General features: G+C 39.8%; 14 protein-coding genes, 2 long non-coding RNA genes and 1 pseudogene across 23 annotated transcripts in view; 1 reads left to right on the top strand and 16 right to left on the bottom strand.

Moving 5' to 3' along the window:
- The window catches only part of LOC145545283 (killer cell lectin-like receptor 3), a 14,757-nt gene extending 8,165 nt beyond the window's left edge, over positions 1 to 6,592 (bottom strand). The window contains exons 1-4 of one of the 2 annotated variants that reach the window (XM_081589359.1): positions 6,391 to 6,592; positions 4,806 to 4,922; positions 2,611 to 2,700; positions 932 to 1,174 (exon numbers count right to left, since the gene is read on the bottom strand). In XM_081589359.1, the coding sequence (XP_081445485.1) occupies positions 932 to 1,174; positions 2,611 to 2,700; positions 4,806 to 4,920 (448 nt within the window). In that variant the 5' untranslated portion in view covers positions 4,921 to 4,922; positions 6,391 to 6,592. The remainder of the gene's footprint in view (positions 1 to 931; positions 1,175 to 2,610; positions 2,701 to 4,805; positions 4,923 to 6,390) is intronic. The other variant, XM_081589360.1, reaches the window with a different exon arrangement.
- A 6,082-nt stretch (positions 6,593 to 12,674) lies between these two features.
- Positions 12,675 to 22,111, bottom strand: MAGOHB (mago homolog B, exon junction complex subunit). Of its 4 annotated transcripts, XR_014081992.1 has the most exons (8): positions 21,959 to 22,111; positions 19,921 to 20,122; positions 17,263 to 17,321; positions 16,507 to 16,617; positions 16,379 to 16,426; positions 15,479 to 15,756; positions 14,218 to 14,300; positions 12,675 to 13,466 (listed from the first exon to the last, which is right to left on the bottom strand). XR_014081992.1 is itself a non-coding variant. In XM_081589355.1 (7 exons), the coding sequence occupies exons 2-7, from the start codon at positions 20,075 to 20,077 to the stop codon at positions 13,367 to 13,369; spliced, it is 558 nt and encodes a 185-aa protein (XP_081445481.1). In that variant the 5' UTR covers positions 20,078 to 20,122; positions 21,959 to 22,111; the 3' UTR covers positions 12,675 to 13,366. The 4 variants fall into 4 exon arrangements, 3 of the variants coding, with proteins under 3 accessions (XP_081445481.1, XP_081445483.1, XP_081445484.1); XM_081589355.1 differs by lacking the exon at positions 15,479 to 15,756; XM_081589357.1 differs by lacking the exons at positions 15,479 to 15,756; positions 16,379 to 16,426.
- Positions 22,112 to 28,792: 6,681 nt separating this feature from the next.
- STYK1 (serine/threonine/tyrosine kinase 1) lies at positions 28,793 to 79,194 on the bottom strand. Of its 3 annotated transcripts, XM_081589352.1 has the most exons (12): positions 79,040 to 79,194; positions 53,920 to 54,067; positions 47,951 to 48,032; positions 45,961 to 46,058; positions 45,155 to 45,289; positions 42,314 to 42,580; positions 40,813 to 40,994; positions 40,199 to 40,282; positions 36,748 to 36,956; positions 34,814 to 34,854; positions 33,829 to 33,925; positions 28,793 to 30,525 (listed from the first exon to the last, which is right to left on the bottom strand). In XM_081589352.1, exons 4-12 carry the CDS (start codon positions 46,022 to 46,024, stop codon positions 30,321 to 30,323), a joined length of 1,284 nt encoding a protein of 427 aa, XP_081445478.1. In that variant the 5' UTR covers positions 46,025 to 46,058; positions 47,951 to 48,032; positions 53,920 to 54,067; positions 79,040 to 79,194; the 3' UTR covers positions 28,793 to 30,320. The 3 variants fall into 3 exon arrangements, with proteins under 3 accessions (XP_081445478.1, XP_081445479.1, XP_081445480.1); XM_081589353.1 differs by lacking the exon at positions 53,920 to 54,067 and having other exon boundaries at positions 45,961 to 46,119; XM_081589354.1 differs by lacking the exon at positions 53,920 to 54,067 and having other exon boundaries at positions 79,040 to 79,091.
- Positions 79,195 to 85,983: 6,789 nt separating this feature from the next.
- Positions 85,984 to 110,758, bottom strand: YBX3 (Y-box binding protein 3). Of its 2 annotated transcripts, XM_081589350.1 has the most exons (10): positions 110,291 to 110,758; positions 106,344 to 106,407; positions 105,284 to 105,317; positions 102,393 to 102,482; positions 100,274 to 100,396; positions 97,101 to 97,304; positions 91,648 to 91,745; positions 89,074 to 89,245; positions 88,420 to 88,519; positions 85,984 to 86,551 (listed from the first exon to the last, which is right to left on the bottom strand). In XM_081589350.1, exons 1-9 carry the CDS (start codon positions 110,568 to 110,570, stop codon positions 88,454 to 88,456), a joined length of 1,131 nt encoding a protein of 376 aa, XP_081445476.1. In that variant the 5' UTR covers positions 110,571 to 110,758; the 3' UTR covers positions 85,984 to 86,551; positions 88,420 to 88,453. The 2 variants fall into 2 exon arrangements, with proteins under 2 accessions (XP_081445476.1, XP_081445477.1); XM_081589351.1 differs by lacking the exon at positions 97,101 to 97,304.
- Positions 110,759 to 138,674: 27,916 nt separating this feature from the next.
- On the bottom strand, positions 138,675 to 269,814 carry LOC145545278 (uncharacterized). The gene is made up of 2 exons (XR_014081990.1): positions 269,746 to 269,814; positions 138,675 to 140,931 (listed from the first exon to the last, which is right to left on the bottom strand). It is a non-coding gene; the product is annotated as an uncharacterized LOC145545278 (long non-coding RNA).
- On the bottom strand, positions 173,956 to 174,894 carry TAS2R7 (taste 2 receptor member 7). Its single transcript, XM_081589342.1, has one exon. It carries the CDS (start codon positions 174,892 to 174,894, stop codon positions 173,956 to 173,958), a length of 939 nt encoding a protein of 312 aa, XP_081445468.1.
- On the bottom strand, positions 178,444 to 182,511 carry TAS2R9 (taste 2 receptor member 9). Its single transcript, XM_081587464.1, is given in 5 exon segments — positions 178,444 to 181,731; positions 181,733 to 181,902; positions 181,905 to 182,171; positions 182,174 to 182,308; positions 182,490 to 182,511. Coding segments are annotated over 5 exon segments (981 nt in total). The 3' UTR covers positions 178,444 to 181,344.
- On the bottom strand, positions 179,485 to 180,413 carry TAS2R8 (taste 2 receptor member 8). Its single transcript, XM_081589346.1, is given in 2 exon segments — positions 179,485 to 180,188; positions 180,191 to 180,413. Coding segments are annotated over 2 exon segments (927 nt in total).
- On the bottom strand, positions 190,112 to 194,139 carry LOC145545274 (taste receptor type 2 member 10-like). The gene has a single exon (XM_081589345.1). The coding sequence runs from the start codon at positions 194,137 to 194,139 to the stop codon at positions 193,210 to 193,212; it is 930 nt and encodes a 309-aa protein (XP_081445471.1). The 3' UTR covers positions 190,112 to 193,209.
- On the bottom strand, positions 203,008 to 203,904 carry LOC145545277 (taste receptor type 2 member 10-like). Its single transcript, XM_081589349.1, has one exon. The coding sequence runs from the start codon at positions 203,902 to 203,904 to the stop codon at positions 203,008 to 203,010; it is 897 nt and encodes a 298-aa protein (XP_081445475.1).
- LOC145545273 (taste receptor type 2 member 10-like) lies at positions 222,054 to 228,056 on the bottom strand. The gene has a single exon (XM_081589344.1). It carries the CDS (start codon positions 228,054 to 228,056, stop codon positions 227,127 to 227,129), a length of 930 nt encoding a protein of 309 aa, XP_081445470.1. The 3' UTR covers positions 222,054 to 227,126.
- LOC145545279 (uncharacterized) lies at positions 234,190 to 242,871 on the bottom strand. Its single transcript, XR_014081991.1, has 2 exons — positions 238,395 to 242,871; positions 234,190 to 236,912 (listed from the first exon to the last, which is right to left on the bottom strand). It is a non-coding gene; the product is annotated as an uncharacterized LOC145545279 (long non-coding RNA).
- On the bottom strand, positions 245,474 to 249,202 carry LOC145545272 (taste receptor type 2 member 7-like). The gene has a single exon (XM_081589343.1). The coding sequence runs from the start codon at positions 249,200 to 249,202 to the stop codon at positions 248,273 to 248,275; it is 930 nt and encodes a 309-aa protein (XP_081445469.1). The 3' UTR covers positions 245,474 to 248,272.
- LOC145544593 (taste receptor type 2 member 42-like) lies at positions 253,594 to 260,838 on the bottom strand (annotated as a pseudogene).
- On the bottom strand, positions 259,719 to 268,596 carry LOC145544592 (putative taste receptor type 2 member 33). Its single transcript, XM_081587462.1, has 3 exons — positions 268,561 to 268,596; positions 263,021 to 263,156; positions 259,719 to 261,899 (listed from the first exon to the last, which is right to left on the bottom strand). The coding sequence occupies exons 1-3, from the start codon at positions 268,594 to 268,596 to the stop codon at positions 261,064 to 261,066; spliced, it is 1,008 nt and encodes a 335-aa protein (XP_081443588.1). The 3' UTR covers positions 259,719 to 261,063.
- LOC145545276 (taste receptor type 2 member 31-like) lies at positions 267,881 to 269,687 on the bottom strand. Its single transcript, XM_081589347.1, has one exon. It carries the CDS (start codon positions 269,685 to 269,687, stop codon positions 268,788 to 268,790), a length of 900 nt encoding a protein of 299 aa, XP_081445473.1. The 3' UTR covers positions 267,881 to 268,787.
- Positions 269,815 to 276,797: 6,983 nt separating the features above from the next.
- SMIM10L1 (small integral membrane protein 10 like 1) lies at positions 276,798 to 277,179 on the top strand. Its single transcript, XM_081589340.1, has one exon. The coding sequence runs from the start codon at positions 276,891 to 276,893 to the stop codon at positions 277,095 to 277,097; it is 207 nt and encodes a 68-aa protein (XP_081445466.1). The 5' UTR covers positions 276,798 to 276,890; the 3' UTR covers positions 277,098 to 277,179.
- Positions 277,180 to 288,358: the final 11,179 nt, after the last annotated feature.

The raw sequence follows: 288,358 nt of genomic DNA, 5'->3' as shown, positions 1-288,358 counted from the left end.
AAACAAAATATTTAGAAGTTGATTAATCAGGCCAATTCATTCCATCATTATGCATAACAGAGTTTATTATTATATGAGACAATATTCTTATTTCTTAGATGTTTTGAATGACATTTTATGTTTGTTTTGAATAGTATCATCACACAATGTTGCACAAACATCAACACTCTGGCAAGTCTTGTAGACGTATTAGAAGGAATACGCATGTGCACAGTCACTTCAGCCTTGTCTGACTCTTTTCGATGCTATGGACTGTGGCCTGCCTGGATCCTCAGTCCATGGGATTCTCTAGGCAAGAATACTGGAGTGGGTTGTCATGCCCTCCTCCAGGGGATCTTCCCCACCCAGGGATTGAACCCATGTCTCCTGTGTCTCCTGCATTGCAGGCAGGTTCTTTACCGCTGAGCCGTCGGGGAAGCCCACTGGAGGAAGTACATGTTGATCATAAATAGATCAAATATCTGAAGTCAGTACAGAATGGAAACACAAACACACAATTATCTTTACAACAGCATACAAATAAAAGGATTTGCACTTATTTTAGCCTAAATGTATTTTTACTTAGAGTCTCCATATTTCATGTCAGCAGCAAAGTTGAAGTGTCTAATTTGCCTGCAGGTCCAAAGCAATCCAAATTTTCGGGGGCCTTGATATAATACTATTTCACCTTCTGGGAGCATAAGAAGGCAAGAACTGCAATTGAGTTTGGGAAGTATAAGACATCCAAACACGATTCCTGGGGTCTCAATCCCGTATTTGAAATAAGCAAACTCAAATGACCATGCTACATCTAAGAGGCACAAATTAAAAGTTGTCTAGCAGACCTGGATCCCTAGCACATAACGTAAGTCTGTGTTAAGCCTCAAAACTTTTGGAGGAGGAATAAGTAATGGAAAATTGTGCAATCTTCAACTCAAGATTTCTTCTATACCTGTATTTGGCAAAGACTCTGAAGACTTCTTTTCTTGATTGCATCCCTTCTTTTCTGTAAAGAAAAGAATCTCTTCTTTTCCTTTTATTTGCTGAAGAGTTTTATTTAGTCTATCACATTCTGAAGTCTTCCTTGTCAAAAGTTGCTTCTTTAAGTAGTTGTCATTTTGCATAACATCATACTTCTGACTGAGGTTCCGTAGAATTTCCCCCTGTTGATGTTTTTCTTGAATATACTGGAAAACTAAAATTAACAGCATAGGTATAATTTTTAAAGTACTCATAAAGCTTCACTGTTGAAATTAGGACAGGAGAAAAGAAATATCACTTTGACAACCAACCTATTTCATTCCTTTAATTAGTAATTTTAGAAAGTAACACCTCTACAACATGACCATATAAATTGAAACATCAGATTTCTCACTATGGGCCACCTAAGTGTAGAATAAATAAATCATGATTTCTAAATAAAATTATGATGGTAACATCTAAGCATACAGTTCAATTTCTTTTAAAGTTAGCGTGTCGTCTACAAATAGGTACCAAAGGAGAAACTGACCAACATTTAGCAATACATCTTCTAAGTACGAAAATCTACACTAAACAGCATGAAGAAATAGCACCAATATCATTGGAATAGACAGAATATCCATAAGAAAAAAGAGAGGAAGACCCAAATACATAGTTTTATCTGAGTGTAACATATTACTACTTTTCCCTAAAGATGTCAAGGAACTCAAATGAAAGCTAAAGGCCACATTCAAGATCATCTAACATCCATGCATAGACTCACTCATTTTACTAAATCATTTCCTTGTTATAGATTTTAAAAAAATTAAGAGAAAGTCGTAATTCACTTTCGAGCAGTTGTTTCTCAAAGAACTTGTATCTGAGATTCAAAGTGATGTAAATTTAGAAGGCGGAATATTACAATAGTTCCCCCTTAACCTTGGTTTTTCCTTCTGCAGTTTGAGTTACCCCATCACCCACAACCTGAAAATGTTAAACAGAAAATTCTAGAAATAAGTAATTCATAAGTTTTAAATTGCACGCAGTTCTGCATAGTGTGATGGAAACTCATGCCATCCCACTTGTGTTCCCCAGGAAGGGGGATCATTCCTTTGTCAAGTGTATCCCAGTCTCATCAGTCACTTGGTAGCCTTCATCAGATGACTGTCGGGGTATGCAGTGCTTGTATTCAACCCTTATTTCACTTAATGATGGTCTGAAATCACAAGAGTGGTGATGCTGGCAATTCAGATAGTCTCTTACTGTGCTTAAATTATAAATTGAACTTTATCATAGGTGTGTATGAATAGGAAAAAACCATAGTATGTACAGGGTCCAGTGCTATCTGTGATTTCAGGCACCACTGGGGGTCTGAGATGGTATCCCCCATGGGAAAGGGGGTCTTCTGTGCTAAATCCTATATCAGAAATAATGTTAACATGCCTTATACAGAACAAGTGCTCATTACAGCTTCAGAGATACAGGAATAGATAAACAAAATGAAAATGAAAATCACACTGTGATTATATCTGGGGAAAAAATCACTTAAGAAAGCACTTCCTGGAACATTCTCTGATTATAGCCATGGAACAATTGATAGAGCACGGTTGGTACCTACACAGGGGGTGGTTATTTCTATTACTCAGACTTGGATGTATTTCGGTTACTTACTCTTTATACCCAGCACGGTGATTGTCATCAAGAGAAGTAAACAGAGGATCCCAAGAGTCACTGCAATGCCGTGCCAGGGCACTGAAGACTCTTTAAATAAAGAAGGAAGAAAGTGATCACTGGGGACAGAGCTCAGCCCACTACTCATCTTAACCTGGACACCATTTGAAACATAGAAACAATCTTCTCTAAAAATTTTCAGGAACTATGCTGGTGGTCCAGTGGTTTAGAATCTGCCTTGCAATGCAGGCGATACCAGTTCAATCCCTGGTCCAGGAAGATTCCACATGCTGCCGGACAACTAAACCCATGCACCACAACTACGGAGCCTGTGTGCTACAACTACTGAAGCCCTCACACCCTAGAATCTGTGTGTGTGTGTGTGTGTGTGTGTGCGCGCATGTGCATGCATGCGTGCATGTGTGTGCGTATCAGTAGTCTGACTCTTTGTGACCCCATGGACTGTAGCCCACCAGGTTCCTCTGTCCATGGGATTTCTCAGGCAAGAGTTCTGGAGTGGGTTGCCATTTCCTGGTCCAGGGGATTTTCCCAACCCAGGGATCGAACCCCAGTCTCCTGCATTGGCAGGAAGATTCTTTACCACTGTGCCACCTGGGAAGCTCCTGTGCTCTTCAGCAAAAGAAGTTTCCACAATGAAAAGCCAGCTCACAGCAACAAAGAGTAGCCTCCGCTCATTGCAACTAGAGAAAGCCCAAAAGCAGCAACTCAAGACCCAGCACAGGCAAAAATAGACAAATAAAATTTTAAAAAACGTTTTACAGAAATACATCATACAAACTGTTTTTAATTTGCCATCTAATAATTATAAAGTCTCAGGTTTTTTACTTACATTCACCCATTGCAGAAATTCTACGCCACAAGAAGAGTATTGTAGGATTTTTAAAATGTATCCCTTAGAAAAGCACAGACAGGTGTGTTTGGGGCGCGGGGGGGTGTTCAATCATGTATGACTCTTTGCAACCCTATGGACTGTAGCTTTCCAGGTTCCTCTGTCCACAAAAGCCCAGATAGCAATAAACACAATACTTATTTGTGAGGATCCACAATGATAGGCATATTTCTGTGATCACAACTAATCATGAAGAAGAAGGAAAAAGCAGGCAACATTCATGAGAAATTTGTAGCCAAGAGTGAGTATTCTGAAGCTGCAAATATTACTCGGCTCCATCTCTTAAAGAACTTTCCAGAAATCAATTTTTCTTCATTTATCTTCAAAATTTCTCTAGCAATGCTCTATTTATTCTCCTACTTTCAAGATCCTCTCTCTCTCTATACACACACACACACACACACACACACACATATATATCCAAAATTTGTATCTCTGATGGACACTACATTAAATCAGTAAAAGTCATTTTCAGTTTAGAGTTTGTGACACTGTTTGAAGGTACAGAGAGAGAATGGAAAAGTTAGAATGCCCTTTTGATTTGAACATTTTTGTTTCTTCATTGCCATCAAGTTTTAGTAAATATTTAAGACACCAAAAATACCTTTTGTCTGAATAAAAACACTGCTTCTAATGCATATTTCTCATGTCTTCACATTCTGTAAGACATTTCTCTAGGAACTGCAATGTTTTCTCAAGACTCTAGTCTGTTTTTTACTTCGGAAGCCCTCACAAGGGACTTCCCTGGCTGTCCAGTGGTTAGGACTCCGTACTTCCAATGCAGGGGGTGCAGATTCGATTAGCTGGGGAACTAAAAAAGAGTCCTTGTGAATTTCTCTTGACCAAATTTGAATAAAAACACTCTATTACCTTCTCAAGTTTAAAAGAATGCATCAATTTCTCCATTCTCACAAATTTTATTTTAAAAGACCATTAAAGACCGCTATGGTTTCTTATTATCAACTGAACACCTAGAATATGGATAGAACTTTTTATTTCTAACGTCAAAAGTTTGACGGTCCATAAGAGGGCTTCCCCTGGTGGCTCAGCAGTAAAGTATCTGCCAGCAGTGCACAAGCCACAGGAGATACAGGTTCAATCCCTGGATCGGGAAGATCCCCAGAGGAGAAAATGGCAACTCACTCTGGTATTCTTCCCTGGGAAATGCCATCGACAGAGGAGCCTGATGGGCTACAGTCCACGGGGTCACAGAGAGTGGGACACAACTGGAGTGACTTAGCAAGCACACAAGAGTCAGGTGAATCTAGATGTTTCAAACGTGTACCTTTCTCCTCAGTCTGGTCAGGTCTTTGAGTACCTTCAGGTCTTAATCTGTTTTGTGACTCTGAAGGTGATTGAAGAAATCTCAGGGTGGCATAAGTCACTTCTTGATCACTCATCTCTAGAGTAAACAAATATATGTTTTGCATTAAAGCTTTCAACTAATGATTTCATTCCAAAGAAAGATTAAAATGTCAGTTTGTAAAAATATACTAGGATTAAGAAGATTATGTGTGTGTATGTGCACATGTGGATGTGTGCTCAGCAATTTCTTCAAGGGCCTAAAGTATGCAGACTGAGCCTGATTTATATAAGAAAGGAAAAACTTTCAATATTTTTGCTAAAATCATTTATACTCCTAGTAACCATAGCTATGATTATTAGAAAATATGGAAAGAATTTTTTTTTAATTTACTGATAGATTAAATAGGCTGGGTCTATTCCATTTAGCTCAAAATGTTCAACATACATATACAAGTGTTCGGCAAAGTGATACCATCACAAATTACTGATATACTTTTAAAACTATTCATTCAAAAAACCAAAATTGTATTTTTTTGAGATTTTGAAAAACATAAATATCTTGGCTTAAAATGTATATGTATATACATATATATTATGTATTCAGATCTACATTATTGACAGTAGAAGTTTCTTAGAAGGATTGGAATACTAGTTTGTGATAATTATTTCTTGACCTGAGTAGATTAATATACTATGTTGTTCTTTTCAACTGTAACATGACTCTACGAAAGTGTATCTCATATACCATTTGCAAAATAAAATTATTGAGGGTTAACACTGCACACTGGTCAACATTTCAGATTCCAGTGCCTCATGGGAGATGTGCTGAATAAAAATCTCTTACATTAGACCCCAGACACTTGCATTTTTGATCCCAAATGATTCTGTGCATATTAAACTTAAAGAAATAATCTTCTAACTACCAGAGAAGGCTACACTAAAATAAAATTTGTTAACAGGCAGTCTTTAGTTAATACCCATAAAGGATTCTATCAATTGATATCAATATAAAAAGAAACTTTAAACTGTAGATATTTATGATGTACCTTTTTTATATTAATCAGTATGAAAAGATGCTAAGAAACAGTAAATATGGAAAACAAATAGCACATGTAACTATATTTTTTAATTCCTTTCTTTAGTATCTAAACTTGATTACTCACATTTTCCCTATTTCCTAAGGAAAAAGGGTCATTTCTACTACAGAACCCTTCAAGATTGGTAAGACAACATGTAAATCATTAGACCCAAATAAAAAGTTATTAACCCCCAAATTCCTCTTTACTTTGATAATACAAAGTAAAAAATCATAACAAATTTTGTAAAAAGAAAATAATTTTCCATGAATGCTGAACTATAGTTTTCACCTCTTTAGAGTGAATGCAGTTCTAACCCAATCAATTAAAAAAAAAAAATGCTTTCCTATCCCTCCTATATTCATGCCAAGTCATTTATAATAAACTATCATATTCCTAGAATCTTTTTTCTCAAGAATCTTTTTTTAAATAAGTAGGACTAATAGATACTCAGCTACAAAGATCTGAGACAATAAAAGCAAACGTTACCTGTGTCTATGCCATCCAGTGATGCAGATGGAGAGAACTGAGCAGAACAAGGTGAGAGAAGCTGGCCTTTACAATCCCCGATTCCTCGGGTGCATGAGAGGCTGTAAGATGGAGGCAGAAATGAATTGTCTTTGAATCATGCTCTAACTCAAAATTTTCTGCCCCTCCTCTTGACCAAAGTGATGAAAGGAAATTGTATGACAGAAGCTGATGTTGATGAGAAAGGAAAATGGTCGTAAATATATCTTCCTCCATCTCATCTAACCAACCACTTTGGTGCTATGCAAAATGACATTCAAAATCTACATTGAAGGACAGAAAAAACAAATGAACATAGCTTTGGCGGAAACAAGAAGGTAAGATCTTTTAACAAAAACTTGCATCCTTAGACTAAGCTACTAGCAAAAACGATTGATTAAAATGTGTGTGCATAAATATAGATACATGTACACAAGAAATATTATGACTAAATAAATAACTTGTCTCAGAAACTTTTGCTTACAGATTGCTATTTGACAATAAAAGATTTCAGCATTGAAAAATATACATTACTACATGTAAAATAGATGGCCAGTGCAAGTTTGATGTATAACTCAGGGAACCCAAAGCTGGTGCTCTGTGACAACCTGGGGGGATGGGTTAGGGAGGGATGCAGCAGAGGAATTCAGGAGAAGGGGTCACATGTAGGCCTATGTCTGATTCATGTCGATGTATGGCAGAGGCCATCACAGTATTGTAAAGTAATTACCATCCAATTAAAATAAATAAATAATTTCTTAAAAAAACAAAAAAATAAAAATTTATTTTTCCACGTATGTTTATTGCAGATAAACGTATTTTAGAAAGTATTTGAAAACATAATTCCACTATAAAATTTTGGTGTATGTGCTTCTAGTTTTTTATCTGTATGTTTTGTTTGCTATCAGAGTTGGTGTCATTCCACACACAGTACTTTTGATCTCTTGTTTTCTAATAAGTGTTTCTTCATTTAAAAATATTCATCTAAAGTGTGATCTTAAAAACAATTGTATAATTATTATCCATATATATTATACCATAATTTATTCAGGAAATCCTGTATTGCTGGACATTTAAGTTGTTTTCAACTTTTTGCGAATATAAAAAATGTTTGGCCTGTACTTTTGAATATTTTCTTAGGAAAACATTTTAAAATATGGTGTCAAGGGGTATGTACATTAAAGAGCCTTGATACATATTACCAAACGCCCTCCAGAAATTATTTCTGTTTATATAACACTAGTTGTATGGAAATGATAACATTTGATATTTTTAAAAGATACTGATGAAATATTCTCCTATTTGAGTTTAATCTATGAATCTTACTTCATGAAGGCATATGATCTTTCAGCAAAAAGAAATTAATTTCTGTAAGTCTGTTTCTATGAGTCAGATCTTCCCAGAATACCCCCAAATCTCTCAGTGAAGCTCCCTTTCATTTGATACAGACACTGTCAGTCTTCAGGTGTACAGTTCTATGAAATCAATTTACATTGCTCTCCAAATCAGAGCATGATAATGGTGAATACGGAGTGTGGGGAAAGAGGAGTGAGGTGGAAAACATAAGGTGAAATTGATTATGCAGAGACAAACCCAGCCCTACTTCACCAGGCTCTAACCACATTACTTGCTTACCCTTCTCTTCCAGCCACAACCAAACCATCACCGTTTCTTTAGAAGGCATCCCCACTCTTCACCTCCCAGGTCTTCCCTAGACTACTTGATAAACACAGTCAACTGAATGTTCTGATCAGTACCACCCACTAGGGTATGCTGCCTGTTGTCTTGTCCTCAGCTGGCCCTCTCCTGTTCTCCGATGCAACCCTTAATCTTGGAATCACCACTTATCATCGTGGGCAAGCGGTCAACAGAATTACCTCCCAGAGACTAGTTTAATCCAATCCAATCACACAAGCAAAATTTCATGGGTGGAGTCTGGACACTACAGGAATACTTCCTGCTAGGCATTTTCTTCTCTCTTTACCCTCACCCTGCAATGGCTTTGTCAATCTCAAAATAGAAAGATTCTGAGCCCTCGATCCCAATGCCAGAAATGAATGAATGAATGAAGTCTGATGAGAGAACATAGGGAGTAGGCTGGGAGAAATAGTAATGTTGTCAAAGCATGGCAGTTTAGTTCAGTTCAGTTGCTCAGTTGTGTCTGACTCTTTGCGACCACATGGACTGCAGAACACCAGGCCTCCCTGTCCATCACCAACTCCTGGAGTTTACTCAAACTCATGTCCATTGAGTCAGTGATGCCATCCAACCATCTTATCCTCTGTCATTCCCTTCTCCTCCCGCCTTCAATCTTTCCCAGCCTCAGGGTCTTTTCCAATGAGTCAGTTCTTTGCATCAGGTGGCCAAAGTATTGGAGTTTCAGCTTCAACATCAGTCCTTCCAATGAATATTCAGGACTGATTTCCGTTAGGATGGACTGATTGGATCTCCTTGCAGTCCAAGGGACTCAAGAGTCTTCTCCAACACCACAGATCAAAAGCATCAATTCCTTGGCACTCAACTGTCTTTATCGTCCAAATCTCATATCCATACGTGACTACTGGAAAAACCATAGCTTTGACTAGATGGACCTTTGTTGGCAAAGTAATGTCTCTGCTTTTTAATATGCTGTCTGGGTTGGTCATAAATTTTTCTTCCAAGGAGTAAGTGTATTTTAATTTCATGGCTGCAGTCACCATCTGCAGTGACTTTGGAGCCCAAGAAAATAAAGTCCGTCACTGTTCCCACTGTTTCCCCATCTATTTGCCATGCTAATTCTTGATCCATGTTTAAAATCAGGCCTGACTGAATACATAGAGCACAGATGGACTTTGAATTCAGAAGGGCCTGGATTTTCAACAAATCTCTTGCTACTGGAACTGAGTAGATCTGGTTGAAATATCAGCCCCTCTCTTCCATGGGTGACTTGAGGCAAGTCACTTCACTTCTTTAAACCTCAGAATCACCAAAAGTAAAGTAGTGATTATTTGCCTCCCAAGACTGTAGGGTATATAAAGTGCTAACCAGATCTAATGCTAATGAACATTAAATGTTAAATGTTATCATTTGAAGTCCAAGATTCAAATCCTTTCTAGCTGTAAAAATTTGAACATGACACTCTTCCAAGCCTGTTTCCTCACAGGTTCAATATGAATGTCACTTACTTCATAGATCTGGAAAAATTCATTTAGATTAGCTCTACAGGTAGGATTTCTTAGGCTTCAAAAATAAGTGAATGTTCTTTTTTTCCTCTCTGTTCAAGGAGTCTATAAATACTGAAAGAACCGGGACTGCAATCCAGAAATGCTGACGCACTGAGCCAGGTTCTCTTTTTCAACATGTCAAGTCTGGAATGCAGATGCTTAGAAGAAAGTATGTGGATCAGGGGGCAAGTACATATTAACACAGTGGAGGAGCTGGGAAACACGGCAGCATTCTACTGCCTCTCTAGAAAAAAAGCACTGTGACTTAAGATCTGGTTATTTTATATCTTACCACTCCATGGAAATATTGGTAATGTTGAGCTGTTTTGTTTTGTTTTACATGCTTATAGCTGGTAAGAGCGGGGACAGCTCTCATGGAGACTAGATGAGGGTAGAACATTTTTTTACTTACATACTCATACTTACATTTCCTCTATATAAACTCCATACCTTGAGTACCACATTGGTCCCATTTGTTATTGTCACTGTAGCACACAGAAGACATACGGTGCCTACATGTGCCATCGATGAACAGGTGGTTAAAGGAAAGAGGAACTGACTACAAAATCTAGATTTTTCATAGTTTTGTAGAGACAGAATGAGGTTAATACCTGGAAAGACAAATTGTGTAGCTGTTCCCTCTAAGCTCCAGTTTATTTTTATTACTAAGCTCTGATTTCTGAGAAAGGCAAATTTCTTCTTAAATTAGAAGAGAACCAGCATCACAAAATAACAGCAGTAACTTCAGGTGGGACTCATTGAAACTCCTAGCCTTGTCCTTCAACCAAAGAAGCACAAGATGGAAGCACTAAACTTCATTACACCCACTCCTTAAGAAAACAGAATGATAAAAAATAAAGAAAGAAAGAACATTTTGAAGGTTCTTGTATAGTGTCTTCCGAATTCGCTTTTGTGCAAAAAACACATAACACATACACAGCATGAATACATAAAGCATTCATTTATTTACTTCCTGGCTGCTTAAAGGCGTTCTTTATTTAGGAAACCACACATTTCACCCATCCGTTCCTGACGGTATTAATTTCGTCAGCTTGAGGCTTAGCACACAGCTGCTAGTCACACCTTCAAACCTCAATGGCTTATCTTTTCACGGCAGCAGGCTGTTCTTCCTGTTTCAGCCTGAAGTGAAGGTTTCAGGAATAACCACCAGCTCCCAGGGAAAGATGTTCTGCATCACTCTGTTGGGAGGAGTAACCTCACCTGGCCATGTTCCCCCTTCCACGGTTATTTGTCCTAATGCCTAAACTTTATGCCACTGAGCCATATGAAATTTCCTGGCTCTTACAGTAAAACCTCAAAAGAACATCTTGTTTGAAGTTTCCTGTTTCCCTAACTAGCTACTTTATTTGTCCTTCTTATCTCTAGGTAAAAGCTATTCTGCGTTAAAATCTTCTATTGTCCCAACTAGGCTCCAGCCATCAACTGAACAGAAATTATCCTTCCTCCAACTGCTAACAAAATGAGATGAAATTAAGTAAGCATGAAAAAAATCATGGCCAAAAAAAACGAATTTTGGATAACTATTCAGATTCTGTGCCACTAAGGGATAAAGTCTATTCACAAGTTGAAAGGGAAAATAGTTCCGTGAAGCAGTGCCATAATAAAGAACTTTAATTCTTCAGTGTTCTTGCTACTGTATTACATGGTTTGGACTGTAGGCTCACCCTCAAGTCATTCGCTTATTTTTATTAATTTTTTTAGATTTTTAATCTAAGCCATTGTCATATAATGCTGCATGTGTGGTAAGTCACCTCAGTCATGTCTGATTCTTTGAGATCCTATGATTAGTAGTCTGCCAGGATCCTCTGTCCATGGGAATTTCCAGGCAAGAATACTGGAGTGGGTTGACATTTCTTTCTCCAGGGGATCTTCCCGACCCAGGGGTCAAACACGCATGTCCTGCATTGACAGGCGGATTCTTTACCACTGAGCAAACAGGGAAGCCTGGGGGAAGTTATGATTGAGGACAGAGTTAACACATTAAAGACTTTCTCATCCAAGGACTTTCTCCCTTAGTCTTGCCCAGTCCTGAGTAGATTACCTTATTCAACAGGACCCACAGAATGATTATTTTGAGGAGCAACCAAAAATTGTGGGCCCACAGTGTTTTCCTTTTCTCCTTGAGGTTGACATCCAGTGTAACATGGTTTTATCCTGCACATTCATCAGGGTCTACAGCTTGAATAGAAATGCTTGTTTTCATATAAGCAACCTGGAGGGGATGACAGCATAGTCTTTCACAGCGGTGATTTGGAGATGGGGTGACTTTCCATGGCACACCACAAGAGGATACGCATTTTAATGCACTCCACAGTAAACAAGCTACCAAGCCGTGCTCCAGAGCTACACTATCCAAAGGGTAGCCGCAAGCCTCATTCGGCTATCTCAATCTATTAAAAATTAAATAGCATTTTTAAAAAAAGAGTCTACTGGCACCAATTATGCCGGTTATTTCATCTGTAAATGAAAAATCCAACAAGAGGACGTGACTTAGACTTATTACAGTAAAGGAAAAATGTTATAGAATCTAAATTGGCATATATGGGTCTTTTAAGTTTTCTATGTTTGAAATTTTTCATGATAAAATGTTGGAAAATATTACTTTTAGTTAAAATGACTCTAAATTCAGTTATGTTAGCCACAGTAGACATGTGCAGTATCCAGTGGCTACCCTACTGGGTTGCTCATATAGACAGCGACTCTATTATCGCACAGAAGTTTACCGGACAGAGTTGCTCTGGTCTAGCTGCTCCGGAGCCCTGGCTAGCCATCAAACCCCGATTCCTCTATCCTAAGGTGCCTGGAGGGGACCTGACGGATCTTTGGGCAAAGTGGATGATGACTGCCAGGACTGCATACTTTCAGAGTGAAGGTGCAGATGGAAAAGTAACAGAATACCAGGGTATGAGTTACTAACAGGTGAAGTAATCAAGTCGATCAGAAAGAGGTTGAAGGGACCTGGGAAATATGACTGGGACTTGTGTTCATTAGGAGTTAAGATACAAATACACACACAAACACACACACGCACAGAAGTCTAAATTTTAAATAATTTTTAGAGCTGAGAACTCATTTATTTCCCACAGATATACAAAATATGTGTATTGTGAAATATGGGAATAGGCGCATAATAAAAGATATGTCTAACTTTAGGTACTGACTTTACCTTTGAAACCTTGAGGAAATCACTGCTTACACAAAAACATTTAAATGTGAATAGCCCCTGAGGAGTTTGTGACAAACATAAAAAATCCAAAAGCTTCTATAAACAACTTCTATGAGCACCAAAAGTTAAATTCTGTCAGGTATGGCAGAAACAAGAGATCCACAATTGCTTTTTTAAACAGATGGGAATCTGGCTACATGTTTCTACATGAAAGACCCTTTGTCATAGGATACACCTTCTAGAACAATTTTCATCTTTAAAATGAATCAGAGATCTGGCCTCCTGAAGGACCACAAGCACTCTCCATCCAGGCTTTGATATGTTTTTTTGGAGCAAAAATTCAACAAAAGGTGGCTTTTATTTACAGAGTTTAATGTGTGTGGCGACTGCCGGATCCACTTGGACTCAAGTGAAGATAACCATTAAGCCTGCTTAGATATTTTCTTGTTTTCAATTTGCATACAAAAAAGTTTGCTTCACGTTCATAAAAACCCCAATATTATAAATGAACAAATCCTCCCTCACCCACCCCTTAATTAAATATAAACAGTTTCAAAAAACATATAGTTTAGATTGGTTTAATCTTGAAATGTAATCCAATAAGACTAAACACTAAACACTTCAGGTCCTGCACCAAATAGTAAAATACTCGAAGGCCTTCAGGATCCCTAAAATTTAAAAGATAAAAGTTACTTTTTTATTCCAAGAATGAAACAACATTAATAATATAAATTAATTCTTAAAACAAAGACCAAAACCCCAAAACAATTAAAGGAACTGAGGAGAAAGGATTTTCTGATAACTATTAATATAACTGACATACTGGACAATTTCTATCTCTATCTTTTCTCTGAACTTTTCTCTGAAATTCCTCTCTCTCTTTTACACTAAAACCAGTTAAGCAAACAAATAAGTTATTACAAGTTACACTGATAGGAAAATAACACTAGAAGAACATTTTGAGGGGAAAGAGTGGAAAAAAATAATAGGAGGCAGAGAGATTTTTCAGACGATGGTAAGAGGTATCACACACAGAGCTTGGGAAGGCATGTACGGCTACAGTCATACTTAAGCTATACCGGGGTTTTCTCCATTTCTTTCAAGTATTAAACCCAAGGAGGCAAATGATGTCATATGGGACTAATAAGGCTGAGAAATCCAAGAAGGACTTCTTTTAAATTCTGTGGGGCTGCATCCAGACTAAGACTTTTTGGCAATCAGTAAAATACACTGTTAACTTTTTTGATAACAAGTCTTCACTAATATAAAAATGAGGATTATGTATACATAATAAATTGCTACAGGATACAACTAAAGTAATCTCATCAATCTGACTATGGTTCTAAAATAAGCCTCTCTAATAAATTATGTCAATTTAGTCAAAATGCTTTAACTTTTATTAATGCTTTTAATACTCACTTTGACTGATTGACATCAATAAGAGAACCTATTTTTGATGTGGTAAAAGAAATGTGTTCATCTCCAATTACAATTTCAAGCTCCTGAAAAAAATAAAACAGAGAAATGTAGTTAATGTAAAAATTCACCTCTTACAACCAAGAGGTCCCGATTTTAGCTGCAAGCTTTCTAGCCATGATAGAGAGGGTAAAAATAAAAAAGAAACAATCTGTTAACTATAAACTATGTCTGTAAAGTAAAAATCTCATCAACTCCTCAGAGGTCCCCAGTATCAGGATGAATCAAGACCTGCTCTCCAGAGATCTCATAAAGAACATGCTATCAAATGAATGATAGACTTCCGAGTTACACAGAAATGTTTCTTACCATGTCAATAAAAACTAATAATATGGGTATAAGTCTATTTTTAATATAATAAATACAAATACATTTCTCCTTTCTACCAGGCTCTACAAATAAACTGCATAATGTTAATAATAGCACTATTCAGCACCTACTGTGTATCAGGCCCACTGATAGGGACTTTAAAAACATATTCTCTGTAATCCCCAAAACTGGGCTAATAAAGCCTGCCTTTCTCAGGTCAGCTTTACTGCCTGATTTTACAAATGTGAAGCCCAAGACTCAAAAGCAGAGGGAAAAAAATTTGTTTGTATTTACAACCACTAAAATGTGATGGTACTAAGATTTAAATCTTGGATTGTCAGACTGAAAGATTCATACTCTTTTGACTTCACAAACAATTACAATTAAGAACTAGTAAAACAAAACAACATAAAACAGATGCTTCTAGTGTACAAAACTAAATATAAATTTTTCTCCGTATTTTATCTGCAAATCTAAAATGAAAAATTAAGAGGCTATGTCTGTATTGAGTTTTCAGTTTAAATTAACAGATGTCATTAAAGACACTCTCAGTTCTGTATTTGATCAGAAAAGATCTAATTATGCCTGTTTATGGCACACACAGAATAGATAATTAACTAAGACTCTCAAGCAATCAAAATCTTTGACCTAAGGATCCGAAAGACAACTTCAAGGGCATAAGTAATCCTCCCCATTATCCAAAACACATGAACAGATGATCAAGTGGGTAGATGAAAACACTGCTCTCTCCTTGAGTCTAAGAGATAATAAAAGGTTTGCTGCTGTTGTTTCTGATTTTTAATGCCAATATATATATACGTCTAAAAAAATGGGGACTTAAATTTACTTCTTAAAAGTGTTCACAGTGAATACAATAAATACTGTTAACTATTACCTTTGCTTTCCTAAATAACGTTTCTTTAAAAAGAAGCATTAAGTTACTGCTACAGAGCATCAGCATCTATTCTCCACATTTTCTTCTAGTCAAAGAAGTTGTTATACAGTATAATCCTCGGGAACACACAAAAGCGAAATTAAGTACTTCTTCCTCCTGCAGTCATATCTCATTCTTCCAGCAGTTGAAAAGACCCAATTCAGAAATCAAACTCTTTCTACAGAGTGAAATCAGGCCTTCAGAGCTCTTCAGCAGCCCTTTGAGAAATATCAATTTTTCTGAAGGGAATATGACAGGCAAAGGCAATGGTCAGTTTGAACAAAGAAACCAATCAAATCTCTCTCTGGGGTATAAAGAGGCAAATAAGAATTTTCAAAGTTATATATAAGAAGAAAGTGAATTTTACATAGTGAGAATCCCAATTCTCAAATTTAACACACATTTGTGTTTTTTCCTACCTATTTTTATTATTTATTAAGAACTCATTGGGCTTCCCAGGCAGCGCCAGTGGTAAAGAATCTGCCTGCCAGTGCAGGAGATGCAAGAGACACGGCTTTGGCTTTGGTCCCTGGGTCGGGGAGATACCCTGGAGGAGGAAATGGCAACCCACTCCAGTATTCTTGCCTGGAAATTCCCATAGACAGAGGAGTCTGGTGGGCTACAGTCCATGCAATCGAAGAGTCAGACAGGGCTGAGCACGCATGGAGGCAAGAACTTACTATTCCTAATGAAAGCACTTAACTTATAATGGAAAGTAATCCTAACACTGTGAAAACACCCTAGGTTAGCAGGGGTGGCCACAGAGAAGACTGTTCAGAAAGATGTCTAAACTGCCTCCTTTATTACTAGGAGGCAGCTCACAAATTGATGCAAAGTGAAATACAATTATAAAGCATTTACCAGGTGCCGACTAGATGAAAAAAATCCAAGATTCAATGAGGATCTATTCTAGATAAATAAGGAGAAACACAACAATTATATTAATAATTTTTATAATTTATGCGTTTAAAGAATTACTAAATACAAACCTGTCGGCCAACCCTGTCAGGAGGAGGCCACAAAGCATCATCTTCTTTTGTAATTTCACTGTCATCAATAATTCTCTTCAGTTCTTCCATTACACTCTTGTGTACATAAGCCTGAAAGCAAGTAATAAAAATGTCAGGGTCTACACCTTGACACAACTTAGATGGAAATAATAAAACGGCATTACAAACCCTGAGTATTCAAATAGAATATTAAAGAAAAGTTTAATTCTGATTCTAAAAGGAGAGACTCATTCATCCCTTCTTATGATTTTTCTTCACCCTCTTGCCCTTTCCTTTAAAATATATTTTTCCCTCTTCGTATCATTATTCCCTCCTTAAAACCCTGTATCAAATATCTGAGTGGTTAACATAAAATTTATGAGGTGAACAGTGACAAATGCAAATACACATTACAGTTAACGCGGTGTACTCTTTCTTATACCTAACTTTTGAGACTTTCATTTAAAATGTATACTGTATTTAAAACATGATTGTCAATTAGTTTTAAATAATAAGCAGAGTAAAAAGACCAAGTTAATTATAAAATGAATTAAATGATATGCTCAAATGTGGGACTACAACTTAATATATTCAGATTGATTCTTTTGCTGTTATAGATGCTACAAAGAATCCTTTTTAACCTATAAATCAGCCTTTTCTCTACAGGCTTAGATGTACTTTAAATATGTAAGTAAAAACACAGACACGAGGAAAACAGGCTTAACACAAAAAATTAGATATCTGAAAAGAACGTACCTCCTTTCTGATCATGACATCATTTTTATAATTGCTGTTGTTGGCATATCTAAGTTTTCCTGTAGGAAGTAGAAAAAAAAATCAATCTATAACAGCAAAAACTGCTAAAAATAATAATAATAAAGAATGACATCATAAGCAATTCTGAAGGTAAAAACCATATTATAACACTACTTTCATTAATATTTCCTCCCTCCTGCCATAAGATCAATGCTGGATATGCATCTGCTGTTAAGCTGCCTGAAGTTGAAGCCAATCAAGTGTTTAAACTCCATGCCTTCAGTACAATTTCATATAATAGGAGGGTCATTTTCAAAACCCTTTTTCTTAAGCTATGCCATGATTCAGACAGGGAATCTGAAAAAAGAACTAACGTTTCTTCTAAAGTTTACCTTACAGTAATGTCTTATTGGTGCTGAGTTACCCAGAGCATTTAATCTAATCTGTAAAACAACCCTAAAAAGTAGGTTTCATTCTCTCACCTATTCACAGTTGAGAAAAACAAGAGTTAAGTAGCTTGCTCAGCGTCACACAAGATTCAGACATAAATCTACCTTCTTCCAAAATACATGCCTTCCCCATGACTCCAAAATGTTCTCTTTTATTTTCCTTCAATTCAATGTATTACGGTAATGCTACTATTTTAGAACTGCAATTAAGAAGCAATACAAACTACATGCTGCTTCTGCATAAAAGCTGGTCAGTTTGTTATCTGATTGTCATTTAATGTTGATATAATCCCTGATGTATGCTTCTCCTCATGGCTGGTCAGTTGCCTCGGTACAATTGTAACGTGATCCTGATCCTCTAAAATGATAGGTTATCTTAATAAGGTGAATCTCTGAGGAACTGCTGTCTTTGGGTCTCATTATTACTGATGGAAACATTGTGGAACAGTGTTGGCAGATAAGAACTAGTGTTCTGGAATCAAACTTCCCTGAAAATACTCAATTGAAGACTAAGAAGCCTCTTATCCTCATCCATCTGAAGGCAGACAGAATGAAAACCACAATCACAGAAAACTAATCAAACTGATCACATGGACCACAGCCTTGTCTAACTCAATGAAACCATGAGCCATGCCATGTAGGGCCACCCAAGACAGACGGGTCATGGTGGAGAGTTCTGACAAAACATGGTCCACTGGGGAAGGGAATGGCAAACCACTTCAGTATTTCTGTCTTGAGAACCCAATGAACAGTATGAAGAGGCAAAAAGATATGACACCGAAAGATGAACTCCCCAGGTTCGTACGTGCCCACTACGCTACTGCAGAAGAGTGGAGAAATAACTCCAGAAAGAATGAAGAGACGAAGCCAAAGAGAAAACAACTCCCAGTTGTGGATGTGACTGGTAATGGAAGTAAAGTCCGATGTTGTAGAGAACAATATTGCATAGAAATCTGGATTGTTAGGTTCATGAATCAAGGTAAATTAGAAGTGGTCAAACAGGAGATGGCAAGAGTGAATATCAACATTTTAGGAATCGGTGAACTAAAATGGACTGGAATGGGCAAATTTAATTCAGATGACCATTGTATCTACTACTGTGGACAAGAATCCCTTAGAAGAAATGGAGTAGCCCTCACAGTCAACAAGAGTCGAAAATGCAGTACTTGGGTGCAGACTCAAAAATGACAGAATGATCTCTGTTCGTTTCCAAGGCAAACCATCACAGTAATCCAAGTCTATGCCCCAACCACTAATGCTGAAGAACCCGAAGTTAAACGGTTCTATGAAGACCTACAAGACCTTCTAGAACTAACACCCAAAAAAGATGTCCTTTTCATCATAGGGGACTGGAATGCAAAAGTAGGAAATCGAGAGATACCTGGAGTAACAGGTAAGTTCGGCCTTGCAGTACAAAATGAAGCAGGCCAAAGGCCAACAGACTTTTGCCAAGAGAACATACTGGTCACAGCAAACACCTTCTTCCAACAACACAAGAGAAGACTCTACACATGGACGTCACCAGATGGTCAATACTGAAATCAGACTGATTATATTCTTTGCAACCCAAGAAGAGAAGCTCTATACAGTGAGCAAAAACAAGACTGGGAGCTGACTTAAATTGAAGAAAGTAGGGAAAACCACTAGACCAGTCAAGTATGACCTAAATCAAATCCCTTACAATTATACAGTGGAAGTGACAAATAGATTCAAGGCATCAGATCTGATAGATAAGAGTCCCTGAAGAACTATGGATGGAGGTTCGTGGCATTGGATCAAGGTGGCAGTGATCAGGAGGCAGTGATCAATATCATCCCCAAGAAAAAGAAATGCAAAAAGGCAAAATGGTTGTCTCAGGAGACCTTACAAATAGCTGAGAAGAGAAGCAAAAGGCAAAGGAGAAAAGGAAAGATATACCCATTTGAATGCAGAGTTCCAAAGAATAGCAAGGAAAGATAAGAAAACCTTCCTCAGTGATCATTGCAAAGAAATAGAGGAAAACAACAGAATAGGAAAGCCTAGAGGTCTCTTCAAGGAAATTAGAGATAACAAGGGAACATTTCATGCAAAGATGGGCACAATAGAGGACAGAAATGGTATGGACCTAAGAGAAGCAGAAGCTATTAAGAGGAGGTGGCAAGAATACACAAAAGAACTATACAAAAAAGTTCTTCATGACCCAGATAATCACGATCGTGTGATCACTCACCTAGAGCCAGACATCCTGGAAAGCATTCAAAGACTAAGGTCATGGCATCATGGCATCCGGTCCCATCACTTGGCAAATAGATGGGGAAACAATGGAAACAGTGACAGACTTTCTTTCCTTGGGCTCCAAAATCACTGCAGATGGTGACTGCAGCCATGAAATTAAAAGACGCTTGCTTCTTGGAAGAAAAGTTATGACCAACCTAGACACAGCATATTAAAAAGCAGAGACATTACTTTGTCAACAAAGGTCCGTCTAGTCAAGGCTATGGTTTTTCCAGTGGTCACGTATGGATGTGAGAGTTGCACGATAAAGAAAGCTGAGCGCCAAAGAATTGATGCTTTTGAACTGTGGTGTTGGAGAAGACTCTTGCGAGTCCCTTGGACTGCAAGGAGATCAAACCAGTAAATCCTAACAGAAATCAGTCCTGAATATTAATTGGAAGGACTGATGCTGAAGCTCTACCACTTTAGCCACCTGATGGAAAGAACTAACTTATTGGAAAAGACCTTGATACTGGGAAAGACTGAAGGCAGGAGGAGAAGGGGACGACAGAGGATGAGATGGTCGGATGGCATCACTGTCTTGATGGACTTGAGTTTGAGCTTAGCTTTCGGGAGTTGGTGATGGACAGGGAAGCCTGGTGTGCTGCAGTCCATGGGGTCGTAAAGAGTCAGAGAGACTGAACTGAACTGAAGATTAAGAAAAAAACTACTTAATCTATGTGACTGGCTAAAATTGACATGGACCAGCTAAAAGCTGTTCACAGGCCAAGACCCTGAAGCACATAAAGAAAGAAAAGATAAAGAGAATTCAAGTAAGTTTGGCTCCTCAGCTAAATTTAGTAAAGACCTGGGGGGAACCAGGGAGATTAGGGCTGATTAAGGTTTCTAAGTAATTGTAGAACCTAGTCACCCCGACTTCTGTCTGACATTTCTGATAGTCTTCCCTTTTCCTAGTATGTGATCCTCCCCTAAGTTTTCTTTCATGCCTTCACAGAACTTTGCCCAAAGCATGAACACAGCACCTAATATGCATACTGCTTTACGCTTAGTTTTATGTTTATGTCATCCACCAAGATATAACTCCTTGAGGGGAATGAAAAAGTCTTCTGCACTACTGTACCCTCAATTTTTGTTTTTACGTGTTGCCCAGCACATAATATGCATTCAAAAAATAGTCTATGCAGTTGGACTACTGTTGTTACAATACCAGTTCAATATACAGTACAAGTATCTAAAGAGAATCAGAGTTGTCAAAATGTAGAATTTGCTGCACATTCTTTGGGCAATTAGCAGTTTCACCTCATTTCCCCCTGCCCCGCTCAAAGGGCGCTCAGGAGTCTGACTCCTTTTTTCCCAGAGACCAAGAAAATATGTCCTCTCATCCCAATACTCATCTCAACTGTTGCCTTCTGAAAAAAGATTTCCGACTCTGTCATGCATAACTAACCACGCCCCCTTTTTATAGTCTTGATGCATCCAATAGCGAACAACTGTATTTAAGCACCCCAAAGACATCATTACACTCGTTTTTCTACAGGTCTGGCTTCCCGCTTCAGAGTAGGACTCATTTGCTTTTCTAGACTTGTTGCCTTCCATACAGTGCCTGAATGAGTAAAACGGATGAATGGGCCGTCTGAAATTTACTGTTTACAGGAAGATTTTAAGCGTCCATGGGTCCACCGCGTGGTGGGGATGTTCTAAAAAAAAAATGTTCAAGTATTAGGCTGATTAACTAGAAGGCCTTTAATGTCCCTTCCGGTGAACTGATTCTAGGATTCTGATTACTATAGCTTGAACTTTAGGATCTGGCAGGATAGGCTTTTCTGAAATAATTGACTCCGATTAATTCTCTTTTATTCCCCCAAACCACTGCACGCTTCCTACATTTTTAAGCTCCTCGACCTAAATGTACACTCGTGAGCCCGAGCAAGCTCACCCACCCACCCACCCTGCCTCCTCCGCGGCCTCTCCGCCTCGCTTCTCCCCTGTTCAGCATCGCGCCCAGTTGCGGCAGCCGCCGCTCCTCCGCTCACCGTCCGGCCGAAACTCAAACTCCAGAAACTCGTGTCCAAACTTGCCCTTGTGCCCTACGTAGTAGCGCAGGTAGAAATCGCTGGCCATAGACATCTTTGTCCCCGAAAAGCCCGCCGAAGGACCAGGCGACGTGCCTCCCGGCGCCTGGCAATGACGTCAGTCGTCCAGGATTACACGTCACGGCGGGCCGGCCCTTTCAGCCTCCTCGGCCCGAGAGAAAAGCGGGCGGGGTCCAGGGTGCGGTGTGACCTGAACTTTGCTTTACTAGGGTCATATTATTTTCAAAATTAGTTAGATCATATTATATTGGGAAAGCACAGAGTGGTAAAATATGGAAGCATTTGTTATGGACTCCGAACTTGCTCTAAGTTCTAAATTGAAAGTCGCTCTGACTTTTGGGGTCTCAAGGCACCCTGTGAGGTGGGTGTGGCCTTATTCCCCAGGTTAGTGGGATGAGTCAAGATAAAAGCCCAGGATCAGAATGCAGATCTGTAGTACAGCCATTTCTCTTGCTAGATTTCAAACACAGGCCACTCCCCTTTGGACAATGATGGCTCGTTTTCTGCCAAAGAAGCCAGTCAAGACAAAGTAGAAAGAATCCATCAGACAGGAGGTCTGAAAGTTTGAAGAGCACATTGAAACAAAATCTCTTGACAGTCATGATACGAAAAGTTTCTTTCAATAATGAAACTTGTTTGGTTACTAGAGGTTGGGCAATTTGATCTCAAATCAACTGATTTAGCCCACATTTCTTAAGATATAAATTATACTGGGGAAATGAAGTAGCACTCATCTGGGGTGGGTTTTGAAGGATGGGGAAAGACAAGCTGAGCTTGTCCCAGATATATTGATTATCTTTCTTTTATCGACACACAGAATAATCCTGCTTGTTGGATACCCTTTAACCTTCAGTGGAATTTGATAAAGAGAGTGGCAGTCAGAAGACCGGGATTTATGCCCATTACTTATCTCTGCCTAACTTCTTTTAAGACCCTATCTCTAAGCCTTTCTATTGGTCAACCAAATGAATAGACTACAATCAACTTTGTCAAGCACAAAGAATTGTTGAAAGGACCAGGTGAGATAATGTATGTGAAATAAGATTTAAAATTTATGAAACAACATATGATGAGTTATAATGGGCATTTCCTATGTGCCAGAAATGGTTGGGCACTGGTAATAAAAAATAGTCCTTTGTGCTTGTGGTCTAGAAAATGAACATGTAGACACATATTAGTCCATGGAAGCAAATGCTATAAGAAAGTGTTTTTTGTTTCTTTGTTTAGTGCTAGTAATATTACAGAGGACTCAAGTCACTTTATTGGGGAAGAGGGGAAGTGGAAGAAAGGGGAAATACCAGGGAAGATTTGTGACAAGATGCTATTTGAATTGGACCTTGTTGGATAAATTCAGTATATGTTCAGAGGGATGGAAAAGCAAACAGCCTGAGCAAAGACACAGTGGTGTTAAAATGAATGACTTGGGAAAGCCAAGAAATTCGGTATCGTTAGAACACAAAGTTCATGGAAGTGGAATAACCAGAAAAACAGACTGAGCAGGTTATGTTAAGTATTAGCAACTGTCAATATGGAAACCCATATTAATCACTGTAAAAATGTTAATATAGAAAAATTATTCGATTCCAATATAGGCTGCTGTTACAGAAAATATACAAGACACATATGGTGCTGTATATCACCTCTTGGGTGACTGACCTCTCCAGTTTTGTCCAGACCAAGGAGTTTCCTGGGATGTGGGACTTTCAGTCTTAAAACGTGGGACTTCCCAGGCAAACTGCGATGAGTCAGTCACTGTGCTTATCACAAAAATGATCTACAGAAACTTGACCACAATATTCTATAGTATCTCTGGAAATATAGGCAGTAATCCATTTGGGTTGTTTTTTGTAGGAAGCCCCATGCAATCTTTGGATTCCCTAATGCTTTTCCTTCCAGTTGTTGGCACATGTGCCAGAGTTCATGCTTACCTAGAGAGAGCTACAGACACCAAATCTGTGACTGTGTAAATAGAGCTTATGGAATGCACAGTGTTAAGATTTTTATCTGTAACCCTTGACTGACTTTATCCCCTAAACAGAAATCTGAGCTCACGACTAATCCTCTCTAACTCTGTTATTAAGATGAAGTGTGAAAATATACCTAATTGAATCCTTCTTATAATTAGCCACAACAACCACCACAAAAAAAAGTCAAATTGTGTATCTCTTGTATCATGATAAAAATTGGAATGTGATAAAGCATTTGTGTATTGTGGTCTTGGATGTTATACTTCAGAGCTATGAAAATGTTCTGAATGGCTATTGAGCACTTGAAATGTGGCTAGTGAGACTAAGGAACTCAATTTTTTATTTTTAAATCTTATTTAAGTTGTGTGAACTAAATATTAAATAGCCAGACATGTCTAGTGGCTACCTTGGACAATATATAAGAGCCAGTACATAGGCTTTTGCATGGGCTGGAAATAGTGAAAATATTTTTGGAACACTGAGAAATTTCTATTTCAGTGGCTGTATACATCAAACTAGGGCATACTTCCTAGTAACAGCACAGTTTGTTTATGAAAATAAATGTTTGGGCTCCTGTAATAAAGTCAAATAAAGAACTATTTCTGCCTTTGCTGATGCAGTCTATCTGTGACCAGCTTCAAAAACCTATGTGAAGTAATTAACAAATAAACATTTTATTTTCCAACTCTAGCTGAAATTAAGGCTTAATGATTTAATCAAATACATAATATACATTTATAAAACAATGATTTCCCACTAGAGTTTTTAAGTTTATTGTTTTCAGCTTCATGGTGACAAATCGTCAGTGGGCTATGGTCAGAGATGATTCTTTCTTTTTTTTTTTAATTTCTTTTAATAAATTTATTTATTTTAGTTGGGGGCTAATTACTTTACAATATTGTAGTGGTTTTTGCCATACATTGACACGAATCAGCCATGGGTTTACATGTGTTCCCCATCCTGAACCCCCCTCCCACCTCCCTCCCCATCCCATCCCTCTGGGTCATCCCATTGCCCCAGAGGAGATGATTATTTCTTATAAGTGTTAATTTAGTCTTTTAAAATGTTCCGCTTTTTCCAGTGTCTAAAATTCTCTCTTCCTTCCATCTCTTAGGTCTGCTCTGTCCTCATACCTTTTTTGCCTTTTGCCCCACTATTTAAAATTATCATATCATTCCTACTTACAATCTCCAGAAATATATTCTGACTTTCCTGTGATAAATACTGGAAAGGGTAGGTTTTTGTCCTCATTTCTTTATCAGTAACTTTTGAATAGTTTTGGTTTTGTATTTACAAAAAAAAAAAAAAAAGCTTTTAAGGCTAACTCATTCCATTAAAAGGATCAGAGTAGGAAATCCAGAATATTATATGGTCTAAAACAGTATTCTAAGGTGATTGAAATGTTTTTAAATGTAAGAATGACTAAGTCTATTTCAATCTTTATTCCATCCACCACCTTTCTCTCTTCTCTTCTGTAGCAGATTTCGCTCTTTCAACCATGTATGTCTTTTAGAGCACTCAGTGGTGTTACTTTTTTAAAGTAAGAGAACCACCATTGTGCAGAAACACCACAACTTCCACACCATTGTTTTTCAAACATGTTCACATATAGTGAGAACTTGAAGGTATTGCTAGATTATTAAGACGTGGTGACATATTCAATTCCATTATTCAAACTAATGATTTTTCATGCATATGACAGTATTATATGTTTCTAACACATAGCATAACCACTGACTCTTATATCCAAAACAAGTAAAGCCAGTCTGCTAAATTAAGCATAATGGCTTATTTTCTCAGTCTTCTGTTATGTTTGATGCATATTTACTTTTTAAATGAGTCATGGTAGAGCAAAAATTTAGTAACAGCTGTTGTTCAGTTGCCCCATCATGTCTGACTCTTCAAGTCCCCATGGACTCATGCCAGGTTCCCCTGTCCCTCACCATCTCCTGGAGTTTGCCCAAGTTCATGTCCATTGCATCAGTGATGCCATTTAGCCATCTCATCCTCTGTTGCCCTCTTCTCTTTCTGCCTTCAGTCTTTCCCAGCATCAGGATCTTTTCCAATGAGTTGGCTGGTTAAGGTTAAGATTTAGAAGATTCTATTTACTTTTTCCACTTACCAACCAGCAATCCTAAAGGAAATCAGTCCTGAATATTCATTGGAAGGACTGGTGTTGAAGCTGAAAATCCAATACTTTGGCCAACTGATGCAAAAGAACTGACTCATTTGAAAAGCCCCTGATGCTGGGAAAGATTGAAGGCAGAGGAGGAGAAGGGGATGACAGAGGATGAGATGGTTGGATGGCATTACTGACTCAATGGACATGAGTTTGAGTAGACTGCAGGAGTTGATGATAGACAGGGAGGCCTGGCGTGCTACAGTCCATGGGGTCACAAAGAGTTGGACACAACTGAGTGACTGAACTGATCTACTGTTTATTAAAAATGGTGAAAAATATTATTGTTCAAATTTAATCTAAGTGCTCAATCGTGTCCAATTCTTTGCAACCTCCATGGACTCCAGGCTCCTCTGTCCGTGGGATTCTTCAGGCACAAAATACCTAAATAAAGTGTTGTGCACGAACATAATTTGAGAACTCTGGTTCAGATTATTCTAAGTTAAGTTACATTGTCAAGTTTCAATGGGACATGATTTCCAGGTCAGCATTTGCTAAGTTCCTAGCTATGTTAGAATTATTTTTTAACCATAAAGGACAAATTGGAAAAGAAAGACTGGGAGAGGAGGAAATCAAAACAATAAAACAAATCCTAACCCGGATTCAACTTGATTAAATGGTAAATATTATAATTCTCTTTTCTATTCATTACCTTGGAAATACCTGATTTGAATGATAAGTCAAAGATGCCAGAAATATAATTCTCCTTTTGGAAAAAGCCTGGCCAGTTGAGGGAAAAATCCAGTTTCCTTTGAATAAACAATTACTATATCCAGTTTTCCAGATCTATATCCAGGAAAACAAATCAAGTTGAAAACAGCAATTGTCTGTTACTTTGCCTTCTACCAAAACAAACGTTAACATACAATGTGAAATAATTAGCAAAATATTTTAAAAACGAATTTATTTCACCTTTGTCTTACCCTTTTAAATTTATTTTATACTGTGTATATTTTACATCTCTGTATAAATTAATATACTTTTATTAGGATCAAGTGTTAAAAATATTTTTCCTAATAAAGATATGTAATAAAAAAAAAAATGGAGGCACCAGTTTACTACCAAATAAGTGACTTGAGAACTTGAGTCATTCAGGTTTGTCTTTATTTTCTCCTTGGAGACTAACTTTGAGCTTTGTATACAATGACCAACTTTTTGCAGAATTAATATTTTGTTCCTCTTACGTATTTTTAAAACTATGCTTTTCCATTGAGTCTATTTTTGTACATGGAGGGTATTTTGTGAAGTATTCTCTCCTGGATCATCTAACTTATTCCCAGAATTTTGGTAGAGGTGATTTTTATTATTTCTAAATTACCATGATGGATGAGTATCAAGTACTACTTTGAATAAAGGGAAAAAAAAATACGGTGTGAAAGAGCAACGCTCCATTTCATCAGCACCACTCCCCTCCTGCCTCGCTGTGCCTCCTTGCAGTTCCTCAAACTGCTTTTTTTCTTGCCTCAGAGTTTTCATGTAAATAATCCTTCTCCTGGAAAGCTCTTCTCTTCACTGTCAGGCTTACTCACCCATCCTGAAGGTCTCAATTTAAATGCCACTTTTTTCAGCAAGATCCCCACTTTTTACTCCCTTCCGCTACCCTGTACTTTTTCTTCACAGCACTTACCACAGTTTGTAATTCACAAATACACATTGTTGTTGTTGTTCAGTCACCAAGTTGGGTCCGACTGTTTGCGACCCCATGGAATGCAGCAGACCAGGCCTCCCTGTCCTTAACCATCTCCACACCACACGTTATGCATACAAACATGTATATAACATCCCTTGCTTTCTAGGCTCTAATCCAACACAGTTTCTTTTATCCAGCATCTAGCACAGTGTCTGGCACAGGTGCCCTTAACACTCAATTCTTTGAAAATAAGTGAATAAATATTTTGTAAATTAGACATAAGGGAACAGCTGAGAACAATGATATTCCATAGGATTTCATTGTTTTGTGCTCTGCCCTTCTACCTCCCTTCTCCCTATTGCTGCTCACCATGTATTAAAATTCTGACTAGTCATTGTCATATTCCTACAGGTGCAAGAATTGTTATGCAGCTGGGTGACTCTGTCAGGATTATGCAAACTTTTTCAACTGCCAGTCAGCTTTCCTATAGCAGTCTTGAATGTCTCTTCAAGAGTACCCAATGTATTCTTTAAAATCACAGACCATGTGGTTCAACTGAATTGTCATCGTCATGATAGTTCCAGTATGTTGAAATAGTGGGAGGTGACTGCAGTCATCCAGACACTCACACAAAAATAATGACTTCCTCATTTCAGTCGTGGTATTTGTACTATAGGCTTCCCCCGTGGTTCAGTGATAAAGAATTCACCTGCCAATGCAGGAGATGTGGCATTGCCCCTGGGTCGGGAAGATCCCCTGGGGAAGGAACCCATTCCAGTATTCTTGCCTGGGAAATCCCATGGACAGAGGATCCTGGGGGGCTACATTCCATGTAGTCACAAGAGTCAGACACAACTAAACAACAACAATTTGTACTATATCATCATCTTTAAGTATGTCCTGCCTTGCAGTGTGACTGACAGACCAAGGTTCTCTTCTTGGTCACCACAGATGTTAAACGAAAAATATATGAAGGAAAACTTAGGATAGTAAAGGGGTGGGTAAGGAAATTAATATTTATTGTCATATAGTACGTGCCACATGTGGTACAAATAACACCCTTTCATTCCATTCTCACAACAACCCTGTGAAGTAGTTATTATCCCCTTTTAACACATGAGGAATCTTTTTCTGACAATGTAGATTGTCTCTTGAATTTTCCTGTTGACATTAACTTACATTTATTTACTTTCATCTTCCTTATTGTCAAGATTTTGGCAACTGTATAACCCAAAATGTATACTTTCACTCAATAAATATTAATTTAATGAAATAAGTTTCACAGTACATCACTGAATGATTGAAAATCAGAATGTACCATCCTTCTATCTCAGGTTACATCCTTTTCTAGCACTCCTTAAAGACATCCTGACCTACTAAGCACACTTGCTTGATTTCCATATTTCCCATTTATTAAATACATACACAGCCTATTCATCATCAACCCTAATAGACTCTCTGAGCTCAGTCTCCATAGTCTCATTTGTCGGGCAGTCACTCGGTCGTGCCCGACTCTTTGTGATCCCATGAACTGCAGCATGCTAGGCTTCCCTGTCCTTCACTATCTCTCGGAGTTTGGTCAAACTCATGGCCATTGAGTCAGCGATACCATCCAACCATCTCATCCTCTGTCACCCCCTTCTCCTCCTGCCCTCAACCTTTCCCAGCATCAGGGTCTTTCCCAATGAATCGGCTCTTCGCATCAAGTGGCCAAAGTACTGGGGCTTCAGCTTCAGCATCAGTCCTTCCAATAAATATTCAGGGTTGATTTCCCTATTCTAACAGGGACCAGAAAGCCAGCCTGATGGATGATACATAACAAATGCTCTTAATCACGAAATCACCTCTCCAGCTTCTAGTTGGAATAGTACCAACAGGATTTACCTATCTCAGAATCAGAGAAAAGGGGACTGTATTTCTCCATATAGGGTTAGCTGATACCTTAGGATGAGCTCAGAAATCTTCCTTAATGGTTCTCCTTCATCCCTGTATGAACGGACCAGGAACGAAGAACTATGTGACCTTCCTCTCCCTTCTCTGTGAAGGATGGACCTTGGTCCTCATCTATACTCCCGAGCAAATAGAACCTTTCATTTTCTTCTCATCAATTTATCAACTTTCTCTTCCCTCATTTGATTCCAATTTTCTGGACCTTACTATAGTCTAGATAAAAGCACATTTCGAAGGAAACCAGCCTGTGGTAGGAGGGACCAACTTATCTATGTCATGTTGCAACACAGATTGCAAATGTGTAAAACCTCCCTTGTATCGACACTGTCCAGCCCATCTACCCTGTATCTTCAGAATTGGGACAGCAGAAATGAAACTGCATTTCTCCGTCTCAAGGGTACATGATGAGGGCAGCCTCATCCAGCATCATTTCAGGTTTCTAGGGAAATGTGTAGGGGAAGATTCAAGATCCATGTCCCATTTCTCCCTTTAACTCCCACTAGAAAGTCTTTGTTCTTGGAGGAACTGGTTTCAAGAGTATACGATCTCCCCAAAGTAGGTGTTGTCCCAGGACCTTCAGAAGACGCTGTAGCAGTAGGGGACACTCTCCACGCTGATACCTGCCACAGCTGCATACAGTTCAGGTACCACCAACTCCGGTACTTGCAACACAGCCTTGTCATTTGCACTTTGAGCAGCAGTTTCGAGACACGAGTGTAGCTTTCGAAGTGAGGGGCGGCTGTCCTCACTCCAACGCCAGCAGGACTTCATGAGACCATACCTGAAAGGGGACAAGAGAAACTGACTTCCTTGACAAGGCAAATGTTTGAAAAACATGTTTCTTCACTTACAAATCTTAACAAAAGAAACCTACAATTCTGTAATCTATTCATCACCCTGTCCCGTATTCTTCCCAGAGAATACTATTCCTTCTCACCTTCCTAAATACTAAATCTCTTAATATCTTAACCCTTTTTATAATAGGAATGACTGATGATTTTTTTCTGCTGTACCTTTATTATGGAAAACATTGAACACACCTAAGTGTAGAGAAAAGTTATACTAGTCACATGAATAGTATACTAGTTAATACTAGTCAATAGTTATACTATGGGCTTCCCTAGTGGCTCAGTCAACAAAGAATCATTTTTTTGTACATGAATGCAAAATTTTTTTACATGAATGTGAATTCACATGAGTTCCTTTATTCAGCATAATACTAGAATCTTCTAATCCTATTTCATCTATTTATCACCTTATTCTTTTTCTTTTCAATTGGGATATAGTTGCTTTATGGGCTTCCCTCAGGGCACAGATGGTAAAGAATCCAATATAGGAGACTTGGATTCGATCTCTGGGTTGGGAAGATCCCTGGAGGAGGGCATGGCTACCCACTCCAGTATTCTTGCCTGAAGAATTCCATGGTCAGAGGAACCTGTCAGGCTACAGTCACTGTCATGTTGGTTTCTGCTGTACTACAACCAGTAGGACAAAACAGTTTTGCTGTTTTTTCTATTACCAAAAACTCTTTCAGAAGTTAAGTGTTTTCATCCTACATATTATGAACTTGCATCATTCCAGACCACTGCTATAACTTACCTACCAGTATGAGCTACATTACAACAGGGGAAAACAAGAAGATATGGAATAACATGATTCATACTAATTTCAGGTACTGTAATCAGATAGTTCTTTCCATTAATCCAGGTCATTTTCTCCCTTTATCATTTAGCTTCTCAAGGAAATGGCCTTAATCTAGATAGATGTATTTACCACATTTGATCTGTGTTTGTTTCAATCCAGTTTCTAGAGAATGTGTAACACAGTCTGTTATCAAACGCTCTTCATCAAGTCTCATTCCCGCCCAAGAACCTACAGCAGTTTCCTACTGTTCATCTTATAAAGTCGGCATCCTATTACCACATAGGCCTTGCTTAACAGGAGCCCTCTCCTCCTCCTAAGACAACATCTAGCTATGCCCCAGACATGGTTAGTAACACCATCTTTTTCTTTGCTTATGCTCTGCCCAAGGCATTAATATCTTCTCCCTGGTATTCTTTCCTAATGGTATAAATAGGAATTTTCAGCCAGAAAGAAAAACACCAATACAGTATACTAATGCATATATATGGAATTTGATAGATGGTAATGATAACCCTATATGCGAGACACAATAAGAGACAGATGCATAGAACAGTCTTATGGACTCTGTGGGAGAAGGTGAGGGTGGGGCGTTCTGAGAGAGTAACATCGAAACATGTATATTATCATATGTGAAACAGAACACCATTCCAGGTTCGATGCATGAGACAAATGCTCAGGACTGGGGCAATGGGATGACCCAGAGGGATGGGATGGGGAGGGAGGGGGGTTCAGGATGGGGAACACATGTAAACCCAGGGCTGATTCATGTCAATGTATGACAAAAACCACTACAATATTGTAAAGTAATTAGCCCCCAACTAAAATAAATAAATTTATTTTTAAAAAAATAGGAATTTTCAATTCCTTCCCTTATAACCTCAGCACACACTGTGTCTCCCACACTCTTTAATGTTGTACCATTAGGCTTTGTGTAAGATGTTATGTTACTCTACTAATACTGCTAACATTTAGCAAGAACATACTTATTATAAAAGGCATGGTGTGCTTAGTCGACTATTCAGTCATGTCTGACTTTGCAGCCCCACAGATTGTAGCCCACCAAACTCCTCTGTCCATGGGATTTTCTAGGCAAGAATACTAGAGTGGGTTGCCATTTCCTCCTCCAGGGGATCTTTTCGACCCAAGGACCCAACCTGAGTCTCCTGTGTCCCCTGCATTGCAGGCAGATTCTTTACCCCCTGAGTCATCAGGGAAGCCCAAAAGGCATGGAAGGGAAACTTAACATGCACTATTTCATTGCAGCCTCACAATTACTTTGAGGTGGGACTATCATTTTACCTATTTTAAGTTAAGTAAACAATGTAACATATAGGACTAAGACTGAACATGTGTCTTTTTGACTATGACATGAATCGGAGCTTTTAACCAGTCTACTCATTGCTTCACACTTTCTGTTGATTTTCATATTCTTTCAAGTATTCCTTATCCAAATGTTACATGCCTCAAGATCAGGTACTTTTTCAGTTAAATATCTCTGCCTATCGCCAGTATCAAGGACAGCCACATATATATATAAAGCCTACAAGAAATATTTGTCAATAATTTCATTCTAGTATACCCAGCCAGTATCACTATACTATGTGTGTATAAGTATATACAGATGATTTTTAGCATTTTTAATATGCTTGATACAATTACTGTTTGTATTTGTGGGGAACTCAGGTGCTGGAAAGTTAGCTTTTCAGTACTGAAGAATTTACAAAATAGCAGCAATTTAAATAGAAATGTATATCAATATATTATCTCCTGCCTTCTTAAAAATAATTGAAGCCTTTCTTATAGTCTATAATAACCTGTTTTGTACTTTATTGTTTATGAAACTCTGTGTGTAATTTTAATTTTCTGCTTCTATGTTAGTTCACCAACTGTCCCTTTCTGCTAGCAAATTTGATATCTTCCTTCTGCTGTCTAATTTCTTCTCACCGTCTTTCTTCTGATGGACTTCGAACATGCTTAGAACCAGGAAAATATTTTTTTAAGTTAAATATCAAATAGGAACCAGTGAGTAACTGTGGATTTTATGACAACTATATTAGAACTGAAGCTGGTAGTCTCTGAGACTGATATTTATATAGCCAAAACAGTGCTGTACCTGCATTGGATTTTGTCTGTTTTAAAAGATTCCAGAGGAACTAAGCTTTAACAATGTTAGCAAATCTAAATTACTAATATAGCATTCAGTGGCTGCCTCCATATTGTGTATGTGTGTGTTTGTGTGTGTGCATGCATACACACACACACACACACACACACACAAATGTAAAGACACGTATACACATATATATGAGCAGATGTATTTTCTGCATAGGTTTGGTTTAAGGTTGTACTTTAGCACATAGAGGACAGCTGACGATCATCTGAGCCACTTCACAAAGGGCATGACTGATAAAGAGCAAAAAAGATTTTAAAAGCCACTTACATGGTGTGTGTGCAACTACTGGGTCTCTCCATGATTTGCCCTCTTTGGAGATGCTGTAGGATACTGGTAGGAGGGACTTCAGGATATGGAGGTGCCCCTGATGGTATGGAAAGAGTGAGACGAGTAAGACAACTTTAGGGTCTTCTAGAATATAAACTATAACTAACATTATTTTCCATCCACCTGGGCTAATCACCTACAAAATTAGGAAACCTAACAGGTATAATATAGTTGAGCCCTGGTGATCAGATAAGGGTATAACTTGGAGAATTTTGGAGAAAAGAGATGTTGGGGGAAGGAGACCTGATAATTTAGGAAAATGTCAAGTCTTTAGGAATGTAACAAAATGAAGCCAAGCGAGAAATAAGATCTGCCCTCTCTTGTTTGCCCTTCTCAAACAAAAGAAAGTGCTGCAGTTTCTCAGTCAAATGGATTAGTAAATCTAAAGATAGCATTTGTATATTTATACAAGATCAACCTAGGGGCTTCCCAGGTGGCGCTAGTGGTCAAGTATCCGCCTCCCATTGCAGGAAACTCAAGAGATGGGGTTTCGATCTCTGGGTTGGGAAGATCCCCTGGAGAAGGAAATGGCAACTCCCTCCAGCAAGAATTTGCCTGAAAAATTCCATGGACAGAGGAACCTGGCGGGCAACAGTCCATGGGGTTGCAAAGAGTCTGACATGACTGAAAAACTGAGCACACACAAGATCATCCTTGGAATACTCCTTGGATTTTAAAACGTACCATGGAATTGGTAAAGTCTTGGGGGAAAGAAAGAGGAAGGAGGGAGACAGATAGGGAGGGAATCATGACTTTATTAAGACTATCTCAAAAATCAAGCTTGAATTCTGAAACTGTGTCAGCTCAGTTGGATCTTCAGCAATTGTACTGAAACCCCTTCTCACAGCAAATGCCATCTACCACACAAATAAACATCCTTGCATATTTCTACAGGGGTGCACACTACTTTGGGGATTCTCCTTACCTAGAGTCACCATCTCGTACAGCAAGATCCCAAAAGACCAGCTGCAAAAGAAACAAAGCTGTTTACTTCATTTTTATTTCTGCCTTTCATAAAGATGGCTCACTTAAATACCAGAGACCTTCAGTAAGAACCCATGACAATGGCAGTGAATGGGAATCAATCACCAATCAAGTGATTGGTACAATAAGCAATGTAGTTATGCCATTAGAAAATATTTCTGTCCAGTCCCCTTAGAATCTAATTTGCTTGAGAGCTTGATTTATGTCTCCTTTCTACACATCAATAGATATTTACTATTATTTGTTAAATATTACATATAAATAGATATTACACATTAATAGGTATTTACACATTAATAGATATTTACTCTTATTTGTTAAATGCTATGAGTGCTTATGCAAATGCAAACATATTCACTCAAACATAAAAATTCCCGTGTATCTTTTTCATCTTTTCCATTCCTTCCTGCTGAAATTTCAGCTTTTATTCTTAGTTCAAGGCCAAGCAGGGTTTATCATTTATCTACTATTTCCTCAGTAGATCTAACTGCCCAAACCTAGGTAAAACATTAACAGAGCAAGTTTTATACATAAATGGAGTAGGTAGTTGCCTAAACAATGTGATTTGAGAGCCATATGTTTCATTATTCTACAGCATCATTGTGAAATGAGCAGTATCTCCCAAGGAAGTTTATTACTTCCAGACCTCTATTCAAAAGCAGATATCAGTGAAACAGCAATGAAATGAAAAATCAGTGTCTTAATTGATTCACCACATTAACTAATGTTCTAAATTTCCCCTGAAGCTCCTAACATTCATGGCTGGTAAGATATTTTGTATTATACCTACCTGCTCCTCCAAGCAGATGAGTCATATGGTTACCAAAAGTCAATTATAATTCTTTGCAATCCTGTTTATGCCAATCATACATGTAACTATAACTACATAATTAAATACTACGTAAGCTGATAAAATATACATGCCAAAAGCCTTAGCTCCCTGAAAACTAGGTTGAATGCTTTGAAAACATTCTCTAAAATCAAGCCGCTAAAAAGAGAGTGTTGTCAAACTGTGTGAGTGAGACAACTGTAGAAAACTGGGGCAAAATTAACAATAAATATCTGCAGTCAAACTGCGGCACAATTGTTTTATACAAGAAATACAACATGTAACTTCATTTAGCATAGCACATGTATCCTCTTGGCCTTCCTCTGAAAGATTGATAAACAAATATCCATTTATATGTTTTAAGTTAAAATAAATTGAGTATATAAATACATGTATACATGGGCTTCCCTGGTGGCGCAGTGATAAAGAACCTGCCTGCCAATACAGGAGATGTAACAGATAGGATTTGATCCCTGGGTCAGGAGGATCCCCTGGAGGAGGAATAAGCTACCCAACTGCAGTATTCTTTTCTGGAAAATTTCGTGGACAGAGGAGCCTGTCGGACTACAGTCCATGGAGTCACAGTCAGATATGACTGAAGCGATTTAGCACAGCACATACATATATGCATATGTATGTGTATACATATATGTATATCCTTTTATTTTAATAGTTCCTAGTTTAAACTTTTGATTACATGGAACTGCCTTTTTCAGATAAAACTAGATAAAGAGATAAAACTCTACCAAATCAAGTCCTCAGATATTGGTGTGAATAATCTATTCATTTTTCATTTTTTCTCTCCGAATTAAGGCTTCTAATCTAACACAGAGGGGATACTTCAGGAGGCACTAAAAAAGGATTGCAGACAACTGCCAAATATGAGCTCTGCCACATAACACACATTTTTGCTTGAGAGTCTGTCTGGCTTCAAAGCAGAGACTTCATGCGTAGACTTAATTGACAATAGACCCAGGCATGTTCACAGGCAGGAGGACACTGAAGTCAAGAAAGGAGGAACCCCACGGGCCAGGAACAAACCGTACATGTCTCCTTTGATGCCAGCTGGTTTCAGCAGAAGCCGTTCCGGGGCAAGCCACTTGAGAGGTACGACGCGAGTGGACGAGATAGCCCCTCGGGAGTGAACTTCGTAAGCCAGGCCCAGCCCGCAGAGCTTAGCAGTGAGGTCACACTGGATTAGAACATTCCTGGCTGCCACATCGCCATGGAACAGACGTTTCTCCTGGAGAAATTCCTGTCAACGTGAGGTCAAAATGGATCAGCTCTCTGAGGTCATGTCTTGGGTCCCAGATAAAGTGAAGTAGATCCTCGAACAGACATTTTCTACCCTGAACAAGCCGCATTAATGATGGCATATCCATTCTCCCCCAAACCCCCTCCCATCCAGACTGCCACATAACACTGAGCAGAGGTCCCTGTGCTCTATAGTAGGTCCCTGTTGGTTGTCCATTTTAAATGTAGCAATATGTATTTATATGGCTGAGTCCCTTTGTTGTCCACCTGAAACTATCACAACATTGTTCATCGGTTATACTGCAATACAAAATAAAAAGTTTAATTAAAAAAAAAAATAACATGTCACGTCCACACAGGTACTAAGCGGCAGTGACCAGAACCAAATATTCTAATTCATAAGAAGCACAATACTTAAAATGAATCAGACATTTTTGCATTGTGTTTAAGATCAACAAACTGATACCAGAAATTCATCCTTTTAAAAAAAATAAAAACTTTATTTTTTTTTAATGAGTTGTTTAGGGTGGAAACAAAGTTGAGCGAAAAACCCAGAGCGCTCATGTCTCCTGCCCTTTAGTTTCCTCTATTATTAACAACTTGCACCACTGTGATACATTTGTTACAACTGATGAACCTATGTGCTCAGTTGCTCAGTCATGACTCTGCAACCCCATGGACTGTGGCTCACCAGGCTCCTCTGTCCATGGGATTTCCCAGGCAAGAAAACTGGAGTGGTTTGCCATTTCCTCCTCCAGGAGATCTTCCTGATACAGGGATCAAAACCAAGTCTCTTCTTGCATCTTCTGCATTGGCAGGCGGATTCTTTATGACTGCACCATTTGGGAAGCCCTATGTGCTTAGTTGCTCAGTTGGGTCCGACTCTTTTTGATCCCATGGACTGTAGACCTCCAGGCTCCTCCATCCATGGGATTCTCCAGGCAAGGATACTGGAGTGGGTTGCCATGCCCTCCTCCAGGGGATCTTCCTGACTCAGGAATCGAACCAGGGTCTCCTGAATTGCAGGTGGATTGCTTAACAGCTGAGCTACCAGGGAAGCCCTATACAGATACGCTGTTTTCAACTGGAATCCAGAGCTTACAACAGGGTGCACTTTTTGTATTGTACATTCTCTGGGTCTGACATTGATCCATACATTTTTGATACATTGATATACCCTTTTTATTTCTGAAGACAAATTTATTAGTAAATACACTACCTTTGCTTTAAACAAACAAACCAAGAGTAGCAAACTGAGCAAATAAGCCAAATAATATTCATACTGGGTTTGGAAAGTAAAATCTCATATTCTGACTCTGGCCCTGGCCTGATTTCACATTTTTCTTGGGTAGAGACCAGCTAGACAAGAAGAGAAGTAGGTTTAAAATATGTAGTAGCAGTCTCCCAAACTGTTCTGCAAGGAGATCAAATCAGTCAATCCTAAAGGAAATCAACTTTGAATATTCATTGGAAAGACTGAAGATGAAACTCCAATACTTTGGTCACCTGATGTGAAGAGCCAACTCATTGGAAAAGACTCTGATGCTGGGAAAGATTGAAGGCAAAAGGAGAAGAGGGCAGCAGAGGATGAGAATGGTTAGATATCATCACCAACTCAACGGACATGAATGTGGGAGATAGTGAAGGATGGGGAAGCCTGGCATGTTGCAGGCCATGGGGTCACAAACGGTCAGACACAACTTAGTGACTGCACAACAACAACAGTACATAGCAAAACTGTCATAATAGTAAATTTATATACAGTTTTACATCATCTCATTTTGTCCCTAGAGTAACTAGATGAGGTTAGGGAAGTAGCTTTCCGATAAATCTAAATGATTACACAAGGCCACATAGGTATTAAGTGACCAGAGCCAGGTATTCTAATTCATAGGAAGTATTACAAATTCTACTAATACTTTTTAGTCCAGAAGTAAAAACCCACTCCAGTATTCTTGACTGGAAAAATCCCATGAACAGGGGATCCTGAAGGGCTACAGTCCATGGGATCACAAAGTTGGACACAACTGAGCTACTGAGCATGCACACAAATCAGAACTACCTGACAGCTTTATAAATTCTTAAGGTTTTCACTCTGGATTTACTTAACCAAAATCTAGGAAGAGGAGCCTGGTAATCCATATTTTTAAGAAGTATCAAAATTATTCCAGCACAGCCAAGAAGGTGTTTGAGAACCACTGCACCTGGATGACATTGATAAGGCATATGGGGTCCTAGTTCCCTGGCCAGGGATCAAAGTTGTGCCCCTTGCGTTAGAAGTGCAGAGTCAACCACCAGACCACTAGGGTAGTCCCTATTTAGGTTAGTTTAAAATAAAGAAATGATCTCATTTTCACCCCTTTCTTATTCCTCCTCTTCTGCTTGTTCTTTGTTCTTTTTCAAGTATATGCGATTCCTGTCACATTCAGTGTTACAGCAAGTCTCCTACCTAACGTTCTGAGCTAGTATTTCTTGTTCTTTAGGTACAAATTATAAACATCCTTCTTGCTCTGTAGCCTTTCACCCATTCGTTTTCTCTTCCTAAATCTTCTACCAGCTTATCTTTTCCTCTTTTACATCTGGTAACGTATATATAGGGAAGTATGAGAAGGGGGCATCAGAGGATGAGATGATTAGATAGCATCACCGACTCAACAGACATGAATTTGAGCAAATTCTGGGAGATAGTGGAAGACAGAGGGGCCTGGCTGGCTACAGTCCATACAGCTTCAAATAGCTGGACACGACTGAGTGATTGAAAAACAACAACATGTGGACATATAGCTCCTGGCCCTGGTGCTTTTACCTTTAAGACTGAGAAATCTTTTAAAACCCTTCTTGGGACTTCCCTGGTGGTCCAGTAGTTAAGATTCTGTGCTTCCCGGGGCACGGGTTTGATCCCTGGTCGGGGAACTAAGATCCTGCATGCCTCATGGTGTGGCCAAAAAAATTATTTTTTAATAAACAAGAAAAGAAATAAAACCCTTCCTGTTTCTTCTATAAACCCTAAATTGGCCACTTTCTACCTAGAATTACCAATCCTGAATTATATTATCTAAATAATTTCATAAAGAGAGAATTGAAAACTATTTATTGATGCTTGAGTTTCTGCCCCCTAACTTCCATCCGACTTCATTTATAATATATACCCCATTTGAGAACATAAATATGAGAAATATGACATTAAATACAAGGCTAACAAGAAAGATCACTACCATCTGTTGTCACTTCTCCAAGCCTTACCAAAGCCAAAAGGACCTGCTTCCCAATGTGATATATTTGTTTCTCTGTGAGGTCATAGGGAAGACCATCCATGGTCATCACATCCTAAAGATGTAAAGAAAAAGGCATTACATCAAAATGACATGAAAAGATCTAAAGGAAAAAATAGGGAAAGAAATATTCTTAAACGCAGTTACTGAAGCTAGGGCAAAGACACAAAAATAGAAGGACTTGGGAATTCCCTTGGCAGTCCAGTGGTTAGGAACCCACACTTTTACTGCAAAGGGCCTGGGTACGATCCCTTGTCGGGGAAGTTAGATCCCACTAACCACATGGCATGGCCAAAAATAAATAAATAAAAATTTAAAGACTAAAAAATGTACAAAAACTTAAAGATTCAAGGAGAGATGGTATGAGAGATTCCCAGGTATGCAGAGAAGTGCCATGATCAGGAAGACAATTAAGAAGGTAGGTGAATAGCAGAATGAAGGAAGAACAGAATTTGTCAGGCTAATTGGTATGTGCACAGCTAATCAACCAGGTCAAGCTTTCTTCCTAGTCTGGCTAATTGGTATGTGCACAGCTCATCAGCCAGGTCAAGCCTTTCTTCCTAACACCTCTGCCCCGCCACTCACCCGGCGACAGGTCCAGAGGAAGTTCAGCAGGTCTCCCTGGGCCGCATCCTCCAGCACCATGTAGAGCGGCAGCCTGTCTGTGCAGCAGCCTTCCAGCCGTACCAGGTTCCTGTGCTTGCCCAAGTACTGATGGAATTGGATTCGCCCTAAGAAATCCTGCACCTCTTGGGGCCCAGCTGGTTCTGTGGAGGACAGAAGAACCATGGGGGATGAGCAGTCAGAGTGTCACCACTGAAACGGGGAGTACGAGGCAGGAAGCAGCCTCAGATGGTAAATTTCAAGGCCCCAAAGGGGAATGAGCACAGACCAAAAGTAAACAGAAAGGGGATCAATTAGATGATCTTTGATGTCACGGTTGTTTTATCAAAGGTAACATAGAATCACAGTTCTTCAGAACTAGCTAGACTTTCCTCTGCCTAATAGACAACTGTTCTGTTTACATTAAAATATTACCACACATACTATTTTCTTGTTGTTTCGTCACTAAGCTATGTCGGACTCTTTTGGGACCTCATGGACTGTAGCCCACCAGGCTCCTCTGTCTATGGGATTCTTCAGGCAAGAATACAGGAGTGGGTTGCCATTTCCTTCTCCAGGGGATCTTCCTGACCTAGGGATCAACCCTGTTTCTCCTGCACTGCAGACGGATTCTTTACTGCTGAGCTACATGGAAGCCCCTGACTATAACATAGATATTAATATTTTGTTGAAGGAATAGAAAACTAACGGTTGATATGTATACATAGATTCAAATTTCATAATTCTCATTTGATGCCTGAAGAATGACTTTCCGACAGAGCTTTATAGATTTGCAGAATAAGGAATCCAGGATGGTGTGCAGCTTACAAATATGTGTGACTATTACACAGATTAAGCTGAGGTGACAATCTTCTCCCAAACCTCAATGTTTTAAACCAAGAAAAGATCTGTATTCCGTTGCTTTCTTAAAGCACTTTGCTTCTGTTTTGTTTGCTTGTTTTCTTTTGTTTGTTGGAGAAATTGTTTATTGTCCCTTCTGCTTTTAATTACATTCAATAAAAATAGCAATGATAAAAATAGTATCATACATTAAAATATCACTTCTAGACCTTTTGATTATTATTCTTGCTAATCCTATCTTTGTTCTGTTTTATGTATCCATCATTACTGGTCCACATCACGAGTGTCAGTCCAAAAGAAAATGAAGTATCTGGAAAAGAAATCAAATAGTCAAGAAAAATGAAGAAACAGCCTCAAAATCCTCATCCAAGAAATATCCAATAGGCAAAAAGTTAGTTTTAACAGCCTTGATAGGCAAGGTTGAGCTAGGGAAAGCCCCAAAGAAGAACTTTTCTGTTCTTGAATTTTTGCTTTCTATTCCCTCCTTATTGTGGGCCAACTGTGGTCACAACTATCTGCTGATCAACATCCTAATGTCTGAAAATCCTGTTAGCATTCCCTGTTGAGGGTTCACAGTAAAAAAGTTAAAAGAGGAAAGGAAGTCCAATACTCCTCCTTTTACCTTTTAAAGTCTTGAGTACCACACTCTTGGGCTTCGCAGGGTTCCCAGTGTGTACTGTGGTGCGATAGATGGCCCCATAGCTACCACTGTGGATTTGCTCCAGAACTTCAGAGAGTTGCTCCCGGGGCACCTGCAGCTTAGCCAGGGTGTGTGCAGAAGTTCGCAGAAGGCTTTCCACTGAGCTCTCCTCAAGTGGTACAAACACAGTTCCCCCAGGTCCTGCTGCTTCCTGGCTTAGGTTTCCAGATGGAGGCACGTGGGCAACACCTAAAACAAAGAGGTGACACCAACCAGCTTTTTCCTGGCCCCAGGGACTCCAGGAAATCAGAACCTCAAAAAACCAGCAAGAAGTCCCTTCAGCAATTTTCTCTCTTCAACAATTTTCTCTCTTGGGTCAATGTGAGGTACCTTCAGGTGCTTCTCAATGAACCAGCATCAACACAAACCTTGTAGAATACATGTCATAATCCCATTACTTCTAAGGCAACTCAAGATGGACCTCTGAAAATTGGTAAAGACATTTCCATTCAGTCTTTCTCAGGATTCCAGTTCAGTATGAGTAGAGTCTAGAGACAATCCAAAAAGCTACTGAACAGGTCTTCAAACCATGGACACCTAAAGGTAGTGGTAACTGCCAGGGGAACTATCATTTTTTCAAGGGTGAAACAGAGGTATGGATAAGTACTCAACTCTAAGCTAAAGTTATTCTTCTTCCCTCAAGTTGTCCCCAAAATCAAATTATTCCACATTTCCCAGAGTCTCAATCAAGAAAGTCTTAGATTTCCCTGGCAGTCCATTGGTTATGGGCTTCCCTCGTAGCTCAGTCGGTAAAGAATCTGCCTGCAATGCAGGAGACCCAGGTTAGATTCCTGGGTGGGGGATGATCCCCTGGAGAAGGAAATGGCAACCCACTCCAGTACTCTTGCCTGGAGAATCCCCTGGACAGAGGAGCCTGACGGGCTACAGTCCATGGGGTCGCAAAGAGTCGGATATGAGTTAGTGACTAAACAACAACAACAATGAAGTCAGTGAGCCTGGAACCAAGTGAGATAATAGGAGGGTTACAGGAGATGAGGCCAGAGAGGACTCTGATCATGTAAGGCCACTGAAAGAATTTAATCTATTTTTCATTCTAAGATGAGAAGCTACTGGAAGTTTCATGCAAGAATTAACAGGGCTCACTTAGGCCTTAAAAGAATCATTCCACTGCTCTGAGGAGAACAGACCATAAAAGGATACAGGCAGAAGCAGGGAAACTAGGTAACGGTGTATTACAATTTTCTATGAGAGGTGAAGGTGACTTGAGTCCATTTTGAAGGTACAGTTAAACAGGATTTGCCAATAGATTGGATACAGAATGTGAGAGAAAGAGGAGGCAAGGACATCTTCAGAATTCATTTAGACTTCATTTTAGATTGAACACATAGGGAGCTGGGCTTGCCATTTATTATGACAGGGAAGACTATTAAGAGGAAATTGTGAGGGAACTTCAGGACCTTTGTTTTACACATGCTATATATTTTAACTGTGGTGCTGGAGAAGACTCTTGAGAGTCCCTTGGACTGCAAGAAGATCAAACCAGTTAATCCTAAAGGAAATCAATCCTGAATATTCATTGGAAGGACTGTTGCTGAAGCTGAAGCTCCAATTCTTTGGCCACCTGATGTGAACAGCCGACTCATTGGAAAAGACCCTGATGCTGGGAAAGGAAAAAGGGTTGACAGAGGATGAGACGGTTAGATAGCATCACCAACTTAATGGACATAAACTTGAGCAGACTTGGGGAGATAGTAGAGGACAAGAAAGCCTGGTGTGCTGCAGTCCATGGGGTCACAAAAAGTTGGACACAACTTAGTGACTCAACAACAACAACAACAAATAAGAAAATTAGGATACAATTTAGAGAAGGATAAGGGATCCACCATTCTAGAGATTCATATCTCTGTCAGGAATTTTTGCCTTTCTTTTTTCTCTGAGTTTTCCATTCAAGCTGATTTTCTTTCATCATATGCTCAGGGATACGCCAGAATAGCATGTTATCATCTCCTACCTAGTGCTTCAAAGACTATTATGGGACTTCCCTGGTGGTCCAGTGTTTAAGAATTTGCCTACCAATGGAGGGGATATGAGTTCAATCCCCGATCCAGGAAGATTCCTCATGTCATAGGGCAACTAAGCCCATGCACCGCAACTTCTGAGCCTGAGTGCCCTACAGCCCATGTTCCACAACAAGAGAAGCCACCAGAATAAGTCCATGCACCACAACAAAGAGTAATCCCTACTGGCTGAAACTAGAGAAAGCCCAGGAGCAGCAATGAAGACCAGCACAACCATAAATAAATAAATTTTTAAAAATCATTAAAAAAAAAAAAGACAATTATTAAGGCTACTCCTTTACATCAGAAATTCCAGAAGCACAAAGTAGGGTTGGAATGTATTACAGAGTAAAATGTCATCCTTCGAAGCTCATTACAAAGCCTTTGGCTTTATCACCAGGCTTCCTCCCCAGTCCTTAGACACTCACATGGCCAAAGATTTGATGGTGCAATAGGACAAAGAAGACAGAAGGAGGTTACATGAGGCCTCTCTCGCCTTCTCTTCTTTCAGCTAACAAGAAATTATGAAATTTCTTGTTATATGAATATATGAAATTCATATATTTAATTTCAACTCATGACATCCCTAAGAAAAGCTCTCGCGCTCCTCTCAACTCCACAGGAGGGGACCCATACCCTCTATCTCATCAGAGTCCTTGAGATTTGAGCTCACTGAAGCTTGGGTCTTCTTTCCTACCGTCTCCATCTTTCCCAGGTCACTGCCCAGCCCCAGTGTGAATCTTACCTCGAGCTCCTGGAGACTGCTGTTGGGCTCTCTGTCCTCTGATAAAAAGCCACAGGATGACGCCAAGGAGAATGAGGAAGGTACCAACCAGGAGGGTTGGAACGATGATGATCTCATACTGCTGTTCGCGGATAACTAGGTAGGAGATCAAGCAAGAAGAGATTGAAGAAGCAGCCTAACCAGACTCCCCCTCCCCATGAGTCTTCAGCTCACCATATGTGACATGATTATCTCTTCCTTCTGATCCCTCTACCGCAACTGAGATCAGCTCCCTGATCTGAATCCCTATGCCCCTGTTTCTCAGCCCAGCAAGTATACCCTGTGCCTCCTTTCTCATTTTTCCTGCTGAGATGAAAATGCAGCACATCTTTACCTCGGATTGCCACCCTCCCCCACCCTGCCCCCCTCCTTCAGAGACAATGGTCCCTAGCGCCAATTCCTTTCTCACCACTCTCTTCATTTTATTAGACATCAAATGATCTTTCTTCCAGAATCTCTTCAGACCTTGTGCTTGCATGCTAAGTCACTTTAGTTGTGTCTGACTCTGTGCGACCTTATGGACTGTAGCCTGCCAAGCTGCTCTGTCCATGGGATTCTCCAGGCAAGAATACTGGAGTGGGTTGTCATGACCTTCTCCAGGGAATCTTCCCAACCCAGGGATCAAATCCGTGTCTCTTATGTCTCCTGCCTTGGCAGGTGGATTGTTTACCTCTAGTGCCACCTGGGAAGCCCTGTTCTGAAGCCCTCTTCAGATCTTAATCTCCACCAAAAATCAGAGGACAGATCTCTGTATCATCTGTACTTACTACACAACTTGTCACTGAGACTGCATTCCAACAGCATCCGCATCACGCCCCTCTGATTTCCCATCAACGACGCAGTGGTCCACTCCAGCGCTTGACCCCTTGAGGATGCACAGAGCACCGCTGAGAATGATTCCCAAGGATTGAGTTGTTCTGACAAAACTAAAATGGAGCACACACGGAACTTGAAAACACCTCTCCAGATCACTGGTTCTGAAGTATCTGACTACCCAGAACTCTCTGAGCCACCAATTCATCTCTCTCTATCTATCTGATGTTCCAATGGGAAGAAATTGTTTCTTTCTGCCATTTTCCTTTTATACAGCTAATCCAGCCCTGATCTTGCCTGATCCTTTCATGCCGTTGTTTCTCAAATTATTTTAAAGGCTCCCCTCCTGCCCTAGACTCCTGCTCTGATGGTCAAGTTCACAAATGATGTAAAATTGTGGTCCATGGGAACAGATGTGGGAAAGATTTATCTCGTTAGCAGTCCTTGCTGCTGCTGCTGCTAAGTCGCTTCAGTCGTGTCCGACTCTGTGAGACCCCACAGATGGCAGCCCACCAGGCTCCCCCGTCCCTGGGATTCTCCAGGCAAGAATACTGGGATGGGTTGCCATTTCCTTCTCCAATGCAGGAAAGTGAAAAGTGAAAGCGAAGTCACTCAGTTTTGTCCAATTCCTAGCAACCCCATGGACTGCAACCTACCAGGCTCCTCCATCCATGGGTTTTTCCAGGCAAGAGTACTGGAGTGGGTTGCCATTGCCTTCTCTGCTAGCAGTCCTTAAGCAGGTCTAATTTTCTTTTTCTGTGTATCTCCTAATTTTTTAAACAAAACACTTAATTTCATTTTTACACAAACCTAATTCAGACCATGAACAAATAGTTGGTGGATTTCAAGAGAGATGAATTATACATTTGCTTTCCTTCTCTGACATACCCCTCCACTGCATTCTCACTACTAATGAGCACATAGCAGCTATCAATAAAACTATTTAGTTTTGCAGCTCTCAAAGCTTCCTCTGTTCTTCATATAAAGATAGACACAGACACTCATTCTTACCAGTGTATGGGTTAAAGAAAGTGTCAGTGCTAAGCTGTCTTCTCTTTTTTTAAACAAAAAGGAAATATATTCATATGATTCAAAAATAAAACTACAAAATGGTATACTATAAAAATCTTTTTTCTACCCCATCCTTCTCTGTCGATCCAGTTCCCAATTCTCCTTCAAGTAGACTATAGTTACTAGTTTCTTGTTAGCATATGCTATGTTTAGTCGCTCAGTCATGTCCAGCTCTTTGCGACCCCATGGATTGTAGCCCGCCAGGCTCCTCTGTGCATGGAGATTCTCCAGGCAAGAATACTGGAGTGGGTTGCCATGCCCTCCTCCAGATATAATTCCATATAATCAGCACATATTTCCAAAAACCCAGTTCTTTCTTTCTGAAGAGAACTGGTGGTTACCACTCTTCTATATATGTAAAAACTTAATTTTGCCCTTGGTTAACCTGATTCTGTGGCCAACTTCTTTAATTCTGATTGGTCTGAAACAAATATGGTGATTTCCCACTGCCTAGGTTAACTCTAAACAGGTAATCTAGTTCTGTAAAGATTTAATAACACAGTAAAATTTAGAAAATCAGAATTGTAGCTTATATGATATTATACTATATTGTACAGTATGACATTAGCCATTTTATACTCCCTTCTGTTACATCACATGTTTTGCTTTATTATTGATACTGCTTGCATGTGTGCTAAGTCACTTCAATCACATCTGACTCTGTGCGACCCTCTGGACTGAAGCCCTCCAGGCTCTCCTCTGTCCATGGGATTCTCCAGGCAAGAATACTGGAGTGGGTTGCCATGCCCTCCTCCATCTTCCCAACCCAGAGATCGAACCCAAGTCTCTTACATCTCCTGCATTGGCAGGCGGGTTCTTTACCTCTAGTGCCACCTAGGAAGCCCGATTATTAATACTAATAACCAGTAATACCTTATCAAGGCAGAGTGCCGCAAGGAAACCTCCCAGCCAGTTGCATCTTCTTTTCACTCTTCCTGGAGATCCATGAGTTTGTCTGAGGGAATGAAAATCAAACAATTTCCTTACAACTCAGAAGACAGACAGGTGTGTGACTGGTTGACAGAAGCTTAAGTCAACAGAGGAGTAGCCAGGAGGAACATCCCAGAGAGAAAAGGAAAGTCTTATTATCTGTGGGTTTGCACACAGTGAGGGATCTATGAAGTTAATGAATTGTAAGATAGCAAAGTCCCTCTGATCTAGTTTGTGAGGCAAAAAGGCAAGGTGAGAGTTCCCACAATTCCACAAGACCACATGAAAGGGAAAACGCTCTGTAAGAAACAGCAAGCCTTGAGAGAACAAGGTCCTAAAAATAAAACATTGGCTCAGCCAGGACGATCAAACATAATTTGAAAACGTCATTGTGACTCTTATTTTCCTTTCCACTTATTTCCTTTTCGGTGCATTATCAGAGGTAATTATTTTCATTCAGGGAGCAGCCAGTTAAACGAGTTTGACTCTGGGAAGTCAGTTCTGTGAGCACCTTTACCACACACAGGAGAAAGAAAGGGGCAGATGACAGACAGCTCCAGCTCGTGAGCTCTGCCCAGAAACCAAACTACACACCCGCTGACACATACTTGAGCACAAAACATAAAGTCCCGTGTATGTGTCCCCATGGAGAGTTGCTCAGGGTGGAAACCCCCAGTGACAACACATAGCCACGCACACCTATGTCCAAAGACCCAAGTCCATGCTCATACCCTTTCACTTAGACGTCACAGTTATACAGAGCATCCACCTTTGGATGCAACGTGACCTTCTATTTCATTTCCAGAGCAAGGTTCTCATCATCAGTTTTATTTGATCAGCCCTTAGACAGTTTAAGGGGCTTCCCTGGTAGCTCAGACGTTAAAGCGTCTGCCTGCAATGGGGGAGACCCATGTTCGATCCCTGGGTTGGGAAGATCCCCTGGAGAAGGAAATGGCAACCCACTCCAGTATTCTTGCCTGGAGAATCCCATGGACGGAGGAGCCTGGTGGGCTACAATCCACGGGGTTGCAAAGAGTCGGACATGACTGAGCGACTTCACTTTCACTTTCATTAGACAGTTTAAGGGCTTCCCAGGTGGCACTAGTGGTAAAGAATCCACCTGTCAATGCAGCAGATAGACACAAGAGATGTGGGATCAATCTCTGGGTCAGGAAGATCCCTTGGAGGAGGGCATGGCAACTCACTCCAGTATTCTTGTCGGGAGAATCCCTTGGACAGAGGAGCCTAGCAGACTATAGTCAATGGGGTCACAAGGAGTTGGACACAACTAAGTGACTTAGTCCAGCACACACAGCACAGAGTTTAAAGATACGGCTTAATAACAGGTAGCAATCTGATGAAATTGGACACTGGAGCAAGGCGATAAACCTATATTCTGTTGTTGTTTAGTCGCTGAGTCGTGTCCGACTCTTTGAGACCCCATGGACTGTAGCCCACCAGGCTCCTCTGTCCATGGGAATTTCCTAGGCAAGAATTCTGGAGTGGGTTGCCATTTCCTTCTCCAGAGGATCATCCTGACCCAGGGATTGAACCTGCATCTCCTTCATTGGCAGGCAGATACTTTACTACTGAGCCATCAGGGAAGTTCAATAGGATATATAGAGAAAGATATGTACACATATGTGTATATATTAGAGGAAATTAAAATAGGAATTGGCTCACAAGGCTATGGAGGCTCAGAAGTCCTACAATCTGCCACCTGCAAGTTGAAAACCAGGAAATCTGGGGCCGTAATTCAACCTGAGGCTGGAGGCCAGAAAACAAGTGTTGCAGGGTCTGAACTCCAGATTCCCCTTATGCCAACATTGCATGGTCTTAATCACTGAAGCTCTGCAGTATGCTTTAAAATAATTAAGTTGTGGGGATTCCCTGGTAGTCCAGTAGTTAAGACTCAGCACTTTCACTGCCAAGGGTCTGGATTCAATCCCTAGTCGGGGGAGTAAGATCCTATAAGCTGCTCAGAGTGGCCATTCTCAAAAAAATTCAAATTATTTACTCTGAATCCTACAGCTTTGTTCTCTTTTTGAAGATTGTTTTGGATACTTTCAATCCCTTGTGTTCCTTTTTAAATGAATTTTAGAATCAACCTGACCATCCTTAAAAAAAACACCATCTGGAATTTTGGCAGAGACTACATTGACTGTATCTATCAACTTGGGAGGATTGTCATCTTAACAATATTGCGTCTTCCTACTTCCTATTGGATGTCTTTCCATTTATTCTGTTCTTGCTTCATTCCCTTCAATGATATTTTGGAATTTTCAGTGTACCAGTCTCCTTTGCTATCAATAGCATTTACAGTTCCATAGCCTTGAGAGGATAATTAGAATCTGTGTATGATTGAGAGATACCACTGAATGTTCTGTCTCTGAGAAAATCAGTTCTAGAACAGGTTGGACAATATATGCCTCCTAGAGGCTGGCCAGACATGCCATATATAAGATAATAGCAGCCCACTACTGATCTTTCTCATATCTGGATAATTATGCAGACTACAGAGCACCACTTTCTGTGGCTCTCAGGGTCAGAACCCAGTTTCTTTTTTTTTGCCTGTCCTGAGTTAGTGTAAATTTCTTAGGTTGCCACGAATCGGTGGGACTAGAGAGGGTATCCAAAGAATCACTTCTCTAAATTCCTACCAACAGGGACTAAAGACTTCACCTTCCAATTCAGGGGGGTCAGAGAACTAGATCCCATATGCCACAACCAAGTCTGCTTGCCACAACTAGAGGTTCCATGTGCCACAACTAAGACCTGGTGAAGCCAAATAAACAAACAAATATTTTTTAAATGAATAAATAAATTTCTTTCCAGGTGTTTGTACAACAAACTCTTTCCAATGATTATACTTTGGCCAGAGAAATCTATAATATACCAAACAAACGTATATAATTTTAAAGGAATGCACACCTGGTATACTCATATATCCATGAAAGCCTACAGAAAACCTTACCACACAGAGCCTACCAAAGCACTCAGATCACAAAATTTTTATACTCACTTGTAACAATAATATTTCTCTCTACATCATTTTTGTCTCTGCATTTCTCTCTGAATACTAATATATAAATTCCCTGGTGGTTCAGTGGTAAAGAATCTGCTTGTCAGTGCCAGAGATTCAGGTTTGATCCCAGGATCGGGAAGATCCCATGAAGAAAGAAATTGCAACACATTCCAGTATTCTTGCCTGGAGAATCCCATGGACAGAGGAGCCTGGTGGGCTACAGTCCATGGGGCCACAAGAAGTGGGACACGACTTAGCAACTAGACAATATTCAATGATCACCTGACTGCTTGCCCATTCTGTGTCAAGCAAGAGGTATAGCTGGATGCCAAAACCTCCTGGGATGACCCTTCCTATGGGTCCAATTCTAACCCACCTGACTGTTAGAAGAATGTTCTAAATCTGGACCAAACTCTGTTTCCTTCAACTATATCTCACTATGTTAAAAGAAAAAAGTATGTTGGCCACTGCTTCATCTCTTAATTGGCCTGTAAAATCCTTAGGGATATAAAACACTCCTATATGCCTTATGCTTTCAAGCCATTGCCTCTCAAATTATTTTTAAAGGCTCCCTCCCATCCAAGACTCCAGCTCCAGGGCTCTAGTAAATGTTGACGGCACCTGTCTGAACAACAGTGGTCAGTGGTTTATGGGGGAAAAGTCTACCTTCTCTATAGTCCTTGAAAGTGAAAGTGTTAGTCGCTCAGTCATGTCCAACTCTTTGTGACCCCATGGACTGTAGCCTGCCACCCTCCACTGTCCATGGAATTCTCCTGGCACCAATACTGTAGTGGGTTAAGCTGGTCTAATTTTCTTTGACTGTTTCTCATTTCTTTTCTAACCAAACCTTTAATTTAATTTTTAATATTTATTTATTTATTTGGCTGCTCCAGGTCTTAGTTTTGGCATGCAGGATCTTTAGTTGTGGCACGTGGGATCTAGTTCCCTGACCAGGGATCAAACTTGGGCCCCCTGCATTGGGAATGCTGAGTCTTAGCCACTGGACCACCAGGGAAATCCCTAATTTCATTTTTATACGAAGCAATTCAGACAATGAATAAAGAGCTGGAAGATTTCAAGTTCTCTCTTCAGTGCCATGTATTGCTAAATGCAGGGCACTGGAATCAAGGGTCCAGTGAGGCTATGAAACTGTTAATTCTGATAACTGTATTTGATGATTGGAAAATATGTACATAGCCTGCCTACAGTTTATACATACCTATGGTGCCAAGTCTTCCAGGCAGGACACTAATTAAAACAACATTACTGCATTTGTGGTGATCCTTCCTTGTTTTTTCTCTTTTCATTTGCTTCTGACTTTCTATTAGCATATTAAAAAGTGTACTTTGGGACTTCCCTGGGGGTCCAGTGGTTAAGAATCCACCTTCCACCATAGGGGTTGGGTAGGGAGGGAGCTTCCCTCATGGCTCTGATAAAGAACCTGCCTGCCAATGCAGGAGACACGGGTTTGATCCTATAAGCCTGTGCACGCAATTATGGAGTCTGTCCTCTACAGCCAGGGAGCCGCAACTACTGAGCCGGCACACCTAGAACCTGTGCTCTGCAACAAGGAAAGCCACCACAATGAGAAAGAAGCCCACACATCACAACTAAGGAGTAGCCCCTACTTGCTGCAACTAGAGAAAAGCCTGCATAGCACAAAGACACAACACAGTCAAAAATAAATAAATTACTTAAATTATTTTTTAAAAAGTCTACCTTCTAAAGCAGAGGACACCAGTTCAATCCCTGGTCTGGGAACTAAGATCCCATATGCTGTGTGAAATGGCCAAAAAAAAAATTTTCCCCCTTAAACTGAGAATCTAAAGGGAGGAAGAGAGCTATGACAGAGATACAAATAGGAAGAGAATGAGAGTAAAATAGGAAGTGAAACTCACCCCAAATGTTTGCAAGACTACAGTCTAGAGACCATAAAAGTTAATAATCACAACCGGTATTGAACTAAACATTCATATTAATTCTCCCAACTCATACATACTTACAATCCAAGTACAATGCATATCTGTTTTATTACACACAAAGACAGTTTATTTGCAACAACAACACAGCTCTCACTGGTGACATTTCTGTTCAGTTAGCACAGTAATGTCACAGATACAATCAGCAATTCACTCATGAATGTCCAGAAGAAACTCTTCTTACCAAAATACATCTACAAATAGAACTTTAAAAATTCGACACATGCTCCTATACTCTGTCTGCCTACATGTTGTGAGAAATTCCTTAACAGACTGTATGACACCTGGGCCCATCTCATAAGGTGTTAAATCTGTTATGCCGGCCTCGCCCTCCAGCTTACCATCCACATTTCAACACAAGTGGATCTGCCAATCACATTCTTTCCATACAGACAAGTGACCCGTGGCCTATAGACAAGTGGCCACTCTGGGTTAAGGGGGTTATTAACAGCTGTGGGCTATGGGGCAGAAGATGTGTGTGCAGGCTAAGTCGCTTCAGTTGTATCAGACTCTTTGTGAGCCTATGGACTGTAGCCCACCCGGCTTCTCTATCCATGGGATTTCCTTGGTGATCTTCTCCAGGTGATCTTCTCAACCCAGAGATAGAACTCAATCTCTTTTTTCTCCTGCACTGGCAGGTGAGTTCTTTACCAATAGTGCCACCTGTAAAGGCAAGGGGCAGAAGACAAAAAGACCCAAAGTGAGGAAGATAAAATCTATGGAGATGACACCCTGAGATGGGGACCATCTGCCTTCTGGTTCAGTCGCTCAGCCTTCCCGTCTCTTCTGCATCACCCTCACCCCGAGCTGTCTAGCCCAAAATAATTCGCTTAATAAATAGAGTGACCATGTTAAGTTGAAATCAAGACAGAAGAGAACTGCTCAAATCTAGATGATTCCAGAGTTACCTTATCTTACTGCTTACTTCAACTGAGCAGTCCTTCCTGTTTTCAGGGCCAGTAAGCATACTGATGAAGTACAAAGTGCATATATCATGCTAGGCACTTTCACACTAGCAGGAAACTGAGGTTCAGAGAGATTAAGTTCTGAATTAGCCTGGGTTAAAAAAACAAACAAAAAAAAAAGAGCAAGTAAGTAAACTTCCAAGAAAGGTTTCATACGTAGTTTTTTTTTTCCCCTTTTGGCCATGCTGCTTGCAGGTTCTTAGTTCCCAGACCAAGGATGGAACCCACACCCCTTCAGCAGTGAAAGTGCAGAGTCCTAACCACTGGAACACCAGGGACTTCCCCAGGCTCCAGCCCTTTAACTACAAACCCAGTGTTCTTTAAGCTGCTTCATTACATGTATGTCCTTGTCACTCAAATGGACAAGACACATAGTGTCACGAAGGGGTTATGTCAGAATCCAAAGCAATCGTGGAAACCACAATGCTGAAACTAAATTTCACCAACAAATACACCATAAAATGGAAAGAAACTGTGAGCAGAATCTGCCTGTGTTCTTCCATGTCACCTAGGAGTATGTCTGCATGCCTGCCTTCAGAATGCATTCAGAAAATAAGTATAAATCAGAATTTGCTTCCTCAGTCCAAGCAATTTCCCAGGCAAGAGTACTGGAGCGGGTTGCCATTTCTTTCTCTAGGGGATCTTCCCAACCCAGGGATCAAAACCAGGTCTCTTGCATTACAGGTAGATTCTTTTCCATCTGAGCCACCAGGGAAGCCCAAATTTGCTTCCAGTACTCACCAAATGATGGAATCCGGGATCACTTCCTCTGTTTGTTTATTTTCCTGGATCTGAGCCCAAGCCTATTTCTATCTTCTGTTTTAGGGGGAAGGACCTGAATTCAGACTTCGACTGTGAGCACCAGGGGGCTGGGGGTACGGAGTCCGGAAGGGGCCAGAACCCTCAGAGGACAGAGCACACAAATCATTCAAGACGCCCTGCCAGGTATCAGAGCGCCTCGTGCTCCATCACTCTCCCAACGTGCACTCCAGACGAATAGAAGAGCTCGCTGAGTGGTGGCTCTCTTTAAGCCCAGAGATTTGCACAGACAACCCGCCCCTCTGGCCAGTGATATCTCCTGGTGGAGATGAGGCAGAGAGCAGAGGAGTTACCAGCACATCATTCACCCTCCCGTTCATCTCAGATAGGAAGGACTGTGACTCTTCTGATCTCCACCCTCCTCCACCTTCCTAGAGACCTGGGGCTTGAAATGCCCTTTGGACTGTTAAAAAAAAAGAGGCTCCGTCATGCTGCCTGAAAGTCCTGACCACATTCAAACAAATTCTTTTGACAGTAAGACAGAGCAATATCAGCTTTTCTTGCTTCCTTTACGTGTCAGGAATTTTCACCTCTTTGGAAATTCCTGAAATACATGTGATATACAGTAGCGATGAGAAAGTTCTAAACTGTATCTTGACTCCTCCTGAAAACCTTGCTCCCTAGGGAAAGAAATAGAATCCAAGATAGGGAGCCCCGGGACACCTAGGGAAATCAAGCGGCATCAGATTTTAAATATCATTATTGACATGAACACATTTTATGTCTTTTCAAGTGTTATACAATTCAAGAGATTTTTTATTATAATTATCATTTTACTTATACATTCCTGATTTCATAACCCTCCATCTACTACATGCAAACCTCAAAATTCCAAAAATAATATATCTTAAAATATATAAAATATATGCTGGCTATTTTCTCTTCCTGGGATTACTGTTGTTGTTCGGATGCTAAATGGTGCCCTGCTCTTTTCGACCCCATAGACTGTAGTCTGCCAGGCTCCTCTGTCCATGGGATTCTCCAGGCAAGAATACCAGAGTCGGTTGCCTTCTCCGAGGGATCTTCCCAAGCCAGGGGTTGAACTAGCATTTTCTGCACTGCAGGCAAATTCTTTAACATTGCACTCCAAGCACAGAATAAGGGTTACTGATAAGAAAGAAAAGCCAAGAACACACAACCACCACCTGCTCTCAGCACAGAGCTGCCTCTGACCCATCCGTGTTCACTTTCTCCTACCTGACGGACACACGGAAGACGCCCATACCTGCTGCTGGGGGCTTGTTTCACACTCCTGGCTTCCACCGCTGTCAGTCACACTGCATTTCCAAGCACCAGTCCCGACTTAGCTGTTCACCATGCTTGGTTTTTCCTTCTAAAAGGGGGCTTCCGGATGTCAACTACAAATTGGCACTTACCAAGAGCATTGCTAACAACTGAACAACAAAGGCATTTGTCATCTGCCTCTATGGAGATTGAAACCCATGCTGTTGACCTTCAACAAACCCTAAGGGAGTTAAGGGTGGAGTGGGGCACTCTGTGCTCCAGGGAATCTGGTGAGACAGGTCTTTAGATAGTTGGATGCTTTTAGGAACAGATTTTATGATCTCAATCCTTGCATCTCCTCTTATCTAGAGAAGCACTAAATCCCTTCATGGTGACATCAGATCCTCATGACTAACAGAAAACCTTTTGTAAAATGAGTGCTTCATGGTATTGAACTCCCCCTTCATCAAAACCTTGTATATTTACTTTCCCCCACTGCCGCTTTGGAGCAGTCTCTCAGAGCTATCTGAGATGCTGCCTCCTGGGCTGCAGTCCTCATTTTGCCCCAATAAAACTTAACTCACAACTCTCAAGTTGTATATCTTTTTTTTAGTTGACATGCAACTTTAAATATCTTTTGGCAGTTTCCCCCCATTAGCAAGGAGATCTATTTTGTTGTCCTGCCTTTCTAGTCCACAGCCCTCTGCACAGAAAAAGGCAGAAAAAAATGCAGTCTGCAAAAGATTGCTGGAACACACACACACGTAGTTTCTCATTCTCTGATAAATGAGTCCCAGACCCAGACAGGCACAATCAGGGAGTCAGCTCAGCTGCCTTGTAACCTAAGTGCTGTGTCACACAGGGTGTGTCCTCCTAAGGACTCTAGACACAGAAGGGAATTTCAGGGAAACAATAACAAAGGCTTGGCAAGATGAAAAAGGCACCTATGGGAAAACATCACCGTCTCATTCTGCAAGGAAATCAGTCCTGAATATTCATTGGAAGGTGATATACAGTATCACCTGAAGCTGAAACTCCAATACTTTGGCCACCTGATGCAAAGAACTGACTCATTGGAAAAGACCCTGATGCTGGGAAAGATTGAAGACAGGAGGAGAAGGGGACGACAGAGGATGAGATGCTTGGATGGGGAGTGTCAGCACTGACCTGGTGCTATGATTCGAGGTAGAGGTTTCAATTTCTAGTTCTGTGTTGGTAGGTGATTCACTGAGATTATTGCCTGACCTTGTCATTCCTTCTTATACTAATTTTGGGACCGGGACACCTGCTTCTCTCCTGGGGGCAGTAAAGAACTATAGACAGCAGGAGGAAATGACACCAGAAAAGGGGCAGGCCAGCTAAGTACACACCTAGTCTCTCCCCCTCAACTCTCTAATTCTGAAGCCTCGCTTGCAACTGCATCTTGTGACCCACATCATGGTAGCCCCACCAGTTTTCATTGCTGTCCTTACCTCTGTCTGTAATTTCCTATGGGGTAATCAGAAGAGCTTCCCCAGTGGCTCCATGTAAAGAATCCATCTGCCAATGCAGGAGACTTGAGTTTGATCCCTGGGTTGGGAAGATCCCCTGGAGACAGGAATGGCAACCCACTCCAGTATTCTTGCCTAAGAAGTCCCATAGCTTGAGGAACTTAGTGGGCCACAGTCCGAATTGCTTGCTGATGGCATTACGTTTTCTACCTGGGAGAGAGCTAAGTTGGAACTTTTGGAAACAAAGTGAATACATCATCTCCATCCAACTGTGGCAAGCAGAAGGAACACAGGGACCAAGGTCAGGGATGCAGGATAGATTTATCTCAATCTTCTAATGTCTTGGTTTTCTAATCTTTAATCTGAGCACTTACCTCAGAGGATTCTAGTGAGAATTAATGAGAATGTGAAAATGTTCTTCAAAGGAACAAATTGTGCCATTTGCAGAGACTAATATGGACCTAGAGACTGTCACACAAAGCAAAGTCAGAAAGAGAAAAACAGCATTGTTTATTACAGCATATATGTGGAATCTAGAAAAACAGTACAGAGGAACATATCTGCAAAGCAGAAATAGAGACACGGACACAGAGAACAAACGAACACCAGGTGGGGAAAGGGCTGGGATGAATCGGGAAACTGAGACTGACTTATATGTACTACTATGTATAAAATATACAACTGACATTAACTTATTGTAGAGCACAGGGAACTCTACTCAGTGCTCTGTGGTGACCTAAATGGGAAGGAAATCCAAAAAAGAGGAGATATATGTATACCTCTAGCTGATTCAGTGGCACTCCACTCCAGTACTCTTGCCTGGAAAATCCCATGGATGGAGGAGCCTGGTCGGCTGCAGTTCATGGGGTCGCTAAGAGTCGGAGACGACTGAGAGACTTCACTTTCACTTTTCCCTTTCATGCACTGGAGAAGGAAATGGCAACCCACTCCAGTATTCTTGCCTGGAGAATCCCAGGGACGGCGGAGCCTGGTGGGCTGCCGTCTATGGGGTCGCACAGAGTCGGACACGACTGAAGCAAGTTAGCAGCAGCAGCAGCAGCTGATTCAGTTTTCGGTGCAGCAGAAAATAACACATCGTAAAGCAACTGTACTCCAGTAATTTTTATGGCAAAAAACCACCACAATATTGTAAAGTAATTAGCCTCCAATTAAAATTAAAAAAAAAAAAGCTGATGCTAAAAAGGTAAGTAATAAAGCTTCTAAAGTAAAAAAAACAAGGTAATAATTACACCTTCCTCTTCCAGCAAGAATTCATGTGTGTTTACTCTGTATACATAATTACTTTTGGATACGTAATTACTTTTATATAATTATGTAGACATAATTACTTTTCAGACCAAAGGTTCCAACTCAGTGTTCCTAAATAACACATTCTACCTGACAGTCTCTGACTCTAATTTCTACTGCCCCACCACGATGATCTCAAGACAGTGCGGCTTTCCTTCAAAGCACTGGCATAAATATAGATATATTCCCTTTCCTCTAACACAGGCACCATATAATGAAAGTGCTGAATGACTTCCTTAGTATTGCCCTTTCCTTCTCCAGCAGATCTTCCCAACCCAGGGATCTTCCCAACCCAGGGATCAAACCCAGGTGTCCTGCATTGCAGGCAGATTCTTTACAGCCTGAGCCACCAAGGAAGCTAATGGAGAATCAGTTCAGTTCAGTCACTCAGTTGTGTCCCCCATGGTCCCAGCATGGTCTGCAGCACACCAGGCCTCCCTGTCCATCACCAACTCCCAGAGTTTACTCAAACTCATCTCCACTGGGTCGGAGTGATGCCATTCAACCATCTGTTCCTCTGTTCAACCATTCATCCTCTGTTGTCCCCTTCTCCTCCTGCCTTCAATCTGTCCCAACATCAGTGTCTTCCAATGAGTCAGTTCTTCGCATCAAGTGGCCAAAGTATTGAAGCTTCAACTTCGGCATCAGTCTTTCCAATGAACATTCAGGACTGATTTCCTTTAGGATGGACTGGTTGGATCTCCTTGCAGTCCAAGGGACTCTCAAGAGTCTTCTTCAACATCACAGTTCAAAAGCATCAATTCTTCTGCGCTCAGCTTTCTTTATAGTCCAACTCTCACATCCATACATGACTACTGGAAAAACCATAGCTTTGAATAGACAGACCTTTGTTGGCAAGATAATGGAGGATAGTTGGAAAATAAATTCAGTGAGCAAAAACTGCAGAACCACTGTGTGTGTTCACGAATGTGGGTGTGGATGAGGAAAGTATGTAGGCGTGTATTTTATTAAATTTCAGTGAACAATTCTACTGGCTTGTTATCTTAATATTGCCTCAGTGCAGGCTCACAGTGGCCCCACCTCAGCTGTGCTTCTGGCTCTGAACTTACATGCATGAGAAAAGTGCTTTGTTTTCAGATGTGTCTTTGCTCAAAGTCATTTATATCTTCCACAATAAAGGCCCAAAAGGCATACCCCCAGGCTTTGGCTACCTTTCAGTATTTTTATTACAAGTCTCAGAAGTATGGCCCAAAGAATTTTGCAACCCAATGTACCCATATTGTTGTTGGTTATTTGCTCAGTCATGTCTGACCCTTTGCAACTCCATGAACTGTAGCCCACCAGGCTCCTCTGTCTGTGGGATTTCTTGAGCAAGAATACTGGAATGGGTTGCCAGTCCATACTCCAGGGGATCTTCCCAACCCAAGGATAGAACCCCCGTCTCCTGCATTGGCAGGCGTATTCTTTACCATTGAGCCACCAGGGAAACTCCAATATACCCGTTTCTGCCATTAATTAGCTGTGTACTCTTGAGCAAATTACTTAATCTCTCTTATCTCTCTTAATCTCATTTTTTTCATCTGTTAAACTGAGTTTATAGTATTATCTATCTCCAAGAGTCACTGTAAGAACTAAATGATACTTAGAACAATACCTAGCACATAACAAATAATAGTTATTGTTAATTATTCCTGTAATAATTATAGAGATAAAATATTCCCATAATAATTACTATTATTATTCTTCAAATTATGATATCTACAAATGATTTCTCCTTTTGGATAAGATTTTCATCCTAGGCAGTATTAATACAATGACATAATACCACAATTAGAATACTTATATGTCTATGGATAACAAGAATAAGAAAATTACTTCCTGAAATTTAAATTTAATATGGGCTTCCCTGGTTTACAGAAGGGACTTCCTTGGTGATCCAGTGGCTAAGACTCTGCACTTCCAATGCAGGGTATTTGGGTTCAATCTCTAGTCAGGGAACTAGGTCCACATGCCACAACTAAGAGTTCACATGCTGCACCGGAGACCCGACACAGCCAAGTAAATAAACAAATATTTTAAAAAATATCCTTACAGTAAATATTACCTAGGTTTCTACTACAATTTTCTCACCTTCCTTCTGAGAAGTATCTGCTTTTTATAAATGTTAAATTTTCAACTCTCCTGCTCTCTTTTATAAATTGCTTCATGGTTTTAAATTTAAATATCATATACTTAGAATAAAAGTAAATAAAACAGATTTCAGATTTCCTTTTCCAGACTCTAACCCCCCAAATTTAAAACCAGTGTGGTCAAAGAAACTTTGTAAAAGTTTCAAAGCCCAAGATGATGCATCAATTAAGTCAGAATCAAGAAACAGTCTTGGGAATGGGAGCCGAGTCCTGGGATCTGTTAAAGCTCCAAAAGTTAATTCCAACATGGAGCCAATTTTGGGAACTTTGCCTTAAACCCTCATCACCTTCCTTTCTTATTTAATACAGTGGAAATTCACCAGGCTCTAATTTAATAATAAAATTCTAGATTGGCTGCTGTGTTTATTATGCTCTCTCTCTCTCTTTCGCCAAATTTTATCACTTCCCTGTGTTTTAATTCCTAATCTATAACATCATGGATTATCATTATCCTTGCACCATCTAATCAGAGACATTCTGATAAATGAGATAAAACAAGTGAAAGGACTTTTAAAGTTTTAGAATAAAAGAACTTCAGAAACCCAAGGTAGAATTATTCCCCTCTCAACACACACACCCACACACACATATGCATACACACACATACACATATACATACATACACAGACATATACACATACATACACATATACACACATACACACATATACAGTGTCAGACTTTACCTTTTTGGGCTCCAAAATCACTGCTGATGGTGATTGCAGCCATGAAATTAAAAGACGCTTACTCCTTGGAAGGAAGATTATGGCCAACCTAGATAGCATATTTAAAAGCAGAGACATTACTTTGCCAACAAAAGTCCGTCTAGTCAAGGCTATGGTTTTTCCAGTGGTCATGTATGGATGTGAGAGTTGGAGGGTGAAGAAAGCTGAGCGCCGAAGAATTGATGCTTTTGAACTGTGGTGTTGGAGAAGACTCTTTTTTTTTTTTTTTTATAAATTTATTTATTTTAGTTGGGGGCTAATTACTTTACAATATTGTAATAGTTTTTGCCATACATTGACATGAATCAGCCATGGGTTTACATGTGTTCCCCTTCCTGGACCCCCCACCCACCTCCCTCCCCATCCCATCCTTCTGGATCATCCCATTGCCCCGGCCCTGAGCCCTTGTCACATGCATCGAACATGGAATGGTGTTCTGTTTCACATATGATAATATACATGTTTCAATGCTATTCTCCCAGAACGTCCCACCCTCACCTTCTCCCTCAAAGTCCATAAAATTGTTCCATGCATCTGTGTCTCTTATTCTGTCTCGCATATAGGGTTATCGTTACCATCTTTCAAATTCCATATATATGCATTAGTATACTGTATTGTTGTTTTTCTTTCTGGCTTACTTCACTCTGTATAATGGGCTCCAGTTTCATCCATCTCAGTAGAACCGATTCAAATGTATTTTTTTTAATGGCTGAGTAATATTCCATTGTGTATATGTACCACAGCTTCCTTATCCATTCGTCTGCTGATGGACATCTAGGTTGCTTCCATGTCCTGGCTATTGTAAACAGTGCTGCGATGAACATTGGGGTACACGCGTCTCTTTCAATTCTGGTTTCCTCGGTGTATATGCCCCGCAGTGGGATTGCTGGGTCATATGGCAGTTCTATTCCCAGTTTTTTAAGGAATCTCCACACTGTTCTCCATAGTGGCTGTACTAGTTTGCATTCCCACCAACAGTGTAAGAGGGTTCCCTTTTCTCCACACCCTCTCCAGCATTTATTGCTTGTAGACTTTTGGATAGCAGCCATTCTGACCGGTGTGAAATGATACCTCATTGTGGTTTTGATTTGCATTTCTCTAATAATGAGTGATGTTGAGCATCTTTTCATGTGTTTGTTAGCCATCTGTATGTCTTCTTTGGAGAAATGTCTGTTTAGTTCTTTGGCCCATTTTTTGATTGGGTCGTTTATTTTTCAGGAATTCAGCTGCAGAAGTTGCTTGTATATTTTTGATATTAATTGTTTGTCTGTTGCTTCATTTGCTATTATTTTCTCCCATTCTGAAGGCTGTCTTTTCACCTTGTTTATAGTTTCCTTTGTTGTGCAAAAGCTTTTAATTTTAATTAGGTCCCATTTGTTTATTTTTGCTTTTATTTCCAATATTCTGGGAGGTGGGTCATGGAGGATCCTGCTGTGATTTATGTCGGAGAGTGTTTTGCCTATGTTTTCCTCTAGGAGTTTTATTGTTTCTGGTCTTACATTTAGATCTTTAATCCATTTTGAGTTTATTTTTGTGTACGGTGTTAGGAAGTGTTCTAGTTTCATTCTTTTACAAGTGGTTGACCAGTTTTCCCAGCACCACTTGTTAAAGAGATTGTCTTTTCTCCATTGTATATTCTTGCCTCCTTTGTCGAAGATAAGGTGTCCATATGTGCGTGGGTTTATCTCTGGGCTTTCTATTTTGTTCCATTGATCTATATTTCTATCTTTGTGCAAGTACCATACTGTCTTGATGACTGTGGCTTTGTAGTAGAGCCTGAAGTCAGGCAGGTTGATTCCTCCAGTTCCATTCTTCTTCCTCAAGATTGCTTTGGCTATTCGAGGTTTCTTATATTTCCATACAAATTGTGAGATGACATGGATTGGAAGAATTAATATAGTGAAAATGAGTATACTACCCAAAGCAATCTATAGATTCAATGCAATCCCTATCAAGCTACCAATGGTATTTTTCACAGAACTAGAACAAATCATCTCACAATTTGTATGGAGAAGACTCTTGAGAATCCCTTGGACTGCAAGGAGATCCAATCAATCCATCCTAAAAGAGATCAATCCTGGGTGTTCATTGGAAGGACTGATGTTGAAGCTGAAACTCCAATACTTTGGCCACCTCATGCGAAGAGTTGACTCATTGGAAAAGACCCTAATGCTGGGTAGGATTGGGAGCAGGAGGAGAAGAGGACGACAGAGGATGAGATGGTTGGATGGCATCACCGACTCAATGGACATGGGTTTGGGTAGACTCCGGGAGTTGATGATGGACAGAGAGGCCTGGTGTGCTGCAATTCATGGGGTCACAAAGAGTCGGACACGACTGAGCGACTGAATTGAACTGAATTGAACACACATATACATACTCATATATACATACATGTACACACGCATACATACACATATATACACACATACACATATATGCACACATACACACATGCCCACTGCCATCTCTCCTGAAGAATCCTGGCTTCCCACAGGTAAAACTTTTCTATAGTAAGACCTGGAGATCCGTTAAGCCTCGTCTATATATTCCAGAGAACTGCAGGACAACTCTGCTCACTGCCCCATCATTTACTAGTCATACTTTTTCTCCTTTCATATATCACTGGGGCTTCTCAGATGGCGTGGTAGTGAAAAATCTGCCTGCCAGTGCAGGGGCCGTAAGAGACCATGGTTCGATCCCTGGGTCAGGAAGATCCCCTGGCGTAGGAAATGGCAACTCACTCCAGTATTTTTGCCTGGAGGAGTCCTTGGACAGAAGGGCCTGGCGGGCTACAGTGCTTGTAGTCGCAGAGTTGGACACAACCAAGCAGGCACTCGTGCATCCTTCCCTCAAAATGGCTATGGAAAGCAGTCCTTCTACTAGAATCTCTATTTGCTGTCAATAGATTGAGATCTGTAGGAAAATCAAGAAATGTAAGTGTACCTCCACAAAGATGCAGAAAGCAGTTTAAAACAAAGTAATGCAAATATTGCCTGAAACACCTGCTATTCTCCTGGGTTGTTGATTTATCCTGGGAATAAAAATGTGGCAGTGACATCAACTTTACTTGATCTTATTTTGCTTGATCTTACTTTTTGAAATGAAAGAGCAAAAGATGGGACTTCCCTGGTGGTCCAATGGCTATGACTCTGAGCTCGCAATGCAAGGGGCCCAGATTTGATCCCACATGCCCCAACTAAAAATCCTGCATGCCTCAACTATAACCTGATGCAGCCAAATAAATAAATAAAAATAAATATTTTTAAAAAGAGCAAAAAAGGATTACAACAAAGACAGGACAAGAGAACAAAGATCATGAGGTTTGTGCCTACGCTCAACAGGAAAACCCTCAGAATTTTTGCCTAACATTTGTTTAATTGAACAACAAAAATATATTAAGTACTGTTCACCATCCCTTGCTCTGGTTGCCTCCATTTGAGCTTCCCAGGCGGCACTGTGGTAAAGAATCTGCCTGCAAATGTGGGAGATCTGGGTTCGATCCCTAGGTCAGGAAGATCCCCTGGAGGAGGAAACGGCAACCCACTCCAGTATTCTTGCTTGGAAAATTCCACAGAAAGAGGAACCTAGCGGGCTACAGTCCATAAGGTAGCAAAGAGTCAGACATGACTGAGCACACAACGTATTTTTGGACCTTTTTCCAGAACCCAGGTAAGAAGATTCAATTTAGGCATTCTATTGTTATCTTCCCCTTTTCCCGATAAACCCAGGCTCTTTCCCTGAGTGAGCATGGAGCGGAGTTCAGACAACAAACCAAGGGAAGCAATCTGCTTTGGACTCCACCCTTAACTGATACAAATCAGCACAGCTTTCTTGATACTGGTTTCTGCTTCCCACTACTGCCTGGTACATTTTATGGCATATAGTTAAAACGACAAACACTTAAACAATGCTCACCACCTGTCAGGCACTGTGCTAAACACTTTACATATAGATGAAGGAACTGTGTCACAGAGGTTAAGTAAGTTGCTCTAGATCACACAGCTAGTAAGCAGGGATTTGGAACTTCAGCCCAGGTTGTGTGGCTTTAGAATCAGTGCTTTTACATTAACGCTATACCCTGCTCCCCTAACAGATTCTCAAAAATAATTTTTCAACACATGTAAACCCATGGCTGATTCATGTCAATGTATGGCAAAAACCACTACAATATTGTAAAGTAGTTAGCCCCCAACTAAAATAAATAAATTAATTTAAAAAAAATTAAAATTGCTTTTAATATTGCTTTTGTGGGATTTTTTGGGAAATAAAGTTTACAAAGCATAAAATGCACGCTTTTAATGTGTACCATTTAAGTGGGTTTTAGTATATTCACAAAGTTGTACACCATCACTGTTGTCTAGTTTTAGACTATTTTCATCACATCCCTTAGAAAAAACCCTGTTCAAGGGGCTTCCCTGGTGGCACAGTGGTAAAGAATCTGCCTGCCAGTGCAGGAGACACCAGTTTGACCCCTGATCCGGGAAGATACCACGTGCCGAGGAACAACTAAGCCCATGCGCCCCAACTATTGAGCCTGTGCTGTAGATCCCGGGAGCCACAACTACTGAGCCCACGTGCTGTAGCTAGTGAAGCTGGAGCATCCTAGAGCCGGTGCTCCACAAGAGAAGTCACCGCAGTGAGAAGCCCGTGCACCGCAATGAAGAGTAGCCCCCTGATTGCCACAACTAGAGAAAAGCCTGTGCAACTATGAAGACCCAGTGCAGCCAAAAATAAGTAAATAAATAAAAACCTGTACCAAGAGCAGCCACTCCCCAGTGCCAACCTCCCCACCCCAAGCTCCTGAGCAATCACTAATCTAGCTCTCATCTTTATGGATTTGCCTATTTTGGATATCTCATATAAATTGAATCATGTAATCTGTGACCTTCTGTGTTTGGCTTTAGCAAGTTTCCAAGTTTCATCCATTGTATTAATGAGGGTTCTCTGGAGAAACAACCAATAGGATATATATAGAGAGAGATATAGATATATGAATGAGGAAATTTATTATAGGAATTGGCTCACAAGGCTATGGAGCTGAGAAGCCCCACAATCTGCCATCTGCAAGTTGGAAAGTCAGGAAATCTGGGACTATAATTCAACCTGAGGCTGGAGGCCTGAAAACAGGGATCCCAGGGTCTGAAGTCCAGATTCTCCTTATGTCTATAGCACATGGTCTTAATCACTGCAGCTTTGTAGTACGTTTTAAAATAATTAATTCTGGGGACTTCCCTGGAAGTTCAGCAGTTAGGACTCAGTGCTTTCACTGCCAAGGGCTGAGGTTCAATCCCTGGTCAGGGAACTAAGATCCTACAAGCCACACGGCATGGCCAAAAAACAAAAAAAGAAAGAAATTAAAATGATTAAGTGTGAGTCCTATAACTTTGTTCTCTTTTTGAAGATTGTTTTGTGTTCCTTCTTATATAAATTTTAGAATCAATTTGATCATTTCTGGGGAAAAAAACTGTCTGGAACATTGGCAGAGACTACATTGACTATATCCATCAACTTGGAAGGACTGTTGTCTTCACAATATTAAGTCTTCCTACTTCTTATTGGATGTCTTTCCATTTACTCAGCTCTTGCTTCATTCCCTTCAATATTTTGTAGTTTTCAGCGTAGAAGTTTCATTTGCTGTCAATAGTACTTACAGTTCCGTGGCCTCAAGAAGTTAATCAGAATCTGTGTATGACTTGGAGATACCACTGAATGTTCTGTCTCTGAGAAAATCAGTTCTAGAAGAGGTTGGACAATACATGCCTCCTAGAGGCTGACCAGACATGCCATATATAAGATAATAGCAGCCCACTACTGATCTTTCTCATATCTGGATAATTATGCAGACTGTAGAGCACCGCTTTCTGTGGTTCTCAGGGTTAGAACCCAGTTTCTTTTCTTTGACAGGCCTGAGTTGGTATAAATTTCTCAGGTTGCCATGAATTGGTGGGACTAGAGAGGGTATCCAAAGAATCACTGCTCTAAATTCCTATCAACAGGGACTTCCCTGGCAGCTCAGTGGTTAAGACTTCAGCTTCCAATGCAGGGCGTATGGGTTTGATCCCTGGTTGGAGAGCTAAGATCCCACATGCCTTGGAGCCAAAAAAAACCCAAAACATAAAACAGAAGCAATGCTGTAACAAATTTAATAAAGACTTTAAAAATGGTCCACATCAACAAATCTTTAAATAAATTGATTCCTATCAAAATAAATGTTTTTATATACCTTACCTACAGAAATCACTGCTCCTCAGACACCTAAAATTTGTTTAGTTAATGTTGAAATAAAAATCGCAAAGGTGCAGCACCTACTATCACTATGAAACCACACAACTCAGGTATGAAGATACAAGGACTTTCAACCAGCACAGAGTCCTGTCCCAGGGTTCAGTGAACTTTGTCTGAAGGACTTATCTCACACACTATCTGAATATATATAAACCCACAACCTGTGGCCTGCTGATACTATCAAAGCTTTATTGCTCATCTGTTTGTAGATAATCTAAGCTCATACCTTTAAAACGGCTTGCCTCTATTTCCCAGCCCACGTCAACTCAGTCAATTAAAAATAATTTTAATAGCAACCCAAAGGGGTGGGAAGGGGTTCAAGAATGAGGGGATATATGTGTACTTATGGTCGATTCACGTTGTTGTACGGCAGAAACCAACACAACATTGTAATGATCCTCCAATTCAAAAGAATTTTTTCAAAAAAAGAAAAAAATAGCAGCCCAAGATGAGCAGATGTGGAAAGATCAAGGTAGTGGTGATGAAGAGGAGGTGCTTTACAGATGATGATAAAATCACATTTCATTTACCTGCATTTTTTTCCAATCCTGAAAACTTGAAGTGTTCTTCAAAGTTATCTTCAGTTTTATGAAAGAAAGCCACTTCAGAATAACCCATGACCATTTTAACAACTTCACAGTGTATGTGGAAAATAAGGTCTAAGTGCAAAAGTGACTCATGTAGGGTCGGAAAATAAATCAGAGATCTAATCGGATGTGGGACTCTTTCTGATCATGAATCAATTATTACTCTTAATGAACATGAGTGAGGACAAGAAAAACAGGGTGAGACTTTGAGGTCATTTAGTGTTAAGGGAGCTATTTGGGCCTCAAGAAGGAATATATGTTTACATATGGCTGATTCATCTTGCTATGCAGTAGAGGCTAACACAAACCTGTAAAGCAACTCTACTGCAATAAAAATTAATTAATGAAAATAAAAGAAGGGATGCAAACACACCAAGTTCAACTCTTGGTGTCCAAAAGTCATTCTCTTTCCACACTGTAATTGAAGAAACCAGCATTGTGCCTCCTGGGCCACTTCAGACACACCTCCCAGCTAAAGAAACTCTAAACAGAGCAACTCTGCCTTCCATTTCTTATTCTGCTTGACAAGAACACTATGAGAGGCAACATGAATTCCACAAATGAATTCTAAACATGTACAATCAGAAGAGCCTTTTGAAAGCAATAAAAAAAAGCCTCGCCTCTGTGACCAGCTGGTGAGCAAATAGGCACAGGGTTCAGATTTTTTCCAACAGCTAACTAGCACTTGAGCTAAGACTAGCCTTGCGTACCCTGCATGTCCATCTGGTCCTCTTTCATTATAATTTTCCACCCTTCAAAAGGCTGACTGGGTATTGGATCTCTTTTTATCCAGTTTTGTACAGATGAGGATAAGGAAGATGATTGTAGTTCTTAGAATTCATCATGTGCCTACAGTTTCATAGTTTCTTCTGCCTGTCAAGCCTTTGGGTTGTATATGTGTCTGAATTAACCTCAGGAAATCTCCCGCATACATTTCTGAGGTTGAGGAGACTTTACATTCCAATTGTATTTTCGTTGCTGGCACTGCAGGGCTCGGAGAATGTTCCAGCGAATATTCTGCTTATTTATTCCTCCACCAAAACTCATTTTGATTCATACTAAGAGGTCAGCCCCAAAGAACACTAAAGGGGTCAGGGATTGGGACCCATGGGGAAAGACCAGGAGGTAGCAAAGCAGCTTTAAACCAGACTGATTGGATCTGTGGTGTTTGCTTATAAATCTGATGGAAAGCGAGGCAGTCAACACAGATGTTCAGCATTCCCTTAGCTCCCCGCCCCCTTCCTTGAACCACAAGCCAAGCCTGTCACTTCTATTCAGATAAACAAGCCCTTCCCTGCTGCTGTAGCCTCTAACTAGTCTGAGGCAGCACTGACTTTGTGCTCTGGCTGGTGGGGCATCACACAGCACTTAAGCAAGGGGCAGTGGACACTTGCTCTGTCTGGGCTAAGCCGACCCCATCTGACTTAAAAGCGCCTTTGGAGAAGCTGATCCTAAGGACACAAACTCGGGGTAGTTTGGTCTACAATGGGTCTTGAAAACTGATTACTGTCAAAAAAAACTGCTTAGGGTCATCTTCTCTAAACTCCAAACTATCATCTTTGGCAAATATTTTTCATCATTCAGGTGCAAGGCAGGGGATCCCGGATCAATTTCTGGGTCGGGAAGATCCTCTGGAGAAGGGATAAGCTACCCGCTTCAGTATTCTTGGGCTTCCCTGGTGTCTCAGCTGGTAAAGAATCTGCCTGTAATGTGGGAGACCTGAGTTCAGTCCCTGGGTTGGGAAGATCCCCTGGAGAAGGGAAAGGCTACCTATTCCATATTCTGGCCTGGACAATTCCATGGACTGTATAGTCCATGGGGTTGCAAAGAGTAGGACACAACTGAGTGACTTCTACTTCACTTTCATAGCTTCCCTGGTGGCTCAGATGGTAAAGAATCAGCCTGCAATGCAGAAGACCCAGGTTCAATTCCTGGGTTGCGAAGATCCCCTGGAGAAGAGAATGGCTACCCACTGCAATATTCTTGCCTGGAGAATTCCATGGACAGAGGAGCCTGGCAGCCTACAGTCCATGAGTCACAAAGAGTTGGACATGACTAAGCAACACAAATGCTGTGTTAGTTTATATAAATAAACACAGAGAATTAGACAATATGAGGTTACAGAGGAATACACTCCAAATAAAGAAACAAAACACCAGAAGAAGAACAAAACTAAACGGAGATAAGCAATATATACCCAACTGCTGCTACTGCTAAGTCACCTCAGTCGTGTCCGACTCTGTGCGACCCCATAGATGGCAGCCCAGCAGGCTCCGCCGTCCCTGGGATTCTCCAGGCAAGAACACTGGAGTGGGTTGCCATTTCCTTCTCCAGTGCATGAAAGTGAAAAGTGAGAGTGAAGTCGCTCAGCCATGTCCGACTCTTAGCGACCCCATGGACTGCAGCCTACCAGGCTCCTCCATCCATGGGATTTTCCAGGCAAGAGTACTGGAGTGGGGTGCCATTGCCTTCTCCAATATACCCAACAGTTTAGGGTAATGATCATCAACAATAATAGGAGAACTTTAACATCTTGCTTACACCAATGGACAGATCATCTAGGCAGAGAATCAATAAGGAGGGAGTGTGCAAAAAAGGAAACCCTTCTACATGGTTGATGGGAATGTAAACTGGTACAAATACTATGCAGAATAGTATGGAGTTTCCTCAAAAAATAAAAATAGAATTACCATATGATCCAGCAATTCCCCTCCAGGGTATTTTTCTGAAGAAAAAGAATACTAATTCAAAACGATATACACACCCCATATTAATTACAACATTGTTCATAATAGCCTAAGTGTCCATAAATAATGTATGGAAGTGAAAGTTGTTCAGTCATGTCTGACCCTTTGCGATTCCATGAACTATACAGTTCATGGATTTTTCTAGGCCAGAATACTGGAGTGGGTAGCCTTTCGCTTCTCCAGTGGATCTTCCCAACCCAGTGATTGAACCCAGGTCTCCCGCATTGCAGGTAGATTCTTTATCAGCTGAGCTACAAGGAAAGCCCAAGAATATTGGAGTGGGTAGCCTATCCCTTCTCCAGTGGTGGATCTTTCCGATCCAGGAATCGAACTAGGGTCTCCTGCATTGCAGGCAGATTCTTTACCAACTGAGCTATCAGGGAAGGCCTAAATAGGTGGATGGATAAAGAATATGTGAGATAGATACACAGACAGATATAGAGAATGGAATATTACTCTGTCATGAAAAAATGAAATCTTAGCATTTATGGCAACATTAATGGATATAGAAGGTATCGTGGTAAGTGAAATAAATCATACAGAGAATGACAAACACCATATGTTTTCACTTATATGTGAAATCTAAAAAAGAAAGCAAATGACTAAACCTAGCAAAACAGAAACAGACTCACAGATACAGACAAAAACAGGTAGTGGCCAAAGGGGAAGAGGGTGAGGTGATGGGTGAAATAGTTGAAACTTCCAGCTATAAAAGAGTCATGTGGATGAAATATATAGCATGGGGAATATAGTCAATAATATTATAATAACTTTGTGTGATAACTAGACTTATTGTATTGATCATTTTGAAATGCATAGAATTATTAAATTACTATTTTGTCCACCTGGAACTAACATAGTGTTGTAGGTCAATTATACTTCAATTAAAAAGAAAAAGAATTAGCTGTGTTGGCAACTGGCTACCTCAATGCCAAAAAGGGTTATTATTATAAATTAGAAAACAAATTAAGTGCAGATTGGGTGTGGCAGGGGCATACCTAATGCTTAAAATAGAACTTAGACTGACGAGAGTTAAATAAAGCATGAGCATCAAGGAAACTCTCGTTCCCTGGAATCTCACTCTTTAGAAGTGACTTTCACAGCATAGTATAGCTGGAGCATACATTGCCCAGTTCACCTGGAGTTGTAGCCAGGGGAAAGTTGTGGAGAAGACCCCCTGAGCTTAGGAGCGTAAGAGTAACTTTAGGAAATTGAGCTGAAGTCAAGGCATGCATAGGAACCTCTTCACTTCATCTCCACTTCCTTTTCCTTATCCAGAGCTGACAGTCTCCACAGCTAAATTCTAACCTATTCTTCTCATGATCATTCTAGTTAGGAAACTCAGAGAACTTACAAGAAATTCAAAAATAAAAGACTCAGTTTTTTAATCGAAGAATCTCCCAAGATTTGCCAGTCTATCTCAACCCTTCATTTTCTAAAACAGAAAGATGATAATAACAATAAAATAATAAAGCACACTGTCGTAAGTACCTTGTTCTTGGCTAACAAAAAGAGTGCTTAAAACAGATTTCAGGTCCTTGGACTTCTTCCATTCTACACAAGACTCTTTCCACGCTACACAGGTATCTGTGTAATATCTCCTTCTCCATTGTGTACACTTATTCCCTTCTACTTTTATTTTCTGCAGATGATAGGCTAATATAAAGACTGAATACCTCACCTACTTATTCAGTGCTTAATCAGTTTGCCTACAGTCACCAGTTTCTTTCCAACCAGATAGTAATTTCCTTGATGGCATACTCAGCTTCTTTATGCCCTTTTATTGCATGTGTGTGTGCATGCTAAGTCGCTTTAGTCATGTATGACTCTTTTCGACCCTATGTAGCCTGCCAGGCTCTTCTGTCCAGGGGGATTCTCCAGGCAAGAATACTGGAGTGGGTTGCCATGCCCTCCTCCAGGGATATTCCTGACCCAGGGATCAAACCCACATTTCCTGTGGCTCCTGCATTGCAGGCAGATTCTTTACCACTGAGCCACCAGAGAAGCCCACGCCCTTTTATTAGCACAGCCCAGAAGCAGACACAGAGCAGTAGCCTGGTGGGGAGCAAGAAGAGAAGCATGAAAGTCTTCACGAGAACAAGAATATGGGGACTTTGGCTATTTTCCTTCTAGCTGTATCCCTAACACTTGGAAACAGGGCTTTTTCCAGGTGAATTTCAGTGTGGGTGTGTTACACATTACAGTAGCTTAATGCCTTTATCACCACAACTGCCAATAGCTGTCAGTAACTAGTGGGAAGAAAGCTTGGTCTCAAATGTGTGAATAGCTCAGATGAGGAGAGGATTCATAACAGGAGTCCACAATCACAGAAATAAAAGGGTAAGAAAGGAGACAAAATGGGAATGAGGTTGAGGGACTGATGAAAAGGAACAACAAATTCAGAAAAAGAGGAACTTCCTTGGTGGTCCAGTGGTTAAGAGTCCACCTTCCAATGCATTGGGTGTGTGTTCAATCCCTGGTCAGGGAACTAAGATTCCACATGCCTCGAGGCCAAAAAGTCAAAACATAAAGCAGAAGCAATATTATAACAAATTCAATAAAGACTTAAACATATGGTCCACATTTTTAAAAATTAAAAAAAAAAAGAAAAAGGGAAGACAGAGGTGGCATCAAGATGGTGGAGTAGGAGGAGGTGGAGAACACCTCCCCCCATGAACACGTCTAAGATTCGTCTACACATGGAACAATTCTCACTGAAAACTAGAGACTGACAGAAACCAAGTTTCTGCACAACCAAGGCTGTAAGAAAGATGCACACTTAATCCAGTAAGAAGAGAAGAAAAGTGATCAGGTCAGGACTGGGAGGAAAAGGAAGATCACACGGGTTGAGAGCCACGCTGGGGAGTGGGCAGTTCAAGCCACATATTGGGCACCCCAGTCCTGGGGTCCTCTGTGAGGGAGATGAGTCCCCTTGGCAGGTGGGAAGACCACCAGGACTAACAGGAGGGCTGTGGGGAACCTGAGCTTACTCATGAGGAGCGTACATGCGCTGGCCGGCCCCCATACCCGGAGTGGAGGTGCAGTGGCCCCAATTTCCCTGAGAGAGCCTGGGCACACGCCCCAGCTGAAACAGAGAGAACGAGCCAGCCACCATTTACCCTGGGTCACAGCGTAACACTAGATCTGGGTGGCCATGACCAGGAAGAAAGTTCAGCTGTGGGAAACGCAGAGGTGACCTGGGTGGGGCAGAGCCTGGGTGAGGCAGCAGGAGCCATTGTCAGAGCTTATTCAACAGTACCTCAGAAGCAGCCCAGATCTTTGAGGTGGCCAGCCCACCACAGCTCCTGCCTGCCCACCAAGTCATTTCAGTCGTGTCCGACTCTACGTGACCCCAGGGACTGAGCCCGCCAGGTTCCTCTGTCCATGGGGTTCTCCAGGCAAGAATACTGGAGTGGGTTGCTATGCCTTCCTCCTGCAGATCTTCCCAACTCAGGGATCGAAACTGAGGCTTCTGCACTGCAGGCGGATTCTTTACCACTGAGCCACCAGGGAAGCCCCCACCCCAGCTCACTCCCCAGTAAATACCTCAGGTCCCTGTGAGCCCTGCCTGCCCTGAGGTGACGCTCCACAACAGAGAGGGGCAGTGATCAGCCCTGAGGGACAAAGGGACTTGAACCCAAAGCTACATCTGAGCAGAGTAAGGGAAACGACTGCGGGCATCGGCACAGGCAGCACATCAGAGACAATTCGGATCTCTGTCTGTGACTGGAATGAGTGGACAGACTCCGTGGATCCCCTTGCTTCAGCACTACTCCCTGTAGGACAAGGATCCCGGAAAAAAGAAAAGGGAAAACACACACTTAGAGGAAACAGAGGGGCATCCCTAGTGGCTCAGCGGTAAAGAATCCGCCTGCCAATGCAAGAGACACAGGTTCAATCCCTGGTCCAGGAAGATACCACATGTTGTGGAGTAACTAAGCCACCTCTACGGAGCCTGTGACTAGAACCCAGGAGCCCCAGCGACTGAGCTCACGTGCCGCAACTACTGAAGCCCATGCTCCCTAGAGCCCTTGCTCCGCAATGAGAGAAGCACCGCAATGAGAAGCCCAAGCACCACAACAAAGACTAGCCCTGCTCGCTGCAACCAGAGAAAAGCCTGAGCGGTAACAGAGCCAGCTTGGCCCAGCCCTCAGGGCTTCTGCTTCAGCAACTTGGAATCAGCCCTTATCCACAATAGAGCAGTGATGGCCACTGGGAAGAGGGGACGTCCCCCCTCACACCAGCTCGAGCTCTAGCCCCTCCATGTCCAGCCTGACCTCCTATCAAGATGGCAGCCTCCAGCACACCCTGAGGAAAGATGTGATTGCATCCACATTGAATCCAGCTCTCCCACCAAAGGCACGGGGCACACATAGTCTACACAGAGATGCTCCCACACAAGAATACCCCTTTAAGACTGTAAGAGGTAACTGTTTCACCTGAATTTAGATCAGAGAAAGTTAAACCAAAAAAAAAAAAAAGGCAGAGGAACTGCTCTCAACTGAAGCAGCAAGAAAAATATCCTAAAAAAAAAAAAAGCAAATAAACAATTACCAGAGAAAGAATTCAAAGCATTAGTAATAAGAATGTTAACTAAATTAGGGAAGAGAATAAATGAACACAGTGAAAATTTTAACTAGAAAATATTTTTAAAAACTCTAAAAAATGGAGAATTCAATAACAAATAAAAAGCACACTAGAAAGAATAAATAGCAGATTAAGTGGTAGGGAAGAATGCATAAGTGATCTGTAAGATAGAATAATGGAAATCACCCAATCATAAAAGCAAAAAGAGAAGCAAATTTTAAAAAATAAAATCAACCTAAGTGATCTCTTGATAAGATTAAGTGCACCAATATTTGCATTAAAGGGCTTCCAGAGGGAGAAGAGAGAGGAAAGGAGATCAAAACTCATTTATAATCACTTCAAAAAGAATAAAACACTTAGGAATAAACCTAAGGAGACAAAAGAAATGTACTCCAAAAACTATAAGATGCTGATGAAAGAAACTGAAGATGACACAAACAGGTGAAAAGCTATATCATGTTCCTGAATTGGAAGAATTTACATTGTTAAAATTACCATACTAACCAAGGTGATTTACAGATTCAATGCAATCTCTGCCAAAATGTGAATGGCATTTTTTACAGTTGTTGTTCACCAAGTCATGTCCAGCTCTTTATGACCCCATGGACTGTAGCACACCAGGACTCCTTGTCCCTCACCATCTCCTGGAGTTTGTCCAGGTTCATGTCCACTGATCGGTGATGCCATCAAACCATTCTTCATGGAAGTAGAACAAACAGTTAAGAAATTGTTATAGAAACACAAAAGAACCCAAATAACCAATCTTGAGAAAGAAGAACAGACCTGGAGAAATCACCCTTCCTGACTTTAGACTAGACAACAAATCCATAGTAATCAAAATACTATGGTATCGTTGACTCAGTGGACATGAACTTGGGCAAACTTTGGGAGATAGTGAGGGACAAGGAGGCCTGGCCTGCTGCAGTCCATAGGGGTCACAAAGAATCAGACACCGAATAACAACAACAAACATAAAGCAGTGAGATCAGAACATTTCTTTACACAAGAATAAATTCAAAATGGTTTAAAGACCAAAATGTAAGACCTGAAATCATAAAATTTCTAAAAGAGAACATAGTTAGAACACTCTTTGACACAAATTATAATGATATTATCTTGGATCATTCTCCTAAGACAAAAGAAATAAAAGCAAAAATAAAAATAAATAAAATAAAAAAAGAAATAAAGAAATAAAAGCAAAAAAACCAAATGGAACCTAATTGAACTTAGAGGCTTTTGCACAGCAAAGGAAGCACCAAAAAACAAAAAGACAACATATGGAATGGAAGAAAATGTCTAAAAATGATACAACTAACAAAGGCTTAATATCCAAAATATACAAACAGTTTTCACAAAATTCAATATTAAAAAATAACCCAATCAAAAAATGGTCAGAAGACCTAAATAGACATTTTTCCAAAGACATACAGATTGCTAAGAGGCACATGAAAAGAGGCCCAACAACACTAATCAGCAGGAAAATGGCAAATCAAAATCACTGGCACCTCACACCTGTCAGAATGGTTGTAAATAACAACTGTTGGAAAGAATGCAGAAAAAAGGGAACTCGTGTACACTCTTGGTGGAAACAAAAATTGGTGTAGCTGCTATGGAAACAATATGATGTTCCTCAAAAAACAACATAGAATGACCCTCTTGTGGTTTAGTCACTGAGTCATGTCTGACTATTTTGTGACCCCATGGACTGCAGCCCGCCAGGCTCCTCTGTTTATGGGATTTCCCAGGCAAGAATACTGGAGTGGATTTCCATTTCTTTCTCCAGGGGATCTTCCCAATCCAGGGATCAAACCCACCTCTCCATTTGCAGGTGGATTCTTTACCATTGAGCGATCTGGCAAGCCCTAGAACCACCATATTACCCAGCAATTGCACTCCTGGGTGTCTATCTGGAAACACAAAAACACTAATTCAAAAAGATTCACGTACCCCAATGTTCAAGGCAACATTATGTACAATATACAAAGTATACTGCAATAGGAGCAACCCAAGCAGCAATCAACATATAAGTGGATAAAAAAGACATGGTATAAATAAATATATATATATATATACACACACACACATATACATATAGCTGAGTAATTTTACTCAGCATTACTCAGCCATAAAAAAGAATGAAATTCTGCCATTTGCAGCAACATAGATGAACCTAGAAAATATTATGCATAGTGAAATAAGTCAGACAAAGACAAATACTGTATTCACTCTTACTTGTGGAATATAAAAAATAAAACAAACGAATGTATATAGTAAAACAAAACAGACCCACAGATATGAAAACAAACTAGTAGTTACCAGTGGGAAAAGAGAAGGGAGAAAGGGCAAGACAGGAGTAGAGGATTAAGAGACACAAACAACTACTCAGGATAAAATAAATAAGCATATTGTATGGCACAGGGAATTATAGCCATTATTTTGTAATCACTTTTAATGGAGTGAATGAAACCTATAAAAATACTATAAAAAATCAATCACTGTGCTGCACATCTGATACTAATATAGTATTTTAAATCAACTACACTTCAATGCAAAGAAAAAGAGAAAACAAGTTAAGAAGAAAAGCGAAATTCCCGTAAACAAAGAATAGCATATCACACTATACAATTTTTAAGCGTGATTACAGATATTATCTCATTTAAATATCACAACAACTCCAAGAGATAATTACCATTCTTAATTATGCTTAGCAGATGAGGAGCTGAGCTGAGCCCAAAGGCAGGCTGAACGACCTTACTGTCCTGTGACAAGTAATTCCTGTACTTGACTGTTTCTTTCTATCTCCCCTCTAGCGATGGCCCTCCTCTCCAGGAATACACAGAGACCCCTCCTCCGTTCGCTTTCTGGCTGCCTCTCTCCTTGCCCAAATTGCTGAAAATTGCCAAAATTCTGTCTCAAAAAAAGACAGAAGCCAAAACCCGCGAGATGCCTGTTCCGAAGAAATACAGATTCATTCACCTGGTGATTGCTGTTTGTTCACATAAAATACAAACAGCCACCCACAGCCATCCCCCTTTCGGCCGCCTCCCTCTTTTTCTTCCCAAAACAGCGAAGTCCACCCCTGACCGCATCACTACCATCCTCCTCTCACCCTTCATACCCCCAAACCGTTTCCACTACCTTGTCCCTCCTCCGGTCCCTCCTCCGGTCTCTCTGAATTTCAGATGAAACTGGCTCAGCCAGGGGGAAGGGAAAGAAAAAAAAACAAAAACACTCGTTTTGGGTAGGGCAAGTTGTGCCGGCCTCAAGGAAATGCTTTTCAGTCCCTCCTTCCTACCGTGGGGCGGGGCCGCGGGCAAAGGATGGAGTTTGGGCGGGCTCCCCACAAAAGGAAAAGTCTGCGGGCACTGAGGTTTCCGGGCCTCACCACACCTGAACCAGCAGGAAACCTCTGCCGAAATTGTAAAAGCTGGACTTATTGCTGATCAACTTATTCATTTCCTTCTCGAGCGATTGCTAGACAGTCAGGTATAGAAGACCTGCCTGTCCAGGTGAAAATGCAGTCACGATAAGGCGCAATAGCGCCACCTTCTGTGAGACTCAGTAACAGTTGCCTTCTTCGGTGCTCAAAATGGCCAGGATTTGACCTTGGGCTCTGGGACAATCGCAATCCCAAACCTTTACTGCGTGCTCCAGTTAATACTGACTATGAGGCAATAGATAGGGAATAATTGAACATAAAAATCTCGGCAGTAAATAATCAATCAATTCACAAATGCTTTTAAAATAATCTATGTGCTGGGTTCTTCTCTAGGGATACAGTGATGAGCAACCTACTTAGGTTACCGGCCCACAAGGAATTTACAATCATAGGAGACCCTGAAGAAAATACTCAGCTGGGAGAACTCCAAATGTGATACTAGCACAGAATGCACGTTCTACTCAAGAAATATGGGTCACCTGGTGTATAGATGGCTTGTTTGCTCAGCATTGTTAGCAAACCAAGCAGAAACTGGGCAGCCTTAGAACAGAAAGAATTTGAGTACCATGTGATGTTGAGAATTTGACGACTGGGGTACTTCAGTTCTCTGGAGTCTTTGCTATTGATAGTTTTATTTCCTTCAGAGCTCTTTTAAAATAGGAAGAACTGTACTGCATGCCACTGAATTGTACATTTAAGAATGGTTGGTGGTTAATTTTATGTTATGTGAATTTTACCTCGATTTAAAAAAATGAAAGCATGAAGTCTCATCAGTCAAATTTTCTTCTCATCCTTTAGGTCATAACTGATGAATAAAAGCCAAATGAGTGAATTTGAGCTTTATATTATGGCCTCTTCTCCTCTGCTTCCCCATGGACCCTGATCTCCTCATAGCAGAGACTGTGGCATACTCATTTTTGTAATTCCTGCAACACCTGAGTGTCTTGCTTAATACCCATTCTGATACACAGAATTCTGTTTAAAAATCTCCTTTTTGTAAAGGAGTCACCATAGTCACAAAAGTTATAAGCACCTTTAAGACCTAGAAAAAATTGTAAATATATACAGACAGAACAAAGGGGGATTCAAAAATGTATTCTCTAATCTTAATGAACAATTCAATAAATGGTGAATTTTTAAATTTTCTGAGATAGAGAGAACTCTGGAAATAATAATGCTCAGACATGGAATTACCAACATACATACTAAATAGAAAATCCTCATTAAACAAAAGATATAAGCAGGAGGTATACGTGTGTGATCAGTCCCACACATTTACACATGAATAGGGTGACTGGATCATTCTAATTTTGCTCTTCTCTCCAAGTGTTCATTCTCTTATAATTTCCATTATTACCTCTGTCTCACAGTTCTGGCCCTCTTACTCATTTTCAGCAATCTTCAGTTCATCCATCCTTACCAGATGGCTATTTCTACCTCACCATTAATTCAATCACCATTTTAAAATACATTTATTTATTTATTTATTTTTGGCTGCACTGGGTCTTCATTGCTGCGTGCAGACTTTCTCTAGTCGTGGTGAGCGGGGACCACTCTTTTGCTGGGGTAGATGGGCTTCTCATGGCTGTGGCTTCTCTTGTGGCAAAGCACAGACTCTAGGCACGCAGGCTTCAGTAGCTGTGGCCCACTGACTCTGTTGCTCCGAGGCATGTGGGATCATCCCAGACCAGGGATTGAACAGTCCCCTGCATTGGCAGGCGGATTCTTATCCACTATCAGTTCAGTTCAGTTCAGTTCAGTCGCTCAGTCATGTCCGACTCTTTGCGACCCCATGAACTGCAGCACCCCAGGCCTCTCTGTCCATCACCAACTCCCGGAGTCTACCCAAACCCATGTCCATCGAGTCGGTGATGCCATCCAGCGATCTCATCCTCTGTTGTCCCCTTCTCCTCCTGCTCCCAATCCTACCCAGCATTAGGGTCTTTTCCAATGAGTCAACTCTTCGCATGAGGTGGCCAAAGTATTGGAGTTTCAGCTTCAACATCAGTCCTTCCAATGAACACCCAGGACCGATCTCCTTTAGGATGGACTGGTTGGATCTTCTTGCAGTCCAAGGGACTCTCAAGAGTCTTCTCCAACACCACAGTTCAAAACCATCAATTCTGCAGCACTCAGCTTTCTTCACAGTCCAACTCTCACATCCATACATGACTACTGGAAAAGCCATAGCCTTGACCAGACGAACCTTTGCTGACAAAGTAATATCTGTCTCTGCTTTTTAATATGCTGTCTAGGTTGGTCATAACTTTCCTTCCAAGGAGTAAGCATCTTTTAATTTCATAGCTGCAAGCACCATCTGCAGTGGTTTTGGAGCCCCAAAAAATAAAGTTTTTTTGACACTGTTTCCACTGTTTCCCCATCTATTTCCTATGAAGTGATGGGACCAGATGCCATGATCTTAGTTTTCTGAATGTTGAGCTTTAAGCCAACTTTTTCACTCTCCTCTTTCACTTTCATCAAGAGGCTCTTTAGTTCTTCTTCACTTTCTGCCATAAGGGTGGTGTCATTTGAACATCTGAGGTTATTGATATTTCTCCTGGCAATCTTGATTCTAGCTTGTGCTTCCTCCAGCCCAGCGTTTCTCATGATGTACTCTGCATATAAGTTAAATAAGCAGGGTGACAGTATACAGCCTTGACGTACTCCTTTTCCTATTTGGAAACAGTCTGTTGTTCCATGTCCAGTTTCAACTGTTGCTTCCTGACCTGCATACAGGTTTCTCAAGAGACAGGTCAGATGGTCTGATATTCCCGTCTCTTTTAGAATTTTCCACAGTTTATTGTGATCCACACAGTCAAAGGCTTTGGCATAGTCAATAAAGCAGAAATAGATGTTTTTCTGGAACTCGCTTGCTTTTTCGATGATCCAGCGGATGTTGGCAATTTGATTTCTGGTTCCTCTGCGTTTTCTAAAACCAGCTTGAACATCTGGAAGTTCACGGTTCACGTATTGCTGAAGCCTGGCTTGGAGAATTTTGAGCATTACTTTGCTAGTGTGTGAGATCAGTTGTGCGGTAGTTCGAGTATTCTTTGGCATTGCTTTTCTTTGGGATTGGAATGAAAACTGACTTTTCCAGTCCTGTGGTCACTGCTGAGTTTTCCAAATTTCCTGGCATGTTGAGTGCAGCACTTTCATAGCATCATCTTTCAGGATTTGAAATAGTTCAACTGGAATTCCATCACCTCCACTAGCTTTGTTTGTAGTGATGCTTTATAAGGCCCACTTGACTTCACATTCCAGGATGTCTGGCTCTAGGTGAGTGATCACATCATCGTGATTATCTGGGTCATAACGATCTTTTTTGAACAGTTCTTTTGTACACAGCTTCACAGGACCTGAGGCTTATGGAGATTTGCATGGCACGTGGAAGCAGAACAGTGTTGATGGAAGCTATAAAGAGAGTTGGCAAGGACTCGCTGTGGCGATGCCTCACACCTAAGTGAAGTGTCTTGGGCATTGGAAGAAGGTCTTCCCTAGTAGTTCAGTCAGTAAAGCATCCACCTGCAATGCAGAAGACCTGGGTTCAATCTCTGGGTCAAGAAGATCCCCTGGAGGGGGAAATGGCAACCCACTCCTGTATCCTTGCCTGGAAAATTCCATGGACAGAGGAGCCTGGCAGGCTATATAGTCCATGGGGTCACAAAGAGTCGGACTCGACTAACACACACAGGCACTGAAAGAACGGCAGTTGCACGCTCAGTTGCTCAGTCATGTCCAACTCCTTGCGACCCCATGGACTGTAGCACACCAGGCTTCTCTATCCGTGGGACTTTCCAGGCAAAAACACTCGAGTGGGTTGCCATTTCCTCCTCCAGAGGGTCTTCCTGACTCAGGGATCAAATCTGCATCTCCTATACTGGCAGACAGATTCTTTACCACTGAGCCACCTGGGAAGCCCTGAAAGAATGGTAGATGTTGCCAACCAAAAACTGTCACTCACCGTCTGGCTCTACAAGGAGGAAGCCCCTAACCACAGGAGTCCCCTGACCTTCCACACACCTGAAAGGGTCCAGGGTGGAGACCAGGAATGAGGTTCTCCATGCTCTGGAAAAAACTAGCAAACAGGACTCACATAGTTAGATATTTCCAGATGATTTTATGAGCCCAGTTTTTTGCATCTTCTGTTGTCTAGAAAAGTGCTAATATCATTGAGACATTTGCTGCTCGTGGTTAGCAGCAACCCTCTGCCAAAATTTGTGCATGATTGCGTGGAACCCCTGCCCCTTCACTAGTATCTTATTTGTTCTGATCTTCCTTTCTAATTCCTCAGAACAGTGAAGACTGTAGCCCAGGAGACCGCTCCATCTACTGGCTAGCTGATAGCAGGACGAGTTGAAACTAGGTATTAAGGACAGCAGACCCATAGCACAGGAAGAGATGTTATTCTTTTAAGAAGCCACTGGGAAGGGCTTCCCTTGTGGCTCAGCTGGTAAAAAAGCCACTGGGAGGAAAACTGTCCAGGGGAGCCACCCACCCAACTCATCCGTAAGAAGAAAATGTGTTATAGTAAGCCACTGAAATGTAAGATGGTGTGTTACAGCGGCTAGAATTAACTACCCTGAGGAATGCAGACATGTTAATGCCATTTTTCATCTCAGGCTTCCACATCATTACATGTTTCCACGCCATACCCTTCTTAAAGGAATACTGCCCACACTACAGGAGCTGGGGGAGAGCTCACGTTACCCATGTGGGTTTCGGTTCCCTTAGAGCTTCCCATCCCCCATCCTGAAAATCAGGATGATTCTGGATCTAGCTTATCAGCTAAAATGACACACTTTCACCCTGAGGAAATCACAAAGGTGATAAAGTCTTTACCACTTCCTCTGGCAAGATCACCCGGTTTTCAGAGATTTCTATCAGCACCGGCTTCCTTTCTAGACTTCTCCTATTAAGTAAGACATTGATGCCTATATATACATATATATTACCTATCACATATATATATGATGCCTATATAAAATGATTTTATATATATAAAGTCATTCCTGTAAAGTTAAGAGATGTTTTCCTCTTTTCAACCACAATCAAGTACTACTCTGGGATTTAGTGTCAGTTCTAAGATTCAGAGACTTCCCTGGTCACTCAGACGGTAAAGAACCCGCCTGAAGTGCAGACCTGGGTTAGATCCTTGGGTCGGGAAGATCCCCTGAAGAAGGAAATGGCAACCCACTCCAGTATTCTTGCTTGGAGAATTCCGTAGACAGAAGAGCCTGGTGGGCTACAGTCCATGGGGTCACAGAGTCGAACAAGACTGAACGACTAACACACAAAGTTAAGAGATGTTTTCCTCTTTTCAATCACAACCGAGTACTACTCTGGGATTGAATGTGTGAAATTCTAAGATTCAGGGAACATTATTACTTCAAAATCTCTAAGTATTAGTCTTTACGAATACATCTCTTCACTCCCCCAAGAGCAAAAGTACTTTTGAAAACTGCATCTGTGCAATAAGCCCGAGAACCTCAATGATGTGGATGCAGTTCATTTGTGATGTGAAAAAACCTGGCATCACTCGGCACAGAGCAGGCACTCAAATATTTTGAGTTGGGTAGGCTACTTTCCCAGTAGGTGCTGTTTCAAACAGGCAAAACTCTGCAGCTTCAAGTTAACAACAATCATAGCCAATTTGTTAATTGCGGTATGACAGCCTCTGATTAATCTCTAGCTGTGCTTCCACCCAGGCACCACGTAGCTCTTGGCAAAGAAATTCAACTCCCTGATTTTGTGCTGTAAAAGAATGTAGGCCCATCCTTATATCACATCCAGTTTGTCTTGTCTTCTGTACCTCCAACCAATGTGTTTTAGGGTTGTAGTTATACACACTACTGAGGTTTAGACTTTTGCCTCCAATTCTTTGCATTTCTTGTTACTTTTTTTTTTTCCCTAGAATAGCTATAACCCTGATGGATGATGTTTAGAGGTAAGGGTGTTAGAATGATAAAGTGTTTATAACTGCAGTTTTTAGGAACCTTCAGGACCCAGTAACAGACAACTTCATCAACACACAAACTCAGTGGGTCTTTTGTGGGTTTGTGCCTCTAGAACAGTGCTTGACTCAAACCCAGACTCAGGAGGTACTTGATTTAAGGAATAAATCATTTGATAGGTACAGCGGATCTGAGAAGTGACGACATAGAATTGACATGTACTGTAGCGCTGTAGTGTTTCTCCACTTGGGGGCGCCATCTACTCCCCGGGGGAAAGAATTTGTGGTGCGGCTGCAAGGAGGCCCCCTTCCTCTTTTTCGAAAGACCCAGGTAGACAACTAGGACACAGCAGCTGGTGTGGAAAGCCATTACAGTTAGAAGTTCAGAGATGTTAGGACTACTAACCCCTTCAGTAATTTAAAGGAAGTTGTTAACTGAAATGTCATCAACCACCTCAACAAGGATGACTCAGGAGCTGAGAGCACCAAGCATGTCTAGTGCTGAGCTCACATGTGAACCTGTTCATTCCAAAAAGAATCCCATTTCCTCTGCTCTCAGCTCAGGCTCCTACATTTATTCAATAGCACAAATCCACCTGTACACTTGGCTTTCAGCTTATATTCAGCGCATGAAGTAAGGAAAAAAGACAAAAACATGTGCTCAGCTAGAAAAACATACTCCAGTTACACATCTTTCCTTTCAAGGGTAAAAATTTTATTTTTGTGGAACTCCGTACTGCACATTTTCAAAGAGAGTTACATAAGAAAGCAAAATGTTACCCTTCCCTTATCCTAGAAATAAATAAGAAGGGAATAAAATTTCTTTTTTAAATCATGACACTTGGAAGTTTAGCACCAGCATCCAAAATGAACAGAAAAGGAAAAAAAAAAAAAGCATTTACTATATATTTCAGATTTCTTTGGTTGGGGGGGGTCTCCCCATGTGGTATTAATAATTCTTCTTTCAATCATATTACCCAAACAGTAAAAACCAGGAAAAAAATATAAACCTAGTGGTTGCTGAAACTGGGGAGGTCGCTCTCTTGTTACGCGCAGGCAGTCCCAGGATCGCAGCCGCTGGAAAAAATGGCTGACGCTTTCCTTGTGTAGTTGTCTGTTCTGTAAAGAAGTGTAGTAAACATTCTAATGTCCACATCTTGGTTATTAATCTTCCACTTTATTGCTTGGACGTTTCTTTGGTGTTCATAAGGTCGTGGTCTGCTTTTTGCTTTATTTTTTGAATGATCATTAATTAAGTCACCTGGAAAATAGTCACATCAGACTTATTACAGAGTGATCAGATGACCGAGGGTTAAAGACTAAACAGGCAAAAATTACCTGTTTTTATGCAGTTCAACAAATAATTTTCAAAAGCTCAAAACAAAATCTTACATGTGTACCTTTTAGAGATTTGTAAACTGAAACATGAATTTAATGGAAACTTGCTAATGAAACATTTTTATAAACAAGAACACTCAGTGCATAATGGTAAAAATTCTGTAAAATTATAAAAACGAAAATTATCATCATGAAGCCTTTTCAAATAAACGATACTATAACAGTGATAATTCTTCATAATCATTTTAGTGGTTACACAGTATCTCCTAATACAGATATATCTCAATATTTAACCACTTCTCCAATACTAGATTATAATAGAAATTTTTCCCCTATATTTTGGATTATTTCCTTAGGAACAATACCTAGAAATAATGTTACCAAGTAAAAGGTTATGGCCAAAAAAAAAAAAAAGGTTATGGCCAAATGATTAATATATAATCCTGTCAATTAATGTAAGCAACTCTGAATATGGAATTTATTTCTATGACAAATTGCCCATGCTACCCAGAGATAAAACAATATTTTCAGCATAGCACTTGTCTACCTTGTGAAAGGCTAATTTAAATCCAAACCTCTGCATATAAAAGCAGATGGCATTTAAAATGTAGAAACTTAAAATGATGTTAAAATTTTATGAAATATCAATTTTTTGAAAAATAACACTAATACTATAAGCTTAAAACCCTTTCAACTAAAAGCTACTTATTTATTTCATGAAAAGGGAAACAACCAAGAAATACTAAAAAATCAAATTCTCAAGACTTATTAGATGAAAAATCCAGAATGAAACCAACTATGGCTTATATATTCTTTTAAGACTCGCTGAGTCAGTCTTTCCAGTATATTTCTACCTATACAAATACAATTTCCAAGATTTTTAGCAAGAAGACAGAAGAAAAGCAGGAAGCAATAATGAAGAAAAACAAGCTAACTTTATGGAGAGGTTACTCTTCGCCACACCCTGCTTCGGTACTTCACACATGTGATATCACTACGTTTGTCTTTGTAATACCCAGACCAGTCAATATCCCTATTTCACCCACAGCAGACAGAACTGTGGCAGAGGATAAATAAACTGCTCAAGAGCATTCAAGCAAATGAGGAGTAGATCCTGCACTGGACATGTAAACCCAAGGGCTCTCAAGCACTACACATAAATAATGCTGGCTATCAAAGGGAAACGGGAAGGAAAAAAAAATTCCTGTTTGTTCCACAGATCACAGTCCTCTGTTATTAAAATGAAGCCTTGACAGGCACATTGGGCTTCCCTGGTGGCTCAGTGGTAAAGAATCCGCCTGTCAAGCAAGAGATGCAGGTTCGATCCCGGGGCTGGGAAGATCCTCTGGAGAACAAAATGGCAACCCACTCCAGTTTCTTGCCTGGGAAACTGCATGGACAAAGAAGCCTGGCGGGCTACAGTCCACAGGGTAGTCCAAAGAGTCAGAAGCCACAGAGCAAGCATGCAGGCACTTGAAAATTATCAAACTGGCCACTAGGTGTCACAAAAGTAAAACTTTCAAAAAATCTTTCAAAGTGGTGTTAATAGTTGACAACTGTATATCTAGAAAAATGACTTCGACACTCATTAACTCTGTCTGCACGTTTATGTCTCCAAAACCAAACGAAATCAGATCAGCTTCAGAGATACTTCACCACCGAAACAGCTCTTTCTCAGACTCCTGATGGAGATAAGAGGCTGGCCCAGATGAACTGCAGGATTAGTTTAGACTGATCTGTGCTACCTCGGCGCTATTTAAAGAGAACTTCAGTTCCGCGTGGGCCGCCTACCTGCAGATGGTGAAGGTGCCTGGGGAGCCGGCTGTTACTCTGCACTGCTCTTCTCAGGAGCTGGAGCAGGGTTCTCAGATGGTGCTTCACTTGCCTTGGTCTGAAACACACAATAAAATCACAAACTAGAAATGAACCGATTTCCACGGCAGTGGAGAGTTCAAGACTGAAAGGTCTCACAAGTAGGGATCTTCCTGCCTGCGAAGGTAAATCATGGTGCAAAATCTTAACTACTCTTAAAGTTGGAGTCAAAAATTAGAACCACCGAAGAATGGCTTCCAAACGGCAACTAAACATCATCACTCTCCACAGCTGAGAGTCACAAAAAATATGCAGTCACTTTCAACACATGCTGAGAGGCAGGTTCCTCTCTATAAACTCTGTCCTTTGTTTGGAGAGCTCTAACCGTTCTGACTAGAGTGTTAATTGGTTGAATGCAAATATTTGGTTTGCAATATGGGCAAGGCATTCTCTCTCTCTCTCACCCTGTGTATATACATACCTTAATGAAAATGTTAATATACATAAAGATACATATATGACACATATTTTTGGCTTCAGTTTTCAGACTATGAAACCACTTAGAAGGGAATACTAAAGGCTGATATGGTCCAGCGTGGTCTGGCAGCATCTCCTCTGACTAGCTGGCCTCACCTCTTTGCCATCCTGTGAAGGAGCGTTAGGGGGACGGGGGCGACGCCGATAGTTATAGGGGCGCTGGTATCCACGGCGAGCAGGTGGCTGGTTTGGACCATTGGCCGCTTGTTGATTCTCCTTATCTTCAGCCTCTCCGACAGCTGGGGCAGGTCGTGGGCGAGGAGGACCCCTGGAGCAGAGAAGAGAACATGTGCAATTGGAAAGGGCCTTCAAGAATGGCAGGTTTTGTCTTTAAAGGTTTAAAAAGTCAAGGGATCAAGACTTACTCCTAGAATTATGCAAGGCTAATGTGGCAAATGGAACAAAAGGATGATGAGATTAAAAAAAACATAACTATTTTTCAATCATTTTCCTCCTTCACCTGAACACTATTTGCAGTGAACAAACATCTACAGAACATACGCTCTGGTCCTACCAGGCACTGTGGGTGCAAAAATTAAGAAAAGTGAGAAAAGTGCCTGGTATCTGCGCTCCGTGGATAGCCTGCCATGAAGACGGGGAGACTAAAGGGATTTGACACATCAAGAAAACTAACATTAGTCATTGTGTGCCAAGGCCTGTGCTCTATGCTTTCATGTTAATTATCTCATTTAATTTCAAGGTTAATTCTGTGAGTTTAAGATTTAGAGTGAGAAAACCAAGAGGCTTAAAGGTGAGTATTTGGTTGAACCACATAGAACTGCTGCTTTTATAGGTCAAAAAGGTCGAATATAACCTTCCCAAGGTCACACACAGCTAGACAAAATTGGGATCCGCAGGATCTTTTTCCTGTTTTCCTTAAGACATTTTTACGAGGCTTCTTTTATTTCCAAAGTCCTTAGTAGTGAAACATTAGAATGCCAGCACCTAAAATTACAAGGAATCTTGTGAGAAAAAAGAATGTAGAATGCTACCAATCAGGAGAGCTCGAGTAATATCCTTACTCTCCTGTCAAAAATCCCATTTTGCCAAACTTCAAGGGGGTATGGACATCATTTGTGAATGAAGCTCTTCAAGGACAGGGCAAAGGAACGGGGGCTTACAATATAAAAAGCTTATAATGAATCTTGGGGAGTCTAGCCAATTCGGTTTTAACAAGGGATAAAGCAGAAATAAAACAACACTCCTTTCACTACTCTTAACATCCTTGGTAGTAGTAATAATCAATTTATCGAGGGCTTACTATATATCAGGCAACATTCTGATTATCTTAAATGCCTTGGAGTATATCTAACCTTACTGACAACTGGAATATTCCTTATTGTCCATTTTATAAACCTGGTGACTCCATCTAAGAGGAGTCCTGAAACTTATGAGAAGGAGATACAGCTACAGATGAGCTGCTAGTCATAGGGTGGGAATTTAAACACAGACAACTGGATCTGTAGTTAGTTGATTCAACCCCTGCATTAGACCGCTTCATTATCAGAACATTCAGTATGGCGAGTCCCCTACGAGCTGCCGACTTTCAAAGATGTGAATGTGCTTGCCCTCTATCTCCTATTGCTGACAGTCCTTCAGTTCCACCATCTCCCACCTCCTCTCCTTCCTCCAGTCAGTAACTCTTCTTGCCTGGTCACTGGTTGCCAGCCCCTGTGTGCCAGCTGTTGTACTGGATTACCATACTTTCAAGGTACTGTACTATAAGATTAAAAATGTTTTTTTTATTTTTTGTTTGTTTTTTAATTAATTTTTTTATTGAAGGATAATTGCTTTACAGAATTTTGTTGTTTTCTGTCAAACCTCAACATGAATCAGCCATAGGTATACATATATCCCCTCCCTTTTGAACCTCCGTCCCATCTCCCTCCCCATCCCACCCCTCTAGGTTGATACAGAACCCCTGTTTGAGTTTCCTGAACCATACAGCAAATTCCTGTTGGCTCTCTGTTTTACATATGGTAATGTAAGTTTCCATGTTACTCTTTCCATACATCTCACCCTCTCCTCCTCTCTTCCCATGTCCATAAGTCTATTCTCTATGTCTGTTTCTCCATTGCTGCCCTGTAAATAAATTGTTTGTTTTTTATGTACCTGTTATTTGCATGAAAAGTATTACAAACCTATTATAGTACAGTACTGTCCAGCTAATTGTGTTCGGTGGGTACCTAGGCTAACTTTTTATGACTTATGAACGAAGCATGCTGGACTTACAAGCATGCTCTTAGAACAGAACTCATTGGCATGTAGGGGACTTACTGTATCACAAATACGTGCTGGCAGCCAATTCTTCCATTTGTAGTGCTACCACTGAATAACTTACCGGTTAATTTCTGTTGCTCTCATCTCATTAAATATAATAAAATAAAAATTAAGTATGAATTTACATCATGTGAAAGTTATCAGAAACAAAGAATGCTCTGATAAAGGGATAACTAGAAATTGTAGTTGTTACGGAACAGGGGAAATGTCACACAGCCATCTAAAAACACATATATTGCAGAGCCCCACCAAACCCTGGACATATGGTCAAAGCAGTCACATCTTCTCATTATATAATAAATCCAAAACAGACCTGCAACAACCCCAACCACCCTACTGTCTCTGGCAAGTCCTTCAGTTGGTCATTAGTCAGCAGGCAACGTCACCTACCTCCGGTACCTTGCGCGGTAAGTTGGATTCCGATGGACTGGTCCCTGAAGTTGCGCTCCTTCTGGGACCCCATCCTTCATCTCACCAATCTCACCGGCCTGGAGGGAGGCAAGGAGAGCTGAGGTGAGTGTCACAACGCAGGATATGAGAGACACAGCACACAGCTGCATTCAAAAACAATTTTAAAGGAAAAAAGAAAAGGCTTCATTACAAAGCTGGGGACTCTCACTTCTATCAGTGAACCGTGTACTGATTAGATGTGTATGAATGAAAGGAAAGAAAGACAGACTCAGTCCCACTAGACAGTCTTTTCCTGATCCCAGTGCACCTGAATTTATTTTTACAATATTAAACATGTTAAAATGTTCCATTCATCATCTCCTGAAAGAAAATCTTTATGGCAAAAGGAAATGGAATGATATTCTACTTTAGAGCAATGAGAATCTTCAGTGGGTCTGAGAATTTCAAACTCAGACCCACTCATTCTACAAACAGGGTACCCCTTTGATACAGTAATGGTTTCTACATTCAAAGGTCACCCCATGCCTCTTAACCACACCTCCCACCTCTGATTCCTTCTTTTTACAATTTTTTCCTTTTATCTGTTTGCATATTTATTGAAGTATAACAATAAATAATAAAAAATACTCCCTTGAGAAATTTACTTGAAGCTGGGGGAATTAATTTATTACAGAACTTCCAGGGGAAAAAGGAACAAAAAACTAACCAACCAACCAACCCATCCAAAATCTCTGAATTTCTTCATAATACAGACACATCTCAATCTGCTTTTTCCCACTCAAAAGGCAGTATCCCTTCCTTCCCCATATTTCACTAAGAAAAGAGAACCAATCAGAGAAGAATCTCTATATTCTTTCACCATCAAATCTACCACCCTACACCTGCATTTGCTTTTCCTTCTCTCACCCAACTGACTAGGTGGTCCACGCCCACAGGCAAAGCCAACCCTTCTCTCTGGCCTACGAGGGCACTTGAGCTCTCAATCCTCCTCTCCTCCATCAGCTCCATCCAGGCATATAAACATGCTGAAATAACATCCATCTTTTCCAACTGTGTTCTTTAAATTATCACCAAGTAACAGGGTGGTTGAGAGTATAGACTCGAAACCTCAGACTCCATTTGATTTCGCCAGTCGTCCCAGTGATGTCATTTACAGTAAAAAGACTCACTTAGAACCATGCCCTGAATTTAGCTGCCTCTTTAACTGGAATAGTTCTCCAATCTTTACTTGGCTTTCATGATCTTGACATTTTCAAATGTTACAAGTCAGTTATTTTGCAAAATACTCCTCAACTGGGGTTGTTTAGGGTCTCCACATGATTGAACCTACACATCCCTGGAAGGGAAGTCACAACAGTGCTCTGGATTCTTCTCACTGCATCCTGTTGGCTGGCATATGGTGTCAATTCCTACTTAATTCCTACTGTTACTGACAGTGCTCACTCTGAGAAGAACCCCAAGGGAAGTTTACGCTTTTCCCCTTTGCAATGTATGAGGATTTTGTGAAAAAAGTACTTTCAAAAGCCTGTAAATGTTTCATTCTTCATTAAACTCAATATATTTGTTTATATCTGTAAACTTTTATATTTGTTTATATCTTATATAGAAAACTCCTGGTTTTCTACTTTTTTCAATGAGCTGTAATCTGTTACTATCATTACTGGCCAATGGGAGCCCTGTCCAGCTGGCTTGTGTCCTCTGGATGTGACTCCAGCATTCTTTGAGCACTTCCTTGTTTTCTGGCACAACAAGATGTTCTAGGCTCATATTGTACTTTCTCTGGCCTGGCTCTGAATTAGCTGGTTCTCCATAAGGGCTTCTATTTTTTATTGGAGAATGGTATTCATAAATGAAAAATTGGGGGCCAGGCATGCTCAGGGCTATTAAGGTGTCACTGATTTCAGGCCATTTCAGTAGGCGGAAATAATACACAAACACAAATACATACCACACACACACACCATAAGTTACATGTGTGTGATGTGTGTGTATGTATGGCATATTTGATCTGCCCACCAAATGACTTTAGGTTGTTGGTGAAGGAAGGGAGGCCAGGAGAGAATTCAATGTAAAAACATAATCAAATCAAACAAAAACCTTGCCCTGACCCTACATCCTCCACCAGCCACGGCCCCATTTCTCTGAGCTCCTCTACAACATACATACATACAGAGGTGGAAGACCCCCTCTGCCAGCACAGACACCTCCTCAAAGGGGACTATGGTACCTCCTCTTTGCTCTTTCTTGAATTCAGAGACTTTTGTCCTCACACATCACTAACCTCCAAGGTACCAAACCTACTAACCTGGTCTCAGTCTCCCTTCCTCCCTTCCTCAATAGCACTTAACACAGCACTTCCCTCCAGGACATTCTCTCCCCATCTGCTCCTTCCCATTGTCCTCTACCAGACTCCTTGTCTCCCTAATCCTTAACTGCTGCTGAACCCCGAAACTCCGTCCTTGGCTCAGTTTTCTACCTATACTCGTTTTACCAGTCCCTCTCTCCCCTGGCCCAGGCCTTGACCCATGTTTTGATGTCCCCACAGGTGCACCTACAGTCCCGTCTACCCTCCAGGCTCCCTTCAGCCTTTGTATTGTGCTTGCCATTCCCTCCACCCTTCCTGCCTTTCCCAACGTGTGAATGCCTTGTTCCCTTGCCTCTTTTAGGTCACTTCTGAAACATCCCCAAAGACTCTGTCTCCCACCTCATCTAAAATCACACCTTCTTCACTCAAGCCACTCTCTACCTCTTGCCTCTTTTATTTTTCTGCCAAGTTGGCTTCTCTCCCCTTGGAGGTGATATTTAATGTGTGCAGAAGGTCTCCAAATGCCTTCTGTCTCTCTGCCCAAACCTGGTCTTCCTTCACAAAGTATCCTTTACTCCTAACACCACACGTTCACTCCATCATCAGATGCTGTCACTTCCTAAATGTGACCACTTCTCACACCTCCACCGCTAGCACTCCAATTCCTGCCCTGACTGCCCCTCCATAGGGCAAATGAGGGAGCTGGTCTCCCTAATTCTGCTGCTGCCTCCTGTGGTCCAGCCTCCTTAAACTGTCTGGTGATTTCTCAAGTACATTTCCTCCCCTGTTTAGATCCCTTAACTAGTTTTTCCTCACATTGAGGGTAGGTCAACAATTCTTATTATGGTCCTCTAGTAGGCATGCCTAATCTGCCCTGATGCTACCTTAATCTAACCTCTTACCCTCTATTCACCCATAACATCCCAACCACATGAGCTTCCCTTACTTCTCTGAACAAGCAAAGTTGCTTCTTCTTCAGGAACTTCGATTCACACACACACACACACACAAACAGCAAGGAACATATATAAAGGATGAACATTTACTGGAATGACAGAACAGGAGGAGACTGGACAGACCGAGTTTAAACCAAAGTCTACCACCCATGCGACCTTAGGTAACAGTTGCTAATTTCTTAAACTACTCAAATCCCTTCACTTGTAACAACAACAACAAAAATATGGACACCACTGCCAATTCCATAAAGCTGTAGGGAAAACTAAGAACTGATTTCAAACATCTGTCTCTTGGTGGAGGCCAAACAACGCTGCTCCTTTTCCTCTGTCATATAATTCTCTTCTCAGAGATGACAAACAGTTGATATCAGCTCAGTAACTGCCGTAACTTATTTGCCAAATATTGAGAATTATTATCTTCGAAAAAGGGAAGTTGTTTGGACACGGCTATATCACGCTATACGACATCCTCAGTACACAAGGGAAATACTACTAGCTGGCATATTATCATTTTCTTTCTGTTGTGTCCAATAAATTTCACAGTTTTGTACAAGTGTGGGCAAAGATTTTTTTATGTGATCTCAACAATCTTTACCACTTCAGAGCTCTCTCCATATTTTTAAGCCATTACATCACCGACTCAATGGACATGAGTCTGGGTGAACTCTGGGAGTTGGTGATGGACAGGGAGCCCTGGCGTGCTGCGGCTCATGGGGTCGCAAAGAGTCGGACATGACTGAGAGACTGAACTGAACTGAACTGAACACAGACAACCTGGAAAGATTTAGAAACCTTCATTTGCTATTGTTGGTTGACTTAAGCTGACTTCTGTCAATCAACATAGTATGTATTAGAAGGGTTCTCAGGAAAAGCGGCTGAGGCCCTTATTTTAGCTACTAAATAAATAAGAATTTCAACCCAGGTTAAGACAACTAAAATGCAGTTACCTGAATATGCATACATTTTCAAAATTAGTTTTCAACTGCTTTTCTGCGTGGCACACAAGAAGCCCTTTGCTCTGAACCTCCTATTCCTAAGGTGAAATATACTTTTCTTTCAACCAATATTGAAGATACTCATCATATTCTCAAAAAAATATGCTACATATGTATATGCTAAACATGAAGGAGGATTATTTTAGGAAGGCACTACTGACTCCCTAAAAATAAATGTGTGTCGTAGTCTCCCTGACTCTTCCTGTCCTCGTTTCCTAGAGACCCAGGGTGCTGCCCTAAAGAAACCTACTATGCCTCATGTACCCAATCTCTCCATATACGTAACGCTACTTGCTATTTTTAGCACATTTGTCAGGGACAGCTGTTAAAGAGTAGAAGGGGGAAAAAAAAACCAAGAAGCAATGTAGGAAGAACACAGTCATGCATGATAGGATAGGAAAAGGGCAGCAAAGAACAGACTGAACACAATGTTCAGTCAAAACACTCAGTGGACAAACAAAAACCAAGGACATAAGAAGACGGTGTAAGCTAGTGGTACCAAAAATGAAGTCTCTCCCAAGATTTCCAAGTTTCCTGGGAACTGCAAAGTTGGTGAAAGGCTTATTAACTACAGGTCAAGTTCACAAGAGTTGTATCAGTATTTTGCAGTAAAAAAAAGAAAAAAAGAGACAATCATCTCCACTTTCATATGAGGTTTTCTTAATCATCAACATTATCTCATCTAAATTAAGGCCTTTATAGACACCCTCCATCCTGAGTTGTCACACACTACAGTCTTTATCTTGGATTTTATCATCACAGCCCCAAGGTGGAGGCAACTATCCCCATTTAATCTCACAAGCTCACAGTAAGTAGCAGAGATAAGACTCAAACCCAGGCCTGACTAACTTCCGAGTTCAGCTCTTAGACACCCTCACCTGTCCCTACTATATGTCTTTCATTTTTTCCATAAACTTGAGACTGTACCTTGTCCACCAGGGTCCCTGGGTATAGGCAAGGCTCACGGCTCATGCGGTCATGCTTTTAGAAATGAGACTGGAAGGACAGGTCTCAGAAAGCAGACTAGTCTGCTTGGGTTAAGTAGCATCAGCATCGGGAAGCCAAAAGCAAGGTTTGATTTCCGGCCGCTGGTATTGGAAGAGGAGGAGGAAGAGGAGGCAGAGGAAGGACGGAGGGGTGAGGACTGCCGGAGAGAAGTCCCAGGTGCTGGTTTACCTGCATTCTGCTGGGATGGGGGAAGACCCGGGAGCGGCGGTCAAAGGTCTGTCCCACGTGGTAAGGCGGGAAGCGCCGCCGGTACTGGGGGCGGTACTGGGGGCGGCGCGGCTGACTCCGGGCCCCAGAGAACTGCCCGGCAGCGGCGGGGGCCTCCAGTCCTTCACTGCTGCCGCTCCCTTCCTCCTCCTCCTCCCCAGCGTACTAGCGAAGCAAAGAAACAAAGGTTCAGAGGAGGTGTCGGCAGGGAAGGATGCAAAGAATACCATTTAAGCTGAGTATCAACAAAAGCAAAAAAATATTCTCCCCCAAAGGAACGATCCCTTCTAGTATATCAACAACAATGCATTTACCCCAGATCATCAGGTGATGACCTGAGATAAGCTACATTAAGATTAAAGCAGATCTGTGCAGATAAAATACCAAGAAGCAGAAAAGCAAGTGCAATTAATCGCTAAAGAATTTAGTTCGCATCTAGTTAGAATCGGTATCAGTTGACTAACCACCCAAAAAACATTTACACAGTTTAGAATATTTGGCTCCACCAAATGTGTCTCCCCAACACTGGCCATCCACTGGGGCAAAATCAAGAAAAATATATTTTGTATATTTTGTGGTTGGTCCTAACTGGTTTGCTTCCTGGAGTGGTTGGGTTCTCAAAGTGTGGATGGGGGTCTCTGAAATCCTTCCTAGGGGGTCATCAAGGTCAAACTATTCTCATAAGGCTGGCAGGATGCTGTCTTTTCCCATCTCATTCTCTCCTGAGTTGGGGGCAGGAGGGCAGGAATGGGGTTGGATCTCCCAGAAGCTACAGTGACACGTGGTCCCTGGCAGCCCCAAGGCAGAAGGAACTATGAGAATCCAGCTCTTTTATTAAACCAACATCAGTGACTGGCAAAAACCTAAAGCAACACCACTCTTTTCACTCAATTAAAAAATAGCTTTCATTTAAAAAAAAAGTTATTTGTATTTACAAGTAATAGCTTATTTTAAAATAAATTAAATCTTTTAAATTCTGCTTTACTTTCCAATACAATAAATATTAATAGGTATAAACATACATGAAAACTCTGGGATCCCATAATTAAGCATATAAATGGGTCCAAAAACCAGCAGGTTCAAGAACCACTGACTTATGGCATACCTCTATTTGTTTAGGACTAAAGTTTTAATTGCACTTTAATACATAGTAGCAAGTAATAAATACAGTTTCTGAATATAATAAACCTTATTAACACAAGGAACTATTGAATCATTTTATCTTTTTCCTGTATTTAAACTACCATTTCACATACTAACATTTTATATCAAAAAATATAAGCAAACAGCTAAACATCCCTTAAAGAATTTTTCATTTCAAATCTTACTTTAAAGGGGGATTGCAATGCCAAAGGTAGTCTTAAGGGAAGTAACTATAGTTTTTAAAAAATGAACAAATTTAGAATGAAGAAAATTAAATGACTGATGTTGGGGGTGAGAGTATTTAAGATTTAGAACCCTCCAGAAAACCAAGCCCCACATGAGCAACAAAATTCTCACAGGAAAAGCTTTAAGTATAGCCTCAACTAGTCTAATTTCAGAAAATCCAAGTAACTCTGTACTTTATAAAATCTGTATCAGATACAATCTGCAATGATTTAAAGACACATTAGCACAGAAAATGTTCCCCCATATAGTGTGACTGAATAAACTGTAAATTGTTTTTCTCTTTAGGTTTCTCTGTATCTGAGTTTTCTATAGCCAATCTTTCATTAAGATTAGTTTTACAAAATAAGAACAATGGCACCACCATTGCCAAACACACTCAGGAAGCTGTCAGGACCTAAAAGATATCACAACAGAAAACCTTCATTTATGTTTATTTTCAGAATTTTGATAATTTTGTTTCTAAACATCACATACATGACTTCAGAATTTCGAGCTGAGAAGAAACATCTTTGAAGGAAAATTTTTCACTAAAGGCTTTTTACCACTTGTACTTCTGAGTTAACCTAGAAATCAAAACAATTACAACTCGTGTTCCATGAATCTGGTGAACCTGAAAGAGTTAACACGATGTAGTAAATGCTATGGTAGCCTATTCCTACTGTCTCTGACACAGTTTATTATTAAAAATCAAACAGGATAAGCAAAACATGGGTAAGAGAAATACAGGAAGAAAAACAAGATACCGTATGGAATCTGATAAAAACCAATTTGGGCTGTGTGTTTAAGATGACACAATGAAAAGAGGAAGCATTTAGGTAAGCAGAAAAATACTGTTCTATCAAAGTGTAGAGACATAAACCATTCTCAATCTGCAAATAATTCATTCTGGTGAGATTTTTTTTCGAAAGTTTTCCCTGGATGATGCACATAGCCACAATCCTGTGTTCACAAAGCATCGTGAGTTTTATTCCAGAGTACCAATCCTAGGTACTAATTCTAGAAACATCAAAAAATGACTCATATCTAAGAGGTTCCTCATGACCACAAGTTGGATGCCTCAAGAATACTTTAAACTGAGCCTCCTAAGAAAGCTCCAGCCAGACTTGGTTGTAAACCCTTTTGCCTAGATTGGTACCAATCTACAGGATTAAAAATCCAGAGAGTTAATTATTGCTTTGAAATAATGGGAAATGCTATGCTAAATAAAACAGCTACATAATTGAGGCAAATCACTTAATATTTCTGTGGCCAGCACTGTCCATCACTTACTCTGGAGCTGTTTCTCATTCTTCCTTGCCAAGGAAAGGCTGACTTTCTTAGAAAGGAACAGGGTCAGCGCCAAGGGATGAACAACAGATGGAAGCCAATCACAGAAATCCCAGGCCCCTTCCCTCTACCCCACCCAGTGGATGTCACATGGTTCGGTTCTGGCCAATAAAGGAACCAAAAGAAGAGAAAACCTTTTTGACAACCTTGGCATGGCCCACCATAATTAAGCCTTCTTGTTACAAGATAATTAAATGGCTATTACTTGCAGCCAAATGCAAACAAACTGATAAAACTGCTGAATGGCAAAAGTGTCCCATAAGACCAGTGGGGATAAATTCTGAACACGAAAATTTTCCCATCCAAAAAATTCACTGTGTTTCCAGGAGAAGATACAGCATTTATGTGCTCCAAGTATACACACTTAATTTTAGATGTGCACATTTCTTGGGTCACTGATGATGAAAGAGAAAACGTACACTGCGGGGCGGTCCACGGCGCCGGCCGTAGTAGCCGCGTCTGTAGCGGCGCCGGTCAGCAGCATATCGGCTCCCTTCCACGGGAACGCCATCCGGGCCAGTCACGTTGGCTGCTTCTGCACCCTGAAAAAGGAAGGAAGCAAAGACAGCCTTCGAGTCAGAAAGAAGCCAAAGAACCAAAAGCACCACCTTAGACAGCCAGAGGGTTTAAGACTGGCAGGAGGTACTAGAAGTTCCTACGGTGACCTCAAAAACACACCCTCATTTTAATAAGGTGAGCAAGATGCTTGATGTCCTGATTTAAATGTATACAGCATCACACCTGACACTGACACAAAACTGTTTATCAACTCTGCTGCAATATAAAACAAAAAGTTAAGAAAATAATAGATGTATATACAGCTTGCTTGCTTGCTTCCACAACCTCTGCTCTCTTGATTCAAGAGCAATATGTATATATATTTATCTTTAAGAAACATAAATATAAAGCAACTGTAGCAAAGGAATGCTAGACCAGGAAGAATATTCTTCACTGGAAATAACTGAGATAATGTTCTCTTCCTAGAAAATACTGACACCTGTTACTCTGTGAGGTACCAAGAGAATCCACTCATGGGCTCACATGGGCCCAGCACTGAGCTAGTGAGAGGGAAATTTCTCCCAGCGTAGCAGTGGCAGAAATGAAAGTCTGCTGACTCAGCTCCTGCTTTCATACAGTGTCCACAAAAGCAGTCCCTCTTTAAATCTTCTTATTGCTGAAACAGACATGGCCTTCAGATTCTCTATGGACGAGTGGATAAAGTAATGCTTCAAAAATATAAAAAGTTCGGACAAAGGAGATCCAAAAGAGTGAAACCCCACTCTATGTCCATTTGTATAACCTCCCATGCTGAAAATATACAGAGGTAAAATTAACCTGGCTAGACAAAATTTTAATAGTTGGATGGGACATTAGGGATCATCACAGGTCAGCATTTGCTGGTAGATAACTTGGAACTCTGAAAGATCTGCAAGATACCCTGGGATCACATTGGTAAAGATCATTTAAATTTTTATATGAGATGAAAAAAAGTGTTCCTCTTTTAAAACAGGAAACAGATTGAGAGCTGCTAAGAATAGGAACTATGGAATGAATGGTGTGTATATCAGAAGAGCAATCATCTGGGAGTGAACTAGTCAGCTTACAATTAAAAAATAAAGCATAAAAGACATTACTAATATTAGAATTAAACATATTACAGCATAAAAAATCTGTCGATACACATCAAAATGATCCTTTTAGCTTCCTGGGTTATTCTCCATCTGAAGATAGTGGTTATACAGTCTGTCAAGATGCCTCTGGATTTTCAAAACCCAAGCCAAAGAGAAAACATAATGATCATATTTTATTTTATTCTTTAAAAAAAAAAAGGTATCTTTCACCCCAAAACAGCTTTTATCAATTTTTAATACTATAAAACTATCTTAATTTTTAAAATTCTATGTATGTATTTATTTTTGGCTGCCTTGGGTCTTCATCACTGCGCATGAGCTTTCTCTAGGTGCAGCAAGCAGCGGCTAAGCTCCAGTTGCACACGGGCTTCTCACTGCCATGGCTTCTCTTGCGGCAGGGCATGGGCTCTAGGAGGGTGTGCCGGCTTCATCGGTTTCGGCCCCAGGGCTCCAGAGCACAGGCTCAATAGCTGTGGTGCACAGGTTCAGTGTCTCCGCGGCACATGGGATCTTCCCAGATCAGAGATAGAACCCATGTCTCCTGCACTGGCAGGTGGATTCTTTAGCACTGAGCCACCAGGAAAGCCCTGTTTTAATTTTAAATTTCACTTGAAAATACATTTGGTACCAAAATAAGATTTGTCATTTTAAATCTTCAGAAATTAGCTTTTCCTTCCATGATTAAATAGGATTTATCATTTATTAAAATGGAAATTAAATCATTTTATACTGCATCAAACATTGCATGTAACAGTCAATAATCAGAAACACTTTTACTTAAAGAGTCACTTCCTTCTGTCATAGTAAAAATCCAAAGTACTGTTAACTCATAAAGGACTGAGAGACCATTTACTAAGCGAGAAAATAATGCCAGCACCCTGGATACCCAACCACAATCTCCTCTCACCTTCTCTCCTTCAACCACATCAAACTCTACGGTTTCTCCATCTCCTACACTGCGCAGGTATTTCCGTGGATTATTTTTCTTGATGGCTGTCTGTCAAGATTAAAAAAAATTCTGAATGAAGTATAGGTCAAAGTTGGCCACAGAGTTCATCCCTTTCAAGTTTACTGGCTCTACTGAAGAAATCGTTGATCTAACGTTGTTGTTGTTTAGTCGCTAAGTCATGTCCAACTCTTTGTGATCTCATGAACCGCAGCACACAACACTCCTCTGTCCATGGTGTTTCCCAGGAAAGAATACTGGAGTGGGTAGCGATTTCCTCCTCTAGGCATCTTCCCGACCCAGGGATGGAACCTGTGTCTCCTGCATGGGCAGGCAGGTTCTTTACCACTAAGCCACCAGGGAAGCCCTGATGTATTCTCCCAACTAACCTGCCTCTCCAAAACAACAACAACAAAACAAAAAAACACTATACAACTATGTTCCACATTACTTTCTTGATTTCAGGTTATCCTTCAAAATTCATCTTGGTAGCTGGGTTAAATAGAAAGTGCAGTTATACTGATGAACTAATCGTGATACTGGATAGATGCGTTTCCTCACACTATGAAGTGTCTTGGATCAGACTCTACCTCCATCATTGTGAGGGCTGTGGGATGGGGGACGCCTCCATAAAATCTTACACATGCACATAAACACAGAAATACAGGGACAGAGATTTCAGTGGACAAGAGAAACCGCTAACCTCAAAAGAAACTTTAAAAATCCAAGGGGGGATAAATATTTCTGACAATATATGAAAATATGTCAAGAACAAAACACTTCTGACAACCTTCTCCTCTCCCATTTTATAGAACAGGAAACCAACTGGAGGCTGATAAGTGATTTACCTGAGTTTATTTATAAAAATACAGCCTGGGGGAAGGAGGCGGGTGGGTGGGGGAAGTGTATACCCCTGTACTATAACTGTGTGATATTTATTCAAATTTTTCTCATCACATCATTCACATGTCAGCTTATCCCCATGCGCTCCCTGATAAACAACATTGAAAGGTTAATGAAGACGTTATCCTGCAGTGAACATGGGCACCTAAATACCTGCTGATGAACAGGCTTCTCTTTTTCAATCAATGGAGGGAAGAAAATAATTCCTGCAATGAATTCCCATTTCGTCGGCTGGTATCTCTAAACAGTTAAAGGGGCTCTGGGTTTCTGTGGAACTAGGTCAGCCTTATTTTATAAAGCGATTAGGCATGTGTAATCTAGCCCTTTCTTACTCTGAGTAGGAGGGAGGGAAAAAAAAAGAATGAGCCAGTAGGGCAGAGACCTCACCCACAGAGGAACAAGGCAGTTCAGGACAGGAAATACGCGCAGGCCGCCTGAACATTCAGCCAGTCCAAAAACAGCCCCTCCCTACCGGCTCATTCCCTTTTTCCTGTTAAACTGGGCTAGCCTCAGCACACCGAGGTGACTCACCGCCCAGCCTCACGGGGGGCTGGAATCAGGTCACACACTCACAGGCCAGCGAGGCTGGCCGCTGGCACAGAACCTTGTGAGGTCCCTTTATGCCAGCAGTCACCAGAAGGCAGAGTTCTTACCCCAAAAAACTCTATTACCCTCTAGGTGTTATAAGCAACACTCCCTTTTGGTCTGTTCTGACTTTAAAAGTCACTGTGTCTGAACAAAGTAATCCACTCCAGTTACCCAGGAACAACTGGAATATAACTGATAGAAACCCCAACGGGAGAGCTTCTTCTAATAGCACTCTCTCCAGTCACCAAACTCTACCCCATGGTGCAGAGGATCCTAAACAGCAGGAAAACACAGAAAACCAGATGCTTGACAGAGCCCTGGCGGTGAATGTGCTGGTATTGGTACCTGTCTCTGTACTTCTTTGTTGTTATTCACTTTGAACCACACATATGTGAGACAATTCACGAAAACCAACCATACAAAAAGAAAACTAAGTGCACGTAATGCTTTCAACCTCTTTTGCCAAGGAAGTCCAGGATACATATCACATCCTAGGTCAATAATGTAGAAAAAGACTGAGCTTCCTGTACAGAGAAGTCCATGTTTTCCGCATTTTACACTTTTTCTACATCTCCTTTGAATACAGGGGACTACAGGCCTATTTGATCTGGACATGTGCTAAGCAGGACAGAAGAGGGGACTAGCCTGGGAGTTGGAGTCTCCTTATGTCTTGGATCTTGTTTGTGCTCAGTCGCTAAGTCATGTGCAACTCTTCCGTACCCCACGGGCTGTAGCCCACCAGGCTCCTCTGCTCATGGGATTTCCCAAGCAAGAATACTGGAGTGGGTTGCCTTTTTCTTCTTCAAGGGATCTTCCCCATCCAGGGATTGAACCCGAGTCTCCTGCATTGGCAGATGGATTCTTTACCCCTGAGCCTCCTGGAAAGCCCCCATGTCTTGGATACACACACTCCAGCCATCTGCTTCCCCGTGCTATTTACCCAAGTTCAAGTTGCTCTGATGAAGGGGGGTTTAACCAGTGCCCACCCAGGCGAAGGTAAGGTGGGGCCCAGCCAAACACAAGGAGGAAACACAGTCAGGCGCACAGGCTGCTAACATGGAAATAGAAGCCCTTTAGCTAAAGACTCGGAAGGCTTTAAAAATTAGCACGTGGTCTGATTATTACTTCATTAAGCTCAAAAAATAAAAACTGTCTGAAAACAGTTAATGGGATGGAAGAGAAGAGCTTAAGTGCTAATCTTAAAATGTGGAACTGGGCCCTCTTGCCAAAATAAAACCCCAGAAGGAGTTTCAAGCAGAACAGCAATGTGCAGGGCTTCACTTTGGGAAAGGGATAATACTAGCATATTACAGACGCCCCTCTCCTCAGAGAGCAAATGTCACAATGATCGTCCCTCTTACCTGATGTACAAATACATCTTCTTTGGTGTCATTTCTGTTGGAAGACAAAAAGCTCACAGTTAAAAGGACTAGGTAAGTGGGAAAACTTAAAATTAACAGTTTAGAGCCTAGGACTTCAAAACACAACATAGATGTCTGTCTGTCCTCTAAACTCAGATGCCTCCAGTGAATCCTCTTTAAAAACTTCTAAACCCAAAAGGGACCCACCTTACTCCTCCACATGACAATGGTGCCTGGCTTCATGCACACAGAGTCAACCTACCGAAACACCCGTTTCCTCTCATCTCTCTCTAAATCACATGGTGTGTAACCAGAGCCCGAGGTTCCCCTCCCAGCAAAAGCAAAGCAAGATAGTTAAAAGGACAGGGCACAGCTGTGAACTAGGCTCTCCTTACACTGAAACCTAAAACAACCCCCCCTCCACCACCACCCTACCCTAAACCCCCACCCCACCCCCACTGCCCACCAAAACACACAAGGAAGAAATTAGAGGAATTTTTTTTTTTTAAGAAGGTGGGGTCCTAGCTAGGAGGGCTAGAGAAAATGATGGTATCATATAAAGACATCAGAATACCCTCACGGCTTGCAGCTGTGTCCTCACTCCTATATGGTTGGAAGTTACCATGGTTTAAAGAAAACATTGTGGTTTCTACACAGGACTTGGACCAGACCTGGGTTACAGATCCAGCTCAATTACTCACTAGTTGTGTGACCTGAGGAAAGTTGCTTAACCAGTCTAGGATTCCACTGCTCCACCTGTGAAATTGTGGATACCCACTCAATTACCTTAAGGCCCTTCCCCTTTCTCTGTTGTCCCCACCGCCACTGTTTTTTCTTTTAATGACTAGATTATATAAAATAAGTTATTTATCCGTGTTTTAGAAATGCATTGCAATTAATGTTTAATGATCAGTAGCTTAGAAATGAGAGTATTTACACGGCTTGGAAATCTGAAAACTTACATAAGCCATTAATAAAGTATGGGAAAAGATAACAACAGCAGGTGCCACAGCACGAGGACATATTGAAATAAAACAGGCAGAGATACATACACACATACCGATTTATAAATCCATATCCATTTCTGACGTTGAACCATTTGACAGTGCCAAGGACTTTGGTGGCTAAAATAGGATTAAGCAGATAAATTAGTATCTGACCTACAAAGAGATAAAGCTCATACCACTAAGGTCTTGATAGCATTATTTAAAGCCTAAATATACCTGAGGAAACCATTAAAAGCTTAACTCCAGAGTTTATCGAGAGAAGTGAAGTTGTCACAGGGAACTACTCTTCAGAAGACTAAACGTTTCTTCTTTGGGAAATGTTTCAGTGAAGTCCTGAGATAAGGTGTTGTCATAAGTCTATATGATTCTGCAGTGATTAAAATTGAGAAACACTGCTTAAGGGAAAAAATGAAAACATGCTCTTTAAAGTTTCACAGCAGAAAAATGTTCTAAGTGCTGAACGCAGCTCTTTCAAGTTTTACAGCAGAAAAATGTTCTAAGTGCTGAACGCAGCTCTCGATGAAAATGACTATAGATAAACGAGCAAGGTGAGCCCCGACGACCTGACACATCACTTTCACACTTTGAAACAGTCGGCAAACTCCACATAGTGAAAGAGTAGCTCCTTGTTAATAGCTAATCTACAGAGACCTGAAGAAACTTGTCTTGATGCCAGATGGGGGCCCATCAGAGGAGTCCAGAGTAATAATAGAAGTGAGGCGGGCTCAGGCCAGTTCTGTTCTTACCACTCTGAGACATGATGCAACAGGCCTTTTCAAACCTGCGATGAATTTGGGATTCTGTTTCATTGTTTATCCTGCTCTCTCCATTTGGTGGGAATCAAACCAAACTGATTTTGGTTTTTCCTATAAACCAAATTCTTATCGGCATTTTCTTATAACCCTCCCAATGTGATTGCTGACTCTACTTGCCCTTGTGACAGGACCATTTCTGTACAATGTAAGATCCTAACAGAACTCAAGAGAAGAAATCTAAACCAATAGTATGGTCATGGAACTTGTACTTCACAGATTTATGTTTATTTTAGCCATTTATGATTTTAGATGACTCCTCTGAATCAACTGTGAGTACCAAATCCAGTACCTCTATGAAATGCCCAGGTCTAAACTCAGGAAAAGCATAAAGCAATTATCAAAACTCAGTGAGACAGGAAATGTGGCAATAGAGTATCTTTCAAAAAGAAAAAAGCTTAGGAGAGAATAAAAGGAACAATTAACCACGAGATACAACATTTTTAATTTCCAAGGAAAAATAATAAAGATTCAGCTTTTAAATTCAAGAAGAAAACAGTAGTTAGGGCTTACTTTGCTGTGGGCAGGGTTAGTTCTGAGTTTTGCTATATGAATATGCTTGGGAAAGTAGTTTACCTCTCTTTGTAAAAAGAAAACACAAAGGAAAAACCCTTTCTGCCTTCAAAGTCATTTGGCCCACCATTTACTGAGCAATCTCCAGTTCTTATGCCAACTAAGGAAGATCTCTCTCCAATAAAGAGACTAAACTATTAATACCTTCGGTTTTAGGGCATTTTAATGAGAGCAACAGGGCAAAGAGGAAAAAAAAATTACATTTTAGATCTAAATGTACACAGAAGACTGGTTTTGATCAATCATATGCTTTTAAATCTCACATTATTTCAAGTGATATGCTTTTTGTCTCATTTGTCCCAAAATTAATGAACTAGAAAAACATAAGTAAAATATAAAGGTAGGAACTCTTTTTGATTCATTTTCATATAGTTAATGTCTACAGCCACTGTCAAAGGCATAATCGTGATTAGAAAAGCAACACTAATGAAGAGAAAGATGAAAGTGATTCTCAAGGATAACTTCAATCCAGGTGGAAGGTTATTTTTATTCCCACTGTATTTTTAAAAAATTTCCTAATTTCACAAATATTTCCAGTGACCTCACAAGGCCAAACACAGTCATCCACTCTTCTTGGTTTAAGCCCATCACTTCACATACACAGAGCTGGATGGAGAAAGGAGGAAGACCAACAAGCTTCCATGAGCTTCATTAAGAGGGAAGTTTTCCTTCAGTCATGGTAACTTCTTCCCCTGGCCTGTGGATACACACTGAAGTTTAGAACCATTTCTAAGAACTAGAATGCGAGAATCCCAAACCAGAATTCCATTTCAGTCAGCACTGCGCCTGGCACATTGTAGGCACCATGTGTCCGCTTGGCTAAGGACAGGAGATGGCAGAACATAGTGGACAGAGACAGTGTTGAAATGTCAGGCAGAAGGCTGTCCTTGTTGTTGAGATTTGGGAGTGACAGCGAAAAGACCCAAGACCTACAACCTCACCAGCAGGGATGTGCTGGGACTGTCAGAGCAGTTGGTGGCTGAGCGAATTAATCTATGTCCTTCATCTTTAAAGATATCTACTGCAGTTTAAAATTCAGCTTAGTTTAGATTCAAGAAAGATACAGGGATCCAGTGAAAAACTGAGAAATTTCTTTCATACGAAAATAAATCAAATTAAGAACATATCCTAACACTGCTTCGGATAAATCAAGGTTGTCTCTCTTGACATTTGGAATGGGCAGTGTTCCAAGAAACACTTGTTGAAAACAATATCACAATACAACCTGGACTAGACTGGAGCAACTTTTAGCATAGAGAAATGAAGGCTATTGTGTTTCTTAACCTGCACATGTTACATTTAGCACCTTGTTTGACAGTAACTGAGTAAAATGTAACCCTTAAACAAAAAAAAAACTGAACACAGGCCTCTCAAGGCAGGAAAAACGAGATGGTATTAAACTTTCTTCACATGATTCCTCCAAGTTTCTGCCTATAAAAGTTCTTCCTAGAAAATTGGGAAGGCAAGGCTCACAGAGACCAAACATGCCCCATGCAAAATACTGAAAATTTCTCAGAAGCATCTTACACCATCTCTTAACCTTCCCTGGTTTAAAAAAAAAAAAAAAAAAAAAGAGGGAATGAGATATACAGCACACACCCTTTAGAGACCTTATCCCCACCCACTGCTTAGGCCTCACACAGGGCGTTAACGTTACTCAAAGAGAGGACGCTGAGATACTGACAAAACCAACAATGACTACAGACATCCTTTGTAACGTTCTGCCTCCGGGACCTGAACATCTCCTCTTCCGATTCCCGTTCCTAAGTTACACGTCCCCAAGATAACCAGGCTGCGAACTAACGTCATCCCCTCACTTCCGACCAAGTTTTTTCAGCTGCTACACCAAGCGCTTTCCCACAACCGAGAAGACTAGAGTGATTGGTAAACACCAAGTGGTTCTTGCAGCAGCGGGCAGAGAGAGGAAGGAGGACGCGCGACCGAGACCCAAGTTTCCCGGAGAGGGATTGCAACACCCCTCGGCCAGCATGTGGCCGACAGAAGCCTGGCTTCGCTCCCGCGCCCCCGTGAGAAGGGCGTCTGGGAAGGACACCTGAGCCTTCCCAGCAAGAAGCCTTTCCACCACCACCAACTCCCCCACCCCTGCCCTGTCTCCTCCGGCGCCTTCCTCTTCCCTCCAAGGAAATGCTCTCCTCGCCCAGATCCTAAGCGAGGACTCCAAAGTTCCCATGCCACGTGGGTGCCTGTCCCATCCATACATCCACTTCCATCCCACCCTGGATCCTCTCTCCCGACTGCCGCTTCTTTCCCCTCCGCACCCAGGGATGCTTCGCCACGGAACTGCGCGACAGTGCCCTCCTAGGGGACCCCCCAGTTAAGACCCCCAACTTGCGAGCCCAGGGGCGCTCGGGCGGCCGGGAGCGCCGCGCCCTGGTCCGGCAGCGCCTGCGGGATGGGCGGCCGCCGGCCCCGAGGGAACCCCACGTCCCCGGGGACCCCCATATTCCCCCCGTGGGGGTCCCCAGGACCCCCGTGCTGTCCGCGATCCCGCCCCGCTCCGTCCCGCCCAGACAGGCGGCTGGAGTTGCCCACACGTGCTCGGCGGCCCCGGCCCCAGCCCGGAGCGCCCCCCCCATCCTCCCCGCCTGACTCACCGAGAACTTTCTTCTCCGCGTCCTCGCTCCCCACGGCGGCCGAAGAGGCGGGGGCCGCGGTGCCCGGGGTCGCGTCCCCACCGGGGTTGCCCACGACCAGGGCGGCCGGGGCAGGGGCCGGGGGCGCGGCGCCGCCCGCCGGGCTCTTGGCCGCAGGGTCCTGGGGGGCCGCCTCCGCCGGAGCCTGCGGGAGGGCGGCGGCGGTGGTGATGGGGGCGCTGCTGCTGGGAGCGGCGGCGGCGGTGCTGGTGGTGCTGGTGGCCTCGCCCGCCTCGCTCATGCCGCCTCCTCCGCTGTCCCTCGGGCACCTCGGTGGCGGTTGGTCGGCGGTTGGCGCGGCTGGAGGGCGCGGCGGCCGGGGGCTCGCTCTCCCGGAGGCCGGGCTGGGGGCGGGGGGGGTCTCGCGGCGGAGGCGGCTCGCGCTCTCGGACTGCGCGCTCGCTCCGGGGCTCCGCGCTCGGTCTTACTGCCCCAAAAATGGCCCCGCACGAGTTCTAGGCGGTGCGCGGGCCCGGGGAGGGGAAAGAGTGGGGAGGGCTGGCTCTGGAGTTGGGGCATCGACTTCATTAGCATTTAAAGGCGCCCGCTGCCCTTTTTCCCACCCCCTCGCCGCTCGGGCCGGGATGGGGCGCAGGGAAGGAAAGCAAGGGTGCGCCCGGGCTTGGCCGGCGGCTCCAGAGTTTTCCGCGCAGCGCGCGCTGCCGCCCCGCTTGGTTGGAGCAGGGGCCGCAGGGCTCCCCTGCCTCGCCACGTCTTCCAGGAGGGGCACACTGGGGCATCCAAGAGACGCCGCGCTTCTCTCTCCCCAAATGCACGCTTTTAAGTCCTTTCTAGTGAAACCGTGTAACATTTCTGATGCCCCATAAACTGTTTCTGATACAGCAATGAAGAACTGGAATAATACCGTCTTCAGGCTGTTTGGCTACTTCCTCCTGAAAGATAAGTTATGGATGACTTCGTCTATGAGCCGCAGGTGAGGAAATTGAAGTCCAGCCCTCGGTGAATTCATGTAGACGTCAGTTTACAGCAATGTAAGGGCCTCCCTGGTGGCTCAGACGGTAAAGAATCCTCCTGCATTGCGGGAGACCTGGGTTCTGTCTCTCCCTGTTGTTGGGAAGATACTCTGGAGGAGGGCATGGTAACCCACTCCAGTATTCTTGCCTGGAGAATCCCCATGGACGGAGGAGCCTGGTCGCAAAGAGTGGGACACGACTGAGCACACACACGGCAACAAACAGCGAGCTAATAATATGCATAGAATAATGCTAAACTTGGAGGGAGAAGAATAAATCCACACCCCACTTTCTGCTCGAATTGCCTCTGCCAGCTGGTGAAAACTTAAGCAGTCGAGCCCTCTTAGCCTCGAGGGCTAAGAGGAGGGCTACAGAGAAGCAGATCACCCAATAAACGATATTTTCAGTTTAAGGAGTCCACCTGGTCTTAAGAGAATGAAACTGGATTATGCTAAACACAGGCTAAAGGGCCTGTACTCAAGAACCATGGGAATACAGGGCTGTTAGGTGTTCTTCGCCTCCAGGGTCCAGACAGCCCTAGGTATACACTCTTACTTAATGGAGTCAACTTGGACTAGATATTCAATGTCCCAGAGTCAATTTCCTCCTTTATGAGGGTTTCTCCAAGGTACCCTGGAAAGTAGATGGGATTATCATATGTAACTCCAGTGTCTGGTCCAACAAAATCTCCTTTTCGTTCTCCAGTCTCCTAAACCATTTACCTTCCCCCCTCCCCTGGGAATTGTGTGTCACGTGGCTACATAAGGAGGGTAGCAACCCAGTATAATTTCTTATTGCAATTTCCACTGGTTAACAGAGTACCTAGCAGCGAAGTAGAACACAGGAAATGTTTACTGAATGAAAACAAAAGACCACACTTTGCAAACTCAGTTGCTTATCAGCACATTCATTGTCAGTAGTTATAAAACTATCCTGCCTTATTACTTTCATACTCCATCCATGAAAAAACATAAAAGTTAAACTTGACAAGGAAAAAAGCAAAATATGGAATATCTGGCTTTTCGATGTAACTCACCTGTATTTTTAAAATTATTAAGATGTAATTGCTAGATTCATATTTTAGTTGGACTACAATATGGACCATACAGTGATGTTATCTTATATGCAGGTGTGTTAAAAAAAAATTGCTGGTCCAATTCTAAGTGTGATTAAATTATTTCTTAATTTTAAAGAGTGAGTCTTAATTACAATTAAATAATATGCATGATTTTATTCTGGTGAGGACTGGCCTTTGACTTTCTTATCTAACAAGATGATTATCACTGCTCTGCAGAACTGGATTGCAAGGGGGGGAAATGACGGGTTGAAACTCTTCAAACTCCAATCTAATAGCCAAATCCTTAAAATATTATATATATATATATATATATATATCTACCCTTGGAAAATAATTCATAAGTAACAGGTGTGGTCTCCAACCTCTGGAAGACCCTAAAATAATTACAGATGCATCTTGGGATTTCCTAGAATTTTGTGCTGGAATGGCTCCCAAAACTACTCATCATTTTCATCCAAAAAAAGCAGTGAGCAGCTGGGAGTTCTTGGTACTGTGCTAAATAAATCTAGAGAGAGTTAATTAGAGCAAACATCATCTGTGTTGTTTTAATAATCATAACAAGAGAGCAACTTTGATGTAGACGCACATGGAGTCTTCCATTTCTTCATTTACTCATTAACTCATATGCTCACTCATTAGCACATACTTACTGAACTACATGCTATGTGTCAAAGTGCTACATTATGAGTATCTGATGTTGATCAATATGAAGCTTACACTGTGTTTTTTTTCACGTGAAATCATTTTTTTTCACTGTCATTTACACTGAAAGAAAACATCATGTCTGAAATTTGAGATTAAGTGGAACAATGAAAAAGAATCATAATCTAATTGTTTGACAGCAATCATTTTTAAGCTATGACTGGTTTGGTCACGAAGACAAAAGACACTCTGTTCCAGTATGAAGGGAGTTAGTGCATCCATAACTGCTGGAAGGGCTGTGGGAGAGAAAGGCAGAGGGTTCCGTGTCAGATCTCAGACTCCAGCCCCACCAACGTGGTGCTTCTCAAAAGGTTTCCTGAGACCACCGGAGTCACAGGATCTCTGGGAGGCCCCCAGCCTCTCTGGGCTAGAGCCAGGTTTCGTGAGACTTAAAGTTTACATGATTTAGAGAGCTATCTCTGAGAATAAATAAACCAAAGTATGAACACAAAATTGCTAGCCACTTCCAGAGTCTTAGAAAGAGCCCATGCAAGAAAAGAGCCCTGAAGTTTAAACTTCATTAGCTTCATCATGATTCCTGGGATTCCTCAAGAAGTTTAAGCAGCTTTGAACTTCTGTCTGCCTATAAGTCTTTCTGTAACTGACTGGAAAAAAAGAAGATATCTTCTTCTGTCTTTTAAATATTAAATTAGTGCCTCTCATGGACAGTTTCCAGAGATTCTGGGAAATGAATCCTGCCTTTCAGGGGGCTTGAGGATGATGCTGAGTTGACAAGGGACCACCCAGCACATCACCCTAAGGAAAACAGGGCAGTTAATTGACTAAAGACATTAAGGAGAGTTTAAACCTCTTCTTGGGCTCTAAAATCACTGTGGATGGTAACTGCAGCCATGAAATCAGAAGACATTTGCTTCTTGGCAGGAAAGTTATGACAAATCTAGACAGTGTTGAAATACAGAAACATTATTCTGCTGACAAAGGTCCACATAGTCAAGCAATGGTCTTCCCAGTGGTCACATGAGAGCTGGACCATAAAGAAGGCTGACTGCTTAAGAATTGATGCCTTTGAACTGTGGTGCTGGAGAAGACTCCTGAGAGTCCCTTGGGCAGCAAGGAGATTAAATCGGTCAATCTTAAGGGAAATCAACCCTGAATACTCATTGGAAGGACTGATGCTGAACCTGAAACTCCAGTATTTTGGTCATCTGATGCTAACAACTGACTCACGGGAAAAGTCCCTGATGCTGGGAAAGATTGAGGGCAAAAAGAGAAGAGGGTGTCAGAGGATGGGATGACTGGATAGCATCACCGAAACAATGGACATGAACTTGGACAAGCTTTGGGAGATGTGAGGGACAGAGAGGCCTGGCTTGCTGCAGTCCATGGGATTGCAGAGTTGGACATGACTAGGTGACTGAACACAACAACAAACCCTTCAAGAGACTAAAGCTTAGATATGGAAACATTGCTATATGGGCATATCTAAAACTGGAAAGTAGTGAAGTATTTATCAATCAACACCCATTGATTAATAAATCAATACAGAATTGGAATAAAAATGTAGAGGACACTTTGCTGTGAAAGTGAAATTATTACACGTGAAATTATCACATTGTTAATTAACTATACTGCAATATAAAATAAAAAGTTAAAAAAATTATTTTAAAGTAGGGGAATAAGAGAGCAAACATTTTCATTTTCTCAAGCAATGTTCATGGGAATGGGTGCCCTGATTATAAGTCTGTCATCCACCAATAATGCAAGGATATCATGCAAATTAAAACCAGATTGGCCCTATAGTCAAGGAGCTTATGGTTTGGACCAGTACTGTCCAACTGAAATATAATTTGAGCCCCAAATATGAGCCACATATGTAATTTGAAGATTTCTGGCAGCCACAACACATAAAAATAAACAGATGAAATTAATTTTAATACATTTCACTTAACCAAATATATCCAAAATACATATTATCATTTCAATATTTAATTGAATATAAAAATTATTAATGATATATTTTCTTTTTATCTTGTGGTACTATCTTCAAACTCTGGTGTGTATTTTAAACTTACAGCATGTCTCAATTTGTACTTGCCACATCTACTGTGCTCAATGTGGCTAGTGGCTACTCTATTGCCTCTAGAAGAGTTACACAAGTCCTCTAGACAGCTAGAAGTTTAGCCTACTAATTCTCCAGCAGCCCATCATGGAAAATGTCCTGGTCCTACAGTCTGGACCATGCATCAGTCTGTGGTAACCCATTAAGATGATGCTACCCATAACACTCACTTGAGCTTCCTTATGATGTAGCCCAAAGGACTTTCGTGAACCATAATTCTGAATAGCGGTATGGTAGTCATAAGAGAAGGAAATGGCAACCCACTCCAGTATTCTTGCCTGGAGAATCCCAGGGACAGAGGTGCCTGGTGGGCTGCCGTCTATGGGGTCACACAGAGTTGGACACGACTGAAGCGACTTAGCAGCAGCAGCAGCAGCAGTCATAAGTTCTAGAGTGTATAAGTAAAATTATAGTATCCATTCCATGTCACCACTGCCTTTACAAAATACACTCTCCTTCTTTAACTTTAATGTGTATGCGTATAACAAAGTAAAGATATATTGTGGGCTTTCTTCATTTTCTTTACAACACCTAAGAGTAGATGCGAGATTGATTGTGACTTAATTCTCTCCTATGGGAAACTGGATTTAGGATTTGGAAAGTGTTGCACTTCTAGATCTAAGATTATTGAGAGGGGAGAAGCAATTCCTGATAACTTTAAATAAAAAGCAGGTTTTAAAACATCTGATTAGTTTAGCCATCTCTTGATTTTATATAAAAGTTCCAGTTTCTAAAAGACTTCATTGTGTTGGTTTTGTTTCCATTGTTTTTTTCCTACACTATTTAGCTAAGTTCCTAGTGTTTCTCTAAAGACTGGCAAATTGTATACTTTTGGTTGAGGAACTTGAAAGAATCGTCTGATAGATAAATAAGAACTGCAAAGAAATCTTACGAGTTACATAACTCCACCCATTTTACAAATGAGACTCAGAGAGATTAACCAACTTCCTCAAACTCATTTAATGGCAAAGCTAGAACCCAAACCTGAGTCTCCTTATACTCCATCCGGTGCTCTTTCTATTGCGTATATAATTCTGGTTGAAAAAAATCCTCCTGGTCTGGTGAGAGTTAAGGTATTTCAACTCTCCTCTTTGACTAAGTACACAATGATTGGAATCTGGTAAAATGTAAGAAAAATGCAGAGAAACCTGTAACTGCTCTGATCTCACCTCAGCAACAGAAAACTGAGCAGGGCTCTCTGGACACTGGGAGATGTTCATGTCTTCTCAATTAGGAGTCCTGGATAGGAAGCCAAGCAGCTGTGTGCAATTTTATTTTCTAGCATTTTGGAACTAACTCTCTGAAACAATTAATAAAACGTATTCTCCTTTTCCTGAAAAAAGTTCCTTCTGTCTTTTTCTGCATACTACTTCTCTCTCTTTTTTCCTGTTTCAATCTTTCTCTGTTTACTTTCATCTTCTTCATTACTTCCCTTTATGTCCTAACTTGTTTAGGAATTAAATCTCATGGGATATCTAGTCTGAATTCTTGTCTAGAAACTCTAAAATCTTATGTGTTTTTGGTGGAGATGATAACTCTGGGAAATAAATCTTCAATGAGCAGAAGAAAAAAGGAAAAACTGCCAATAGGTCTCTTTCAATTTTTGCTCTTCAAAATTCTTTCTGCTCTCCTCTTTAATCTGAAATCTTCTCCTAAGTCAGACTTCTATTTTATCTTTATTATTAGCATCCCTAATTGCTCACTGTTATGATCTGTTTAGTACTCATTTTCTAGAGACACCTGCTTAGTCTGATTTTGATACTTTCCCAACATGGCAATTTTAGGGTATTAGTATCACTTCAGTTACTAAGTAATTTACGACTCTTTGCGACCCCATGGACTGTAGCACGCCAGGCTTTCTTGTCCATCACCAACACCCAGAGCTTCCTCAAACCCATGTCCATTGAGTTGGTGATGCCATCCAACCATCACATCCTCTGTCGTCCCCTTTTCCTCCTGCCCTCAATCTTTCCCAGCACCAGGGTCTTTTCAAATGAGTCAGTTCTTCACATCAGGTGGCCAAAGTGTTGGAGTTTCAGCTTCAGCATCAGTTCTTCCAATGAATATTCGGGATTGATATCATTTAGGATGGACTGGTTGGATCTCCTTGCTGTCCAAAGGACTCTCAAGAGTCTTCTCCAACACCACAGTTCAAAAGTATCAATTCTTTGGCATTCAGCTTTCTTTATGGTTCAGCTCTCACATCCATACATGACTACTGGAAAAACCATAGCTTTGACTAGACGGACCATTGTCGGCAAAGTAATGTCTCTGCTTTTTAATATGCTGTCTAGGTTGGTCATAGCTTTTCTTCCAAGGAGCAAGTGTCTCTTAATTTCATGGCTGCAGTCGCCATCTGCAGTGATTTTGGAGCCCAAGAAAATAAAGTCTGTCACTGTTTCCATTGTTTCCCCATCTGTTTGCCATGAAGTGATGGGACCAGATGCCATGATCTCAGTTTTTTGTATGTTGAGTTTTAAGCCAGCTTTTTCACTCTCCTCTTTCATTTTCATCAAGAGGCGCTTCAGTTCCTATTCGCTTTCTGCCATAAGGGTGGTGTCATCTGCATATCTGAGGTTATTGATATTTCTCCCGGCAATCTTGATCGCAGCTTGTGCTTCATCCAGCCTGGCATTTCGCATGATGTACTCTGCATATAAGTTAAATAAGCAGGGTGACAATATACAGCCTTGACGTACTCCTTTTCCTATTTGGAACCGGTCTGTTGGTCCATGTCCAGTTCTAACTGTTGCTTCTTGACCTGCAAACAGATTTCTCAAGAGGCAGGTAAGGTGGTCTGGTATTCCCATCTCTTGAAGAATTTTCGACAGTTTGTTGCGATCCACACAGTCAAAGGGTTTGGCATAGTCAATAAAGCAGAAATAGATGTTTTTCTGGAACTCTCTTGATTTTTCGATGATCCACCGGATGTTGGCAATTTGATCTCTCGTTCCTCTGCCTTTTCTAAACCCATCTGAAAGAATCCATTCTTTCTAAACATCTGAAAGTTCTCAATTCACACACTGTTGAAGCCTGGCTTGGAGAATTTTGAGCACTACTTTGCTAGCATATGAGATGAGGGCAATAGTGCAGTAGTTTGAACATTCTTTGTCATTGCCCTTCTTTGGGATTGGAATGAAAACTGACTTTTCCAGTCCTGTGGCCACTGCTGAGTTTTCCAAATTTGCTGGCATATTGAGTGCAGCACTTTCACGGCATCATCTTTTAGGATTTGAAATAGCTCAGCTGGAATTCCATCACCTCCACTAGCTTTGTTCGTAGTGATGCTTCCTAAGGCCCACTGGACTTCACACTCCAGGCTGTCTGGCTCTAGGTGAGTGATGACACCATAGTGGTTATCTGGGTCATTAAGATCTTTTTCGTGCAGTTCTTCTGTGTATTCTTGCCACATCTTCTTAATATCTTTTGCTTCTGTTTGGTCCATACCATTTCTGTCCTTTTTTGTGCCCATCTTTGCATGAAATGTTCCCTTGGTATCAATAATTTTCTTGAAGAGATCTCTAGTCGTTCCCATTCTATTATTTTCCTCTACTTCTTTGCACTGATCTCTAAGGAAGGCTTTCTTACCTCTCCTTGCTCTTCTTTGGAACTTTGCATTCAGATGGGTATATCTTTCCTTTTCTCCTTTGCCTTTAGTTTCTCTTCTTTTCTCAGCTATTTGTAAGGCCTCAGACAACCATTTTGCCTTTTTACATTTCTTTTTCTTGAAGATGGTCTTGATCCCTGCCTCCTGTACAATGTCACGAACCTCTGTCCATAGTTCTTCAAGCACACAGTCTAGCAGATCTAATCCCTTGAATCTATTCATCACTTCCACTATATAATTGTAACGTGATCCACTGAAGAAGAGAATGGAAAACCATTCAGTATTCTTTCCTTGAGAACCCCATGACCAGGAGCTGACTGTGGCTCAGATCATGACTTTAGGGTAGAAATTGAGAATAAGAAAATGTGGGAAGGTAAGGAAGAAACTAGTTCCTAATAAGATTGCAAGAGAGAAACATTAGTCAAATCCCATCAAGGGACTTCTGTATGGCAAGGGTATAATGTTGAGAAAAATATATGTATACATATATATATACAAACACACATATATACATATATAACATATATACATATATATGCAAAAATTACCATAAAGTATCAATATGTGTTGTATAGAAACAGATTCAAGTTCCATAATCTATAACTATAATAAAATTAAATATTGTCCTAAAGCTAAAGTATAAAACCTGCCATTTAAAAAGATTGAGATGGCGTGTCAGAGCCTAAGAAAATAGAAGGTTATTTTCTTTTAATTTCATTAATGTATAATAATGCTAGCCAGCTATTTCATTTCTTTAATGAAAGTAAACTAAAAGAGCCCATGATAAGTTGTAGCAAGGAGGATCTCAATTTAATAACATCTAACTGTTAGTTGGTGAGAAATTCAATCATGAGACAAATTACTTTGAAGCAGCCCAGCTTGGAAAGGTTCTAAAGTCAGTCTTTACAGTCAGGTGGTTGTTTGGTGGTTGGATGAAGTCGTAACTTACTGTGTAAAGCCCAGAGGGATTTTTAAAAACAATTTTTACTGGAGCCTAGTTGATTTACAATGTTGTGTTAGTTTCTGCTGTACAGCAAAGTGAGTTAGTTATGCATGCACATATATCCACTTTTTTTAGATTATTTTTTCATATAGGTCATTACAGGGTATTGAGTAGAGTTTCCTGTGCTATAGAGTTATCTATTTTATGACTGAGCGACTTCACTTTCCCTTTCATGCATTGGAGAAGGAAATGGCAACCCACTCCAGTGTTCTTGCCTGGAGAATCCCAGGGACGTGGGTGGGCTGCCGTCTATGGGGTCACACGAGTCGGACACGACTGAAGCGACTTAGCAGCAGCAGCAGTGTGTACATGGCACCCCACTCCAGTCCTCTTGCCTGGGAAATCCCATGTACAGAGGAGCCTTGTAGGCTGCAGTCCATGGGGTCGCAAAGAGTCGGACACGACTGAGTGACTTCACTTTCACTTTTCACTTTCACGCATTGGAGAAGGAAATGGCAACCCACTCCAGTGTTCTCGCCTGGAGAATCCCAGGGACGGGGGAGCCTGGTGGCTGCCGTCTATGGGGTTGCACAGAGTCAGACACGACTGAAGCGACTTAGCAGCAGCAGCAGCAGTGTGTATATATCAATCCCAATCTCCCAATTTATCCCTCCCCCCTTCCCACCTGGTCAAAAAATTCATTTGTACCATTTATTTTTAGATTCCCATATAGGTGGTATCATATGTTATTTGTCTTTCTCTGTCTGACATACTTTACTCAGTATGACAATCTCTAGAGCTATTCATGTTGTTGCAAATGGCATTATTTCATCCTTTTATGGCTGAGTAATATTCCATCATAGGCTTCCCTGGTGACTCAGCAGTAAAAGAATCCACCTGCCAATGCAGGAGACTCAGGTTCAGTCCCTGGGTTGGGAAGATCCTGTGGAAAAGGAAATGACAACCTACTCCTACTCTTACCTGGGAAATCTCATGGACAGAGAAGCCCAGCAGGCTATAGTCCATAGGGTCACAAAGAGACACAACTTAGTGACTAAACAGCAACAATATTCCATTGTATATATATGCCATATCTTCTTTATCCATTCCTCTGTCAATGGACATTTAGGTTGCTTCCATGTTGTGAATAATGCAGCAATGAATGTGCATGTATCTTTTCAAATTATGATTTTCTCCAGATATATGCCCATGAGTGGGATTACTGGATCATACAGTAGGTCTATTTTTAGTTTTTTAAAGAACCTCCATACTCTTCTCCATAATGGTTGTACCATTTTACATTCCCACCAACAGTGTAGAAGGCTTCTGTTTTCTCCACACCAGAGGGATGGTCTTAACTGGTACTTTAGTACCTGGATTTGACAGAAGCAGGAGTCTGCTCTGGATGGTAACACTCATGTCAATTCATCATTCAACTCAATTCATCACTTCCCTTTGTAGCTTGGGGAGACTTACTATGGCTGTTCAACAGGTATAACTGGGCACACCTTAGCCTTAGTTTCTGATTTCAGTGTATTCTCGTCCCTCAAGATTCACTGGCACTTTCCTGACCTCCTTTTTGGCTGAAACTCTTAAGCAAGCTGTACATGCCTACAGAAATAGGCCACAGCAGTATTTGAAACAGAAGTCTGTCAAGAAAATGCTTGATTGGGATTACTGATATCTTTGTCTCTAGGTGGGGGCCAAACTCCTATTGAGAATAAGTTTTGCCATCAGAGGATCCCTCCCAACCTCCTCTCAAACAGAAACTAGAAAGAAGAGATAGAAAATAGCTCCTAGGTAGAGACTTCTTATTCTCTTCACTTGACCCTTTCCAGTTGCCATTCTTTTAATTTCATTTGTCCTTAATTCTAGTCTAGTTCATGTTTGAGTCCATCAAATTCTTGGGTCTTTCTCTCACTTGTTATTTTCTGTAGTATTGAGGGTGACACAGTTACTTAAATATTAAAAGGAGGCATCACTTATCTGGTAGCTATCATGGTCTAGGTACTAAACAGGGGCCTCAGAGCTATTATTTCTAACCCTTACACCAGCTCTGTGAGATTAAGTTTCATGATCCTAATTTTACAGATGAGGAAACCAAAACTTAGAGTGGTTATGTGACTTGTCTAGGGTCATAGAGCTGGTAGATCACAGAACAGAGCTTCAGAGCAAGGTGTTTCAAGGTCCAAAGCCAAGAGCATCTTCTCAAATCTGCCTTGATGCTTCCTCGGGCCCTTTTCCACACACAGTGTGTGAGGCCACTTGCACTAGAAAGTTATCTAGCATTCGTTCAGAGATGTGAGTTTGTTCAAAAATTGCAGAGGAAGCCTTATCACCATTTGCTTCCCTTTATCCTCTCAGGTCCCTCCGTTTCCATCCAACTTTAAGACTTAGGTGCATGGAAGCAAAGTGAGGAAGAGGAAAAGGTACATAGGAGTGAAATAAGGGATGAGACTATGGCTGTTCTTCAGTCTTTTTATACACCAGTTTTCTTTTTTTTTTTTAGTATATTTTTTTCTTGTTTCTGTCTTATGTGCTAGGATTAATCTCAATTTCCCCTTCTGCTATAGTACCCCAACACCATTTAAATTTTCAATTTGATTTATGTAAATTAAGTTGCGTTTATTTACACTGCAACAAAAGAATCAGGGGGAACTGTGAAGAACTGGGTCAGTTTCTGGGATTTTCTTTTGCTTTATTCCAAAAAGAAAGCCAAGACTTTGGCTGTTAGCTCTATAGGACCAAAGACAGAAGCTAATCCAAGACCTCTCTTTGTATCATGAAAATTCAAACTGACTAAAGATAATATTCTTGAGTATTTTGAATCATAAGGGGAGAAGAGCCAGTGTCTTTGTAAAGAGATATGCAAAAGCAGAAGCCAAGGAAAGAAGATTCTCAAGCCTGGGAGAGGGATGTTAGGTTGCTGTGTGTGACCGGGACCTCAAGCTGCTCCCTCTAGTGCCCCCTGTAGACATTCCATCAAGCGGGAATGTCTGTGTAGTGGGCACATTTGGGTTGCATCATGTTCCTTGGCAGGCTTCCAAGTGGCACGGTGGTAAAAATAAAATAAAATAAAAATCCCCTGGTCAATGCAGGAGACATAAGAGACGTGGGTTTGATCTCTGGGTCAGGAAGATCCCCTGGAGGAGGCAACGGCAACCCACTCCAGTATTCTTACCTGGAGAATCCCATGGACAGAGGAACCTGGTGGGCTACAGTCCACGGGGTTACAAAGAGTCGGACACGACGGAGCACATATGCACCACCGCCATGCACCGTGTTCCTTGGCACTCTCAACTCTGTTAAAGACTCCTATGGACACCGTGACACAGAGCCACAGGATCACCAGACTTGGACATTCTCACAAGCTTGGACAATGCGCATCTCAGCAGAAAGCATGAATAAGCTTTGCTATATGTAATAAGGGTCTTGATACAACTGAGCAACTAAGTACCACCTATCTCATGCCTTTACCGATAGCTTCTGCAGACTTCTTTGACCTCTGGATTCCAGTTGCGGCCAGCCATTGGGAGGCACTGGCAGGAGATCGGAGAAAGGAAGGAGAATAAATTGGGATATTTACTTCCAAGGATCCCTCCCTATGGGTTGACTGGGTCCCTTTACTGAAGACCGCAGATCCTGTCTGAGGGCCATTTCTTCCAGTTGCTCTCCCTGGGGTGGGTTCTAGTAACCATTTCTTCTCCTTGCTTCCTCTAACTTATGATTTTTGGAAGCTTCCTCATTTTTTCAGATTCTTTCTCCTTATAGGTTATTACAAAATATTGAGTATAGTTCCCAAGTAGTATCTTTGTTAAATCCTCCTCAATTAATTACCTTTTATCATGCTATCTTTTTCTTGCCAGGACCCTGACTAATGCATTATGTGGCTTTACTTTTTCACGCAAGAGTGTGTGACTTTGTAACACTTATAGCATATGCTTTTTTTTTTTTTACTAGAATTACAAAAACTCCTTATGTAGTCTATATCAGAGTCATGGGTAGATTATAACTCCTAACACTAAAACCAAATCATTTTGAGATTTTAGCATTGAAAGCCCCACATCCTGAGACATGACTCTACCCAAGACAAATAGGATGATTAATCAACCTGGTTAGGACTCTCATGTACAGTTAGGTGTGCACTCTAGAAGTCCCTAATGATTTGTGTCTAATGGCCTGTGATGAGACAGAATTGAAAATTGCTGCATAATTCTACATATAAGATTGTCCAGAAGGAGATGAAGGAAATCGGGGTAAATACAACACTGCTCAATAATTGTTTTGAGAAAATGTTTTAGTGGGGTGTGGATATAAGACAGTTATTTCAGAATAAGTTTTTAAAAATTAAGCCACTTCTCACAGATGGAGGAGCAGTGTGGTCAAAATCCAGAACACAAGGTAAAAATTATTCTCCAGACCTGGACATGGCATCAGAGGTGTGGCTTAACATACTGGAATGGATGAAACAGAGCTAGAAAAAGACCAGTTAACTTGTGATTACCAGGCACTGAGAATGTTTTTAGGAGATACAGTTTTCATCCCAAGAGAAAAGACAGGTCTACCTTGGATACAATCCATGGAATTCTCCAGGCCAGAATACTGGATTGGGTAGCCGTTCCCTTCTCCAGGGGATCTTCCCAACCCAGGGATCGAACCCAGGTCTCCCACATTGCAGGCATATTCTTTACCTGGTGAGCCACCAGGGAAGCCCTCATAGCTCAGTCTGTAAAGAATCTGCCTGCAATGCAGGAGACCCGGGTTCAATTCCCTGAGTTTTCCCTGGTCAGGAAGATCCCTTGGAGAAGGAAATGGTAACCCACTCCAGTATTCTTGCCTGGAGAATCCCATGGACAAATGAGCCTAGCAGGCTACAGCCCATGGGTTCGAAAGAGTGGAACACGACTTATCGACTCAACCACCACCACCACCTTGGATACAGCTAATATTAAGATGACAGTGAGCTGAGGAAATGAATATGATCTATGAAATGTCTGAAGATGTCACCCTGATGAAGACACTCAGGAAGTCAAGTAAAATGTTTTAGTGGCTGTGGTTGAAGGTACTTGAGAGCTGTTTTTGCGTGTGTGTGTTAGTTGCTCAGTTGTGCCTGACTCTTTGTGACCCCATGGACTGTAGCCTGCAAGGTTCCTCTGCCCATGGGATTCTCCAGGCAAGAATACTGGAGTGGGTTGCCATTTCCTTCTCCAGGGAATCTTCCTGACCCAGGGATAGAACTCGTATCTCTCGCATTGCCGGTGGACTCTTTACTGTATCAGCCACCAGGGAAGCTGGAGAGCTGGTTCCAGGGGCTTAAATTCTGAGAATGTGGTAGGTAAACCTCCTAGAGTGTTGCCAGAAAGTTAGGGAAAGCTGACTATGTTCATGGTAAGGGAATATAGGGGAAAGACTTTATTACAAAGGAGCCTTCCCTAAGAGCCTGGGGAAGAGGGGAAATGACTCAGCACAGATTGGGCACAAGCAAAGATGAGCAGCGTTCCCTGCACAAAGCTTAGCTTGATTGAGCTCAACTCCTTTCCAAACTTCCCCCAAATCAGGAAGCTGGTGAAAAGGGGGAAGAAGCACAGCTGGTTTCTTCCACACAGGGAGGGAAAGTTTAGGAATATGGATACTTTTCAGTTGATTGGTCCAAACCATGCGAGAGTAGGCTTCCCAGGTGGCATGATGGTAAAGAATCCACCTGCCAATGAAGGAGATGCAAGAGATGCGGGTTCAATCTCTGGGTCAGGAAGATCCTCTGGAGTAGGAAATGGCAACCCACTCCAATATTCTTGCCTGGAAAATTCCATGGACAGAGCAGCCTGGCAGGTTACAGTTCTTGGGGTCGCAAAGAAGCAGGCACGACTGAGCACAGCACAAGCAAATGTGAGCATAGATAGATGTTAACATGGCAGTTAAAATCTCTGAGTGCCAGCCACTTTCCAAAGTTGCAGAGAATTAGGGGTAGATATCTTTCTCCAATTCTCCCTGAGAACCAGCTTCTATAAGGAGTGAAACTGGTGCTCCCACCAAACTGTCATTGACTTTAACCTGCCATCAAGATGGTGGCCAAAGGCACTCACTTAAAAGAGACTGGACCCAATAATGAGACTAACATTCCAGCATCTTTGGTATTCAAGATGGAGGTCTGTTGCTCACTTAAGCAGCATATATACTATACAGAGAAGATCGGACTTCCCTGGTGGCTCAGTGGTAAAGAATCCAACTGCAATGCAGAAGACCTGGATTTGATCCCTGGGTCAGGAGGATCCCCTAGAGAAGGAAATGGCAACCAACTCTGTATTCTTGCCTGGGAAATCCCATTTACAGAGGAGCCTGGAAGGCTACAGTCTATGATGTCGCAAAAGAGTCGTACAACCCTTAGCAACTAAACAACAACAAAGATTAGCGTGGCTCCTGCACAAAAATGACACACAAATTTGTAAAGCGGTCCATATCTGTATGTAATGTGCAGCACAGGGGACATATTCAGTAATATTATAATTACTTTGTATGATTCATAATCTATAAAATTGAACCCCTATGTTGTACACCATAAACTAGTATTGTAAGTCAAGTTAAGTTCAGTTCAGTTCAGTCGCTCAGTAGTGTCCGACTCTTTGCAACCCCATGAATTGCAGCATGCCAGGCCTCTCTGTCCATCACCAACTCCCGGAGTCTACCCAAACCCATGTCCATCGAGTCAGTGATGGCATCCAACCATCTCATCCTCTGTCGTCCCCTTCTCCTCCTGCCCCCAATCCTACCCAGCATTAGGGTCTTTTCCAATGAGTCAGCTCTTCACATGAGGTGGCCAAAGTATTGGAGTTTCAGCTTCAACATCAGTCCTTCCAATGAACACCCAGGATTGATCTCCCTTAGGATGGTTTGATTGGATCTCCTTGCAGTCCAGAAGAATATACCACCTTCTCATTCTTCCCTCAAACATAGATGGATGTGAGCGGGAGACTCTGACCCAAGGGGCGAGAGGAAAAGGAAGAAGGTGGTGCCTCTAAGGATGAAGAGGCCTGGCTGAAGATTTGACAGGTGAGAAACTCACATCACTTCCCACCAGTCGACCCTATGTTTTTGCTTAAGCCCCTTAAGGTCCCTAAACACACAGACTATTAGACTGAAGTGGCTTTAACGCCTTACTGAAGCTGAAGCTCCAATATTTTGGCCACCTGATGCAAAGAGCCAACTCACCGGAAAAAGCCCTGATGCATGGAAAGATTGAAGGCAGGAAGAGAAGGGAGTGACAGAGGATGAGATTGGTTGGATGGCATCGCTGACTCAATGGACATGAATTTGAGCAAACTCCGGGAGACAGTGAAGGACAGGGAAGCCTGGTGTGCTGCAGTCCATGGGGTTGCAGAGAGTTGGACACGCTTTAGTGACTGAATAACAACAAATAAATGTAAGCAAATCAAAACTTAAGCCTGAAGCGCCTCAAGATTAAGAAATTAAAACCTAACATAGTCAATCACAAAAAGCCACCTAGGCTTTTCCGATAAGCCAACCTCTAAAGCTACAGCCAATCAGTTTCTTTGCTTTGTTTCTGGATCTTCTCTGTAAAAGTCTTTTCCCCAGCTCCTTGTAGGTGGAGAGGTCCTAACCATTTCTGGTTTAGCACTGCCCAGTTTGAATCGAATTTTGCCCAAATAAACTCTAAAACTTTTAATTTTCCTCGGTGTATCTTTTAACAGTTCTGATGTCAGTTGTGGGATCTGAAGGAGACCCCCACCCCCCACAAACACCTACAATAGCCCTCGGGAGCAAAGAGCAGTAAGCAAGCGAGGGTACGTGCTGAGCTCACCCTAACTCTGCTTTCTCGGTAAGTGAAGAGAACTTATCTGGTAACAAAGAATAACCCATTTTCTGAGCAGACTCGTAGAGCTAATGCTATTTGATTCATAGGCACAGAAACTAGATCACTAGAAGATGAAGTTAAGGGGTTGTAAGTTCAGAAAAAGAGGTGTCAATTGAATGTGACCTCCACCAACATGAGAGTGGTTGTGGGCAGGTCCATCCAAGATACATGAACTCTGTAACTTCTGCATTATGGGCTCTCAGACTCTTTTTTTTTACTGCTCTGCGTCTGAAATTGGCTTGGATTCCTCTTAAACCTGACTGGGTCCAGGGTTGAACTGAGTCTGTTTTAAACCAGACTGAGTCCAGTGTGAGGTCTCAGATTGATTTTTTTTAAAAATTGTTTTTTTCAAGAGGAAGAAGAAGAGAAAAGGGGTTCCTTCAAGTCCAGAGAATCTGGGACTCCTCCATCTGGGTCTCTGGCTAACTCTACATATAAAAATTACTGGCCTAGAAGTTGTGTTTGTTTGAAAAAGTAGGTTAATCTTATGAAAGATAATCTTGAATTATAGTGGCCACAGTGGAAAACTTTAAACCTAGATAAGCTTATCTGTTTATGAGGTGCTGTAGAGAATAGGGATTCTCGGCCAAGAACCCAGAAGGGCCGGGGGTGGGGGGTATTATTTTTCTTCTTCTATACTTTCTGGTCATTCAGAGGGAACTCTACTCACTCTGGAGCCTGCAGATGGGATCCTGGGGAAACTGGCAGAAGCTGACAAGGGGCAAAAGTTCTTACCGAAGTCAGCTTTCTGGATCTCTGTCTGTAGTGTTTGGTCAAGAGAGAGAGAGGGAGGGAGGTGGTCAGTTCTTGTGTGTGTAGGCAGCTCAGCCAGCAGGTTTGGGGTCCCAAGAATATGGCTGGATAGAAATGTGGATTGCACCCCACTTGCAGTAGCATCCTGCTGACTGTTGCCCGCTCTCATGGGAATTGTCTAAGCCTTTGCTTTCTTTTGGTTATTCTTGGGAGTGGTTCTAGATTTTGGAAGAGGTAACTTTCCAGTCTTCTTTGGGGACACCTCTTGTATTCATGGCTAGGCCATAAAAGGCTTATCGGTTTTGGTTGTGAGTCACTTTATGAGTATGGCCTTGGTTTAAAAGGAAAAAAAATTAGTAAGTTCAATACAGCCAGAAATATTTACTATTTGTCCTGGCTAAACCAGATAATAAGATATTTGAAAAAATTTTTAAATTTTTTCTATGGTACTGTACTGTGCTTATTGATACTATAAGTTTGCATCATCTATTTACAAGATGAATCATCTGTCAGCATCTACATCAGTGTTGTCTTATCTGATACAAAACATGGTAGATGTTTTATGTGTTACTAATACTGGACATCAAAAATGAAAAGATCATGTGAAATATAAAATAAGCTTTATGATCAGATGATGGAAACTGATATTCAGAGCTTGATAGAAACTTTTTAAGGGTTTCTTTCCCAAGCTAAAATGGAACAATGTATTCAGAAGGAAAGAAAATATGCTGAAGCTATTGTGAAAGGATTTAGTAAAACAGCCCAAAGACACACAGCTCCACCTCTAGAACATAGGATTCTTTTGAGTTCCATCTTTATTGGAAATCTTCTCCCTGATATAAAGAAATAAGTTGAATGGTTGAATCAGCCTCTTGATACCTTTCAGGTTGCAACCCAATTCTTTGAGGAATTAGGAACAACTGTATCTTGTTTTACAATAATAGAAATGCAACACTAGAAACAATTCAAAGCCCACCAATCGTTTTTTTTTAAACAATCTCCAAACCTTTCCCATTCATCTCAGAAGGCTTGCAAATACTGTAAAGGATCAGGACATTGGAAACAAAACTCTTAGGTGGAGAAAAAGTCTTTTCTTTGTGCCTTTGAGGTGTAAATTTTGACCCTGTCTTCTCTAGGAATCCAGAGCCATCTGTTTGAAATGCAAACTTCAGGGAGATGATCCTGATCTGAAGAAAAATAAAAGGACCTGTCTCGTGGTTAAAATTTAAAAATTAAAGCTGCAAGATCCTCATATCCTTCTGTATGTTTATATATATTTATTTATATAGATAGATAAATAGATAAATTTTCTACCTGTAGAGGGTTTGCCAATAAGAATTTGTAAAGGAGCTCTATTTAATCAGCTTGAAGAAAAGTAAGTGTTTATACAAATCAAGTATGTCCTATCAGAAATATAGAAACTAACTCAAATGTTTTTCAGGTTCAAGCGATAAAGAATAATCTTTAATAAATAAAAGCTACTTTAAGTTTTGTTTGTTTAGTTTAAGCAAACATGTCCTCAGAGCTGTCAACATCATAATGCAGACATAGAATTTTTATTCTACTTAGGTTTATTAAAGTCAAAAAAGCTTATGTTATCTCCATTGCAGAATTTGTCAGCGAAAAAGATAAGAAGACGGTTAGCTGTTTAATGTCTCGTGAAATTTCCATGAGTAATCTAACATAATTGCTTAAAGATAGTTTCCAAAATATTTTTATTAGCTTGAAACTTTATAGTTATACTGTGCTGTGCTGTCCCGCGCTCAGTCACTTCCATCATGTCCGACTCTTTGTGACCCCCATGGGCTGTAGCCCGCCAGGCTCCTCTGTCCATGGGATTCTCCAGGCAAGAATACTCCAGTGGGTTGCTGTGCCCTCCTCCAGGGGATCTTCCCAACCCAGGAATCAAACCCATATCTCTGGGGTCTCCTGCACTGCAGGCAGTTTCTTTCCCCACTGAGCCACCTGGGAAGCCCATAGTTACACTGAGTTAAGTTAAATGATGGATAGTCATTGAACATCTAGGTCCTTTCCAAATAAAACACTGAAATGTTAAAAACTGAATATACTTTTATCTACTTTGGGATTCCTACTATAGAAGAATTAAAGATGTTTGGGTATAATAGGAAACACATCTGCCACGCTGAAAAGTTTACTGAAAAGATTCCACTTCTAGAAATTATTAAGAGTATTTATAAGTTTGCCAGTGCACAGAATGCTGGTGTAACACCCAGTCCATTATTGCTTACCTTTCAGTTTTCACTAGAAAGTAAGTTTTCTAAGGGTTAAGCATGCTAATTGATATATTTAATTAAAAATACTAGAAGTAATAATAGTGAAAGAAAACAACTGTGTATAAAAAGTAAGTCAGGAGGGATTTCCCTGGTGGTCCAGGAGCTAAGACTCCACACTGCCAACGCAGAGGGCCCAGGTCTGATCCCTGGTCAGGGAATTAGAACTCACATGCCTCGACTAAGACTTGGTACAGCCAAATAAATAAATAAAAATATTAAGAGCAGAAAGTGGTAAGGAAAGTAGAATGCTTTTAGGATAAGGAAAGCTATGAAGAACATACTCTTTATAAGAGAAAAAGGAAGAAATTTTGTTCAGACGTAGAGTGACTGGTTGTTAGAGAAATACAAAGGACAATATGGGACAAAACCTAAATGGACAGAAAGAACTTCATAGACTGTTTGTGGAAAAGGAATCCTGGAAATGAATTTTATGTGTGGTAAACCTGGATACGATTGGAATTATATTTGTAAAGAATGAACCTTAATATCAAAAGTTGTTGTTGTTTAGTTGCTAAATCATGTCCGACTCTTTGAGACCCCATGGGCTGCAGCGTACCAGGCTTCTCTGTCCTCCACTAACTTCTAGAGTTTGTTCACAGTCATGTCCATTGAGTCGGTGATGCTATCTAACCATCTCATCCTTAGCCGCCCCCTTCTCCTCTTGCCTTCAATCTTTCCCAGCATTAGGGTCTTTCCCAATGAGACAGCTCTTCACATAAGGTGGCCAAAGTGCTGATCAAAATATAAAAAGTACGCTGGTACAAAATTAGTATATGTTTTTGTTTCTGGGCTTCTCTGGTGGTTTAGATGGTGAAGAATCTGCCTGCAATGCAAGAGACTTGGATTTGATCCCTGGGTCAGGAAGATCCCCTGGAGAAGGGAGTGAAGCCACCCACTCCAGTATTCTTGCCTGGGAAATCTCATGGACAGAGGAGCCTGGCAGGCTACAGCCCAAGGGGTCACAGAATCCGACTCGACAGAGCAACTAAAGCGTTGTCTGTTAAAAAGGCAGTTTTATTGGTAGACTATTTTCTCTGACTAAAAGATGTTGAAAGCTTTTTGGTTTTGTTTTGTTGGCTTTTGGGTACTCAGCCTGGAAAGCAAAGATTCTGTGTTTTAACAAAATAATTTCCTGTGATTCTTGTTGTCTTTATTAGATCTTTGATTATCTTAGAAAATGAGTCTTCTCAATACTAAAAAAGCTAAATTTTGTTCACAGCTATGTAACCTTCCATATTTGCCTTTAATATCTTCTATTGTCACTTTCGCTAAATAGATAATTAAGCATTATTTCATGACCTGTAATCCTATTTAATCGAATGTTCAAATCTTCTGTCATTTTTTTTTTTTTTACGACTTCCCAAATCAAATTTAAATGGAGTCTTTTTGACCTCAAACTAACTTTGAGATTTCCCAGAGGGCCCCTGGAATTTCTCGAAAGGTTTGTCTATCACTCTGTAAAGAAAATGCTAAACTAATTAGGTTTATTTGGATTTGGCATGTTAAATCACATGGGAAACATTGTCAAATAAGAAGTGATTATAAAGCTTAGGTTATATGTGTATGGATATAAGTTAGTGATATAGGTAGGTATTCCAGAAATCGAAGTTCAGAGGGTATATCAATACCCTCATTGTCTAATTATTGTCTTAAATTATTGTATGCCACAAAACTAACCGAATTTCCTTATCAAATGAACTCCTATCAGATCTTGAACTTAGCCATTTTAGAAGTCTTTTGGTCATTTACAGACAGTTATTGTTTTATACTGATGTTTTTGCAAAAATGCTTCATCTTCAGAGAGAATCATGGAAAAGATTCAGACAAGAACTCTATAATACAAGTTTTTGGTACTTGAAGATCATGCCACAGAATTGGGTAAAAATTTTCAGAACTGTAATGGAAAAACTGGATTCAAGCAGGACAAGAATTAATAATGTAAGACTGAATGAATTGATGAGGATGACTATAAAATTTAAATGACTTTATGTTGAAGTTGATAAGTGTGCTGTGGTCATTGCCATGTTAAGAGATTGTCATGATTCTTAGGAAATACACACTGAAAAGTTTAGGGATAAAAGGCCATGATGTATATAATTTATCCTGAAACACTTCAGGCAAAAAGAGAGAGAGTTACAAAGCAAATGGGGGTAAAATGTTATTAAGTGAATCTGAGTGAAGGTATGTGGATTAGTTTTGCACTTTTCTTATAGTTGCAACCTTTCTTACTTGTAAAAGGGTGTGACAAGACTTCAAAAGCTTAGGAGAACCTCATAAAACTAAGTTAGTAATGACACAGCACAACAGTCTCTGAATATCAAGGGTAGAGTACAGGGGTGTTCCAAAGATCTACCTTCCAGAAGCAATGAAGAGCTTTATGCAATATTACATGTGAACATCGTGACAGTCAAGGTATGTGTGTGTGCTTAGTTGCTCAGTCATGTCTGACTCTTTGTGACCTCATGGACTGTAGTCTGCCAGGCTCCTCTGTCCATGGGGATTCTCTAGGCTAGAATACTGGAGTGGGTAGCCATTTCCTTCTCCAGGAGATCTTCCCAATCCAGAGATGGAACCCAGGTCTCCTGCATTTCAGGCAGATTCTTTACTGTCTGAGCTACCAGGGAAGCCCAAGAATACAGGAGTGGGTAGCTATCCCTTCTCCAGGGAAACTTCCCAACCCAGGAATTGAACTGGGGTCTCCTGCATTGCAGATGAATTCTTTACCAGCTGAGCTACCTGGGAAGCCCAGTAAAGGTATAACTTACTGTTATTATTTGGGGACATAATTCCTGGAGCAATATACAGGTGCCTAAGCAGAATCAAATGAAGAGTGAAACAAACAAACAAAAAAATCAAAATAGCACTTCAAAGGCAGATGATCAAACAGCTGAGGAGGGTTATTATCATTTAAATCATTGACAACACAACAGAGACTACGTTATACTACAAAACAGACTCCTTAATAAAGCAGAGTCAAAGATGAGCAATGATGCTATAAAAGTTCAGGGTCAGATTCCCACCCCCACCGCAGGAGGAGAATCTAATAGCAGAAGGACTAAAAAATTATTCAAGCAAAGTGGGAAAAAGATGGAGACTAGGTTATGAAAAACAAAATTTCCCCACATCTTAGTTTTCCCTAATTAGGTCTTCCAACAAGGTCTTGATTAAAAAAAAAGTTGCCGGATGAATTAGCCCATAAAAAAGAAGATGTGGTATATATACATAATGAAATACTATTCAGCCACAAAAAAGAGTGAAATAATGCCATCTGCAGCAACATGGTTGGACCCAGAGGTTATCATACTAAATGAAGTAAGTCAGACAGAGAGTCAGACATGACTGCGCACACACACAGACACACATCAGTATTGGATGGATGAAATGTGCTAAGGGAGGAAAACTTGTGTGTTTTCACATACACCAAAAAATATGTGAGAAAGAAAGGAAGAAAGAAGGAAAGAAAAAGAAAAAAGGGAGAAAGGAAGGGAGAAGAAATGGTTCTTCACTCCTGAGTTTAGAGCAGGAGGTTTCAAAGAGTAACCCCTAAATCAGCAGCAGCATCACCATCTGGGAACTTTTAGAAATGCAAATTACAAAGTATAGAACCTAGACTGACCTAAAGAGTCAGAAACTGGAGAAGGAGAGGCAGACAGCCTTTCTTGTTTTAGCAAGAAATCCAAGCAATTCTGAAGTGCGTTACAGTTTGAAAATCACTGATATAAACAGCATTTAACTTAGCTTCTGATAGTACTGCACATTTGTAATGAATTGGTACCTCTTACTTTTCCTTTTACTAAATAGGATAAATGGTTGTTAACAACCTAAGAGTGTCACTTAAAATTTTTTTCACTAACTTGGTTCTAATCAAGATATCAAATATCCTTGTTAGATCCAACTTATTATTTAGAGATCGTTTTCCAGGAAAGATGCGCTTTTTGTAAATGACTCCAACTTTAGTCAGTGACTCCAACTTTAGTCAGTAATTCCAACTTTAGTCAGATATCTTTCTGTATGTCAAATTTAAATGAAACTTTTGTCATTTTAAGTGTATTGCTATTTGATCTATGGTCAAAGTTCATTTTAAGTTTTACAATCCATTTTTAAAATGGGCAAGTTGAGGTACAGATATTGTTAAGTTTAAATTCAGAATTTCTAATTTTGATCTTTAAGTATTTTGAAAACTTATCAAAATCTATGTCCCAAATTATGGTTTGATAGTTATCACCATCTACATAGAGGGAAGTGTGAAATGCCAAATGGTTTAGAATTTCATCCTGATATTCTTTCAGATTCCCCAGAAAGTTATTTAGCCAGTGATGACATGCATTTTCTAGGATAGCTGCTTGGCTCAGAGCATCCTTCTTAGATAACCATCACCCTTATTTGTGCTTAGTTACGCCATAGCCATAGTCCCACCAAATTGGATTCTTTTTCTCAGACGTTAGGAATCTGAATTGAAAGATGTGGGCCAGTCTCTGCTAGCCACTGGAGCTGAGGGTGTGTGAATGCAGGAGCTGTGGGGTCTAGAGAAGAAGGGAAAGCCAGTTATACAGAGTGAAGTAAGTCAGAAAGAGAAAGACAAATACTGTATATTAACACATACATACGGAATTTAGAAAGATGGTAATCATGATCCTACATGCAGGGCAGCAAAGGAGACACAGATGTAAAGGATAGACTTTTGGATTCAGTGAGAGAAGGAGAGGGTGGGATGATCTGAGAGAATAGCATTGAAACATGTACATTCAGTTCAGTTCAGTCGCTCAGTCGTGTCCGACTCTTTGCGTCCCCATGAACCGCAGCACACCAGGCCTCCCTGTCCATCACCAACTCCCGGAGTTTACCCAAACCCATGTCCACTGAGTCGGTGATGCCATCCAACCATCTCATCCTCTGTCGTCCCCTTCTCCTCCCGCCCTGAATCTTTCCCAGCATCAGGGTCTTTTCAAATGAGTCAGCTCTTTGCATCAGGTGGCCAAAGTATTGGAGTTTCAGCTTCAGCATCAGTCCTTCCAATGGACACCCAGGATTGATCTCCTTTAGGATGGACTGGTTGGATCTCCTTGCAGTCCAAGGGACTCTCAAGAGTCTTCTCCAACACCACAGTTCAAAAGCATCAATTCTTCCACATGTAAAATAGATGGCCAGTGCAAGTTCAATGCATGAAGCAGGGCACCCAAAGCCAGTGCTCTGGGACAACTCTGTGGGATAAGGTCTTCGAAGAGGGAGGTGGGAAGAGGGTTCAGGATGGGTGAGACACATGTATACCCGTGGCTGATTCATGTTGATGTATGGCAAAAACCATCACAATATTGTAAAGTAACTATCCTCCAATTAAAATAAATAAATTTTTAAAAAGGCAGTAGCCCAGACATGCCAAAAAAAACCATGGGCTAGAGAAAGTAGAGAGAAAAAGAATGACTATGAGTGATTGATTGAGTGACTGCTATATTTGTGATTGCCATAAATCCTAATGATTTTCTTTTTCTTTCATTTTTTTAAAATGATATTTTTTAATGTGGATCAGTTTTAATATCTTTGTTGAATTTGTTATAATACTGCTTCTGTTTTATTTTGAGCAGCAAGGCATGGGGGATCTTAGGGCCCCAACCAGGGATTGAACCTCCACCCCTGCATTGAAGTCAAAGTCTTAACCACTGGACTGCCAGGGAAGTCCCCTAATGGTTTTCTGGTTCTTGACTTTAACCTTCTGTATCACCTAAAAAAAAAAAAACTTCTCTGATGCTGGGAAAGATTGAGGGCAAGAGAAGAAGGGGGAGACAGAGGACGAGATAGTTGGATGGCATCATCAACTCAATGGCCATGAGTTTGAGCAAACTCTGGGATACAGTGAAAGGACAGGGAAGCCTGGTGTGCTGCAGTCCATGGGGTTGCAAGGAGTCAGACCCCACTGACCGATTGAACAAGGGAAAAAACTCATCTTTGGATTCTTTGAAATACACCTTTGTTCCACTGAAAAGTCATCCTTTTCCCCCCTTTCAGTACAGTTTGAGTGAAATTCTTTTACTTCTAATTGAAAGTACCTTGATTAAGATTACAGCAATAACAAAAATGTTCCTGCTCCACCGAAGTGGCAGGAAAGAAATATGAGTGACTCAAACATTAAAGTTGAAATTGCTATAGCTACCACTGCACTATTTAACAGTGTCTGGGAAAGTTATTTGTATTGTCTTGTGCTAAAACAGAAATCAATCCTAAAGGAAATCAGTCCTGAATATTCATTGAAAAAGGACTGATGCTGAAGCTGAAACTCCAATACTTTGGCCACCTCATGCGAAGAGCTGACTCATTGGAAAAGACCCTGATGCCGGGAAAGATTGAAGGCAGGAGGAGAAAGGGGCGACAGGGGATGAGATGGTTGGATGGCATCACCAGCTTGATTGACATGAATTTGAGCAAGCTTTGGGAGTTGGTGATGGACAGGAAAGCCTGGCGTGCTGCAGTCCATGGGGTCGCAAAGAGTCGTCGGACACGACTGAGCGACTGAACTAAAATGGAATCAAATCTTTTAAGAGCCCCTTTGTTGTAAAGAAAAGGATCTCACATCTCATTTCGATATCAAAAAGGGTGGTTAGGAAGGAAGGTCCCTTTGTCAGTCAAAATGGTTTTCTTCAGTTCTCCCTGCAAGTGTAGTGAAGGGACCATGGACTTTGACCAGAGACACAAAATTCTGAATTCTGGCTGGATTGCTTAGTATCTCTGCTACTTTAGATAATTCATTTCTCTCTTCCTCGTTTCTTATGTAAAATGAGGACTAGGATGGTAAAACTCTCCTTCGCAGGACTGAGAGGATTGCAAAAGGGAGTAGCTCCTAGTCAGTTCCCTCGTGGGCGTCGTCGTCACTGTTCTGCTGTTTGTACTGCCTTTGTTCTCCCAGCTTCTCTGGCCTCGGTGACATTGTAAAGGCGGGGGAAGAGAAATATGTAAACACTAGCCATTGAAGAAGCATTTCTTAAAATTCAGCCGTGAATTTACGTTTAACTCAGTGTTACTGCCACCTTGTGGATGTCTTGGGTAATGACAGTCTGAGCCGGTTACTTTAGTATTCAGTCCGTTCCGTTCAGTTCAGTCACTCGGTGCATTGATCTGCCTTCTTTCATGGACACCCCTCCTCTCTCCCCCAGTTTTCAAATATTAAAGCTGAATCACAAATAATTTGAATTTCAGGGCTCCGTTCAACTCAGTTCAGTCGCTCAGTCATGTCCGACTCTTTGCAACCGCATGAACCGCAGCACACCAGGCCTCCCTGTCCATCACCAACTCCCGGAGTCCACCCAAACCCGTGCCCATCGAGTCGGTGATGCCATCCAACCATCTCATCTTCTGTCGTCCCCTTCTCCTCCTGCCCCCAATCCTTCCCAGCACTAGGGTCTTTTCCAATGAGTCAGCTCTTTGCACGAGGTGGCCAAAGTATTGAAGTTTCAGCTTCAACGTCAGTCCTTCCAATGAACACCCAGGATTGATCTCTTTTAGGATGGATTGATTGGATCTCCTTGCAGTCCAAGGGACTCTCAAGAGTCTTCTCCAACACCACAGTTCAAAAGCATCAATTCTTCGGCGCTCAGCTTTCTTCACCGTCCAACTCTCACATCCATACATGACTACTGGAAAAACCATAGCCTTGACTAGACTGACCTTTGTTGGTAAAGTAATGTCTCTGCTTTTTAATATGCTATCTAGGTTGGTCATAACTTTCCTTCCAAGGAGTAAGCGTCTTTTAATTTCATGGCTGCAATCACCATCTGCAGTGATTTTGGAGCCCAAAACATGCAGTCCATGGGGTCTCAAAGAGTCGGACATGACTGAGCAACTGAACTGAGTTGAACTGAGACCTAAAATTCAAATTATTTGTGATTCAGCTTTAATATTTGAAAACTGGGGGAGAGAGGAGGGGTGTCCATGAAAGAAGGCAGATTAATGCACGAGATCTCATTCACGCTGTGGCAGGGCCTTCAGCTCTACAAACCTTAATGAAATAATGAGTGTGGTCTTCCCTCCAGCGCTGGGAAGAGGACACACATTGACAACTGAGATTTATTAATACTAAAGTGATGGGACCAACTTTTTCACTTTCATCAAGAGGCTTTCCTTTTCGCTTCTCTTCTTTCCTCAGCTATTTGTAAGGCCTCCTCAGACAACCATTTTGACTTTTTGCATTTCTTTTTCTTAGGGATGGTCTTAATCACTGCCTCCTGTCACAAATGTCACAAACCTCCATCCATAGTTCATCAGGCACTCTGTCTATCAGGTCTAATCCCTTGAATCTATTTCTCACTTCCACTGTATAATTGTAAGGGATTTGATTTAGATCATACCTGAATGGTCTAGTGGTTTTCCCTACTTTCTTCAATTTAAGTCTGAATTTGACAATAAGGAGTTCATGATCTGAGCCACAGTCAGCTCCCGGTCTTGTTTTTGCTGACTGTATAGAGTTTCTCCATCTTTGGCTGCAAAGAATATAATCAATTCTGAAATTGACCATCTGGTGGTGACCTTATGGTTATGTCTGTGTGTAGAGTCTTCTCTTGTGTTGTTGGAAGAGGATGTTTGCTATGACCAGTGCGTTCTCATGGCAAAGCTCTATTAGCCTTTGTCCTGCTTCATTCTGTACTCCAAGGCCAAATTTGCCTGTTACTCCAGGTATTTCTTGACTTCCTACTTTTGCATTCCAGTCCCCTACAATGAAAAGGACATCTTTTGGGGGTGTTAGTTCTAGAAGGTCTTGTAGGTCTTCATAGAAATGTTCAACTTCAGGTTCTTCAGCATTAGTGATTGGGGCATAGACTTGGATTACTGTGATATTGAATGGTTTTCCTTGGAAACAAACAGAGGTCATTCTGTCGTTTTTGAGGTTGCATCCAAGTACAGCATTTCAGACTCTTTTATTGACTATGATAGCTACTCCATTTCTTCTAAGGGATTCTTGCCCACAGTAGTAGATATAATGGTCATCGGAGTTAAATTCACACATTCTAGTCCATTTTAGTTCACTGATTCCTAAAATGTCGATGTTCACTCTTGCCATCTCCTGTTTGACCACTTCCAATTTGCCTTGATTCATGGACCTAACATTCCAGGTTCCTACGCAGTATTGTGCTTTACATCATCGGACTTTACTTCTATCACCAATCACATCCACAACTGGGTGTTGTTTTTGCTTTGGCTCCATCTCTTCATTCTCTCTGGAGTTATTTCTCTACTGATCTCTAGTAGTATATTGGGCACCTAACTGACCTGCAGAGTTCACCTTTCAGTGTCCTATATTTTTGCCTTTTCATACTGTTCATGGGGTTCTCAAGGCAAGAATACTGAAGTGGTTTGCCATTCCCTTGTCCAGTGGACCACATTTTGTCAGAACTCTCCACCATAACCTGTCTGTCTTGGGTGGCCGGCCCTACATGGCATGATTCATAGTTTCATTGAGTTAGACAAGGCTGTGGTCCATGTGATTAGATTGGTTAGTTTTCTGTGATTGTGGTTTTCATTCTGTCTGCTCTCTGATGGTGAAGGATAAGAGGCTTATGAAATCTTCCTGATGGGAGAGACTGACTGAAGGGGAAACTGGGTCTTGTTCTGATGGGCGGGGCCATGCTCGGTAAATCTTTAATCCAGTTTTCTGTTGATGAGTGGGGCTGTGTTCCCTCCCTGTTATTTACCTGGGGCCAAACTATGGTGGAGATAATGAAGATAATGGTGACCTCCTTCAAAAGATCCCATGCGTGTACTGCTACACTCAGTGCCCCAACCCTGCAGCAGGCCCCCGCCAACCCACGCCTCTGCCTGAGATTCCTGAACACTCACAGGCAAGTCTGGGTCAGTCTCCTGTGGGGTCTTCTCTTGGGTCCTGGTGTGCACAAAGTTCTGTTTGTGCCCTCCAAGAGTCTGTTTCCACAGTCCTGTGTATGTTCTGGTGGGTCTATTGTGGGGTTAATGGTGACCTCCTCCTAGAGGGCTTATGCCATACCCAAATCTGCTGCAACCAGAACCCCTGCCCCTGCGGCAGTCCACTGCTGACCCGTACCTCCACAGGAGACACTCAAACACAGTTCTGTCTCAGTCTCTGTGGGACCTCTTGGTCCTGGTGCACACAAGGTTTGTTTGAGCCCTCTGAGCATCTCTGGCAGGTATGCGGTTTGGTTCTAAACGTGATTTCGCCCCTCCTACTGACTTGTTGGTGCTTCTTTGCCCTTGGATGTGGGGTATCTCCTCAGAGTTGCTCCATTGCTGCACAGATGCCACTCCCACACCGTGCAACTGAGATATAAGTTGGATAATAGAGCCTTAAAAAAAAAAAAACAATTAGCTGGTGATTATTTTCCATTATTTATTTATTTTATAGGCAGACTTTAAGTGATCAATTAATTAGCTTGCTATATAGCACTCTATATACAGGGATATACATGGTTTCTTGCTCTCTTCTAGTCTATTTCCTGGATGTTGCCAATTTTTTTCCTTTAGAAGCATTTTCTGGTCATTCTTTTCTGTGGAAGTATCCAGTGACAGTTCAAGAGCTGTCCTTACTGCTGTAGAATTTTCACATTGGTTTTTCCTCCTACTTCCTGAAAAATCCCCCCACTTCTCTGATACTGTGCAAATCCTGTTTCTTCTGGGTGCAACTCAAGTTCCTGCTTCTTCTGAGTCTTGCAGGCCATAGCAGTTCATGCTACATCCTTTGGGGCTCATATCTTTGGGGCTTCTATGTTATTTTAGCACGTGCATTATTATTTCTTTAGTGCAATGATCATCTCTTTGAAAGCAAAGATGTCCTACCTATATTACTGAGCATCTGAATTCCCAATGGATACATAATTAATACACATTTCTTGATCCATCATGGTGTTCCTGCCTTCATTCCCTTCTCTATCATCTTTCCATCCTTCCAAGCAAGCAGGAAAAAATAAAAACAGGGACTTCCCTGGTGGCACATTGGATAACTGTCCCCCTGCCAATGCAGAGGACATGGATTCGATCCCTTATCCAGGAAAATCCCACATACTGCTGAGCAACTAAGCCCGTGTGCCACAACTACTGAGCCAGTGCTCTAGAGCCTGGGAGCTGCAATTACTGAAGTCCTCATGCCCTAGAGCATGTGCCCCAAAAGATGCCACCACAATGAGAAGCCCTCATACCACAACTAGAGTATAGTCCCAGTTAGCTACAACTAGAGAGAAGCCTCCACTAAGTAAGGAAGACTTAGTGCAGCCAAAATAAATAAATTATCTAAAAAGCCAAAAAACTAAGTATTAGATTATTGCCTTTTATTTCCATTGGTTGTTTACTTGTGGCAACTTAGTTTTTCATTTGTGTGCATCTGTGCAGTGGTGTGTGTGTGTGTCTGTGTCTGTGTGTCTGCATATGTGCATTTGTGATTTCTTCTGTAACTTCCAGTTCCAAACAATTCATCTATGGGTATTCTCTGGCATCTGTGTTCAAGTTACTTTCCTCCACAGAGGTTCTCTTTTTTGCTTCTTAGAGGCAACTGAAGCTATCTCTTTAAATGAATTCTCAGGTTGAGGTTTTGAGGACTAAATGTAGCAAATGTGTTTGAAGGCTGGTTTGTGGTTAGGGCTTCCCTGGTGGTCAGACAGTAAAGAAACCACCTGCAATGTGGGAGACCTGGGTTCAATTCTTGGGCTGGGAAGATCCCCTGGAGAAGGGAATGGCTACCCACTCCAGTATTCTTGCCTGGAGAATCCCATGGACAGAGGAGCCTGGTGGGCCAGAGTCCGTGGGGTTGCAAAGAGTCAAACACAATTGAGAAACGTTCACTTGTGATTATGAGTTCTCAGCGGAGAGTACTTTTTCTCTCCACTCGTGTCTAAGGTTGCAACCTATTATAAATCTGTCCATCCTTTTTCTGAGGAGGGAAGGTTTTGTTTGTTTGTTTGTTTCATTTGTTTTGTGTTTTATTTTGTTTGTTTGCAGTTCACCATCACAGTGTGAGTGTAGCCTTCTGTATTTCAGGTGCCTGTGTGTGTGGAGGGTTGTGTTCCCATTAACTCATCTCTGGGTTGACCCCTGATTTTTCACAATGAACTTGAGTGAGACTTGGTTTTGCGTCAGTCCCTTTTACTCGTGGGCTATAAAATAGAAGCTCAAGATTCTCCTGGTTGGACAGATCCCCTTAGGTGGGATCCCAATTTCAGGCTTTTACTTGTCTCCATGATTGCTTCCACTTTATTATGTTAAATTTCTGAGCACTTCCTTTGATTTTTGCTGGCTCAGCAATGCACTGGAAAAAGACTTTTCATGTCATATCTAGAATTCTTAATTCTTTGAACTGGGATGGTTATTCTTAGTGGGCATGATGACCACTCACTTAATCTTTTGGGTATATTTTAGGATTAATTTGTAAATTTCACAGAACAATTCTTGTCTGATTTTGGATTGAGATTTCACTGAATGGATAGAAGAATTCACGAAGAAAATATCATCACAATGTTTATTCTTCTCATTCTTAAAATGCTTTATCACTCCATTTATTATAACTTCGTTATGTACTTCAGTAACGTTTATGTTTTTCTTTCAAAGCTCTTTGAGACTTTGTGAACTTTTTTTTTAAGCTTCATTTCTGTATAAAAGGGTGAGATTTACATAGTACTTACCACGTGCTGAGCATTATTTTAAATCCTTTAGTAATCTTTTATCTGGTAAACATGTTTATTAACTTGACTAGTCTGTCACCTAACTTCTCTTGAATTTTGAATATAGGCAATTATATCACATAGAGTCATTGATTCTTTCCTCGCTTTCAATATATGTGGGGGTTTTGTTTTTTATTTTCTTACTGCCGTCTTGCTTGGTCCCTCTCTTTAATGATTTTTTTTTTCCCTGTGTGCTCTGTTAGTCTTGATTGCAGGCTTATCTCCACATTTGAGACTTCCTCTTTCCCTAAGTACGGACACTTTAAATTTACCCCTGCCTGCCTCCTCTGTTGCAGTGGAGAGAGTTGGAATCCACCAGAACAGACTCTTCTGGTCATTTCTGCTGGGGTTTTTCCATTTCTTCTGGGTGTTGCCAGCCACCTGGAGGACTGTGACCCAGTTATTCACACTGACTTCTTCAGTGTGGAACCAGATGTTGAACTGTTTACCACTTGGCTGTGTGTGTGTGTGTGTGTGTGTGTGTGTGTGCGTGCGTGCATAGAAGGGGTGGAAACAGAGCAAACCTGCTTGACTGCTTTACATTCCATCTTCAAGCTGTCACCCTAGTCATCATCCTTGGCTCCATATTCCTTGTTATTTTCATTAATTATGAGTTAAAAGAGTCTTAAGAATGAATCTCACCCGTATCACCCAGTATATCTAATGTCTACCTTTGAGCCAGATTTCCTTCCTCAGCTCAGTCCTGGCAGATGTCTATCTTTCAGACATACCTAAACATTTCTGTTTTCCTGATGGCAATCTTTCTTTTCCAGTATGTATGCCTGCCGAGTTGCTTCAGTCGTGTCTGACTCTGTGGACTGTAGCCCTCCAGGCTCCTCTGTCCACGAGATTCCCCAGGCAAGGAAACTGGAGTGGGCTGCCATTTCTTCCTCCAGGGGATCTTCCTCAGGGAATCTTCCTGGCCCAGGGATCGAATCTGTGTCTCTTATGTCTCCTGCACTGGCAGGCAGGTTCTTTACCACTACTGCCACCTGCAAAGCCCCTTTTTCCAGTTTGGCTAAGGATTTAATCCTTATTTTTACATTCATTTTCAAAGATTTGCTGTGAGATCAAGTTTGTTGCATTTGCTCATTCTGTTAGTAATGCCCCATAATTAGTCATTTTCCATATTTTGAGCTATTTCTTATTGGTTCAACTGCTAGTAAAACATGTATTAGCAATATCAATAATGAAAGAATATTTATATTCAGCAAACTCTGATCAACAGATCAGTGAAACACTGAACTGAACAAACATGAATTAATTATCAGGCTATAGGGCTTTCCTGATAGCTCAGTTGGTAAAGAATCCATCTGCAACACAGGAGACCCTGGTTTGATTCCTGGGTTGGGAAGATCCGCTGGAGAAGGGATAGGCTACCCACCCTACTCCAGCATTCTTGGGCTTCCCTTGTGGCTCAGTTTGTAAAGAATCCGCCTGCTAAGCTGGAGACCTGGATTTGATCCAGGGGTTGGGAAGATCCCCTGGAGAAGGGAAAGGCTACCCCCTCTGGTATTCTGGCCTGGAGAATTCCATGGACTGTACAGTCCAGGGGTTTGCAAAGAGTCGGACACAACTGAGTGACTTTCACTCACTCACTCAGCTTGTGTAAACTGACATCATTTTGCACTTTCCAGAATGTTTATAAATTATATCACCAAATTCTCTCTACAAGTCTGAGATAATCATTATAATTTCAAGTTGAGAAAAATGTGTCCAAGTATTTAGTGAAATTCATGCTATTAGTATGAACCAGCAAAAATTCAATGTCAAGGGAAGCATAGCTGTTAAAGATACAAAATCTACACTGGGTTCAAATCTCACCTCAATTACCAACCAGTTGTGTCACTTTTGAAAAAAATTTTAATTTTTCCATCTTTAGTATCTAATCTGCAAATGTTATCAGTTACAGTACTGCTCTCAAAATACTGTAGTGAGGATTACATTTAAAGACCTTACAACTGTTCCAATCACATAATATACACTCAATAAATAGTAATCATTATCATTATTATTATAGCTACTATTTTGGACTCATATCCAGCATCTTTGCTACATTATATCATTATATGTAAGGCCAGTTTTTAAAGTCTTTTTGAAATTAGGGATAAAGTCAGAAATAAAGAAGAAATCCTCCAAAAATGCAAATGTATGCACACACTCATGCACACACATATATATAAGTATTGTCTGACCATTTGCAGTGGTAACTCCACCTGATGCTTTCTAGGTGCTAGACAATACAAAATGTGTCAGGAAGTAGTGTTGAACAAGACAGATACAATCCTCTCTCCTGGAGCTTATAAACCAGAAGAAGAAACAGATGTTAAAGACATGATTGTACTAAAGCGAAGTCATTTCAACTGTACTAAGAGCTTTAAAGTCAGAAATCATTTAGCAACCTATAGCTCAAAAGACTTAGAAATACTCAAGTTCAATTACAAGGGCTGGAATTTTATCTCCCAGAAGGCATGTCTTCTGAAAAGTAATTGCTTTTTAAATTGTTGAAAAAAAGTTACGGCAGAATACCCATGACTTTTATGAAAAAATCAAAAGTAAAACTTTAATCATTTTCATCCTTTACTATTCAAGTGTGGGAAACAAAGAATCTGAAGGCAGAATAATCCAGGTCTTTGGAAACACATACTCTGTTAAGAGGGCTTCTCTGGTGGCTTAGTGGTAAAGAATCTGCCTGCAATGCAGGAGATCTGAGTTCGATCCCTGGGTTGGGAAGACACCCTGGAGAAGGAAATGGCAACCGGCTCCTTTGGTCTTCTTGCCTGGAAAATCCCATGGACAGAGGAACCTGGCGGGCTACAGTCCATAAGATCTCAAAGAGTCGGACACAAATGAGCAACTAAACCACCACCACCACCACTCCATTATGAAGAGGGCAGATTTTCTCTTGTTGCAGGGTTCTGGGGAGAGGTGACTAAAGCAGAACAAATATGGATCAGTGTGTTCCTGGATTGTAAGTATTGCATTAGGAAATTGATCTGGGTTGCATGTTTGTGTCCGCCCCAAATTTCATATGTTAAAATTCTAATCCCAAAGATGATGGTATTAAGAGGTGGGGGCCTTTGGGAGGTGCTTAGGCCACAAGGGTAGAGCTTTCAGGAATGGGGATAAAGTTCTTATAAAAGAGATCCCTCAGAGATGCCTCGGCCCTTCCATGACGTGAGCGAACAGTGAGATGCTGGCAACCTGCAATCTGGAAAAGGACCTTCGCCCAAACCATGCGGGCACCACCCTCCAGAACTGTGAAACACAAATTTCTGTTGCTTGTAAGTTACCCAGTCTGTGATAATTTGTTAGAGCAGCCTGAACAAACTAAGACAAATCAAAAGTAAAAACTGCCTCTGTATTCATTAAGGATCACTAAAAGCAAAAAATTCTTTCATTACTTGTATCTTTAATCTATGTTTTTTTTTCCAGTCAAACCAGTAATAAATAGCCTTCAGGTTCTAATGATTAACATTACATGAAGTTATCAGATACACACCAACTGCCTACTATGTCCCAGGAACATTTCTAAGTATTTGGGATATGTTATTGCTATTTAGTCACTCGGTTATGTCTGACTCTTTTGTGACCCCATGGACTGTAGCCCGCCAAGCTCCTCTATCCAGGGAATTCCCCAGGCAAGAATGCTGGAGTGGGTTGCCATTTCCTTCTCCAGAGGATCCTCCCAACCCAGGTATCGAACCCATGTCTCCTGCACTGGCATGTGGATCTTTACCATTGAGCCACCTGGGAAGCCACATTTGGGGCATAATAGGAGCAAAACAGAGATCTCTGACTGTGGGGTCCTTTAAATAGTTCAATAGAAAGTATCCACCTAACCTGTCTTTGTGGGAGGAGACAAGCAGGAGCAGGACACTTCTTCAGATGATGGAACTGAGGGCAAACTAAAACTAACTGAGCGCCAGTCAAGGAAAGAGACTGCTGAGATGCTCCTATTGCTTATCTCCATGATGCCTGCTGACCCCAGGTATCTTCACAGTTGATCCTCACAAACAACTGCACCCGAGGGCTGAGTTACAGCCAGGTGCAATGTTCAGGTAGTCACTACCCATCCCAAACATCAGAAGCCATCTCTGATTCCAGGTGGGATGTTTAGGGATGAAAGATCCCTAGAGGATGCAAGCTCTCTCCAGAGTAACATTGTAGAGTAATGGAAATTGAAGCCAATACAACAGACTGAGACAGGAAATTGTTAAGGAAGTCTTCTTAAATAATGCCATGTGCAGTAACATGGATGGACCTAGAGATTGTCATACCGAGTGAAGTAAGTCAGACAGAAAAAGGCAAACATCATATGATATTGCTTATATGTGGAATCTAGAAAAATAGTGCAAAGGAACTTATTGGTGATGGATAGGAAAGCCTGGCGTGCTGCAGTCCATGGGGTTGCAAAGAGTCAGACAGGACTGAGCGACTGAACTGAAGTGAACTGGTTTACGAAGCAGAAATAGTCACAGAAGTAGAAAACAAACATGGTTACTGGGGACAAAGAGGGAGGGATAAATTGGGAAATTGCGATTGACATATACGCGCTACTATAAATAAAATAGATAACTAATGAGGACCTACTGTATAGCACTGGAAACTCTACTCAGTACTCTGTAATGACCTATACAGGAAAAGAATCTAAAAAGAGTGGCTATATGTATATGCATAACTGATTCACTTTGCTGTACACCTGAAACTAACACAATATTGTAAATCAACTATATGCCAATAAAAATTAATTTAAAAAAAAAAAAGAAAAAAAAAAAGGAAGCCTTCTTTGAAGACAGAGTGAGATTTGGTGGCTTTGGATGTCCTTCAGCAATCATCCTGGATCTTTCCACTCAGGTTTTTGCTTCAGGGTGCCCGACTAAGGGGTTTACATGAAAGGAATCGTGGAAGAAAAGAAAAGCGCATTTCAGTGGGACTACAGCTGATACCAAGTTAAGAACTAAAGTCAGAACACAAGGTGAAAACTCACGTATCAACCAAATGTACCCATGAAAATCCCGTAATCGGTTCAAGTTAAAGTGCTTGGCCCTGTTTTTCTTTTTTTTTTAACAACTATATATCAGGTCCTGTGCTTTTTTGTGCCTTTAGTTAATTCTTCCATCTCTCCCTCAAAAATAGTGACAAATCCATCAGCATTCACACATCTGGCCACCGTGCATTTGAAACGACCATTTCTTTTCCTCATCTTTTTCTTTCTATCTCAAAAATCCTTTGAATCAGTTGTGTGAGTTCCTTAGGTTCGCAAACACACATCAACTCTTTTCAGTTTCACTGAACTGAGTGTAAATGATGATCTATGTATACACAATACTTCAGTAAGTTAAATGGATGCAAAGCTTACACTGTAAGATCTGAAATTATCTGGGTAGGCTGCAGGGTAAGGCAGGACTTTTGGTGTAAACTGATTGGAAGTATGGAAGTGAGGCTTCTGAGTACTTCTCTCTCAAGAAGTTTGAGCACAAGCGGGGACCCCTGCCTACTTATTGCCTTACCCAAATCACTCACTGGCCTAGCCAAGTGATGGGGAGAGAAGAGAATGATTAAGCTGCCATAAGGAAGCAAGCCCAGCTAGGATTTGCCCCAGGAAGCCGAGAGAGTCCTCTCGTGGATTCTGAAAAAGCAAACCTACCCTAAAATATGGCCCAGTTAATATTCTAATGTCCTTGGTTCTGAACAAGCTGATTAGCAAATCTTCCTCTCCTGAGAGGGAGCAGAAAAGAAGGTGGGAAGAGGGGAGAAAGGTTGGGGGAAGGACTGGAAACATGAGAGGAAGGTCGAAAGCATATGGAGAAGGGGAAGGATGCCCCTCTCCCCATAGCTTGCCCATTGCAAATCCACTGTCCTCTAGTTACAGAATGAACCTAAAATTTATAATGAAAAACACCACTGAAGGAAATGTCTCCTATTATTAATTTTTCAAAGAAATATTCCTATCCTTTACAATTTAAAATCCTAAAAAATCCTCCTAAATTCCGAAATACTCTGCTCTTTAATTTAATCTTCTATTCATTTTATTTAAGCCATTCAGATACCTCATTAGAGTCTGTTTGCCTTTAGTTGTAACTGAGTTTAAACCGTTTTTCACTTGAGTAATTATAGTTCCTTGAATCTCCAAAGTCGAAAAGTATCCCCATGCTTCCCACCCACAGTGTCTTATGTGACCCATTTTCCAAAGAACAAAGAGGATAATCGCACATCAAGGAATATTACAAAAATTTCTCTATACTATAAGTTGAGGAAATTTGCCTGGAGCAATAACGTTTAATGAGCAAAAGCCATGTTCCCTCATTACAATTGCCAGCCACCAAGGTAGGGAAATGGAAAAAGAAAAACAAAAACCAGGAGAAAATTATTGTTTTCAACTGAGACTATCAGTGAACTTCTACCAGATGTCGGTAGTCTACAAATTGTGAGCTAAGACTCAACTAGAAAAAAATATCTCCTTTAAGAAGCAATAGTGATTTTTTGCCTTCTCTATATATTCTCTGCCAGAGGGTGGAATGTGAAACTCTGCTTCAGTTTTATAGACATTGTTTAAAGTTTACTTAAGGAATATTCTTCCCATTAGCTTATGAGAAACTCTAAATTTTCTTTTTTCAGCCTTACATTCCTGGCATCACAATTAAATGGAGTATTTCTCCTACAAAATTCTTTAAGCAGGGCATCATTCTTTGTAACAGGGACGTCTAGGCACCTTGGCCTTCATTCACATCATCTGCTCTGGAAGACATATGTCTTCAATCCCCAGTAGGAGCCTCAGATCTGACAGTCTTTTGTTGTTGCTGCAGTTCAGTCTGACTGAATGGACTGAACAACAACATAACTTTAACATTAAATCTCATAATGACATCATGAAGAATTACTGGTAAAGAAAAGAAAGAATCTGACAATTGTGCCATAATGAAGGTTGTTCATTCTAGAGTACAAAAGGTTGAAGAATCTGTGTGTGTATATGCCATAAATGAGAATAAATACATCTTGAGTAGTCCAGAAGGAGTGTAATGATTTTGAAGCTAAGGAATAGACCACAAGAGGTTATTAAACTGTTACTTTGTGTCTTTGATGCTAAATGTCTCCATGAAAAGAGGGGCTCTAACTTCCCAGAAATGAGACTTGAGACTCCTAGATTAAGTGGTTGTTTGAAACAACAACTGCAACAAAACTGGAAAGACATACTGGGAAGTTCAGCATATCTAATTGAAGTGGACACTGGCCTCAACAAAGGGAACTGCATTTGCAAGTCAAAATTCTGATCCTTTTAAACAACAAATTTTGTTAACCAGCAAAAATAATCACACTCTCTTTACTTTCTTTTTTAAAAACATTTTTGAAATGTATTGATTTACATTGTTGTGTTAATTTCTGCTCTACAGCAAAGTGATTTACTTACACATGTACATATATACATTTTTTCCATTACAACTTATCACAGGATATTGAATATAGCTGCTTGTGCTATACAGCAAGACCTTGTTGATTATCCATCCTATATATAAGAGTTTGCATCTGGTAACCCCACACTCCCAAGTCTTCCCCTGCCCCACCCCAGTCCCTTTACTTTCTATTTTCTCACTGGAGGAATATGATGGTTGACTCTCAAGAAGCTCGCAGAAGCTCGTATGGTCTAAGCACAAGGTGATGAGAACACCAGATGAACTTGGATATCTAACTCCTGTGGGCAGAGACAGAAGCCTAACACAGATCAACAGCTCAAGGAAGGCTGGTCAGTGTTTTGCTCTTTTAGAATATTCCTATCTCAACTGGGAATATCAGACGGCCCAGAGTGGCTGTCAGTGGCCTTCTTGCTGTTGCATCTGGTGTTATTGACTTTTGTACTTGAACCTTTTCTGACTTAACTGTCTCTCCTGCCAACCTCAACAACCATTCAGGAAACCAGAATGAGGACACTTTTCTAAATTCTGAGTTGGAAAACTTGCATAATGAGGAGGCATCGCACGTCATTGAGGATTAGGTCATCTGTCATGAATAATCCATGTCAACAAAAGTGCAAGGATGACTCTGCTTAGCCTTTATCTCCATCTCCTCTTGCTTTGGGACACTTTGTCAGGCTTAATTTAGTGTCCAGAAATAGGTAATATTCCACGGATTATTTCTGTGTACCCACCAATTCCATAATGGATACTTACCATTTTTAAAATGAAAATGGGATCTAAGTTAATAAGGCTGTGAATTTGAAAAAGCACTCAGGTAGGGCAAATGGTCCCCCAAATCATCTATAGTAGAATTGTCATAAATAAATATGGGGCAAAGACAGAAAGCAATCTTGGGAGTTGAGACCCCAATTTTACTTCTGACTCTTCTCCCATAACAAGTAATAGAAACCCTAGGATTTACTTTACTTTGTTCATCCTAAAATTAATGATTTGGGAAAAAAGCTCTAAGATATTAATTTTAGCTTCATCAGTTTATGATAAAGTTTAGACTTCTAAAGTTAATTAATAAAAACCTGAGTTCTAAAGGGGAAAATGGAAGATTACATCTAGTGTGAGATGCTTCTTTGTAATTGTGTCATGTGAAAGTTGCTCAGTCATGTCTGACTCTTTGCAACCCCATGGACTGTTGCCTGCCAGGCTCCTCTGTTCATGGGATTCTCCTGGCAAGAATACTGGAGTGGATTGTCATTCCCTTCTCCAGGGGATCTTCCCAACCAAGGGATAGAACCCAGGTGTCCTGCATTGCAGGCAGATTCTTTACTGTCTGAGCCACCAGGGAAGCCATAGGTACCTTTATTTATGTACATCAGAAGCAATATTGTTCTGTAAACACAATACAAAAGATAGGTTTTTAAAAGACACATGTTGTTCTTTCTCAAATTTGCACTGCTAGATGGAGCACTTGGGTGCCTGCATGCTTACTGCTCAGTCGTGACTCTTTGTGACCCCGTGAACTATAGCTCACCAAGCTCCTCTGTCCATGGGATTCTCCAGGCAAGAATACTGGAGTGGGTTGCCATTCCCATCTCCAGGGGATCTTCCCAATCCAGGGATCAAACCTGCATCTCCTGCATTGCAGGCGGATTCTTTATGTCTAAGCCACCAGGAAAGCCCCATGGGGAGCTTGAAGGAGTAGCAATTCAAGAGATGGAACTTTGAAGACGCAGATTTGAAATGGAAGATTTCAATTCCCAAGAGAATCTGTATGGAATCAAAGTGTTTGCTCACAGTTAAAGGCACTTTAAGTTGGTCTTAGATAAACAAGGTTCTTAGCTAGGCTGATGACTTTCCCCTCCTATTACTTTTTTTCTTATTCTATTTTTAATGCTTCAATTAACTTCAAGTTAATTAGACACCTTTTTACATTTTCTACCCTAAAATCTGCATAGTCTTTTATCCATACTATGTGATTGAGGGCAAAGAAGTACTGTCTAGTAACTTAGTATTTTCTTTCAGAAAAGTGAGATGGATGGTCTGAGTTACCTCTCAGGAAAGCCATGGGGATTTAAGCAGGAAGAGAAGGAAGTTCAAAAAGCTTCCCTGATGTCTCAGATGGTAAACAATCCTCCTGCAATGTAGGAGACCAGGATTCAATCTCTGGGTCAGGAAGATCCCCTGGAGAAGGGAATGCAATCCACTCCAATATTCTTGCCTGGAGAATCTCATGGACAGAGAAGCCTGTGGATAGCAGCTCACGGGGTCGCAAAGAGCAGGACACAACTGAATGAGTAATACACACACAGAGGTATCTTAGACAATTTTCTTCTATCGTAGTCAATGACCACATAACATTGGACAGTTCAGAGCTTCAGTTTCTTCTCCCATTCAATGGAGAAAAATATATTCAGCTTTCATGGTTTTTATGAGGACTAGAGGAAATAGCAGTGGCTTGAACATAGCAAGAGACTGTTTAATAAATGTCAGTTTTATTTTCTCCTTTTCTAGCTTATTTTATATCCGTTGTCAAGTAATTCAAATACCCATCATAACCGAAAAAAAAAAAAAAAGGCCAAAGAATTTTGAAATCAAACTGCCTGAGTGTGAATCCCACTGATCCTTAGGTCTGTGACCTTGGAGAAGTCAGCAATTCTCATTTGCAAAATAGAAACAATAATAGTACAAACATATGAGAATTTTTGTATGGATTAAATAAGTTTATAAAGCACTTACATAGCACCTGCCACATGTAAATGCCCCCAAAATATTACTATTTGAAACAGTAAGGGGGACTTCCCTGGTGGTCCAGTGGTTATAACTACTTGCTGCCAATGCAGGGGGCTCTGGTTTGATCCCTGGTCAGGGAACTAAGATCCCACAAATGCCACGCAGTACAAAAATTTAAAAAACAAGCAGACAGTAAGAAAAATGAAAAGACTAAAATAGATACTTGGATTAAGCTTAAGCTTTAAGATATCTGAAGAGATTCATCTAAGGGGCCACATTGATAGAAGGATGCAGAATTTAACAAAAGACAGTATTGGGATCACACTGTGGAACTGGCCCCTATTTATAATAACTGTTGCTCTGTTATCTGATAAGGCTACTTCTGTGTTACTTCTAAAGATACCGTACTGCTTGGCTGGTCACTGCTCCCTGAAGCCCCCTAGCTCAGCCCTGCAGTGGGTCGTTGTGCTCGACCACGAGCTGTTCATCTCATAACCAATGCTATACTGCTCTCGCTCTCCCCTTGACATGACTGCCCTAGTTGCTTTCAAATTGCTGCCCTGTATAAAGGATAGAAATAAAAAGATAGTTGGCTGCTAGGTCTTTTTGGTTGTGAGAGTTCAGATTCTTTTCTGCCAATGACCCCGTCCCAACTGCCCCCAATACACTGTAGCCACTGACTTGACTCCCCTCTCTGGTTTTCATTTTCTCCTTGACTCCGATTCACTCCCCAGTTCCTTATATATGTGCTATCAGTAGATGGGAGGGTCCCTTGGACTGCAAGGAGACCAAGCTAGTCGATCCTAAAGGAAACTAACCCTGAATATTCATTAGAAGGATTGATGTTGAAGGTAAAGATCCAATACTTCGGCCACCTGATGTGAGGAGCTTGACTCATTGGGAAAAGCCCTGATGCTGGGAAAGATTGAAGGTAGAAAGAAAAGAGGGCAGCAGAGGATGAAATTGTTGGATGGAATCCCTGACTCAACAGACATGAGTTTGAACAAGCTCCGGAAGATAGTGAAGGACAGGGAAGCCTGGCGTGCTGCAGTCCATGGGGTCAAAAAGTTTGACATGACTTAGCAACCAAACAAACCAGTAAAAATCCACGTAATATCTCTTATTAAAAATTTCAGTAAATTTTTGAATATGCAAGAATAGTAAAACAATTCTGAAGACTAAGAACACAGAAAGGGACAAAGAATTATAAAGATGTGTGTGTTAGTTGCTCAGTCATGTCTGACTCTTTGCGAGCCCATGGACTGTAATTTGCCAGGCTTCTCTGTCCATGAGATTCTCCAGGCAAGAATACTGGAGTAGATTGTCATTCCCTTCTCCAGAGGATTTTCCCTACCCAGAGATCAAACCCTGGTCTCCTGAATTGCAGGCAGATTCTTTACCATTTGAGCTACAGGGAAGTCCCTTTAGAACACAGAAAGGGAGAAAGAATTATAAGGATAGAGTAATTTAAACAAACACAGTATTGACATAGAAACAGATCAATAAAAGAATAAGAAGTCCCCTTCCCCAAATTTACAGATTTATGGAGTTTTAAGGACCCAAACTGGAAACAAAACTATGTCCTCTTCTGTTGCTGACTTGAATGTAATTAGTAAGTATGAACATAGAGAGATGGACGTCAAAATGCAAGTTTAGTTGTTTTGGACCTAACAAAAGGACATAATTTTTCACAACTATATAGGGGAACAATATGGCTGCTCAAGCAAAATACAAAATATGTAAATATGCTATCGGAATGAATGTGAAAAAAGTAGTACTTGGAATAAGATTTAAAATAACTATTGCAGTATATTATTTGAACCTGTCTATCCTGACACTGTCCATAATTTTAAAAGTCATACCATTTGTTTAAACAGAGATACAATATAACAAAATTTCAAAGTTACCTTACAAGTTAACCTCAGGTGTCATTGCAGTTTTCAACTAAATTTTAAAACTGCACATTTAGTTCTTATAACCCACTTTTTGATTACCTCCTAATCCTTTTTGTACATTGTACTGTTTTTTGGCCTTATATTTTCTTTTAATGTTGCTTATTTCTAGAAAAGAAACTTAAAAATAGGATACCATCTTAAGAGAAATAATAAAAGAACCATGAAAAGTGTTGCAATTGATAACTAGAAATATTGGGTTGGCCAAAAACGTCTCTCAGGTTTTTCTGTGACATCTTATGGAAAACCTGGAATGTACATTTTGGCCAACCCAATTTAATAACGTACAATATGAAAGTATAGAAGCTATATTTACAATGACCACAGGTAGGCATACTAGCATCATGCATGACATAATGATACTACATCCAGAGGCTTAGTCACAATACAATAAAAACCAACTCAAATTATTGTAGGTTGCTCCCTGCAGGAAAGTTGTCCAGAGAAACCAGCCGTTAAACATTATGCTTATTTGTTTGCATGCGTGCTCGGTCATGTCTGACTCTGTGACCCTATGGACTGTAGCCCTCCAGGCTACCCTCCATGGAATTTTTCAGGCAAGAATACTGGAGTAGGTTGCCATTTCCTTTTATGTTAAATGTACATGTATAATGCTTTATAGCACTTTAAAGACACGATTTCAAGGAGAGAAATGAGCTAACAAAAGAGCATAATTAAGGAGACTATGTTTATATCTTTGATTAAATTCCTTATAGCATACAGAGGCAGTAAAAAGGCTCTCATTTCCTCTTACAGAGGTGAAGAGGCATGTATGTGTCCTGTGTTTACTGTACAATCTGTTGAGGTAGACCAGCAAAATGACAGTCAAGACACAAGTCAAACCAAATTTAGACGTCATTTTGACAATCAGCACCTAAGCAACAATCTAGTCTTTCCATATATTATTCTGAAGATCCTTGCACAAAAGATAATGCCTGCAAAGGTGTTCTGAAATGCTGTGGTACCTCTAGGTATGGCCTGAGGTGCACACATCCTCTTACAATGACCTGTCATTTTCAATTCATCTCCACAGTCTACGGTATAAGTATCAGGCAACATCACCTCCTCATTTAAGATTCTCTCATGTTAAAACACCTTCTTTGCCTTTTGCCCTATATTCTTCTGTAGCTCACCAGGCTCCTCTGTCCATGGAATTCTCCAGGCAAGAATACTGGTGTTGGTTGCCATCTCCACCTCCAGGGGATCTTCCTGACCCAAGGAAGCGACAGGGAAGTCCCTATAAATTCTAACACACTGGATTCCCAGGTAGATCAGATGGTAAAGAATCTTCCTGCAATGCAGGAGACCTGGGTTCAATCCCTGGTTCAGGAAGATCCCCTGAAGGAGGAAATGGCAACCCACTCCAGTATTCCTGCCTGGAGAATCCCATGGCCAGAGGAGCCTGGTGGGCCCCAGTCCATAGGCTCACAAAGAATTGGACCCAACCGAAGCAACTTAACACACACACTTCTAACACAGACTCATATTTTATATCCAGTTACTATAGGAATTTATAGTTAGAATGGTCCAGAATTTAGACTACTTTCTTCATGATATATACAAGGGCATGCTCTCTCAGAAGAATATTCTAGGTATACACTCCATATGATTTTACCTACCTGTTCATTCAACTAACAGTTATTGAAATGCCCACAATATGCCAGGCACTGAAAATACAGTGATGGTCAGGACGGATGCAACCACTCATGCAGTTGATAATTTCAGAGATATTCTTTATCCTTCACTAAGTAACCAGGATTTTTCCTCTCCCTTATGTTTCCCTACTTCTCCCGCTTGATCCTTGGAAGGAAAGCTATGACAAACCTAGACTGCATATGCAAAAGCAGAGACATCACTTTGCCAACAAAGGTCTGTATAGTCTAAGTGATGGTTTTTCCAGCAGTCATGTACAAATGTGAGAGTTAGACCTTAAAGAAGGCTGACTGATTTCAAATTGATGCTTTCAAATTGTGGTGCTGGAGAACTCTTGAGAGTCCTTTTGACTGCAAAGAGATCAAATCAGTCAATCCTAAAGGAAATCAACCCTGAATATTCATTGGAAGGACTGATGCTGAAGCTGAAACTCCAGTACTTTGGCCACCTGATTCGAAGAGCCGACTCATTGGAAAAGACTCTGATGCTGGGACAGATTGAAGGCAAAAAGAGAAGAGAGTGACAGAGGATGAGATGGTTAGGTAGCATCACTGACTCAAGGGACATGAATTTGAGCAAACTCCAGGAGATTGTGAAAGATAGGGAAGCCTGGTGTGCTATAGTCCATGGGGTTGGAAAGAGTCGGACGTGACTTAGCGACTGATCAACATCAACAACCTCTCCCCTTCCTTTACTAAGGCAGCATAAATCCAACCCCATCTTAGAGTTAGAGGTCAGTTTTCAACTCTGGGTTGAATCATTTCCTTCTCTGCTTCAAACCCCCCCTCCCCCAATATTGGATGGAGAAATGGGTTCAGAAGGAAGTAACACAGAGCTTTTTAAAATGACTCATCTCTACCAAAATATTACCCTGTCAGGTATTATTCTTAAAATCCATGTGTCATTAAAAGCTCAACTTTATCTATAGTTGAGCCATGTATTCAAATTATGTTATGCTATGTTAAGTCACCTCAGTGGTGTCTGACTCTTTTGTGACCCCATGGACTGTAGCCCGCCAGGTTCCTCTGTCCATGGGATTTCCCAGGCAAGAATACTGGAGTGGGTTCTTCCATTCCTACTCCAGGGGATCTTCCGGACCCAAGGATGGAACCAGTGTCTCTTAAATCTCCTGCATTGACAGGTGGGTTCTTTACTACCAGTGCCACCTGGGAAGTCCAAGGTTTTGATTATTTTTGAGTTCTAAGAGTACTGGGAGTAACTAGGTTGCAAACATATGGCATCTGCTGTCCAGAATGGGGTTTCTTGGAGGTGATGGGGGAATAACTAAAGTTTCTGTAGTATATGAAATCTAGGGTATTTGGGAACATTTTCAGAAGACGTGCACCTCAATTTGATCACTAAAATGCCTTCAGATAGTTCTGAAAGTTTATATGTTGTACAGGTTCTGAAAGTCCCTTGGGCAGCAAGGAGATCAAACCAGTCAATCTTAAGGGAGGTCAATCCTGAACATTCAATGGAAGGACTGATGCTGAAGCTGAAGTTCTGGTATTTTGGTCATCTGATGTGAACAGGTGACTCATTGGAAAATTCCCTGATGCTGGGAAAGATTGAGGGCAGAAGGAGAAGAGGACGTTAGAGGATGAGATGGCTGGACAGCATCACCAGTGCAATGAATGTGAACTTGGGCAAACTCCAGGAGATGGTGAGGGACAGGAAGGCCTGGTGTGCTGCAGTCTGTGGGGTCACAAAGAGTGGGTGACTGAACAACAACGGGTTCTTTTGTTTCCGTTTTTCCTAGTGATGTAGTTGGTGTTATTTTAATCTTTCATCTTAGGTGGATCTAATCTTTTAATGTTTGCTTTGGGAAATACATGGAAGAAATTCAAGGCACTGACATTTATTGATTTGACCAAGTTAGGCCCATAACAGATTTGTGAGAGTAGCTCCTTATGATGTAACTATGAAGTTTTCCCATCTGTGTAATTTGAAACTCATTAAAGAAGGCGATAGTGGTAAAGAACCTGCCTGCCAAAGCAGGAGACATGAGACAAGGGTTCAATCCCTGGGTCGGCAAGATCCCCTGGACGAGGAAATCGAAACCCACTCCAGTATTCTTGCCTGGAGAATCCCGTGAACAGAGGAGTCTGACAGGCTACAGTCCAAGGGGTTACAAAGAGTTGGAAAAGACTGAAGTGACTTAGCACACACAGCACAAAGAAAGATTTAATGAACATTTTGTCTTTTGTATAGAAATGCTCTGTAATATGGCCTGGAAATGTATTAATCATGTGGACAGTAACTTGTATAAATCAGAGAACAAAGAAATCTGTAGCTGACTCTCCTGGCAAATATTCTATTTTGTATTTTACCCAATAGTGGGAAAGAGTGCACTCTACAAAGGGAAATTGCACGGAAATATCAATTAATATGTTTCTTTCATGCCTTTTCAAGGAAACTGTCTGAATTCTGAATTAATTCTCAGTGGATAATAAGACATTCATAAGTACTTTCCACATTGGAAAAAAAAAGAAAATCGTGTTTACTAGAAGTTAGTGGCCACGTTGCATATAGCTCAGTACTGCGCTGTGCTGCTCAAGACTTCTTTCCTTGTATTTCTCTGAAAAGCTACCATTCTGATTTTACTTTACTGATTCAATTAGGAAAGAGATGTTTGTGTTTCTGTTGCACTGAAGTGAAAGGGAGTTTATAGCTGAAAAGATGAGCTGAGACTAACCTTACCTCTAGCCTCTAGTTGTCTCTAGACTTGGTGGATTTTAGACACCTTGAATTTTGAGGGGTAGGCTGATCATCATGCTGGGTGAAATGTTTAAATTAGTTATCAACTAAAAATCTCATTAAAATAAATTTTATTTATTTATAATAAATAATCATGAATTCATTCTCAGTATAAAAATATTTTTCAAAACTCTTTTTAAAGTAAAACTCTCTCCTTTTTTACCCAGAAGTAATTGCTGTAATCTATGTCATTTATCATCCTAACCGGCCTTTTGTGTGTGAGCATTCATGTATAGGAACATTTATAGTTTTGTTTTGTGCACGTGTTTAAATATACAGGACACATCAATATTTTGTTTTGCAATATTTCAGTTTCACTCTATCACTTAATGATGTGTCTTGGAGATAATCCCATGTCCGTTTACACAGAATTGCCTCATTAAACTGCTGCTCAGTATTTCATTCTATGGACATATTATAATTAATTCCAACATTCCTTTACCAGGGGCCGTTCACATTGCTGTGCTATTTTTTCTACCACAGATGATTTTCATGAATCTCCGAGAATACACCTGTTTGAATATTATTTAGGTATAGATAGCAAGGCCAAAGGGCTTTCCAGGTGGCTTAGTGGTAAAGAATCCTCGTGTCAAACAGGAGACGCAGGAGACATGGGTTTGATCCCCGGGTTGGGAAGATCCCCTGGAGAAGGAAATGGCAACCCATTCCAGCATTCTTGCCTGGAAAATCCCGTGGACAGAGGAGCCTGGAGGGCTACAGTCCATGGAGTTGCAAAGGGTCAGACATGACTGAGTGACTAAACAACAACGCCAACAAGAGTAAGCCCAAAAGATTAGGAGATGACTACCATTATACTCACAGATTGCAAGAGAAGGGGTTTGCCTGGCCATGCATGGCCACATGGGAAAGCCCTGGGGTGGGTCAGGAGACAGAGCGAAACAAGGACCCTTGGGTAAGAAGCTTTATTATTTTCAGCAGCCAGGAACAAGAAGGAGTTGCAAGGTAAGCAGGTTTAGGATAGGCTAGTTGAGTAATTTCAGCAGACTCTGGGGCATAGGGCACCCTGAGTTGTTTGGTACCCTGCCTTGAGGTGATTAAAACAGTAGAAAGTGACCCTGAGTGTAAGGCTTGATAAAGGAGGCGGTTGGGGGTACGGGGTATGGGCTCCAGATGCGTTTGCATTTAAAAACCATGCTCAGTAGACAAGCTGTTTACTCTCTCTGGGAATTTTCTTGCCTTGGAGGAGCAGGGAGGGAGTCAGTCCTTCTAATGTCAGCAAGTGCCCAGATGCCAGAATATCAGAACACAGAAAACGAAACGTCTTTTATTTAAATATCCTCCATTTTAGCACCCTGTGCACGCTTTCAGGGCTTCCTTGGTAGCTCAGCTGATAAAGAATCCACCTGTGATGCAGGAGACCCTGGTTTGATCCCTGGATCAGGAAGATCCCCTGGAGAAGGGACCGGCTACCCACTCCAGTATTCTTGCCTGGGGAGTTCCATGGACAGAGGAGCCTGGTGGGCTACAGTCCATGGGCTCACAAAAAGTAGCAGATACGACTGCACAGGTGAAAATAGATCAAAGATATTGTATGCTAATCACGTTAAACAAATTCTAGTAATGGTTTTGAAATTTTATATATAAGATTATTATCAAAGCAGTTGAAAGCGAAAGTGAAGTCGCTCAGTCATGTCTGACTCTTTGCAGTGAGTAATCTCCATATTTGAAAACAGGACTGAATCTAAAGAGTGAATAAAATGGAACCTTCCTCCCAAAGCGAGGGGGTGAAATGTGAGTTCACAAATTGCTGGAGATCAGTGAGTGTGCTGTTTGCTCTTCGATTCCTAATGGTGTTATCAATAAAATGGGAAAGAGGGTCATAGAGAAAGCAAGTCTGTATAGACAATGGAGCAGATTTATTTTGGGCAACTAGCAAAAATGGGTATTTCTAGATATATGATGTTCAAAGCGTGGATGGTTGGAGATATTAAATCACTGACCAAATCCTTGGGAAGGACCTTAGCCTATATGTGTGTGTGCATAGTCGCTCAGTTGTGTCCGACTCTTTGTGACCCCGTGGTCTGTAGCCTGCCAGTCTCCTCTGTCCATCAGATTTTTCAGGCAAGAATACTGGAGTGGGTTGTTGTTTCCTTCTCCAGGAGATCTTCCCCACCCAGGGATCGAACCTGCATTTACTGCATTGGCAGGCGGGTTCTTTATCACTGCACCACCTGAGAAGCCCTTTAAGCAGCATACACCGTCACATTCTTGTGTGACCTGCTTAGAGACTGGTATGCCCCCAGTGTCTTCAGCCCTGAATTTACAGCTTCTCTGCTTTGGGATCGGTCTTCTCTTCAATACTTGGTGCTACTAGAAAGACACATGTTGGCAAAGAGCATTCTGCTTCTCCAGGCAGATGTATTTTTTCTCATTGAGCAAAGCTCTGGATAAATGAAATATTACCATACTTTGGAGGTTGTATGGATGTGAGAGTTGGACCATAAAGAAAGCTGAGCACCGAAGAATTGATGCTTTTGAACTGTGGTGTTGGAGAAGACTCTTGAGAGTCCCTTGGACTGCAAGGAGATCCAACCAGTCCATCCTAAAGGAGATCAGTCCTGGATGTTCATTGGAAGGACTGATGCTGAAGCTGAAACTCCAATAGTTTGGCCCCCTGAAGAGAAGAACTGATTCATTTGAAAAGACCCTGATGCTGGGAAAGATTGAAGGCAGGAGGAGAGGGGGATGACAGAGGGTGAGATGGTCGGATGGCATCTTCGACGCAATGGATATGAGTTTGAGCCAGATCTTGGAGCTGGTGATGGACAGGGAAGCCTGGTGTGCTGCAGTCCATGGAGTCGCAGAGTCAAGCATGACTGAGCAACTGAACTGAACTGATTTTGAGGTTGTATTAGTGAATCCACAGTCTGATATAATTTGCAAGCTGATCAATCATTCTTACATGCAATGCAGTATAATACCATCTCATATGAGTGTCTTGATTTACTATTTCAATGGAGAACAGTGTGGAGATTCCTTAAAAAACTGGAAATAAACCTGCCATATGACCCAACAATCCCACTGCTGAGCATACACACCTAGGAAACCAGAATTGAAAGAGACACGTGTACCCCAATGTTCATTGCAGCACCATTTACAATAGCCAGGACATGGAAGCAACCTAGATGTCCATTGGCAGATGAAGCAATAAGAAAGCTGTGGTACATACACACAATGGAATATTACCCAGCCATTAAAAAGAATGCATTTGAATCAGTTCTAATGAGGTGGATGAAACTGGAGCCTATCATACAGAGTGAAGTAAGTCAGAAAGAAAAACACCAATACAGTATACTAATGTATATATATGGAATTTATAAAGATGGTAATGATGACCCTATATGTGAGACAGCAAAAGAGACACAGATGTAAAGAACAGACTTTTGGACTCTGTGGGAGAAGGTGAGGGTGGGATGATTTGAGAGAATAGCATTGAAACATGTATTGCCGGAGTCCTGCTCCAGCTGGTCCAGGGGTTCCTTCAGGAAGGATGGCGTCAGCGATGCGAAATGAGAAGACACAGTGAATCTTAGTCTCCAAGTGTCTCCTAACTTTGTTGTTTTTAAGACAGCTTTTATATTTTTAGTGGTACATAGAAACAAATATAAAGTATAGAGTCATACCAACTCAGCTTAATGGGCAAACCAATTCAGCTTAATGAGCATACCAATTCAGCTTAATGGGCAAACCAATTCAGCTTAATGGACATACCAATTCAGCTTAATGGGCCAGCAGTTTTGACCCTCATCGAAACCGTTTGCATGTCTTTAGTTACAAAAAGCCTCATTTTGTTTACATCATCTTCTGGCCTGGGGGCCTGCTAACATCTTGTGACTCTCCATTGATAAGGGTTGATCAGTCAGAACACTTTTGTATCAGGCACAGCAGGAAAGAATTCATCAATAGAAAGTTTCAAGGTAAAACCTGTTTTTGGTAATTTATTCTACGCCTTGAGCTTAACAGAAAAGAATGTGGTTCCATAAAGTCATAAAACAGCAAGTTGAAGGTCAGCTCTAAGTAAGAATCATCAGTTAAATCAACAATTGTCTTATTATTTGTATTAAAGCTAAACTTTTATTTATATAAATTTCTAACTATTATGCTTTCATTATATAGGCTAAATACGTTAAGAGTAAAAACATAGTGAGTAAATATAGACTAAGTAACGGTTTCATAAAGCAATATTTTTTATATTTCCTAACAAGCCTTTTTTCCTGTGAAGGGTTTTGTGCCCATAGGGGCTTTCTGTGCGGAGGCTCTCAATGCTGTTTTATTATTAAGGAGCAGTCATGCACATTAGCTCCAAAGGCACAGGCTTATTTATTAAACAAACTAATATGCTAGCAAGAAGAGTTTAGATTAAAATACTCTATATCCTAGATAATCTAATAGGGTACCACCGTTGGGGGGCCGTATCGATCAGGGTTCCAGATTGATCTATCTAGGAAGAGATCAGGAAAGGCCTTTTACCTAAGTCACAGAAAATAAGAAGAGGTTTATTATAGCAAGCATCAGAAAGAGAGGTATCATCTTTAAGGTGAGCGCTGAGGCAGCCTTCCGAGAATCCCTGAGGCCTGAGTTGCTCTGCTCGTCAGGTCTTCTCCTCATGACTCTGTCATGGGTGGGATCTCGTGAGCTGGCTCCCGGCAATGTATGTTATCATATCTGAAACAGATTGCCAGTTCAGTTTCGATGTATGAGACAGGGTGCTCAGGGCCAGTGCACTGGGATGACCCTGAGGGATGGGATGGGGAGGGAGGTGGGTCAGGATGGGGAACACATGTGCACCATGGCTGATTCATGTCAGTGTATGGCAAAAACCACCACAATATTGTAAAGTGATTAACCTCCAATTAAAATAAATAATTTTTTTTTTAAAAAAGGGGGAATGGCAGTGCTGTGTTCATAATATTTACACATTTTCCATTTCTCTTTCTTTCTCTCTCTCTCCCCTTCTCTGTTTAACAATGATCAGAGCTGACCAATCTAGAAAGTTGTGCTCACTATGAAATTTCTGATCAGAAAAGTGTATACTAATTAGGGAGCATTTAAGTGGAAAAAAATTTGCTAATTATAGATTTCCTTTTTCTTTTTAAATCTTAATTTCAGGTGAGTTTGTGATTCAACATAAACCTTCCTTTCAGGATCCAAATATATTTTGGTCTTTATCTGTTGCTAGCACCCATTGTCTCTGACTCCTAGATCGCTACATCTACTTCTTAGCTATACAACTATGAGATGATTGTGTTTGTCTTATAATGATGTTTGACTGACCTTACTAGCATCAGCAAATTGATACATCATTTAAAAAATTTTTATCAAGGCCATAAAATAGAAAGAAGTTAGTGAGAACTCACAAGTGGAAAGCAAACACAAGAGACTGTTCCATTACTTGTATGTTCAGTGTTCCAAGAACAATGACTAAATATTATTAGTTCTGGGAGGGAAGTTCTAGATGGAGGGGATATATGTATAGGCATAGCTGATTCTGTATCTATTCCACCTGAGGCAAAGAGCCGACTCATTGGAAAAGACCCTGATGCTGTGAAAGATTGAAGGCAAAAAGAAAAAGGGGCGGTAGAGAATGAGATGGTTAGATAGCATCACTGACTCAGTGGACATGAATTTAAACAAATTCCAGGAGATAGTACAGGGCAGAGGAGCCTGGTGTGCTACAGTCTATGGGGCTGCAAAGAGTCAGACACAACTTGGCAACTGAGCAACAACAAACATAGCTGATTCACTTCGTTATACAGCAGAAACTAACACAATATTGTAAAGCAATTATATGCCAATAAAAAAATAAATATTACTAGTTCCTCTAAGAAATTTATAAGCAAATAAGGACTATGACACAAATAAAAACATGAAGCAAATTAAAATAAGGGTTGGGCAAAGTCTTACATGCAATCTAGTGTAGTAATTAAAAACATGGATTCTTTCTGGATCAAAGAGTCCTCAAGTGTTAGATCTGAGCTCCAAAATTTCTGGGCAAATATAACCTATGCTTCCATTTATTTACTTATAATATTGGAATGGTAATAGCAGTTACTTCCCAAGGTTATCAAGATTAGATTAAACAATAAAATGGCTAAAAGCACTTAGATAATGATTTGTGCACAGAACCCAAGTTTACTAAGAAATAAGATTTGATATTGATGATTGGTTTCAAGGATGGTCATAGGACACTGATACCAAGGTCATGACTATCATTTCTATAGAGCCTGTGGTGAAAGTAAATTATATCTGGAAGAAAGATCTGAAATTAAGAAATAAAGTGAAGGTCAATTATCAAGTAGATAGAGGGAAACATAGGGAAACATAGTCAGTCTGATAAAGCCAAGCAGAGTGAAGTGTTGAAATTAAGTTAATTGCTGCATGACAGAAAGGAAGGTGTGAAATGTTGACCGGACCTAGACTTGAGGTCATGGTTAAAAGCCAAGATCAGCAATTGACAGAAGCAAATGAAGAAGTAGGAAGTTGAGGCATGAGGCAAATTTTGGGCCAGCCTCACTCTTGCTGTCAGACTACAGCTGGCTGGCAAGGGCCTTCATTTTCTCCTGTACTGCAGGAGATGAGGGTTCAATCCTTGGATCGGAAAGATCCCTTGGAGGAAAAAAATGGCAACCCACTCTAGTATTCTTGCCTGGAAAATCCTTTGGACAGAGGAGTCTGGTGGGTTACAGTCAACAGGGTCACAAAAGAATTGGGCATAACTTAGCGACTAAAACAACAACAAACAACAACAAAGCCATTGTTACTGTACATACATCAGATGAAAATTTTGAAATTAGTTTTATGACATGGGTGGGAATGTAAGAGGGAAGATTTAAGAAATGAACAGAGTATGTGAGAGAGCTGATGAATGATTAGTTGTGCTACCAAAGAAGTGGAAGAATTGAATAAATGAGTCAAGCAAAACTTTGTTACTTTAAAGAAAACCTTTACAGGCTTAATGATTTTCCCCAGTTTCTCACTTGTCAGTGACGGTTCCCTGCAGGATATGATTTCATTTCATATTTCATTCTTTTATATTCTTTCTTTGAAGACATTCTTCAAGGGGAAGAGGATATCTTCGAACTGATAGGTGAGTTATTTCACATTGAATCAACTTATTTAGAATTTTTCTAAGTGGATTCAGGAACCTCTGGGTCACCAGTCTAATCTAAAATTTCTGTGATTTTTTTACTTACATTAAAAAAAATCTTAAATCACGTTTAACCTTTACAATTTCCTTTCTCAACCATTCTACTATATAGTTTAACCTGACTAGATCCACAATGCAGAAGGAGCACAAAAAAAAGAAAAAAAGAAAAGAAAAAAGTGAAGGACATGATTTGCTTTAGATTTTAGAGTTTCCTCAGGCCTAGAAAATATGGTCACTGTTTTCCTTCTTTTTTGTTTTTGCTTAAGTTACCTCACCTTGGCTGTCTTTATAAGGTCATGCCTATTTGAGTATTCTTGAAAGAATTGTTTTGATTATCTATATTGTCCACCCTAACTTTAATTCAATAAAATGTACTACTTACCAATAATCAGGGCAAGGTCCTAGACTTGGTATGAAGGATACCAAAGTAAATAAATGAAGCATTGTTCTTATTCTTAAGGAACTTTAGATCCAGTGGAAGATTTAGCTTTAACGTAACAATGATCACTATCAGAAAGTGGCAAAAGAAAGTCATATGGGAGCTCAGAACAGGGGAGAAAAGGAAAGGCCTCAATAGGAGCTGTCATGTGACTGGACTTGGGAGAGTGGAGACATGGGGAAAGCAGAGTGAAATGCATGGCTAAATCTGTACATGTTGTATTTTCAATGGTCTAGGAACACTAAATCCCAAAAGGTTGAAGTGAACATAGGAAGATAAAGTTGAAGATATTGGTTAGTTCCAGATTGTGAAGGATGCTGTGGATGGCAAATTGAATTTGCAGTTTATTGCATGGGTGACAAATTACAGAGATTTTGAACAGAAGAGTGTCATAGCAATTTTTTTTTTTTTTTTTTTTGTGGACCTGACAATAAGAAGGTAGCAGCTTGAGATCAGAGGCGGAAAGTTTAAGCTTGGAAATTTAGTGTCTGACATAAGGTGCAATACAGTATATGAGCATGCAATAAAATATATTTTAAGTTCACAAAAGAATGATTGTAAAAGTGATGGCTATGAGATCATGAAGAAATGATTGAAAACTGATGCAAGAGATGGGGAAAGCTTGGGCTTAATTATGGGATCAGAAATTTGCAAAAGGAGACAATATAAGGTGGGCTTTACTTATACTTTTTGTTTGAATATGGACAACAGTCTGCAGAAGGTGATAAAGGGGTGAGAGGGTGACGAATGCTGCTTTGCTGTTGGGAAAGGCAGAGTGGCTGAATAGTGTTCAATCGATTTGTGTCCAGATATCATATATTTCTATAGGCAGATGCAATGACTCTGTCTGATGGTTTCTCTCAGACATCATGAAATATCTGGTATTTGACAGATGATTTCATGTACATTGTGGCAAGCTCAGGACAGATGGCTGTGAAGAATAGCAACAGAAACATTAAAAGAGGGGAGATGAAGGGCCATGGGGCAAACAAGACCTGCTGCCCCTTCTCTTCCAGGTACTAGACCCCAGTCACTATCTAACACCAGTTAAACCAGTAACACATTACTTCTAACTAAGTTTAGATTATGGTGGTTCCTATACTTGCTTCATCTAAGTTCATGGCTGAACCTTTCTCTTTAATTGTTCCTTTCTGCATCTGTCTGTGTTCTCTTGCCTAAGTAGATGATGATTTCATTGAAGAACCCCCAGAAAAGTCACAGTTCAAGCCTCAAGGAGAACATAAAGGTCAACATGGCGAGAAGGATGAAAATGGGAAGAAAGGTCATGGTCAGCAGCATAGGCCCTGCAGCCCGAGTGCCCAGGAGGATGAGGAAGGCTCATGTTGCAGAGGTGGTTGAGGTGGCCATGATGGCGGAGGTGACCAAGATGACCAGGGTGGCTGTGTAGCCAGAGAGGCCAGCATGGAAGAGGTGGCCAGAATGATTGCCAGTGACAAGGAACACCAACTAAAGATGCCCTACACTGATTCCCTAGGTGTTAATTGTAGTTTTATTTAATAATCTAGTGTTTTTCTCTCTAAATTTCAAATTTTCTCTTTTGTTTCTGTTCATTCCTCATTTTTAAATTTTGGCTTTAATCCTTCTTAAACTCTTTGTCCAGATTTGCCCTTGTCACAAATGTCTTGCCTCACAGTCACACATAGAAAAGTCTTCAATGTATAAAGCAGTTGTAATACAATGGAATAGTACTCAGCCATAAAAAGGAACAATTTTGAGTCAGTTATAGTGAGGTGGATGACCTAAAGCCTGTTATACACAGTGAAGTAAGTCAGAAGGAGGAAAACAAATATCATACATTAACTCATATATATGAAATTTAGAAAAATTGTACAGATGAACCTATCTGCAGTGCAGGAATAGGCATACAGATGTAAAGAATGGATTTGCGGACACAGCGGGAGAAGGAGTAGGGGGACAAACTGAGACAGTAGTATTGACATATATACACTACCATGTGTAAAATCTAGGTAGTGGGAAGCACCTGTATACCACAGGGTTGCTTCCAAAGCAGGCAGAGACATGACGGTCATCACTAGTGTCTGCCCAAAGAAGTAAGAATTAGACTGACCGAAACCCTGACCATCCACACCTTACTATGTAAGAACTGCTGCCTGAAGCCAAATTTGTGTATATTTCTCTATGTATTTCTAGCTTTCTGGTCCATGACTAGTACCTGTCTTTCAACATCTACTCAAAAAGATGAATGGCTGAACAAAAGCTTGCTGATATCTATTAATGAGTCATTCTGTCCATCTGAAATTTAAGGGTCTTCAATGCTGTGTTATGACAGATACTAAGTAAGATTCATCCCAATTTTGTTCTAGAAGACTAGAGAGATAACCACTGGTGGGTATTTGGACCCCTTGTAAGCACTGAAGAATTTGTTCCCCCAAGCCTCCATTCTCACTGTATGATGATGAGGACATTTTTATGGCTCTGGTATTTCTACATTTAACAGCTCTCAAAATATTTAATTATCCCTCTTTCCCCAATTCAAAACTACTCTCTCAGATGAGCAAAGTCTCCTTTGAGGAGGATTGAAGGTTGTGAAAACATATACCATGAAATTTTGTAGTGGTTTTGCAAGGTCATATCTCAGTGAAAAGCAGCCTCCTCTTCAATGGACTTTTTGTGAAGTGACTCAGAGTTGGAAGCTTGAGAAGGACTCTCTTTCAGAGATTTGACATTTCATTTTCTCTTACATAATTCAAGAAGTACCTTATTAGACTCTGTATCTATTTGGATCCTGGGAATACCATTTCTACTAGATTTCACCACAGATTCCTCTGGATCAATGCATGGTGTTTAGTACTCTGCCTGGACTTGCTGTCCTCATGGTAATGATGGTTAACTGCTGCAACTGACAATTCTAGTGTATTCATTGCCAAAGCCAATGGTTATTTTGCTTCGGGAATTTTTACTCTTTTTCTCAGAAGCATTGGAAAGCTGATCTGTCCCTTTCTATAAAACAATAACATCTCTAATTTCCACTCCACTAGGCTTTTGTCAATGAAAAAAATGTCACCTGCCATATCAGAAAACAAAGGATATTGCAGCTCTCAAGCCATCATGTTACAGCCACCCCTGTGGTGAGCCCCAGGGGACCTCAAGATAGAGAGAGGGTGCCTGGCATCAGTCAGCTGCTGTTGCCAGTCCTCCACACCTCTCTCTCTCCCTCCCTCCCCTCAACGGTTCACCCTAAGGAGATCCAGGATGAGGAAGCACAGGATACCCGTCCCAAGATAGCTGAGATACATACCAAAGAAATGACTTCAGTAATTTTTTGGATCTTCCCATACATAGAAAAACACTACATTCCTTAATTTGACATATCTGGTTTTCTTTAATTAGCAGTAATCTTTTGATGTTTCAACCACATGCTCTTGGTTACAAAACTTCTATATATCCTAGCTCCTCTCCTCACCTCCTCGGAGCAGGTCTCTCAGGGTTACTTAAGATACTGCCTCCTGGGCTTCAAGTCCTAAAAATTCCCACTGAATAAAATATAACTCTCAACTTTTAGGTTGTGAGTATTTTTTTAGTTGAAACCTTAGTTACAGGGATTCCCTGGTGGATCAGTGGTAAAGTATCCTGTCAATGCAGGAGATGCAGGGTTCGATCCCTGGGTAAAGTATCAGTGGTAAAGTATCCTGTCAATGCAGGAGATGCAGGGTTCGATCCCTGGGTCAGGAAGATCCCTTGGAGAAGGAAATGGCAATCCACTCAAGTATTCTTGCCTGAGAAATCCCATAGACAGAGGAGCATGGCAGGTTACAGTCCATGGGGTAGCAAAAGAGTTGAACACAACTTAGCGACTGAACAACAACAATAAATCTTTAGTTACAGATTCATATATTCAATTATATATTCGACATTTTAATTTGGTTTATTTTATAGATCTCTCGAGCATAACTGTAAAAAGTAGAATTTTTGACTTCTATTTTTCCCATTTCTCAATTAACAGGTCCCCCTAAACCTTAGATAGCAGTGTACTCCCAGTTGCTAAAGTGAAAACAATCTAAAAAGTTTTTTGGACCTTCTTTTTCTTCAATACCCTCCCCCAACCCCACATCTTCACCTAACCAAGTGATAAGATCTATCAGCTTTACCTACACAATATAGAGAATTCATTCAATAAAAAATTCCCTAACTTTATTTCTACCATCCAAATCTGAGCCACTGTGATTTCTCATATGGGCTACTTAACTATGATAATTATTAGCTTGTCCCCCTAGTTGAACTCCTCTCCACCTTCAACACATACACCATCCATTCTTCCTATAACCAAAGTGAACTTAAATCTACTTAGGAATCAAATTATGTTGCACATGGTTTCAATCCTTCAGTTTCTTCCCATTGCACTTAAGAGGACATTCCTTCTCATGATCTAAGGCCCTCATGACCTTGCACTCACCCTTGGTTCACCAGGCTCTGGTCATTTAGTCTGTATCATTCTTCCTCAAACTCTTGCTCCTCAGGCACTGGTACTTACTGTGCCATCTTTTTGGAGTTATTTGTTTAAAATATTGCATGGTTGGGTTATATTTGTGATTCAAGTCTCAGCTTGAAATGTCAGCTTCTCAGGTAGGTCTATTCTGACTATGCTATTTGAAGCTAACCATTATCTCCAGACATTTTTTTCAGTTGCATTAATCATGACTTGTAACTGTTTGTTTACTTGATCATTATCTGTCTTTCATAATGTTTTCCTTGACTGTGCCTTGTGTGAAAGCATGGACTCTGTCACATTTCATCTGTATTTTCAGCACCCAGGATGCTGCCTGATGCTTAGGTATTCAGTGTGTGAACAGCTATCTATTTATTAAAGGAGGAATACAAGCAAGAAGGAATCTGCCCGCATTCTCTGTAACTTCTTCACTACCTTCTCTTAGAAAAAGCCTGAAAAAATATTTCACACACTAGGAGTGAAAAAGAATGTAAAAGTACTCCTTTGAACCCTGAGTTATTATTATTTCTTCATGATTTCGCAGAATTAACACAATCTTAGAAGATAAACCAGTTGCCTTAGCCATATCACTTTTACCCTAAGTATGTCAGTAATGAGAATGACTAAGAGGTACAATCATAAGGCTTGTTTCCACATAAGTACCCTTTGCCTGGTTAGTGTTCCCAGAAAAACTGGAAGTTGAGATGCCATGATTGCAATGTAAGTAAATGATCAAGTTTCTAGGATTCATAATATGAAGACATCGAACATAGAGCTTCCAAGAGTCCCATTAGCCCTCAGGGATCTTTGTTTCCATGCTTAATAAAACCCACATAAACTGGCCTCTGCTTAGGTAGAGAGTGGGAGCAATAGTCCTTAATACTATTGAAAAGATTACAGGCTTCAGCCTATGCATCTTATTTTCTATTGCTTCTTTAACTTACAAGGCTTTCAGTAAATGTTTTTAAATGTATTAGTTTAATCAGTATGTGTCTTTTGCACTCTCAGATTCAGAGAAGAAATAAATTAGCATATGAAACTAGTGTAAAAGTAATTTTGACTTTCACTATATTTATTGACTGTTTATTTATAAACATTTCCTCTTCTGCACACAAAGTCTACCACTACTCTGGTCTGGTTAATAGCAAAGATGATCTCTCCAAAATATCTTCATCACAACATAGCTGATGTGTTTTTGATGGAACATGTAAGTTTTTGATTGAAGGTCTCATTTTATGGTATCTTGACAGTCAATGTTTGGTGCAGTCTTAGTTTGCTAAAAGCAAACTTTCACGTCTTGTGTGACAAAACATCCTTCAATGAGCACTAAATAGTTCTATTTAGGCTCTTCCTTTAGTCAACCTTACTTTATACAAACTTTCTAAATGATCTCTCCTTCTCTCATACAGTGTCCTTTCTTTCATTGTCCATGATCCTAAAATGGTTTTTGAACTCGCTGTGACAATATTTATTTTAGCCACAATTAATATCTTTGTGGTGATTCTAATCAGTACTAATTTCTGCTACATTCATAGAATTACACAGCATTTGATAAAGACCTGTCACCTTATTGAGTCTTTTCCAAAAGTTGAGCTTATTTTGATTATCTGGAAGAATCCAGCTAGTATCATGAGGATGAGCCAACTGCTTTTCATAGGGACGCAAACAGCAGCAAGATGCTGTTACCGTTGTTCTGAAATGGTCAAACAATTTTGCATCTGGAGAAATGGTTTAGAATCAACTATGAAGATACTCTCCCCTCTGGCAGTTATTGTTAAGATATTAGTTGCTCCATGTCCTGAAACATGTTTATGAAAGCACTGGAGAACGGGAGAGAGAGGAAACAGAAAGAGAGAAAACAACGAGAGAGATGGAGAGAAAACGGAGAGAGAGGTGGAGAGAAAGAGGCAAAATAAGTTCTATCTGAGATTTCCTAAGTTCTAATTACAAGTATACTAAGTACTTTTTAAGAGTTATTGGATGTATGAAACCATCATTAGTGCAAGAACTAAAGATAACTAAGAATCAGCTTGTCTTCTTTTGTCCTACAAAGTGATTCTTTATCTTCAGATCTGTTTATGTTATTAGTAATTCCTTCTTCGTAGGATATATTTTACCTTCCATAGCACCCTTAGAGATGCTTGTCTTAATTTTTTGTTCTCTAAAATTAGGAAGAGTGAATGGCTTGATGGACAGATGAGAGCTATCAACTCACCAACGATCACAGCTAATTCAGTCTCTGGCATAAAGTAGCTGGACGTGGCCACAAGATAGGCCAAGTAGTAGGCAATGAAAAGGAGGAGGAAGGAGATGAGAGCCTTCATGGCTCTCACGTGAGCTTCTGTGCTGGGATCTCTGCTCCCCGGGGCATGGAGCTGCATTCGCCTGGTGTGTCTGCACAGGGAGAGGATCAGGAGGAGAAATGAGATCAGGGACACAGAAAAGGGAAATAGTGTCAACAGATTGAGACGTATCTTGATGGAAGCACGCTGAGCTTTATGTACTCTGCATCTCAAACTTAAATTTGTTTTCAATTTCATCTTGACACAATTCCTGAAGTCATCATCCAAACTGTTAGTGACAGGCAGGCTAATGAACGCCGAAAAGACCAAACACACCAGCAGGATCCTAGGAATTGCACTGTCAATTCTCCACTTCATCCAGAGGAAAAAGGGATGGAAGAAATTTGCTATCTTGAGGAAATAGAAAATGCTGAGGGAGGTGGCAAACCAGACGCTTAAATGGTTGGTTAGTGTCCAGAAATAGTCAATGATTCTCATTTGTTTACCACCAGTATAGACATCTGGGTACAGGACCAATATGTAACAATCCAATAGTATTATACATAAGAGAGAAATTCTGGAGATGGCCAGGCTTGTGAGGATTAAATCAATGGAGGCAATCTTCTTGTGCTTGATCCAGTCCACACAGTTTACCAGTCCAATGAATGCGTTCCCTAAGATCCCCAGTGAAAATTCCCCAGCTGCTATGAGCATTAAGATACCCTCCCGTTCACTTGGCATGTTAAAATGCAGAAATATCCGATTCACTGCTAGTTGAACAGATGTAGTATCTACATCTACTTCTTGGATTTTGCTGTAATTTTCTTTGTCCCTTTTATTGTAGTCTGTCTTGAGATGGAGACTGAAATGACAAATGAAAACTGTAGCTATCTTCCTTAAATCCTAGCTAGTCTTGAACAAGTAATGCAGTTGTCTGTCCCTGGACCCTATCTCTATCTATGTCCACTTACTTTCTTTGCAGATTTTACTTTTCCACATGTGCTTAATTTAGGCTGAGCTATAGCTTGCTAGGATGCAAATTAGGCTGATTCACTTTCATGGTTTGGCATTTTCTCAGGCTATGTTTTGCAAATTTAGATTCATTAATTTGTAATGCACACTAGTAATTTTAATACGGCTGCCAGATTTACCAAATAAACTTATAGTGAAAAAAGTGAAAGTATTAGTCTCTCAGTCATGTCTGATTTTTTGTGACACTACAGATTGTAGTCCTCCAGGCTCCTCTGTCCATGGGATTCTCCAGGCAAGAATATTGGAGTGGGAAGCCATTCCCTTCTCGAGGGAATCTTCCTGACCCAGGAGTCAAACCAAGGTCTCCCATATTGTGGGCAAATTCCTCACCATCGGAACCACCAGGAAAAACCAAACTTACAGTACATCCAGTTAAACTGAATTTCAGATAAACAATGAAAGAGTTTTTAGTGTATGTCCCAAATTACACGCTATTAGTACTTCTAGGAAGTACCGAAATTCAAATTTAACTGGGTGTCTTGTATTTTATCTAAACCTCAGGGATTTTTTTTTTTTTTTATAATTAGAAAATGCACAAAAATTGAAATTTGAAGAAGAGTCTTCGTTTTGTCAAAATATGGTTTGATTACTACTAAAAATCCAAAATTTGAGTCAACACTGAGAGCTATGTATTTTCAGGAAATTTAAAAGGTTAACACTAAATATAGTCTATTCAATTCTAAAAAAGTACCTCATTTATCTTGGTTGTTCAGATGACCAATTATATAGCACAAGGTCTCTTAAAGGAAGGCACTACTAGACATGTGACATTTAAAGGTCATTTAATGTACATTTGTTATGCTATATGTAAGAAGGTGAGGGGGCCATGGTGAAGAAGAGTATTGATTACTTTTAGGGTTTTCTTTTTCATTTAAAGTGTTCTCAAGGGCAGTTATATATACAAGAGGGAAAAGAGTAAAATATTGTGTTTCATTCTACTCTTTACCCTCTGCTGTACCAAATTGCATCTGAATAATTAGGCCCTTGGGCTTCCCAGGTGACACTAGTGGTAAAGAATCCACCTGCCAATGCAAGAGACATAAGAGACATGGGTTCAGTCCCTGGGTTGGGAAGAACCCCTGGAGGAGGGCATGGCGACCCACTTCAGTATTCTTGCCTGGAGAATCCCATGGACAGAGGAGCCTGGTGGACTACAGTCCATAGGGTCACAGAGAGTCGGACATGACTGAAGTGACTTAGCATGCTCACACATTTAGGTCCTTAACCCTTCTAGGTTGTTAGACAGGGGACCGAAGATGAAATTAACCTCATTTCTACAGCCTAGCTCCTGTTTTGAATAGCTTCTCTAATTCAGAGTTACAGAGAAACACTTTACTACGGTGTGTTTCTATGAAATAATTCTGGGAATCTCAGTACCTTCCAGGGGAATGCATAACTTTTCTCATCATTCCTCAAAGTCTAGACATTTATTTTTGCATGTGGCCCTGACTTTGGACAAACTGCTTTCGCAGTAGCCAAGTTCACAGGTGACTGCCCCTCTCTGATCTTGGAAATAATCCCTGACTCGGGCACATCATCTTCTTCTCTACAGTGTTCTGGTGAATAACCTACTCACAGTAAATAAAATGATGCATTTACCTACATAAAGTTTAGACTATAATTTTTTTGCAAATAAATGTAGATTTTATGTTTTACTAGTGTTGCTATAGCATGGAAGGTACGATGCATCTAAAAGGGAAAAACAGTACAAAAGTTCCTCAAAAAACTCAAAATACAACTGTTATTTGATCTAGCAACCTCATTTTTGGGTGTATATACATGAGAATGGAAATCAGGATCTTGAATGAAATCAGGATCTTAAAGAGATAATTTGTACTCTTAGGCTTACTGCAGCATTATTCATAATAGCTAAAATGTAAAAACAACCTAGCTGCTCACTGACAGATAAATGGATAAAGAAAACATAGCATATACATATAGTAGGATATTGTTTGGTCTTAAAGAAGAAAGACATCTTCCAGTATGAAAAAACATGGGTAAACCTGGAGGGCTTTATGTCAAATGAAATAAGTTAGTTACAGAAAGACAAATCCTATATGATTCCACTTAGATGAGGTATTGAAAATAATCTAAGTCCTGTAGCTAAGAGTAAAACGGTGGTTGCCAGGGCCTGAGGGAAGGAAGAAGTGAATAGCTCCTATTAAAGAAGTACAGAGTTTCAGGGACTTCTCAAGTGGTCCAAGATTAAGAATCCACTTTCCACTGCCAGGGAGATGGGTTCGATCCCCGGTCAGGGAACTAAGATCCCACGTGCTGCAACTAAGGCTGCATGCCACAACTAGACAGCCTGCGTTCTGTGTGCCATGACTAAGATCCGATGAAGTCATAAATATTTTTTTTAAAAAGGAGTACAAACTTCCATTATGGAAGATAAATAAGTATAAATAAATAGAGGAAATAAATAAATATGGAAGATAGAAAAATAAAGATCTGGTGTAAAATATTGAGCATCTAATCAACAATACTGTCTCATACACAAAAATTTGTAAAACAATAGATTTCATGTTATATACCCTTACTCAATTAAAAAAGAAAAAGAAATTCTGCAAGAGAGCATTTTGTCACAAGTCTGCCACTTTGAGTCCCAGTGACAGTCACTGGAGATATTTGAAACACTGGAGATACAGAAAATAAAACATGAAAGACAGACTTCAGATGGATGAAAGGAAACCTTCCCAGAAGCACAAATGTTATAAAACATTTATTTCATCAAAGCTTATAAAAGAATATATAGTTAATCCCAACACAGAATTTACAAATGTTTTGTAGACTATATTAGTATATTCCATCAAAAAAAATCAATTCTTCTGTCTTTATCTTTTTGCAAATAAGTGTAGCTTTTATATTTACTATTGTTGTACAGCATGTAAGTTACAATGCAGTTACTACAGAAAACAGTACAAAAGTTAATAAAACATTATAATAGTTGATATACTAGAGATACAGTTGATGACATTTATTTACTTAAGACTAAGTACTGGTACTTTGCAAAGTGAATTTTACATAATCTTATGCAGAAAAATTGATAATCTTCAGGTAATTATTATATTAATTTTAATAAAAGGAAATGAGTAGATTGAAATGACCTGAATTCAACACAGAGAATGGTGGGGGCCAAAATGTAAAGTCAGATCAGAAGAGATATGACTTTAGACGTGCCAGATCAAATGTTTCAATAATACTCTAGAGGAAGGATTTTATGTCCACAGTAGAACCACAATTTATTAATGAGTCTTATTTTTCTCTTTTTGCTTTTTTTTTTTAGCTTACTCTGTATGTTACAGACATAATAATGCTTTTTTAGTGACAGTACGTAGTTATACCACAGTGCATGATAGTTTCTTCCCAATTAATTTCTTTTCTAAGTCCTGAATGGGAAAAAAATACCTGCAGGTCTTACTAAGGAAAGATCATCCTTCTACTCAAGTTACAAAGAGTACTTAGGAATGCCCCTTAAAGGGAGATGATTGAATGGGTTCTTTTCCCAGCCCAGTGTTGCCTGTTAAGCAAGTTGTTTGTGACAAAATTTAATTTCAAGGAAATGAATAGAAGATGCCTGAGTAAGGTCACCAAGAAATATTAAGTGGGAGACCACCAGAAGTATCACCCACTTGGGAGGAGAAAAGTATGTAATTGGGAAACTAAACTATTTAAGACAGAAGAGATCTGAGTTCCTAGTTGATATGTCAAACAGGAGGGACTCAGCAGAGCCACGAAGGGAGAACAGTTAAGGACCAGCAATGAAACTGTATGATAGAGAAAAAAAAAAGAGAGAGAGAGAGAGAGAAACCACTGTGGTTTCAGATGCACTTTCCATGGGATTTTCCAGGCAAGAATATTGGAGTGGGTTGCCATTCCCTTCTCCAGGGGATCTTCCCAACCCAAGGATGGAACTCCAGTTTCTTGCATTGCAAGCAGTTTCTTTACCATCTGAGCCACCAGGGAAGCCCAGATGCACTTTAGTAGGGGCCAAACTAAAATCTTAAAGGAATTTAAGTAGGCATTACAAGCCCAATATTGGCAGTGAAGAGACAAAATCAGAAGTGTGAGCTCTGAAACTCTTTTAGGAAAGGGAGTGTGAAGATGAGAATGTCTGTGGTATAAAAAGACACAAAAGATATATCCATTAGTGTGCTAATGGGTCTCACTACTCCTGAAATTTGTGTACCCAAAATAAACAGAAAAGCTGGAAAACAATGAGAATGGACCTATAAGAAAAGTGAGTTTTTTATCAGAAAATAAGGTTTGCTATTAAAGTCCTTTTATAAAACCAAGACTTTACATCATGTAGGCTGTTTTCCCACATCTCAGCATCCTGATAGATGCCGGCCTCAGCTTGTTATTTCCAACAATTAAAAACAGTGAGTGACCTAAGGGATAAAGAATTGCTATAATCTCTCCAGACATCATAGCTAACTTGCTTTCTTTCATAAGGTAGCTAAATGTTGCCAAAAGACAGGCCAGGTAGTATACAAAAAGGAAGAAAAGAAATGAGGTCACTGTTTTCATGGCCCCCATGTGGGCCTCTGTGCTGGAGTCTCTGGAACCTGTAACACTGGATTTCATTTGTTTACTGTGTCTCCATAGGGACATAATTAAAAAGAAAAATGAGATCAGTGGCACAGTAAATGGAATAATTGCTAACAGGTTAAACAGTGTCAATGGGTCGAAGTATCGAATTTTACTCACATGGAACAGTTCGGTGACGTTTCTTTTATGTTTTGCAATTTTAAGAAAATCATAATCAGAATTTGTTAACGTTGCTTCTATAAGGCTGATCAACACGGAAATGGCCAGGGACCCCAGCAGACTCCAGTGAATCACCCTCTCGATTCTCCACTTCAGCCAGAGAAAAAGTCGGTGGGAGAAATTGGCTATCTTGAAGAGATAGAAGACATTGAGGCAGGTGGCAAACCACATAGTTAAGTAGTTGGTGAATGTCCAGAAGATATTAAGAACTACCTTTATTTTCTCATTTTCTAAACACCTGGGTAGAGTGCCAGTATGGTGCCGTTGAGTGTCATTACACAAAGCAAACAAATTCTGGAGAGAGCTAAACTGGTGAGGATGTAGTCAATTGCGGAGATCTTTTTCTTCTTAATCCAGTCAACACATATTACTAGTCCAATGTTTCCATTCACAAACAGTCCTATGATGAATTCTGCAATCGTTATGGTCAGAAAGATGTGGTCTTCTATACTGAACATGTCAGGAGAGAACACCCTAATCTCAGATATTACTGCAAGATGACCAGCTGAGCATGAAAAATACATTCTTCAAATCGTAGAATGATTTTTTCCTTTGTCATTATTTTGACTTTGATATCCTCCACAAGTGCCCAGCTCTCCTCTGAAATAGAATTGCCTCTACATTTATGAAGAATAAGCCAATTGATTGTTGCAAACAGCATGACCAGATTTGTAGCCTGGGTAAATTATGATTATCACCCCTGACTGAGTGATAACTGAAATGTTTTGTTGAAACTGATCTCATGCAAATTAAGAGATTATATTTCATGAATTTGCAATAGGCTTTTTGCTATTAAGTTCTGCATATTTGGATGGGTCAAGCTGAATTTCAAATAGGGATGCACAAAAATGCAAACATAGACACCCATTTAATAAAAGTCAAAATGTATAAATGAAACTTCATTTTCATCACCATAGATTATAAATTTCCCACAAGTCAAGTCTCCTTGTGAAAATGGATTTTAGTTTTGGAAACAGTGCAATCGATACAAATTAGTCATGATACAAAACTAGTTTATATGATTGATTTTATAGGAAGGGCTGATGTGTTTTAAACTCTCTTCCCAACAGCCTGTGCACTTGAAATTCTTCTTACGAAGTTTATTATTGAGTTCAAGGCCTTTACCAGAAAGAGGCAGAAAGAAGTAGAACATGTTTGCATTTGGGCAAGATATGAAGTGCGAATGTGAGGTTTAGATTCATTTTTCCTGTGAAAATAAAGAAACACATCTGGCTCCATTATAACATTATATTCAAAATTATTCAAGACAGAAATGAGAAGAAGTATTTAGAATAATGGTAGATATGAATGATTTCTAATAGCACATAATAAAAATGGAATGCAAACAACTGAGAGAAGGGAGAGACTCTTTTGTTGATTTCTTTCTACTTATATCAGGATTCTCTGGGGAACAAAATATTTCCTTCTTTTGTGGAAACCCTTCACAATCCCCAGCACCTTCAGAAAAGCCTCCTTCAGCTTGCTGTTTCCCATTAGCAGGATGAACAAATGGCTTAATGGGGAAATGACAGCTCTTAGGCCGCCAAACATCAACTTCAATTTTCCATAAGGAATCAGAAAGCTGGAGGTTACAATGAGAAAAACTGCATAGTACATAATGAAAAGAGCCAGAAAGATGACTGTTGTCTTTATGGCCCTCATGTGGGCCTCTATGCTAGGGTCTCTGGACCCTGTGGCATGAAGTTTCATCTGCTTGGTGTGTTGAAGTAAGGAGAAAAATAAAAGGACAAACAAGACCAGGCAAAGAATAAAAGGGAACCATAGTCCCCAGGTTCAGGAAAATCTATTTGAAAGCAGTTGGGATTTTACTTACTTTGAATTCTCAAGTAATGTTTTCTTCATAATTGATTCTGAAGTCATAAAATGAATCATTATTCAGTGAAACACTAATGATTGAGGAGATGGGAAAGGACATCAGAAGAATCCCAAGGATACCCTGTTCATCTTCAGCTTCAGCCAGAGGACAACTGGGTGGGATATACTGGCTATCTTGAGTAAATAGAAGATGCTAAGGCACGAAGTAAACAAGACAGTTGAATGATTGCAAGTTGTCCAGAAAGTATCCACAATGTTCATCATCTCACCATGTCTGTATGTATCTGGAAAGAGTACCATAATAAAACCATCCATATATATCACACACAACAAACAGATTCTGGAGGTGACCAGGCTGACCAGGATGACGTCAGTCAGGAGATAGCTCTCTTTTTGAGCCAGCCACTGCAGTTTACCAGTACAATGAATCCGTTTCCCCAAATTCCTGTCATCAACTCACCAGTAATCAAGAGCATATATATTGCCTCCATTGTACGTGGTATATCAGCAGAGCATTCTGATTTGGATTATCTACTGATGATGACTGACTTTCAGCTGTCCAGTAAAGAATGGTATATATGTCTGCCACTTAGGGCATGCTGCAGTTATCTTTTATCTGCCTTCTATATCAGTTGTGATCAGGTCAAGAAGATAGCCGGTTCTGCTCTGAGTTAGAACTGCCCAAAGACTTCACTGACCAAGACCAGTAATTCCTTTCATGTGTAGTGATGATTGAAAAGCTCTAAAATACAAATAGGAATGGATCTGATTTCCAGTATTGGCACCATCTTTCTCATTTTAAACTCTGTGTGTTTTAGATTCATCAATCTATGTTGTTGGCCAGGGACTTCAAAAAGAATCAATTACTTGGAAAATATGGCTAAGCTTTAATTTAGAGATGTGGCATCATTACCATCTCTAATAACGTGAAGAGTTTCCCTAAAACTGTGGTCTGTTTTCTACAAATGCAGGTTTTGGAGCTTAAAAATAATTGTGAATTTAAAGTGCAGGCAATTAACAGCAATAATTTCAGACTAATTGATGGTAACATCTTCAGCAATGAGAGAGAGGTAGCCAACAAAAATCCTACTTGATCTTTATAGCAGGAGAAATTATGCAGCCGCTGGGCCAAAAAATCAACTATAGTTGCCACAGGGGAAAGACACAAATTTTATCTGTTTTCTAGTCCTAAACCATTTTACAGATACAGAGCCCTTTCATGGCCCTGCAGCACTGCCACGGGATTACATTACAAATCTTCTCAAGACTTTTCTTGGTGCGTTTTACTAGAATGATTCTGAAAAATACTCAGAACTTTGAGGTGTTAATGGATATTAAACCTGAGTTGACACTAATTCTTGAGGACACCAAACATCAATTAGAAACAGAGGCTTACATTGGACAAGTATTGCACTATAATAGGACCAAGTAGTTCTCATGGGCTTATTCAGTGATTTTTGCAGCCATGAAATTAAAAGACGCTTACTCCTTGGAAGGAAAGTTATGACCAACCTAGACAGCATATTAAAAAGCAAAGACATTACTTTGCCAACAAAGGTCCGTCTAGTCAAGGCTATGGTTTTTCCAGTAGTCATGTATGGATGTGAGAGTTGCACTATAAAGAAAGCTGAGCACCGAAGAATTGATGCTTTTGAACTGTGGTGTTGGACAAGACTCTTGAGAGTCCTTTGGACTGCAAGGAGATCCAACCAGTCCATCCTAAAGGAGATCAGTCCTGGGTGTTCATTGGAAGGACTGATGTTGAAGCTGAAATTCCAATACTTTGGCCACCTGATGCGAAGCACTGACTCATTGGAAAAGACCCTAATGCTGGGAAGGATTGGGGGCAGGAGGAGAAGCGGACGACAGAGGGTGAGATGGTTGGATGGTATCACCAACTCAATGGACATGGGTTTGGGCAGACTCTGGCAGTTGGTGATGGACAGGGAGGCCTGGCATGCTGCAGTTCATAGAGTCACAAAGAGTCGGACATGACTGAGCGACTGAACTGAACTGAAATGTATAATTGGAATAAAATCCACGAAAACTAGAAAAATCCCTACATTGTTCTTCATATGTATGGTGAAAGTGAAAGTGTCAGCTGCTCAGTTGTGTCTGACTCTTTGGGACTCCTTGGACTGTAGCCCTCCAGGCTCCTCTGTCCACGGGATTCTCCAGGCAAGAATACTGGAGTGGGTAGCCATTCCCTTCTCCATGGGATCTTCCTGACCCAGGGATTGACCAGAATCTCCTGCCTTGCAGGCAGACTCTTTACCATATGAGCCACCAGGGAAGCCCATTAAACTCTCTACATTTGTAAGACAAGAAGAGAATGCTGCCCTACTAGTCACATGTCAAGAACTTATTTTTTGAATAGTTGCTGACTTTATCCCCCACCCAATTCCAAACTCTTCACTATCTTCACTGGAATTCAGGCAAATCATCAGCAAAAATATTCTCATCAATTTTTCTAACAGCTCATTTTATCTTATTAGCTTGAACTCCGAGTCTTTTTTAAAAAATCTTTTTATTTTGTATTGCAGTAAAGCTGGTTAACAATGTTGTAATAGATTCAGGTGAACAGCAAAGGGGCTTAGCCATACATATACGTGTATCCGCACCCCATCCCCCGCCAGCTTTCCTCCCATCCAGGCTGCCATATAACATTGAGCCAAGTTCCATGTGTGATACAGTAGGTCCTTGCTCATTATCCATTTTAAATATATCAGTATGTACATGTCCATCTGAGATTCCCTGGTGGTCCAGACAGTAAAGAATCTGCCCACAATGCAGGAGACTCAGGTTCAGTCTCTTGATCAGGAAGATTCCCTGGAGGAGGAAATGGCAACCAACTCCAGTACTCTTGCCTGGAGAATTCCAGGAGAGAGGATCCTGGAGAGCTGAAGTTCATGGAATCACAAGATGTCGGACACGACTGAGCGACTAACAAGCACATGCACGTCCATCCCCAATTCCCTAACTATCCCGTCCCTCCATCCTTTTGCTCAGCAACCATAATTTGCTTCTCTAAGTCTCTGAGTCTCTTTCTGTTTTGTAAGTCATGAATTTGGAGTCAATTTTTGTTTTACTGGACAACTTTGGGAGTCGGGTGAAAGCTATGATTTCCTCACAATAATGTTCCTAAACAAATAAAAGAAAAATATATGAATTTCAAAGAAATCCAGATAGATTCAAATGCATTTATATTTTTAATGTGACTTGGTAATTTACTGACCTAATAATGACATCACTATTACAATAATGATTTGTGATTTCCGGAGGTGAAAAACTATAAGTAATGCTAATGTTTCTGTGACTGTACTTGCATTCAAACCAGAAGGAATCCTAGACTTACATTAAAAACTACTAAAAGTATAAATATTTGGTGTCCACACACATTCATAGATACTTTTTTATTTCTTTACATTTTTTAAAAGTCTTTTTTGAATTTGTTAAAATATTGCTTCTGTTTTATGTTTTGTTTTTTTGACCGAGAGGCCTGCGGAATCTTAGCTCCCTGACCAGGGACTGAACCCTCACCCCATGAATTGGAAGTATGGAGTCTTAACCACTAGACCATCAGGGAAATCTCCATAGGCCATTTTATTTTAAAAATCTAAAATTATTTAACTGGAGGCTAATTGCTTTACAATGTTGTGTTGGTTTCTCCAATATATCAACATGAATCAGCCATAGGTATATATATGTCTCGTCCCTCTTGAACCTCCCTCCCACCTCCCACCCCATCAAACCCCCCTAGGTTGTCACAGAACACTGAACTGAGATCATATAGCAAATTCCCACTGCCTATTTTTCATATGGTAATGTCAGTCAGTCAGTTCAGTCACTCATTTTTAACTGACTCTTTGCGACTACACTGACTGCAGCACGCCAGTGCCCCCTGTCCATCACCAACTCCCAGAGATTGCTCAAACTCATGTCTATTGAGTCGGTGACGCCATCCAACCATCTCGCCCTCTGACATTCCCTTCTCCTCCTTCCTTTGATCTTTCCCAGCATCAGGGTCTTTTCTAAGGAGTCAGTTCTTTGCATCAGGTGGCCAAAGTACTGGAGCTTCAGCTTCAGCATCAGTCCTTCCAATGAATATTCAGGACTGATTTCCTTTAAAATTGACTTGTTTGATCTCCTTGCAGTTCAAGGGACTCTCAAGATTCTTCTCCAATACCACAGTTCAAAAGCATCACTTCTTCGGTGCTCAGTTTTCTTTATGGTCCAACTCTAACATCCATGCATGACTACTGGAAAAACCATAGCTTTGACTAGATGGACCTTTGTTGGCAAAGTAATGTCTCTGCTTTTTAATATGCTGTCTAGGTTGGTCATAGCTTTTCTTCCAAGGAGCAAGCGTCTTTTAATTTCATGGCTGCAGTCACCAGCTGTGGTGATTTTGGAGCCCCCCAAAATAAAGTCTCACTGTTTCCATTGTCTCCCCATCTATTTGCCATGAAGTAATGGGACCAGATGCCATGATCTTCGCTTTTTGAATGTTGAGTTTTAAGACAGCTTTTTCACTTTCCTCTTTCACTTTCATCAAGGGGCTCTTTAGTTCTTTGCTTTCTGCCATAAGGGTGGTGTCATCTGCACATCTGAGGTTATTGATATTTTTCCTGGCAATCGTGATTCCAGCTTGTGCTTCATCCAGCCTGGTATTTCTCATGATGTACTCTGCATAAAAGTAAAATAAGCAGGGTGACAATATACAGCCTTGATATACTCCTTTCCCAATTAGGAACTAGTCTGTGGTTTCTTGTTCAGTTCTAACTGTTGCTTCTTGACCTGCATACAGATTTATCAGAAGGCAGGTCAAGTGGTCTGGTATTTCCATCTCTTAAAGAATTTTCCATAGTTTGCTGTGATCCACACAGTCAAAGGCTTCGGCATAGTCAATGAAGCAAAAGTAGTTGTTTTTCTGGAACTCTCTTGCTTTTTTGATGTTCCAATGAATGTTGCCAATTTGATCTCTGGTTCTTCTGCCTTTTCTAATCCAGCTTGAACATCTGGAATTTCTCAGCTCATGTACTGTTGAAGCCTGGCTTGGAGAATTTTGAGCATTACTTTAATAGTGTGTGAGATGAGTGCAGTTGTGCAGTAGTTTGAACATTCTTTGGCATTGCGTTTCTTTGGGATTGGAGTGAAAACTGACCTTTTCCAGTCTTGTGGCCACTGCTGAGTTTTCCAAATTTGCTGGCATATTGACTGCAGTACTTTAGCAGCAGCATCTTTTAGGATTTGAAATAGCTCAGCTGGAATTCCATCACCTCCACTAGCTTTGTTTGTAGTGATGCTTCTTAAGACCCGTTGACTTTATACTCTTGGATGTCTGGCTCTAGGTGAGTACCATGTCATTGCTATCTGGGTCATATTTGCATGAAATGTTCCCTTGGCATCTCTAATTTTCTTGAAGAAATCTCTAGTCTTTCCCATTCTATTGTTTTCCTCTATTTCTTTGCATTAGTCATTGGAGAAATGCTGATAAAATGAGAATATCACTTCACACCCATTAGGATGCTTATAGTGAAAAATCTAGAAAATAACAAATGATGCAGAGAATAGGAGAAATTTGAAACCTCATACATTCATGCATGTATGTCTGCATATCTGAGGTTATTGATATGATCAAGCATGTAAAATGATACAGCCACTGGGCAAAACAGTTTGGTGGTTCCTGAAAATGTTAAATATGTTGCTAAAGGGGAGAGGGGTGAGAGAGAGATGGACTGAGAGTTTGTGGTCAGTAGATGCAAACTATTACACGTGGAATGGATGGACAACAGTGTCCTACTGTATAGCACAGGGAATCATAGTCAATGTCCTGGGATAAACCATAATGGAAAACTATATAAAAAAGAACATATATATATATATATATATATATATATATATATATATATATATATATATATGATGTCACAGTGGTAAAGAATCTGCCTGCAAATATAGGAGATGCAAGAGACACAGGTTTGATCCCTGGGTCAGGAAGATCCCCTGGAAGAGGAAATGGCAACCCACTCCAGTATTCATGCTGGGAGAATTTCATGGACTGAGGAGCTTGGTGGGCTACACAGTCCATGGAGTTGCAGCATCGGACAAGACTGAACAACTGAGCACAGTACCTAAGTGAGTCACTTTTCCTGCTCAACAGAAGTTAACACAACATTGTAAGTCAACTATATATATATACATACGTATATATATATATATATACGTATATATATATATATATAGTTTGTTTGTTTGTTTGTTTTTTGAAAGCTTCATATAGGAATTACCATATGACCCAGTAATTCCACTTTCAGGCATATTCTGAAAATACGGACACAGATAGTTGTACGCTAATATTTGTTGCAGAATATTCACAATACCAAAGGTAGAAAGAACTCGAATGTTCATTAACAGATGAATTTATAAACACAAAATGTAGAATATACATATACTATGGAATTTTACTCAGCCACAAAAAGGAATGAAGATCCAAAACATGCTATGACACGAAAACATTATGCTGAGTGAGAGAAGCCAGTCATAAAAGAACAAATTTTATATGATTTTACTTGGATGAAGTACCTAGAATAAGTCAGTTAATAAAGGCAAAAGTAGATTAGAGGTTCCAGGAAGTTGGGAGAGGGAGACTAGAAAGTTATAGCTGAAGGGGTACAGAGTTTTTATTTGGGGTGAGAGAGGTTTTGGAAATAGTGATGATGGTTGTACAATACTGTAAATGTAACAATACCGCACAGAATTATACACTTAAAATGTTAAAATGGAAAATGTTACATTGTATATATTTTACTATAATAAAAAGACAATTTAAATAAATAAATACATTTAAAACTTTAGAACTGCACACCATAAAAACATGCAGCATGGGAAGGACTAGAAGTAGATATAGCAAGCCAAATTTATTATTTTATTTGAAATAAATATTTTAAAATCAGTATATGAAAATTTGGTATCAATAGTGAAGCAGAAGCTGGAATCAAGATTACCAGGAGAAATATCAATAACCTCAGATATGCAGATGACATCACCCTTATGGCAGAAAGTGAAGAGGAACTAAAGAGTCTCTTGATGAAAGTGAAAGAGGAGAGTGAAAAAGTTGGCTTAAAACTCAACATTCAAAAAATGAAGATCATGGCATCTAGTCCCATCACTTCCTGGCAAATACATGGGGAAACAATGAAAACAGTGACAGACTTTATTTTCTTGGGCTCCAAAATCACTGCAGATGGTGACTGCAGGCATGAAATTAAAATATGCTTGCTCCTTGGAAGAAAAGCTGACCAACCTAGACAGCATATTAAAAAGCAGAGACATTACCTTGCTGACAAAGGTCCCTCTAGCCAAAGGTATGGTTTTTCCAGGAGCCATGTATGGATGTGAGAGTTGGACCATAAAGAAAGTTGATTACCAAAGAACTGATGTTTTTGAACTGTGGTGTTGGGGTTACAAAAAGTCGGACATGACTGAGCAAATTGAACTGAACTGTGATGTTGGAGAAAACTCTTGAGTGTCCCTTGGACTGCAAGGAGTTCAAACAAGTCAAACCTAAAGAAAATCAGTCCTGAATATGCATTGGTAGGACTGATGCTTAAGCTGAAACTCCAATACTTGGGCCACCTGATGCAAAGAGCTGACTCTTTGGAAAAGACCCTGATGCTGGGCAAGATTGAAGGCAGGAGGAGAAGGGGATACAGATGATGAGATGGTTGGATGGCATCACCTACTCAATGGACATGAATTTGAGCAAGCTCCGGGAGTTGGTGATGGACAGGGAAGCCTGGCATGATGCAGTCCATGGGGTCACAAAGAGTCGGACACGGCTGAGTTACTGAACTCAACTGAGCAGACAGCAAAGAAGGGGGAAATCTAGATGAAAGCATGAGAAATCAAAAAAGAGAAATGAGAAGATAAAAAATTAGTATGAATTTAATTACAATAAGTTTAAAGATGTTTACTCAATGATCATAATTTTCAGATTCTAATATTAAAGCATTGAATATAAGAGATTTGTTTTCTACAGGACATAATAAAAGAAAAAATAGATACTGAAAATGAACAGATGGAAAATATATAATAAATATGAAGTGAAGTGAATATATATAAAAATATGAAGTAAAGAATTAGCGCTTTTTAACATGGAAAAAACATGTTAAAAACATGGAAAAAATAAAATTCAAGGTAAAAACCTGCATGAGTTGCCAAAGAGTTTAATAACAATAATAATAATAATTTAAAGAACACGGAAACAAATATAACTATGAACATTGTTTCAAGTTAAATGCTGCTATAGATAAAAGAATTTAATCATTGTGATTGTACATTTATAATCTATTTCAAATTGATTCATAATGAAGATGGATATAGAGATATAATACCATTAACATTCATCTAATGAAAGATGAGTCTAATCTAGTAGATGAATTCATCTAATTCATCTAATGATATTCTAATGAATGTCATAAACATGGCTCCATCTAATGCATATAAATTTGCAGCATCAAACTTCTTCCAAGTAAACATGACTATTCACAAAAACAGATCTTGTATTAGGCCAAACAAATCTCATCCTAGGCTAACTATCATGTAAATATGTTGCTTACTCAAATTCAATAAAATAAAATATAATATGAAAAATTGCCTTTAACATAGCTCATATAGCTGAAAAATACTCTGTTAAATAACCTTTGAATTAAGAGGAAATTACAAAGGATATGTCAGGATTCTGTACTGAATGACAATATATGAACCATTTGTCAATGCTGTGGAATGTACCTAAATCAACATGCAGAAAATAAATAGCTTTGAATTCATTTACAAAAAAAGAAAAATTGAAATAAAACTAGGAAAGGACACACCTTAAAGGTGGTATCTGTCTTTCTGATGTTTGCTACAATAAACCTCTTCTTATTTTCTGTGACTTAGACAAAAGGCCTTTTCCTGATTCTCTTCTAAAATAGATCAATCTGAAACCTCAATTGACAAGGCCCCTGAATGGTAACACCCTAATAAAATTATCTAGGATATAGAGTATACTAATCCAAATTCCTCTTGCTGGCATATTGGTTTGTTTAATAAATATACCTGTGTCTTTAGAGCTAATGTGCATAACTGCTCCTTAATAATAAAACAGCATTGAGAGCCTCCGCACAAAAAGCCCCTATGGGCACAAAACCCTTCGCAGGAAAAAAAGCTTTTTAGGAAATATAAGAAATATTGCTTTATGAAACTGTTACTTAGTCTATATTTACTCACTATGTTTTTACTCTTAATGTATTTAGCCTATATAATGAAAGCATAATAGTTAGAGATTTATATAAATAAAAGTTTAGCTTTAATACAAATAACAAGACAATTGTTGATTTAACTGATGATTCTTACTTAGAGCTGACCTTCAGTTTGCTGTTCTATGACTTTATGGAACCACATTCTTTTCTGTTAAGCTCAAGGCACAGGATAGATTACCGAAAACAGGTTTTACCTTGAAACTTTCTATTGATGAATTCTTTCCTGCTGTGCCTGATACAAAAGTGTTCTGACTGACCAACCCTTATCAATAGGAGAGTCACAAGATGTTAGCAGGCCCCCAGGCCAGAAGATGATGTAAACAATATGAACTAAGACATGCAAACGATGTTGGTAAAGGTCAACACTGTTGACCCATTAAGCTGATTTGGTATGACTCTATACTTCATATTTGTTTCTATATACCACTAAAAATATAAAAGCTGTCTTAAAAAATAATAAAGTCAGGAGACACTTGGAAACACCGAGACTCGCTGTGTCTTCTCATTCGTATCGCGGATGCCATCCATCCTGAGGGAACCCCTGGACCTGCTGGAGCTGCTGGCAATGGCAAATGTGTTATCTCAATTAAATTGAAGCAGAAAAGAGACCTTGGCAAACCAGAAATCTAGAGAAATCCCATCAGTCCAGAATACATAAAAATACGAAAAAACTAGTCCAGAATTATTTTAAGTTCATGACCCGCCTGTCAGTGAACGAAAAAAACCTTCAAATGCCAAAAATGGTGGGAAAGTACACATTCCAAGAGCAAAAAAAAGTACTGAAAATAGAGCTTTCGGGGCATTTGTAATCTGTTTTAAATTAGAGCTTAAGTTTTAAAGTCTTGTGTGTATGTAGGATAAGGTAACTAGTGTTGGCCTCCACAAGGCTAGAATCGAGATTGGAGCCTATCAATAAGCCAGGACCCTTGAAAAGAAATTTGTTAAAGGGCAAATATGAAAATAATATATGCTTAGCAAAAGGTTAAAATTAGGGGACCTTATCTCTCAACCATGACACTGAATGAAAGGAGAATGTGGAGGTTTTTTGGTTCTGAGAATTTCTAATAAGACTTGTATACATGTATATTTGGGATCATGTAGTACTACTCATAGGGCTTCCCAGGTGGCGTCAGTGGTAAAGAATCTGCTTGCCAGTGCAGGAGACATAGTAGATGCAGGTTCGAGCCCAGTGTCAGGAGGATCCCTTGGAGTAGGAAATGGCAATCCACTCCAGTATTCTTGCCTGGAAAATTCCATGGACAGAGGAACCTTGTGGGCTACAGTTCACGGGGTCACAAAGAGTCAGATACAACTGAGCACATGTGCGTACACCCACATGCAGTCCTGCTCATAGAGCCTAAAAAATTTCACACTGAAAATTTAATTTAAGGAAGTTCAAGACTAACTTCATCTCAAATCACTGGATTTGAAAAATGGAAAGATTCATTTCATCAGTACTCTGACCCTCTTTCCCCCATGATCACTGTTACTTTATCAAAAATGCATTAGTTAAAAAAAAAAAAAGCGCATTAGGAATCAAAGAGTAAAAACAAAAGCGATCTTTTAAAGAATTAAAAATGCACTCTTGGCAAAAACAAAAATGCATACTCAAGAGAAGCACTTTTGTATCTGCTTCTCACTCCCATGTTGTAAGTGTCAAGATTGATCATAACTTTCTCTTAGCTTTTTTTCCTAGGATTTTGTGGTAAAAGACTGTCAATGCTTCAGAAAAGTCAGGTAAAATGTAATGAGAAATCTTGTTTTAGAGACCTATTCCCACTATCAACATCTTTACAGTGAACAGTCTCCTGGTAGTTTTTTTCTCTGGGGTTTGGAACTGTGGAAAGAAGGAACTGCAAGAGAAGGAGTCAGACTGAGCTACTGAGCCACTCAATTTGTGCGTGGGATTAAAATCTCCCTGAAGAGTGGAATTCTTTGAAACATAGTCAAAACCATTATGGAAGATTTTGGTTCATTATGGAAGATACTGGTTTTAACTGTGTTCAATAACACAGTTAAAATCAATGCAAGAAATTAGTGCAAGTCGAAAGAGATCTTCAGGAATTTCTTCACTAGATTGTTTTCTTGGAACATCCATTTCTCCCTAAGCCCGTCAAAGAGTTCTGAGGAGCTTCTCTTCCTTCCACCATTTTAATTGCTTCAGTACCCTCAAAGAAGCTTGCTTTAGCTTGTTGTTTCCTAGAATTAGGATAAACGAGTGTCCCCAAAGATAGAGGGCTGTGATTGTCAGACCAAAAATAAACAACAGCTTGCCTTCTGACATAGTAGTGCATGATATTTCTATGATAATGCCTATAAAATACAAGATAAAAAGGATGATAAAAGATATCGAAACTTTCATTGCTTTGATACGTGCTTCTGTGCTGGGGTCTCTGAATCCTGTGGCATTCAATCGCATCCTCCTGTTGTGCCTCCAAAGGGAAATGAGCAATAAGATATATGTAATCAGGCATAGTATGAAGATGGGGAGAGTTCCAAGATTGAGCAAAATCTGGTTTCTAAAGAATTCACCTTTATGCACTTCGACTGAAAAGACCATGCTTCTATTCTTTGCTCTAGTATCACTAATTATCTTCATAGTTAGTGGGAAAGTAACTAACCATGAAATAAGCAAACATCCCATCAGAAGGAGAGGAACCCTTTTGATGTCACTCCTAAACCAGAGAAAAATGTGATGGGAAAAATTGGCCATCTTCCGGAAATAGAAGATGCTGAGGCTGGTGGCAAAAAAAACACTTGATGGATTCAGAATTACCCATGAGTAAGTAATACAGTCAATTAGGTAACCAGAGGAATACATATCTGGAGAGAAAATCTTCACAAATCCATCACTAGTTATTAACCCTATCAGGCAAATTCTGAAAGTAGCTAAGCCCATGAGAATAAAGCTGATAGTAGAAAACTTCTTGTTCTTCACACATTCAGTGCAGTATGCAAGTGCAATAAACCCACTCCCTAAAACCCCCAATACTGACTCACTAACTGCTACAAAAATTAAGAGGCCTTCCGGTACACTCAGCATATCTGCCAATCCCTAACATTGTTTCTGTTCCATCAATCTTAAATTATCTGCTGCAGAATGAGGCATATATTGCTGCTTGATGGGAGAATGATTTTCTTCTCTTTCATTAATAAAGAATTGCAAGTGCCCCAATTACTGCCTTGTGATGGAATCCAAAATAGCTTCAGCCAGACCCCTCCAGTTATGTCTATAAAATTTAGCTATTCTAGAGAACATATGTCCAGACTGAATGCCTTTCTCAATTTGTTAAGATGCAAATAAAGGTTTCTACTTCATGGATTCTACTTGTCTTCCTGAGACTATTTTGCATCTGTTACCCTGGATTTTACAGTAGGAGTGCCAAACACATACCTACAGAAGATAGAGCAGAATAGAAAGAAAAATTGAACTTCACCTTTTTCAGCATTAACACTGCCATTTATTTTGTGTTAATAATAACAGTTTAGATATATAAAGCAAAAATAGTGTATAGAAGAGACGTATGAAATTAGTATTCTTTTATCTCGATGAGGAGATAAAAGCTGCTTCTTTGAGAAGATCGATAAAAATGATTAGCCTTTAGCCATGCTGAGAAAAAAGGGGTCAGAAGCAAAACAGGGTATAACAACTGACCCCATGGACATTTAAAGGAATATTACAAGCATTTCTGTGTCCACAAATTTGCTAAATTAGATGAACTCTGTCAATTCTTTGAAAAATACCAATTGAAAAAAACTCACACAAGAAGAAATAGGTAATGCAAATAGGCCTAAATCTATTTTAATCAAAGGACTAATCAATAACCTTCCAAAACAGAAAGCACCAGGCACAAGTGAAGTTTCTGGTAAATTCTAACAAACATTTATGAAATATTATACTAATTCTCTTTGGTCTCTTTCAAAAGAACAGAAGCAGAGGAAATATTTTATAACTCATTCTAAGGTCAGCCTTACCATAATACCAAACCCAGACAAAGATATTACTAGAAGATAAAACTACAGACCAGTATCACTTATGACAATAGATGTGAAAATTTTCAACCTCATATTAGCAGATAAAATCCAACAATGTATACAAAATAATTGTATAGCACAAACAAGTGGGATTAAGCGTGGTTCAATATATGAAAATCATTTAATGTAACCCATCATATCAACAAACAAACAAAAAAATCACACAATATATCAAAAGATGCTTAAAAAAAGCCTTCATTCATGATAAAATCCAGCTTTCATTCATGATAAAATCCAGCCTTCATTCATGATAAAACTCTCAGTAAACCAGTAATAGAGGAAAATATCAACCTGATGAAAATTATCTACAACAAACCTAGAGCTGGAACTGTACTTAGTGCTGAAATATTCAAAATTTTTCTAACAATATCAGGTACAAGGCAAAGTTAATCTCTCTCACCATTCCTTTTCAGCATGTACTGGAAATTCTAGCTAATGCAATAGAATAAAAGAGAAATAAAAGGTATACAGGTTGGAATGGAAGAAATGAAACTACATTTTACTGTAGTTGATGTGAACATCTATGTAGAAAATACAAAAGAGGTGATCAAAAAACTCCTGAAATTGATAAGTAATTATTATAGCAACACAGCAAGATATAAAGTTAAGAGACAAAAGTCAATTGCTTTCTTATACACCAGCAATGAACACAAGGACTTTAAGATTAAAAACACAGTACCATTTTCATAGCATCCAAAAATTGAAGTGCATATAAATATAACAAAATAAATTATTGTATAAATATAACAAAGTAAGTGCAAAACTTTTATGAGGAAAACTACAAAACTCTGATAAATGAAAATAAAGAACTAAATAATTGTAACAATGATCCACGTTTATTGATAGGAAGACTCAGTATTTTCAAAATGCCAGTTCTCCACTTGATCTATAGATTCAGTGCAATCCCAATCAAAATCACAGCATGTTATCTTGTGGATACTGACAAATTGATTTGAAAGTTCATATGAAGTTTCAAAAGACCCAGAATAGGCAACACAATATTGGGGGAGAAGAATAAAGTCAGAGAACTGACACTTCCTGAGGTCAAGACTTAAACAAGACAATGTGATATTAGCTAAACAAAAGACATCTAAATGGAACAGAATAGAGAGCCCATAAATAGACCCACATAAGTATATATAATCAATTGTCCTTTAACAAAAGAGCAAAAGCAATACAATGGAACAGTCTTTTCAACAAGCAGTGCTAGAACAATCAGACATTCACATGCAAAAAGTAAAATTAGGCACATAACTTATATTATTCACAAATATTAATTTAAAGCACATCACAGACCAAAATGTAACCAAAAAGCTATAAAATTCATAGTAGATAACATAGTGGAAAAATGTACATTATTTTGGGAATGGCAATCACTTTTTAGATAAAAACACCACAGGCAAAATCTATGAAAGAATTAATTGATAAGCTAGACTTCATTAAAATAAAAAAAAATTCTGCTTTGCAAAAGACACTGTCAAGAGAAGGAAAAGACAAGCCAGAGGTGGGGAGAAAGTATTTGCAGAAGACATATCTAATAAAAGAACATCTTCCAGAATATATAAAGAAATCATAATGCTAAACAAAAAGTAGATAAGAAACCTGGTTAAGAACTGGGCAAAGATTTAAACATACACTCCACAGAAACAGATAGACAGGGGTCAAATTATGATATTCTTCTGGCATCGGGTCCCCGATCCAAGTGCAGAATAAGGCCCTGAATGATTTTGGTACCCTGGAATGAAGTAGCTATTATTCTTGGTTTAAATAAGATTTCTGTCTCCAGTAGAGTGTGAATAAGAAAACAGATTCAGTTGCCATTGGCAATTATACTGTAACCCCCAAGAGAGGAGCTCTAGGGAAGACCTTCAAGATCAACACAATACAGAAGTAAATAACCTGAGTCCTTGGTGATGGACTGGAACCCTCTCTCCTTCAGATGCCTAGGTAGATGAGATAATTTCCTTATAGTTAATACTAGTTTGACATAAGAATTTTATAGTCAAAAGCTTCCTAATTAATGTATCTCCCCAAAATATTGCTAATATGTACATATTTCCAGGTACCAGTTCATGCTATATATAATAAAGCATGATGTTTCCCATGCCTTAGAAATATTAACAATTAATGAGCAATTCTTTTTATCTGTGGAAACTTCATTCAGTATATAAAATTAATATAAATGAGAACATATTATATTTTGCAATCATCTAGAATTATTGATTAAACTAACCTCATCCGACAGAGATAAGTAGGAAATAGTTCTATACATTGTGTAGCTTTAATAACTTTTTTTATATTTTATACTTATTTGAATATTTCAATTTTTTCCTGGTTAAAGGAGCATTTTGTTTTAACAACTTTTAAAAAGTCCTTAGATTTTCTCTATTCTCTTTTCAAAGAAAACTCACCTTCAGTGTTACCACACAAACTAAGATGCAAATGTCACATATTTCACACAAATAGAATTTCCATTTTACCAGGAACAGAAATTTCATGCAAAGTAGACAACATTTTCATGATAACCGAATCTCAGCCATTAGAAATCTACTTTGGAAAGGAAAATTTCCAAGGTGACTAGGATCTTATATCCAAAGCATATAAGAGAAAGACAGTCTTGTCTCTCCAGGGACATTTTCTTCTTCCATGTCCTATCCCGGCATCACTGATGTTCCAACTTGACAACATTCTCAGGTCACATCTGAGTAGATTAGAATTTTGGAAGCTGGAAGCAAACTTCAAGTAGGAAACTACTGGCCCCATTTGCTCCTTCTTTATAAACCTCCAACTTTTATTAGGCTGACAGAGTAGGTTGAATTGCGTCTCACGCCAAAAGGTATGCCCAAGAGCTGACCCCTGGTATCTGTAAATGTGTTCTTATTTGGAAAAGGGGTCTATGCAAATGTAGGATCCGAGTGGAATCTAAATATAATGACTGGTTGTCCTTAGGAGAGAGAGGAAGAATCAACATACAGAAAGAAGGCCTTGAGAAGCAAGAGGCAGGGATAGGGGTTACTATTTCTACCATTAAAGGAATATCAGGGAGTACCAGAAGATGGAAGAGGCAAGAAAGAATTCTTCTGTAGAGCCTTCAGAGAGAGTGTATTCCTACTGATCCCTTCATTTCAGACTTCTAGACTCCAGAACTGTGAGGAGTAAATTTCTGTTTTTTGAAGGCAGCAAATTTGTGATAATTTCTTAGAGCAGTCCTGGAAAACTAATACAGATGTTTCTATTATTGAAAAAATAATTAACAAACACTTTTTAGTTAAAACAATGAAATTTTACGTGAAAAGCTTCATGAATTTTTACTAACTGCATACATTCCTATAACACACCCCAGACCGAGAAACAGACATAATCAACTCTCCAGAAGACAATCTCAAGCCCCTTCTAGTTACAACCTCACAGTCTCCCACTTTTTTGTACTTATATGTACAAACTCATAGAGAACATAAATTTAGTTTCTTTCATTCACATCTAGTTTGCAAGATTCATCTATATGTTTACATATAATTGTAGCTCATTTATTCTCACTGCTATACTGTACAGCCATGGAAGCCTGTCTTTTGGCAGTAGGGTGAACAAGCTGTGCATTATTCAGTTGTTTTACTTCTCTTGCATAATCTTAAATGTTCCCTTCTTCCTTTTTTCTTTAGCCACTCAGCTTCTCTAGGGCATTTTTCCATTCTTTGTTTCTCTCTCCTCTTTCAAAAGCAATCCTCCTGAGACTGACATCTCAAACTCTGCGTACTTTCAACTTCCTTCCTTCCTTGCTGTGAGCTGCCAGGATTCTTGTTCAATATTTTCACATTTAGCATGACTATTTTTTCTTCATAAACTAATTTTAGTCAAGTCTTAAATCCTCATTCCATAATTAGGTCTTCCATAAAATTTTTCCAGAAAGCTCTCATGCTAATGTCAGGACCACCACGAATCTCCATAAAGGGACAGCAGAATTGATTCTCTTCATTGCTTGCTGATTCACTTCCTTTAATATTCTTTGTAATAAACCAGTAATCTAGTGAGTATACACATCTTCTGAGTTTTGTGAGCCAATCTAGCAAATTAACCTAATTCAAGCAGGGGTTTGTTGGAATCTCTAATTTATAGCCAATAAGTCAAAAACACAGGTAATAACCTGAGCTTACAACTGGCATCTGAAGTGGGGGTAGTCTTGTGGGACTGAGCCCTTAACCTATGGAATCTGATGCCATCTTTAGGTAGGTAAGTTCAGAATTGAGATAAGTGCTTGGTGAGGTTGGGAAGACTCCCATACATCAGAATTGGGTATCAGAATCAATAAATACACGTGTACGAGATTACTCATAGTACTATTATTTGTAGTTGCAAGATATCAGATACAAATGACCATATACACAGAACCTGTTGGATCAACTCTGGTACATTCAGGCAATGGAGTACTAAAAAGGTATGAAAAAGAATGAGAAATAATTTCACAATTGGATGCAGTGATTTCTTATATATGAAAAAAGCATTGCACAAACTATCTTTTATATAAGGAATATGGAAAAATTTAACACTCACATGCTTGTTTATTTTTTGAAAAATAAAATTAAGAGAAAGAAAGAAGAAATGAATGAGATTGGTAATTTATAGGGAGAAATTCAAAATGAGATGGAAGTTATGGGAGTGAAGGATATATTCTCAGTATGCCTTTTGCATAATTTTGACTCTTGAAATGATGTTAATGTTTTACATTAAACATATAACATAAAAGCTGGGGAAAAAATGTAAAACAGACTAGTTAAGAAACAAATCTCACTTTTTCAAATGAATAATATAACCATGCTAAAGGGAAAGAAAGAGAACTTACCAAAGTAACTTTGGAACACAGTAGTATTTTGACTTTGTGCCCTGATACAGTCATATATGAAAAAGCATATTAAAAAGCAGAGACATTACTTTGCCAACAAAGGTCCATCTAGTCAAAGCTATGATTTTTTCCAGTAGTCGTGTATGGATGTGAGAGTTGGACTATAAAGAGAGCTGAGTGCCGAAGAATTGATGCTTTTGAACTGTGGTCTTGGAAAAGACTCTTTTTCTTTTTTTCTTTTTTTAATTTTTGGAGAAGATTCTTGAGAATCCCTTGGACTGCAAGGAGATCAAACCAGTCAATCCTAAAGGAAGTCGGTCTTGAATATTCATTGGAAGAACTGATGCTGAAGCTGAAACTCCAATCCTTTGGCCACCTGATGCGAAGAACCAACTCATTGGAAAAGACCCTGATGCTGGGAAAGATTGAGAGCAGAAGGAGAAGGGGACGACAGAGGATCAGATGGTTGGATGGCATCATTGACTCAATGGACATGAGTTTGAGCAAGCTCTGGGAGTTAGTGATGGACTGGGAAGCCTGGCTTCCTGCAGTCCATGGGGTCGCAAAGAGTCAGAAACAACTGAGTGACTGAACTGAACTGAAAGAAAAGAAAGAAAAGTGAAGTCGCTCAGTCGTGTCCGACTCTTTGCAACCCCATGGACTGTAGCCTACCAGGTTCCTCCATCCATGGGAGTTTCCAGGCAAGAGTACTTGAGGGGTTGCCATTTCCTTCTCTAGGGGATCTTCCCGACCCAGGGATTGAACCTGAGTCTCCTGCATTGCAGGCAGATGCCTTACCGTCTGAGCTGCCAGGGAAGCTGAACTGAACTGATAGTCATATATGAGCTGCAGCAAAGTACTGAGCTGTAGTTAATAGTGTCTTCTTCCTCCTTTCCTTACTTTCTTTCCTCGCCTCCCTCTCTCTCCTTCTTCTTTCCTTTCTCCCTTCATTCCTGCTTTCTTTTTTCATTCTTTCTCTCTCTCTTCCTTTCTTCTTTCCTTCCTTCCTTCCCCCCTTTCTCTTCCTTCTAGAAGTGGTATGAGTTAACAAGTATGAAACTACCTTCAGTGTATATTAGAAAGAAGAAAGTGAAAGTCGCTCAGTCGTGTCCAATTCTTTGCGACCTCATGGACTTCAACCCGCCAGGCTCCTCCATCCATGGGATTTTCCAGGCAAGAATACTGGAATGGGTTGCCATTTCCTTCTCCAGGGGATTTTCCTGACCCAGGAATTGAGCCCAGGTTTCCTGTGTTGCAGGCAGACTCTACTGTCTGAGACACAAGGGAAATACTCAGTGAATGTTCAGTTCAGTTCAGTTCAGTCGCTCAGTCATGTCCGGCTCTTTGCAACCCCATGGACTGCAGCACGCCAGCCTTCCCTGTCCATCACCAACTCTCGGAGACTACTCAAACTCATGTCCATCGTGTCAGTGATGCCACCCAACCATCTCATCCTCTATCTTCCCCTTTTCCTCCCACCTTCGATCTTTCCCAGCATCAGGGTCTTTTCCAATGAGTTGGTTCTTCACATCAGGTGGCCAAAGGATTGGAGTTTCAGCTTCAACATCAGTCCTTCCAATGAATATTCAAGACTAATTTCCTTTAGGATTGACTGGTTGGATCTCCTTCCAGTCCAAGGGACTCACAAGAGTCTTCTCCAACACCAAAGTTCAAAAGCATCAATTTTTCAGCACTCTGCTTTCTTTTTGGTCCAACTCTCACATCCATACATGACTACTGGAAAAACCATAGCTTTGACTAGACAGACCTTTGTTGGTAAAGTAAGGTCTCTGCTTTTTAATATGCTGTCTAGGTTGGTCCTGGTTTTTCTTTCAAGGAGCAAGTGTCTTTTAATTTCATAGCTACAGTCACCATCTGCAGTGATTTTGGAGCCCCCCAAAATAAAGTCTCTCAATACTGGAGTGGGTAGCCTTTCCCTTCTCCAGGGGAGCTTCCCAACCCAGGTATCGAAGCCAGGTCTCCTGCACTACAGGTGGATTCTTTACTAGCTGAGCCAAAAGGGAAGCCCAAGAATACTGGAGTGGGTAGCCTTTCCCTTCTCCAGGGGATCTACCCAGCTCAGGGATTGAACCCAAGTCTCCCACATTGCAGGTGGATTCTTTACCAACCGAGCTACCAGGGAAGCCCTCAGTGTATATTAGGACTGGATAAATGACTATATAAACTGAACAAAACAAGAACCATGTTTTTCATGGATAAAGAGAGGATTTGCAACATGGTAAAAAGGAAGCCTGTAGTTTTGAATTGCAATTAGAGACATAAATACAGATGCATCATACATTACAAATAGAGAGATACATAGAGGCAGAGAGAGAGAAAGAAGTAAGTAGGTGAGTGTAATGTTTGTATCCAACCAAATCTTGGTTTTCAAATATCCTTCTTCCCTCAAATAAAAGAATATTTCTTGGAGAAATAGTGAACCCAAGGCTGGATGAGGAAAACACAAAGTAAGCCTGAAATGTTTTGGTTTGTGAGAATGTAAAGAAACATGAAGGAAGAATGGGGCCATGTCAAAAGGAAAAAGATGATTTGAAGTTCTTGACAAATCTAGAAAAATGTGGGCATTAAAATAAATAAAAGTAATAATATAGTAATAATATTTCTTTGAGTTTTTTTGTGTGTGTGTGAAGGACTATCAATGCTTCAGGGAATTCAGTTAAAATACAAAGAGAAATCTTGTTTAGAGGCCTACTCCCACCATTGACATCTTTATAGTCAATAGTCTCCAAGCTGTTTTTGGCCTATGGTTGGTGTGGGAGAAACCACGGAAAGAGAAGGAAAGGGCCTGAGCCACTCAACTTGTGTATGGGATTAAAATCTCATTGAAAAGTGACATTACTTGAAACATAGTCAAAATCTTTTTGTAAGATTTTAGTCATGTTCAATCATAGTTAAAAACACTGCAAGAAAGCAGTGTAAGAGAAACAGATCTTGAGGAATTTCATTACTAGGCTACCTTCTTGTAGTATCCATTTCTCCCCAGGCCTGTCATGGAGTTCTAAGAAGTTTTTCTTTCTCCTAGCACTTTAATAGCTTCAGTACCCTCAAAGAGGCTTGCTTAAGCTTGCTGTTTCCAAGAATTAGGATAAATGAGTGTCCACAGGGATAGAGGATGGTGGTTGTCATACCAAAAATAAACAGCAATTTCTTCTCAGACACAGAATAAACTGATATTTGTATGGCAGTGCCTACAAAATACAGGATAAAGAGGATGATAAAAGACACCAAGATCTTCATTGCTTTGATATGTGCTTCTGTACTGGGGTCTCTGAATCCTGTGGCAGTCAATTGCATCCTCCTGTTGTGCCTCCAAAGGGAAGTGATTAATAAGAAACACGTAATCAGGCATAGTATAAAGACAAGAAGTGTTCCAATACTGAACAAAATCTGATTTATAAAGTATTCACTTTCCTGCATGTTGATCAACCGGGTTGTGCTTCTGTTCTTCGTAACATGATTAATAAAAGGCATTACAGTATTTGGAAAAGTAAATAACCATGAAATGGGCAAACATCCCATTAGAAGAAGAAGAATCTTAGTGATGTGACCCTTCAGCCAGAGAAAAATGCAGTGGGAGTAATTGGCTATCTTCAGGAAGTAGAAGATGCTGAGGCTGGTGGTAAACCAAACACTTGATTGATTCATAATTATCCACAAGTAAGCTATATATTGACTTAGATTACCAGACAAATACATATCTGGAGAAAACATTCTCACATATGCATCTGCAATTATTATCCATATCAGGCAAAATCTGGAAGAGGCTAAGCCAGTGAGAATAAGGCTGAGTGTAGAGATCTTATTTTTCACACAGTCAATGCAGTTTACAAGTCCAATAAACCCATTCCCTAAAACCCCCAATACTGACTCACTAACTGCTACAAAAAGGAGGAGGCCTTCCACTATACTCAGCATATCTGCCAATACTTAATACTGTTTCTGTTTTATTAATTTTCAGTTACCTGCTGCAGAAAAAGGCAGGTATTGCTGCTTTGTGGTAGAACGACTTTCTTCTCTTTCATTTCATAAAGACTTTAAAGCACACCAATTACTGCCTTGACATGGAATCCAAAACAGCTTGACAGAGACCCTTCCAGTTATGTCTATAAAATTTAGCTAGTGAATGTGTGTCCTGACCTAATACCTACCCACAATTTGTTAAGATGCAAATAAATGTTTTTGTTTCCTGGAATCTACTTGTCCTCCTGAGACTATTTTGCATTTGTTACCCTGGATTGTGCAGTAGGAGTGCCAAACACATACCTACAGAAAACAGAGTAGAATAGATAATTGAACTCTATCATTTTCAGTGTCAACTTTGACATTGTCATTTATATTGTGTTAATAAGGACAGTTTCGATATATAGAGCAAAAACATTGTGTAGATGAGATGGATGAATTTAGCCATTGTAGACACAAGTTGCTTCTCTGAAAACATCAATAAAGTTGATTAGCATGACCCATGCTAACTAACAGGCTTCCCAGGTGGCTCAGTGATAAAAAATGTGCCTGGCAATGCAGGAGACTCAAGATACATGGGCTTGATCCCTGGGTTGTGAAGATCCCCTGAAGAAGGAAATGGGAGCCCACTCCAGTATTCTTGCCTGGAGAAATCCATGGACAGCTCAGCCTGGAGGGCTACAGTCCATGGGGACACAAAAAGTCCGACTTAACAACTGAACACACACTTAAGTGTGCTAAAAAGAAAAAAAAAAGACCAGAAGTGAAGTGTGGTATCATAACTAGTCCCATGGACTTTTAAAGGAATATTACGAGCAATTTATGTCCCCATTTTGAAAGATTAGATGAAATATATCAGTTCTTTGAAAAACACCAATTGTCAAAACTCACACAAGAAAAAATAAGAATGTGAATAGGCCTAAATTTGATATTAAAATGAAGGGTTAATCAATAAACTTCCAAAACAGAAAACAACAGGCCCAGGTGGAGTCACTGGTAAATCGTTACAAACGTTAAAGAAATATTATAGTAATTCTCTCCAGTCTCTTTCAAAGGATAGAAGCAGAGGGAATGATTTCCAACTCATTTTAAGTTCAGTATTGTTCTAATACCAAAATCAGACATAGACACTACTAGAAGAGAAAACTGGAGACCAATATCTCTCATGACCACCGATGTGAAAATTCTCAATGCAGTATTAACAAAAGTAATCCAAAAGTGTATAAAAAATATATAGCACAAACCAATGGTATTTAGGCTGAATATAGAAACCTGGTTCAACATTTGAAAATAAAACTGGGTCAGTTTTTAACTAGGTTTCTTATCTACTTTTTGTTGAATATCATGAATTCTTTTTATACTCTGGATAATAGTCGTTTATGTCTTTTTGCAAATATTTTACCCAGTCTGTGGTTTGTCTTTTCTTTTTCTTGACTGTGTCTCTTGCAAAGCAGAGAGAAAGGAAATAGACCCAGTTGTCATTGGCAATTATCTTGTAACCCCCAAAGAGAGGAGGTCTAGGATGAAGGCCAACAAAATAGAGGTAAATAACCTGAGTCCTTGGCCATGGACTGGAAGCTCCTCCCCTTTAGATGCCTAGGTAAATGAAATAATTAATTTCCTTATAGTTTACTCTAGTTTGAGACAAGATTTTTTTAATTTTTTTTTATTGAAGGATAATTGCTTTACAGAATTTTGCTGTTTTCTGTCAAATCTCATCATGAATCAGCCATAGGTATACATATATCCCCTCCCGTTTGAACCTCCCTCCTATCTCCCTCCCCATCCCACCCCTCTAGGTTAATACAGAGCCTCTGTTTGAGTTTCCTGAGCCATACAGCAAATTCTCGTTGGCTGTCTATTTTTCAAATGGTAATGTAAGTTTCCATGTTACTCTTTCCATACACCTCACCCTCTCCTCCCCTCTCCCTGTGTCCTTAAGTCTATTCTCTGTCTGTTTCTCCTTTGCTGCCCTGCAAATAAGTTCTTCAGTACCATTTTTCTAGATTTCATATATGTGCGTTAGAATACGATATTTATCTTTCTCTTTCTGACTCACTTCACTCTTTAAAATAGGTTCTAGGTTCATCCACCTCATCAGAACTGACCCAAATGCATTCATTTTTTTATGGCTGAGTAATATTCTGTTGTATATGTGTACTACAACTTCTTTATCCATTCATCAGTCGATGGACATCTAGGTTGCTTCCATGTTCTAGCTATTGTAAATAGTGCTGCAGTGAACAATAAGATACATGTGTCTTTTTCAATTTTGGTTTCCTCAGGGTATATGTCTAGGAGTGTTATTGCTGGGTCATGTGGTGGTTTTATTCCTAGTTTTTTAAGGAATCTCCATAACATCTTCCATAGCGGCTGTGTCAATTTACATTCCCACCAACAGTGCAAAAGCATTCCCTTTTGTCCACACCCTCTCCAGCATTTATCGTTCGTAGACTTTTTGTTGATGGCTATTCTGACCAGTGTGAGGTGATATCTGATTGTAGTTTTGATGTACATTTCTCTAATAATGAGTGACGTTGAGTGTCTTTTCATGTATTTGTTAGCCATCTGTATGTTTTCTTTGGAGAAATGTCTGTTTAGGTCTTTAATCATCAGAAGCTTCTTGACTAATATAGCTCCTTCAAATATTGTTAACACATACGTATTTCCAGGGACTGGTTCATCCTGTATATAATAAAGTTCAATATTTCATATCACCTTAAGAATACTAACAATTAATGAAAAATTCTTTTACAAATATTTGTTTATTCACTTATTTATTTATTTGGCTGGGTCTTAGTTGCACATGCAGGGTCTCTGTTGTATCATGTGGTATCTTTCCTTGTGGCACAGGACTCTTGAGCTGTGTTGCTCAGGTTTAGTTGCTCCCCAGCCTACGGGATCTTACTGCCCTGACCAGGGGTGGAACCTGTGTCCCCTGCATTGCAAGGTGGATTCTTAACCACTGGGCCACTAGGGAAGAACCTGATAATTGTTTTTATCTGTGGAAACTTCCCTCATGATATAAAAGGTTAATATAAATGAAAACATGTCACATTTTCCAATCATCTATCAATATTGATTAAACCCTAACCTCATCCAATACAGAAAATAAGTAGATAAATACGTCATTTCTTTACACTGTGTAGCTTTAATAAATATTTCAATAATTTATACTTCTCTGAATATTGCCATTTTTTTCTGGTTAAAGGAGCATTTTATTTTGGCATCTTTAACAAAGCCCTTAGATGTTCTCTATTCTCTTTTGAAAGAAATCTCACTTCCAGAGTCACATCACAAACTAAGAGGTGAATGTCACATACTAGCACAAAGAGAACTTCCTTTTCACCAGGAACAAAAATTTCATGCAAAGAAGGTAACACTTAAATGGTAAATAAATTCCAAGCATCAGAAAACTATTTTGGAAAGCAAATATTTTAAGCACTTGCTAAAGGCTGTTCAAGAGAGTCATGAGCTATGCAGAAACTTGGAAATCACCTAAAAAGCCTTTTAAAAAGAATTGCTGTCATTATTTTGCTATATAACTTTGACTTTTACAAGCTTTATAGAAAAAGAATATATTGTTCTCTAATATTTTCTCCACTAAGAAACATAGTTATCACTTCTCTTATTAATAATATTCTTCTCTATCATGATATCTAATAGAGTCAATTGATTTTGATTTCTTAGTCATTCTCCTTCTCTCAAGTTTAAAATGTTATCAGTTGTACGCTAGAGGGTTTCTCAACTTCACATGTGACATTTTGGGCTAGATAGTTCTTTGTTGTAGGAGATTCTCCTGGAATTGCAGGATGCCTAGCAACATCCCTGGCCTCTATCCACAGAATTCTGTGACAACCATTAAGTGTCTACAGACTTTAGAAGAGGGAACAAAAATCACCTTAGTTGAGAACCACCAATACACTGTTTCAGCTGGTACTCATTGATAAATAATTGTGTGGAGTTGCTTCTCTTCTTTTTCAAATACCTATGTTGTTTGCTTTACATGAAAGCCTGTTAAGAATAAGTACAAAAACATGACCTACAAATGTTGACAATAAGTGAAAAAGTAGACATATCCTTAAGTGAACTTCCTTCTGCTATAAAACCAGAGATTTGTCTCCTGGTTTCACAAATGAGAGAATAGTTTTAATACAAGTGAAATGGAAACTAAAATGGCATGTACACTAGAGCACAGAAAGTCCTGATAAATTTTGAAAGATCCACATGCAGACCATATTCTTTATGTTGCTGAGGAACATATCATAACATTAGATAAGTGAGAAAAATTCACTACTAAAATCTGATAAGTTCTCATAAAACAAAATGCAATATTATCTTTTAAGTATACAAACAAGAGTATAATACATAAAAATACATGCAGATAAATAATCAGCCAAGATATGATATATTTAAATTAAAATGATTTCACTAGGATATAACAAAAATTCAGTTAAAAGTACAAAAATGATGTGCTTCTGAAACAGGAAATAAAAATTATAAAAATGTAAATATATTCTTCAGGTTTTATAGGTTTGAAAGTGAAAGTGAAGTCACTCAGTTGTGTCCGACTCTTTGCGACTCCATGGACTGTAGCCTACCAGGCTTCTCCATCCATGGGATTTTCCAGGCAAGAGTACTGGAGTGGGTTGCCATTTCCTTCTCCAGGGGATCTTCCTGACCCAGGGATGGAACCCAGGTCTCCTGCATTACAGGAAGATGCTTTGCCCTCTGAGCCACCAGGTTTTAGTATATTCTCAAATGGGCTTCCCACGTGGTGCTAGTGGTAAAGAACCTACCTGCCAATGCAGGAGACACAAGAGATGTGGGTTTGATCCCTGGGTCAGGAAGATCCTCTGGAGGAGGGCATGGCAACCCACTCTAGTATTTTTGCCTGGAGAATCCTATGGACAGTGGAGGCTGGAGGGCTACTGTCCATAGGGCTGCAAAGAGTTGGACACAACTGAAGTGACGGCATGCACCCACAAATATTCCCAAATATTGTCTTAAAAGAGTTATGAGTAGAATTCAAGAAAGATTACAGTAGCATTCAACAAAATTTCAGTCAATAAAAATTTTAGTCAAGTATTTATTGAAATATTATATGTGCTTATGTTAAGAATATACACAAAGGCACAAATGCAAGCTTCATTCAATTGATTTTTATAATGTGATTGTTAAGGATGTATTCATAATATTTCTGGGTATTTGGGGAGCATTAAGGGTGAGGATTAGGTTTTTTATAAGCTAGTAATTGATCAATATCTTGGAATACCTTTGGATTAGAAAAAGAATATAGATTAATTTGATGGTGTTAATTAAACTGCAGCTCCATGCCAAAAAATTCTCTTTTATTTTTAAAAAAATTATTTATTTTTAATTGAAGGATCATCATTGCTTTACAATATTGCTTTGGTTGCTGCCATACATCAACATGAATTATCCATAGGTATGCATATGTCTTGGCTTCCCTGGTAGCTCAGCTGTTAAAGAATCCACCTGCAATGCAAGAAACCCTGGTTCGATTCCTGGGTCAGGAATATCGCCTGGAGAAGGGATAGGCTACTCACTCCAGTATTCTCGCCTGGAGAATTCCATGGACAGAGGAGCCTGGCAGGCTACAGTCCATGGGCTTGGAAAGAGTCAAACATGACTGAGTGACTAAGCACAGCACAGCACACACAAATGCCCCCTCCCACCTCCAACCCTTTCCTACCCCTCTAGGTTGCTACAGAGCCCCAATCTGAGTTCCCTGAGTCATACAGCAGATTTCCATTGGCTATCTACTTTACATATATATGCTTCCATCCTACTCTATTTGTCTTATCCTCTCCTCCCTCCCCACTGCCCATGTCCATACGTCTGTTCTCTATGTCCGTATCTTCACTGCTGCCTTGCAATTAGGTTCATCGGTACCATCTTTCTAGATTCCATATATGTGTGTTAATATATGATATTTGTTTTCTCTTTATGACTTAACTCATTCTGTATAATAGGCTCTAGGTTCATCCACATTAGAACGGACTCAAACGCATTCCTTTTGATGGCTGAGTAGTATTCCATTGTATATAGGTACCACAGTTTCTTTATTCATTGATCTGTTGATGGACATCTGGGTTGCTTCTATGTCCTAGCTATTGTAAATTGTGCAGCAAGTTGCATGAGGGTACATGTGTCTTTTCAATTATGATTTCCTCAGGGTATTGCCCAGTAGTGGGATTGTTGGATCATTTGGTAGTTTTATTCCCAGTTTTTTTTAAGGTACTGTCTTCCATACTGGCTGAGTCAATTTACATTCCCATCAATAGTGCAAGAGAGTTCCCTTTACTGCACAACCTCTCCAGCACTTGTTGTTTGTGTACTTTTTGATGATCACCATTCTTACTATTCTGTGTGAGGTGATATCTCATTGTAGTTTTGATTTGCATTTCTCTAATAATGAGCAATGTTGAGTTCTTTCTATGTATTTTTAGTCATCTGTATGTCTTCTCTGGAGAAATGTCTGTTTAGGTCTTTTGTACACTTTTTGATTGGGTTGTTTACTACTTTTCTTGTGTTGAGTTATATGAGCTGCTTGTATGTTTTGAAAATTAATCCTTCGTCAATTGTTTCATTTGCTATTATTTTCTCCCATTCTGAGAGTCGTCTTTTCATCTTATTCACAGCTTCCTCTGCTGTGTAAAATCTTTTAAGTTTAATTAGGTCCCACTTGTTTATTTGTGTTTTTATTTCCATTATTCTAAGAGGTGGGTCATGGAGGATCTTGCTATGATATATATTATACAGTCTTCTGCCTATATTTTCCTCTGTGAGTTTTATAGTTTCTAGTCTTACCATTTAGGTCTTTAATCCATTCTGAGTTTATCTTTGTGTTTGGTGTTAGGAAGAGTTCTCATTTCATTCTTTTACATGTAGTTGTCCAGTTTTCCCAGTATCACTTAAAAATGCTTTTTTATTAATTGTAGGTTAAAGTTCTAAATGACTTTATATTTGAACCTTGGCTGTAATGTTGATAATTATATATCATAATGTATTGTTTTTCAATATCTCTTGCCATGTGTTCATTTGCATGAATATGCTCTTATTTCATTCAACTTCTTTTTTGTGTGTGTGGGGGGGTTTGCTCCTTTGCAATTTTACTTTCTATATTTTGATTTTTGTTATCTTACATATTCTCACTTCTTTTATATAACTGTTTTCTTGAATTTGATGGAAAATATTTAGTACAATTACCCAAGAATTCTTGTGTTCTGCAGTGATTCTTTTTTAACATTGTATCTTTCATTCCCCTGTGTGCTATATATTGTTCTGTTGTTTAAAGTTTTGTTGGTTTTCTTTTACTTTGCTTACCAGTCTCAAAGAGTAAGCATTCAAATTAGGCAAGCAAATTTCCCATGAAACCAGAGTGGATTTTATGTTTTATTTTTACAATAATTTAGATTATCCCTCTATTATCAACCTAGACAGATAACTAAATTGCTACTCAGCAATCCAGGAGAGCCAGGGAGAGTTGGTTCTTTTGGAAATTGCAATAAAGGAACTTCTCCTCCATCTTATCTCACTGTTTTTAACAATTTTCTCAGATATGCATGACCGGTGCTAGACTAAATGCAACCCAGTTTTTCTCCAAACAGAGAAATGGTTTGGGGATATCTTACTCCTATGGGATCTACTTCCTCTCATCAACATGGAGCATTAACTTAGAACAACACAGCCCTGAGATAGCACCTCATGCCATCAGGAGGTTCTGTAATGCTCACTGTGGAGCTCTCACACAATTGACTCATTCAACACTCTTGACTATATTGATAACTATTTTTTCAAAACAATCTCTGCTGCTTTGCTATTCACTGACACCACCTGAACACTAGAAACAGACAAAGATGCCACTGATGATGTAGGAGTCCTTCATCTGCAGCTATAGAAAATGCTGGTGTGAAACTGCCCCCAGCGTCAGCCATCAATCTCACAAGGCCAGGGTCTGGTCCAAGGAAGTGAAGGTATTGCCAGCAGACACTTAGATGTCTTCCTGCTGTCATTTTCAATAGGAATTCAGGCTTTTGCTTACTCCTAAGGATGAGTTCCTATATTCCTAAAGATAATATAATGTTCTAAAATATCTCCTAGGAGGATTACAGTAGAGAATTTTCCAGGCAGTGATTATATTTATGGTAACCTTGTATGAGGAGCTGTGGGGGATAAAGGGTAGGTCTACATGGACAGAAGCATAAAGGCCTCATTTGCTGAAATGGGTCACAGGTCATTGCACAGACACAGATGTTGCCAGGGTTTCAAGCTACCAGTTTAGCATTTAAACTACACAAAAGGAGGTCAAAGTGAAGTCGCTCAGTTGTGTTCGACTCTTTACGACCCCATGGACTGTAGCCTGTCAGGCTTTTTCATCCATGGAGTTTTCCAGGCAAGGATACTGGAGTGGGTTGCCATTTCCTTCTCCAGGGGATCTTCCCAACCCAGGTCTCCTGCACTGCAGGCAGACTCTTACCATCTGAGCCACCAGGGAAGCTTAAACTCCACAAAGGAAGCTCTTAAACTCTACAGTTTTCCCTTAATTTATAACATAACATATTTTGAGTATTTTAAAAATTTTTTTATCTCCTGTGTTTTTACTTTCCCTATAGCAGATTTTGTTTCAGAGTGATTAAATGTGCTTCATTTAATCCTTCATTAAACCTTATTGTCACTTTCAGAAAGTTTGCAATTTTTATTAAACAAAAAGATCAAGAAAATATATCTTCTTTTATTTGTGACAATTAAAAATCATAAATTTCCTTACAATTTTAGAGTTTTCTTTGTATTGAATATAAATTACAACATGACTCACTGACTAAGTAGATTTATTTAAAATTTACCCTTCATACATTTTTTCTTCTTCCTTAAAAAGAAATGTTATATTAATAAAACGTGTCATAAAGCAGTGTAGCAGACTATTTAATAATAACAGAATCAAGAGCTAATAAAAGAGGTTTAATTCATTCTTTTTCATCCACTTGTCTATTTTTTGAGCCAAAAGATTTGAGTTTAAACCCCGTGTTAACATGTTAGAGAGAGATCACTTACTTACGATGACCATCAGAATTTTCATCAGAGAAAATGGTATAATAAGTATTTTGTAGAACTTTCTGAGGCTTAAGTTAAATAACTATGTCAAATTGCCAAGGACAGTTCATGGAATACAAGGAAGCATTTTCTCTTATGTCAATAGTCTGGTCGATGAAGATTTTTTTTAAAAAAATTCTATCTGATACAATATGAAAGCAATGGGAGAATGTAGAAGATCCTCAATTACTTTTCTTCAGAACATCAATAGTTCCCCACCAGTTCTTCCATGCTGTGAAGAATTACAATCCCTTGATACAGGATTCAATTTGCCTTAGCAGATTCACAGAAATCTGTCTCAGTTTCCTGCTCCCCAGAATCAAAATAAAAGGGTGAATTGAAGGATAGAGAAATGCTACAGCTAGAATAGCAATAAAAGTCATGTCATTTTCTAGTGTGAAATAGGACCAAGTTAACATGAATGTAGCCAAATAGTGCACAACTAAGAAAATGATGAAAGAAATCAAAGTATTTCTGGCTCTCACAAGAACTCCTGTGTTGAGGTCTTTGGATCCTTTGGCATGATGTTTCATCTGCCTGATATGTCTCCATAAGGAAAAGATTAACAGGAAAAATAAAATGAGTGACAGAGCCAAGGGGATGAGAGATCCCAGGTGGACAAGAATTTGACTGCTATAGTACTGTGTTTTACGCATGCATTTTTTCCAAGTCAAGTTGCTTTCCATTTCTAAATGGTCACTGACCCTGAGAGCACTGAATTTTATGCTCAGAAGATTAAAAAACAAAGAGAGACAGAATCCCAACATAATGGTGAAAACAACTCTATTTCTTCTCCATTTTAGCCAGAGAAAGAAGGGGTGGGAAAAACTAGATAGCTTGAGGAAGTAGAAGCTGCTGAGGCAGGCAGCACACCAGGTACCTAAGGAATTGCTCAGATTCCAGAGGAAACCAAAAGTTACTTCTATTACTTGGTGACTATCTAATATTTCTGGATGGAACCCTATTCTAATGCCATTCAGGAGAAGTATGAATATCATACCAATTCTGGAGATGGCCAAGCACGTGAAGATGAAGTCAAGCAAGGAGATATTCTTGCTTTTGAGAGAGTCAGCACAAAGTACTAGTGCAATGAATCCATTTCTGCAAATTCCTGTTATGAATTCTGAGATTTCAATGATCAAAAAAACAAGTTTGATGACATTTGACATGCCTGCAGAAGTGAAATCCCAGTTACTTCATTCACTGATGACAGAAGGTCTTCCAAATGTTGTTTTGAAAATGATATAACAGTTGAGAATGCTCTTGTTTAGGCTTGTAGTTTGGAGTGTGTTTTAGTCTAGAATAAAAATCCCACTTTGACCAGAGAAAACAAGTATCTTCCTAAAAAACACTTTCAAATGTGAAAACCCTTTAGACTACAATCTTCCTGTATGGGCTCAATGCTAAGTGACTCTTTTTGTGATTGTCACAGGCTGAATTCTTCATCTGTGTGCTTGACTGAAGGTGAGGTCATATTTGCTAACTTGCAAATAAGGAGAAGATTTTATGACACTGTTTTGTGCTTTCTTCCTCCTCAAGCAGGAAATTTTACATGGAGTCACATCAGAATTTAAAGTAACAAATTACCTCCCCACATTTGTGAATTTTCTTGTAAATTCTGATTTCTGAGATTGAGTATGGCTAGGATCCTGAATTCTTAACTGGCTATTATTTTAATTTAGGATTCTAAGGCTTAGCCTTTATAAATATCAGGCTCAGCATTTGTAAATTCTTTATTCTTAGCTTTGCTCTCTAGTATTTCCTATTTAGGGAAAGGTTGCACCAAGCCTGAGCTCCACATGACCTCACTCCTGGCCCACAGAATTCTGTTTGACAAGGATCTTATGTCTAAGGCATATAAGAGGAAAAACAGGAAGACACTCCTGTGCCTCTAGGGCCTTTTTCTTTCTGCTATTTTCTATCCTCATTTCACTGAACTTCCAAGCTGATAAGATTCTCATGTCTTACTTGAGTAGATTAGAATTTTGGGAAGATGGACACAAACTTCAAGGAGGAAACTACTGGCCCCTAATAAGCTCCAACCCTTATTAGAATGACTTAATAGGTGGAACTGTGTCTTTCCCCAAAAGGTATATCCAAGCACTGTGAATGTGTTCTTATTTGGAAAAGGGGTCTGTGCAAATGTAGAATTTGAGTGAAATCTAAATATAATGGCTGGCATCCTTAGAAGGGAGAGAAAGATTCCACATACAGAAAGAAGGTCATGTGCAGCTGGAGGCAGGGATCAGCATTACTATTGCTACTATGTAGGAAATATCAGGGTGCAGCAGAAGGTGGAAGAAGCAAGAAAGGATTCTTCTCTAGAGCCTTCAGTGATAGTGTATTCCTACTGATCCCTTCATTTCGGACTTCTAAACTCCAGAACTCTGAAAAGCAAATTTCTGTTTTCTGATGGCATCAAATATGTGATAATTTCTGTCGGCAGTCTTGGAAAAATAATTCAGTTGTTTATATTATTTTGATATTAATAAAATCTTAAGTGAGGAGCTTAATGGAATTTTATCAACTTCATACATCCCTATAACTGTGGCCCAGAACAAGAAACAGACACAATCAACTCCCCAGAAGAAAACATCTTGCCCCTTTTAGCTACAATCTCACAATCTCCCACTTTTTTTAATATTTATGTGTAAGAACTCATAGACAACATAAATTTGCTTTTCTTCATTTAACACTCTGTAAGAGTCATCTTTCCATATGATTGTAGTTCTTGCCTAGAGAATCCCAGGGACAGGGGAGCCCGGTGGGCTGCCGTCTATGGGGTCGCAGAGTCGGACACGACTGAAGCAACTTAGCAGCAGACTTAGCAGCATTCATTCTCACTGCTATCCTGTACAGCCAAGGAAGCCTGTCTTTTTGGCAGTGAGGGAAGGAGCTAAGCATTGTTCAACTGTCTAACTTTTCTGGCATAATCTTAAATTTTTCCTTCTTCTTTTTTTCCACTCAGCTTCTGTAGGGTATTTCTTTGCTCTTTGTTCCCTCTCCTTTCCAAAAGCAGTCTTCATGAGTCTGTCTTTCAAACTTTGCACACTCTTAACTTCTTTGATGTAGTCCTTGCTGTGAATTGCTGCTGCTGCTGCTAAGTTGCGTATTGCCAGGATTCTTTTCCAGTGTTTTCACAATTATCATTAATATTTTTTCTTCCTAGAATTATTTTAATCATCTTAAATCCTCACTCTGCACTGACATCTTGCACACAATTTTTTCCAAAAATGTCTCATGCCACCAACACTACCACAAAAATCCATAAGGGGATACAGCAGAAACTGGTCCATCTTCATCCTGTTGTTGACTCACAGCCTTTTCCATTCTTTGTGATAATTCAGTAACCTACTGAGTACACTGGATTTCTGAGTTCCATGAGCCACTGCAGCAAATTAACCAAACCCAAGTAGAGAGTTATTGGAGCCTCAGACGTATAGCCAGTAAGTCAAAAGCACAGATAAAAACCTGAGCTTGCAATTGGTAGCTCAAGTGGGGGTATTCTTGTGGGACTGAGCCCTTCACCTATGGAATTTGACGCTCTCTTCAGGTAGGTAGTGCCAGGGTTGAATTAATTTCTTGGTGACTCCCATTAGTACTGGGTGTCAGAATCAATATATGTATGTACAAGATTATTCATAGCAACATTGTAACTGCAAAATACCAGAAACAAACCAACATATACACAGAACCTGTTCAATCAAATCTGGTACATTCAAATGACGGAATACTAAAAAGGTGTGAAAGAGAATGAGAAACAATTTCAGAAATGGATGGAATGATTTCTAACATATTGTAAAAGAAAAGAGTAAACTGGAAAGTGTCTTTTATATAAGAAGTATGGAAAAAAATTAGTATGTGCATACTTGTTTATTTTTTCAAAGATAAAAATAGGAGGAAGAAAGCAAAATTAATGGAATTTATTATCTATAGTGGAGAAGGAAATGGCAACCCATTCCAGTATTCTTGCCTGGGAAATTGCATGGACAGAGGAGCCTGGCAGGCTATATAGTCCATGGGGTCGCAAAGAGTTGGCAACTACTAAGCGACTGAACATATATTATCTGTAGGGAGTAATTTAAAATGGGATTGATGTTATAAAGGGTGAATGGCAATATTCTCAGGATGGTTTTTGATTATGTTTGACTCTTGAAATGATGTTGATATTTTAAATTAAAAAATAAAATAAGGGCTGGGGAAAAATCCTACAATCAAATAAAATAAAAAAAAAACAACTCTCACTTAAAAAAAATTATTACTATAACCATGCTAAAGATAAAGAAAGAAAACAAACCAAAACAACTTTGAAACACAGTATTTTGATGGTTATGCCCTGATATAAAAGCTCAGGCAAACATGAGCTGTAACAAAGTACTGAGCTGTGGTTAATAGTGTCTTTTTCCTACCTCCATTCCTCCCTCCCTCACTTCCTCCTTCCTTTCTTTCTTCCTTTCTCTCTCCCTCTTTCTTTCTTTCTCTTCCTTTCTGCATGTGAGTTAACAAGTCTAAAACTACGTTCAGGGTATCCTGTGCATGCGTGCTAAGTTGCTTCAGTCGTGTCTGACTCTGTGCAACCCTATGGACTATAGTCCGCCAGGCTCCTCTGTCCATGGGATTTCCCAGGCAAGAATATTGGAGTGGGTTGCCATTTCCTCCTCCAAGGGATCTTCCTGACCCAGGAATCGAACCTGCATCTCTTGTGTCTCCTGCATTGCAGGTGGGTTCTTTACCACTAGGGCTACCACTGGGAAGCCCTCAGTGTTTCTTAGGACTGAACAAATGAGTAAATACACTAATAAAAGTGAGAACCATTTTTTCACTATTAAAGACAGGATTTACATCGTGGAAAGATGGAAGCCTGTGATTTTGTAGTGGAATTAGAGATGTTAGCATAAATACGCAATGTGTTATACATAACGAGAGAAGAGACTGAGAAACAGAACTAAACAAGTTTGTGGAATGTTTGTGTCCAACCAAATCTTGCTTTTCAAATACCTGGCTACACTAAAAGAAATGAGGACACCTTGGGGAAAGAGTAAATCCAGGCTGAACATCTTTATAGTAAACACTCTCTAATCCTCTGGAGCTGATGGATGCAGGAAGAAGCAACTGCAAGAGAGGAAAGCTGACTGAGCCATTAGATTTGTGTGTGGGGTTAAAATCTTGAAGAGTGAAATTCCCTGAGATGTAGTCAGGATCACTGTGGAAGGTTGTGGTGATGTTCAGTAATACAGTTGAAACCAATGCAAGAAAGCAGTGTAAGTGAAACAGATCTTCAGGGGCTTTCTTCACTTGATTACTTTATTGGAATGTCCATTTCTCTGAACAAGCCTGTCAAGGAGTTCTGAGAAATTTCTCTTTTTCCCAGCACTTTAATGGCTTCAGTACCCTTAAAGAGGGTAACCAAAAAGAAGTAACCAAAGAATTCCTGAAATTGATAAGCAGTTATCGCAACATAGCAAGATACAAAGTTAAGATATGAAAGTCAATTGCTTTCTTATACATCAGCAATGAACACATGGAATTGGAAATGAGGAACAATAGCATTTCCACTGCATCCAAAAAGTTACTTAGGTATAAATATAACAAATGCAAAACCTATATGAGGAAGACTGCAAAACTCTGATAAATGAAAATTAAAAAGAGCTAAATAAATTTGACAACTGTTCATGTTTATAGATAAGACTCAATATTGTCAAAATGTCAGTTATTCCACACCTGATTTATAGATTCAGTGCTGCTGCTGCTGCCGCTGCTAAGTCGCTTCAGTCGTCTCCGACTCTGTGCGACCCCACAGACGGCAGCCCACCAGGCTCCGCCGTCCCTGGGATTCTCCAGACAAGAACACTGGAGTGGGTTGCCATTTCCTTCTCCAACGCATGAAAGTGAAAAGTGGTGAAGTCGCTTAGTCGTGTCCGACTCTTCGCAACATCATGGACTGCAGCCTACCAGGCTCCTCCGTCCATGGGATTTTCCAGGCAAGAGTACTGGAGTGGGCTGCCATTGCCTTCTCCAAGATTCAGTGCAATCCCAATCAAAACCTCAGCATGTTATTTTGTTGATACTGATAAACTGAGTCTAAAGTTTATATGAAGAGTCAAAACCCAGAATAGCCTACTTGCTATTGAAGGAGAAGAATCAAGTCAGAGAACTGACACTACTTGACGTCAAGACTAAACAAGAGAGTGTGATATTGGCAAAAATAATAAGCAGATAAGTGGAACATGCTTCCCTGGTGTCTCAGAGGGTAAAACGTCTGCCTGCAATGTGGGAGACCCAGGTTCGATCCCTGGGTCAGGAAGATCCCCTGGAGAAGGAAATGGCAACCCACTCCAATATTCTTGCCTGGAGAATCCCATGGACAGAGCAGGCTGGTAGGCTACAGTCCACAGGGTTGCAAAGAGTCGGACACGACTGAGCGACTTCACTCAAATGGAACATAATAGAGAGCCTATAAATATAATCAATTGATATTAAATATAATCAACATATATATAATCAATTGATATTCAAAAAAAGAGCAAAAGCAATACAATGAAGCACAGATAGTCTTTTCAATAAACAGTGCTGGAGCAACTGGAGATCCATATGCAAAAAAATGAATCTAGTCACATACCTTACATAATTCACAAACATTAATTCAAAGCACATCATAGACCAAAATGTAACAAGCAAAATTATAAAACTCTTAGAAGAAAACATAGAAGAAAACCTAGATGATCTTGGCAATGGCAATGACTTTTAAGACAAAACACTAAAGGCAAAATCTGTAAAAGATGTAACTGATAAGCTTGACTTCATTAAAAAAATATTCTGCTCTGCAAAAGATAAAGTCAAGAGAAAGAAAAGACAAGTAACAGACCAGGAGGAAATATTTGCAAAAGACTTATCTAATAAATGACTGTTATTCAGAATATAACAAGAATTCATACTACTCAACAAAATGTAGATAAGAAACTAAACTAAAATTTGGGCCAAAAATTTTAATATACTTCACCAAAGAAGATGTGCAGGTGTCAAATTATGATATTCTGCTTGCAGTGGGTCCCTGATCCATGAATCAAATCTTGACTGATTTCAATAAACTGAAATAAAGGAGTTGCAATCGTTGGTTTCAAAAAAAGTTGTCTGTCTCCAGCAGGGCAAAAATAAGAAAATAGACATTGTTGTCATTGGCAATTATCTTGTAACCCCCAAAGAGAGGAACTCTAGGATGAAGACCCTAAGGTCAACAGAATAGAGAGATAAATAACCTGAGTCTTTGGTCATGGACTGAAACCAACTCTACCTTAGATGCCTAGGTAGACGAAATAATTAATTCTCTTATAGTTTACACTAGTTTGAGACTAGATTTATTTTCTTAATACCCAAAAGCTTCCTGACTAATATACTTCCCCAAATATTGCTAATATGTACACATTCCCAGAGGGTGATTAAGGCATGATGTTTCATATTACCTTAGGAATATTAACAATTAATGACTAATTCTTTTTATCTGTGGAAACATCACTCAGTATGTAAGGTTAATATAATTAAGAATATATTAACATTTTCTAATCATTTAGCAATATTTATTAAACCATAACCTCATTCAAAATAGAAAATAGGCAGAAAAATATCTCATTTCTTTAAGCTATGCACCTTTATATCTCTTTCCATAATTTATGTTCATTTATTTGAATAGTTTCACTTTTTCAGGGTAAAAGAGATTTTATTTTAGCATCTTTTCCAAAGCCCTTAGGTTTTCTCTATTGTCTTTTCAAGGAAAACTCACTTACAGTGTCACCACACAAACTAAGTTGCAAATGTCACATACTAGCATAAAGAGAATTTCCATTTCACCAGGAACCAAAATTTCATGCAAAGTAGACAACATTTTCATGGTAAATAAATCTTAGGCATCAGATTACTTTAGAAGGGAAAAATTTTAAGTAACTATTAAAAATATTCAGGAGAGTCCTGTTCTATGCAGAAACCTGGAAATTACCTAGAAAGCCTTTACAAAAAAGCTTTAATATTTCATTAAATAGCTGAATCTATTCAAATATTTGAATAAGGTAAAGAATCTGCCTGCCAAGCAGGAGACATAGGTTTGATCCTTGGGTTGGGAAGACCCCCTAGAGAAGGAAATGGCAACCCACTCCAGTATTCTTGCCTGGAGAATTCCATGGACAAAGAGGAGCCTGGCAAGCTTTAGTCCATGCAATAATGTTACACTTGGGCATGACTTAGCGACTCAACAACAAATATATACTAAAGTATTTACAGGTTTAGTATATTTCTGTACATTGTCTTGAAAGAATTCAAGAAAGATTACGATATTCATTCAACAGAATTTCAGTCAATAAAGATTTTAATCAAGTATTTATTGAAATATTAAGAGTTCTTATATTAAGAATATACAAAAAGACACAAATACAGTCTGTATTCACTTGATTTCTAGATTGTTATGTCAAAGAATGTGTTCTTAATATTTCTAGGTTTGGGAGGAGGGCGAAGTGTAACAGTTAATTTTGTTTTATAAGCTGGTAACTGATCAATATTTTTGAATATCTTTGGATGAAAAAAACACTCTAGACAAAGTCAATAGTATTTAATTGCAACTCCATGCCTAAAAATGCTTCTTTATTAATCTTAAGATTCTAAATGATTTAATTTATTTTTGAACCTTAATCTGTAAAATCGATAATTATTATCATAATGTATTGTTTTAAAATTTCTTTTACCATGTATTTAGTTCCAAGAATGCCCTCTTATTTAATTCAGCTTCTTTGTTTTTTTAGTTTGCTCCTTTGCAATTTTAGTTCCTATGTTTTGATTTTTGTTATCTTATATTTTCTCTCTTCTTTCATAGAAATGTTTTCTTGAATTTGATGGGGAATATTCAGCACATATTACTCAAGAATGTCTGCTCTCTGCAGTCACTTTTTTTAAAAATTGTGTTTTACATTTACCTCTGTGCTATATATGAGTTTGTTTAAGTATTTTTCTTTTCTTTTCATTTGCTTACTCGGTCTTAAACAGTAAGACTTCAAATTAAACCTGCAATTTCCCCATGATCCTACTGAGTGGATTTTGGATTAGCTTACTTTTCAGTTTTGCATGGATATAGATTATCCTTGAGTGATCAACCTAGACAGATAATTAACTTTCTACCCAGCAATCCAGGAAAGCTGGACAGAGTCAGTTCCTCTGGTAGTTCCAGTAGGGGCACTTCTCATCAGTGTTATCTCTCTGTTTTCAGGAGCTTCTAAGATACACATGACAGGTGACAGACTAAATGTAACCCAGTCTCCTCCAAACAGAGAAATAGTTTGGTGGTGTTTTACTTCTGTGGGATCAACTTCCTCCACGTCATATAGAGCATTTATTTAGAATAACAGAGCCTTGGGATAACACCTCATCCCATCAAGTCTCTGTAATGTTCTCTAAGGGGCCCTCCCACAGTTTACTCAGTTCAATGCTCTTGGCTACCTCGATAACTATTTCTTCAAGACCATCTCTGCTGGCTTGCTGTTATTTGACACCTCTTGAACTCTAGACACACACAAAAACCCCACCACAGATGTAAGATTGCTTCATCTGCAGCTATGGAAAAGGCTGGTGAGAAACTGCCCCAAGCTGCAGTCATTGTTCTTCCAAGGCCAGGGCTCCCAGGATGCAAGTGTATTGACAGCAGATCTTTGGATGTCTTTCCAGTGTCATTGTTAATATAAATTCAGGTTTTTGCTTATTCCTAAAGATAAGTTCCTATAGTCCTAAAGATAATATGATATTCTAAAATATCTCCTAGAAGGATTATGCAGAGGATTTTCCTGGCAGTGATTAAGTTTATGGCTACGATGTATGAGGCAGGTAGCACATCCAGTACTTAAGGAGTTGCTCAGATTCCAGGAGAATTCAAAAACTCCTCTTATTACCTGGCAACTATCTAATATTTCTAGATGGAACACTACTTTAATGCCATCTAGGAGAAGTATGAATATCATGCTAATCCATGTGAAGATGAAGTCAAACAAGGCACTATTCTTGCTTTTGACCAAGTCAGCACAAAGTACTAGTGCAATTAATCCATTCCTCTCAATTCCTGTTATGAATTATAGCATTTCAATGATCATAAAAATCTTTTGATTACACTGGACATGACTGCAGAAGAGAAATCCTGGTTACTTTGGTCACTGCTGATAGAAGGTCTCTCAAGTGATGTTTTGAAAATGATACAACAGTTTAGAACACTCTTGTTCAGGGATGTATTTTGGAGTCTGATTCAGTGCAAAAAAAATATCCAATCATGAGATGAGAAAAATGGGTATCTTCCTAAAAAGTACTTAAAAATGTGAAAACCCTTCAAATTGCAATCCTCACATAAATATGAGCTTATTGACTAATTCACTATTTTGCCATTATCACAGGCTGAATTCTTCATTTATGAGTTCAACTGAAGGTGAAGTCATATTTGCCAAGATGCAGTTAAGGAGATTAATGACACTGTTTCATGCTTTCTTCTACCTCAAGCAGGAAATGTTACATGGATTCATGGTAGAATTTAAAGTAACAAATTCCATCCCAGATTTCTATAAATTCTGAATTCTGAGATAATATGGCCCAGGATCCTGAATTCTTAACTGGCTATAATTTTAATTCAGTATCCTTAAAAGATATAAACACCACAACCAGCATTTATAAATTTTTTATTAATATATCTAACCTCAAGGCTTTCCTATTTCTGGCAAATCTTGGTAGCCCTGAGCTCTACATCTCCTCACTCCTAGGCCACAAAATTCCAAATTGACTAGGATCTTATGTCCAAAGCATATAAGAAGAAAAATAGGAAGATGCTCTTTCTTCCCAAAGCCTTTTACTTTCTTCTGTGTTCTATCCTGATCTCACTGACCTTCCAATCTGACAACATTCTCAGGTCTCATCTGAGTAGATTAGAATTTTGGAAGCTGGAAGCAAACTGGAGGAAACAACTGACCCCTTTCACTCGTCCATGTAAAGTTCCAGACCTTAACAGGATGATGTAGTAGGTTGAATAGCGTATCCCCAGCAAAAGGTACGACCAAGAGCTAACCCCTGGTATCTGTGAATGGGTTCTTATTTGGCAAAGAAGTCTTTGTAGATGTAGTTTGGGATTGGAATCTAAATATAATGATTGATGTCCTTAGAAGAGAAGGGAGAGGAAGTTTTAACATACAGAAAGAAGACCATGTGAAGATGCGGGCAGGATTGGAGTTACTATTGCTACCATCAAAAGAATGCCTAAGTGCATCAGAAGATGGAAGAGGCAGGAAAGAATTCTTCTGTAGAGCCTTCAGAGATTCCTACTGATCCCTTCATTTCAGACTTCTAGACTCTAGAACTGTGAACAGTAAATTTCTGTTTTTTGAAGGTGGCAAATTTGTGATAATTTCTTATAGCAGTCCTGGGAAAGTAAACCAGTGTTTCTATTGTTGAAAAGATAATTAACAAACACTTAACACTTAATAACAGGACTTCCCAGGCGTCTCAGAGAGTAAACAATCTGCCTGCAATCCAGGAGACCTGGATTCGGAAGATCCCCTGGAGGAGGGCACTGCAACCCACTTCAGTATTCTTGCCTGGAGAATCCCAGGGACAGAGGAGCTTGGTGGGCTATAGTTCATGGGGTTTCAAAGAGTCAGACACAACTGTGACTAACACTACTGCTAACGTTTAATAAAATTTTAAATGAGGAGCTTCATGATTTTTTACTAACTGCACACATTCCTATAACCACACCCCAGACCAAGAAACAGACACAATCAACTCCCTAGAAGACAACCTCAAGCCCCTTCTAGCTACAACAACACAATCTCCTGCTTTTTTATATTTACATGTACAAACTCATAGAAAGCATAAATTTAGTTTCTTTCATTCACAGTTTGTAAGGTTCATCTATAGGCTTACAAGATTACTCATAGCACTACTGTTTGTAATTGCAAAACATCAGAAACAATTGAACATAAACACAAAACCTGTTGGATCAAATCTGGTACATTCAGACAATGGAGTACTAAAAAGGTGTGAAAAAGAATGAGAAATAATTTCACAATTGGATGCAGTGATTTCTTACATATTGTAAAATGAAAAAAGCATTGTGCAAACTCTTCTTTGTATAAGGAATATGGAAAAATTAAATACACACCTACTTATTTTTTCAAAAATAAAATTGGCAGGAATAAAGCAGATATGAATGAAATTGATAGTTAATACTGAGTAATTTAAAATGAGATGAAAGTTATGAGTGTGAATGATCACATTCTCAGTATACCTTTTGTATAGTTTTGACTCTTAAAAATGATGTTAATATTTTACATGAAAAATATAAAATAAAGACAAGAGAAAAAACAAACTACAATAACAAACAAATTTCACTTTTTCAAATCAATAATGTGACCATGCTAAAAGGAAAGAAAGAGAACCTACCAATGTTACTTTGGAACACAGCATTTTGAATTTATGCCCTGATATAGTCATATATGAGCTGCAACAAAGTACTGAACTGTAGTTAATAGTGTTTTCTTCCTCCCTTCCTTTCTCTTTTTCCTACCCTCCCTGCATCCCTCCTTCTTTTCTTTCTCCCTTCATTCCTTCTTTCTTTCATTCTTCCTTTCTCTCTCTCTTCCTTTCTTTCCTTCCTTCCTCCTTTCTCTTTCTTCTAGAAGAGATATGAGTTAACAAGCCAGAAACTGCTTGTAGTGTATGTTAGGACTGAATAAACGAGTAAATAAACTGAACAGTTCAGTTGCTCAGTTGTGTTCAACTCTTTGTGACCCCATGGACTGCAGCACGCCAGACCTCTCTGTCCAATGCCAACTCCCGGAGTTTACTCAAACTCATGTCCATTGAGTCAGTGATGCCATCCAACCATCTCATCCTCTGTCATCCCCTTCTCCTCCTGCCTTCAATCTTGCCCAGCATCAGGGTCTTTTCCAATGAGTCAGTTCTTCGCATCAGGTGGCCAAAGTATTGGAGTTTTAGCTTCAGTATCAGTCCTTCCAATGAATATTCAGGACTAATTTCCTTTAGGATGGACCCATTGGATCTCCTTGCAGTCCAAGGGACTCTCAAGAGTCTTCTCCAACACCACAGTTCAAAACCATCGATTCTTCAGCCCTCAGCTTTCTTCAGAGTCCAACTCTCACATTCATACGTGACTACTGGAAAAACCATAGCTTTGACTAGACGGACCTTTAACTGAACAAATGAGAGCCATACCTTTCACAGTTAAACAGAAGATTTGCAACATGGTAAGAAAGAAGCTTGTAGTTTTTAATCGGAATTTTCTAATTCTAATTAATATCAGCATAGATGCATCATACATTACAAGTAGAGAGATACATAGACAGAGACAGAGAGGGAGAAAGAAGTAAGTAGGTGTGTGTAATGTTTGTATACAACAAAAGCTTGGTTTTCAAATACCCTTTTTCCCTCAAATAAATGAAGACTTCTTGGAGAAATAATGATTCCAGGGCTGGGTGAGGAAAAGCACAAAGTGAGCCTGAAATGGTTTGAAAGAATGTAAGGAAACATGAAAGAAGAATGGAGCCATGTCAAAAGGACACGGGAGACAATTTGAAGTGGTTCTTACTTGACAAATCTATACAAATGTGGGCATTAAAATAAATAAGAGAAGTAATATAATAATAGTAATTCCTTGAGCTATTTTTGGTGAAGGACTATCAATGCTTCAGGAAATTCGATTAAAACACAAAGAGAAATCTTGTTTTAGAGGCTTACTCCTACCAGCAACATCTTTATAGTAAATAATGTCCAAGCAGTTTTTAGTCTGTGGTTGATGGTTGGGAGAAACGATGTAAGAGAAGGAAGCTCCCCAAGCCACTTAATTTGTATGTGGGATTAAAATCTCACTGAAAAGTGACATTCCCTGAGATGCAGTCAAAATCAGTTTGTAAGATTTTAGTTATGTTCAAGACACAGTTAAAACCACTGCAAGAAAGCAGAAAGTGAAATAGATTTTCAGGAGTTTCATCACTAGATTACTTTCTTGCAGTATCCATTTCTTCCCAAGCCTGTCATGGAATTCTAAGAAATTTCTCCTTTTCCCAGCACTTTAATGGTTTCAGTACCCTCAAAGAGGCTTGCTTTAGCTTCCTATTTCCTAGAATTAGGATCAATGAGTGTCCCCAGGGATAGAGGAGTCTGGTTGTTACACCAATAATGAGTAACAGTTTGTTTTCAGGCATAGTACTACCTGATATTTGTATGGCAGTGCCTACAAAATACAAAATAAAGAGGATGATAAAAGACACCAATATCTTCATTGCTTTAATATGTGCTTCAGTGCTGGGATCTCTGAATCCTGTGGCATTCAATTGTATCCTTCTGCTCTGCCTCCAAAGGGAAGTGATTAATAAGAAACATGTAATCAGGCATAGTACAAAGACAAGAATGGTTCCAATATTGAGCAGAATATGATTTGTCAAGTATTCACTTTTATGCACGGTGATCAGCCAGGTTGTACTTCTGTTCTTCATATTATTATTAATAATAGGCTTTGCAACACTTGGAAAAGCAAATAACCATGAAATAAGCAAGCAACCCACGAAAAGGAGAAGAACCCTGTTGATGTGACCCTTCAGCCAGAGAAAAATGCAGTGGGAATAATTGGCTATCTTCAGGAAGTAGAAGATGCTGAGGCTGGTGGCAAACCAGATACTTGATTGATTCATAATTATCCATAAGTGAGCTATATTTTTAATTAGATTACCAGACAAATATATATCTGGAAAAAACACCCTCACATATGCATCTGTAATTATTATCCATATCAGGCAAAATCTGGAAGAGGCTAAGCCAGTGAGAATAAGGCTGACAGTAGAGATCTTCTTGCTTTTCACACAGTCAATGCAGCTTACAACTCCAACAAATCCATTCCCTAAAATCCCCAATAGTGATTCAGTAACTGCTACAAAAAGGAGGAGGCCTTCCACTATACTCAGCATGTCTGCCAATCCCTAATACTGTTCCTGTTTCATTAATTTTCAATTACCTGCTTCAGAAAAAGTCATGTATTGCTGCTTTATGGCAGGATGATTTTCTTCTTTTTCATTTCATAAAGACAAAATGGCCCCAATTACTGCCTTGTGATGGAATCCAAAATAGCTTCACAGAGACCCCTCCAGTTGTGGATATAAAATTTAGCTAGTCTACAGAATACACATCTAGACTGAATGCCTACCCACAATTTGTTAAGATGCAAATAAAAGTTTCTGTTTCTTGGAGTCCACTTGTTCTCCTGAGACTATTTTGCATTTGTTACCCTAGATTGTGCAGTAGGAGTGCCAAACACATACCTACAGAAAACAGCAGAATAGAAACAAAAATTGGACTTTATAATTTTTTTAATCTCAACAATTACATTGTCATTTATATCATGCTAATAATAATGGGGGCTTCCTAGGTGGCTCAGCAGGTAAAGAGTTTGCCTGCAATGCAAGGGATGCCAGAGACTGTTCGATCCCTGGGTCAGGAAGATCCCCTGGAGGAGGACAGGCAACCCACTCCAGTATTCTGGCCTGGAGAATGCCTTGGACAGAGGAGCCTGGTGGGCTGCATTCCATGGGGTCACAAAGAGTCGGACAAGACTGAGCAACTAAGCACAGCACAGCACAATGATGACAGTTTAGATATATAAAGCAAAAACGGTGTATAGGAGAGATGAATGAATTTAGCCATTGTAGAAGCAAGCTGCTTCTTTGAAAAGATCAATAAAATGGATTAGCCTTTAGTCATGCTGACTAAGGGTTTCCCAGTTGGCTCAGTGGTTAAAAAATCTACCTGTAAATGCAGGAGTCTCAGAAGATGTGGGTTTGATCCCTGGGTCAGGAAGATCTCCTTGAAAAGGAAATTGCTACCCACTCCAGTATTTCTGTCTGGGAAATTCCATGGACAGAGGAAGCTGGCTGGCTAGAGCCCACTGGCTCACAAAAATTCAGACACAACTTAGCAACTGAGCCTACAGGCAAGCATGCTAACTAAGAATAAAAGAGAGGCCAGAGTGAAATGTGGTATCACAACTGATTCCATGGGCATTTAAAGGAATATTAGGAGTAATTCTATGTTCCCAATTTGATAAATTAGGTGAAAGGTATCAACTCTTTGAAAAAAATCCAATGCCAACACTCACACAAGAAGAAACAGGAATGTGAATAGGTCTAAGCCTATTATTAAAACGAGGGACTAATCAATAACCTTCTAAAACAGAAAGCAACAGGCCAAGGTGGAGTCACAGTAAATTGTTACAAACTTTTAAGGAATATTATACTAATTCTCTCTAGTCTCCTTCAAAGGACAAAAGCAGAGGGAATATTTTCCCGTTTCATTTTAAGTTCAGCATTAGCCTAATACCAAAAGAAGACATAGATATTACTAGAAGAGAAAATTACAGACTAATATCTCTCATGATCATAGTTGTGAAAATTCTCATTGAATTAGTAAATTCAATCCAAAAATGTATACAAAAATATTATTTATTAGGAGTACATCAAGACTGTATATTGTCACCCTGCTTATTTAACTTCTATGCAGAGTACATCATGAGAAACGCTGGGCTGGAAGAAACACAAACTGGAATCAAGATTGCTGGGAGAAATATCAATAACCTCAGATATGCAGATGACATCACCCTTATGGCAGAAAGTGAAGAGGAACTAAAGAGCCTCTTGATGAAAGTGAGAGAGGAGAGTGAAAAAGCTGGCTCAAAGATCAACGTTCAAAAAACTAAGATCATGGCAACTGGTGCCCTCACTTCATGGGAAATGGATGGGGAAACAGTGGAAACAGTGGCTGACTTTTTTTTCTGGGCTCCAAAATCACTGCACATGGTGATTGCAGCCATGAAATTAAAAGACGCTTACTCCTTGGAAGGAAGGTTATGACCAACCTAAACAGCATGTTAAAAAGCAGAGACATTACTTTGTCAACAAAGGTCTGTCTAGTCAAGGCTATGGTTTTTCCAGTAGTCATGTATGGATGTGAGAGTTGGACTGTGAAGAAAGCTGAGCACCGAAGAATTGATGCTTTTGAACTGTGGTGTTGGAGAAGACTCTTGAGAGTCCTTGGACTGTGAGGAGATCCAACCAGTCCATCCTAAAGGAGATCAGTCCTGGGTGTTCATTGAAAGGACTGATGTTGAAGCTGAAACTCCAATACTTTGGCCACCTCATGCCAAGGGTTGACTCATTGGAAAAGACCCTGATGTTGGGAAGGATTGGGGGCAGGAGGAGAAGGGGACAACACAGGATGAGATGGCTGGATGGCATCACCGACTCAATGGACGTGGGTTTGGGTAAACTCTGGGAGTTGGTGATGGAAAGGGAGGCCTGGCGTGCTGCGATCCACGGAGGGTCACAGAGTCGGACACGACTGAGCAACCGAACTGACTGAACTGAACTGATACAACCATATCTTGGTTTTCAAAGTCCCTTGTACACTAAAAGAAATGAGGACTCCTTGGAGAATAGTGAATTTAGGGCTAGATGTGGAAAAGTACAAAATGAGCCTAAACATTTGTTGTGCAAGAATGTAAGGAAACATGAAAAGAATTATATGTCCATGCTCAGTCGCTCAGTCATGTCTGACTCTTTGGGACCCCATGGACTATAGCCCACCAGGCTCCTCTATCCATGGGGTTATCCCAACAGGGATACTGGAGTAGGTTGGCATTTCCTCCTCCAAGGCATCTTTCTGGCCCAGAGCTAGAACCCACATCTCCAGGGCTCCAGGCAGACTCTTTACCACTGAGTCACCTTGGAAGCCCAAAAAGAATCATGGGTTCACGTCAAAAGAACATAGGGTGAAAAAGGACATAGGAGCCGAGATGAAGTGGTTCTTACTTGACACATCTAGAGGAATACAGGCAACAAAATATATAAGAATAGTAATATATAATAGCCCATTGATTAAAATATGAATCTGTAATCTTTATTTACTGATAAAAATAAAGAAATGAATAAATAAATCGGTGATATCCAGTAAATTTTCTTTTCTTTAATGTTTATTTTATATTGGAGTATTGTTGATTAACAATGCAGTGTTAGTTTCAGGTATACAGCAAAACGATTCAGTTATACATATCTATGTATCTGTTCTTTTTAAAATTCTTTTCCCACTTAAGTTATTACAGAATATTGAGCAGAGTTTCCTGTGCTATACAGTAGGTCCTTGTTAGTTATCTAAATATTTTAAATATAGTAGTGTGTAAATGTCAGTCTCTCCCCCCAGTCTGTCCCTCCCCACCAATCCTAACCTCCTGGTAACCATAAATTCATTCTCTGAGCTTGTGAAACTGTTTCTGATTGCAAATAAGTCCATCTGTACCATTTTTTAGATTCCACATATAAGTGATATCATCTGATATTTGTCTTTCTCTGTCTGACTTACTTCATTTAATATGATAATCTCCACTCCCATCTATGTTGCTGCAAATAACATTATTTCATTCTTTTTAATGTCTCAATAATAGTCCATTGTACATATGTATCACATCTCACATCAGTCAGAATGGCCATTATCAAAAAATCTAGAAAAATGTTACCAATGAACCTATTTTCAGGGCAGGAATAGAGATGCAGACATAGAGAACAGACTTACCAACATAGTAGGGGAAGGAGGGGGTGAGATGAATTGAGAGAGAAACATTGAAATATACAGAGTACTATATGTAAAATAGATAGCCAGTGGGGAGTTGCTGTATAACACAGGGAGCTAAACCTGCTGCTCTGTGACAACCTAGAGAGGTGGGATGGGGTGTGGGTTGGAAGGAAGTTTCAAGAGGGAGGGGACATAACGTGTAACTTACTTCTGATTAATATTTTGTATGGCAGAAACCAACACAACATTGTAAAGCTATTATCTGCCAATTGAAAATAAATTTTAAAAAATCTACAAACAATAAATGCTAAAGAGGGCATGGAGACTAGGGGACTATCCTACATTGCTGGTAGAAATGTAATTGGTACAGCCACTATAGAGAAGAGTTTGAAAGTGAAAGTCACTCAGTCATGTCCACTGTCTGTGACCCCATGAACTATACAATTCATGGAATTCTCTAGGCCAGAATACTGGAGTAGGTAAGCCTTTCCCTTCTCCAGGGGATCTTCCCAACCCAGGGATTGAATCCAGGTCTTGCACATTGCAGGCAGATTCTATAGCTGAGCCACAAGGGAAGCCCAAGAACACTCAAATGGGTAGCCTATTCCTTCTCCAACAGATCTTCCTGACCCAGGAATCAAACCACGGTCTTCTGCATTGCAGGCAGATTCTTTACCAACTGAGCTATCAGGGAAGATCAGAGAACAGTTTGGAGGTTCCTTAAAACCAAAATATAGAGCTACCATATGATTTTTCAGTCCCACTTCTGGGCATATATCTGGAGAAAAACCTGGCTTGAAAGTACACATGCACCCCAATGTTCATTGCAGTGCCGTTTACAATAACCAAGAGGTGGAAGCAACCTAAATGTTCTGCAGATAAATTGATGAAGATGTGGCACAAAATGAAAGTATTTACAAACTAGAAGTAGAGTTATGAATGCAAAAAGCAAATTTATGGTCACCAGGGATAATTGGGAGATTGGCGTGGACATATACACACTCTTATATATATTAATAGATAACTAATAAGAACCTGCTGTATAGCAGAGGGAACTCTACTCAGTGTCTGTAATAGCCTATATGGGAAAAGAATCTTAAAAAAAAGTGGTATATGTATAACTGATTCACTCTTTGTACACCTGAATCTAACACAACATTGTAAATCAACTATGCCCCAATAATTTTTTTTAAGTTAAAAATAATGTGGTACATATATACAATGGACTATTATCCAGTAAGTATTCTTTGTTGGGCAAAAGAAGTGGTCTTTTTAACTGAGCATGTGTCAAGAGACTTTCAAATCTGATAAGTCTCCCTTATACTTATTAATAGTCATTAATATGAGAAACTGGCTTAGGAAGATTTCCATAGTATATTTAAGAGATTTTCCTGTTAAACAGTCTGATTTTGACATATTTTAAGAACTAGAGTCTCCTCTTACTTTACTGTTGTGCTCTCTCTCTTTCTCTTTTTCCTTTTTCAAAATCTATAACTTTATAGATGCAGCCTTGTTTCCCTTTGTCTTGGAAGCCCTTAGTTTCCAGAGACACATGGTGCTTCCTGGAGAGTAAAATCTTCAACAGTGAGAATTCCTACCAAGTGCTACCTTCTGGACTCAGCTTTATATCTCATCTGAAACTAATCAGTGAGTTCACCCCCTTTCCTATAATGTCCTTTCTTGGGAGAACAGCATAAGAAAGTGGGAAAGTCTGTGTAAATGCAGTAGTGCTGTCTGTATTAGCAAAGTCATTCTGATTTTCATTGGAGAATTCCCTCTTAAGGGCAAACTATCAGACAGAGGTTGGGGATTGTGAATATATAGATTTGATACAAACAGTCTAAAGATGTTTTCATACTTTTAGCTTCACAGGAATAATTTATGAAAGAAACATTTCCAAGAAATTAATTGCTTTATTGAATGTTGCTTATATTTTTTCTCTTTCATATCTAAATTTCATGCCTGAAAAAACCCAAAGAACTAAACAAAAAACATTTCACTAATTTTTATTTAATTTTCACTATGAAAAATATTAAACAAAGATAGAGAAAATGGTACAATAAATCTGATGTACCCATCACCACTTTCAGCATTATCAGTGTATGGCCAATATACTTTAGCCCATCCAACTCCCTGATGGATTATTTTGACATACATTCCAGATATGATAGTGCCATATGCCTTAGATTGCACAATATGCTATTAGTATAATCAAATTTCCAGCAATAGTAACTAGCTGTTATGAAAATATTTGAACAGCTTCAGTGAATTCCAGAGTATTTGATTTCTGCAGTCACATCAGCAGCACAAATGCTCACAATTTACCATAAAATATCACCAGAACATGAATTAAATGACTAAATCCATATTATCACAGGGACTAGGTGGCTATTTAGAGGAACTAAATTTAATGTTGATGATTTTTAATTTCTAACAACCTCCCTCTTTTGCAGATCTGTGTTAGTGGTATGACTATACACAGTCTTTTTCGTTTTTGTTTTTTTTTTTAAGCAGATATACAAAAGTTCTAACAGCTCTAAGAGGCAATACTTCTCTACAATTTTTTCCTCTGGCTACTAGATTAAACAGAGGAGCCTGGTGGGCTATAGTCCATGGGGTCGCAAAGAGTTGGACACTACTGAGTGCACACACACGTACATACATACTAGATTAGAGCTCTATCCAGGCCTTGGGAGAACTGTGGTGATACTCATGACACAGTATATATGCAAAAGGAAGAATTCCATGAAGCAAGGCAGATTCCACTAAGGCTTGTCGATGACTTTTGTCCCAGGCCTACCTACACAGCCAACAGTGCCTTCCTTTCAGGCCACACTTCAGGTGCCAAAGAATCACCAAGAAGAATTTCCTCATTTGGCTGTTTCCAAAAATTAAAACATATGAGTGACTTGAAGGATACAGCATTCCTAACATATAACCAAACATCACAACCAGCTTGTTCTGTAGGAAAAAATGCCCCTCAAATGTCATGAAAAGGCCAAATTGGTACAGGACAAAGAGCACGAGAAAGAAAAACACAGCTTTCATGGCCCTGAAATGGGCCTCCACACGGGGGTCTCTGGAATCCCTGACAGTGTGTGCAATGTTCTTCTTGTGTTTCCACAAAGAATGGAGCAACAGGAGAAAGGAAATCAGGGAAAGGAAGAAGGAGGGGAGGGACTCCATAGTGAAGATAAGAATAAAATTTTAATTTTGATATTCATTCACATTGCATAACTCAGTCATATTTCTCTCATGCATCTTTTGGACATGACACCAGAAGACATCAACAATATGTGGCCAAGGAAAACTTACAACTAGAAAGGGCACAGATACCAGTGGAAGCATGAAAACAACCTTGTTAATTCTCCATTTTAGCCAAAGGAAAGGAGGATGGGAGAAAGTGGTGATCTTCAGGAAATAAAAGACAGCAAGGCAAGTGGCAAGCCAAGTGCTTGAGTGACTGGCCAGTATCCAGATACAAAAAAAGATATATTTTCTTCCCACAATACCAAAGCCTGCCTGATAGAACATCATTGAAAAAAACATGACAGTGGTTATCCATAATTGACTGATTCTGGCAAAGGCCAAACTGGTAAGAATGAAGTCAACCAAGCTTAACTTCTGATTTCTAATCCAGGCAATGCAAGTTGTGAGTCCGATAAATCCATTCCCTAAAATTCCTATTATAAATTCCCCACCAGTCACAACCATGAAAACCTTCTCCAATATATTCAACATGACTGCAAAGAGAAAACTCTGATTCATAGTTTGTTGACTAATTTCCAGATGATTTACTAGATAATGATATAAGCTTTATGTTTGATTGTGCAATAGTTGTTCTTCTCCTTTGTTTAATTGTGGCTCTTCTTTTTAGCTAGGAAGCCCAGCAATCTGTAACAAAAGTGTGGAATCACTTTCTGTAACACTCATTGGACATTCCCATACAGCCCTGCCAAGAATTTCCAGTCTTGGTCCAGATGTCAGCTACAGTAATATTCTATGTACAGAGATGATTTTAAGGCCAAATTCTCATTTGCTACCATGTAAATTAAGGCCTGGATTAATTTTCACTCTTTTGAATAAAAATTTGTTCTCCTCTCCCAAAGAATTACATCATTTGATTTACAAATTTGAGGTGTGAAATAGGAACCTCCAACACCAATTTTCATATTAAAATTCTTTATCATGTAGATGTAACCAGAAAATGCTATTCTGCTGATAAATTATGAAGCATTCACAGTAGGGGTCACTGCATTACAAGGTAAGACACAGAGTCTGAAGTTTTTAGGAAATTTGGCAGGCAACATATGAATCTAATCTCAGTATCATAATTCCCTTCCATTGTGAAAGACAACCTGCTGAGCTTTGTACCTCTTAACCTCTAAAAAGGGTACATTTGATAGGGCTTTTGGATTTCATAGTTAATAAAAACCTGAGTGTGCTACTTTCACTTGTTTGTTTGCAGAATAATCATAATGCTGCTAATTGTGAGTAGGGCCCGAACAAGCTAAAGCTTTTCAGAAAATCTAGGCTCTTCTACATGAATTGAGACAATTCAATGATCTATGAAGTGTGGACTAAAAGAGATCAGATAATGCAATTGGAATTGACATTAAAGTGGTCTACATCATCTGCTCATGTAGTTTACTTGTGACTTTCAGACCTGTTCATAGAACCATTCAACTTCAGCTTCTTCAGCATTAAGGGCATAGACTTGGATTACTGTGATATTGAATGGTTTGCTTGGAAACAAACAGAAATGATTCTGCTGTTTTTGAGATTGCATCCAAGTACTGCATTTCAGACTCTTTTGTTGAGTATGAGGACTACTCCATTTCTTCTAAGGGATTCTTGCCCACAGTAGTAGATATAATGGTCTTCTGAGTTAAATTCACCCATTCCAGTCCATTTTAGTTCACGGATTCCTAAAATGTCGATGTTCACTCTTGCCACATCCTGTTTGACAACTTCCAATTTGCCTTGATTCATGGACCTAACATTCCAGGTTCCTATGCAGTATTACTCTACAGCATCGGACTTTACTTCCATCACCCATCACATCCACAACTGGGTGTTGTTTTTCCTTTGGCTCCATCTCTTCATTCTTTCTGGAGTTATTTCTCCACTCTTCTCCAGTATTATATTGGGCATCTACCAACCTGGGGAGTTCATCTTTCAGTGTCATACCTTTTTGCCTTTTCATACTGTCCATGGGATTCTCAAGGCAAGAATACTGAAGTGGTTTGCCATTCCCTTCTCCAGTGGACCATGTTTTGTCGGAACTCTCTGCCATGACCTGTCCACCTTGGGTGGCCCTGCACGGCATGGCTCATAGTTTCATTGAGTTAGACAAGGCTGTGGTCCATGTGATCAGTTTGGTTAGTTTTCTGTGATTGTGGTTTTCATTCTGTCTGCCTTCTGATGGAGAAGGATAAGAAGCTTATGGAAACTTCCTAATGGGAGAGACTGACTGAGGGGGAAACTGGGTCTTGTTCTGATGGGCAGGGCCGTGTTCAGTAAATCTTTAATCCAATTTTCCGTCAATGGGTGGGGCTGTGTTCCCTCCCTGCTATTTGCCTGGGGCCAAACTATTGTGGAGGTAATGAAGATAATGGTGACCTCCTTCAAAAGGTCCCATGCATGCACTGCTGCACTCAGTGCCCCCAACCCTACAGCAGGCCTCCACCGACTTACGCCTCTGCCAGAGATTCCTGGTGATTCCAGAGATTCCATGGGCATGTCTGGGTCAGTCTCCTGTGGGGTCACTGCTCTTTTCTCCTGGGTCCTGGGGCACACAAGGTTTTGTTTGTGCCCTCCAAGAGTCTGTTTCCCCACTCCTGTGTAAGTTCTGATAGTTCTATGGTGGGGTTAATGTCGACCTCCTTCAAGAATGCTTATGCCATACCCAGGTCTGCTGCACCCAGAGCCCCTGCAGCAGGCCACTGCTGACCCATATCACCACAGGATACAGTTCTGGCTCAGTCTCTGTGAGTTGGGCATACATTTTGTATGCCCAGATCTGAGCAGTTCAGACAACCAGGTGCTTGATGAGCGCACTGTCCCAGGTGGGTCATGCACCTTAATCACCTCCCCATCCCAACCACTCAGTTTTCCGGGTATGCCACGAGAGCACCATCTCAGATATGCCATATGTCGCCTCTGGAAAGCTGATCTCAGGCTGCAACCCTCCTGGCAGAAGATGCCAGCTCTGGGGCTGAGATTGTAGCAGCCCCTTGCCTTCGGGCTCTGGCTGTCTCAAGCCTGCCTCTCTGCCCCCAGGTGGGGAGGGGCCGGTACACAGCTGGTACACAGCTGGCTAGCTCTCCTTTGGTATTCACTCAATCCTTTGTTCTCTGAGTGGGCCAGGATGCCCGTTGGGTTCTTAGGTTAGAGACTTTCATGGGAAAGTTCTCTTTTCTGCAGTTGCAGTTAGGCGTGTATTCTGTAGGGTTTGGGGGTTTTTTTTCTTTTTTTTCTCTTGGTTATGTTGCCTTCTGAGATTCCAAAAGTCCCCACAGACCCACCTGTGAGAGGGTTTCCTACTGTGTGGAAACTTCTCCTCCTTCACGACTCTCTCCCCAGGAAGATCTCCACCCTGACTACAGCCATGAAATTAAAAGACGCTATTTCCTTGGAAGAAAAGCTATGACCAACCTAGACAGCATATTAAAAAGCAGAGACATTACTTTACCAAGAAAGTTCCGTCTAGTCAAAGCTATGGTTTTTCCAGTAGTCAAGTATGGATGTGAGAGTTGGACTATAAAGAAAGCTGAGCACCAAAGCATTCATGCTTTTGAACTGTGGTGCTGGAGAAGACTCTTGAGAGTCCCTTGGACTGCAAGGAGATCCAACCAGTCCATCCTAAAGGAAATCAGTCCTGAATATTCATTGGAAGGACTGATGCTGAAGCTGCAACTCCAACACTTTGGCCACCTGATGTGAAGACCTGACTCATTGTATAAGACCCTGATGCTGGGAAAGATTGAAGGTATGGGAAGAAAGGGACAACAGAGGATAAGATGGTTGGATGGCATCACCAATTTGATGGACATGAGTTTGAGTAGACTGGGAATTGGTGATGGACAGGAAAGCCTGGTGTGCTGCAGTCCATGGGGTCACAAAGAGTCGAACACGACTGAGTAACTGAACTGAACTGAACCTCAGACCTGTTCAAGATGTCTCTATTCTACATAATTTCTACTTAATTATAGATTTCAACTATCCATGCCCAGATTTGTGGCTTAGTGGCTCATATAATATCCAATTCATGATGATCACATGAATAATGAACAATCGGTGGCTCAGACGGTAAAAGAATCTGCCTGCAATACAGGAGACCTGGGTTCAATCTCTGGGTTGGGAAGATCCCCTGGAGAAGGGAACAGCTGTCCACTCTAGTATTCTGGCCTGGAGAATTCCATGGACAGAGGAAGCTGGCAGGATACAGTCCATGGGGTCTCAAAGAGTTGGACATGACTGAGCGACCGACTTTCACACGCTTAAATAAGGTCTATATGAGGACATAGTAGCATGATGGTTCTGCATGATATACTGTAGCCTTACAGATCCACTTGGGCTTTCCCAGGTGGCACTAGTGGTAAAGAACACTCCTGCCAATGCAGGAGACATAAGAGAAGCAATTTCAATCCCTGGGTCAGGAAGATCCCTGGAGGCAGGCATGGCAACCACTCCTGTATTCTTGCCTATCAAGGAGGGGCTCTATGTTAGGCTCTTCCAATAAAGGATGGTTGAAGGAGACTGTAAGGCCAATGAAGGAAAATGGGATTTGTTATCTCCAGTTTATTTCCAGCTGGATTCCTACATGCTCCCTGTCTACTCATTTCTGTGAGCACCACTCCAGCAGTGTTTCTTCACCCTGCCAGCATTTCCTTCCCCTCGGAGCAGCTGAATCCAGTTTTCAGCTTTTCTGGTGCTGTACTGAACCCTCCCTCGGACCACCAGCCTGCTCTCCATCTTCTTAGTGTAGTCCCAGCACAACCTCTCCCTCATGTTCAGAAGGCCACTTCTATAGGCTGAGAGTCACAGTACCAGCTGAGCAATGCATCTTCCTTAAGGTCTGAAATTCAGTGCCATGGGTTCCCTTTTCTAGGTTTCTAGGCTTTAATCATTTTAACCTCTCTCCTTTGTTCCTTAACCCTAGGAATGAGAGCTACTTCCTGTGGTTGATCTCTTCATCACCCTGTAGGGTTCTCTTTCCACCCTTTCAGTTATTTTATTAACAACTCTATACCCAGTTAACAAATCTTTATATTAAAATATTCTTTTCAAATCGATATGATAGTTTCTTTCTTCTGATCTACTCTGGTTGATATATCCATCCATTTAAATCTTAATTTTAAATAGTATTATTTTAGTTCTTAGATGTCCGTTTGTGATCCTTTCATAGATTCTATTCCCAGGCAGCAGAGTCATAGGTTTATTGTTAGAATAAAACTTTTTAATTGATTTGCTTCCGCTTAATGACTTTTAATAAATTTAGTTCCTCTAGAGTTTAGGTTGGCAAATTATGGTCCACAGGCTGCTGCCTATTTTTGTAAGTAAAGTTGTTGAAATACAGCTATGTCCATTCATTTATGTATTGGCTGTGGCTGCTTTTGAGCTACAATGGCAGAACTCGGTGTCACAGCACCACATGACTTGGAAAACCTCAAATATTTACTCTCTGACTCTTTACAGAAAAATGTTCACTGACTTCTATGTTGGAGTCATGCCATCAGGCTAGCACAAGGCCTTGGCTCCCTCTAGCTTCACTTTTGTGCACCGAGGTGTAAGCTCGGCAACAGGATGAAAGGGAGTTTCCCTCGGTGTTTTGGCAGAGGCTTTGGAGACTTACTGAAGTGTCCCAGAAAGTCTGTACCAAAGATGATGATGCCAGTTTTGTGGTTCTGTTTCCCTTAGCATATCACCCTATGATTAATATGGAGACTTAAGAGAAGAGGCTAAAAGAGATCATTTCTTTGAAGAGAATAATCAGTTTATCTCACCATCTAAATGAAAGGAGAAGCATATATAGAAATTGACATGTATCTCCTAGAGACTGGGCAACAAACAACCGGGATTATACCTGAAAAAGTCTATAAGACAAAACGTGGCTATAGAATGGTTAGAGCAGAGAGGACTGCTTGAGAATGGCTGCCCTTCCAGAGTTCACTGGGGCAAGTTTCCTGTTTCTCATGGGCCAGACATGATCTTTATAAAGGGAGTTTGACATGGGTCACTTGAAAGGGAACTCCTAAAAATCATCTCATGAAAGAGAAAAGTAATCCAGGCAGATACCGTCCAGGTAAAGTTCAACATCAGAAACCAGGAGCATAATCATTTCTTATGATTCAGTACCTTTAAGGAATCAGCATAGGAACCTCAGATAGGACAGCCCATGTGAAAAGATTCCAATAAAACCCACAAAGGTGCTGATGGTAAAGGGTCAATGCTGCAAACTTAGGATGTTTCAACCCTGCGTATTCCAAAGACAGATTTGACACTTGACTGGCTTCTGGAAGAGAACCTCTAAGCACTTGGGATATCTTGCCTAGCAAGAGTATCTCTGTATACCTGGGGTCTTGAGTCACACCAGATAGTTTAGTCTGTGCTAACAACGTCATCTATAGTGAGCTCTTTTTTGTTTGCTTGGGGCTCAGAGCTATGCTGTTTCAATTTGATGTGGAGACCAGGTAGTTACAATCACATGGGTACTCCGTGTTTATGTCACTAATTCCTAATAAAATCCCTGGACACCAAGGCTCCAGTGAGTTTTTCTCATTGGCAATACTTTACATGTGTAGTCATACATTCATCATTACTGGGTGAACCAAGCACTGTTCATATAACTCCACCAGAATAGGACAATTTGAAAGTTGTGCCTGTTTTCTTCTGGGCTCCACTCTATGTACCTTTGGCCTTTGCTGATTTTCATCAATATCTTTTTATTTTAATAAAGTATAACAGTGACTGTACTGAGCTCTCTGGGAGTCATTTCTTGGGAGTCTTCAAACCTCAGAGTGTCTTGACAGAATGAATTTTCATTAAAATATTCAGGATGACTGATAGCTTTTGACAGCCCAAAAGAGAACTGTAGATGATGCTAGCTATAGACGGAACCATAAAGGAACCAAAGGCAGCACAGATGATGGGGAGATGAATAGTAATCTGCAACAAAATCGTCTCCTGTGTTAGATTTCCAGGCTTGAATGGGGTCTGAAATTGCTGAGTGGGAGAACTTTTATACTGAATGACAAATTTAAACTTTATTTTTAGTCTGGGCTGTATTTGATGTATGAGTGATGATAGAAGCTGTGGGGGCTGCCTAAGAGAAGGCAGAGAAGAATAACTTTTTCTCATTCTTGAAAGAGAAGAATAACTCAGTAAAACAGGATTGAAGGGGCAGTGGCAAGAAAAAATAAATTTGCTTACTGGTTTTTTGGTGCTTGAAAATAAGTTGCTTTTATATCATATGTAGACAAAGTCTTTTTATATTCTACTCTCTAAAAATGCAGACATCCCATATCTACATTAAATTGCCCTAGGAAGGGATCAAAAGAAAAAACCTCTCTTGAGAACAGCAGTGTTAATAAGTAGCACTCAGTACCCAAATTAGCACTCTATCTGGGAAATGAGAAGAATGAAAGACTACTCTGCATTTTAAAGTATTCAATAGTTTCTGTATTTTCTTCCTTCACAATAAACTCTACTGTGCCCTATGCTCTGGCTGTCTATTTTCTAAGTCCTGTGCTTTCACTCTTATTCATTCATTTATTTGAGACCACCCGTGGTACATGATCAAGAAATAATCTGGTTCTAATGAGTGTTGCAACTGCACCTCTAGGCATCTGTTAAGGTTGTGTAGTAAAAATTTAACATGCCAGTTCATTCTATGCTCATTATTTCCCAGCACACTTTTAGGTCATGTTGTTGTTGTTTTTGTTGTTCAGTTGCTAAGTTGTGTCTGACCCTAGGGCCCCAAGGACTGCAGAACATCAGGTTTCCCTGTCCTTCACTATCTCCCTGAGTTTGATCAAACTTCATATCCATTGAGTCAGTGATGCCATCCAATTATCTCATTCTCTGTTGACCCCTTCTCCTCTGCCCTCAATCTTTCCCAGCATCAGGATCTTTTCCAATGATTTGGCTCTTCCCATCAGGTGGCCAAAGTATTGCAGCTTCCACTTCAGCATCAGTCCTTCCAATGAATATTCAGGATTGATTTCCTTTGGAATAACTGGTTTGATCTCCTTGCTGTCCAAGGGACTCTCAAGAGTCTTCTCCAGCACCACAGTTCAAAAACATCAGTTCTTTGGCACTCAGCCTTCTTTATGGTCTAACTCTCACATCTGTACACGACTACTGGAAAAATCATAGCTTTGACTATATGGACCTTTGCCAGCAAAGTGATGTCTCTGCTTTTTATTATGTTGTCCAGGTGTGTCATAGCTTTTCTTCCAAGGAGCAAGTGTCTTTTAATTTTGTGGCTACAGTCACTGTCCACAGTGATTTTGGAGTCCAAGAAAAGAAAATCTGTCACTGTTTCCACTTTTTCCCCATCTATTTGCCATGAAGTGATGGGACCGGATGCCATGATCTTAGTTTTTTTAATATTGAGTTTTAAGCTAGCTTTTTCACTCTCTTCTTTCATCTTCATCAAAAGACTCTTTAGCTCCTCTTCCCTTTCTGTCATTAAAGTGGTATCATCTGCATACCTGACGTTGTTGAGATTTCTTGTGGCAGTCTTGATTCCAGCTGTTCGTCATCCAGCCTGGCATTTCACATGATTACTCTGCATATAAGTTAAATAAGCAGGGTAACAATATAAAGTCTTGATGTACTCCTTTCCCAATTTTGAACAGGTCCATTGGTCCATGTCCAGTTCTAACTGTTGCTTTTTGACCTGCATACAGGTTTTTCAGGAGACAGGTAAGGTAGTGGTTTGGTATTCCTATCTCTTGAAGAATTTTCCATAGTTTGTTATGATTGACACAGTCAAAGGCTTTAGTGTAGTCAATGAAGCAGATGGTTTTTTTAATGATCCAGCAGATTGTTTTTTAATGATCTTGCTTTTTCTATGATCCAGGAGATGTTGGCAATTTGATCTCTGGTTCCTCTGCTTTTTCTAAACCCAGTTTGTGCATCTGGACATTCTCAGTTCACATACTGCTGAAACCTTAGTTTGAAGGATTTTGAGCATCATCTTGCTAGCATGTGGAATGAGTGCAATTGTATGGTAATTGGAACATTCTTTGGCACCACCTTTCTTAGAGATTGGAATGAAAACTGACCTTTTCCAGTCCTGTGAACACTGCTGAGTTTTCCAAATTTGCTGGCATGTTGACTGCAGCACTTTCACAGAATCATCTTTTAAGATTTTAAGTAACTCAGCTGGAATTCCATCGCCTCAACTAGCTTTGTTCGTAGTAATGTTTTCTAAGGCCCACTTGACTTCACATTCTAGGATATTTGACTCTAGGTGAGTTGAACACACTATCATGGCTATCCCGGTCATTAAGACCTTTTCTGTATATTCTGTATATTCTTGCCACCTCTTCTGCTTCTGTCAGGTCCTTGCATTTCTCTTCTCTATTGTGCCCATCTTTTTTTTTTTGCGGGGGGGGCGGTGTTAGTTCTAGAAGGTCTTGTAGGTCTTCATAGAACTGTTCAACTTCAGCTTCTTCGGTGTTACTGGTTGGGGCATAGACTTGAATTACCGTGATATTGAATGGTTTGCCTTGGAAACGAACAGAGATCATTCTGTCATTTTTGAGATTGCATCCAAGTACTGCATTTAAGACTCTTTTGTTGACTATGATGGCTACTCCATTTCTTCTAAGGGATTCCTGCCCACAGCAGTAGATATGATGGTCATCCAAGTTAAATTCACCCATTCCAGTACATCTTAGTTCACTGATTCCTAGACTGTCGATGTTCACTCTTGTCATATCCTGTTTGACCACTTCCAATTTGCCCTGATTCATGGACCTAACATTCCAGGTTCCTATGCAATATTGCTCTTTACAGCATCAAATCTTGCTTCTATCACCAGTCCCATTCACAACTGAATGTTGTTTTTGCTTTGGCTCTATCCCTTCATTCTTTCTGGAGTTATTTCTCCACTGATCTCCAGTAGCATGTTAGGCACCCACTGACCTGGGGAGTTCATCTCTCAGTGTCTTATCTTTTTGCCTTTTCATACTGTTCAAAAGGTCCATCTAGTCAAGGCTATGGTTTTTCCAGTGGTCATGTATGGATGTGAGAGTTGGACTATAAAGAAAGCTGAGTGCCGAAGAATTGATGCTTTTGAACTGTGGTGTTGGAGAAGACTCTTGAGAGTCCCTTGGACTGCAAGGAGATCCAACCAGTCCATCCTAAAGGAGATCAGTCCTGGGTATTCATTGGAAAGACTGATGTTGAAGCTGAAACTCCAGTGCTTTGGCCGCCTGATGCGAAGAGCTGACTCATTGGAAAAGACTCTGATGCTGGGAAAGATTGAGGGCAGGAGGAGAAGGGGACAAGAGAGGATGAGATGGCTGGATGGCATCACCGACTCGATGGACATGGGTTTGGGTGGACTCAGGGAGTTGGTGATGCACAGGGAGGCCTGGCGTACTGCAGTTCATGAGGTCGCAAAGAGTCGAACACGACTGAGCGACTGAACTGAACTGAACTGATTGTGTCCATCTTTGAGTGGAATGTTCCCTTGGTATCTCCTATTTTCTTGAAGAGATCTCTAGTCTTTTCCATTTATTGTTTTCCTCTATTTCTTTGCATTGTTCACTTAAGAAGGCTTTCTGATCTCTCCTTAGTATTCTCTGAATTCTGCATTCAGTTGAGTAAATCTTTCCCTTTTTCCTTTGCCTTTAGCTTATCTTCTTTATTAGCTATTTGTAAGACCTCCTCAGACAACCACTTTGCCTTCTTTTATTTCTTTTTCTGGGGGGTGGTTTTGGTCACCATCTCCTGTACAATGTTACAAACCTCTCTCCACAGTTCTTCAGGTACTCTGCCTACCAGATCTAATCCCTTGAGTCTATTTGTCACTTCCATTGTTAATACATTAGCCATGGTAATGAGTTGTTATAATTTCCAAATAGTCACTGCATTGTCTTGGGGTTTTTTATGTCTCTGACTTGCTACCAGAGCTTTTATAGTTGTAATCTAGCCACAAATAAATACCTTTCTTTCCAAGTACTGTTCTTATATCTCATCAAAATTCCCAATGTCTTAGTGATATTTGGAATATATTTTGACTCTGTTCATCTACCCAGCCAAAAAATACTTGCTAAATATCAAGAAGGTGAGAAAGATAGTCTTTCCTGGTGAGTAAGTCTGCTTTTTAAGTGTTATGTTCTTGGTTTAAAATCATGCTGGGCAGTTGGTGACAATATCAAAATAGTGAAGCATCAGAATATCCTACATTATGAGAGAGAGAGGAGGAAGAGAGGATCATGGAACCAATAAGTAATTGAAGAAAACATTGAAACATAAGTCTGAGTGCAACAGAAAAACAGAAATAGTTTGGGGTCTACGGAGTCTAGATGGTGTTGTTTTGTCATTTTTCTTTTGCCATGTGTTAATTGCTCCCTGATCCTTGGCTGTATTTTTGTTTTTAGTGCACTCATTCTTTACTAAATCTAAATCTTTAATCTATGTGTGTGTGCGCTCAGGTGCTCGGTCATGTCTGGCTATCTGCGACCCCATGGACCACAGCCCACCAGGCTCCTAGGTCCATGGGATTTTCTAGGCAAGAATAGTAGAGTGGATTGCCATTTCCTTCTCCAAGTGATCTTTCTAACCCAGGGATCAAACCCGTGTCTCCTGTGTCTCCCGCAATGGTCAGCAGATTTGTTACCACTGAGCCACCTGTGGTTGCCTGTCAGGATACATTTAATAGGAGGCTTCCTGTGTGCTGTTTTCAGTCTTGCATGAATTCTATGTTCCTTAACAGCACCTGAATACAGGTGCCAGAGAGCTGGCAAGCCGGCTTTCCGGGATAATAGAAATTCAAGTATCTCATTCATATGGAAATTCCATATGGTGAACAGCAGCCATTTACAAGTCTCCTCCTTTCTGATATGTAAAGTAACTGTTACAACCCCCTCTCTAGAGAATAATTCTAACCTCCGGCTTTCTAGATGACTTGTTAGACTTTTCATCCCTATCTCTGCTAAAAAGGGCTGTCTGGTAAGAGAGTATATATATGCCCACAATATGTTGAATAAATGCCTTTGTTCCACCAGAGCAATGGTCACCGTGTCTTTCCTCATTTTCCTTATTCTCTCTGTCTCTCTCTCTCTCTCTCACTCTCTGCCTCTCGCTCTCTCCCTCTCTCCGTTTCAGGCTGTTTCCACGGAGCACAGGTGTCCACCGTGTCTACTTACTTGCCCGGGCTTTCAAGACCTCTTCGAGAGGGCACCCTGAGCCTACAGAGACGGTGCTAGCTCTTTGTCCTAGAGTTATATTGGCACACTGTGTAAACCAGGGAATACCAGCCTCTTTTCTTCCTTCTTTTCTTATCGGTCGACTCTGTACCCCCAAGTTCCGGTCCATTAAAGGACCACAACAGTTGCCTAAAATTTTTTTTTAGCATTGAGGAATTTGTTTCCTTGTTAAGAGATTTTCATGAAATGCAATTTGGAATATTGCCATCCCCTGGATATCCTTGCATTTTCTGACATATATCATTTCTTTTAGCTTCTATAGCCTTAGACGATCTCACTAATCATTATATATATTAATCAGATGATATACATTCCAAATTAAGTCTACTAGTTGATCCACTTTTGTATTGTTGAAACACTTAATTGTTCCTCGATGCATTTTATTTGAAATATTAACAAGTCATGGCTTGTATCTAGAAGTAGTCACTAATGACCTGAGGCTTTAAAACAACTTTATTTTTGTGTTCAGATACTCAGCTTTTATTTTTAATTAAAATTTCAACATATTCCTGAACATATTTACTCTCCTTATTTTGGTGCTCCTTTCTATTTTTAAATGAAAACTTAAAATAATTACCTTTCTTTAGGAATTAAATCTCTATATATCTTTACAAGTGTAAATATATCTACATTAATACATATTTATGGCTATTCTTTATATATACATATGTTTTAATGAAATCAATATAGTGCAAATTAAGTGAGATTAAACTAATATTTTGCCTAACATAAAATGCATAATTTTACTATTAGTTATATCATCACCATCTTGATGGAAACACAGCAAAATCCTTTTCTTTGGCATTTTCCAGGAAGATTATTTTTCCTGTCATTTGTTGTTGTTCAGTCACTCAGTCATGTCCAACTCTTTGCGACCCCATGGACTGCAGCAGGCCAGGCTTCCAGTCACGCTGTGCAGCTTTCAGGATCCAATCTGGAACTGAATCCAGGCCACAGCAGTGAAAGGCCAGAATCCTAACCACTAAGCTACCAAGGGAACTCCCAAGAAGATAATTTCAATAAGCTCAATCACCTATCACAGAATAGAATTTAAACAGTCAGGATAAAATAAAAACACATATATGAAGTCCTGTGTGTTGTCTTCATTCTTGAGAAGATCATCGCTTCAGACTTCTTTTTGGAAGAGTAGGTTTTCTTAGATTCATGTAATACTTCATCTTCCTCAGGACATAGAGTGAAGCCTGTTTCAATTTGCTGTTCCATAAAATCAGAAGAAAAGGATGGCCAGAAGGACAGGAAAATAATAGTGTGTTCACAACAATCTTTGCCACAAAACTACCTAGAATGTGATTGGCCCACACTGTCATAATATTGCTCAAATAGTATATAATGAAGAGGAGCAGGAATGAAATCATAGACTTCAGGGCTCTCACATGGGCCTCCGTGCTACAGTCCGCACCCTTCATACGCCTGAGATGACCACATAAGGAGAGGATTAAAAGGACAAAGGAGGCCAGGGACACTACAAAGGGGATGAGGAACATTATGGTAAGGAACAAATTGCATTTTATCATTAGAAAGTCCAATGTCCCATTTTTTTCACTGTTTGCCTGGTTTTGGAGCAGGATTTCAACTACCATATCCTTTTGAAGAAGGCACAAGCAGAAAGAGAAGACAGCCCCCAGTGCGATGATGAGAAGTACCTTGTGAACTCTCCATTTCATCCAGAGGAAAAGGAGATTAGAAAAGTTGGCTATTCTGAGGAGATAGAAGACACTGATGCAGGTGGTGCAGGCTATGGAGAAATAATTGGATCCTGTCCAGAGGAGCCCCAAATTTATCAGGAGATTCTTGTTGTACCATATTTCCTCAGAGATTACATATAAATCTGTACTTGAAATCATTATGCACAGCACAAATATTCTGGAAGTAGCCAAGCAGGTGAGAATAAAGTCAATCAGAGAGAACTTCCTGCTCCTGATCCAATCAATACAGTTAACCAGCACAATGAATCCGTTTCCCAAAATACCCAGTAGGAATTCTCCAGCAGAAACGATCATAAGTATATTGTTCAATGTTCCCTCCATGCTTGCTGACAGGAAATCTCTGCCTTCAGTACCCCACTGACATAAATGAGGTTATAGATTTACGCATCCAGAGCTCTAATGTTCAATAAGTTCCTTTCCCCTGTACTTTAATATTCACTGGCAAACAAAGAAAAGCCTTCAGGATGCTCCCAAAGTCTTAGTTATCTTTGGGAAAACCACCTTTATTCCTCTCAAGATCTCAGCTAGTGATTTTCAAGGCAAATATTCTGTCTGTGTCACCACTGCTGTGACACTGCCTCTAATTTCCATGTAAAGCTATGCATTAGAATTTGAATCCTGGTTTGCTAACACACAAGATAGAGATCAATTTTTAAATATTTTTTTTCCTTAGGATTTAGACACTTTTTGATTCACTCAGCTCAGTTATAAGCCAGAAACACTAAACTCCAATCTAGAAAATGTCTTGTCTTGGTCTGAATGCTCCGAGAAACAGGGCATTACTGAGGGAAGTGCCTGGACAGCAGAAGGTGGCTGGGGAGCTGTTATACTAGCATGTAAGTCTGACTCTTGGGGAGGGAGAGGGAATGAAAAAAATCAAAGTATTAGGAAACAATCCTAGCAAGTTCTAAGAAGGCCGGTGGGCAGTGTCAAGGCAATGGTGCACATCAGAGGGGTCCTGAGCCTCCTGGGAGCAGGACTGCCATTGAATCTCTGCTCTGTCCAGTCACTGACTGGGAGCAGCTTGTAGGAGCGAATGGGATTGCAGGGCATGGGACAAAGGCTTATCAACTGCTGGGGAAATATAATTAGAAGCAAAATCTGCTCCCAACCTGGAACATCTCTCCACAAGGTAGTAGAGAAAGAAGACAACTTTGTTACTGAATAAGCATTAAACCAGAGCCTGACGTACATCTCAGGCAATATGGTATAGGATCACAAAAACAGAAAGAAATATCACCTTTCTGTATGACAAAGCAGATACGAGTCATTACACACGTTCTCAAGGTTAACAATAACTAGTCTTCAAGTAAGAGTTCTTGACAGCACCATTTATTACATATAATTTATCTTAAACTGACCTGGTAATTGGCTTCCTGGATGGCTCAAATGATAAAGAATCCATCTGCAATGTAGGAGATGTGGGTTCGATCCCCGGGTTGAAAAGATCCACTGAACAAGGGAATGGCAACCCACTCCAGTATTGTTGCCTGGGAAATCCCATGGACAGAGGAACCTGGCGGGCTACAGTCCATGGGGTCAAAAGAGGTGGACACAACTGAGCAATAATTGGGCTGCTGCTGCTAAGTCGCTTCAGTCGTGTCCCACCCTGTGCAACCCCGTGGACGGCAGATCACCAGGCTCCCCCGTCCCTCGGATTCTCCAGGCAAGAACACTGGAGTGGGTTGCCATTTCCTTCTCCAATGCATGAAAGTGAAAAGTGAAAGTGAAGTCGCTCAGTCGTGTCCGACTCTTAGCGACGCCTTGTACTGCAGCCTACCAGGGTCCTCCGTCCATGGGATTTTCCAGGCAAGAGTACCGGAGTGGGGTGCCATTGCCTTCTCCACAATTGGGCTAACCATCCATTTTAGTTAATTGGCTTAATACAAGGGAGAAGTGAATTCATACCTGTATGAAGGGAGGTAGTTTTGCAACTTGGAGCCAGCTGAGGTTAGGCTCCTGCCCTCCCAAAGAAACTGGGAACTTGGGGTATTTATTTAAAACAGGGAAAACTAGCCTCTTACTTTTTATTTGTAATTGCTTTTTCCTAGTCAGTTAGTTGTGCTCCTTTAACTCAGAAATTGCTGAGGCAAACTTTCCTAATCACCACATGCAACAAGTATCCTAAATTATAGTTTAAAAAGGTTATTTTTATTATTCATATCACAATACATATTGTGTATAAAGAACTCATACTTTATATAAATACAGAAAATCTGTTGTTTGACGTTACACTAGGATCTCTTGGAGTCTTTGGTAGTTTTGAAACATGACTGCAAACTCTTTAACTCTCTTCTTATTGAGATCTGGGGTCTGCAGCCCCTCCTCTTGAAGATGGGTGGGATTATAACTTCTTCAACCAATATAATACAGTAACAATGACATTATAGGGCTGGTAAGGCTGTCATAGAATTGTTCAACTTCAGCTTCTTCAGCATTAGTGTTTGGGGCATAGACTTGGATTACTGTGATATTGAATGGTTTGCCTTGGACACAAACAGAGCTCATTCTGTCAGTTTTGAGATTGCACTCAAGTACTGTATTTCAGACTCTTCTGTTGAAAAGAGTTGTGGAAAATTCTTAAAGAGATGGGAATACCAGACCACCTTACCTGCCTCCTGCAAAACCTGTATGCAGGTTAAAAAGCAACGGTGAGAAACAGACATGGAACAATGGACTGTTTCAAAATTGGGAAAGGAGTACATCAAGGCTGTATATTGTCATTCTGCTTATTTAACTTAAATGCAGAGTTCAGTTCAGTTCAGTCACTCAGTCTTGTCCGACTCTTTGTGACCCCATGAATTGCAGCACGCCAGGCCTCTCTGTCCACCACCAACTCCCGGAGTCTACCCAAACCCATGTCCATTGAGTCAGTGATGCCATCCAACCATCCCATCCTTTGTCGTCCCCTTCTCCTCCTGCCCGCAATCCTACCCAGCGTTAGGGTCTTTTCCAATGAGTCAACTCTTCGCATGAGGTAGCCAAAGTATTGGAGTTTCAGCTTCAACATCAGTCCTTCCAATGAACACCCAGGACTGATCTCCTTTAGGATGGACTGGTTGGATCTCCTTGCAGTCCAAGGGACTCTCAAGAGTCTCCTCCAACACCACAGTTCAAAAGCATCAATTCTTTGGTGCTCAGCTTTCTTCAGCGTCCAACTCTCACATCCACACATGACAACTGGAAAAACCATAGCCTTGACTAGATGGGCCTTTGTTGGCAAAGTAATGCCTCTGCTTTTAAATATGCTATCTAGGTTGGTCATAACCTTCCTTCCAAGGAGTAAGCGTCTTTTAATTTCATGGCTGCAATCACCATCAGCAGTGATTTTGGAGCCCCCCAAAATAAAGTCTGACACTGCTTCCACTGTTTCCCCATCTATTTGCCATGAAGTGATGGGACCAGATGCCATGATCTTAGTTTTCTGAACGTTGAGCTTTAAGCCAAATTTTCACTCTCCTCTTTCACTTTCATCAAGAGGCTCTTTAGTTCTTCTTCACTTTCTGCCATAAGGGTGGTGTCATCTGCATATCTGAGGTTATTGATATTTCTCCCAGCAATCTTTGATTGCAGCTTGTGTTTCTTCCAGCCCAGCGTTTCTCATTATGTACTCTGCATATAAGTTAAATAAGCAGGGTGACAATATACAGCCTTGATGTACTCCTTTTCCTATTTGGAACCAGTTTGTTGTTCCATGTCCAGTTCTAACTGTTGCTTCCTGACCTGCATGCAGGTTTCATGTGAAATGCCAGGCTGGATGAAGCACAAGCCGGAATCAAGATTGCCCGTAGAAATAACCTCAGATATGCAGTTGACACCACCTTATGGCAAAGGATGAGATGGTTGGATGGAATCACCGACTCAGTGGACATGAGTTTGAGTAAACCCTGGGAGTCAGTGATACAGGGAGGTCTGGCGTGCTACACTCCATGGGGTGGCAAAGAGTCAGACACGACTGAGTGACTGAACTGAAATGAACTGAACTGAATAGTTGCATGTCAACTTATATTTTTCAACTTGTATTCGTTATCTTCTCTGGGCCTTGATGTCTTCTCCAATCAATAGATTGACACATTTTATCAACTTTAAAAGAATCTTAGCAATATCACTTTCACCCCATTTTACTTCTTTAACTGTCCAAAAATACCCAAATATGTGAAGATTTTCTGACTATAACCTTCATGTTTCTCACCCTGTGGGTTTTATTTTTTATATCTTTGTGTTTTTATGTTTCATTCTGGGTAGCTATCTTCCAGTTCACTAATTTTCTCTTAAATTCTGTCTGATAGGTTGCTAAATAAATCAGGAAACCCTGATTCCTAGGACTTCCTTGACGTTTCAATGATTAAGACTCCATGTTCTCAATGCAGGGGGCATGTGTTCAATTCCCAGTGAAGGATCTGGGATCCTACATGCCACATGGTGGGACCAAAATAAATGAAATTTTAAAAATGAAATTAAAAGATACATCTACTGAATTCTTAACCTTGATTATTAATTCTTATCTTGATTATTCATTTTCTTAAGCTTATTTTTTCAGTGACAGGAATTATCTTTTGCTCTTGCATAAAATATCTTTTATGGGGAAACTGAATAAAATACTAGGAACACAAGCTCTTAAAGAAAGTATCTTCTCCTTTTTTGTAGTGTTAGCCAGAAAATGACAACATCTGCCTTCTATTCTGAGCGCTTTGGTTACAAATGGGATAAAATCATGATCTAGTCATTCTACACCACGTTGGAAGAAACTGAGAGTGGATGTGAGTAGGTTTGGATAGCAGCTGGTCTTTTGCTGAATAATCACTACAGGAGCTCACTATGGGGAAAGCCAAGACACAGAACTTTATCTCAAAACACCATTCGTTATATAAAATAGATGACCAGTGCAAGTTCCATGCATGAAGCAGGGCACTCAAAGCTGGTGCTCTGGGACAACCCAGAAGGAAGGGGAGAGGAGGCAGGTGGGTGGGGGTTCAGGATGGGGGAACATATGTACACCTGGGACTGATTCATGTTGATGTATGGCAAAACCCACCATGGTATTGTAATTAGCCTCCAATTAAAATAAATTAATTAAAAAGAAAACACCATTCAAATGAGCAAACTATATCATTGATAGTGACACCATCCTACTCCTCAGTTTAATTTTTCAATAGTTTTTCTCTTTTGCCTTTATTGGTAGAAAAGGGATTTTGTGCTCATTGTATAATAGACAAGACGTAATGGCTTCCTGCTATTTGGTCTTATTTTGACTCCTAAAGCCCTCTGTTAAGAGTTTGCTCATAAAGGGGTTTATTTACTCTATCTTTTTATTAAAGGAATTTCATTTACACTAAAATTTTTTGCTTTTTAGTGTAAATGAAATAATTGTGAAAGTAATATATTTTAAATCAAAATAAATAAAATTTCTAAATATATTCATTTTGACTTCAACTTTCCTCTTTACTAGGCTAAGACAATGTTAATCTTTAGGAAATTACTTAGATATTATCCAAATTATGTTTATAAGCACTACTAAATGATACAGACGATGATGATGATAGCAGTGAAATAGGAAAATTCTAACGAATGTGATTTCATCCAGTTTTCAGAGTGGCAAAGTTCACTATGACAGTTGAACACTAACAAATCTTCCCCATGGTGTTTAGGTAACTGAGTCATTCTCAGCATCAGAACTAGCATGAAAGAACTTCTTCACCTATTACTTCATCAGGAATAACTTCAAACCAACACAATCTAATGAATTACCTGCTGTTTTTTTCCTTTACTACATTGTGAAAATTATGGCTAAAGTTACCTCAAACAAACAGTACTTTGCTTTTATTGAATTTTCATATGGAAATTAATATATATATATACACAATAGCACACTATATAATCTTCTCTCATATTTTAATACTGTCATTAGCAAGCAAAGTTCTGTCAGCTGTTTATTTATGTTGCTAGCTACTGTGATTAAATCTGGGTAATTTATTAAGCAGCCAAAGTACAACTACGTATATACAAACATATCCAAACATTACACTGAATATGTATTGATCTTTAACAAATCTATCTTTCTAGATCTTTGTCTTTTTTTGTCTAACAATGAACTAAAACATTTATAACAAAAGCATATACCTCAACATATGCATGTGCATATGCATACATATATACTATCCTTAGTGTGTGACTGATTATGAACTTTGGTACAAAGACTGTTCATATTTAATTTTAGGATAAACTTAAAAATAATTATATTTTTTTATATCTATGTTTAGTTCATGGGAAATTCACTAAGTTCTGCTATTCAAAATATGTCTTAGAAATAATTACATTGGATATTTGAGAATGAAACCATCTTTAAAAATTTAGATATTTTGAATTTGAGGTTTAATAATGTTAATAATGTGGATATATAATTTCTGTATCACATCCTCCTTTTTTCAATTAATTTAAATTATTTGTAAAATTTAACTAAGATTTAATACTACCATAATCCTGTATTTCTCTTTATTCAGCAAGAATTCTAATTACAATGTTATCTATGAGAATATATGGTTCCTGCCTAATATTATTTTCAATAATTTTCTTTCTTTTTTATGCCATCTAAGCATTTTAATTATTGTAAAATGGAAGACCAATATAGACTGTAAGAAAACAAAAATGCATAAGAATCAAAAAATTATACCGCTGACACCATGCTACATTTGACTCATAAAATAGTATTTTGCCGGCTATTTAGACTCTCCTCATATATTCCCTTCTTTTGATAACATTTCTCTTCCCTCCAAACCTCCCTATTATCCTAATTGTTACAATAATTACTCATTTGTTTCACTTGAGAGTTTTGCCACTAATGTTATAAGTTTCAAAAACTATACAATTTACTTATTTTTTAACTATATGAATCTGGAATTTCAGTGCATTTTTTATATCTTGATATTTCCCCTCAATTTCCTATGTGCATTATTATCTATATAGCTCTGGTTTGTTGATTTTTTGTTATATAAATTCAATTGAAAATATATAGCTCTAATTGTTCATTTAATTGCTGTATAGTATTCTATTATACCAGTATTCTATAGTACCCAATTTAACAATGATGGAAACTTTGGTGACATCTCAATTCTAGCCACTCAGGGCAATAGTTATATGCACATTTCTGTATGTGTATCTCGATGCAGAGGTACAAAGATTCTCTAAGGTACAAAATTAATGAGTCAGCATATTTATCTTCATCTTACTTAAAGTGTCATATTACTGGCCAAAGTAATTGGACTACTGTATAATCCTAGGAGTAGAGTATGAAAATTCTCATTGCTGCACATTCTTTACAAAATTTTCAATGTGAGAATAATTTTACAATTATATTTATATGAAAATTATTTCACATAACATTTTAAAATCTTTTTCCTACTCCAATTTTGAATTCATCTTTAATTTTAAAAATTATATTACTCTTTTTCCTTTCTATGATGTGATTTCATACACATTCATTTATATCGCATTGGAAATCAGTCCTGAGTACTCATTGGAAGGACTGATGCTAAGCTGAAACTCCAATCCTTTGGCAACCTGATGCGAAGAACTGACTCATTGGAAAAGACCCTGACACTGGGAAAGACTGAAGGCAGGAGGAGAAGGGGACGACAGAGGATGAGATGGTTGGATGGCATCACTGGCTCAATGGAGATGAGTTTGAGTAAACTCCAGGAGTTGGTGATACAGGGAGGCCTGGCATGCTGCAGTCCATGCGGTGGCAAAGAGTCGGACACGACTGAGCGACTGAACTGACCTGAACTGATATTTAATCTTTTTCTTAAACTCTCAAATACATTTTTTGTTACCAGCAAATGTTGTTATAGCAGGTATATTTCCTTTAATCAAACATTATTTCAAAACACTTTGAGAAAATATATTTAATTAATGACTGGTTGTAAGGGAACACTTACAAGGACCTGATGAAAGGTCCTAAATGGACCTGATAAAAGATATGTTGAAATTGAAAATGAATCTACAGTTTCTTCCATTAAGGCATTTTCCCTAGAATACAGAATGTACTTTTAAATTCTGTCCATGAAACTAATGATCTTAGTTTTCTCAAAGAGAATATAAGATGCAAAATTAAACTCAAGGTGATCTTTCTTAGCTTGCTGATCCCTGAAATTAAAACATAAGAGGAAGGTGAAGACAGTTGAAATCTTCATGACAAACTTCATGGCCTGATACTGCTGTACCTTAAGAAAGTTCCAGCTCCCTAATAGAGTGGAAAAAGTAAATGATGAAGAGGAAGAGGAAGGTTGTCACCCTTTTCATGGCCTTTTTATGAGCCTCTGTGCTGGAGTCTCCTGAGCCATTCAGGTTGAGTTGGAAATTCTTGGTGTGTCTCGCCAAGGAGAAAAATAAAAGCTCAAAGAGGCCAGGGAGAGACAAAAATGGATAACACAGGTCAAGCTAAGAAGAATAAGGCATCTAAGATAGAAAATTTTACTTGCATCTAAATGCAAAGTTGTGTTTCTTTCAGGCTCTCTATAGCTATTCATCCACAGCTCACCAAGAGCATTAAGTGGTTAATAGACAGTAAGAGCAAAGAGCCCAGGAAAAGTATAAGAATCGCTCTGTTCCTTCTCCACTCCAGCCACATGAAAAAAATGAGAGAAACTGGCTTAAAGAAGTGGAACACACTTAGGGGTTGGCAAACCAGGTAGTTAAGTGATTCATTAGTGCCCCCAAAAAAGTAATCACCTTTGCTAGTTTGACGGTAGCATACAGATGTGAAAATAGCCCCACTGTAAATGAACCCAATAACGTTACCCACATGTGAATGATTCTGCCCACAGCTAAGCAGGTAAGGATGAAACCAGCTGATGTGACTTTCCTATTCTTGACCCATTTCTCAGCACTCCTAAGAGGAGTTCTCCTGTTGCCACTAGTAGAAAGAGCCCTTCATTCCAACTAACATTTGTATTAAAATATTTCCCTTATTTTGCTTCACTGACAGCTTTATAGTAAAACAGTTGTAGGCTTACAAATATTAATGATGCTTTCTTTACTGTTTTCATCATAATTTAAAAAAAAAAACAGTCAAAATTCTGCAATGTGATTTAGTTGTGAAGATATTCATAGAAAGAGTAGTCTATTCTACTTATACTGTATTTCCAGTGCTACATCAAATGGTCCTGTTAACAGATACAAAGCTTCATGAATACCTTTTTTATGGCTTACAGTCAGTAGCTATGTAATTTCCAGAGTAAACATTAATAATGTCCATTTATCTTTGATGCCAGCTGCAATTTCCCATTTCTGCTAAGACTAAAAGGATGATTCAGCTATGTAAACACACAAATATGAGAGAACTGGTTTCCACTAATTTGTGCTTTTATCTTCCCTGAGTCATATATTTGGATGCAAATATTTTGAATTTTGATAGGAATTGCTAGAAAAAGATTATATACCTCAGACTTTATTTGCCATTCATCAATAGGATCCTTCTGTCAAGAATTTTGTTGATTAGTATTCTTGCCTGGAGAATCCCATGGACAGAGGAGCCTGGTAGGCTACAAGGCATGGGGTTGCAAAGAGTAGGACACGATTGAGTGACTTCACTTTCACTTTCATATAATTTATAGGAATAAAGAAATTATGAATAGTTCACATTTCACACCCAAGTCCCAGGAAAAATAACTAGAAATATTAGAACAGAACATTATACTAGCTAAGTCAGGAATTACAAACAGAATGCACAGGCAAAATACATGAGGAAGCTGCAAGTGCTACGGTGCACAATCAGCTGACTTTATGAATATACAAACATGTAGGGTGAACTTGAATTCTTTGCAGTTGATGAAGAAATAGAAAAAAAGAACTCAAGACAGATGTAAGGGCATGTAGATATTATTAAAATGACATGAACAAGCTACACCATGCTTCTTAATGGAGAAATTTATTTTCTTTCACAGTGACTTGTTGCTATTTTAATTGAAATATAACTAAGTGGCCTCCCCACTTCCACCATCTCAATTCCATGTTCTTCATTCAGGGCTAGAGAGTGACCACATTTCCTGCTCCCCTAACAAATGGTTGTGGCAAGCTGATCAAAATCTGAACAATGTCATGTAAGTGAAAATTATGTCCACTATTTTTAGGCCCATTCCAAAAACTTCCCTATGGACAGTATGCTGCACACCTTTTTCTCCCAGATTTCTTGTGTGGAAATAACCCCAAGCAATCTTAGAAACTACATGATAAAATGGTAAACTTGATCGGCCTGATTCCTGTTATTCAACTGCCTAAAGAAGGCCGCTCAGACATAGCAGTACTCTTCAAAGGGCAAAATGAAATGTGCGCTGTGTTTGAGTCAGTTTATGCTTGGGAGCCTATTTGTGGCAGCAGTTTGTCTACTCAGTCTAATTCAGACACTGGGACTGAGACTGTGTAGATTTTGTAGAGGCGATTGAATGGTGAGGAAACAGAACTAGGAAATCCATGCAACCTGCAGAGTTTATGATCAGTTTCATTTTCATCGGTTCTCAGCCCTCATAGTTTATTCATCCATTTAGTCACTAGAATATCATTTGGATGAACTCTTCTATAGACAGTTTTTTATGTCCAAGGATGGGGTAGGAAACAGGATAAACATGATCCCCACATTGTAGGGTTTACATTGTCCTAGGACAGAGAGATAATTAAAAAAGAATGAATAAGTCAGATGTAGAAATGATTTACCTTAAGTTTGGATCATGTTGTTATAATTTCACAACTAAGAATTAATATAGACGTGTAAATTGAGTTGTTGAGCGAGGTTATACATTTCTTTCCTCTGCTGAAAATTGTTATCAATACCATGTCAACACACTTTTTCTATTTCATCATTTTCCATGAGATTGTTATAAAACAGATCTTGAAGATATTTCCTATAATTATTACATAGACAGCATAGATACTACTTTAATACATGCAGAAAAGCCATTCAATCATATAGCAAAAATTTTTACTATTCTTATACAGTATGTATTTTTAAGATAGAGAAGATCTGTGTCTTCTTGTCTCAAGGTTAAAAGGAAGTTTTAGGTAGCAAAATGGAGGAGATGATGAGCATTTCAGAGGAAGCTCCAGGTGGTTTAGGGGGAAAATGAATAATCTGACATCAGATCTCCATTTCAACATGTCTTTTTAGTTAAAAATTGTAAAAAGTGACTTTCCTTACTGCATGTGGAAATATAGCAGCACTGAAAACAGCCATGATTAATATTTTCTTCTTCATCCATATAACAGAACTGATTATTTTCTGTTTTTTTGTCTGTGTATTAAATATAATAGTCCTCTATAGAGTTGATTGTACACATATGTAAAATTTATCTAATTTTATTGTGGGCATCTTTTCCTAACAATGTTGCTAATTACTCTCAAATAACCATAAAGTAAGTGATGGATGGAAGTAAGTGATGAGAGAATAACATCTATCTCAAATATATATCCTCAATGTGTGACCTAGAATTGAAGGTCATTACCATCCAAACAATTGGAGGCTCAAATAATAAAATCTAAACACACTGTGGTGCTAGTTAGAGTGGAAAATAATGATGAATTCCTAAGTTGTCAGTTCTTTAAAATTCATAAATGTAGGTCATAAATTTTTCAATTGGAAGGTGATAACATAGATTATGTAGGTGAAACACACATTGCTTCATAATCCTGAAGAATTTCACATAATATTTTGTACAGTTAGAATGCTTATCTGAAATATACTGGATAATAGTATGGCAATCTTAATATCAGGGCTTCCTGGATGGCGCTAATGGTTAAGAACCCACTTGCCATTTCAGGAGACGCAGGAGACTAGGATTCAATCTGTGGGTGGGAAAGATTCCCTGGAGGAGGAAATGGCAACTCATTCCAGTATTCTTGCCTGGAAAATTCCAGAGACAGAGGACCCTGGCAGGCTGCAGTCCACAGGGTCTCAACGAGTTGGACATGAATGAAGTCACTTAGTCACCTAGATAAATGCAATTTTATCATCTTTCTTATATCTTTCATAAACACACACAAAGACACTTTTTGTGATTAGCTTGGGTAAAAGACTTTTCTAGGTAAACTTTTGGATATTTACTCAATTATAACACATTTTTTTCAAAAAGCAGAATAAAGTATAAAATGTAACAGACTTCATCCTTTAATTTTCTGCAAGAAGACATATGCATCTACCTAGTTCCTTTTACTTTTAGCCAGCATCTTGGCTGCCACAGAAATGACAGAAACATCTGTGTTAATTTCCTATTTGTCCAAATCAGGATAAATGAGTGCATTGAAGGATAGGTGATTGCAAGAGCCTGGAAAAGCATTTGGACAGGTTCCTTCTGCAGCTCTTTAGAATTCCAAATTGTTAAAATTACAGTCAGGATGTAAGTGGCAAAAAGAAAAAGAAAGGAAATGACAGTTTGCATGGCTTTTATGTGGACCTTGGTGCTGGGTTCTTGGGATCCTTTGACGTTGAGCTGCATCTTCTTGAGATGTTTCCACAGGGAAAAGATTAGCAGCAGAAAAGATGTCAGGGACATAGTGAAGGGTATGAAGTATGTTAGTGTGAGCAGGGTCATATTTGAAAGGTGTAAAATGTCCCTTAATTTGGTCTTCTCAGTGATGTTTCTTTCATATTCACTTGTCTGAATAGTCTCATCTATACTTGACACTGCAACTTGAAAAAACAAAACCACTGAAGTCCCCAACATCATCACGAGAACTACACTTTTAACTCTCCACTTCAGGTGAAGAAAAATTAGGCTGGAGAAATTAGCTATCTTGAACAAATAAAATATACCGATGTTAGTAGCAAGCCAGTTACTAAAATGGTTGCTTGCTGTCCAGGCAGCACTGATAATAATTCTTAAACTATATAGAGCTGGATTATACATAGTTGCATACCAATTTATTAATATTGTCCAGAGCAAAACAATTCTGCAGACTGCCAGAGCAGTGAGAATCCCATCAGCTGATGAGATCTTTTGTCTCCTGACCCAGTCACTGCAGTTCACCAGTGCTGTGAAAAACATCTATTTCTGCTTTACTGACTATGCCAAAGCCTTTGACGGTGTGGATCACAATAAACCGTGGAAAATTCTGAAAGAGATGGGAATACCAGACCATCTGACCTGTCTCTTGAGAAACCTGTATGCAGGTCAGGAAGCAACAGTTAGAACTGGACATGGAACAACAGACTGGTTCCAAATAGGAAAAGGAGTACGTCAAGGCTGTATATTGTCACCCTGCTTATTTAACTTATATGCAGAGTACATCATGAGAAACGCTGGGCTGGAAGAAACACAAGCTGGAATCGAGATTGCCGGAGAAATATCAATAACCTCAGATATGTGGATGACACCACCCTTATGGCAGAAAGCGAAGAAGAACTAAAGAGCCTCTTGATGAAAGTGAGAGAGGAGAGTGAAAAAATTGGCTTAAAGCTCAACATTCAGAAACCTATGATCATGGCATCTGGTCCCATCACTTCATGAGAAACAGATGGGGAAACAGTGGAAACAGTGACAGACTTTATTTTTTTGGGCTCCAAAATCACTGCAGATGGTGATTGCAGCCATGAAATTAAAAGATGCTTACTCCTTGGAAGGAAAGTTATGACCAACTTAGACAGCATATTAAAAAGCAGAGACATTACTTTGCCAACAAAGGTCCGTCTAATCAAGGCTATAGTTTTTCCAGTAGTCATGTGTGGATGTGAGAGTTGGACTGTGAAGAAAGCTGAGCACTGAAGAATTGATGCTTTTGAACTGTGGTGTTGGACAAGACTCTTGAGAGTCCCTTGGACTGCAAGGAGATCCAACCAGTCCATCCTAAAGGAGATCAGTCCTGGGTGTTCATTGGAAGGACTGATGTTGAAGCTGAAACTCCAATACTTTGGCCATCTCATGCGAAGAGTTGACTCATTGGAAAAGACCCTAATGCTGGGTAGGATTGGGGGCAGGAGGAGAAGGGGACAACAGAGGATGAGATGGTTGGATGGCATCACCGACTCGATGGACATGAGTTTGTGTAAACTCTGCGAGTTGGTGATGGACAGGGAGGCCTGGCATGCTGCGATTCATGGGGTTGCAAAGAGTTGGACACGACTGAGCGACTGAACTGAACTGAACTGAACTGAACTGAGTGCTATGAAGCCATTCACAAAATTTCCCAGAACAAATTCTGTCACTGTTAGAATGGAAAGAATGCTGAATACTAAAGTTACTATGTCTAAAAAATCCAAGTCTAATGTCACTGTTGCGATTCCTTCAATATTCTGATCTTAAATTCTTTATGAAGTTGATTTCTGGATGTACAGTGAAGTTCTTATTTCTTTCAAACTCTGTGATGAATGTCAAGCAGAAAAGCACCAGGAAATAATATTGGAAGAGTTCAATGACATCTCGATGAAAAACACTGCTATTCCCTAACAGCTCAGATTAGCTCTCTTCATATACTTTGTGCCCTACCATGGGATGGATTACTTCATAAGTGTCTTTGAAGTAAAATACAAATTCTCATTTGCCAGATGCAAATAAGGACTCATCGTTTTACAAAATTTCCCATCAACTTTTGTTGTTAGTGAGGAAAATTTTGAAACCCAATGCAGAGGACGCAGTGAAAGCTTAAACGATTTGATCAAGCTTGATCGTAACTATGCTCGACGTTACTAGGGTAATCACTAGGATCTTGAGGTGATTTGTAATGCAAAACAGACACCTAATATAGTGTTGGAAACTTTCTTTTTTCACACGGCATCAGCATCTTTTTGTAAATTTTACATGTAGAATAAAGGGTGGACATCGGAGAGCTGAATAAGTGGGCAGTATCGGACAATTGCTACTATCTTTAGTCACCCAGGAACTGAGTTCTGTTCCTGAAACCATGCACTATGAGATCTAGCTCTCATTTTAGGAAACTAAATTGAAACACTTTCTGAGCCTGCCTTGAAATTACAAAAGCTGCCACTTTAACCACAGAATAAGAGGATGGGGAAAAGTAGCTATCTTCAGGAAAGAGAAGCTGCTGAGGCATATGGCAAACAAGACAGTCAAGTGGTGCATCATTATACAAAACGGAATATTATTTTTCCCAGTTTCACCAGTGTTGTGTAGCTCTGCGTAGAGCATCAAAGTAGATATTAATCAATCAGTACTAAGATTAAGAAATATATCCTAGTTATGGGTAAGCTGGTGAGAATGAGGTTAATGAAGTTGACTTTCCGATGTCTTCCCAGTTGGTTCAGTTCATTATTCCAATCAATGCATTTCCCCAAATGCCAAGTATGAATTTCATAGATTAAAAAAATAGAGTCTTTATCTTGCGTGCTTCACATTTCCTTTGAGTGAAAAAAACTCCCATCCCAAATACCACTACTGATGATTAATGGGTTGAAAACTAATAGTTTTGAAGTACTTTTTTGTTTTTATTGTGGTTTCCTTTCCATTTCAATAAATACCAACTTCTATTATCACACTGGTCCTGAGCTAACATTGTGAAAAACATTTCAATTCGTTTAAAATGACTTAGTATGTGATTTTCATGCCAAGAAGAGTGACTATTTCTTCTTTTATTGTAATATCTAATGTAATCTTTTGTTATAATATGTGTGAAAGAATAGAATTTTGTTTGCTTAAATGGTGATCAAGAAAGATTCTTTACCAAAGTTTCACCTCTGAGTTCCCTAAAATAATTTTAAAAAGCATGAAAACCCCCAAGTAGGAGTTTCTAAGAGCCACTTTTCAGAATTAAAATTGTGGTTTTAGGAATGAAATTTTATCATCAACTTCGTAATCAGCAGCATCAATTGACTATAGAACCAAAGAAGAAAACACATAAAAAGTAACAATAATTCAACTTGGTCTAGGTGAAGAAAGGTAGGTAACTGAAAATAATCAATAAATTAAAAATAACTTCGTACAAGTGAATCTCAGTAATTGAAGTTTAAAAGAAACATACTATTTTTTACAGAACAATCTTCATTTTGATGATTATAATAATAGTAATCAGTATTTGCTAGATATATCCCTATATATTACAAGATATTCTTGTCTTTGACATCATATTTGCTTCTCAAAAACCTCATTTACTAGAGAAAACATGAGTAACTTTTCTTGGATTACAGCTTGTCTATCATTATGGAGAAAGTCAAGGAACAAAACTTGACCTCAAAACACCATTCAAATGAGCAAACTATAGTACATCAGTGACAGTGACACCATCCTATATGCATGCTGTGCATCATGTCATGTCAGTCATGTTTAACTCTTTGTGACCCTATGGACCGTAGCCCTCTGTCCATGGGATTCTTCAAGCAAGGATCCTGGAGCACACTCTAAAGTCCTCTGTTAGGAGCTTGCTCATAAAGGTTATTTAGTTTATCTTTTTTATTAAAGGAATTTAATTTAGTAAATGAAATAATTGGTGCAAGTAATACATTTTAAACTAAAATAAATTTAATTTATAAATACACTCATTTTGACGTAAACTTTTCTCTTCACTAGGCTAAGACAATGTTAATCTTTAGGAAATTACTTAGATATTGTCCAAATTACATTTATAAGCATCACTAAATGACATAGTTCATGATGATGATGATGACAGCAGTGAAATGGGAGAACTCTGATAGATGTGATATCATCCAGTTTTCAAAGTGGCAAAATTCACTGTGACAGGTGAACAGTAGCCAATCTTCCCTATTAGGTACTTGAATCATTCTCAGCATCAGAGCCAGCATGAAAGAGCATCTTTACCTACTACGTCATCAAGAACAACGTCAAACTGACATACTCTAACGATTTACTTGCTGTTTTTTTCCTTTACTTACATTCTGACAATTATGGCTAAAGTTACCTCAAACAGTACTCTGCTTTTATTGAATTTTCATATGAAAATGAAGATATATATGCAATAATACACTATATAATCTTCTTTCATATTTTAATACCATCATTAGCAAGCTAAGTTTTCTCACCTGCTTATTTATATTTCTAGCTACTGTGATTAAATCTAGGTAATTTATTAACCAAAGTACAACAACATATGCACAAACATTTTCAAACATTCCACTGAATGTGTATTGAGTTTTAACAAATTTACCTTTCTATGTCTTTTTTTCTCTAACAAGGAACTAAAAAATTTATAACAACAGAAACATACGCATCAACACACGTGTGCATACACATACACATGCACACACATTCTTAGTGTGTGATTGATTATGGATGGAAGCACAAAATTGTTATTTAATTTTAAGATAAACCATCATGTTTTTTATATTTAGGTTTAGTTCATAGGAAATTCACTAAATTGTGCTATCAAAATGTGTGTGTGTCTGTGTGTGCTCAATCGTATCCAACTTTCTGCAACACCATGGACTGTAGCCCATCAGGCTCCTCTGTCAGTGGGACTTTCCAGGCAAGAATACGGAAGTGGGTTGCCATTCCTTACTCCAGGGGATCTTCCCAACCCAGGGACTGAACCCATGTCTCTTGAGTCTCCTGCTTTGGCAGGCAGATTCTTTACCACTAGCACCACCTGGGAGTGAGTGATATTTGAAAACAAAAGTGTCTAGGAAAACTAAGATATTTTGAATTTGAGATTTTAATGGGAGGTGGAAGGAAGGTTCAAGAAGGAGAGAACACATGTATACCTATGGCTGATTCATGCTGATGCATGGTAGAAACCAACACAATATTGTGGACCAATTATCTTTCAATTAAAAATAAATATTTTTTTTTAAAAAGCACAAATAATGTGGATTTGTAATTCTTGTATCATGTCTTCCTTTTTTCTATTAATTAAAATTATTTTTAAGTCTTATCTCAGGCTTCATACTACCATAACCCTGTATTTCTCTTTATTCAACAAGAACTCTAATTACAGTGGTATCTATGAGAATATGTGGTTTCAGGTTAATATTATTTTTAATAATTTCTTTTTCTGCTTTCTACACATATTCATTATTGTAAAACATAATACCTACAGAGATTAAAAGAAAACACAAATGCATAGGCATCAAAAAATTATAGTGTTAACACCCCTTTTACATTTGACTCATAATACAGAATTTTGCCAGGTATCTAGACCCTCCCCCATATATTCCTTGCTACTGATACTATTTCTCTTCTCTCTCCACCCTCCCTACACTCCCAATTGTTACAATGATCACTAATTTGTTTTACTTCAGAGTTTTGTCACTAATGCAATGCTTCAAAAACTACACAGTTGACCTATTTTTTTAACTTTGTATGTCTGGAATTCCAGTGAATTTTTTAATTTTGATATTTCTCCTCAATTTCCAATGTGCATTATTATCTATATAGCTCTAATTTGTTGATTTTTTGTTATATAAATTCTATTGACATCATGTAGCTCTACTTTTTATTTCATTGCTGTATAGCATTCTTTTATACCAGTGTTCTATTATATCCATCTTACCAATGATGGAAATTCAGGTGATGTCTTAATTCTAGTTACTCAGAACAATAATGACAGCGACATTCCTATATATATATCCTGATACACAGTACAAAACTTCTCTAAGGTACAAAATTTCTATTATATATTACATGTATTAATATTCCATTATATAGTTTTAATCATAATACAAAAATTATAAGGTATGATTTTCCTGAGTGTGGTAATGCTACAGAATTAAAAGCAAATTATGATTATTTTTTTCTTCTTTACCCCTATCATGGAAGTGTTAGTCACTCAGTCATGTCTGACTCTTTGTGACCCCATGGACTGGGGCCTGCCAGGCTTCTCTGTCTGTGGAATTCTCCAGCCAAGAATACTGGAGTGGGTTGCCATTTCCTTCTCCAGGTGATTTTCTGGACCCAGGTATCAAATGTGGGTCTCTCTGTGTTGCAGACAGATTCTTTACTGTCTGAGCTACAAGGGAAGCTCATCCCTATCATAGGACTTCATTTTTTTCTAAGGTTTTATCCTACTTATAAAAATCTAATATTCTTCAGTGAAATTTATCACACACATATATAATATACACAAAATCTGTTTATTACTTTTGAATTTAAGGCGGTCCTTCTTTCCTAACAACATTTATAATTACTCCTTATTGACTATGAAGTAAGAATCCATGATGAAATAATATTTATCCCAAACATACATCAGTTCAGTTCACTTCAGTCGCTCAGTCATGTCTGACTCTTTGCGACCCCAAGGACTGCAGCATGCCAGGCTTCCCTGTCCATTACCAACTCCCAGAGCTTACTCATACTCATGTCCATCGAGTCGGTGATGCCATCCAGCCACCTCATCATCTGTTATCCCCTTCTCCTCCTGCCTTCAATCTTTCCCAGCATCAGGGTCTTTTCAAATGAATCAGCTCTTCCCATCAGGCGGCCAAAGTATTAGAGTTTCAACTTCAGCATCAGTCCTTCCAATGAATATTCAGGATGGATTTTCTTTAGGATGGACTGGTTGGATCTCCTTGCAGTCCAAGGGACTCTCAAGAGTCTTCTCCAACACCACAGTTCAGAAGCATCAATTCTTCACTGCTCAGCTTTCTTTATAGTCCAAATCTCACATCCATACATCCTCAGTGTGTAATTTAAAATTCAGAGTCATTACCATCCAAACAATGGATGTATGTGAAAAACACAATGCTTCATAATTCTGATAAATTGCACAATATTTTGTAAAATTATATTACTTACCTGAAAAATCTTAGTTAATGGTAAAGTAATCACCATTTTCTTAAACACACACACATATACACTTTTTGTGATAAGCTTAGGTGAAAAACTTTTCTAGGTAAACCTGTGGGCATTACTCAATGACATACAGAATTAAGAAAGGAGTAGAAAGTATAAAATGTTACAGACTCCATCCATTCATTTTTTGCTAGAAGACACATGATGCCCACCTATTTCCTGTCTTTCAGCTAGCACCCCAGCTGCCACAGAAACAACAGAAAGGCCTGTGTTAACTTTCTGTTTCCCCAAATCAGGATAAATGAGTGGACTGAAGGATAGATGACTTCAACTGTTGGGAAAAGCAAGAGAAATGGTTCCTCATGCAGGTTTTTAGGACTCCAGACTGGTATGATTAGAACCAGGAAGTAAAAGGCAAATAGCAAGAGAAAGGAGATGACAATTTGCATGGCTTTTATATGGACCTTGGTACTGGGATCTTGGAATCCTTTGCCATTGAGCTGCATCTTCCTGAGATGTTTCCACAGGGAAAAGATTAGCAGCAGAAAAGATGTCAAGGACATAGTAAAGGGTATGAGGTTTCCTAGAATGAGCAGGGTCACATGTGAAAGCCATAAAATATTCCTCAGTTTGGTCTTCTGTGCGAAGTTTCCTTCATATTCACTTCTCTGCATAGTACTCCTTACATTTATAACAACAACTTGTAAAACCAAAATGAATGAAGTTCCCAGAAGCATCATGAGAACTATACTTTTAACTCTCAACTTCAGGTGAAGAAAAGTTAGGCTGGAGAAATTGGCTATCTTCAACAAATAAAATATACTGAGGCTAGTAGCAAGCCAGGTGCTATAATTATTGCTTATTGTCCAGGCAACATGAACAATAGTTCTTACTTTTAAACTATATAAAGCTGGATTAAGCAAAATTAAATACCAATGTATTAACATTACACAGAGCAAAACAATTCTGGAGACTGCCACAGCAGTGACAATCCCATCAGTTGAGGAGATTTTTTGTCTCTTGACCCAGTCAATGCAGTTCACCAGTGCTATGAAGCCATTGGCAAAATTTCCCAGAACAAATTGTATTATTACTAGGATGGAAAAAATGGTCGATAGTAGAGTTATCATGTCTAGAAAAAAAAAGCCAAGTCTAATATCACTGTAGTGATTCCTTCAATATTCTGACCTTAAATTCTTCGTGCAGCTGATTTCAGGATGTGCAGTGAAGTTCTTGCTTCTCTTAACTTCTGTGACCAATGTCAAGCAGGAAAGTACCAGCATATGTAAATGAGAGAGCTCAGTGCTGTCTTGATGTAATAATTGCTATTACCTAGCAACTCATATTGACTCCTCTTCACGCACTCTGTGTCCTTGCACTAACATTTGTGGGATGGGTTATCTCTTACCTGATGTTGAAACAAAATAAGAATTCTCATTTGCCAGCATGCAAATAAGGACATATTGCGTTGCAACTTTTCCCTATTTAACCTCCCCATCATTTGTATTCAATAAATTTAGTTGTTACTGAGTAAAATTTTTAAACCCAATACAAAATGTCAGATTTACAAAGAAAGAATTTATGATTTTCTTATCAAAAACATCTAAGATTTTCTTGGGGGCCCCAGGAAAACCAACACATCATAAAAATTGGTTGCTGATAACCAATACAAGAACAAGACCAGGAGCTGACTGTGGCTCAGACCATGAACTCCTTATTGCTGAATTCAGACTTAAATTGAAGAAAGTAGGGAAAAACACTAGACCATTCAGGTATGACCTAAATCAAATCCCTTACAATTATATAGTGGAAATGAGAATAGATTCAAGAGATTAGATCAGGTAGACAAAGTGCCTGAAGAACTATGGACGGAGGTTCATGCCATTGTACAGGAGGAGGTGATCAAGAAAAGAAATGCAAAAGAAAAGAAAAGAAAAAGAAATGCAAAAAGGCAAAATGGTTGTCTAAGGAGGCCTTACAAATAACTGAGAAAAGAAAAGATGCAAAAGGCAAAGGAGAAAAGGAAAGATATACCCATTTGAATGCAGAGTTCCAAAGAATAGCAAGGAGAGATAAGAAAGCCTTTCTCAGTGATCAATGCAAAGAAATAGAGGAAAACAATAGAATCAGAAAGACTAGAGATCTCTTCAAGAAAATTAGAGATACCAAGGGAACACTTCATGCAAAGATGGGCACAATAAAGGAGAGAAATTGTATGGACCAAACAGAAGCAGAAAATATTAAGAAGAGGTGGCAAGAATACACAGAAGAACTATACAAAAAAGATCTTCATGACCCAGATAACCACGATGGTGTGACCACTCACCTGGAGCCAGACATCCTGGTATGTGAAGTCAAGTGGGCCTTAGGAAGCATCACTATGAACAAAACTAGTGGAGCTGATGGAATTCCAGTGCAGCTATTTCAAATTCTAAAAGATGATGCAGTGAAAGTGCTGCATTCAATATGCCAGTAAATTTGGAAAACTCAGCAGTGGCCACAGGACAGGTAAAGGTTGGTATTCATTTCATTCCCAAAGAAAGGCAATGCCAAAGAATGCTCAAACTGCCGCACAATTGCACTCATCTCACACGCTAGTAAAGTGATGCTCAAGATTCTCCAAGCCAGGCTTCAACAGTACGTGAACACTGAACTTCCAGATGTTCAAGCTTGTTTTAGAAAAGACAGAGGAACCAGAAATCAAATTGTCAACATCCACTGGATCATCAAAAAAGCGAAAGAGTTCCAGAAAAACATCTATTTCTGCTTTATTGACTATGCCAAAGCCTTTGAATGTGTGGATCACAAAAAACTGGAAAATTCTTCAAGAGATTGGAATACCAGACAACCTGACCTGCCTCCTGAGAAATCTGTAGGCAGGTCAAGAAGCAACAGTTAGAACTGGACATGGAACAGACTGGTTCCAAATTGAGAAAGCAGTACATCAAGGCTGTATATTGTCACCTTGCTTATTTAACTTATATGCAGAGTACATCATGAGAAAGGCTGGGCTGGATGAAGCACAAGCTGGAATCAAGATTGCCGGGAGAAATATCAATAACCTCAGATATGCAGATGGCACCATCCTTATGGCAGAAAGTGAAGAAGAACTAAAGAGCCTCTTGATGAAAGTGAAAGAGGAGAGTGAAAAAGTTGGCTTAAAGCTTAACATTCAGGAAACCAAGATCATGGCATCTGGTCCCATCACTTCATCTCTAATAGACAGGGAAACAATGGAAACAGTGACAGACTTTATTTTGGGGGCTCCAAAGTCACTGCAGATGATGACTGCAGCCATGAAATTAAAAGACATTTGCTCCTTGAAAGAAAATTTATGACCAACTTAGACAGCATATTAAAAAACAGACATTACTTTGCTGACAAAGGTCTGTTTAGTTAAAGCTATGGTTTTTCCAGTAGTCATGTATGGATGTGAGAGTTGGACTATAAAGAATGCTTTGAGCAAGCTCTGGAATTTGGTGATGGACAGGGAAGACTGGCATGCTGCAGTCCGTGGGGTCGCAAAGAATCGGACTTGACTTAGCAACTGAACTGAACTGAGCTGAACTGCTATAGAATGTTATGAACCTCTGTCCATAGTTCTTCAGGCACTCTATCAGATCTAATCCCTTGAATCTATTTGTCACTTCCCCTTTATAATCATAAGGGATTTGATTTAGGTCATACCTGAATGGTATAGAGGTTTTCCCCCCTTTCTTCAATTTAAGCCTGAATTTGGCAATAAGGTGTTCATGATCTGAGCCACAGTCAGCTCCTGGTCTTGTTTTGGCTGACTGTATAGAGCTTCTCCATCTTTGACTGCAAAGAACATAATCAATCTGATTTCAGTGTTGGTCATCTGGTGATGTCCATGTGTAGAGTCTTCTCTTGTGTTGTTGGAAGAGGGTGTTTGCTATGACAGTGCGTTCTGGTCAACTGCTACGACCAGTTGGCAAAACTGGTCTATTAGCTTTTGCCCTGCTTCATTCTCTACCCCAGGGCTGAATTTGCCTGTTACTCCAGGTGTTTCTTGACTTCCTATTTTTGCGTTTCAGTCCCCTATGATGAAAAGGATATCTTTTTTGGGTGTTAGTTCTATAAGGTCTTATAGGTCTTCATAGAACCATTCAACTTCTGCTTCTTCAGCACTACTGGTCAGGGCATAGACTTGGATTACCATGATATTGAATAGTTTGCCTTGGAAACAAACAGAGATCATTCTGTCATTTTTGAGATTGCATCCAAGTACTGCATTTCGGACTCTTTTGCTGACTATGATGGCTACCCCATTTCTCCTAAGGGATTTCTGCCCACAGTGTAGATATAATGGTCATCTGAGTTAAATTCACCCATTTCAGTCTATTTTAGTTCGCTGATTCCTAGAATGCTGATGTTTACTCTTGCCATCTCTTGTTTGACCACTTCCAATTTGCCTTGATTCATGGACCTAACATTCCAGGTTCCTATGCAATATTGCTCTTTACAGCATCGGACCTTGCTTCTATCACCAGTTCCATCCACAACTGGGTGTTGTTTTTGCTTTGGCTCTATCCCTTCATTTTTTCTGGAGTTATTTCTCCTCTGATCTCCAGTAGCATATTGGGCACCTATTGACCTGAGGAGTTCATCTTTCAGTGTCCTATCTTTTTGCCTTTTCATACTGTTCATGGTTTACTCAACATAGTATAGAAAGTCCTAGTCCTAGCAATTAGGCAAGATAAAAAATAAAAAGTGTCCAAATTGAAAAGGAAGAAGCAAAACTGTCTTTATTTGCAAATGGCATATGTTTAAAAAAAAACCTAAAAACTCCACACACAAAACAAAAACTGCTAGAACTAATAAATTCAGCAAACTTCCAAGATACAAAATCAATATCCAAAATTCAGTTGCATTTCTATACATTAACAATGAAATATCAGAAGGACAGATTAGAAAACAATCTCATTTATAACTGCATCAAAAAGAATAAAACACCGCAGAATAAATTTAACTAATCATGTGAAAGATCTGTACACTGAAACCTGCAAGACATTCAAAGAAACTGAAGAAGGTGAAGAAAATAATAAGTAGAAAGCTATTCCATACTCATGGATTGGAAGAATTAATATTGATAAAATACCCATACCACCTCAAGAGAACTATAGTTGAATGCAAGCTCCATAAAAATTATGTTTAATTAAAATATAAATTAAATTAATATAGAAATATTATTATAAATTTATAATTTAAAAAATTATAAAATTTTTTAATGTATTTTTCACATAAATAAAAAACCACAAAAGACCATGAACAGCTAAAGTAATCTCGAGAAAGAACAAAGCTGGGAGCATTACACATCCTGGTTTCAAACTATAGTTCAAGCTTTAATAATCAGAACAGATGGTATTGGCATAAAAAGCAGAAACACTGTTCAATGGAACAGAATAGATAACCCAGAAACAAACATAATTTGATATTCCAGCTAATGATTTCCTTCTGTATGACATATATTTGATGCTTGAATGTATAGTGTTGATTCAGAAATTGCAGTTTTACTATGGGACCTAATCATTGGTATCAGCTATTACAATTGTTTTCCTTTTAACGAGTTTACTACCTACATAACAGTTTCCATCAAACTTCAGTTCCTGATGTGACACCTGCAGAAAAACTAAACTCAGTTTGTTAACATGCAAACGTGAGACTCTTTCAGCAAGTTGTAATTTTTCTCTCATGTTTAGGGTTGGATCATTTGGATTCAATCCTTGCATTCTGAATGTATTTCTTACATAATAGAACACTTACACTAGCAAATTCCTTAAAAAAGGAGTTGAGAATTTGCCAATATGGTAATTTTCAGACCCATTACAGCTTACCTTTAAACTTTCAAAACAGCATTAAACTTAACAAGCCATTAAAAAGTACTAAATTGGCAATTTTAGGGTCAACAATAGGAAGACTTAGAAAGGAAGGCCAAGTTAGAGAGTCAATGAAATATTGTCTTCAGAAACGGATTAATACATGTTCTTGTTGATAACTTACTTATATGTGCCTACTTGGCAACAAGTGTGGCTCAATCATTCAAGTCTAAGTATCAAGGGACAGAATAAAAACCACAATCACGTAAAATACTGATCCTATCCCACTCTCCACTGTCACTTTCACATGACAGAAATCTTTCATCAGGTCTACAGCATTAAGGACAGGAGTTGGAGCTTAGTGACTACTCTTTTTTGTCTGTGTGTGCTTAGTCACTCAGTCGTGACTGCGACTCCATGGACTGCAGCCCACCAGGCTCCTCTGTCCATGGGGATTCTCCAGGCAAGAATACTGGAGTGGATTGCCATGCCCTCCTCCAGGGGATCTTCCCAACCCAGGGATTGAAACCAGCTCTCCAACATTGCAGGCAGATTCATTACCGTCTGAGCCACCAGGGAATCTCTATTCCTTTCCAATTAGAACAGGACATCTGTTACTTATAATAGCCATTGTAAGTAAATGGCTGCTATTTTCCTGAGGGTTTCAAATGGAAGACCTGGTTTTCATGGAATTAATCAAAGCTAGGCGTGAAGGGAGTGAAGAGCAGAAGAATGGTGAAAGACAATGAGTCCACATAGTTTTAGGTAGTTGGAAGAGGAAGATTCAGGGACTTAATGATTTGTGTGACACTAAAACCCACTATTGTTCTTTCAGTTTTCAGAAACGACAAATTGTACTTCTATACCAAAAATTTACATCTTCTCCTGGTTCTGAATTGTCATTATCTTACACTTCTCTTCAGTCTCCAAGTCAGTATTTTATAAGTTGCCCTAAGTGAGCAGTAATCAGTTCCTTTAGGTGCTGTCTAGTTGATGGGTTGGTACTGGTCTAGCAAAGTAGCAAAAGAAACTAGTCGGGGATACACAATTCAGCTTTACAAATTGCACAACGGCATGTTATTTGTACCAATCTTATCGTCAGTTCAGTTCAGTCGCTCAGTCGTGTCTGACTCTTTGCGACCCCAACAATCGCAGCACGCCAGGCCTCCCTGTCCATCACCAACTCCCGGAGTTTACCCAAACCCATGTCCATCGAGTCAGTGATGCCATCCAGCCATCTCATCCTCTGTCGTCCCTTTCTCCTCCAGCCCCCAATCCTTCCCAGCATCAGGGTCTTTTCCAACGAGTCAGCTCTTCGCATGAGGTGGCCAAAGTATTGGAGTTTCAGCTTCAACATCAGTCCTTCCAATGAACACCCAGGACTGATCTCCTTTAGGATGGACTGTCAGTAGGCTATACAAAAAAACAGAGGTCCTTCAGGATACATAAATTGTGCTTTGTACAGTTGCTACAATTATTCAGTGCAGGGCGAATTCTGAGATATTGAAAGAACGCTTTTCACAACTAGACCATAATCTGAGTTATAATCAGAGTCACATGTCTGAATAACTCACGAATGTAGAGGTTTACTATGAGGAAAAATACAGTGCTTACTAGTTAAAATAGATTACAGAAGTTAATGAAATGGGCATGATTTAAACACCAGAAGAATACAGACGATCCGTTAAGATGTTATCTTAACGATATTTGGGGCTTGGAAGTAAATGTTAGTAATATTCCAAACCTTCCCCGCCTAACCACATATTTCACAGATGTCCATGAAGAAATGATAGAAGCTTTCATACCTAATCTGAACGTTTCATGGGTTTACATGAGGGAGAATTTGAAATTCGGATATAATATGTACCTCCAAAAATAATAATCTGTGTTTGCTTTAGGTTTGTTAATTTCCTGCACTAGCAACTGAAATAGTCCTAATACATAGGAAATTCATTGCCTGAGATTGTGACCCTTTAAGTTTTAGTAGTATGTGGTGAATACAGAGACTCTGTGCCCTAACTGGCTTATTTTAAAGAGACTAATGTTATGAAATCGAACGGGAACAGTCCAGAGCAGACTAACCCGAGTTTTAACGCGAGCTTTGAACAGGGCTCTAGGGCAAAGTACAGAATTTTACTTAGTTTCCTTTCTTCATTTTAAAGTGAAACGAGTATCTGTAAGGCTGTTTGTAATTACTATATAAAATAACTGTGTGGCATATATGTAAATAAGTAACTCGTTCCGGACCTACCAAGAGTTAAACTCTAAACGCTGAACGTCATTTTAAACAGCAGACAGGAAGGGGCGGAGCGCCAGCCGCAACCCAGCCTCACCGCCGTTCGGAAAAAAGCGGCGGCTGCGTGAGGCAGGAGTGCGAGCCCGGCGGCCGCTAAGCCCCCGGCTCCTCCAGGTCATCGCCGTCAGTTGGGGGTCTGCGGGGTCTGCGGTCACCCTCGGTTCCAGGCACCGCACCGGGCGGGCGGCAACATCGCGTCCATGGCCACCACGGCAGCTCCGTCATCTTTGGCCCTCAGGGCCTCGAGCCCGGCCGCGACCCCCAGCTCGTACGGGGTCTTTTGCAAGGGGCTTTCCCGCACCCTGCTCGCCTTCTTCGAGCTAGCCTGGCAGCTGCGCATGAACTTCCCGTATTTCTACATCGCGGGCTCCGTCGTTCTCAACATCCGCTTGCAGGTACATTTTTAGTGCCCTGGGGATGCCGCCGGCGTTCCGGGCCTGCATTATGGCCTACTCCCAGGAGGCGCCGCGGCGTCGTGGAGCTCGGGGCGAGGAGTCCCGCTATCTCGCGAGAGTGCTTGGTCTCCCTCCACCGCCGCGCTCTCGCCTCTCCGCCGTCCGCTCTCCTCCGAGCCCCTGGACTGGCAACGAGACCTCCCGTGTTTAGAAAGAGGAAAACACGCGATTCCGGGAGCAGAGAACTTCAGTTAAGACCCACGACAATATTTAAGAAGCTATGCATCCTTAAAAACGGGACGAACAGGATGTATTGTAACAAGGGAAGGCTATCAAAACTTTCAGGGCAGAAATGTACAAGCTCATGATCCGTGTTTATAAATAGTAAACTTCGGGAAGATGAGACTGGATTATAAACAGGATGAGTCAGAAGCTGAAGATCTTAAGGATATGCAGTGAAAGGCAAACATCTCTTCATTCCACAAGAGAAAACTATGACGATCAGAAACTTTTAAGTGAAAAAAAAAAAACAACGTTGTAAGAGAAACACATCCTTCAGATAACCAAACAGTGTAAAATACTACAGGATATTTTGACAGAGGGTTGGAGTGTGAAAAGGTGGACTCAATTTCAGTGTCCCCATAATTAGCATGTGGTTCAGAATCTTGGAGCCAAAGAAAAGGAAATCCAATCATAGCACAAAGCTTGGTGGTTTATTGAATAACATTTAAATAATCATAATGTAAATGCTGTTTATGGTTTTCATCTTTTTAAGAGAATGCTTAATTACGGTTACAGAGTTGAGTGCCAATATTATCAGCCTTGATGGTGTAAAAGTGCAATTTACAAGGTAGAATGGCGGGGCGGGTGCCTGGAAAAGTAATGTTGTCTTTTAAAGTGGGAAGTTGACAGGTAGAGTCTGTTGTCGATGGGGGAAGAGGTCATTCATTTTATTTTACTTAAAGAGTAACGATAAAGTTGCTAAAATATAACCATATGAAAGAGAGAAGAAGGGAGAACAGCATGAGGTCAACAAGAAATGCCTAAAGATGATAGTTAAGGTGGAATGTCTCAGAAATAAAAACGGATACATTATCATGTGTTTATAAATATAGGGTCAAGAGGTTTTTAGGTTTTAGAGAGTCTGGAGACGAATTAGTGGTCTGCATTTTTTTTTTTCTAATTAAGGAAGCAAAATTGAGGCAATTATGAGCCGCAGGAAAAATAAGTTTTCAGAAATTACACTGCATTAACTCAACTGAATAATGTTAGTCATCATATAAAGTCAGTCATGTTTGTGTAAATACTGAATACAAATAATAACAAATTATTAGGTAACCCTAGAAGAATTGGAAAGGAGTATATATGTAATGGAGAATACATCGAGATCTGATACAGAAATGTCGGTTTAAAAAAAAAGCAGTATGATTTGTCGCTTAGAAAGAAGTACAGTAACAAATAGCTAAAGAGTTAAAATTGGTAGTCTCTGGTGAACTAAAATCAGCGATGGGCAGAGAAAAAGTGGAGAATTGCTGTTTTTTACTACTGGTCTAACAGTAACAATGTTTTTTCTTAGCCCTGTGTGTGTATCAGACAAACCTCTGTTAAAATATAAACTAATTTTGTGGTCCAGGTGAACCCAACAGTCTGCCTAAATCCCTGTTTTCTCAAACCTGTTAAATGAGAGTAAACATACTCAATGGATAAATCAGTCTGAAAGTTAAAAATAAGCCTGCCTTAGTGCTTGACACATGCACAATAAAAGTATTTGTTTTTATAGAATATCTCATTAACTTGTGAATAAAGCTTAAAACTCTGGAGTGCTTGCTTTACCAGTGGAAGGTTTTCTCCTGAAAGATACTTGTAGATTACTGACAGTAAGGGTAGCGGGAAGCCCTTCCAGAAAGATACTGGTGAGACATTTGAGCAGAAAGGGACAGTCGTTCGTCAAGGTAAAGATTGAAACTGTAATGTTCTGTATTCCACATTCCACTAATTGTGTCCAACAAACAAGTGTACTCTAGAGTTGTAAAATAAGTTCCCCCTTCAGCAACATGTCTGGCTTTGAGTAACTGTTCTTCCTACCCTTCATTCGTTGTCTCCAGCTAAACTGGAGCACAACTTCCTCTTTCTTCTTACAGTTTCTTCTGCCTTCTGTACCTGTTTGGCTTTGTGTGTGTGTGTGTGTGGTTACTGTGTGTTTCAAGGCTAAACTTGGACATCACTTTTTCCACTAAGTTTTTCTCAGATGCTCCTGATCAGATTAGAGTTCATTTCTTTTAGTCCATGTAAAAGGCTATGTTAGTATCAACCTATGCCAGTATCATAGGCTTCTTTATTCATTCTTATTTGTGCATTAATTAGTGTATGTAGGATTTTTTTTTTTAATATTCAAGAAGACAGGCTTCCTATACTATATTCTCTTCCCTTGGTAATTATATGTTGCTATGAAAGTAGAGGGACTAAAACATCTTAGTCTAAACTATCAGAAATGTAATTAGATCAATGAAATAATTCAGCAATGCCAATGGGCTGGCAAATGTTGGGCATCACTATTTCATAAAGGCACTAATATCCCAGTTTGTAACACAAAAGAATGTGGCTGCCGTTAGCCCTGGAATGGTGACATAACAGGGCTACTCCATTTGGGTGGCTCATGAACATAATGCTTTCCTCAGCCTTTTCTGTTCGTCTTTTGCTACACTGAAGAAGGGCTTCCCAGGTGGTTCAGTGGTAAAGAATCCACCGGGCAATGGAGACACAGGTTCAACCCTGGCACTGTCCCCTGAAAGAGGAAGTGGCAACTCACTCCAGTATCCTTGCCTGGGAAATCCCATGGACAAAGGAGCCTGTCAGTAGCAAAAGAGTTGGACACGACTTAGTGACTGAACAAGAACACTGAAGACAGTAAGGCGCTTGAGCAGATTTATTAGTATATCATCCAACTAGATCAGAATCTCTGTGAGGGAAGATACTGCTACTGCTAAGTCGCTTCAGTCGTCTCCGACTCTGTGCGACCCCACAGACGGCAGCCCACCAGGCTCCGCCGTCCCTGGGATTCTCCAGGCAAGAACACTGGAGTGGGTTGCCATTTCCTTCTCCAGTGCATGAAAGGGAAAAGTGAAAGTGAAGTCGCTCATTCGTGTCCGACTCTTAGCGACCCCATGGACTGAAGCCTGCCAGGCTCCTCCGTCCATGGGATTTTCCAGGCAAAAGAGTACTGGAGTGGGGTGCCATTGCCTTCTCCGGGAAGATACTATATCGTATCAAATTTTACAGCCTATACTGTCAGCAGGTATATAGTAGGAACTGAATGAAAGCTCTGTAATTCACCACTTATTCTTTTTTTAATTTATTTTTCATTGAAGGATAATTGCTTTACAGTATTGTGTTGGTTTCTACCAAACATCAACATGAATCAGTCATAGGTCTCCACTTATTCTTAACAATTGCTGTTAAAATCAGATGTCTATTTTTTTTCCTATGTACTACAGGAGGGATGGGATGGGGAGGGAGGTGGGAGGGGGGTTCTGGAGGGGGAACACATGTACACCCATGGTGGGTTCATGTCAGTGTATGGCAAAACAAATACAATAAAGTTAAAAAATAGATAAACTAATTTTAAAAAAAAGATAAATATTGTTGAATGAATGCCAAGTTTGTTGATCTTCCTACACCTAGTCAACAGTCAATAAAAGAAATAAGGATATATTTGTCCCTGATACCAAAGTCATCTACTTTATTACCCATAAATCAAGTTTTTACAGGCAATGATGAATATTAATTTGCCCAGAGAGCTCTCAAAGTTGAAGAAGCATAAAGGTGACATAATTCTGATCAATAAAGGGAAAAACTTGTTTATGCAGTGTGGCTGAAAAAAATTCTAGGGAGTGGAGACTTAAAATTTAACTCTAGAGGGGGACATAATGATCATAGTAGACACATAACCTAAGTGATTACTTGGCCAAAAAAACAGCATCACTCTCTATTTTTTAAATTTATTAACATTTTAAAAATTTTATTGAGCTTTTAATACCAGGAGCTATGAAAACTTCTTTACTTTTATGGTCATAATCCTTGTGTGTGCCCTGTGAGGAAGATACTTCCACTGTCATTTTTCAGATAAGGAAACTAGGATTTAGTGAGGTTGAGTATGTTTCCAAGGTCATTCAGTTCAGTTCAGTCTCTCAATCGTGTCCAACTCTTTGCAACCCCATGAATCGCAGCACGCCAGGCCTCCCTGTCCATCACTAGCTCCCAGAGTCTACCCAAACCCATGTCCATCGAGTCAGTGATGCCCTCCAGCCGCCATCTCATCCTCTGTCATCCCCTTCTCCTCCTGCCCCCAATCCTTCCCAGCATTAGGGTCTTTACTGGCCCAACCACAAGTGAATCTCAAATTTATCCCTAAAGATAGATTTGATAAGGAATTCAATTTTTTTAAAACTATAGGTAATTCTGAATATAGGTAACTATAGGTAATTATTTTCATTGGAAAAGACCCTGATGCTGGGGAAGATTGAGGGCAGGAGAAGAGACAGCAGAGAATGAGGTGGTTGGATAGCATTACTGACTCAGTGGCATGAGTTTGAGCAAACTGGGAGATTGTGAAAGATAGGGGAGCCTGGTGTGCTGCAGTCCATGGGGTAGCCAAGAGTTGGACGTGACTTACTGACCGAACAACAGCAATTCTGAATAATCCCGTTGCTTTTCTCAGATTCTCAAACAAAAGTATTACCTAAGTAATACTTCAGGACATCTTTTTTTGAATATAATTATTGAGGGCCTTTTGTATTAGAATATATTTAACATTATTTGAGAGCTTCCCTCGTGGCTCAGCTGGTAAAGAATCTGCCTGCAATGCGAGTGACCTGGGTTTGATCCCTGGGTTGGGAAGGTACCCTGGAGAAGGGAAAGATTACCCACTCCAGTATTCTGGCCTGGATAATTCCATGGACTGTGTAGTTCATGGGGTCACAAAGAGTTGGACATGACTGAGCGACTTTCACCAATAATATTTGATTGGCTCGGATGGTAAAGAATATGCCTGCAATGTGGGAGATCCAGGTTCGATCCCTGGTCGGGAAGATCCCCTGGAGAAGGGAATGGCAACCCACTTCAGTATTCTTGCCTGGAAAAATAGGGTCACAAATAGTTGGACACAATTTAGCAACTGAACAATAACAACAATTCTGAATAATCCCATTGCTTTTCTCAGACTCTCAAACAAAAGTATAACCTAAATAATATTTTAGGATATATTTTTTAAATATAATTGTTGTGGGTCTTTTGTATTAGAATATATTTAACATTATTTGATAGGGCTTCCATGCTGGCTCAGGCATTAAAGAATCTGCCTGCAATGTGGGAGACCCGGGTTTAATCCGTGGGTCAGGAAAATCCCTTAGAGAGGGAAATGGCAACCCACTCCAGTATTCTTGCCTAGGAAATCCCATGGAGAGAGGAGCCTGGTGGGCTACAGTCCATGGGGTCACAAAGGGTCAGGCACAACTGAAGGACTAACACTTTGACTTTTGAACATTATTTGATATGTAAATTCAAGTATTTTATACTCTGTTGCCTAAAGCCGTTTGGCCTATTTGTGGAGAAGAGGAGTGAAGATGATGGAAGAGACAGAGGAAAGGACATTTCCCCTAGGATGGAAAGAAAACACTTTCCTTCCCATGATGTAGTAGTTCAGTTCAGTTCAGTTCAGTTCAGTTGCTCACTCGTGTCCGAATCTTTGTGACCCCATGAACCGCAGCACACCAGGCCTCCCTGTCCATCACCAACTCCCGGAGTCCACCCAAACCAGTATCCATTGAGTCGGTGATGCCATCCAACCATTGATCCTCTGTTGTCCCCTTCTCCTTCTGCCCTCAATCTTTCCCAGCATCAGGGTCTTTTCAAATGAGTCAGCTCTTCACATCAGGTGGCCAAAGTATTGGAGTTTCAGCTTCAACATCAGTCCTTCTGATGAACACCCAGGACTGATCTCCTTTAGGATGGACTAGTTGGATATCCTTGCAGTCCAAGGGACTCTCAAGAGTCTTCTCCAACACCACAGTTCAAAAGCATCAATTTTTTGGCCCTCAGCTTTCTTTATAGTCCAACTCTCACATCCATACATGACCACTGGAAAAACCATAGCCTTGACTAGACGGACCTTTGTTGACAAAATAATGTCTCAGCTTTTTAATATGCTGTCTAGATTGGTCATAACTTTCCTTCCAAGGAATAAACGTCTTTTAATTTCATGGCTGCAATCACCATCTGCAGTGATTTTGGAGCCCCCCAAAATAAAGTCAGCCACTGTTTCCACTGTTTCCCCATCTATTTGCCATGAAGTGATGGGACCAGATGCCATGATCTTAGTTTTCTGAATGTTGAGCTTTAAGCCAACTTTTTCACTCTCCTCTTTCAGTTTCATCAATAGGCTCTTTAGTTCCTTTTCACTTTCTGCCATAAGGGTGGTGTCATCTGCATATCTGAGGTTATTGATATTTCTCCCGGCAATCTTGATTCCCGCTTGTGCTTCCTCCAGCCCAGCGTTTCTCATGATGTACTCTGCATATAAGTTAAATAAGTAGGGTGACATTATACAGCCTTGACGTACTCCTTTTCCTATTTGGAACCAGTCTGTTGTTCCATGTCCAGTTCTAATTGTTGCTTCCTGACCTGCATACAGATTTCTCAAGAGGCAGGTCTGGTGGTCTGGTTTTCCCATCTCCTTCAGAATTTTCCACAGTTTATTGTGATCCACACAGTCAAAGGCTTTGGCATAATCAATAAAGCAGAAATAGATGTTTTGCTGGAACTCTCTTGCTTTTTTGATGACCCAGCAGATTTTGGCAATTTGATTTCTGGTTCCTCTGCGTTTTCTACAACCAGCTTGAACATCTGGAAGTTCACGGTTCACGTATTGCTGAAGCCTGGCTTGGAGGATTTTGAGCATTACTTTACTAGTGTGTGAGATGAGTGCAATTGTGCGATAGTAGAGATCAGTTAAAAACATAAATTTTGAAGCTGAATCATCAGTGTTCTAAGGAGACCTAACTACATTTCCTGTTAAAATTTCTGCAGTCCTGTTTTAATGGGGACTTTTCCTGGCGCATCAGTAGTATATGATAGAGTCAAGAAAAAAATAGGACTTACACATGGAGCCATAGAGGGGTGGCAGAATAGAAAGCTTATGAATACAGGGACAAAAGAAGGAGAGGGAAGTCCTAATGCCTGGAAGGGAGTCTGAGGAGTAGATTTGAAATGTTCCAAACAACTGGACCAAGAAAAGAACCCCTGCAAGAACTGTCAGAATTTTCAACACTTGGGCTGGATTGAATCACATCAAGTCTACTTTTTGAATTACCCTGAGTGTGGGAACTACCTGGAAATTTCAACAAGAACCCTTGATGTTTCCCAGCAGGGTTTTTACCAGGTCAGGTCATGAATCTTTTCGCAGCTGAAGCCAACTCCTCTCCACTTCTGCTTCTCACTAATACGGATCTCAGCATTGCTCTTAGAGGAGCTGAAAGGCCAAAGGACATTCCTGAGTGCCTACAACTAATGAGGAAACAATGGAACTCTTAGTAAAGTACATCAGAGGGCACTGCTGCCAGTTTCTTTCCTAATTAGGGATCTACAGTGAGCATTAGAAATTTCTGGTCATCGTTAATGGCTTTCAAGCACCAAGTGGGTTTATTCACAGCAAGGTGGTTGAAGTGTCATCAATGAACAATAAAGAGGCATAGAGGCCTTTCATATACCGAGTGAGGGAGAGTGGGTATACTTTTTCATGCAAATCAAAATGAGGAAAAATAAATCATCACATCATCAAAAAGCAAAAACCACTAAGGAAATGCTGTACTATACTTAGAACATCTGACTCTGAAATCATTGGCATAGTAGTATAGATTGTGTCCAGCAGATAAAGGAGCAAAAAAGATGTTAAAAAAAAGCTGTTTTTTAAAAGTCTATTTTAGCTTTTTAACTGATAAGAAAAAAACATCTCAAACCACAATCAAAGAAGAATACAATTAATAGAAGCCTCAAAATTTAGAGGTTAGGCTAAATCTATAAAGAAGGAAAAGAATATATTTTAGAACTCATTTAAACATGGGGCTAAGAAATAGAGCTACTAATATACAAGTTAAGATAGTGCCTTAGTCTTCTGAAACAGTATCTATGTTGGTATCCCTCCAAAATTGAAAAAAACCCATCTTTCATCTGTGCTTTTTTTCCCTCCAAAAAATATATATTGTCTAACTTTTTTTTAATTGACCAAACCAACCACCTGATCCATTTTTTAAATGGAGGTTTGTTACAGGCAATCCAGCCCAAAGCATAGATCTCTATACACAGCACTAACCTCGGTCAAAGTGGGCGGACTGTGGAAGAATGGGTTTTGCAGGTGTCCCTCTGGTTTCTGTATTTCAGTTTGAAAGTTACAAAAGTCTCTGGCTCAGAGGACCTGAGGTTTAACCAACAGCAGCAGACAAAATACCTGAACAATCAGAGATTCAGCACTGTCACATTCTGTATTAATCTGTGCAGATTTCTGCTAGGATCTCTCCTTTCAGTAAAGTTTAAGACAGCATGGCTCGAACACTAAAATATCTTCACAGTTTAAGTTCTAGCCTCTTTTGACATTGGGGGCTTCTCTGGTAACTCAGCTGATAAAGAATCTGCCTGCAATGCAGGAGACCCCTGTTCAATTCCTGGGTCGGGGAGATCCTCTGGGGAAGGCATCGGCTACCCACTCCAGTATTCTTGGGCTTCCCTGGTGGCTCAGCTGGTAAAGAATCCACCTGCAGTGTGGGAGACCTGGGTTCAATTTCTGGGTTGGGAAGATCTGCTAGAGAAGGAAACAGCTACCCACTTCAGTATTCTGGCCTGGAGAAGTCCTGGACTGTATAGTCCGTGGGGTTTCGAAGAGTTGGGACACCACTGAGCGACTTTCAATTTCACTTGACATCAGAAACAGCTTATTTGCAACACTCCTGAATCTTAGGTGTGGGCAAACTGAAAAAAACAAAACAAGAAACCAAAATTCTCTACACCAAGACTATAAAAAGTTTATTTTGGAGGGAAGTGATCAGCAGGCAAACATTGACAATCATTTTATTTTCCCAATAATTTGGTTCCAGTATAGGATCCAGCACTCTCCAGATTGCCTGAGACCAGCTATGAATGTGATACTAGTAGCTTTTCTTGGGTCAAGGGTGGGGTCTCTAATGCAGGTTGTGCTATGGAAAGGAGAGGCACCGAGTTGTGTTTTGTTTTTAATTTTTTGGACTACAATTGGTTTACATCGTTGTGTTAGTTTCTGCTATACAACAAAGTGAATCAGCTATATGTTTATAATATATTCCTTCTTTTTTAAATTTCCTTCCCCTTTTTTGATTTCCTTTCCTTCCTTGATATATAGGATGCCACAGAGCATTTACTAGAGTTCCCTGTGATATCCCATAGGTTCTTGTTATCTGTTTTATAAGTGTGTGTGTACTAGTCTCTCAGTCATGTCTGACTCTTTGTGACCGCATGGACTGTAGCCCACCAGGCTCCTCTGTCCTTGAAGTTCTTCAAACAAGAATACTGGAGTGTGTTGCCATTCCCTTCTCCAGAGGATCTTTCCAACCCAGGGATGGAACCCGGGTCTCCTGCATTGCAGGCGGATTCTTTTACCATCTGAACCATTAGGGAAGTCCATTTTATACATAATAGTGTGTATATGTCAGTCCCAATCTTCTGGTTCATCCCACCCTACTCCCCACCTTGATAACCATTTGTTGTTCTCTACATTGAGAGGCACAGAGTTTAATCCCTAAATGCCAGTTTAATAGGGAGAAGACACAAAATACATTGGTAGCCACTGTTTGACCTATTCTCTCGGCTCCATCTTTTATAGTCATTTTCCTATGCGCCTATTATTTGAAATAGGCTCCTACTTCTTACAGCTTATCTCTCCAAGATTAGTACATGAGAAGGGAGGATTTAATCCTAATGAGACATTTGCTGCTAAATCCCCTCACAAGCATCAAGGGCTATTTATAGTTGCTTGAATCTATTTTTTAATCTTAGTCATTAAAGAAAAGTTTAGTAACTGCTGCTGCGAAATCGCTTCAGTCGTGTCCGACTCTGCGCGACCCCATAGACGGCAGCCCACCAGGCTCCGCCGTCCCTGGGATTCTCCAGGCAAGAACACTGGAGTGGGTTGCCATTTCCTTCTCCAATGCATGAAAGTGAAAACTGAAAAGTGAAAGTGAAGTCGCTCAGTCATCTCCGACTCCTAGCGACCCCATGGACTGCAGCCCATCAGGCTCCTCCATCCATGGGATTTTCCAGGCAAGAGTACTGGAGTGGGGTGCCATTGCCTTCTCCGAGTTTAGTAACACTGAAATGCAAATCTAAGAAACTGAAACTGTGCTTCTCATAAGTACAAAGGAATTTTTAGCTTTTTTACTGAAAGGGATTCCAAATCAAATTATCCTCCATATTGAATTTAAATATAACCAGTATAATTAGAATTTCACCTTTCCTAAAACAAGGTAATCCCAGTGACAATCATTAGGAAATTTAATTTTTCTTTCACTTTTATTGAAATATAATTGACACAGCACTTGGTAAGTTTAAGGTATACACATAAAAATCTAACTCAGCTGATAAAGAATCTGCCTGCAATGCAGGAGACCCCTGTTCAATTCCTGGGTCAGGGAGATCCTCTGGAGAAGGCATCGGCTACCCACTCCAGTATTCTTACATATATTGCAAAATGATTACCACAATAAGTTTAGTTAACATCCATCATCTAGTAAGAATACAAAAAAAAAAAAGATATATTTTCTCCTGTGATGAGAACTTTTGTAATCAACTCTCTAAGCAACTTTCAAATTTACCATACAACAGTGTTAATTATAGTCATCACTTTATACATTACTTTGCTACTATGTATTTATCTTACAACTGAAAGTTTGTACATTTTGACCATCTTCATCTACTTCCCCCACCCAGGAAATTCCTTATATAGTGTCCAACATAATGAATGCAGCTTAGAAATCTAAATCTTTATAGACCTGCATATACATGAATCATCATCTCCTCATCATCCTTAACATCAGAGTGCACCATAGCTCAGTTCCCTGGAGTAAGGGTACACTTAACAAAGCCCTTACGGTTCTTACTCTCTTCCTAGTGTCAGACCTGACCTACTGCTCCATCAAAATTAACTTATAACCACATATTTTCATATATTTCATAAACATTTTCAACATTTATTT

Source organism: Giraffa tippelskirchi, chromosome 4, assembly GCF_054371585.1.
Source record: "Giraffa tippelskirchi isolate mGirTip1 chromosome 4, T2T-mGirTip1v1.2.pri, whole genome shotgun sequence".
Classification (NCBI taxonomy): domain Eukaryota; kingdom Metazoa; phylum Chordata; class Mammalia; order Artiodactyla; family Giraffidae; genus Giraffa; species Giraffa tippelskirchi.
This window is presented reverse-complemented; position numbering and strand designations above follow the sequence as displayed.

What these genes read in the sequence shown, in the direction of transcription:
- MAGOHB (XM_081589355.1), bottom strand. Translation starts at nt 20,077, where the DNA reads ATGGCTGCAGTCACCATCTGCAGTGATTTTGGAGCCCAAGGAAAGAAA. An exon ending in TCCAGGATGTCTGGCTCTAG is followed by an intron (nt 17,322 to 19,920) that starts GTGAGTGATCAC and finishes TACTTCCTACAG; the next exon opens with GAAAACTTAGATATGCCAAC. An exon ending in ATTGATGTCAATCAGTCAAA is followed by an intron (nt 13,467 to 14,217) that starts GTGAGTATTAAA and finishes TTTAAATTTTAG; the next exon opens with GGATCCTGAAGGCCTTCGAG.
- STYK1 (XM_081589352.1), bottom strand. Translation starts at nt 46,024, where the DNA reads ATGGGAAATCAGAGGGGCGTGATGCGGATGCTGTTGGAATGCAGTCTC. An exon ending in TCTCAGTGACAAGTTGTGTA is followed by an intron (nt 45,290 to 45,960) that starts GTAAGTACAGAT and finishes TCTCCTACCTAG; the next exon opens with TTATCCGCGAACAGCAGTAT. An exon ending in GTACGAGATGGTGACTCTAG is followed by an intron (nt 33,926 to 34,813) that starts GTAAGGAGAATC and finishes CCATACCATCAG; the next exon opens with GGGCACCTCCATATCCTGAA.
- YBX3 (XM_081589350.1), bottom strand. Translation starts at nt 110,570, where the DNA reads ATGAGCGAGGCGGGCGAGGCCACCAGCACCACCAGCACCGCCGCCGCC. An exon ending in GGATATGGATTTATAAATCG is followed by an intron (nt 105,318 to 106,343) that starts GTATGTGTGTAT and finishes GTCTTCCAACAG; the next exon opens with AAATGACACCAAAGAAGATG. An exon ending in GCCGTGGACCGCCCCGCAGT is followed by an intron (nt 97,305 to 100,273) that starts GTACGTTTTCTC and finishes TTGCTTCGCTAG; the next exon opens with TACGCTGGGGAGGAGGAGGA.
- TAS2R7 (XM_081589342.1), bottom strand. Translation starts at nt 174,894, where the DNA reads ATGCCAAGTGAACGGGAGGGTATCTTAATGCTCATAGCAGCTGGGGAA.
- LOC145545274 (XM_081589345.1), bottom strand. Translation starts at nt 194,139, where the DNA reads ATGCTGAGTGTACCGGAAGGCCTCTTAATTTTTGTAGCAGTTAGTGAG.
- LOC145545277 (XM_081589349.1), bottom strand. Translation starts at nt 203,904, where the DNA reads ATGCTGAGTATAGTGGAAGGCCTCCTCCTTTTTGTAGCAGTTAGTGAG.
- LOC145545273 (XM_081589344.1), bottom strand. Translation starts at nt 228,056, where the DNA reads ATGCTGAGTATAGTGGAAGGCCTCCTCCTTTTTGTAGCAGTTACTGAA.
- LOC145545272 (XM_081589343.1), bottom strand. Translation starts at nt 249,202, where the DNA reads ATGGAGGGAACATTGAACAATATACTTATGATCGTTTCTGCTGGAGAA.
- LOC145544592 (XM_081587462.1), bottom strand. Translation starts at nt 268,596, where the DNA reads ATGGTGATTACTTTACCATTAACTAAGATTTTTCAG. An exon ending in CATTAACTAAGATTTTTCAG is followed by an intron (nt 263,157 to 268,560) that starts GTAAGTAATATA and finishes ATTTAAGATCAG; the next exon opens with AATATTGAAGGAATCGCAAC. An exon ending in GAATGGCTTCATAGCACTCA is followed by an intron (nt 261,900 to 263,020) that starts GTTCAGTTCAGT and finishes TGTTTTTCACAG; the next exon opens with CACTGGTGAACTGCAGTGAC.
- LOC145545276 (XM_081589347.1), bottom strand. Translation starts at nt 269,687, where the DNA reads ATGATAACTCTACTATCGACCATTTTTTCCATCCTAGTAATAATACAA.
- SMIM10L1 (XM_081589340.1), top strand. Translation starts at nt 276,891, where the DNA reads ATGGCCACCACGGCAGCTCCGTCATCTTTGGCCCTCAGGGCCTCGAGC.